The following is a 288,358-nucleotide window of genomic DNA, read 5'->3' on the forward strand; positions in this document are numbered from 1 at the left end:
TTCATCTCGTGCTCCTCTGTGGAAACTCACATACGGAAGAGATTCAGTCTGAATGAAGAAGTCTTCCTCATTTGCATATAAAAAAGAAGCCAAACCAGTATTGGCTACTGGCATAAAATCTTTACTGTCATCACAGAAAATCAAAACCCTTGTAACACGTTCCTGGTCATATTGTTCACAACTTAACTGTGGTAAATATTCCAATTGAAACAGATGATTGTCTTGAGACTGGAATATTTTACCAAAATGTTAAAAGCATTGGATTATATATTTTCACTTGTTACAAAGTGCCTATGGAAAGATGGTTTAATATATACAGTATATGTTACACTACCAAAGATGAACCAAAGTCTTACCGGTTTGGAACGACCTAAGGGTGAGTAAATTAAATCTTTGAAAAAAATTTCTTCATGCCTTAAAATATCTTGAATGTAACTCGACACCCTTGCCTCATTTAGTATACGCGGCGGTTCTATGAATATGCAAATGAGCCCCGCCTCCATTCACTCACTCAGCTCAGAGATCCACTGGTTGACATCACACGTTGATCTGATTGGTTACAAGGTCGTTTGTGACGTCAGAAACACCAGCGATTTCAAACCGTGTTTTTGAGACTGTCTTTGGTTCACTGCAGTTTTAAGCAGAAAATACTCAGCAATGCTGTCGACTTATGAACTTACACATGATGTGTCTTAAAGCATATTAAAGACACCACATAGACCCATAAACAACAATAAAAGCTGGATTTACACCACAGGGGGACTTTAAATCAAACAGGCTACAATATAAAATTCACCTTTATAGTTTATCGTGCAATTTATATGCTAAAATTAGTTTTACGTGCATATGACATGCACTTTATTACGTGTAATACCCCCGTACCCCACACCACTAATACTAGTACCCAAGAATTTACAGTGCGCATATGCATTAAAAACTAATTCTCGCGTATAAATTGCACGATAAACACAATGCGTGCTATAGAGACGCATCCAATGAGAACGGGTTGATTCTGAAGTGTCCTACCAACTGAGGAACGCGTCTTAATTCTACGTCTTTTGTTATTCTTCATGAATATCCGAGCCTGGTAAACTAACCCGAGTCGGATGGAGGAATTCTCCAGGGTGCTGAAAGTACAGCATCACTTCATCCACACTAGTGAGGGAGTGAGAGAGACATCAGCCACACCCGCTTCTGCTTATTGGGCATCTTTCCGAGGAACGTCACATGCAAAACAGCCACACGTTTATGCCGATGAATTATAGATTAAAGGGAGGCTGAACATGCAGATTGGGTCCCCCCCCCCCCCCCCACACACACACACACACACACTCATGCACCGGTGACCGAGGAGAGAGATGCGTCCTGACGAGCCTTGCTGAAGCGATCTCCGTTTGACAGCGTTCACTCACACACAGCACGGAGAAGAGAAACACACACGATGCGTTTATTCTTCAGAGATGTGGTTCTCTTCCTGCTCAATGCACTGGTGCTGATATCTGCAGCAGGAGAGGAGCTCATCTTCACCAATCATGTTCTGGTCCAGTTGCACGAGGGCACGGATGAAGATGCGCACGCTCTTGCCCTGGAGAACGGCTTCGGGAGCGCGAGGAAGGTATGCGCACCAGAACGCCTGCAGACCTGTCCTGTTGATGCATGCATGCTTAAATAAGGCTCAAAGTCAGGGTTTTATCATATAGAAGCATATGCACCACTCGTGGAAATAAGAGTACACGGTGTTCTTGTTTACATCAGAAACAAATCAACTGAATTAAGCTCTACATTAATAATGCAAAATATAAACTCAGATGAGATGTACATCAATTTACAAAGTCATAGTTTATTGTTTTTTAATGGTCACATAGTCGGAATTAATTTTCCTGATATTCCTACTGAAAGTGCCAAGGGATAAAAGAAGAATACTTAAAATAACGATGTGGAAATAACTTGAACATAGGAATTTCAATTAATCCAGCATAGGATTTGATTTAATTCTTGGAGGGCATATATTTGATCTTATTATGATTTTTGACTAGTGGAGATTGTAGATATACAATTATGCAGCTGATTATGAAAACATTACACAACTGAATCACATCATTTCTTATTTGCTGTACAAGAGAAATATTCACATAAAAACAAAACATTAACCCCTGAAATTGAATGGAATAGCACGGCTTGTCATTTTGATTATGCTAATGTTATTTTTTTTGGTTGTGTAATGTTTACAGGAGCGGTAAAAAAATGACTGAGAATTACTCTAGTGTAAATAATAAACATATCTTTCATCTGACATCCCAATGTTTATTTATTCCATCTCCATAAAGAGTCATTTATCACAGAACAGAGACTTGATTAGCTTGACAAATCAGCCTTGTCAAATGTCAAAACATCACTGGTGTGGAACAGAGCTTCACGTGTGGCCATGCATTGGAATAACAGCTTTCAACTTATTATTGAGAGAGAGAGAGAGATTTTATTCTTCTAATTCATGCACTCTTTGTCTGAACCAATTTACGGTCCCTTTGAATTTGCAATTCACTGCTTCTTTGCTCCTGATAAACAGTGTTGGGACTCTGGGATGAAAACCTGTATTAGATATTAGATATTAGATATTAGATTTTACTTCAATTCCTTGGCCAGAATTTCACAATCACAACTTGCCTTGAACTTAAGAACAAGATTCAAATGAACAATGACAGCCTGTGAAAAGATATTGTGGGAACAATTAAGAATACATAAAATAGAAATTATGAGTTAAAATAAAAAAATACAGTACAGATGCCGAAATATAGATTAGATGTGACGGTTTCAGAGACATAGGATGCAACGGGATCTGCAATCAAACTGTGAGTTCTTAATATTACAAGTTAAGTGCAATGAATATGCTTTTGTAACACAATTTAATCTTATTTATTATTATGAAAAATAATTTCCTCAATGTTAACTTATTAGGATTTACAGTGAGTTGGTGTCACTCAGACCAGGTTTTGTAGATCAATGTAAGCCAATGAAGTTCTTGCCTAATGTTCGAAAAGTGTCAGTTTATATAATATCCAGTAATACAGATCATATGAACATTTCTGTGGGGAGCATTAGTGCCATAAACATCTTACTTTCATTTGTGGTTATCTACACTGCAAAAAAAATGCTTTATTACTTATTTTTATGTTGTTTTCGGAACAACTATCTAAAAATTCTTAAATCAAGAAGCATATACTAGATAAGTAAATGACATAAAAAATTATATCTTGTTTTCTGAAAGAAAACAAAATCTAAATTAAGTGAGTTTTTGTTTAAAACAAGCACATTTACTGCCAATGGGGTGAGAAAAATAATCTTAATTCAAATGAAAAACGAGCAAAACTTCACTCACTTATTTTAGATTTTTCCCCCCAGAAAGCAAGATATAATTTCTTATGTCGTTTACTTATCTAGTAAATGCATCTTGATTTAATAAATGTTAGATATTTGGAGTGGAAACAAGACAAAAATAATTAAGAAAAGCATTTTTTGCAGTGTAATATTTGCATGCACAAACAATCTCAGCATCTTTTATATGCCCAATTTTTAACACATTTTCATGCTGATGAGTGTCAGTTTATTAATTCACATTAGTGGGATGAAATATTCATGTATAACCATGCAGACACTCTGTTTGGCCCTTGAAAACATTACATTAAATCCATCATACTAAAGTGCATCTTCTGGGTTTGGTTTATTCCACACTTCTCAGAGGTCAAACTCTTCTGACAGTCGTGTGTTTATTCCACACTTCTCAGAGGTCAAACTCTTCTATCAGTCGTGTGTTTATTCCACACTTCTCAGAGGTCAAACTCTTCTATCAGTCGTGTGTTTATTCCACACTTCTCAGAGGTCAAACTCTTCTATCAGTCGTGTGTTTATTCCACACTTCTCAGAGGTCAAACTCTTCTATCAGTCGTGTGTTTATTCCACACTTCTCAGAGGTCAAACTCTTCTATCAGTCGTGTGTTTATTCCACACTTCTCAGAGGTCAAACTCTTCTATCAGACGTGTGTTTATTCCACACTTCTCAGAGGTCAAACTCTTCTAACAGACGTGTGTTTATTCCACACTTCTCAGAGGTCAAACTCTTCTGACAGACGTGTGTTTATTCCACACTTCTCAGAGGTCAAACTCTTCTATCAGACGTGTGTTTATTCCACACTTCTCAGAGGTCAAACTCTTCTAACAGTCGTGTGTTTATTCCACACTTCTCAGAGGTCAAACTCTTCTATCAGACGTGTGTTTATTCCACACTTCTCAGAGGTCAAACTCTTCTAACAGACGTGTGTTTATTCCACACTTCTCAGAGGTCAAACTCTTCTGACAGACGTGTGTTTATTCCACACTTCTCAGAGGTCAAACTCTTCTATCAGACGTGTGTTTATTCCACACTTCTCAGAGGTCAAACTCTTCTATCAGACGTGTGTTTATTCCACACTTCTCAGAGGTCAAACTCTTCTATCAGTCGTGTGTTTATTCCACACTTCTCAGAGGTCAAACTCTTCTATCAGACGTGTGTTTATTCCACACTTCTCAGAGGTCAAACTCTTCTATCAGACGTGTGTTTATTCCACACTTCTCAGAGGTCAAACTCTTCTGACAGACGTGTGTTTATTCCACACTTCTCAGAGGTCAAACTCTTCTATCAGACGTGTGTTTATTCCACACTTCTCAGAGGTCAAACTCTTCTATCAGTCGTGTGTTTATTCCACACTTCTCAGAGGTCAAACTCTTCTAACAGACGTGTGTTTATTCCACACTTCTCAGAGGTCAATCTCTTCTATCAGTCGTGTGTTTATTCCACACTTCTCAGAGGTCAAACTCTTCTATCAGTCGTGTGTTTATTCCACACTTCTCAGAGGTCAAACTCTTCTATCAGACGTGTGTTTATTCCACACTTCTCAGAGGTCAAACTCTTCTAACAGTCGTGTGTTTATTCCACACTTCTCAGAGGTCAAACTCTTCTATCAGACGTGTGTTTATTCCACACTTCTCAGAGGTCAAACTCTTCTATCAGACGTGTGTTTATTCCACACTTCTCAGAGGTCAAACTCTTCTAACAGACGTGTGTTTATTCCACACTTCTCAGAGGTCAATCTCTTCTATCAGTCGTGTGTTTATTCCACACTTCTCAGAGGTCAAACTCTTCTATCAGACGTGTGTTTATTCCACACTTCTCAGAGGTCAAACTCTTCTATCAGACGTGTGTTTATTCCACACTTCTCAGAGGTCAAACTCTTCTAACAGACGTGTGTTTATTCCACACTTCTCAGAGGTCAATCTCTTCTATCAGACGTGTGTTTACTCCACACTTCTCAGAGGTCAAACTCTTCTATCAGTCGTGTGTTTATTCCACACTTCTCAGAGGTCAAACTCTTCTATCAGACGTGTGTTTATTCCACACTTCTCAGAGGTCAAACTCTTCTATCAGTCGTGTGTTTATTCCACACTTCTCAGAGGTCAAACTCTTCTATCAGTCGTGTGTTTATTCCACACTTCTCAGAGGTCAAACTCTTCTAACAGTCGTGTGTTTATTCCACACTTCTCAGAGGTCAATCTCTTCTAACAGACGTGTGTTTATTCCACACTTCTCAGAGGTCAAACTCTTCTAACAGACGTGTGTTTATTCCACACTTCTCAGAGGTCAAACTCTTCTAACAGTCGTGTGTTTATTCCACACTTCTCAGAGGTCAATCTCTTCTGACAGACGTGTGTTTATTCCACACTTCTCAGAGGTCAATCTCTTCTAACAGACGTGTGTTTATTCCACACTTCTCAGAGGTCAAACTCTTCTAACAGTCGTGTGTTTATTCCACACTTCTCAGAGGTCAAACTCTTCTATCAGACGTGTGTTTATTCCACACTTCTCAGAGGTCAAACTCTTCTATCAGACGTGTGTTTATTCCACACTTCTCAGAGGTCAAACTCTTCTAACAGTCGTGTGTTTATTCCACACTTCTCAGAGGTCAAACTCTTCTAACAGACGTGTGTTTATTCCACACTTCTCAGAGGTCAAACTCTCCTGACAGACGTGTGTTTATTCCACACTTCTCAGAGGTCAAACTCTCCTGACAGACGTGTGTTTATTCCACACTTCTCAGAGGTCAAACTCTTCTATCAGACGTGTGTTTATTCCACACTTCTCAGAGGTCAATCTCTTCTAACAGACGTGTGTTTATTCCACACTTCTCAGAGGTCAAACTCTTCTATCAGTCGTGTGTTTATTCCACACTTCTCAGAGGTCAAACTCTTCTATCAGTCGTGTGTTTATTCCACACTTCTCAGAGGTCAAACTCTTCTGACAGACGTGTGTTTATTCCACACTTCTCAGAGGTCAAACTCTTCTATCAGTCGTGTGTTTATTCCACACTTCTCAGATGTCAAACTCTTCTATCAGTCGTGTGTTTATTCCACACTTCTCAGAGGTCAAACTCTTCTATCAGACGTGTGTTTATTCCACACTTCTCAGAGGTCAAACTCTTCTAACAGACGTGTGTTTATTCCACACTTCTCAGAGGTCAAACTCTTCTATCAGACGTGTGTTTATTCCACACTTCTCAGAGGTCAAACTCTTCTATCAGTCGTGTGTTTATTCCACACTTCTCAGATGTCAAACTCTTCTATCAGTCGTGTGTTTATTCCACACTTCTCAGAGGTCAAACTCTTCTATCAGACGTGTGTTTATTCCACACTTCTCAGAGGTCAAACTCTTCTAACAGACGTGTGTTTATTCCACACTTCTCAGAGGTCAAACTCTTCTATCAGACGTGTGTTTATTCCACACTTCTCAGAGGTCAAACTCTTCTAACAGGCGTGTGTTTATTCCACACTTCTCAGAGGTCAAACTCTTCTGACAGACGTGTGTTTATTCCACACTTCTCAGAGGTCAAACTCTTCTATCAGACGTGTGTTTATTCCACACTTCTCAGAGGTCAAACTCTTCTATCAGTCGTGTGTTTATTCCACACTTCTCAGAGGTCAAACTCTTCTATCAGACGTGTGTTTATTCCACACTTCTCAGAGGTCAAACTCTTCTATCAGTCGTGTGTTTATTCCACACTTCTCAGAGGTCAAACTCTTCTATCAGTCGTGTGTTTATTCCACACTTCTCAGAGGTCAAACTCTTCTATCAGTCGTGTGTTTATTCCACACTTCTCAGAGGTCAAACTCTTCTATCAGTCGTGTGTTTATTCCACACTTCTCAGAGGTCAAACTCTTCTAACAGTCGTGTGTTTATTCCACACTTCTCAGAGGTCAAACTCTTCTATCAGTCGTGTGTTTATTCCACACTTCTCAGAGGTCAAACTCTTCTATCAGACGTGTGTTTATTCCACACTTCTCAGAGGTCAAACTCTTCTAACAGGCGTGTGTTTATTCCACACTTCTCAGAGGTCAAACTCTTCTGACAGACGTGTGTTTATTCCACACTTCTCAGAGGTCAAACTCTTCTATCAGACGTGTGTTTATTCCACACTTCTCAGAGGTCAAACTCTTCTATCAGTCGTGTGTTTATTCCACACTTCTCAGAGGTCAAACTCTTCTATCAGTCGTGTGTTTATTCCACACTTCTCAGAGGTCAAACTCTTCTATCAGTCGTGTGTTTATTCCACACTTCTCAGAGGTCAAACTCTTCTATCAGTCGTGTGTTTATTCCACACTTCTCAGAGGTCAAACTCTTCTATCAGTCGTGTGTTTATTCCACACTTCTCAGAGGTCAAACTCTTCTAACAGTCGTGTGTTTATTCCACACTTCTCAGAGGTCAAACTCTTCTATCAGTCGTGTGTTTATTCCACACTTCTCAGAGGTCAAACTCTTCTATCAGTCGTGTGTTTATTCCACACTTCTCAGAGGTCAAACTCTTCTATCAGTCGTGTGTTTATTCCACACTTCTCAGAGGTCAAACTCTTCTATCAGACGTGTGTTTATTCCACACTTCTCAGAGGTCAAACTCTTCTATCAGTCGTGTGTTTATTCCACACTTCTCAGAGGTCAAACTCTTCTGACAGACGTGTGTTTATTCCACACTTCTCAGATGTCAAACTCTTCTATCAGTCGTGTGTTTATTCCACACTTCTCAGAGGTCAAACTCTTCTATCAGACGTGTGTTTATTCCACACTTCTCAGAGGTCAAACTCTTCTATCAGACGTGTGTTTATTCCACACTTCTCAGAGGTCAAACTCTTCTATCAGTCGTGTGTTTATTCCACACTTCTCAGAGGTCAAACTCTTCTATCAGTCGTGTGTTTATTCCACACTTCTCAGAGGTCAAACTCTTCTATCAGACGTGTGTTTATTCCACACTTCTCAGAGGTCAAACTCTTCTATCAGTCGTGTGTTTATTCCACACTTCTCAGAGGTCAAACTCTTCTATCAGTCGTGTGTTTATTCCACACTTCTCAGAGGTCAAACTCTTCTATCAGTCGTGTGTTTATTCCACACTTCTCAGAGGTCAAACTCTTCTATCAGTCGTGTGTTTATTCCACACTTCTCAGAGGTCAAACTCTTCTATCAGACGTGTGTTTATTCCACACTTCTCAGAGGTCAAACTCTTCTATCAGACGTGTGTTTATTCCACACTTCTCAGAGGTCAAACTCTTCTATCAGACGTGTGTTTATTCCACACTTCTCAGAGGTCAAACTCTTCTGACAGACGTGTGTTTATTCCACACTTCTCAGAGGTCAAACTCTTCTATCAGACGTGTGTTTATTCCACACTTCTCAGAGGTCAAACTCTTCTATCAGACGTGTGTTTATTCCACACTTCTCAGAGGTCAAACTCTTCTATCAGACGTGTGTTTATTCCACACTTCTCAGAGGTCAAACTCTTCTATCAGACGTGTGTTTATTCCACACTTCTCAGAGGTCAAACTCTTCTGACAGACGTGTGTTTATTCCACACTTCTCAGAGGTCAAACTCTTCTAACAGTCGTGTGTTTATTCCACACTTCTCAGAGGTCAAACTCTTCTATCAGACGTGTGTTTATTCCACACTTCTCAGAGGTCAAACTCTTCTGACAGACGTGTGTTTATTCCACACTTCTCAGAGGTCAAACTCTTCTATCAGACGTGTGTTTATTCCACACTTCTCAGAGGTCAAACTCTTCTATCAGACGTGTGTTTATTCCACACTTCTCAGAGGTCAAACTCTTCTAACAGGCGTGTGTTTATTCCACACTTCTCAGAGGTCAAACTCTTCTGACAGACGTGTGTTTATTCCACACTTCTCAGAGGTCAAACTCTTCTGACAGACGTGTGTTTATTCCACACTTCTCAGAGGTCAAACTCTTCTATCAGTCGTGTGTTTATTCCACACTTCTCAGAGGTCAAACTCTTCTAACAGACGTGTGTTTATTCCACACTCCTCAGAGGTCAAACTCTTCTATCAGACGTGTGTTTATTCCACACTTCTCAGAGGTCAAACTCTTCTATCAGACGTGTGTTTATTCCACACTTCTCAGAGGTCAAACTCTTCTAACAGACGTGTGTTTATTCCACACTTCTCAGAGGTCAAACTCTTCTGACAGGCGTGTGTTTATTCCACACTTCTCAGAGGTCAAACTCTTCTAACAGACGTGTGTTTATTCCACACTTCTCAGAGGTCAAACTCTTCTGACAGACGTGTGTTTATTCCACACTTCTCAGAGGTCAAACTCTTCTATCAGACGTGTGTTTATTCCACACTTCTCAGAGGTCAAACTCTTCTATCAGACGTGTGTTTATTCCACACTTCTCAGAGGTCAAACTCTTCTAACAGGCGTGTGTTTATTCCACACTTCTCAGAGGTCAAACTCTTCTGACAGACGTGTGTTTATTCCACACTTCTCAGAGGTCAAACTCTTCTGACAGACGTGTGTTTATTCCACACTTCTCAGAGGTCAAACTCTTCTATCAGTCGTGTGTTTATTCCACACTTCTCAGAGGTCAAACTCTTCTAACAGACGTGTGTTTATTCCACACTCCTCAGAGGTCAAACTCTTCTATCAGACGTGTGTTTATTCCACACTTCTCAGAGGTCAAACTCTTCTATCAGACGTGTGTTTATTCCACACTTCTCAGAGGTCAAACTCTTCTAACAGACGTGTGTTTATTCCACACTTCTCAGAGGTCAAACTCTTCTGACAGACGTGTGTTTATTCCACACTTCTCAGAGGTCAAACTCTTCTGACAGACGTGTGTTTATTCCACACTTCTCAGAGGTCAAACTCTTCTATCAGTCGTGTGTTTATTCCACACTTCTCAGAGGTCAAACTCTTCTAACAGACGTGTGTTTATTCCACACTTCTCAGAGGTCAAACTCTTCTATCAGTCGTGTGTTTATTCCACACTTCTCAGAGGTCAAACTCTTCTAACAGACGTGTGTTTATTCCACACTTCTCAGAGGTCAAACTCTTCTATCAGACGTGTGTTTATTCCACACTTCTCAGAGGTCAAACTCTTCTGACAGACGTGTGTTTATTCCACACTTCTCAGAGGTCAAACTCTTCTGACAGACGTGTGTTTATTCCACACTTCTCAGAGGTCAAACTCTTCTGACAGACGTGTGTTTATTCCACACTTCTCAGAGGTCAAACTCTTCTAACAGACGTGTGTTTATTCCAGCTTCCCTTTGGCGAGGGGTTATTTCATTTCTACCCACGGGAAATCCCTAAGACTCGAAGGAAACGCAGCGTTCACCACCTCCACCGCCTGGCGAACGATCATCGGGTAAGACCAGCATCTCACAGTGTGTGTGTGTGTGTGTGTGTGTGTGTGTGTTCCCATAGAAACAAACCCAGTCATTGGTAAACAACAGCTAATCTGATGCCAGATCCATTGCTTTTATGAGTTAAAGACTAACATGTCAATCAAGTTTTTGTCTTGATGTTTGAATGCTATGTTATTAGCTATTATGACACTATGCAGTTTGAATGAGGTTATATTTATGCTTTGTTCTGATTCTGGATGCTGATTGGTCTAAAATGCACAATATAGCCACAGCTCTGATGCGAAACACGCTAACGTTAGTTTACATGGCTGTCATCCACTGAATTGTATTATTTAAAATGATGCTTAATGGCACGTTGTGTCAAGGTCATGCTGTATGTGTGTCATGACAATATCAGTATATATATCACCTGTAGCACAACCTCTCAATGTACAGCATAGGAAATACATAATGTATGTTTTAATGTCAGCATAGGATGAACTGCACTTTCTAAAGTTGAGCAAGTTGATTGATTAACTGGCAGCTCAGACAGGAGGAGACATGTTTGTTTTGTTTTTATGCTACAGTGTGAACATCCAATACATACCAGTTATTTCACAGACTTAAAACAGTGAAATATACAGTACAGCTGAGTTTGAAACGGACTACACTGTCTGTTTGGAGCTGAGACTGCTATTTCATAAAATAAAATGAACCATAAATGAACCATAGATGTTTTTTGAGACAGAAAACGTGAAGATTTCAATCTGTAAGATTTAAGCCTGTAATCATCCTCCGTAATCCAGAGGCGGTACAGCAGCGATCGGCACTCGCATGAGAGGATCTGTTCAGTTCCTGCACTTTTAATAACTAAACCGCTATTAATGTTCAATTGTGGGTTTGAGGAGTTGAATTATTTATTAGTCTGTTCATCAGGGCTGAACCTCTCAAAAGCATTGCTCCGGCTAAAGTGTGTTAACTCATCCGCCAAACCCTCAGCATCAACATATTGAGCTTCAGTCATCGTTTGCAAAGATCCTCAAAGCATGAAGATGCATTATATAAAGTCATTGCTGGTGAAAGCTTCTCTAGACATCAGGCAAACAAACCGATTTCAACTTGATTCACGTAAACTTAGTCATTTTTCCTGCTTAATCTGATGTATTTCATGTCTTCCACTCTTCACCATCCTATCATTTCCAGATTAATAAAACCACGCATTTATTCCTCATTGATTATCATGTTCCGAAATACATCACATTATGGAAGTGAAATGTATAAAATGGGTGGTATAATGCCCTTCTCACAAGATGTAAAATAAGTCTCTGATGTCCCCAGAGTGTGTGTGTGTGAAGTGTGTTAAGCTCAAAATACCCCACAGATTTTTTATAGCATGTTAAAATTGTCACTTTTTGAGGGTGAGCAAAAATGTGGCGTGTCCCTTTAAATGCAAATGAGCTGCTTCTCCCGGCACAGGGGGCGGAGCTTCAAGAGTTCGTGTGTGTGTGTGTGTGTGTGTGTGTGTGTTACCATCTCCGATTACCTCACACACACGCACTGAACATTTCAAAAACTTTTAGCTTTTTATGTTCAAACCGGAGTCAGACAAAGATGGAGAGACTAAGAAGAAGTGACGACATGTAGAGCAACAGGACATTTCTGAATGGTTAGTTGATGAATTTATGTATCTGATGTGGAGTTAACACTCTTCTAGTCATTGATTAGCATATTCTGTCACGATAATCTATAAATCGCGTTCCTGGGGGCGGAGTTTATGTAAATTTTAGGGTTTGTGATGTCACTAACCCGGGAGGAAGCTCGTGTAGTTCCTACCAGCCGTTTGTTGTAGTCCTTAAAAAGTGATTTCTGTAAAACCAAATATCTCCCTTTGCTCTGAACTTTGAGCGGCGTAACTTTGCAGATGTTGTTTATGCTCAAACAGCAACATTACACACTAACTACAGTTAAAAAAGTGAAATCATAATCAATCACCCCTGTAAGAACAGTGGTTGCGTCCGAAATCGAACGTGTAGGGACTTGTTTTCAATAAGAAATTACTTCACGATGGCTAAATTGTATGAATGTAATCCGGGCATACTACATCCGCCATGATGTCAATATCATGTGACCTTCCAGCGCTACTGTCATTCATAAACCCTCTCCCGTGGCCTCATGGGATAGCAAAGCGTCCATCGTCTCACACTTCAAATCTCGCCGGAATAAGTGGGACTTTTCCCTACTCTTATATGAGCACTGTGAGACATACTTCTTTTGTCACGTACTGTTTTTGTCTACTATATAGTAGGGAAGTGTGTGATTTCAGATGCAGCCAGTGTTTTATGTTTAATTCAATTCACTTGAATTAAAAGCTCACCGATCAATAATGCCTCTATTTTTCGCTGTCTGTTTCCATCTATCACATGGATGATATCTCTGAAAACTTCCCCACTTACAGTTTTGATTCAATTAGAGTATGTTGACCAGGGTAATCAATTCAGAAATGACAGTCCCATCATATTTCATCCATTCATCATCTTGACAAACGACACACGTCTCATTAACAGACTGATGGGCATTAGCTCCGCTGACGGACACGAGCTAATAATGGACAGCAGGGGGAAACAATGCAAATGCTAATCATACAAATATAACCGACTATAAAATCATGCAATTACAAAAAAGAAAAAAGCTTTTGCAAAGGAGAAGAATAAAATATGCTTGCGACATCTTTTGTTGTTGGCATCAGAGGTTTTGTGTCCAATCAAACTCTGCTGTATTTTGGTGAAAATGATCCGTCACTTGATTGAATTTAGTACAAATACATTGTAAAAACAATGATAACTTGTAATTTGTATCTTAATTAGCTATTACATGCAATGCATAAAACATTGTTGTTGGTATATCAATTATTCACTGATTTTAAATAATATTTTTGACGTTCTCGGTGTAGACAGAGATCCATACAGCCGTGAACAAAACTACACAAAGTAAAGGAAAATATGACCCAGACTACATTAAATACAGGTTTATTGCAATGGGAATACACATTGTGTTGCTTTGAGTGTGTTTCGGGACGCGAAATGCATGAAACCGTTGAAATTCAAGAGACGTTTAGAAACACAAACGTACAGCTTTGTTGCATTGATTGGGCCTATGCAGTTTGTTGTGAAACAATGCAATATCAATGTTTGATTTTAAGGACATGACCCAACATTGTTCAAAACTAATGTCCAGGAAGTAAATCCTGCCGGAGAATGAAGGAGAGGTTTCTCCATCGACATCATCTCCAGCTCAAGTGTTGTGTGTATTCTCAGAGCGCTGTGTATTGATCTGTGTCCTGTTTTTGTGCTCCGCTCATTCACACACTCCTCTCATATTTGCTTTGCTCTTCATTTGGACAGTCTCTCTCTGTTGTGTAACAGCGTTCTTCCTCACGCTGTTAAACGGCAACACAACTGTCCGTGTCGGATCGTAATCGGACATATTTACAAAGCAAGCTACGTTTAAATAAAGGATTGCATAGTCAAGTCATCCTCATTTATATAGCGCTTTTAACAATGGAGATTGTTTCAAAGCAGCTTTACAGAGATACACATACAATTTACGGCAACAGAGATTGTTTTGGCTTTATAACGATTTTTGAATAATGTTATTTCCGGCTAAAGTTGGTTTTGATTGATTCACTTCCAGCAAAATTATCATTTGTTATTACATTAGGGGCCGCTAAGACGACGGCGTTCTCTCTAAACAGACTTTAAACACGAACCTGTGACTCTATAGTTATATTCGTTTGAATATATGTGCGCAGGTTTGTAATTTCCCTACAAACCATGCCTAAACAAACTACTTGTCTTGCCTATACATCACTTCGGGGTACGCGAGCTGGATTTTCAACAACGCATAGATGAGCTACACTCTTAAAAATAAGGCATTAGTGGTTCTATGAAGAGCCTTTAACATCTATGGAACTTACAAAAAGTAGAAAAAAGTTGTTGGTTTTGGGGTTCACTTTATGGAGCGGTTCTTCTATGGCGTCGCTGCGAAAACCCCCTTTTGGAAGCTTTATTTATTTTTATTTTTTTTTACTTTTTTTTATTGAAAACAAGGAACAAGGGGTCATCATAGGAGTTGTCCAGACAATACAATTTCCATACACTCTTTGAATTACAATAACACACTTATCCGTATCAATCCATTTATCCCAATACTTAATACGTTTTTCCAAATTAAGTCTAACAGTAAATGTAAGTATATTTCGTTTACAATTTACATCCTCTGGTCTCTTGTTGGAGGTTTAACCTGCAACCATTTTCGAGTTTGCTTGCTAAACGTATTTTTAATTTAAGTATTTATCACTGTTTAGAACTATTTTAGGTATTTTTCCTAAGTACAACGAGCAGGAACATTTTCTTCTCATCTAAAAGAAAGTATTTGTTCTGTGGCTCTTCGTATCGCTCTGGGTTTTGGGTTTTAACTCAACTATGCTAGTGGAGCCATTATTACACACTTCACCTTTAAAGGTGACCTATAATTCAAAATTGAATTTACCTTGGTATAGTCAAATAACAAGAGTTCAGTGCATGGACATGACATAGAGTGAATCTCAAACTGGACTGTTTTCGCGTTCTCATTTAATTCACGTTTATGAAAAACACCCCTGAAAAACGGTCGGTTCTCCACACAATACCGACTGTGACGCAATAGTCGGGATCATTAATATGTACGCCTCCAAATATTTGCATAATGCCAGCCCTCAATGCCAGGCGGAACTGCGCAGCCGAAGCATGGCAGTTGCTCAGTGTGGATGTACACAAAAGTATTTTTTAGTTCCTTCATCTGAGCCTCTGAAGAAACAATGGGTTAATTTTATTTTCTCTGGAAATTTCCAAACATTTCACCGACTGTTTCCTCAACTTGGGCCAATACAGAGCTGGCCTCGGATCGAGCTACCAAGCAACACTTTCTGATGTGTAATTGTTCAAGTTCAGACAGGTAATCTTTCTCTCAAAATCGTTCAATACTGTTTATGCATCAGTAAGTCAAGCCAGTGACTAAAATATCAGCTTCACATCGTTTCTTTTAGTAGGATGAAAATAATCGTATTTAAATTGTGAACAAATTATATACAGAAAGCGATCAAAGAACAATCTTTCCACACAGCGCGAGTTTATCTGGACACTTGCCAAACTCGTTATGAAATCAATGACGCACGTTACTGCACAACGAAGCTCTTACTGTATTTACATCATCGTGTTTGCATTGGTGAAAGCATTAGAGAGAGTGCAGAAACTGCTTTGCAATGATAAGATCTTCATTCTCGCGATCAACACACTGTCATCTGCTCAATGCTCATCACGGCAACATTTTATGTGATGGGAATAGATCTAAATACTTTAAAAACATCTCACGATTCGTTAATCTCGTTAGCTGTTATAGTAAAAACGAATAATAGCAGTAGTAAAAGTATTCGGGAGAGAGTTTCACATGTAATGCGTAGCTATTTCATATGCAAGCATGTCAGCCAATCACAGCAGTGGCCGCGGTTACACTGAATCCCACAGCCAATCACAGCAGTGGCCGCGGTTACACTGAATCCCACAGCCAATCACAGCAGTGGCCGCGGTTACACTGAATCCCACAGCAGACACGCCCCTTCAAACAGAGTGTTCAAATCAGAGGCTAAAAGCAGGCTAGGAAAAATGCCATTTATTTCTAAATTATGATTATTTTTTATCTAAAAAACATACTAACATTACAAGGGTAACCCAGGAAACATTATAAAATAATAAAAAAAAACATTCTAGGGCACCTTTAAAGACACGTTTAAATAAGCACGTGTTCTGAACTTTAGGGACGAAATTAAGAAGGAGATTTACATTTGCTACCTCGGAAACACTTGTGTTTTCTTTAGGGAATGCAAATCTGCACTGCTTGTGTTCTCTCCTGGATCAATCATTTCAACCGGTGTTTTTCTAATTTGAAAGTCACTTCGGATAAAGCAGTCTTCCAAATGAATAAAAAAATGCACTACAATATGATTGCGTATGAAGATGTGTCTGTAAAGGGAAAGGACAGTGTTCAGGGCGACGCACGTATGAAGCGAACGGTGCCATTTTGAGAAGCAGCAACATCTGAGTCACGAGTTTGTCAGATGTGAGGAGATAAGACAGGCTGATCTGAGCGCAGTCCCACCGGAAACACCACGAACACACAGCACAGAAACACACAGGGTTAGGAACATATCCTGAATGTCCCTTAATCAGGAAACATCATGAGTTCTGGGGTTTTAAGGATCACTGATGGTAAAACACAATGCAGCTGATTGCCAAATTGGTAAATGAAAGGTAATGTGTCCTTCAAAACCCATACTGTAGTGTAGTGAATTTTTACAATAGACCGAACCGACCCATAAACCCCTGAAACCAATTTATTCCTTCTACCCGTCACTTTATTCCTTCTACCCGTCACTTTCCCACCTTTCAGCTCAGATTCGTTCGACTCAATTATCATGTCCTTGAATGTAGCTGGTAGAGAGATTTTCTTCTCATCTTTTGTAGAAAGAAACACATTGATAGAATACTGTGTTTTGTACTCTGGCTAAAATCTTAAATCACTGTATTAGTAATGTGTTTTTAATAAAAGTAATATCCTGATATACATTTCTCCTGAAAATTTGAGGAAAAAGTTTCATACTGTGGTTCTGCCAATCTGTGGATAAACCAGTGAAAAGGTTCATTTCATTTGATTATATTAACATTTTAGCTGGAACTCTATGGATGCATATTCAAAGATTATTCATAACAAACGGAGAAACTCATTATCACTGTTGACTTCTGACAGCTGTCACAGTCGGCTGACGCAGAGATGAAGGAAAGCTGGATCTCATTGCAGAAGCTTCTTTATTTTTCAAACTCAAACACAGGTTCAGATATCAAAAACATGAACAGAACAACCAACTTAATGCAATGAAGACCGAATTAGAAAACAGGCTCAAGATATACGAACACAAACCAATGACCGAAACGAGTGACAGGTGCAGTGCATTAAACAATCAATGAATAACCATGGAAACACAACACTAACACAGGCAACAGAACATGAATCAAACTCAGACAAAATGTGACAACAACACTTCAGTTTTATTCTTTATAAAAATGAACAAGTTACTTGATAAGGCCACTAAATTAAAGTTCTACATTTCTACATTGTCATATCGATCAGACTAAGTCTGTATTGTTTTTTTGTAGTCTGCATTATTACTTTTAACCATCTCTATTACTGAGATCTCAAGCCATATTTATCTATAATGCATTAGAAATAAGTTTATATTGTTCATAAATGTCATACTTGTAATGTACCACATGGTTCAGTATCTGTGAAGGTCTTTCCAAATGGGAAAATTCACAATTATGCTGGACTGTATTGCCCAATATGCCCTGTGCATCTTAGCGTGGCCCTTATTTGCACCAAAGCACCACATACGGGTCATATGTTGTCTGATTTAATTTATTTGAATGACTCTGAATGGGGAGTGTGTGTGTGTTGATTTTCTGCCGCAGTGGATCAGTGGGGTCAAAGAGCTCTGACCTCTCATGGGTCTCGATGCTGGGAGATATTTGCACGACTGTGAGATATTCATACCCTTGCAGACAGCTTTGGGCTTCTGAATTAGGGATGCACGATATATCGGCCACCATATCGATATCGGACGGTATATGATAATTCATAATGTTAACGTTAAGAAAATTTGGCCGAAATATTCAAGCCGATAAATAATGGATTATTTCCTTCAGCTGAAACACTTCAGATGTGCACTGTTGGAATTGCTTGAAATATGATTGGAATCACTTCAAAAAAGGAAAATACAGTTCATGTGCACCGCAGATCTGTCATATCGGCGACATAAAATTATAATGAGAACATTATAATTGTGTGTTTGGGTCATGGCTTTTACATGGCTTTGTAATCAGGCTCTCAAAATGTATATACAAATTTAGACTTATCGCCCAATATATCAGTTATCGGATTTCAAATATAAAGAATTATTTCGAATTTGAATATCGGTGCATCCCTAATTTAAATGTTAGCGTTTTAGCCTCGGTATAAAGCATGTATGGATGTAAAGGTGCAAAGTAACAATTTGCCAGAACTATACGTTTTATAATAGACTCCTGTATAAGGTCGGAAAATAAGTCATGCTCATGAAAATAAGTCATGTGTCATGCAGTGTTTTAAGCATTCAAATGTTCTCGAATCTGTGTGCTTTTACACTTGCCGATACGACAGAGATCAAAATGAAAAATTCGCAAGCAAAATGGCCGCCAAATGGGAAATGCTGATCTGATGCTGGTGTGTGTGTGTGTGTTGTGTGGAGGGTTCGAGCCGCCATCAAAGCGCTCTCTGAGGCCGAGCGCAGACTTTGATCTGTTCAGTGTTTATTCCACATGCAGATGTGAGAGTGTAATGGGGGGTTTCTTTGTCTGACGTCACGCTCTGGTTCTGCTAGTGATGGGCTTCGGGGGGTTCTGCTGTGTGGAGGTGAAGGGTCTCGCTGTGAAGTTTCTGCTGCGTGAGGCTTTAAAGGACAGCGATCCGACCATGAGTAATCCTGCACTTTGAAACTCTTCGAGCTGTGAATATTGTGCTCTGCTGTTTGTGTCTACTGATAAGACTTCATGGATGATCACCAGCAGATGTTGTGTTTCGGACTAACGAATTTGCTTAAAGTTTCCCTGTAGTCACTCATTTTATCCCTTAAAACTTATCTTTGATCACCTAAATGACATATTTAAAGTCCCACTCCGATCATACTTTGAGCTATTTTTAAACATTCCCAGTGGTCTTTAAATTATGATTGTGCCATTTTTAGCCAAAATCACAAAACCTGTGCCGTTTTCTGGGACTTCGCTTCAGCAGAGTGGCAGTTGCTCATTAGCAATTCGCCTCTGCGTTGTGGGCGGAGCCGTTGGCACGGAGACGCCCCTCCCCCTCCCCGTTGCTGAGAGCTCTGTCTCTCCCGCTAGCTTACACCCCCAATACCGGTGGGGCAACAGTATTATATACACGTTAATTATTATTATCCGAAGTTAATCAAAGTTATCACCGATCATTATTTCACTCCAAGACGTCGCGTGTGGAGACGCCCAGTGGAGTTACTACGTCACAACTCCAGTCTATTTTAGCCGGCATTTTAGCGTCTGTAACTTGATTCACAGCCATTTGAATGTAGAAATACTCAGAAATACAACTTTGAGCTTATTTTTCTCAAGATATGTCCTCTAACATCAGAAAAATGGGCGGAGTGGGTCTTTAAATGTTCTTTCCTGTGAATTTGTTTTCATGCCTTAAAATAGCTTGAATGGAACTACAGTATTTGTTGAATGTATTCAAGCATAGAAGTGTGAGTCTGAAGCTTGAAATCCAAAGTAAGTTGCTTTTGTTTTCCAGGTGAAGAATGTGTTTCCTCAGGAGGGATTTGGCCGTCAAAAGAGGGGCTACAGAGAAATCAGTAACTCCGACGTCAACATGACTGACCCGCTTTTCACCAAGCAGTGGTATCTTGTAAGTAATTATTGTTCATAATGTCTTCATTTTATTTGACCTTCAGCATTGGAAGTGAGTGTATTGCATTAGTCGGGAATTACTCTTCATTTAAACGCTTTTCCTCATTAGCCGTCACCGTAAACATGAGCCGTCATCAAAACACACTGATATCTTCTTTATTTCTCCAGGGCTTATCGTGACAGCCGGTTCTGCCCAGGAGAACGTTCTTTAATTTAGTTTGTCAGTTATAAACACTCCACAGCAGGGTTTCAGCCATGTGTAATATCTGTGTGACATTTACTTTCCCTTCCACGCCTCCTCCCTCATGACATCTAATGTTCAGCTCGTGTGACGCTTTCGCTATTGTTTGATTAGATAAACACGGGCCAAGCGGACGGGACCCCGGGGCTGGACCTGAACGTGGCAGAAGCCTGGAACATGGGCTTCACCGGCAAAGGAGTGACCATCGCCATCATGGACGACGGTGAGCGAAGCCTGTCCAGCAAACACTGCTGTGTGCAAATGAACGGCCAGAACGCATTTAAAGTTTTCTGTTTTCAGTTAAATGGTGAATAACTAATGAAGTTAATCAATCAAAACTAACTTGAGCTGGACAATAACTTTATTCTAGAGCTGCTGTAAAGCCTAAACAATCTCTGTTACTGTAATCTCCTATTATCACTGTAAAGCGGCTTTGAAACAGTCTATATTGTTAAAAGCGCTATGTAAATGAAGGTGACTTGACTTGACATAGACCAGTTATATATGAATTAAAGTGCCACTATTATGCTTTATTGGATATTTCCTCTCATGTAGTGTGTAATAGAGCTGTTTGAGAGTGTAAAAGGTCTGTTAAGTTAAGATCAAATTGCAGAGTTTTTGTCTCCCAAAAGAAAGAAGTGATTCTTCCAGATGAACCTGTGTAGGTTTGTGACTAATTAGCATAATGCCAGCCTGTGGTGTTGATTGGCTGAACAGCGTCTCTTAGCTCCGCCCTCAATCACTGTAGTGTATCTGAGACTGGGAGAGTTGGGTTCGTGTTGTTCGTGTCGAGAAGACGCTGTTTTCTGCTCACAAAGCAAATCCACTTTGATGAGATTGATACGGTGAAACCCTCGCCATCGTTACTGTTCGTATCACTGTGATCAAGAGCTGAGATTCACATATGATAATGAGCGTTTGCTGTCTGACCAATCAGAGCAGAGCAGCTCTCAGAGAGGCGGGGCTTAGAGAGACTGAATCTTTATCGGAGCGTTTCAGACACTGAGAGAAAGAGCTGATGCTGCAGTGGAGATTATGAGTTAAATAAAGTGTTTTTGACCTTAGATGCGTTTAAACCTGTTGTAGGAGACTCTGAAACAACATTAGGAACCTTTAAAATAGCACAATAGAGGCACTTTAAAGGCTTGATAATGTTTAATATTGTTAGCGAATTTCATCATGTAAAGATTGAATGCCCAATAAAGTACTATTTTGACGTCACCTTGCAGGTATTGATTATCTACATCCAGATCTTGCCTCAAATTATGTAAGTACTTTTTTCATTTAATCCTCATATTTAATATTTATATAATATTTTAAGTAAATAGTAAATATTTTAAAGACTTTGCAATAAGGTCCCATTTGTAATGCAATTAATTAAAATGACAAAATACAACTGTACATTGTTAGTTCATGTCAGCTTGACATGTCCATAATAAAAGATACAACTTATGATTTCAATGTAGTAGTTAATGTTGAAACTAATATTAGCGAAGATTAATAAACGCTTTAGAAATATTTTTTATGTTAACTAATGGAACCTTGTTGTAATGTGTGACCGTTGAAGTACTTTTAATCTGTCAAGTATTTATCTGGTTATTCAATAGAAAACCATTTTAATTGAATGCTCAACAAACATTATTTTATTATCGTATATACACTTATGTTTAACGACTCACACTGTGATACGCAGCTTTGGTCATGCCACACACACCGAGTTCCTCTCACACGTCCAGAACTCAGATTAACTAACTGGCTAATGTGGAGCGCTAAACAAGCTAACTCCTCTGTGTTGTTTTACATTTCTCAACCTAATTAATGTTTAATGTTCATGCGGCTTATGAAGCTTTACAGCATGTGGACTAAATCCTATGCATGGCAATGATCCCTGTTGTAAAGGTTTGCAAAGAAAGGCTTTCTTCTCTTCAGACAGATGACACATTTCCATCCTGTGCGCAATTAAATATGCAGCTAATGGCGAGTCCTCTTCCCCGCTGAGACGGGATTTGCTGCACCTTGGCAATTAAGAAAGGCTGCCACACATCATACATCAGCGCCTTACTTGCATACATACAGTAGATCTCTTCCCATCTTTCCCCAACCCTGTGTCTCTCAGAAGAGATGCACTGTTTTCTGTCTGCCAGTCCTTTCGCTGGAGGAAGTCATGCTAAAATACTCTTAGTGTTTCCTGCACTTATAGTGAGTGGCAGTGTCAAGGCAAAGGCAAGGATGTTTTAGTTATGATGTTTAGAGTTTAGAGCTTGTCAGTCTGAATTGAATGCGATGAAAGGACGATTTGGTGCCATAAAACAGAACAACGTCTATAAATAGTTAATGCATTTTCCTTTTGTGTTGTCTTTACTAGTTGCACGCAGCAACAAACACATTCATGAACGAATTGCTCTTATGATGACCCAGTTCTTTTTAACGAATCTTAACCCTGTAAAAGCCTATTATATCATAATTGATAAGCACATTTTGAAGGCCTCTGAATGATCAAAACATTACTGAAAAACCTTTGCACTGAATCTACTACAGTCTTTCTGTCGTCTGATTGATAGTTTACTTTAGATCTTTTTTTAGCAAATAAAAGTCTTTTAGTATAATTGTGCAAACGTCCACCTTCAGCTCGAGATTCATGTGTCTTTTTGCTGATCTATACTGATACTGAAGTAAACCTGAGAATAACTTTAATATTTTTTAGTAATATTTCAAGATGAACACTGACTGGACTGAAGCAACATAAATGTACTTGGTTATCAATACATCATTTGTTTTTTGAAAAATCAAATATGATCATCGGGCATTTGAGGAAGGTTTATTTGTTCATCTCTCAATCATCATTGTATTGCATTACATTATATGTTGAGCTTTGATCATAAATCAGCATTTAAATATCATCTTACTAAGATATATTATTAACAGATATAGAGTGACAACTGATATTTATATGCATTTTATGTAAGTAGTGCTATACTGTTATAAAGATCTCATTGATTCACATTGCAAGCATCAGATTTGAATCTTTTATACATATTTTATACAATGCTGGGCACCATTTTAGGTTCTGCGGCGATGAGATGACGTCAAATGGTGGCACTCTGTGAGCCACTGGCTATTGCTATTTTTAACGCAACACAACTCGGAAAATAAAATACTTATACTATGCCACATTGTACAGCTTTTGGTGGTAAAGGGTAAAAAGAGAAGCAATGTAAGTCTTCATTGCTTTCAAGCTTATTCGTGGAGGAACCTGCATCGATCATAACTGGAAAACACTCTTTCTGCAGAGAAACTGACAAATTGCCAGGTTCCTCCGCGAATAAGCTTGGACTTTCTCCGTTAGTGGCTGCTGCGTCATGACAAGCGGCGGCACTTTTACATCCTGCCAGGATGGCATCTCGCGTTTCTTGTCTCTGCGCGGATTTTACTCGATATAGACGAATCCGGCGAAACTACCGGAAGTAAGCGGGCGCCATTACTGAGCTGTTGCTGGGTAGCGTTGCGCCATTGCCTCCTATTGTTTTATTTGCAACTTGCGTCCACTGGAATAAACAGCCCGCGATTTACGACTGTCACTAACGTTACAACTTTAATAATGTCGAGTGGGAAAACATGTTGGCATTTTGAAAAATCATCGGATGCCAGGCGAAGGAGAAAATACTCTTGAATACCTTTAAAACAACAGAAGGGGCGCATTGGGGTAGTAACGTTAGTAACAGTACTGTTATGTCTGTTGTTAATGTTTGATTTGCTTGACTGTGACAGATTTTTTTTTTAAATAAATTAAATTAAATATGCATTTTTTGCTATAATAACAATTATTTAATGACATAAGTAAAAATGTAATATAGTCCTCAGCAAAATCTCCTCTCTAGCTATTTTTTCTATTCAATTAACATGCTATGGTCATTAAATGGCTTTCCTGAGCTAAATGTAACGTTATGTGACATAATTGTTCTCCTGCTGTTATATTGACCTCTTTCCATGGTTTAAAAACACTAATTGGTCGATATTATGTATACTTTCTAGCTGTACCTTACCCTTGCCTTTTGCAATGTGAAAATGAGATAAATAATGGACACAAATGAAAAACATGAATTCGTTTATTTGATGTCATTCATTTATTTATTGTTGCCAAATGGACAGATCTTTTTATAATTTCCTCGTTAGCTAACGTTAGCCTAGCTAGCTTGCCAAGCTATTTTCATAAATAATCTGTAAGATCGTTTGTACCTTCATCTGTGACTGGAGGCCACTGTCTAACATCATCAACCCAACAAGTCATTCTGCCTGGCTGTAGCTGTCACATAGAGCTGTCATCGAGGGTGCGTTATCACCACAGTCTATGGTTATCACGGAGGTTTGTTTACATACCTGTAACAGCTCAGTAATGGCGTCGCCACAAGATGGCAGCCTACACAGAACGCTCGTCGGATTCGTCTATACGGGGGCGTTAAGACTCCCTGTGGGGAAAGATCGATGGTACGGCATTTGGTTTATTTCTACGCTTAAAGGAGCATTGGGGAAGTTCTGAAATTTCTTACCGTTACTGACACCAGTGGCCGTTAGAGAAACTGCAGCCAGTCTCATTCTCGTTCTCGGTGCGCACACTCGCTCGCTCGTTGGCCGCACTAGATAAGGCTTTTTTTTTTTTTTTTACTTACGAGGAGTTTCCGTGGGTGTCTGGATTGTGCTGGAGGCTGGTCGCTTCTTTCTCTCCGCAGAGTCCATTTGAAACACTACTTCTAGCGATTACCGCTGCTTACTAATGGCTGCCGTACGGATGTAAGCCCAAGTAGACGAGAACGCGCATGACGACACATTTTGTGAATTTTCACGCCAATTCGGACCTGACTCCTCCACAGACAACTGAGCCTACAGGCTGATAGAGGCAACCGTGGTGGACAGTCAAGGTGTCATTCTTTCTATTACATTATGGTTGGCTCATAAATGTACAAATGAAGACTCTATCTTAAAGATTTTTTAAGTAAAAACCTACACATAGCCCCTTTAAGTCCATCGCCACCTGTAAGCTCTTTCAGTATCTGTGGTCTACTAAAAGCATCAAAGGCATCAGGGCTAAAGTGGAGAGTACAAAGACATGGGTCTTTAGGAATTTTTATTTGTCCACAGGCATCTTTCCATTCTTTTCTCCTCTTCTTATCACAAGGAAAGCAGAGAAGACTTACATCGCTTCTCTTGTTGCCCTTGACTGAAAATTACAAGTCAAGTCAAGTCACCTTTATTTATATAGCGCTTTTTACAATACTGATTGTTTCAAAGCAGCTTTACAATGCAACAAAGTTTGTTTCGAAGATCAAGATCTAGAAGAAATCATGTCTGCTCCCAAATTCAGGTGTCCAGGAATGTACACCTCCCTCAGGTAGAGCAGATCTCCTATGCTTCTTGCGGAGCAGAAAATAATGTCTTTAAAGAGTCTCTTATTAAAGAGCGTGTTCTCTGGCCCGTTTGTCCAAGAGAGACTGTAGCGTCTGCGTTAGCAATGGAATATGCTCTGGCTTCACCTGGAGGAGAACATGCCATGGAGATGAGGAGGATGAGATTTAAACTGAATTCTGTAGTCGTATTCTATAGTCCACAGAACCCAAGGAGAGAAGTTCGGCAGAAGAGGTATTCGTGAGTTGAGACGGGCCAAAAACCTCGCCGGAAACCGTAGTTCCACCAAATACACCGGCGGTGGCGGGGTCGAGAGAGAGATAGGGCATGTAGGTCGGTACCACTCTCTCTCCCTCGAAGGGGTTCGCCAGTAAGGACTTGGCGTCAGGATTTCTTTTTCTTGGCTCCCTGGGAAGCAAAAACAGACCTGAGATCGGCCGCCTGACCCGGTGAGGGACGAACTGCTGGAATGCATCAGATTGCTTCGTTGCCACTTGAAACCTGTTAACAGCGGTGTTGACCGTGTTGTCAAATAGGCCAGATGGCGAGATAGGGTCATCCAGCAGAAAAGCTTTCTCTTTTCCCTGATCCCTTACAGGTTTGGCCACAGATGCCTCTCCGTAGCTACCATGGCTGCCGTTGAATGGCCGTTAGCGTGCGCCATATGTTTGGTTTCCCGAAGAGACTGGTCTGTGGCCCGTGGAGCTCTTTAACTGCGTTAGGGTCAAGGCCCTTGCTGGTATCCAGTTCCTTCAGCCGGTCAGCCTGGTAGGCCTGTAATACAGCCATGGTGTGATGGAAACCAAAAGCCTGACCTGCCGCTTGCCAACCAGTGCTGATATTCTACGGCATGGCCTGGAAGGCAAGGCTGGCTTTTTCAAAGATGATGCCTAAACCAGAGGGATTGATTTATAGCCCATATAGTCTAGAGTTGTAAACACGGCCAGAATAAGGGGGTTTCCACAACCTTGTGATCTCATCGTGGAGGTCGGGAAAAAACGTGAGGTTCGTTTCGGTGGCTGGGCTCGACCACTCATAAGGAAACACTCATCCTTTCTTTTGATCAGACCACTTGATGCTTAATTCAAATCACAACCATGATCAACTGTTCATATGTTTTAAAATATGAAGGCTTCCCGACAGTTGCACGCAATTCGAAACCTCCCTCTACATCCAACTCCTCGAAGCTAGACTCAATGGAAGGAAGGTACTGTCACGGGTCATGAATTCGCTGACTCTTTCTCACGCTGTGTGTGTGTTTGGGTGTGCCGCTGATTAGCGGCTCCGCCCACACACACCCAAACACACACACAGTGTGAGAAAGAGTCAGCGAATTCATGACCCGTGACAGGTACTCGTCCAGACCGGAAGAAATCGCAAAGCGAGCTTCCAAATCCAGAACAAAAAATGTTCCCTTGGTGTTAACGCAATGACGCAGTGTCGAAGTTCCCTTGAAAGGGAATGAGATTAGGACAGGGCTATCTGTTTGCCTGATCAGTTGAAAAGATTTTTTTGCAAATTTTTTTGGCAATTTGTGACTAATGTGACTTATTTGAATTTATTTATTTTAATGCACATTAATTAACATGAGCACTCAAGTCCATCGTGTAAATGTGACAGATTTAGCCATAGAGGCTATTTTTCATCTGTAGTCACTTATGTGACCAAAAAAAGTGTTGTTTTAGGATAGATTCTTTGTTTAGTATATATACTAGGGGTGTAACGAGACCCTCATGTCACGATTCGATACATATCACGATACTGAAGTCACAATACAATATTATTGCGATACTCCATGCAATATTCATGATTCTGAAGCTGAAAATACTGAATTATTTTAGACGAATATGCTTTCACTCTTTCACTGACTAGATATATTTAAAATAATGTCGGCCACTTTTTTCTGGTATCATCAGACATCTGGCATTATCAGGACACACAGATATTCCCCCATTGCATTATTATACATTATATTCAACATCATATATAGTAGTTTAATGTATTACTGACACTAAAACTCTGAATACTCTTATGCATTTATTCTCACACAGTAATTTTCATTTTGGGTGAACTATCCACAATACATATTGATGCATTTTTATATTGCGATATATTGTGACACTATATGTTACACCCCTAGTATATACAGTATTTACTGCGGAAGTTCTTCTTCCAAACCACTAAAAGAACTATCAATGAAATCTTAATGGAATCCAAATGGGAACTAGAATATTTCACAAATGCTTCTCTGCCAGTGAAATAGAGGCGTTATTGTTTTGGGACCCGCTGAGCTCTGAGAGCCGCAGGAGCCGTGGATGTGCACCACAGATGAGTTTAACCCAAAAATAACCTGGCTTTGACTGCGGAGGAGGATGATGTCTCCAACCGGGCCCAGCTGAAGCATAATCCACCATGTCCTCCCCTGCCACTGTTTTATTTAGCATCAATTCCTCCCAGACCTCCCCGTTACTCACCATTAGCAGCAGAGCTATACTCGCTGAAAGACAGAATGTAAACGTTTGTGTGTGTGTGTGTGTGTGTGTGTGTGTGTGTGCCTGAAGGGGACGAGGTTAAAAATAGATTCAGAAGAATTTTCCTAATAAGGACTAATGTGGGATGAGGAGTGAATTAGCATAATCGTTTGAAGGATTTTTTCCGACAGGGGACTGGATTTAATTCATCGCTTGCTAACTGCGGTCTCCAGGCGGTAGCCAAATGGAGACTTGCCAAAGAACAGAGCGAATCACGCTCAGCTGCTGCTGAACTCGGTGCGCTTTATGTGGATCTTTCAGCGTGCTTTCCTCTATGGTGTTCGGTTTCCATGGTGATTAAAATGATGTCATACACACACAGGGCTTTCAGAGCATTTTCTAAACTTTGACCTCACAGATATAGCATGAGTGGAACTATTTAGTGAACATTAATCTAATTATGTACAATGCAAAAATGGTTTTCCCTTTGAATTAATACTCCATTGGCAGATATTTTGAAAACAAAACTTAATATCTTAAAGGGGTCATATGTTGAAAAAGTACATGCACTTTTTCAAGTTGATTGTACTGAAATGTGTGTTGGCAGTGCCTGTATACAACCATCATATAATGATAAAAATCCATCCAGTGGTTTTGTTTTAATCTCCTTATATGTTTTCCCCTGCCTCAAATTGAGCCGTTCGACCGTGTGACGTCACACGCTCAGAAGCCCCTCCCCCTCGCTCGTGAGAGCTGTCAATCATAGTCTGCGCGGACCGGCGCGGTCATTGTTGATATGCTGGAGCACTGTCTATGAGCAGAATGGCGTCTAAGCGATTGTGGTGTTCTGTTCTTGGGTGTAATAACGAACACAGTCATTTTAATGTTCCTAAATCCGAACCGCTGAAGACGCAGTGTTTGTTTTCGAAGGGAATATTCCCCACGAGCAACGTCAATGCTCTCATGTTTGCGCGAATCATTTCTCAACAGACTGCTTTATAAACGAGGGTCAGTATAAAGCTGGATTTGCTAAGAAGCTGCTCATGAAAAAAGGATCGGTACCAGATATTCGTGTTCCTGCTGAACCTCCAGAAGAACTGAAGTGAGTGTAACGTTTTATGAACCTTTATATTAATATTTATATCTTTGCAAATCGCTAGCTGCACGCTTCACAATGAATGCGTCTAAGGTTTACACTCAGGGTACATTACGGCATGTTTTCTATGTACGACGTTCTCAATATAATTCATAATCCCACGTTTATAATGAACAATGCGTTATGGTTATTGAGTTACAAACGTGTACGCACAGAACAGAGGGGCGGAGTCAGCAAAGCTCATTATCATTTAAAGGCATATGCACTGAAACGGCGTGCTGAAAACAGAGCTGTTTTTGACCAGGTAAAATAAGTGTTTTCTTACAATACTAATGAGAATTTTTAATTAAAGTATATTACAAACTTTTAATTTAGACCCTAAAGAATCATATTAGCTTGTACAAAAATGGCATTATATGACCCCTTTAAGTCATTTTGCTTCTCAAATGAATTAATCTTGATTTATGGATGTTTAGACATTTGTACTAAAAAGCATTTTTTTTGCAGTGTAAAAGCAACAAGCCACATGAGGCCTATTGTATAGAACCTCGATTTCCCTTAATTCCCTTGATTGTGGTAAAATCATATACACCCGGGTTCACATACACAGTCCCAGACTAAACTGCATGTTTGAGCTACTGTTTTAACCAAAAGCAACATATCTTAAAATATGTCAATGCTAATGTTTTGTCTTGAGATTCACGCCAGTAATGTTTGTTTCCAAGGCATGTTTATTAAAGCTAGGTAAATGTCCTAATTGAACTAAGGCTTAATCCTGGCTTAATCTAAACCCTGTCTGTGGAACAGGGCCTATAGTCTATCGTGGTTTATAGCTTTTATAAAGTGATGCAAGACTCCCCTTTTCGTTGATAATTTTGCAGTAATGATCGACTGAGTGCCAGAACACATGATCGGCCCGATACACATTATGTATATATTATTAGGGATGCACGATAAATGTATATATTATTAGGGATACACGATATATATATGGCCAACATATCGCTATCGGCCGATATAATTTTTTATGTTATCGTTATCGGCCTGAAAAGAAAATTTGGTTGATATATTAAAACTATAAATAATGTATTATTTCCTTCAGCTGAAACACTTCAGATGCAGATGTTCATCATGATGGTTTTGAATTGCTTGAAATATGATGAACCTCTTCAAAAAAGGAAAGCACAGTGAAGTATAACTCTTTAATATCGGCTACATAACATTATAATGAGAACATTCAAATTGTGTGCTTGGGGCAGGGCTTTTAATGTTGAGACTTTTGTTTTTGTAATCAGGCTCTCAAAAATGATTAAAATAAATTTGGATTTAGATTTACCCGCCAATATATCGGTTATCGGCTTTAAAATATAAATAATTATCGGTTATCGGTATCGGCCATTTTTTTTTTTTTAAATTGCCATTGGGATGCACCATTCAAATGGCAATTTAAAAAAAAAATTCGGCCGATACCGATAACCGATAATTCTTTATATTTTAAAGCCGATAACCGATATATTGGCGGGTAAATCTAAATCCAAATTTATTTTAATCATTTTTGAGAGCCTGATTACAAAAACAAAAGTCTCAACATTAAAAGCCCTGCCCCATCTGAATTGCAATGTATTTATATATATATATACAGTATATATATAAATACATTGCAATTCAGAATATCACTATTACTGATGATGTTTTGAAGCACTGATGCAATTTCATGCTTTCGTCTTGCTCTCCATTAATGAAGTCTCTGGGCAGAGAAGAATACCTCCTCTCCTCTGAGGGAGCTGAAGTGAAGGCCGACATGAACGACAGAATCTGAATCTCCATGATTGCACTGATGGATTATGGGACACACACACTGCTGTAAAGCACACACACACTGCTGTAAAGCACAGGACCGGTGTGTCCGTTGTTCCCTCAGTGTGTGCTGGCTCTCTGGGAGCTGTTCGCTCGGGGACTGAGTCCGTTATCATGCTCTACTTTCTCTGAGCGCAGACTCCGAGAAACTGGACTTTTTTTCTATGGCAGTAACACTAGCTATGTTTCCATCCGCCTATTTTTAAGTGAATTTTGGGATATTGCTTAAAAATAACGCATGAATACGGCAAGATGCGCATAAATTCTAATAATGCTCATATAAATGTATGTGCCCAATTGAAGTGGATAATTTTTTTTTTATCAGATGAGAAGACATGCACATAAACTACGATATTAGCAGAATAAATCCCTCAAACCTCATGTGGCTTTGCCTCAGCGTCAGCTGTGATTGGATAACTGGAGTAACCAGCGGACCAATGGCGTCGCAGCGTCTCTAATGGTGGTTTGGTGTTTCTGAAACGCCGGAGTCGGAGTGTGTGATCAGAATGATTGGGTGTAATTCCCTCCAGAAGCGTCTCACACACACGAGTGTGTGATCAGAATGATTGGGTGTAATTCCCTCCAGAAGCGTCTCACACACACGAGTGTGTGATCAGAATGATTGGTGTAATTCCCTCCAGAAGCGTCTCACACACACGAGTGTGTTCCCGAACACCAGCATCCGAACACCAGTTCGCCTGACGCTCGACACACACTCGTTCATGATGACGCTCGACACACACTCGTTTATGATGGAGGGAAAAGAGTTTGATTGCAGAAACATACAGTTTTATTACTGATATTGTGCGCCAGTTTCCCAGGAAGTGATGATTTTGTTCTCTTGAACACATGAGTTTTCTTCTTATAATTGTTATGATAATAATTCAGAATGATAGTAAGTATAAAAAAAGTGTAATTCATAAAGTTAATAATTTATTAACTTTATTATTTTTTATTTAAAGTTATTTTGTACTTGAGACTTGTTAGGGACATGTGATGTGACTGTCTACCAGTTAAGAAGGGATTTCACATTGCATGTATTTGGCTTTTCTTAATAGTTAAAACATTGGGCTTATGGTCAGAACAATAACTGCTTGAAGAAATTCTTGTTCTACTTTGTCATAAGAATATTACTCAGCGATTTAGATGAACCAGTGAATCTCAGTTTTTCTCAGTGTCATCCCAATGAAAACCTCTTCCAAGTCATTCCATCCTCCAGTTATCTTCCTCAAACACTAAACCGGATCCCGGGAACCAAAGGCCTCTCTTTTGTGTCCCACTGAGTCTCTGCCGGACTGAACCTCATCAGCCCAGAGCCATCGACTACACAAGTGAAGCATCTTTCCAACTCTGGCAACTGAACTCTGAAAATGGAGGAGCGTACGGTGAGAAACGCTGTGAAGAACGGAGATCATGAGCAGAGGAAGGGTTTTCGGAGGCTTCTTTCGCTGGTTGAAATGATGTTAAACTAGTGCAATGCCCGTGCAAAATCTGTTTTTGTGTGTTTTTAGTAATTGTTGGTTTGGTGTGTTTGAGTTGCTGAATAGCATTGGCTACTATTACACAGGAGCCTAAACTCTGAGAAAACGATAACGTTAAGCGCACCAGAATAAAATATAATATTCAGAAGTAAACAGTGTAGCTGACTTACAGATTCAGTTAACATCCACAAATGAATAAGCGTGACGATTCAGGGGAGTTTCAGACACAGTGAACTCTGAGAAAACACTACCCTTATGCAAACAGTTTGTGAATAGGCTTCTACAAATGATGGCTGTGAATAAAATATAATATTCAGATATTTTTAAACCACAACCCTCTAATGTCAGAATTTTTTTTTTAAACCACAGCCTTCTAAACATCATCTAAACATCTTCAATGTGTGCTGCATTATTCATCAAATATTCCGTAAAAACATTAATATAGTGACATATTCTTACAATTTAGAAATGCAATTTATTCCTGTGATCAAAGCTGATGTTCAGCATCATTACTCCAGTCTTCAGTGTCACATGATCCTTCAGAAATCACTCTAATATGAGGATCTGATGCTCAAGAAACATTTATAATTATAATTTTATTATCAATGTTGAAAACTGTTGTGCTGGTTCAAAATTTTCTGGAAACCACCATAAGATACCATACTTTCAAAATTTTTTTTAAATAGGCCAATTTTATTCAGCAATTATGCATTAAATAAAGTCCTTTATAACGTTACAAAAGATTATATTTCAAATAAATGCCTTCTATTCATTAAAGAATCCTGAATTTGTAGTAAGTAGCAAAAACTGTTTTCAGCATTGTTATAATAAGAACCATTATTAATAATTTAGCACCATTAATAATGAATGATTTCTGAAGGATCATGTGACACTGAAGACTGGAGTAATGATGCTGAAAATACAGCTTTGATCACCGGATATAAATTACACTTTACTATATATTCACATAGAAAACAATTACTTTAAATTGTAATAATATTTCACAATATTACTGTTTTTACTGTATTTTTGATCAAATACTTGCAGTCTTGGTGAGCAGAAGAGACTTCTTTCAAAAATGTCACAATCTTTCGAAAATAGAAAATATCATTACACATTATTCGTTCATTAAATTTCCTGCATATACAAAATGAGTGATCTGAGAGTTTGGTCATGCCACCCATACGCCCCTTTCTTCCTCACGTCTCTGCAAGCTTTGGTCAGAGCAGAATGAAGTTCCTCGCACAGTTCTCGTGTCTGGGTCGTGTTTCCCGCAGTGTTTTTCACACATTACCTCTGAGATTGGGTGGATGGTTGATTAAGGAACAGCTAGAGGAGCGCTTAATGAGGGGCAGCTCATGACACACACAGGGATGAGCACAATGGGAATTCCAGAGATGGTTTCTAAATAATGAATGACTAATTACTGAAATGAAGCTCATTGTTTGTTTTGACATAATTGCTACTAATTCACAAGTCTGTGAAGCTTGATGACGGATGCTCTATTTCTTGTTGATGTTTCAGAATGCAGAAGCCAGCTTTGACTTCAGCAGCAACGACCCGTTCCCTTACCCTCGCTACACGGACGACTGGTTTAACAGGTAATGAGCATATTTTAATGTGTATCTGTAGTTGTTTGAGTAGATATCAGTGGACGGCACAGATCCCGGACAGAATCCACATGTGCCGGATGTGGCCCGGATCTGGGCCGACTCTGTGTTGCTCTCTGAGATTTGTTATTTTCGTGTGAAAGTAGCAAGAAGAACCATGTAGAAATGTGGACACAATGCAAAGCTTATGGACGCAATGTCATGTCAATTAATATGTCTATATTTTAGTATCTCTTGTAATATTTTTCAGCTTAAATTGTGGCTCATCCAATCAGAATTTAGAGTTAAAACTATCTGTTTAATAACATTATCTTTAAAGTTTTTTGTCTTTTTTTTTAACTCGTATCACATATGAAGCCTTTTTGCACTGATGCAAGATTTTTTTTTTTTTCATTTCTATATTCAAATTTTTACATCATTAGTTACAGTACTGTTTGGTTTCTGTTTTGGTCCAAAGCATCATTACTCCAGTCTTCAGTGTCACATGATCCTCCAGAAATCACTCTAATATGAGGATTTGCTGCTCAAGAAACATTTATGATTATTATCAACGTTGAAAACAGTTTTATATTTCTGTGGAAACCCTGATTATTTCTTTTCAGGATTCTTTGATGAATAGAAAGTTCAAAAGAACAGCATTTATTTGAAATATAAATCTTTAGTAACATTATAAATGCCTTTACTGTCAATGTTGCTTTAGAGCAAATGATGTACACTTCATGCCATATACGATATGAAACTGCTCGTACTCGCTGACGCCGCAGTGCATTGCCCTGCAACTGTGTTTGTTAGCAGTGTTTGGATGAAGGACTCCTTGCCTCTCTGTATTGATTTTCCTGACACGTAACCGCATTAAGCCATCTCTCACCGGCTCTCAGCCCAGCTGCATTAACACACGCGATGAGCCTTTCTCTCCTCTCCGAGCTAAACCACCCGAGCTGAAGATTACGAGGTTTCAGTGCTACCTCCAGTGGGACTGATCAATGACTTGGCACTCAATAGATTTTACATTACAATAAACAATCATTAATGCTCTGCAAGTAGTTTTGATACTCGAATCAATGCATTTTTCTCCATTCTCTCTGAATAAATCATTGGATCCTCTTCTCTGCTGTGCATTATGAAACAGAACAAATAAGAGATGTGTATGTGAGGAAGGGTGTTGTGTGTGGACAAGAAACAAACACAAATCTCACCATTCAATACGGTCCAGTGTAACATAATTGTGTGCACTCAGAACATGTCGTAACACACACACACATGCATGCACGCACACACACTCACACACACACACACAAACACACACACACTGGCAGCTAAAAGCATTTGCATTCACAAACGTTAAGACAGCACTTAAACATCCAAGCATGTATATTTTAAAAAAGCTATTTATGACACTACATTACATTAGCAGTAAAAATGCATTTGTCGACTATTCACTTTATTCACTGATGATTTTTTCTTTGTTCATTTGTTTCTTAATTGGTTCAATTTCTCAAATGATTGAGGCTCATATATATCATGTACAAAAGCATGTCATTTCTGCACCACTAGCGAAACACATGCAAATTAAACAGATTTCTGGAAATTTCAGGGAATAAAAAAAATAATTGCGACTTTCATTTCACAATTCATACTTTATAACTTGCAGTTGCAGAAATGTAAAATACAGATATAAATACATAATTGCAAGTAATAAAGTTCAAATTGGACGACATAAACTAGCAATTCTGACTTTTTTTCTTTGCAATTACGAGTTTATTTTCCCCAGTTTTGCTCCCTCAAAACTGTGAGATATAAACTTGCAATTCTGAGGAAAAGAAGTCAATCACTTTTTTATTCCATGGAAACAAACCTCCACTCCTCCGGCTGCTGTTGTCTGGACAAATAGATAGTCCCAGCCCAAATATATGTATGGTTTGGATGCTCAAATAAGCAATGATAGTTCAATAGCACCGCAGAGACACAATGCTTATAGTCTCCACCGGAATCAGTCTAAGGATGCTTGAGAGATATGAAATGAGAGCACAAGCTCTTCTGCTCTTATAGGGACACATGTGATATTTTCAACACACTGATTAAACCTTATTATAAAAGATGAGCGTCCAAAGCAATATAATCTCATAAGATCCTGAATTCTTAGCTAGGAACCTGTTCAAAACTCAAATCTCTCACTTCCGCTAAAATGGATCAGGGATTTTATGACTTCATCGCGAACTTCAGCTTCTCATCACATCTTCTGTCCAATCAAATGCTCTCTAGGATCTAAAGCTCCGCCCCCTCTGCTATAAACACCACCTGGCCAAAGCGATCGTTCACACGTCACAGAGCAACATGTGTTGGAGTGTGTGTTCCAACTGTTCGTTGAAATGGCTAGAATTTATTCACATTTCTATTATCGAATCCAGCGTATCATCAGCGCTCTGATTCACTTCAATGCTGCTGTCAGTCTGTGAGGGAAACTAAACGCTATTGGCTGTTTGAAAAGGGGGAGGAGCCATTCAATAAGTCCCGCCTTATCTTCATGTTTCAGTGGAAATAACGTCAACGCATCAAACAAAGCTGCGCGATCCAAGTGGGACTTTAATATATGGTTTTCTGGTTGAGAACCCATACTAATATAATCGTTGATTATAAAACATTATTCATTTTCTGTGTTGAAACCCGAAACATTGCCAGAATTATGACCAGACTTTAGATGCAAGACTTGATAAACTATGTAAAAACTAGCCTTATACAGGCTTTCTTCTAACCGATCAGTCTTTCAGGCAGCCCGCAGACTAGCCGGTTTAGGTGTCCATAGTTAACACAGAAAATGTCATAACCTGCATTGATTTCAGAGTACAAATCTGAATAGGATATTTTAAGATATTAGTTAAACCTTGGCATAATTGCTCTTTTTTTACAGTGCACATCAAGGACAGACACAATCTAATAGATGGCGAGAGCTCCTCTTGTGTTGTTCAGCGTGTGGTGAGAGCAGAGTAATATCATCTGAGCTGCAGACTCACAGCATCATCAGACGCTTATATATAAATAGAAGCACTGATGTCTGAGTGGAGGAGAGGAGGGAACCATTGCTGTGCCTCATGCCGGGCTCTTCCTGAGGATTCTCCGTTCCAGAGACCATTGTAGAAGCTTGTCTTGTACATTTACGGCTTGTTATTGAAGTAGAGCAAGGTTCAACATCAATGAGTCCATTTACTTAAGGGGACCAATTATGCAAAATTCACTTTTACATGGTGTTTGAACATAATTATGTGTCACAGTGTGTGTACACAACCACCCTATAATGATAAAAATCCACAAACTCCTCTTTTTTAATCCCCATAAACCAAAGCAGTGTCTCAGAATAAGCCGTCTGCAGATTCTAGCAGTGACATCACATATACTTAGGCCCCGCCCAAGATCGCTGACAGACTCCGCCCTATTAGCATAGACTCCGCCCTCAGTGAGCCGTACACAGTCCATGTTTATCTCATCAGTAAGAAATCTATTTTTATTAAAGCTACTAAAGTTATTCAGTTAAGAGCAGTGAGTGATTTTCTGTTTTTTTTTTTCCTTTTGTTGTGTGATTCATATTTACAGCATTTATAGGAGTAGGTACTGTATATTATGCTTTCACTTTAATACACCGATCTAATATACAGATGTGATTTATTTCCCTGCTGTTTACGTTCACAGACATAACCTTGTGTGTATTTGACAGTTTAATTGTAATAAGATGTAAAAGAGAACTTAGTTTAATATTCACAGGACACACTGTCTGACATCCAGCTTTCTGTGCGCGTGGTTCAGATGTGTGCGCTCAGAACACCAGATATCAGAAGTTTAGACTGATATGGCTTTAAAACGCATGCAGATAATAAGCTTTCATGATGATGAAGAACTGCAATGTCACGTGAGTGTAAACGCGATAGAGATGATAATCAAAATCAAACAGATATTTTAGTTTTTCGGAGTTTCGGAGGCACAAGCTTTTAAGGCTCCACCCTCTTCTGGAAAGGGGGCGGAGCAGCTGCTCATTTGCATTTAAAGATACATGCACGAAAACAGCATGTTTTTCCGTCCACTCAAAAATGGGCTTTTACAACCTGGTATAATAAATGAAACTTCCCAGACACATTCTGGCGACACCTGAGACTTATGTTTCATCTTGTAAAAAGGGGCATAATAGGTTCCCTTTATTATTCTTAATTTGTATAATATTGGAATATAGTTATATTCTTATCATCCAAGTTTACAGGGTCCTACTCGACGAGCGGGATTTGAACTAGGCAGTGTTGTGCCTGAACGCGTTCATTGAACGATAGTTCATGAACGCGTTCATATTTTGGCCGAACGTGAACTGAACGTACTGTATTACTGCCTGATGAACGTTACGGTGAACGCGTTCATTCTGGTGTCTGTGAACGCGCGCTCTCTCAGTTTAACTTTAAATAGGGTGCCAGATTTCTATAGAGCCTTCCAGGCGAAAACCCAGCTAAAACACACGTAAACAGGCCTTAATATGTAGCGAAAAAACACCCAATCTGGCAACACCAGCCACCAGTGTCGCACCGCGGCCGCCGTCGACAAAGCAGCGAGCGAGGAGGCGTCGTGTGATCATTTAGACGGATTTTATGACGAGGTCGGTGAGGATGGGAAAAATCGTACATTTCTGTGCAAACTTTGCCCGTTGATAAAATAATTGTTGTCTGTGGTTGTATATGGGCTGTGGCAATAATAATAATAAAAAAAAATCTCGCAACATATGGAAAAAAAGAACTATGAATGAACTAGTTCATTTTTTGAAGTTTGAACTATGAACTGAACTAGTTTATTTTAAAATGTGTGAACTGAACTTTGAACTAGTTCATGTAGAAAGTGAACTTTCCCAACACTGGAACTAGGGTATCCGGCATGGGAGGTGGTGTGCTAACAAGGAGGCTTAAGACCGCAGTCTCTTGCGTGCCTCTTGAGACCAAAGGAGTGAGGTTTACATTCACAGCTCTTATTAGCTTGCCTCCGTTACACTCTCACGCCCCTAAACTTCACTCCCATCCGAGTCACGGCAATATTCCATTATATCTATATGACCATACAAAAGTAATTGTACATGCTACATGATACAGAAGGTTTCTGACGGACAGATTCTGATAATGCTGAATACACAGTATATATTGCAACGGAGCATGTAAGCCTATTTATCTGAATAATTGTCAGGGTTATATTAAGTTTAATTGTGTTCTGGTTTCTCTGTGGTTTCTGATTGAGCTGCACCTGTTTCTTGTTCTGTTAATTATCCCTGAGTGTATTTAAGCCCTCAGATCTTTCTGTTTATTGTTCAGTGTCGTTTATGCTTATGCTTACGTGCTTGTGTTTACTTTTACAGTCTCCTGCGTGTTCTGAGTATTAGTGCTAATAAATAGTTTTTGTTTAATTCTCCATCGCCGTGTGCTCACTACAGCCACAGATCCTGTCAATAATGGCTTTAATTTACCTTAATATACAGTTTATGTGGGTGATGAACAGAATTACATTATGGTTATTTATTGGAAATCTTACCCTCCACTCTGTCTTTCAATTTTCATTCATAGATTCAAACTTGACACATTGTTGTTTAGTACCAGATACGTATTCAACACATTTGAATATGCGCGAAACTAAATAAGAGCTATGGTGACTGGAGAGATTTTTAGCGAATAACTTAATAATAGTTGGATTCATTGTTAAATCACATAAATCATTGTGAAATGTGTAACTCTAGACATCTCTGAATGTTGTGTTTCAGTCATGGAACCAGGTGTGCTGGTGAGGTGTCTGCAGTTTCAAACAACAACATCTGTGGGGTGGGCGTGGCCTACAACTCCAAGGTAGCAGGTACGTTTCTGATAGGTTTTTACAGTGATGACCTCATAATACAAGTGAAGTTCTGGGCTGCGTTCAGCCCCGACAAAACGTTGCACAACGTTTTTTAAACAGAAACGGTGATGCGTTGAACACACTGTTCTGATGACGAAAGAGTTGCAACTATGGCAGCTGAGAAAGGCCATTCTTTGTGTTCTTTGTGAAGAATTTTCGGAGCCTGATGAAGTCGATATAAATATGTGTTTAATACTACAAAATAGGCCCCATGTTACAGTTACTGCACTTTCTGCCCAGAACACAAGAGAACATCCCAATCGAGTGAAGGGATTTGCTGAAACTGAAATGGAAGCACATCTTACCTAATTCAGACTAAAACACTTCTATTCAGCCTCACAAACTGACTTTATTTGTAGTTCATACTGTTTTAATACCCTGTATTTTCTTTCTCATTTTTAGGAAAAGCACTTAAACCATATGTCATACACTTGCAATGAAGCTAAAAATATAAACAACTACATCATTATGTTGATATCCTATATGTTTACAATAAAACTTACGACAAACATGTCTTCTAATATCCTCAGTTGTTGCGTATACCGAGCTGCATCGAACACATTTGTAAATTACTTTCCTTGAACCCATTGTGCGAGTTCTCTTTAATACCGTGTGCTTTATATACATGTTGCCGCTGATTGGACTGCAGTTCTGACACACCCACCAAACAAGAGAAAACGCATCTCAAACCCTGGTGCACACCGGTGCACGCCGTTTCCAGGAAACATGACGGTCAACCCGGAAACCGTAGCAAAACGTTGCGCACCGTTTTGAACTTGAACGTGCCCCCGGTTACTTTAGACAGTTCCACTTTAGACATTCTACTAACTATAAGTAACTTTGCAGCTACATGTCAACTAACTCTTATTAATATGCAACTACATGTCAGCTAACTCTCCTTAGAGTATTAGAAGACTGTTAGGTTGGGTTTAGTAGAGTAATCTGACGTACTTGCAAAGTTTCTTATAGTCTGTTGGGGAGCATCAAAATAAAGTGTTAGCAGATATTAATCAGACAGACTAATAATACTAGTTGACGTAGTTGCAAAGTACCTTAAATGACTAAAGGGGACCATCGGAATAAAATGTTATCAATGTTCCTAACAACGTCTCATTTGAGATGTCAAGCAAATTGCCTTGGAAGTAGTTGAGAGTAGTTAAGAGTAGGCTTAGCTGTCAAGAGAAGAACCAGAGCTGTCAAGTCAGACAATAGGCTTTTGGTGTGCACTATCTGCGTTGAATATTGTAATATTGTATCCGTGTTCTTTGTGATACATTATCAGAAAAGTCCACTGAGGCGAGTTGCAGCTGAAGTGAGCAACACAAAAACTGGTCAAAAACATAAATATGAAACCAACTCACCAATAGAGGTTACACTGACAATACTAGACAAGAAACAATGGGAAAATGAGACACACAAGATTATTGATCAAACAAGAAACACCAATGAAACAATGAACCAATCAAAACGTGACACATAAGAAAAGGCAAGCACAAGACATGATCACATGAGGGCAAGGAAATCACATGACACAGGAACCATGACTGTGAGAGACTATTGTAAAGGTCTGCTCTGCTCACCCAGCACGAGCGGCAGAGTCGCACACAGTCGCTTCACAGTTCACTGATCACATGACGAGAGTAAGGCGAGATGACTGACAAGACCATGGCGGGGAATTCGTTGCGCAAGCTAAATGTCTTATCTTGTAGAATGCGCGCTCAGCACCACCGCTCCTTCTATACACAGATTACGTGCGATCTCGAATGCGAAAGTAAAACGCGAGTCTCCCAATATCAAACCTATCTTAGGCTGGGCTGTGTAGTTGAAACCACCTCTTAACTCTGGTCTCTGTTTGCACTTTAAATATTGAGAGAGTACTTTGATTATGGTTGCACTTATTGTTTGCACTCAATAACACTAATAAAAAACTTTGAAACTTGAAAAATGTTCAATTTGTGGAAAGGAGTTTAATTAGGAGGTGACACACAGCCTCAACCAGAAGTTCTGGAAGCTCATAATTCATGTTCAGTAAGATCTGAAGAGACATTGTGAAATCATACAGGAGAGAAGTCAGTCTGTTGAGTTTGTGGCAAAACCTTTTACAGTGCTTGTATATTGTTATCAATGCATATGATAATTCATACTCGTAAAGTAGAACGGAAATTACATTAACTACAAGACGATTGTTAAAACAAAATGCACCTGCAGACTATTTTTCCCGTCATGAATTTTGTCCTTTTTGTCGCCTCGTCTCGCTCTCATGAACCCAATCTCGTGTCTCGTCTCGTCAAACCCCTACTGAAGTACCAAGAACATTCATTCCACAGCACATGGTGCATACAAATATACACATTCAATATGCAATTCAATTCACATTTATTTGTATAGATCTAAACTGTATAGAGTTTCAAATTACAATCAAGAAGCCAATTAAATTCAGAAACAATATTTGTATTAATGTGTTTGGATACTATCATGATTCAATGTTTTAATTAAAATAAATTCGATGCATTTTTGCCTTATCAGGTTTGTTTTGTGTTAGTCGATAAATATAATGAATGACTTTGAATAACTATGATGAATGATCCCTTTGTTTTGGAAAATCATCTTTATCATATTGATAACTTCTACCCTTCCACTCTTTCACAATATGGCACATAATAAAAACATAATTTACGCACTGCAGCACATTGATTTGTTTTTTTCTTTTCAAAAGGCCACAAAAGTAAAGGAGAGTTACTAATTGCCAGTGAATATCTTGTTTAGCTTTTGTCCCTCACAAAGGACACACACACACATTGAGTGTCTAGTCTCACCACTTCAGCTCTTGCAATGTTTTATAATCACCTTTCAGGATGAGGTCAGTATTAAAGGTCTCACATGTTTGATGTCTTGTGATACACAGCAGTGGGATGTTTAGAGTGTATTCATACAGAGCTTCAGGCTTAAACCTGTGCAGATATATATGAAAAGACAGAGGTTGTTGCATATTTAAAGGCACAGTAATGAGCCTGAGTTGGTGCTGCTCATGTTGCCTGGTGAAGATCTGCTGGTTACCAGCATAAGTTGCATTGTTGGTCTCCATCACAGTCCCCTTCAGACGGTTTAACTCTTTCCCCGCCAGCATTTTGGAAAAAGTTGCCAACCACCGCCAGCTTTCTTCAACACTTTCACAAACGTTTTTATGACCCCCAGAATATTTAGTTGTATAAATATCTGAATATGCAATATATCAAATTAAAGAACAGAGCCTCTGTTTTTAAACAAAAACCCGTTTTATTCAAGCTTCATGCATTCCTTTTTAATCAACACTGGAATGTGGATAAGTTTCATAAAAAAGGCAACATTTTGAGCAAACGCTGAGAAAATGGGGTTTTGTCAGAGACTGCATCCGGATGGGATTCAGAGCGATGATCAAACACAGATGGAGAAGATCGAGTCCATCGACACCTCAAAGCTTCACAGTCCCAAAGCTCGTCCTGAGTCCACATTTAGGCTGTTTTGATTCATATGCTGTTTAATGTGGATGATCACGTTATAATTTACATATGCATATGATTATATATGGTACACTCTAAAAAATGCTGGGTTAAAAACAACCCAAGTTGGGTTGAAAATGGACAAACCCAGCGAATGGGTTGTTTTAACTCAGCGGTTGGGTTAAACGTTTGTCCAACCTGCTGGGTAGTTTTATTCAACTCAACGATTGTTTCAAAAATTACTGTATTGTTTGCTTAAAATGAACCGGACGTATGTTGAAAATTAACATTTATTAATAGGTTTAATACATTTACATTTATTAATAAGTATGATGATAAATAATTAAACAATAAACATGTATTTAAATGCTTATTAATAAATGTTCACCTTTTGATTATTATCGTTGCCTCTAGTTATTATGTGTCTGATTTTTAATTTCTAACCTATTTTTGGTTCATTTTAAACTAGTAATTTTTAAACAATAGTTGGGTTAAAAAAAAACTGTCCAGCAAACATTTAACCCAACCGCTGGGTTAAAACAACCGAATCACTGAGTTTGTCCATTTTTAACCCAACTTGGGTTGTTTCGAACGCAGCATTTTTCAGAGTGTATCGCTTGCTTCTGCTTCTTCTTCTCCTGTGTTTTGATCAGGAGATTCTGTACTCTTTCAGAAGATGTGTAAAGAGATGGGGACAGAGTTAACCTCAGTCAACCAGATTCACCAGAGAGATCATGCTGGTGGCCAGTGTTAAGGTCCCGGTATACTTTAAGCGGAATCGAAGAACAAACTGGTGTGACGTAATTTTGAACAAAATCAGAACAAAACAAAGTTCGTTTGGAGTTGGAAACAGTTTGCCAAACTGAACTTTCCATAAAAGTTTGTTCCAGCTGGTAAACTCATTTGAACTCCCATTAGTCCGTGGCGTTCACGTAATAGGTGGGTGTAGCTCTGAGGCTCCGCCTTCTTTGACATGGAAATCTCAGATTAATCTCTTTCTTCTGTTCAGACGCGAGTAAAAACACCAACACACTGGAGAGCCGCTTTACAGCAGAAACTGAAGCTGTGATTCTAACTGAAAGAGACTAACACTTTTTGTCATGTTTAATACTGTAAAGCTGCTGCTTTAAATCTATCTATTGTATAAAGTGCTGTATGACGCAACTGTAGATCTGAATCTCAAAGCTGGAGCAAACATCTCCACATCACTATGATCAGATGCTTTCTGAACCGCTGTTTTCTTATTGTTATTGTGTGTTTATTCTGTTATTGAGAGGAAAGAGCACAACACATATTTACATATTCATCTCAACATCGCTCTCAGCTGCAGCGTGAATGCTTCGGGATGTTCGCAAACAGCTTTCAAACTACTTATTAACCCTAAGTAAAGAATGAAAAGAACTTTGCTGTGAGTATATCAGGGCCTTTACTTGCCGAGCATCGCATGCTATTTCCCCAGCTAGACCAGCAGGGAAGTTTATTTTCTTCTTTTCTGTAGGTTTGTCAGAGAGAGAGAGAGAGAGAGAGAGAGAGAGAGAGAGAGAGAGAGAGAGAGAGAGAGAGAGAGAGAGAGAGAGAGAGAGAGAGAGAGAGAGAGAGAGAGAGAGAGAGAGAGAGAGAGAGAGAGAGAGAGAGAGAGAGAGAGAGAGAGAGAAGCAAAGTTAAGGTTAAAGCTTGTGAAGTGCTTGATGCAGTACCAAAGCTATTATCTTCCGCTTCTTCTTCCATATGTCACCAGTGAATCTCACACCAGTTATCACTGCAGATCATGATGAGTAGAGCGGCATCAAGGGTTTTCCTATTGCTCCCATGTTCTCAGTCTTGCCATTTGTTGCAGGCATTCGTATGCTGGACCAGCCCTTCATGACGGACATCATTGAGGCGTCCTCCATCAGCCACATGCCACAGGTCATTGACATCTACAGCGCCAGCTGGGGTCCCACGGATGATGGGAAAACAGTGGACGGTCCTCGCGAGCTCACCCTGCAGGCCATGGCAGACGGAGTCAATAAGGTACCGGAGCAAACGCACGCCTGTTTAAAAGCAAGAGCTTTCAGTAACACTTTATTTTACAGTGTCCTTGTTACATATGTTACATGCACTTACCATAGTAATAACAGTAAATTATGCATAATTACAACCCTCAACCAAATCCTACCCTAACCCTATAGTAAGTACGTGTTGTTAATTAATATTACTCAGTAATTTAGTGTATAATTACATTGTAACAATGACACCTTAAAATAAAGTGTAACTGAGTTTTCTTGCAGCATAGCAAACGGGATTCCCTCATGAATCGCCTTCTGCTGTGGAGAGAAACGAGTGAAGAAAATCTAGACAGGTACAGAATTGTAACATCTGGTCCAATCAGATAAAAACCTGGAGTTCAGAGTCCTCCTGGTCGCTCTGCCACTTCAGATCAACTGCAACACCAATTATTGCACACTTCTGGAAATATCAGTGTATTTAGAGATTCTGCTTCAATATAAAACCAGATTAACTAATATAACTAAACATTTGGCATTTCCAGAAGGAAATATTTCGATAGATCCCCAATATCCTTGAAATCACAATTCAATATTCAAATATTATGCAAATGTTATCAAAGTGAGACAAAAAATGGCAAATTATTTGCACAGTTCTGAAAATATCAGTGTATTTACAGATTTAGCTTCAATATAAAACCAGATTAACTAAGAGCACTAGAATTTTTATTTACAGAAGGAAATATTCCTATATCAATTCAATGAAAATTCAATATGCAAATGTTATCAAAGTAAGAAAAAAATGGCAGCTGTGATTACCACAACTTAACTGTAAAAAAATACGGTAACAACATTTTAAGTTTTACAGATTTAGCTTAAATTTACAGTAAAGTAAAGTTCATCACAAGTGGCTTTTGGGAAATACTGATATATAGAAGATGCACACAGTGTTTTACACCAAAACACAAAACACCATCACGGTAACTAAAATAATGCAACAAACATTCATCTAACAACATAAGATGTAACATAACTGATGATAAAAAACTAAGAAGAAACTGAGATATTTCAATGAAGACCCATCAAACGTGAAGTGTCATACGGAGAATTTTGAGAAATGCCAATTTACGTTTTTTCACTGTAAATTATATGGTGACTTGTTGTTCGTCACTTCCAACAACTTTACATTTAACAGTGTTTTACTGTGAAAATGTCTTATTAGTTCTATTGCAGTTTTTCACCTTATAGACTAAATGAACTTACCTTTAACAATTACATTTTTCAGTCTTTACCATTAAAATTACGTTCACTAACATACAGGGCCCTATCATACGCGCGACGCAAGTGTGTTCTGCTAGTTTCAGCCCGACGCAGTTTTCATTTTCATGTCCTGCTCCACGTTGTTTAAATAGCAAATGCATTTGTGCCCGTCTGTGCGCCCATGAGCTTCTGGTCTGAGAACGAGTGTGTGTTCAGGAGCATTGTCGGAGCGTTGCTGCTTTGAGGAACTGAAATAGACTGAGCCATTGACCAACTGAAACCTGGGCTAAAATCAATGGCACAGTATATTTTTTGTTGTTATTTAAAGAGCACGTTAGTAATGTGCGCTTATAGGCGGGTCCACAACACGCTTACACTCTGCTTATTACACACACTCTTCTTATTACACACACACTCTGCTTATTACACTCTGCTTATTAGTTTTCCACTTGCAAATTCTGCCGTGTAAATAGCGAATCCGCCATAGCGCGAGCAGCTTTTAAAGGGAATAAGAGATGAGACTCTGATTGGTTTATTGCACGTTACACCCAAAACACACCCATTACTCATTAAGAGAATAGAAACAAAACACACCCATTACTCATTAAGAGAATAGAGACAACACTTTTAGATCATGCGCCGGGAGCGCCGACCATTTTCCCCAACGTTAAACTAGCCAAAGTGGATTCGGACCGACCCAAGTGCACTTGCGCCGTGCGCTTTAGACCATGAGCTTAGATCCTTAAATAGGGCCCACCGTATGTCAGTTGTCAACCTTGCAGAGTCTCGTTGCTTCACACTATACATGTCGTTTAGTTACGTGTCCCCTGTCCGTGACTGGAGCCTTCACAAATTGCCTCGGCTAATGGGTATAAATGTAGCTGAGCGCTCCTCTGCTGAGCAGGATTTATGAGGGTGACCCATCTGTCAAGACGAGCCATCGCACAGAGTAATCTCCCTGTGTTTTCAACAGCCCTCTGCAATTGAAATCAGATTGGACAAGAATAGCAGTGATGGGTGAAGACTCGGTCTGTCCCTCAGGCGTTCTCAATGCAGTTAGAGAGGTCTGAGGTGGAGCCCGGGAGTAACATTGAACGCTGTTTAATCATTTTAAGGGTCAGACGGCAAACACTTCATTTATTTATATGTAGGATGGCGCAGAGAGTGCTAATGAAAGGCCAGAGACAGTTCAGCATTGTGGTTTTGATGCTGGTGTCGTAGCTTAAGAAATGCTCTGGTTTAATATCAGTAACAGCATGTTTAGCAAAATGTCGATTACCACAAAATCATTTTGGATTGTCGGTCAAAAATTGTGGTTAGGATACAGCAAGTACAATGGGGTATTTCAATAAACATAAGGAATATTTGAATATGTTCTCTTTCAGTCTTTCTTCCTCAAAACTCTGTTTAATTCAATGTTTTACTTTCCATTTCTTCGTAAGTAATTGTGAACTTTACTAGCAATTTCAAAGCGAAAACTGTTTCTACAATAATTTTTTTGCAGTGTTATATCCAGTCTTTCAACCTCTGTGTCATGACCTTGTAACACGACTCGATTATGCTCAAAATACAGAGAAAACAGAGAATCCATGTCTGCATGAATGATGGACAGCCGTCTTGTTCTTCTTTTAAACCCTCTGGAATGAAAGTCCAAATGATTTCCATAACCAGTATTACACATAGAATGCAACTAAATTTAAAGGAATAGTTCACCCAAACATGAATTACTTTTTTTCATTGAAGGAGGGACCCAGAGTCACATCCAGAGACCAGAACATCATAGGGACTTTGAACAATATAACAATATGTCTATATTGAAGTCAATGACATTACACTGAATATCTGCACAGACGCCTCTGTTCGGCTCTGTTCCTTCATTCGTCCGGAAGGAATTTTCTCCCTCCCACACTAAACAGAGCTTGTTACAAAACCAGCAGTGCTTAAAGCACAATCGCTTGTTTTAGCTACATGTAATTGTCCCTGAGTTTAGCTGATGGGTCTCCATTCATAAAGAGTGTGAGAGGAAGAGAAACAAGAAAGAAACATAGAGATGGAGAGGTTCTGTTCACTAAAATCTTTTTTTTCATGACACATTCATAATCATTACTTTGCAGGTGTGCTGTGGAAAGCTTTATGCGTGCGCTTGGGTGCTGATTAGGCTATGTGTTATATATAATGTAAGGTTTATTATTAAGATTTACAGTATATGGCTTATTGGTTACAAAGGTTGCTTCAGAAAATGCATTTTTTTAATCTCATGTTTGCTTTTGTTAACACTATCGGTTAAGTTTAGGCTAGGGTTTAATGTAGGTGCTACTTTTTTTTTACAATTGCAAACCGGACATTTCATTTCCAAACTGCAGCGATATGTACAATAACCAACGTTGTATAAAATGGTCAGATTCATGTTAATCTGTTTTGGGTAAAACTGAACTCATGAGACTTCATCAACGTCTAAGCAGTGTGCTAAATGTCTAAATTGTTTTTACCCTTGCAATGTATTAAAAATGTGGTGTGTAATTGTGACTTTATTGTATGACACTGTTGAGACTTTATTTCTCATATTAGCAGATACGGCAAACTACATCAATTCATGTTTATTAGTCACATTTAACGTTGGGCTTATCAGAAGCTAAATTATTCATTTTCAAAAGTCTCAATTATCATAAAAAATAAAGTCATAATTCAGAGATATTCTGTAGCGATTGCAGAATGTAAAGACACCATCTTATTTTCTTATTTGTTTACTCCAAAGAGGCTAGTGCCCAGATGTCTCGAAGGACCATAATCGGTCATCAAAGTGCTAGCATGATAAAATAACCACCTACCGTTCAAATAACAATAATCAAGCAACCTTTTAAGATCACAATTGCACTGTACAAATTTCCTCCTGTCAGGTGCCTGCCACTATAAAACCCAAAGCCTACAGAAAAGAGCGCTCTTGCATTCAGCTAAAAGCATCAAAATTATATGTTCAGACAAGAAGCGTAAACACAATGCCTCTGGTTGAATCATCAACACTCAGAGGAGAGCTTGTAGTCTTTAAAAGGTCTTGAAACGCCTCTCTGATGTCTCTGTTGAATTACTTTTGGTTATGTGACTGTAATTTGTATGATAAATGGAGTAAATCTCAAAGGCCCTTACAGAAAAATATCAAAGAGAGTCGACTGCTCCTTATTGAGATGTAGCAGGCGTGAGTACGGGTGCTAATCGTGCCGCTTTGCGTGTCCAACAGGGCCGAGGTGGGAAAGGCAGCATCTATGTGTGGGCCTCCGGAGACGGTGGTAGCTATGACGACTGTAACTGCGATGGATACGCCTCCAGCATGTGGACCATCTCCATTAACTCAGCCATCAACGATGGACGCACTGCACTCTATGATGAAAGCTGCTCCTCCACCCTAGCCTCCACCTTCAGCAATGGCCGTAAACGAAACCCTGAAGCTGGCGTGGTGAGTGTGTGTGTGTGTGTGTGTGTGTACAGTAAGTGTCTGTGAGTGTGTGTGTGTGTGTGTGTGTGTGTGTGTGGTCCTGGTAAACCCTACATTATGAGGACAAAAAAATGCAAATGTTAGTTTTCTGTGATGGGTAGGTTTAGGGGTAGTGGAGAGAATATACAGTTTGAACAGCATAAAATGCATTATGTCTATGGAAAGTCCCCATAAAACATGGAAACCGTCTCAGGTTATGACTGTAACCATAATTGCATCTATGACGCTTTGGGAACGCCTCTGCGTGATTGCGTCGGAAGCACGTGTGTCAACTAGTGTGTCACGGGCTGGGGACGTCGCGACCAGGAAAGAATAAAATCAAATGCAGAAAGACCGGCGTTAGCTTCAATAAGCCAAGGCAAGTCGATCACAGGGATGAAGGAAGTATGGCAGGGCGACGCAGTGTCTCGTTCCCTTCTCTGGGAACTATGGCAACAGTCGTAACCTGAGACATTCCCTTTCGAGGAAACTCGCGCTGCGTGGATGATTCTTTGGGAATGATAATGCCTGAAGCCGTACTTACAATTGCTTTTCCGTGTGAAACTGTGGCAAAATTAAGTCATAAGCACCTGAGACCCTGGGGCAGTATCCAGGTTCAGGCTCTAAAACCTTATGAATGTGAGTAGAGACGACCAGCCTGCCGCATCACAAACTTCTTGTAGGGATAAACCCCAAATTAAGGCCTTGGAGGCCGGCATACTTCTAGTAGAGTGAGCTCTTATAGCCAAATGTGACGGCTGACCAGAGACTTCATAGACAAGAGAAATAGCCTCGACTATCCACTTGCTGATTGTCTGCTTTTTTAGGAAATCCAAAACAGACAAACAGCTGATCAGATTTCTTCCAGAGGCCAGCTCTGTGGACATATGTATCCAGCGCTGTAACTGGACAAACAATGTTCAGGTTTTCCTGGTCCTGATCTCTGAAAGGAGGAGAGCAGAAGGCTTGCAAAACGATAGGCCGTGGCATGTTGGTCGGCACCTTAGGGACATAATCTGGTTTAGGGTAGAGGAATGCCGCGACCATCCTCTGTGCGAACTCCAGGCATGTGGAGGATACCGATACGGCCTGAAGATCTCCTACTCTTTTAAGAGTGGCTAGAAGGAATACTATTTAAGGTCAGAAATTTTTCTGGAACCGTATCAAGGGGCTCGATGGGAGCTGCCGATAAGCCTTCTAAAACAAGAGCCAGGATCCCTTTTACGTAATAACATGTTATTCCTCCCCATGTATACACCACCCAAAGGGACATGGTTAGCTGCTATGGCTGCCACGTAAACCTTTAATGTGGAAGGGGATAGACCAACATAAAAACTATCTTGTAGAAACTCTACCACCAACCGGGCAGTTAGCTGGATCCCACTGTCGCATTCTGCACCAAAAAGTGAAGCCTCTCCACTTCAGGGCGTAAAGTTTCCTCGTGGACAGAGCTCTGGAGTGAAGTATAGTCTCTACAACCTTGGTTGAGAGATCTGAGTCTATTAATTGGGCCCCCTCGGAGGCCAAACCCACATTTTCCATATCTCTGGGCTGGGGTGAAGGATCGGTGCCTCCCGCCTGAGACAGAAGTTCCCTCCTGACCAGAATCTCCTAGGGAGAGTCGTTCGAGGAGAGACATTAGGTCCGAGAACCATATTCGGCTCAGCCAGTACGGTGCTACTAGCAGTAAACCTACTCCGTCCCAGCAGATCTTCTCCAGAACTCCTGGGAGCAGAGCAAATGGGGGAAAAGAGTACAGATGTAGCCTCGGCCATGTCTGTAGCATAACATCCAGCCCCGGGGTGTGTGTGAAGGAGAACAAAAGTGGACAGGACGTTGTATCCTGAGACAAAAACACATCCACTTCCAACCTCCCATATATGCTTCACCACCCTGGGGGTGCTCGAAGGCTCACGCCCAACAGCCCCAGATGTTTGGCCACATTCCACCCATTGGCCCTTGCCAATCATGGTCTCCTAATTATCCCCATCCAGTGAATTGGCTCCATCACCCTCTCCTCTCCACCTATAGCTGGTGAGTGCACTGGCGCCGCTGTACTGTGGCTGTCGTCGCATCATCCAAGTGGAAGCTGCACACTGGTGGTTGAGGAGATATCCCCTGACATGATTGTAAAGCGGTGTGGGTGTACCGTAGTACATATGAAAGCGCTATATAAATGCCTCATTCTATTCTATTCTATTATTAGTGGGCAGTGTCGGGGCCTTCAGGGACGATGCTGAGCTATGGGACAGATAGCTCGCAACCAACCCTAGGCTTCGCCCCATGACCATACTCTTTCAACCCCCGTATATCTGAGTATACATGCACTTGGGGGCTGAAAAGACGGGATGAGTATTGCTTATTCCACACTCTCAATAACTCTGTAACGCAGTTCAGATGTTGTGGGAAGAAGGAGGCGGGAACCGGCGAACATTCAAAGACGTTAATGACAAAATAAAACAAATACAAAATGAAAGTAAAAGACAGCACCCCATCTCGGACGACTGCTGTCACATTATAATAAAACAAAACACAACATAAGTTCAGGCCTGTCCTCTCTCGATCTCCACAGTCGTCGCTCCTCTTTTATGCTTCCGCTCCTCCGTGAGAGACACGAGACCGGTGCGTCGCGAAGGTGTCGCTCATTAGTAATCACGCCACCGGCCTCGCGCCATTCTCTCACGGCCCTCGGCCTCGTCCTGCTCGCCACAATCTCGTCATGGAGATTGGGAAAAAAGGGAAGGCACCGCCAGTCAATGTTCGGTTTAGACACAGCGCGAGTAACCACCTCCACCAGCTCCTCATTGTTACACCTTTAGAAAGTATAATGCATTAAAACACATGACAAACAACCAATATCAGATGTAACAAGGAATCTGCTAATATTGAAGTACATTTTAACTTTGGTTACAATTATTTATGAAAAGATATAATGCATTAAATACCATAGTGCATCATACATAAATATGTCAAATAAAGTGTTACCATTGTTTATAATTTTATGTTTTATGATTATGTATGATTTTTTATTATAAGGGCAGAATAATTCCAACCTATTTTAATGATTTTTATTAAAATTACATTTATTTCAACATTAATACCATTAATTATTTCTTTTTTTTTTATTCTTATTCTTTCGTTGTCATTTTATCATTATCTCTAAATTCTTATCTATTTTTTCCCTTATTTTTATCACAAACACAAATGAAAAATGTGTTGCTGTGAAAGGCAATGAAGTGTGGGATACATCCGTCCTCGTTGTGTGATGTCGAGTCTGATCCTGTCTCGACATTTTTACAACCAGAATGAATTTGGTTCTCAAGAGTGTGCTGTTCTTAGGTGCTTTAGAGTATTTTCTGAATTGCAATCCCTTTGCGCAGCGTGATAATGCAGAGTATGACAGTGATAAAATGATGGAAAGTTAATTGTTTCATGCATTTTGTGTCTGAAAAATGACTCGAAAATGGCATTTGATGCATTCAGCTAGGAACTCAATCAGAGCATATCTGCAGACTCCCAGAAAGGGTCTGAGATGAAGACTGTGGTCAGTCTGTCGGAGATGATCCTGTCAATGGAAAGAAGGGAATTGGCTCGTGTCAGTCTGGGTTCAGTCAGGGCGACCACCCTGAATACAAAATAAATGGCAAAAGGGGAGTATTATTAGCCTGGATGCCAGCCCGAACCCCGCCCACAACATTTTTTGGTCGGGAAGTTCGGTCTGGACTCGATCCATTGAGGAGTAATTATGATCGGTTCAGAATTAGTCGGGCCAATCAAATTGCCAGGGCGGGCTTTATACGATGATAGACAGATGATGCGCTTGGGTTGAACTGGTTTCCCTCAGAGATGACTGCAGCTGGAGAACTGAGATGTAGAGATCCCGCTGGCCCTGTTGTAGAAGAAATCGACAGCGCATCCATTTTAAAAGACGAAAAGACGAACAGAGAACTGCAATCAAGGCATTTGTCAATCGGAAAGATGTGTTTGCCGTCCTTCCTACGGGATTCGGCAAAAGTGTATTTTATCAGCTGGCTCCGATGGTCGCTAAGAAGAGGGAACGCAATGAAAACCCTGTGGTCGTTGTGGTTTCTCCTTTGGTCGCACTCATGGAGGACCAAGTAAAAGAAGCAACACTCGTTATTTTACTACTTCTTCCAGCGTGCGTGTAGTTCTGTTGACTTTGCATAGCTCATAAAAAAACACTTACTGCGTTGCTCTGATTGGTTGTAGGTCTATCCAATTGAGTGCAGAGAGTTGTTTTTTTTCCTGGTTCGGTTAAGACACGCCTCATAATCAAAGCTCCATGGAGCAGTATCAGACTCACATTCTGACTAGAATATGAGTATATATTCTATACAGACTTCTATACGAAGTCAGGCTAGAGTATTATCACTAAAAAACTTAAAATTTGATCTGTTCCTCACATAAAACTATTGTGTGATTTTAGAAGAAATGTAGCACACAGGTTATATGAATTATTTTTATGTTACTGCCATCTTTTATATATAAAATAAAGAGAACAAATTGAATGCTGCTTTCTGTCATCCCAGTTTCCTTTCCTTAAAATTAGTGGAGCGTGTCACAAAAATGAATAGAAACTCAGCGTATTGGCTATAGCAAGCTCTTGCGTGCCATCTGAACTAACACCCTGCGTCTCAATGTCCATACTATCATCCTCAACAGTGTGTGAGATTAAAATAAGTGTGTCCCAAAGCATAGTATGTTAAAAAAAGAGTATTACCCACAACCCATTGCGCTTTGGATGAGGATCCAGAACTACTGTACAAACACAAGTAAAAAGTGTTCAGAAAAACTACAAAACATGGCAGAGGTCTAGATAAAGGGTTTTGAATGACTAATAATCAACATTTAAGCTGATTAAAATATTTATGTAAGGTTTTCTGTGTTATATTTCATTTGCAACAACAACGCGAACATTTATAAAGATCAGTTTGGCCATTAACTTTCAAATGCATCATTATGCTAGTCTGGGTTTCCCCATACTGCCTTCCCGCAGCGCGATTTTATTCACGCTGTCTGGATACAATGGACCAAATTTTCGCCTCATTTAGGGAACCAATCACAGAACGGGGAGGGAGCAGCAAGACGATGACGCGTCTATGCGACACACCGAAGCAGTTTGTTTATACCTATGGATCAAACATGGCAGTAGACGCGAAGTTACCTTTCGATGCAGCCTTACGGCCGTTTCACACATAGGTTTCACACCGCAAGCGTGAGCGGCATTTGAGCAGCGCGTCAGCGTAACTACATCGTCACTGCAGCTGCAGACGCGCGAGAGTATTCACACTGGAAGCGTTTGTAGACAGTGTCACAGCAGCGGCTCCAAAGCTACATATCGTTAGCCTCATAGCATAATTGCTTAAGTCATTTTGTGTTTTTTCTTGTTTTCCAAAGACATTGAAATATGACTTCGGCATTATATATAAGCGAGCAATTCTTTACAAAGACAACTATACATTTGTTTTTAGAAGTTGGTCATTTTATAACATTGATAGTCTTGAAAGTTTGTAATGGGGAGGTGTACAACATTCGCATATAAGTTAAATGTAATACAACAAAACAACCCAGAAAATGGCTCCAATCTATTATTTTCAGTCATACTTTCGATGTTTACAAGACCGCAACTCCGCGGATAAAAAACAAAACACACAAATAAACCACACAGTCGGGTTTGATTTGGGTTGTGCTAGCCTGTAGCTGTCTGTGTGTTAACGTTACATGAACTAACGTTTATATATATTTTCTGGCTAGTTTACTTTAGTTTTTTTTAATTTATATAATACACAACTTTCACCCAAACTGAATAATTAAAAACAAGTTTGTACCGGGTAAATCTTCTATAAATATTTTAGAGTCTTTATTTTCTTTTATTTGCCTACTCAAGTTCTTGTTAAAACTTTTTGTGGCAATTTTTGTGTGAAATCACATTTATTTTTGTCCATCAAAAGTGTGCTTTCACTTTAATTTAGCGTGAGCAATGCAGCAAAAAACAGATTCGAAACCCCCGCTTCACTGCTGCTCACGCGCCGCTCCTGCTCGACGCTCACGCGCTGCTCCTGCTCCCGGTGTGAATGCACTCATTGCTTAACATGCACGCCGAAAAATGCATCGGCCATCGTCGTCTCCCTCGTCTTATTTCTGTCGCTCTACATACGTCATCTGGTATAATCGAAACGATTGGCTATGAGCTACGTACAGGCGCATTTGATAGACATTCGTAGCACCCAATAAACGGCTCTGGGCATTCGTAAACCACACCTCAAATACGAGAAAATGAACATGTGGTTCCCAGACCCAAGTCTCAACGAGAATTGGGTCTGGCGTTAGCCAGGCTATCATTATGCATGAATATGAGGAGAGTCTCTGCATGAAAGACCCGCGACTGAGAGCAACTGTTAAAGACAATTAAAACGTTAAAAACTCGGTTTCTCTATCTTTGTGGGGACTGAGACGTAATAATATACTGTGCAAACTGTATTTTCTGTCCCCAATCATGGGCCTACCCATCTTTTTGTATTTTTACATTTTCTAAAAAACATCATTTGCTATGTTTATTAATCCATTTCCCTCGTGGTTGGTCCCTCCAATGTCAGTGATCTCAGGTTATACTAGACTCAGGTCTTTATTTACATATTACTTGTAATTAGGGCTGTCAGTTAAACGCATTATTAACGGCGTTAACCCAAACCCATTCTAACGGCGTTAATTTTTTTATCGCGCGATTAACGGTCTTTTTGGCCTAGCAAACTTTGTAGTTTTTTCACATGCTTTTGCAACAGGATGCGGCGCTGCGCTATGAAACCCATTCATTTCAATGGCTTGCGCCGCGCGAGGACGTTTTGTTGCTTCGTTGACCAAAGCGCGAGCGGATCTAGCTAGACCAGAAACAACAACAGGCACGCCGCACACTTGTTTGGGCTTGCGAGCCGGCCAAATAGTTGGTTAACGTTACGTTTTGAGTGGATGACGATCGAGAGACGCTGAAATGGACGCCAATAAGATTCTGAATGGAGAGTTTACTTTTAAAAAAAGTTGCCAAATGGTTCCATTGACGAGACCAAAGTGATCTGTGTGTTTTGTCGTTGTGAACTGAGCTATCATCAGCACAGCGCGTCCTGTCTGAAACACCGCTTGATGATGGCCAAGCACACACACACACACACAGCTGATTCGAATTCTCCGCCCCCTCGTCAATCGTCAGTATTTCTTTCACTCTTTTATTGATGGACAGTGTTACATTGAGAGATTATTTGCTCCAAGTGAGAATGTTAGTGTGAAATTGAACACAGTATATGCCAATGTTGTTTTCAATAAAAAACATTTGCACAAAGCAAGCCGATCCACTTTTCCATGTTGATAAGAGCATTAAAATGAGAAAAAATAATGGGACAAAAAGAAATCAAGAGACATTTAGAATAGATAAAAATGTGCGATTAATTGCGATTAATCGCGAGTTGACTATGATATTAATGCGATTAATCACGATTAAATATTTTAATCGTTTGACAGCACTACTTGTAATATAAAACTGTGCACACACACACACACACACACACACACACACAGCAAATGGGTTTATTACTGTGGCTATTTCTTTAAAGAAGGAAAATCATTTTTCTTTGACAATATGGTATTTATTCAAATATATTTACACAGATAAGACCCACATCAACTAGAACAAAGCACTAAATAATTCCCTTTTTGCTTTCATGTCATTGCTTTTATTAAGGTTTGCCTACATCAGTCAAAATTGGTCACAAGTACTAACTTCCATCCATCAAATATGGTTGTTTCATCTCCTGCCTTTGATAGATCATGAAACTCCAGTGTCTACATCACCTCAGAGCGTTGTGTTGACGAATAAAGCTTTGAGATTCTGCAGGGTATCAGTACTCATTACACTCAGCAAAAGCTTCATTACAAGTCCTGTGTGTGATCAACAGTTGGGAAGAATTCAGAATTCATGATTTGGCTTCCATTCAGTTGATGAGCTGGAATATGAATCAGCAACAACTAAAAGGACAATGACTTGGAATGTGAATGACAGGAACTTACTGAATTGCATTTAAACAATTTGAACAAATTGAACTGTTTGGCACACAAAAGAGGAATTTCATTAGTACAACACCCCAACTAATGGCCAAGAACAAATGATTTCTTCAGCTGTTCCACCTTGTACACTTGCTTTATGTTGTTTTGACTCCTTTGTGTTCTTCCACCACAGTCCTCTCACGTGTGGTGCGTCTTTGAGTTAGTTTTGGACTGTTCCCAGGTCAGTTTTATTTGTCTATGTTCATTGATTGGCGTATGCTGCGTCCGAATTTGCAAACTGTAGAAGGAAATACATTTGGTTTGAGACTTACTTTGCGACCTTTAAAAAATTCGGACATACTACATCCACCATGTTGTCATTATCATGTGACCTTCCAGTGTCAGTTTGCTTAAGTTACTTTTAGTGCTGGGCAACGATTAATCGCTTCCAAAATAAAAGTTTGTGTTATTATATGTGTGTGTACTGTTTATAACTATTTTGTATATATAAATACACACATATGCATGTATATATTTAAAAAAAAATGTGCATGTACATACTGTAAATATATTTATACATAATTTATATTATATTTAAATATTAATATTTTATATGTTATTTACAACATACATTTTTTCTTAAATATATACATGCATGTGTGTGTATTTATATATACAAAATAATTAGACACAGTACACACACGTATAATAACACAAACTTTTATTTTGGATGCAGATAATTCGCGATTATTATGGTATAATAATTCAAAAAATATTGTTATATATAACATTGGAACGGCTAGAAATGTGCATCCTGTTTGCTACCTCAAATTCAACTGAATTAGAATATCAAAGGCATTTTTTTAAGTGTAATTAGCATATCTTTGGCACTAATGTTTAATTAAGACGCTCTCTTTGTCTGTGTGTCTCCAGGCCACCACGGATCTGTATGGAAACTGCACACTGCGTCATTCGGGCACATCTGCCGCTGCCCCTGAGGCTGCCGGAGTGTTTGCCTTGGCGTTGGAGGCCAAGTATGTACACTTCTGTTTTCCAGCGTACAGCTCTGATGAGTAGTGAGCTCCTATGAAATATTTATGAAACAATAAGGCAGCTTGCGTACACACGGCGCTGGCAGACTCCGGCTGAGATCGTAGATTACTGCTGACAAGGTTTGTGTCGGAGCAGCAACACAAGCACAACTCTGGGTTTAGAAAGCCTTGCCTCATGCATGATTGATACCCCTTCGACAACAAAATGGTGCTGATGCCATACCTAAACCTGCATTCCCAATAAATTGAGAGTTGAATGATGCTGTTATAGCATAACCTGCCAAATAAGCAACATGAATGTTTATTTGTTGGCAGGTTAAGTCTTGCTACTCGTTTTGAAAACATATTGTATCTAAAGAAATTGGATTTTAAACTCTTTGCACACCAGCACTGTTTTAAAAAATTGACAGACTTTAAACAAAAAACAAAAAGATGTATTCTAGCTTCATTCATTATTTTTATTAACACTTGAATGTGGGTAAGTTTTATATAAAAAAAACAACAAAAAAATAGATTAATTTGTCAAAGACTTCGTCTGAAACTGATTCAGAGCGATGGTGGAGTAGATCGAGTCCATCAACAGCTTCACAGTCGTTTCCTCTTCATGGGTTCAACATTTCATTCAGTACTAGTTAGTGAGTTTTGATTTATATGCTTTTGAATGTTTACATGAGTGTATGCAATGCTTCTATCGCTTGTTTCTGCTTCTTCTTCGCTTGTTTTTGGATCTGAACATTGTGTACTATTTCAGTAGATGATGTGTAATAGCGCCCCCTACCGTATAACAGTGAAAACATGGATAGCCAGAATAAGCTGTTATAAGTTAATTGTACTTGAAATAAACAGAAAAAAATAAAGTAGCCGGAGCATCTGTGCAACATGACAAAGATACACACCGCTTTTCTTCAGCGTAAATGTGTGGTACAGTGTGAGATAGGGCTCTGGCACCACTATCACTGTTCATTTCTGAACCCTCGGCTGAGGCACTTCATATCCACATACTTCCAGCTGTTGATGAAGAACTGGCATGAATATTGCTGATCGCCTCATGAAAAAGAAATTAAAAGTCACTTTTGGTTCAAGCCAATAATTACCCTATGTTTCAATGAATGCCAGGAAACAAATCATATTTGGACTGAATCTGGTGCTTCAGGCTCATTAGAAGGGTGTGGGACTCGGGTTTTGTATCACTGGGTTGGCTGTCTTCTCTCGCTCTTGTACAGGTATTAACTCTTTCCCTTAGCCTGGTTAAAACCAGAGCATTCTCAGTTGTAACTGAGTTATGGTCTGGCAAAGCGTCATAGACAAATCATTTCCAGAGGGGCGTCACCAACGGACGTCGCGGATAGACCTAAACCCAATCAGAGCGATGAAGGAGATGACGTATGCAGAGCGGCGGAGACACATCTCCGAGTGTTGTTCTTTGCTCGGTTTTTAACTAAAAGGAAACGTTCAAATCTCTTAAAACAGACACGATAGCTGATTGGAACGAGTGATGTTCGACGGCGGCATCCATCTTTGTAATGTAGGCCACAAAACCTGCTTCAAAATCCCAGCGCTGTCGTCATCGTGTAAAGCCCGCCCCAACGTTTCTGATTGGTGCCGCGATTTCGGCGGATTGGAAATGGGCTTGAATGAGCTCTTAGCCAGACTAACTTTCAGAGCAAATCTAAATTTGCCGGAAGTTGTCTGGGTTTTCCCAGGCTATCTTTCCCTCCCATTGACCGAATGTTTCTGCAATCCATGTTTTCATAGTTATACAGTAGGGGGTGCTGTTACACTTTGGATAAACGAGTGAAGAAGCAGAAACGAGCAACAGAAGCATTGCATACGAACATGTAAACTCACGTGATCATCAAACATTCAACAGCAATGTTACTGAATGAAATGTTAAACCCATGAAGGGGGAAACGACTGTGAAGCTTTAAGACACAATCTACTCCATCTGTGTTTTGATCATCGTTCTGAATCCCAAGATTATTATATAATGATAATAATTATTATAATAATATTGCACAACTTACCTGGACTTGGTTCACTCTTAGTTATCTCAGTTGTTGTTTTCACTGAATGCTCATCTTGTGTCTTATCAGTCTGTCTGTCGTAATTTAGATATATTTTTAAGATGGAAGAATGTGGTTTTATAGATGCTAGAAATGTGGCTTTTAAATGAAAGATTGGTATCAAAGAGCACACCCAGGCTGACGACAAAGACTTATCAGAGCATCCATCAAGTGTTAGACAGTATTATATGTTATTGCAGTATGTGCGGAGGTTTTTGGTCCAATAATTAAAACTTCTATTTTTCAGAAGTAAGTAGTATGGAATTACTAGTCAGCTAATTTTGTATGCATTCCGTTAATTTTGTGAATTGGTAAGTTTCGTCGGGGCGTGAAGAAATATAGAGCTGAGTATCATCGGCATTACAGTGAAAGCTAATGCCATGCTTCCTAATGATATCTCCCAAGGATAGCATGTACAGCAACGGTCCTAGTACTGAGCCTTGTGGTACTCCATACTGAACTTGTGATTGATATGACATCTCTTCATTTACTGCTACAAATTGAAAAATTGAAAAAATGGAAGAAAACAAAAACAGGTTAATCCTAATAATAAACAAGCGCATAATAGAAAGCAGGATCTGGGGCAGAAACAGGACGAGCTCTTCTCATTGAGAACGCCATCACAGATAAAGCAATTGCCGTAAGAGAGCAGAAATGGGGAACAAACAGAATGCAAAAAGAATAGCCAGAACTAATACTTTACTGGAGATGAGGAGCAAGTTAAAAATACAAATGAAGAACGTCGCAGTTACTGACGTAACCTTCGTTCCCTGATGGAGGAAACAGAGACTTTAGATCTAGTGATGACATTAAAGGTGATGATACACAGGGCAACTTTTTGAGCAATGTTGCCGTCAACTGGCAACCAGATGAGACACAGGGCCCACGACCGACCTAAAGTATCCAGATAGAAATGCATTGCCCATTTTCAATGGGAAAGTGCCCAAGCAACAATCGCTCAGCAAGATTGCCCAGCAACATTGCTCATAAAGTTGCCCTGTGTATCATCACATTAAGACTCCCAAGTATGATCCCTGATGTCGCCACTTGACACAATGTCGAACGTGACTGACAGAAAGGGAACTGCAGTTTCAGTGATCAGGAGGAACAGATAGAGCTACGAGAATGAATATACTGCAACAATTAAAGAGATAAATTGCCTTGCTTGGTACTAATACTGCATGTAGCTGCTTAAGACCGGAATACACTACACTCATTTTGCCCAGATTTTTGCCCCAGTTTTCAGTCTGGACGAGTCAAGGCTAGTTGTGGAAAGTCAGAGCCGAAAATCACAATTTTTTTTTATAGTTTTAATTTAGTTAGGAACCAAACAGACTGTAACATTTGAGACAAGCAAAGAAGCAGGCTGGGAAGAGGGTCCACATGCAGGGTTAGATTTATTAAAATCCCAACACAAAGTAAGTGATGAAAGGGTGAAACACACCAACCAGGGAATGTCCATTCAATGACTGACAGAGAACAAGTGAAACAAAGGGCTATATACACACAGGCAGACAAGCGTACAAGATAACAAGGGGGCGTGGCTAATAAGACACACCTGGGGAGACTAATCAACATTAAACCTACAAGAACTGCAAAACATGGCAAAAGACATGAAATAACACACAAGTCCAGGAACACACACGACAGGGGAACAGGGGTTTGACTCATAACACAGACAGTGATTAAGGCCAGTTCATTACACTTGGTTAAGAAAGCTTTGTAAAAAGGAATTGGTGGGAAAGAGTCAGTTTCGCCACATAATTTCTGCTTCCATTCACACATGTCAGTAGGACTGGTGTTAATAACTGTTGACACGGCCTTTCCTGCGTAAAGTCTTTGTGTTTGCTCAGTACTAAATAATGATGTAGGCGGCAAAAGAGCAGGGCTCTCTGTTCAGCCAGAAGCAAATACGCATTGTAAACTGCAGGTTCAGTTGCATGTGTTTGTTTACCTGAGCAGAAGTATGGCTGAAGGGTTTTATACAGTCAGGCTTCAAGGTTTCACAATACACAGTTCAAGTATACTTGTAAGTATACCGTTATAGAATAAATACCCTAGTAAAAAAAATACTAAAATGTATTTGCAATGCATTTATTTTGTTCTAAAATACTACAAATACATTTACATATTTATGTGCTTAATAAAAATTCCCTGCAATTGTACTTTTGGTTTACTAAACTGGTAAACTTAAAGTCTGCTAATTTTGTACTTAATACACTTTAATTGTGCAGAAGTAGTGCTGAAGTCCTACCAAAGATATACTTAAGTATACTCGATTGTGCTAAAGTGGGACTATTGCAAATAAACTTACGCTACACTTTAAAGACTGATTTTATACAGAGATCACACAATCCTTATTAATACTGATATTAAAACACATTTTAGGCATAATATTAGGACATGTGCATTGTGCAATAAAGAAATACTCCAAATAAAGTTTAATTATAATTTTATATCAGTAAGTCTTAAGTGATATGTCAATAAATACCTTAAAGGGATAGTTCACCCAAAAATGAAAACTCTGTCAGTAATTCTACAACAAGGGATGAACTATCCCTTTAATGTATTTAAAGTATACTTAATATGAAATAAATGTATTTTAAATACATTTTGGTATAGTTTTTTTTTTTACTAGGATGCACAGGTATAAAATATTAATTGGAGTTGTAATTAAATTCTTGTAGCTTAAAGCTTCAGCTAAGAAAAGTAGTCCATTACCACAGGAACTAGATGCAGACCAGACAGCAACAATATTACAACATTAATGTATGCATTATTATTAAAATGCAATCTAAGTTACTTGTTTTCCTCTATTTTAACGTCAGCATTAAAACGAAAATTCACCCTAATAATTTTCTAAATGCATGCTATAGATCTTATGCTGAACCATCATCGATGCATGTGTCTCATGTTTATTTATTTATTTATTTTTTACTTAGTAATGTTCAATCAAAGTGTAAAACTTGGATGTGGTGAAACATCAGTCTCCTCTCCAATCATTTACTGCACTTAAACTCCGCCCCTGCCAGCTCATCTGCATACACTTATGAGTGCCACGCCCACATCTCATCATCCAATCAGCAACCGATGCACAGAATCAAGTCCCGCCCTACTCTTTTTCTTTTTCTCTTACACTGCACCATAAGCATAAGACCTCCAAGCCCATGTTTACTACAACCAGAGACGGCTTTGTTAGATTATACAGCAGGGATGAGCGATGGGTCTTCAGAAATGTTTGTGATTGATCAGAGTGAAGTATTCCTGAGAGCTGTGTAGTAATAAAATATAAACCATCACTGATACGTGATGTTAGTCGTCCTGGCCGTCTCTAGGATTAATAGTCAGAGAGTAGTCAGTAAATCAGGGAAATCAACATCCGCTGTGCTCATCGCTGCTCATCGAGGACTCGTGAGAAAGCGTACGCGACTGTAAGGGTTTTGTTGATGCGTTGCTATATGGTCTTTACAGGAAGTCAGTGACTCAATAGAGCACATTTATTTTAGATTGATATGATATCTATTAGGACTGGGAGCATAAAGGAGGCTTGAATGTTTCATATAATGACAAAAAACCATTATCCTTGCAGTTTTTTTTCCTTGGCTTGACTATATTTCCTTTATTTTTAGTGTCAATGCTCCTAAATTATGGAATTCACTTACAATTCGTAATCTCTCATCTATGGCTACCGTCCCTTTAAGACTGGACTGAGACATATCTATTTAACATGTACTTTGGATAATGTGGCTATGTGTGCTTACGTGTTTGCAATGTGTGTGTGGGTGTGTTGTAATGTACAATGTAAAGCGGCCTTGAGCTACGGAAAGGCGCTGTATAAATAAAACGTCTTCTTCTTCTTATGTGTGTGTGTGTGTGTGTGTGTGTGTGTTTTCCTGCAGTCCGAACTTGACCTGGCGGGACTTGCAGCATCTGACAGTGCTCACGTCTAAGAGGAATAAACTGCATGACGAGGTGCACCAGTGGAGGAGGAACGGCGTGGGCCTGGAGTTCAACCATCTGTTCGGATACGGTGTGTTAGACGCCGGAGGAATGGTCAAACTCGCCCGCGAGTGGAAGACGGTTCCCGAACGATTTCACTGCGTGGCTGGATCCGTGCAGGAGATACAGTGAGTACAAACACACCAGAAAAGACTACAACATGCAGTGCTGTTTGCAAACATTGTACTCCAGCAATCGGACAGTGATATTTCCGAGTGAACAGGAGGATGAAGGGTAGGGATTGGCTGGATTGTGATCGGCCTTATGCGTTTATTACCAGAACTGAGCCAAATGGTTGAAAAATAAAAGGGACTTGTGACGTCAGCCTAAAAGGAAAGGCCACAAAGTTGGCTCAAGTTATTACATTTTGATAAAAGATTACAAGGAAAAACAGGGTTTGAAATGGCCAATTTGACTACTAAAGTTTTGCGTTGCCGGCCATTCAGAACTTCTACTAGCCAAAAAAAAAAAAAGAGAGAGAGAGAAAAAAAGAGGAAATATATCAATGATCTACGTCACAGCTTACATATATTATAACATTTGGATTTCAAACATTCCTTTCTTATTCAAACAAAATCCTGTCATCCAGCATCTCCTCTCTTTCTCTTTCATCCTCATCACCACAAATGTGTTTTAGATGGACAGATCAACACAGGACAGAGAACATCCAAAAATGTAGGATGCTGGAAAATAACAGTGTCTTTTCTGTCAATGAAATGCTCTTTAATCTTCGCTATTGCTTCAATGCAAATGAACAAGCGAGCCGTTATTAGTTGTGTAGTGACGTGTGTGTTCAAGTAATCCAGATTTGAGCAGATCTGCACAATTTAATATATCATGATTCATGACTCACGAGTATTTGTGTTAAACCTGTGCAGATTTGTCTTACTCGAACTTCCCCGGCAAAGTGAGTAAACATAATAAGTAACGTGTGATTTGACAGCGTTTCCCGCCAGCTGATCGTTACCCGCAGTTATCGGGTGTTAAGGCTTGTACACACCGGGACGAATATCGGCTTGTGTTATTCGCCAGTGTTTTTCAACACGTTTTTTGTGTTCACACCCAAGCGATTTTCGCTGACGATGAGCCGAGTGAACATGCAGATTCATTCCCTGACATTAGATGGCGTCCATTTGCTCTGCAATACCACTCCATACCAGTTCTCTTTTATCAAGATTGTTGTAGTCGCTGTGGCGTTTGTCATATAGTTCTTTATGTTCCGACACTGAGACCAGCAGCTCTACATTCATCTGGCCTCGCGTCTTCCTCGTTTTATTTCTCCTCGGCAGTGTTGACGCTACTTGGCGTATATCTTCTTCGCCGTTACGTATGTGTGCTCGGCAAGACCGTTTTGTGTTTGAGCGCCCCCAAGGTGTGTTTTACTGTAACTTCAGAAGCTCCAGACACGTGAGCAAAAGCGGCAATCTCATTGGTTGGATAGTTTTTGACGCGGCGCGTCAAACTAAAAAAACGAACCCGAGGCGTTTTTTAAAAAATGACGCTTTTACGCGTGGCGCTTTCCGCGTCGGTGTGCACACTCACATTGGCGGCCTTTGTTTAGTCACGAGGCGTTAAACGTCGGCGAATATTGCGCGCGAAATTCGTCCCGGTGTGAACAGGCCTTAAATCTCAAACCCTGAGGACAAACATTTCATAATAACATCAGAACACACTTTAGCCAGTTTAGTGAACTCTGACCCGTATATTCATGTCTCCTCTTCACTAGCGTTCCTCCTTAATGTCGTTTTCTAATAAACCTGGCTTAGTTTATTACAAATAATGTTAGCTCTCGGTCTTATACATTTCCCCCCCTCTTTTTTCGCTTTGGATGAAAGTGTCTTTTAAATGCATACCTGTAAATAAATGTAAATATTGCAAAAAGACGTTTGACCGATCAGATTGACCTTGAATACAGACTTCAAATCTTGTGCCTGATAGTTTCTTAGGGAAAGTTATGGACTCAAAAAATTAGAGTGAGCCTGTGACATCATATCCTGTTGCTCATATTCATGTGTGTGTGTGAGAGTGTGTGAGTGTGTCTGTGTGTGTGTGTGTGTGTGTGTGTGTGTGTGTGTTAAGGCATATTGCATGTGTCAGCCCTCCTGACTCTCCACACACACTCCTCACACACTCACTGCTGGGCGTTGCATGCTATGGCAACATACACAATTACCCTGAGCTCCACTGGCATGAGGGATTTGTGTGTGTGTGTGTGTGTGTGTGTGTGTGTGTGTGTGTGTGTGTGTGTGTGTGCTCTTATTCATGTAGGTGTCCTTGTCAAAACCCCATCGACGAAGTGTCAACCCCCGTATCACACCTATAACACTGCTGGGAGTTCTGGCCGAGGCACAATTCAAAAATAGCAATTAAAGGGATAGTTCACCCATAGTTTACTAGTAGTTTAGGATAGTTTACTCATCCTCAAGTCATCATTCTTCTCTCAGGAGTTATAATAAAAAATGTCCTGGCTCTTCCAAGCTTTATAATGGCAGTGAATTGCTGGGTTTCAGTCACGTGATTATGATGAGGCGCGAGTTTAGACGGAGGGCAGGAAGTAAACATGGAGAAGACGTCTATGGAGGAAACCGTTGCAGAGAGTCCGTATTGTACGGTTTTAGATCCAGTTTCAAGACATCGATACAAGGAGTTAATTACCAGACATGTTGGACGTGACCCGTACCCAATAAAGATGAGTGAGTTTTCGGTAGAACTTCAATATTTGCCGTCAGTCTCAGCTGTCTGTTGGAGATCACACATAGCCTCTGCACATTCAACAGTCTTTGTTGCTCTTCCTTGAGCTTCACCCTCTGCTCTCGCTGAAGAGACGCCTCTGATTTGGGCTTAGTTTTTTGGTAACCGAGTTTGACCGTCGGAGCCCAGTCTACCGACACTACGTCACTCAAAGTACTAGGGCAGCCTAAATAGTACCAATGAAGTTCATATTAAACTACCGGTAACTTAATAATCATTACTAAGTAAATGAGCGTTTAATGACAACCTAATGCTATACAAACACAGCCACAAAAACCAAGTAAGTTAAAGGGATAGTTCACTTTGAAATTAATTTTTGATATGTGTTAGCTTACCTCAAGGGCATTCAAGATGTAGATGTCTTTGTTTCCGCAGTAGTTTCAATTTTGATATTTTAGGTCAAACCGTTCTTGTCTGTCAGTCATGCAGGTCTATGGTCACCACCTCAAAGAGCAGCACAGAGAAGTCCAAATTAAACATGATTTAATGACTCGTAAATGTAAGTACACATTGATGGCCTAAGACACGAAACGAGCGGTTTGTGTGAGAAAACCAACAGTATTTATATCGTTTTTACCTCTTGTAAACACAGCCACGTCCAAGTGATCTGAGGGCGCCGGCGCTTCGGTCTGTGCGTTACAAGAGGTAAAAACGATATAAATACTGTTCGTTTTCTCACACAAACCGCTCGTTTCGTGTCTTAGGCCATCAATGTGTACTTACATTTACGAGTCATTAAATCATGTTTAATTTGGACTTCTCTGTGCATGCTCTTTGAGGTGGTGACCATAGACCAATTAATTTCAAAGTGAACTATCCCTTTAAGTTAGCTAGCTAACATACCTCAGACGAAGTGGTCGCTGCAGACACGGGCATTAGCAGACTCTGCTCCTCCCGACCGCAGACGTACGTTTAACATACACTTTTTGTTCTGTGAGCTTTTTACATTTTTCACCTTTGTGAACGACAATCCTTGGTACCCCTCTCCCTGTTCTCGGGTAGAACGATTGCGCAGCCGTAAACTACACAAAACATGGGCATTTTGTTTCGTGTTCCATGTACTTTCTTATGTAAATTGCTGCATTTAATTAACGTAACAATAGTTACATTTATGTTTTATGAATGATGCCTGTTACGTCCTCAGGTGGCATAGAGGTATGAGGAGGACGTAAGTTACATAATAAAATTGAAAACAGACTCCTATAGTTTTGGTCTCTGGGGAGTAAGTTACTGTGGGTGAATGACGCCAAGACAACAAATTACTCCAAGCAGGTGGTTCGCTTTATTTCCAACACGAACGTTATAGTTTACATAAATAAAAACAAACAAATAAACTTAATAACAGCTAAAGACACAAAAGCATTGAAAAATAAGAATTGAAATAAGCCACAGAGAGAAAGAAAATGAGCGGCGCTAAACAAACAAAATAACAAAACCAAAACACACTAACTTAGCCCCAAACTCACTGAAAACAAAACCAGAAAATAAAGAATTCTTCAGTGCTTAACACGCCATAACTAAAACTTCACTAACTACCCAAACAAAAATTACACAGTTCCTTCCCTAGTGTGTCTAACTATTATAACCCTGCGTGCATGTAAGATGTAGGTCACGCGACGTACTTTCCTTTCCTCTGCTCTCCGGGCTGGTGCAGACAAAAAGTCCTCTAGTAAGAAAACACAATCAAATAAGGACGCAAGCGAACCACAACAAAGTCAGTATTTCTCAACAACAGTAGCATGAGCCAACAAACACTCCAGAAACTCCTCCTCTTCCGATCTTCAGAGTGCCTTAAATCCTGAACCACAGCCGATGATTGGTGGTCTCCGACCAATAGCAGCACCTACAAACTCAAGGATAGCAGAGAGCGGGAAAACAGAAAGGAACCAACAGCAGAAAGGAGAAATGCAGCAACCAATAAAGTAAAGGGGAGGGACAAAAATGCTAGCACGTAACAATGCCCATAATTAAAAATGAACTAATAATGAACTGCACGCATATAGCATTTATTAATCTTTGTTAATGTTAATTTCAACATTTACTAATACTTTATAAAATCTTGTTCACATTACTTAATGCACTGTGAACTAACACGAACGAAAAACGAACAGCTTTATTTTTATTAACTAACGTTGACAAAGATTAACAAATACAGTAACAAATGTATTGCTCATGGTTAGTTCATGTTAGTTAATGCATTAACTAATGAACCTTATTGTAAAGTGTTACCGAAATAGTTGCCAACAACCTGATTAACAAGAAAGTCTTCCCGTTGGATGTTAGCTGTGTGAGATTGGTGTGCTAAAGATGTCTAGAACCTTACATCTCCTTAATGTTTCCTTTTAATAAGCGTTGTCTCGTCTTTATGCACCGAACACACCCACACCCTTGTGTCCTCTTGTGTGGCCTCTGGATATTTCTATCGACTAGTTTCCCGGGAAACACTAGCCTCTCAAAGACTGACGCGCACACACACACTCCCACTAATCTGAGCGCTGTAATGGCCAGACTGGGAGACCTGCCTCTGATAATGCCATTACATCCACTTTACAGCCACTCGCTCGAGTCCTCCGCTGTTATCATCAGAACAGCCAGTCCGCAGCGCCGGGCCTTTGTGCTCGCGCCTCAACAAAGAGGGAAAACACATCATCTGGACAAACCAATTGTTGGCATCATGAGGCTGTGCCATTGAAAATAGAGGAACATATAATCACTGTTTTCCATGGCCCAGTTTTGCTGCTTGTTTTGAAATGGCAGAAGATCAGAATGGTAGAACTGGAAATGTATGAAATGAAATGAAAACTGAAGCTGTGCATTAAAGCTCAAGCTCTTGCACAGAGACTAGGGGTGTAGCAATATATCGTGTCACAATATAGCGCAGATTCGCAATACAAAAATGCATCAATATGTATTGTGATAGTTCACCCAGAATGAATATTACTGTGTGTGGGAAAAATTCAAGTTTTCATAGTTTTAGTGTCAGTACTACATTAAACTACTATATATGATGTTGAATATAATGTATAATAATGCAATGGGGGGATATTTGTGTGTCCTGATAATGCCAGATGTCTGATGTTACCAGTAAAAGTGGCCGAATTTATTATAAACAGAGTTGGGTATAACGCGTTACAAAGTAACGCGTTACTGTAGTGTAATTACATTTCGTGATAACGCAGTAATGTAACTCATTACATTTAAAATGTATGTAATTTGATTACAGTTACTAATGTCAATAAAATTAAGTTACTTACGTTACAAATGTATTGTTAAGAAAACATATTAAGTAAAATACATTTCTAATCACGTTTGGCGCGGCTGCGTCAGTTAATGAGCATGCGCTTTAATGAATTACCGGAGAACGCGGCTGCTAAAATGGACGCAGACGTCTACGGGGGGCGGGGGCGGGGTAGCTTTCTTATAACGTAAAGAAAGCTAGCTGCGGTCCTTCTCTACAGATGCAGCTATCTCGTCGTCATTAAAGGCGGAAGCGGCGGCGCGCGGCGGCCGTTGTCCGTTAGTGAGCGACTCGAGTGAAGCTGGTGAAGCTGGCAGGCGCACCGGCGAGCTTTAACGGGCTGGAGAAGGCTCGGGGACCCGCTGAGTACGGCGCTTTAACGGCGCGGCACTACAGCGGGCTGGCCCGTTTCCCTGACGACTCGCGGGCAGAAGGGGGGGAGGTCCACACATAGACATAATAGTCTATGGGTCCACAGAGCTCGCCCAATTAAATACGGAAAGAACTGAGTTTCACTTTGTAGTGTATTTTTGTGTAGTTTTAATATGTTTTCAAAGTAACTTGAAAGTAAAGTAATTAGTAATCAGATTACTTTTTACATGCAGTAATCAGTAATGTAATCAAATTACAATTTTAAAGTAGTAATTGGTAATTTGTAGTGGATTACTTTTTTTGAGTAACTTACCCAACTCTGATTATAAATATATCTAGTCAGTGACAGAGAAAGCAAATTCGTCTAAAATAATTCAGTATTTTCAGCTTCAGAATCATGAATATTGTTATTCTGGTGTCTCTATTGTCCTGTGCTTTGGGTTTCCAGCACCAAGTTCAAGATATTAGTTTACACACACAACGTAATATAATTTAGCATTTTAATCAACAGTAATGTTTTTGTTAACCTTTTATCAAATATCTTGGAGTATCGCAATAATATCGTATCGTGAGTTCAGTGTCGTGATGTGTGTCGAATCGTGACGTGAGGGTCTCGTTACACTCCTAACCGATACTAATTTTGGTGATTATTTATTTGAGATTTCTGTAGTTGAAGCGAAACACATTTGTCTGAGCCTGATGCCTATCCATTATGGCCAGAGAGGTCTTTACATTCATACTTGTTTATTAGGTAATGTCGCTGAATTAATATTAACTCTGTAAATGTCACTGGGAACATTAGTGTGATCTAACAGCCAATCTTCTGACTTTTTCTTCTGCGCTGATTGATTGGGAAAGTCTGCAGAAGGGTTTAAAATCAATGTGAAATATTAACTGACCCAGTTTTCTTTCTTAACCCTTGTACAAATAAAGCACACTTGAAAAGAGTAATTACTACGGAAATAATACACTTTTAAAGAATATACTTCAGAGCGAACTGAATGTAATGTTTTTGGACACTTAATGAAATGAAAAATGAAAATGTATTAGTTTAAAATTAAATGTATACAAAACACAATTAGTTGAACTTAAGAGTGCTTTCTAATCTCACTTAAATAGCACATATGTCATTTCATAATTAGTTCTATTGTATAATAGCAAGAAAAGCAAGTCCTACATTTTTCTCTTTATAGAATATATTCACTTAGACTGAAATACTTCAGATTGGGGAAATTAAATGGATTTTCATTTTTCAAAACTCAGAGAGCTGAGAGAACTAAAGTCTTATTTATAACCAGAGGCGGACAGTAGTCAAGTATTTTTTGCTCTGTACTTGTCTGTACTTTATCAGTGTTTTTCTTAGGAAAACTTTTACTTCATTCCAAAGCATAATGTCGTACTTTTTACTGCAATACGTTTCATACTGAATTTAGTTTAATACTTAAGTACATTGGAAATCTAGTACTTTCTTAAAGTTATACTTGAGCACAAGTAAGAAAGTACTACATTTCTAATGTACTTAAGTATTAAAGGTAAAAACAATTGCATCATGGACTTTTATTTATGAAACGTAGTGCAGTAAAAAGTACAACATTATGCTTTGGAATGAAGTAAAGGTTTTCCAAAGAAAAACACCCTGATAAAGTACAGATAGTAAAGTAAAAATGCTTCACCACTGTCCACCTCTGGAAATAATCAAATCAAAACCAGAATTGTTTATAAAACGCACGAGTTGAGATATAGGACTTTGTGGATGTTGTGTACTGTATGTCTCCATTGTTCCAGAGAAGTGATTATGGAAGAGCATAACATTTGTCTCGGTTGAAATGCTTTTAGCTCGCCTAAAGGTCCTGTGGAGTTTCAGCACGTATATCAGCCGCTGTTAGCATGAGCTGTGGATACAGTATATCAGCCGCTGTTAGCGTGAGCTGTGGATACAGTATATCAGCCGCTGTTAGCGTGAGCTGTGGATACAGTATATCAGCCGCTGTTAGCGTGAGCTGTGGATACAGTATATCAGCCGCTGTTAGCGTGAGCTGTGGATACAGTATATCAGCCGCTGTTAGCGTGAGCTGTGGATACAGTATATCAGCCGCTGTTAGCGTGAGCTTTGGATACAGTATATCAGCCGCTGTTAGCGTGAGCTGTGGATACAGTATATCAGCCGCTGTTAGCGTGAGCTGTGGATACAGTATATCAGCCGCTGTTAGCGTGAGCTGTGGATACAGTATATCAGCCGCTGTTAGCGTGAGCTGTGGATACAGTATATCAGCCGATGTTAGCGTGAGCTGTGGATACAGTATATCAGCCGCTGTTAGCGTGAGCTGTGGATACAGTATATCAGCCGCTGTTAGCGTGAGCTGTGGATACAGTATATCAGCCGCTGTTAGCGTGAGCTGTGGATACAGTATATCAGCCGCTGTTAGCGTGAGCTTTGGATACAGTATATCAGCCGCTGTTAGCGTGAGCTGTGGATACAGTATATCAGCCGCTGTTAGCGTGAGCTGTGGATACAGTATATCAGCCGCTGTTAGCGTGAGCTGTGGATACAGTATATCAGCCGCTGTTAGCGTGAGCTTTGGATACAGTATATCAGCCGCTGTTAGCGTAAGCTTTGGATACAGTATATCAGCCGCTGTTAGCGTGAGCTGTGGATACAGTATATCAGCCGCTGTTAGCGTGAGCTGTGTATACAGTATATCAGCCGCTGTTAGCGTGAGCTGTGGATACAGTATATCAGCCGATGTTAGCGTGAGCTGTGGATACAGTATATCAGCCGCTGTTAGCGTGAGCTGTGGATACAGTATATCAGCCGATGTTAGCGTGAGCTGTGGATACAGTATATGAGCCGCTGTTAGCGTGAGCTGTGTATACAGTATATCAGCCGATGTTAGCGTATAGTGCACCTGATAAAACATCATCTGTTGTCTGTAAACAAGCCAGTTAGACAGTATCTCCCAACATCATAGCTTACAATTGTTTAATCTTTTGCCTCTGGCTTGCTAGCAATATTAAATGCCAGTTTTTTTGTTTTTATTTTACAATATCTCGCTCTCTTTCTTTGTGCAGTAAAATCCAGTCGGGGAACAAACTGGTGCTGAGCATCACAACCGATGCCTGCCAGGGAAAGGACAACTTCGTCCGGTATCTGGAGCACGTTCAGGCCGTCATCACCGTCAACGCCAGCCGCCGCGGAGATCTCAACGTCAACATGACTTCACCCATGGGCACCAAGTCCATCCTGCTGAGCCGCCGGCCCCGGGACGACGACGCCAAGGTGGGCTTCGACAAATGGCCCTTCATGACCACACACACGTGGGGCGAGGACCCCCGAGGAACCTGGCGGCTGGAGGTGGGCTTCCAGGGAGAAACCCCGCAGAACGGCCTGCTGAAAGAGTGGACCGTCATGCTGCACGGCACACAAAGTGCTCCTTACATAGACCAAGTGGTGAGGGACTACCAGTCCAAACTGGCCATGTCCAAAAAAGAAGAGCTTGAGGAGGAATTAGACGAAGCTGTGGAGAGAAGCTTGAAAAGCCTTTTGAGTAAAAATAACTAGCCATGTGCATGATTTCCTCTCTGTGTTAGCATATATTCCTAGCCCATTCTCTCTCGGCTTTCTCTTTTTTCTTAATATTCAATGAATGTCTCTCATATGTGAGTCTCTCATATTAAAAGTGTATTCTCTGAATGATACAGTGGCCCTGAAAACTATTCGGACACTTAAGACACACTTAGAAAAGTCCAAATATGCCAGTTTTTGTAAAGGAAGACACCACAAGCACATTTTAAAAGCAAAACACTTTACAAGTTTTTCAGGCTTCAAATGAAAATGGTAAATTTCATAGTAGTTGGTCAAGGCTGTGTTCACACTTGTTTGGTTGTATTAAACCGAACTCTGGAGCGATTGCTCTGTTAGTGCAGTTCATTTGAATAATAGTGAACTCTGCCGTCTGAACCCTTTTTTTTTTTTTGGTCCAGACCAAGCGAACCCAACACCCTAAAAGTCATTTAAATAAATATCTCAGAAAACCTCCAGCATCATTTTGTGTTGGTTTGATATTTAGTTTTTTAATCCAGTGACATTCAAACTCAAAGACATTCAAAAAGTGTGACTCGAGTGTCCAAATGTGTGTTTTGCCACCACTGTATGTCCCACCGAAAAAAATATTACATTCCACTTACTTTTTTTTTTTAAACTCTTTACAGAAATGTATATACACCAAATATATCTACACTTTATTATGTTCTTGCTTACCCTGCTGTCCCACACCTCTGCTGTACAGTTTGTGACTGTAAATCATTTTGTGTGGTTCTCCTTAAAGTTTAGTATCTTGCAAACAGAGCAGTGATATTTCTTTCTGTAATATATAAATATATTTTGTGAGGAGAAGATTAGTTTTTATTATGAAGAGATGGAATGTGAGTCATTATACTGCTTATGGCCAAACAAAGCATATTTCATAGCATTGTCTATATATAATAAATCTATTTAGCTGTTTGTTAAAGCACCTGAGTGATTAAGACAATCATTTCCCCATTGGGTTGGTTTATCTGGGGTGCAATGGTTTAGAGTTGGGGTCTAACTCCCAAACTATGGTTTGTGGTTCCCAAGAAGCTGACAACAAATCTTTAAACATGGCGTATCCAATAAGAATTTTAAGTAATGTGAAATAAATAGATAAAGTTATTGTTAATAATCAGAATAAACAATTCTTCTGCTAGGTAACATATTTCATTATCCTAACTGTTGGCTGTTTTTGGTTGCAAGTTGCTATGTACATTTGTAGTCGCAGAAAAACACTACGCATTATGTAAACTTAAAAAAATAAGGTGCATTGTGGCCAAATGAGAGGCTTTCTTTGAATCCTGAATGTAATACTTCAGTATTTTCTCTCTCCCTCTCTTGCTCTCTGGACCTTGGATAGTAGATTATGCAGAGGTCACGTCTGTATCCCGCAAGGTCATTTTAATGAAAAATGGATGAGTTTCATTTTGCAACTGGCTCACGCAGAGGAGTGAAAGAGATAGACTGCAGAACCAACTGTTAAAGGAGAACTCCGGCGCAAAATGAACCTTTGGTCTAATTACACATTGTTACCTAGTCAACCGTTATCTGAGAATTGTTTTTTATGATTATCGAATGTAAATAGTTTTATCTCTAAAAACAGTTTAGCCTATAAAGCTAGTATAACGCTAGTATATTGGGCATAGTGTAATGACAAATAAAAATCGCTTGTTAATACCACTAACAAGGCTCAAAATAGCCCCACACTAACACGGTAGCATAATGAGGGTCCCTACCTTCAAACCGAAGCATTGAGAACTTTGTAAGTGTCCAGACAGTTTAATAAGAAGATATTTTAAACATACAGTCAACTTCGTGTATACAGGCAGAAGCCATCTTTGAAATACAGTCTCTACCAGTCGATCTACGAACGCCGATCCAAGTGCGCTGGTGAGAATGATAAGGTGAGCGCGAACAGCAGGCTTGGATCGGCGTTCGTAGATCGACTGGTAAAGGCTGTATTTCAAAGATGGCTTCTGCCTGTATACACGAAGTTGACTGTATGTTTAAAATATCTTCTTATTGAACTGTCTGGACACTGACAAAGTTCTCAATGCTTCGGTTTGAAGGTAGGGAGCCTCATTATGCTACCGTGTTAGTGTGGGGCTATTTTGAGCCTTGTTAGTGGTATTAACAAGCGATTTTTATTTGTCATTGATCTATGCCCAATATACTACCGTTATACTAGCTTTATAGGCTAAACTGTTTTTAGAGATAAAACTATTTACATTCGATAATCATGAAAACAAATCTCAGATAACGGTTGACTAGGTAACAATGTGTTATTAGACCAAAGGTTCATTTTGCGCCGGAGTTCTCCTTTAAGGTTTCTTCATGCCTTAAAATAGCTTGAATGTAACTCGACACCATTGCCTCATTTAGTATACGCAGTTCTATGAATATGCAGATGATCCCCGCCTCCACTCACTCACTCAGCTCAGAGATCCACTGGTTGACGATCACACGTTGATCTGATTGGTTACAAGGTCGTTTGTGGCGTCAGAAACACCAGCGATTTCAAACCGTGTTTTTGAGACTGTCTTTGGTTCACTGCAGTTTTAAGCAGAAAATACTCAGCAATGCTGTCGACTTATGAACTTACACATGGTGTGTCTTAAAGCATATTAAAAACACCATATAGACATATAAACAACATTAAAAATTTGATTTTCACCACAGGGGGACTTTAAGGTTCTGACTAAACATTCTGGTACCACTTTATTTCGATGGTCCACTTTAGACATTCTACTAACTATAAGTAACATTGCAACTACATGTAAACTAGCCGTCATTAGTGTATTAGTAGACTGTCTGCGTAATATCTGCAAAAACTTTATTTTGATGCTCCAAACAGATATTCCACGGACTATAAGCAACTTTGCAACTACATGTCAACTTATTCTACTAAACCGAACCCTAACAGTCTACTAATACTCTAATCAGAGTTAGTTGACATGTAGTTGCAAAGTTACTTTTAGTTAGTAGAATTGCAGAGAGCAACTTGTGTGAGTGAACTTCATTTTAAAAAAACTGTCAAAACGTTTCATTCGTTTCTGTGTAAAACTGCACTTTAAAATGTTTTCTACAACAGGCGGTGACAGTGCCATGTAAAGACTCTACAGACAACTGAACGACAACACAAGTTGAGAGTTTTGGTTTCAATGTTTATTTTTGGTGCGGTTAATACACATCAAGACTGTGGTGGGCATCTTAAATTGAACAAAATAATAGCAAATAAAACTAAACATTTGCTGTAGTTTGACTTCAGGGTAAGGGCAAAAGAGGGTGATACAGTACATGTTAATAGGGTAGCTCTATGGCTCTGGTCCAGAACTTAGGGAACTACCTGCCTAGGCAGCATTTTAAGGTATCATCATTTTTGAGCACAGATTCCCCTGTGCATAAAGTAATGCATCAGGTAGAGCGTTCAAGTCAGTCACTTATAAAGTTCAATACCAGGTGGTGCATTAGAAGGCAGCTCACAAGGTTTTGGAATAGAGCCTGTGAATCCAATTGAAACGGGCAAGTAAGGTTCTCCATGTCATGTTTCTCAAAGTATTACTTAACTTCATAATACAAATTTCCTGATAATTTACTCACTCCCACGTCATCCAAGATATTAATGTCTTTCTTTCTTCAGTCAAAAATAAATTAAGGTTTTTGAGGAAAACATTCTCCATATAGTGGACTGCAATGGGAACCAACGTTGTGAAGGTCCAAATTGCAGTTTGGGCTCTTGACTTTTGATTTGAAAACACTAGGTCTGTACTTCCGCCTACGTCACACGGGATTACGTAATGTGTGGCGCTTCGCAGAGCTAGTGCAAGACCAGCATTTGTGGTTAAAAAGTATATACTTTTTTATATATATATAAAATGACGATGTTTGGCTAGATAAGAGTCTTATTCCTCGGCTGGGATCGTGTCGAGACCCGTTGGACCCCATTGAAGTCACTATATGGAGAAAAATCCTGGAATGTTTTCCTCAAAAACCTTAATTTCTTTTCGACTGAAGAAAGAAAGACATGAACATCTTGGATAATGTAGGGGAGAGTAGATTATCAGGACATTTCAATCCTGAAGTGAACTACTCCTTTAAGTCATCTTATGTGTGAGGGGGGAGATGGGGCAATTTAGTTTTAGCTTCCCAAGTTTTCAGACAGTAAAGGCCAAAGGCAATGGTTCAGGAAGTTAACAGCAGCACTAGGAATCTCTTCAACGGCAATACCGGAGCGGGTCAGAGGCAAGAATGGTTTAATAGAAATGTTTCCGTGGCTCAAGAAGATTTATCGGCATGTTTCTTTCTACTGGTCTTCTCGATCATGGTCTCCACCACTGTGGTTGTCTCCTCATAGCCCTTCACTCTTTTGTCAGGCGAGAGCTTCTCCACTGACTCAATGACCTCGAGCTTCTCATAACTCATGGAGTCCGGGGGGATGGAGGTGTGCGATGGCATGGGTGGGAAGATGCTGGGATCCTCCGGGATCTTGGGCTTTCCTCCACGATGGGGTGAGGGCTGCCTGGGGCCCGGAGGAGGAGGAGGGCTGGGGTCTTTCTTGTCATGCGGACCTGGTGGAGGACTGGGGCTCGGTTCTGGTTCTTTCTCCTTTGGATGAGGCTCTCCATTTTTGGACTTTCCCCTTTCATCTCCGTCGCCTTTTCCCTTTCCTGGATCTGAAGGTGTGGAAGGGTATAGGGGTGTTGGTCCGGGTAGGGGGCTTGGGGTAGGGGAAGGTTCACCTCTCCAGTGAGGATCATAAGGCATCCTGTCATCATGGATTGTAACAAAGACGTGACTGGCAGAAGGGGTGGTTGAACAGAAGCCCGGGTCCAGGTAGCTAGAGTCGCCGGTCACTAGTACGTAGCGTCCCTTGGTGAAGAAGTCCGCGATGGGCTCCGGTCTCCTTCCCCGTCTCATGCGATCACGAATGATGTTGCAGAGCGTGTCGAAGGCCTTGCTGATCTGAGCGCCATCAGGCACATCTTCTCCAGGAGCATGTTCCTCTCTTCTCTCCCCCTGCTCCTCCATCACTTGTTCTTTCTCTTCCTCCACAAATTCTCCTGCTGCCTTCTCAAGTCCACTAGCTTGTTTGGAAGTGATCTCTTTCATTTTAAACACTTTCTTGGGCAAGTTCTTCTGACGAGGCTTTACGTTGGTGATAACTTGGATGGCTTGGGTGATATCTGAAAAAAGCAGATTTTGGTGCAATCTGAGGGTCAGTCTTGTTATGCAAATACTTTGTGAACTAAAGTATTTCACTAAAGGTGCGTATCAGTCTTTTGTAAAATATCCTCTGGCCAAGCTGAGGCATGAAACCCTCTCAAACGATTGTTCATATTTTTGCACTGGAAATGTCTCAACACTGCCTCATCGGGGCACTATAGCAAGCATTAAAGGATAATTCCGGTATTTAACACTTTGAGTCTATTTTCTAGTTTGTTTTGGATGAACTAGAGTGGTGGACTTAGAAATGTTGACGATGGGTCCTGTCTCGAGTTTTTGACTATTTTAGGATCGCCTCTGAGCGCTTCAGAGTGGCTGTCGACCGGCATGCTCAAACATGTCCTTAAAACAACCCTTAACGTTCGTTTTCAAAACTGTGCAGCTCACCGAGTGGTTAGTGGTGTTCGTTGATGATCCAAAACAAGTAGCGTAGCGAAATACAGTTTCTGTCGTCTTTATTTGCCATTTTTTAAAATCGCATTGATGTCTGCTGGAGGACTCAGTGCTTGTTGATATTACTGCGCTACCGGAAACGGAAAGGGGTCTGTTTACATTTGGTTGTAGTCTTTTCGCTCGGTTCTCCGTCTCTCAGAAGGCTAGCGTGAGCTGACCAACTGCGGCAAAGTGGTTGTCGCCATCAAGTGGTCGGGAGTGTGCTAATGCTTCGGACTCAAATATTGAGCGGAAGTTTATACGCGGTTGTGAGGTATCTGAAAAAATAGTTCCACTATAGCAAATAACACGGATTGAAATCATACATTGCGCCGATATATTTGTTTTTAATCATCAACGAACACCACTAACCACTCGGTGAGTTGCACAGTTTTGAAAACGAACGTTAAGGGTTGTTTTAAGGACATGTTTGAGCATGCCGGTCGACAGCCACTCTGAAGCGCTCAGAGGCGATCCTAAAAGAGTCTAAAACTCGAGACAGGACCCATCGTCAACATTTCTAAGTCCACCACTCTAGTTCATCCAAAACAAACTAGAAAATAGACTCAAAGTGTTAAATACCGGAATTATCCTTTAATGTAAACTGTCTTCTTTTACCGTCAGTTTTTTTTCTTTCAGGTTTTTCTACTCTTATGTTTGAACATCCGTTTGAAGAGAATCCCACTTAGCAAGCTAGAACACATTTAACTGCAGATTTATTAACCGCTCATACTCTACGCTCAGCTCACACATGCACCTTGATGTTTATCTCCACTAAATAGTTTGTCCAGAGGGTGGCAACACTGCACAGGCCCATTATTTCTCAATCGAAAAAGACACAAATGAGACAGAACAACAACAAACAACTGTAGACATAATGACAATGACACCCACATTGATGAGCGCTTGTGTGAGAGATAACTGTAACTCGAGTTTAAAAAAGCACAAAGACATTTGTATCTGTAATCATTTCTGGAGAGAAATAGCGCAGCCGATGAAACGTCGGTATTGAAGAATATTACTGGGCTTAAACTGAAAACATAGCTCTAAATCTGATTGGCTGACTTCTACAGGTTTTCTGGAAACCTATAGGGCTTCATTTATAAAACGAGCGAACGCAGATTTGATCTTAGAGTGTGCGTTCGCCAAAATCCATGGCATTTATAAAAACGGTCTTTGATGAGGAGAAGTGCGTAGCGCCATGTCAGAATCGGAGTACTGTAGGTATTTGAAAATCTAAGCTTCTAATATAATCTAAAACCTAAATTCTTGCTTCTCGCTGTTCTCAAGTAAAGGATTTGGATGTTGACTTCGCTCTTTTATATGTTAATGACGTTCATTAGGCTGCGTTTACAAGTCAGAGATTGAAATCATTCAGCTGCGCACAATTCCAACCGTTTCTTATGATGCACGTGGAAATTTGACTGATCCTTGATGCGTTCGCCGATTCGCCAATTTTTTTTTTTTAAATGTAGTTTTAAGCAGCAAATGAGAATCACATAAATTATTGAATATATTTTGAGACAAAAGTCTTGTTAATGAATTTCAGTTTTGTTCAAGGTAATTAAAGCAATTAATGTTCAATAACAGAAGAACATGTAAAAGTATGGTAGTTGGGGTAAAAGACACCCCTGCTGAGGCACAATAATTAACATGATAATAAACAGCCAGCTGAATTTTCCATTTGTTGACATGACATGGTTAGATTCAGATAGGAAATATCATATATCAAGTTGGGTCTTTTGCCCTCTCGATGGTTTTACCCCGTGTGTCTGTGAGCTTAAAGGCCCACCTTTCCACCTTATACATTTATAAGATTTTTAACCAAAATGAACCACTTTTATGACCGACCCTTTGGATTTACAAGTGATTTTAATTTATTAGTTGAGTCACCTCACATCTATAATGGAAGATCGGGTGAAGTTCCTCGCTGAGAAGGGAATATCTGTGGCATATGCAGGTAAACACGAAAGTACCCTGAGTCTGTTACAGAACGCCAGTGTGTTACTGTACAGACATTTACCCAGCCCTAAACATGACGCTGAACACAACTGAACTGTGATTGGTCACTTCACAGTGGGCGGCCCTTGGCCAATATCAGCGGCTGTAGAGGCCAGACCTCACGTCAGCAGGAGAAGCTCTGGCTAAGACCAGCTAAAGGGAACTTACTGCATGGAAAGTCATTCTGAGGACACCTATAAACCTATAACTGATTATTATCAATACATGAAAATGTCTTATGTTTGAAAAAGTTCATTAGAGAAAGAAAACATTTTAGACAATTTTTTTAAAAATTGATTGAACATTCTATTTTAGAATTTTACAATTGGCACATGGTAACATATACTCATTCCACCCCTATTTACACTCTTATTTTTATTATTTGTAAAATTGTAGTGAGTGAAAAAAAAAAAAATATATATATATATAAATTCACTCACTACAATTTTACAAAAAAAATCAAAATAAGAGTGTAAATAGGTGTGAAGTAATTTCACTTTTTTAGTTGAAGTTCCATTTAAAATATCACAATTTTAAATATGAAAATAAATAAAATTGTGATATTTTAAATATCAAAATGGTACTATTTTATACAATATAAAAAGACGCAATGCCGACAAATGTACTGCATAGTAAGATTCACCCCAAAACACACACATCACACGTTCAAACACATGGGCAAAGTGTAACCTAAACCATTCCCTTTCTTCTTAAGAAACGTGTTGTGGCTCTTGACAAACAGCCGTTACTCGTGCCCAGACATAAAGGTCAGTGTCATTTATCATTGTTAACAGGGCCAATGCAAAGAATCTTAAAGGCAATTGTATTATGCTTCTGGATTCGACGAGCCTGAGCGAGACAGAGTGGGTTTGATTGACAGCTGAGTGGGCGTAACCCTTCCTTCAGGCCAGCAGCTGCTAGCTCTTGATTTGCTGCCTGTTCATAAAGACTATCACAGTGATGCAGTCATGTTACATAACCCCCCCAGCAGACTCACCTCGTCCCTGCCTGCTCACGCTAGGACTGTGGGTGTATTCATTTCTGGATGTGAGCAGAGTAATAGGTGTCCCAATTATTGACGAATTCAATCTGCGAGAGGGAGAAAGAAAATTCAGCAGCTGTATTAAAGACTTGAGAAAGAGTCCAAGAGAAAGCGTTGTCAGATATTACAAATATGCACAGCTCATCAAACATAGTGTTAATGAATGATGCTGGAATACATTTATGCTAAAACGTCTGTAAAGGCTTTAATTACAGATGAAGAAATTGCCCAACAAAAAATCTCGCTGTGATTATTGGGTAAAAAGATGATGTAGTTACACTGCCACTGTGTGGAAGCTAGCCTTCCCTGATCCCAATAAACATGACATTATTTTTAGCTTGAAATGATTAATTCTGCATTCTTTTGTACAACAAATGCAACGATGGTGACTTTTTTTGGCCAGTCCAGTAATGAAAAAAACTGGTGTTTCACTCTGAAAAATACTGCGTTAAAAACAACCCAAGTTGGGTTAAAAATGGACAAACTCAGTGATTCGGTTTTTTTAACCCAGCGGTTGGGTTAAATGTTTGCTGGACAGTTTTTTTTAACCCAACTATTGTTTAAAAAATTACTAGCTTAAAATGAACCAAAAATAGGTTAGAAATTAAAAATCAGACACATAATAACTAGAGGCAACGATAATAATCAAAAGGTGAACATTTATTAATAAGCATTTAAATACATGTTTATTGTTTAATTATTATTCATCAAACTTATTAATAAATGTAAATGTATTAAACCTATTAATAAATGTTAATTTTCAACATACGTCCAGTTCATTTTAAGCAAACAATACAGTAATTTTTTAAACAATAGTTGAGTTGAATAAAACTACCCAGCAGGTTGGACAAACGTTCAACCCAACCGCTGAGTTAAAACAACCCATTCGCTGGGTTTGTCCATTTTCAACCCAACTTGGGTTGTTTTTAACCCAGCATTTTTTAGAGTGTAGTTGTCATAATAAAACGATGTGACGGCATCTCACATTAATGGCAGGTTTGATATGATTGGGTGTGATTTGAGCATGTGGTACGAGGAGTGTACGACGGGTCTCACCGGCTGTCCTCGTTCTCGATGATTCTCCTGGAGCGCTCGAGCTCGTTCTCCAGAGAGCTCTGGTACATGGCCAGCCGCCAACACTGGCTGGTGTAACCCTCCAGAGATCTCTCGGCCTCCTCGATCTCCTTCCGGAGACTCTCGATGCGATCGTTGAACTGCTGGATCTCGCCGTCGTAGCTCGCCTGGGTCGTCTTGATGGTTTGCTCCAACACAGAGGTCTAGACCAACAGATTATAGAAAAACACTTCATTAACAGAAACACATTATAGTCCAATTATACTGGACTTCTGCTCGACGTTACACAGTCTAGTTTACTAATTTGTAGTTAGTTACTGATTTTTTTTATGTTTTTGAACGAATATTGATGTTTTTAAAGTATTTTTCATCAAATAAATGCATACGACTAAAAACAGCAAAATTGTGAAATGTTATTACAATTTAAAGTAACTGTTTTCTATGTGAATATATAGTAAAGTGTAATTTATTCCTTTGATCAAAGCTGAGTTTCCAGCATCATTACTCCAGTCTTCAGTGTCACATGATCCTCCAGATATCACTCTAATATGATGATCTGATGATCAAGAAACATTTATGATTATTATCAATGTTGGAAGCAGTCGTGCTGCTTCAGATTTTTGTGGAATTTGATGAATGGAAAGTTCAAATGAACAGCATTTATTTGAAATAGAATATGTTGTAACCAATGTTCCCTCTAAGCTGCGCGCGTGCGCGGCCGCGCACTTCTGATGCCTCCGCCGCGCACTTCTGATGCCTCCGCCGCGCACTTCTGATGCCTCCGCCGCGCACTTCTGATGCCTCCGCCGTGCACTTCTGATGCCTCCGCCGCGCACTTCTGATGCCTCCGCCGCTGATGCCTCCGCCGCGCACTTCTGATGCCTCCGCCGCGCACTTCTGATGCCTCCGCTGCGCACTTCTGATGCCTCCGCCGCGCACTTCTGATGCCTCCGCCGCGCACTTCTGATGCCTCCGCCGCGCACTTCTGATGCCTCCGCCGCGCACTTCTGATGCCTCCGCCGCGCACTTCTGATGCCTCCGCCGCGCATTTCTGATGCCTCCGCTGCGCACTTCTGATGCCTCCGCCGCGCACTTCTGATGCCTCCGCCGCGCACTTCTGATGCCTCCGCCGCGCACTTCTGATGCCTCCGCCGCGCACTTCTGATGCCTCCGCCGCGCACTTCTGATGCCTCCGCCGCGCACTTCTGATGCCTCCGTTGCGCACTTCTGATGCCTCCGCTGCGCACTTCTGATGCCTCCGCCGCGCACTTCTGATGCCTCCGCTGCGCACTTCTGATGCCTCCGCCGCGCACTTCTGATGCCTCCGCCGCGCACTTCTGATGCCTCCGCCGCGCACTTCTGATGCCTCCGCTGCGCACTTCTGATGCCTCCGTTGCGCACTTCTGATGCCTCCGCTGCGCACTTCTGATGCCTCCGCCGCGCACTTCTGATGCCTCCGCTGCGCACTTCTGATGCCTCCGCCGCGCACTTCTGATGCCTCCGCTGCGCACTTCTGATGCCTCCGCTGCGCACTTCTGATGCCTCCGCCGCGCACTTCTGATGCCTCCGCTGCGCACTTCTGATGCCTCCGCCGCGCACTTCTGATGCCTCCGCTGCGCACTTCTGATGCCTCCGCCGCGCACTTCTGATGCCTCCGCCGCGCACTTCTGATGCCTCCGCTGCGCACTTCTGATGCCTCCGCTGCGCACTTCTGATGCCTCCGCCGCGCACTTCTGATGCCTCCGCTGCGCACTTCTGATGCCTCCGCTGCGCACTTCTGATGCCTCCGCTGCGCACTTCTGATGCCTCCGCCGCGCACTTCTGATGCCTCCGCTGCGCACTTCTGATGCCTCCGCTGCGCACTTCTGATGCCTCCGCCGCGCACTTCTGATGCCTCCGCTGCGCACTTCTGATGCCTCCGCTGCGCACTTCTGATGCCTCCGCCGCGCACTTCTGATGCCTCCGCTGCGCACTTCTGATGCCTCCGCTGCGCACTTCTGATGCCTCCGCTGCGCACTTCTGATGCCTCCGCCGCGCACTTCTGATGCCTCCGCTGCGCACTTCTGATGCCTCCGCCGCGCACTTCTGATGCCTCCGCTGCGCACTTCTGATGCCTCCGCCGCGCACTTCTAAGCGGCGGCCGCGCAGAAAAGAATAAAATGCCACGCAGAGGACTGACGCGAAACGTGTGGGGAAATCCATTTGATTGTAGTTTAAGTGAGAAATAATTGCAGTGCTCTGGTCAACCACTATAGAGAGAAAACTGGTGAATGCAGTTTACCGGTTTCATAAGAGAACGATGTGAGCGCGTGTGATTGGCAGTGAGTCGTGTGTGCGGACCAAATAGCTCAATACGAGAGGCGACGAGAAACGCAAAGACGTGTGAAATAAAATCACATCATAATGTTTTAAAGAAGAGTGGTTTGATTAAAGTGGTGGAAATAACGGTTGATGGACACAGAACGGTAACAATTACACACCCACCCGCGTGCAAACTCAAAATACATCATTAGTTTAAATAGATGTTTTTGTGTGTGGGAGTTTCAGGGATGGTTAGATTATAAAAGAGTTCACATTCACTTTTCTTGAAAATATTTAGCTATTAGATCTATTTAAATGCTTTGTTTTCATATTATAATAATATAATATGTAAACAAATTTAAGCATTTAAACTGATATATTATATCACTTCAAATACTTCAATTCGTTTTTTTAAATATTTTATTAGGCCTATATTTTATTATATTATAAGCCTAAATAAAGAATCTCACAAGGGTATTGTTTAGGGCTCATTGCCATTAAAACGTTTGAAATCCCCTGCTAAAGAAAATATGGGAAATTCATAAGCAATAAACAATCATTTAACTTTGACGGTTTAATGCTTCCTGTACACAATGAATTGACTGTACAAAAACACTTTATGGTTTTCCCAAACCATCTCAGTGAAACAGCTTACTTTTTTTTCATACTATATTCTATTAATGTAAAGAATTTAACTGTCCTGCAGAAGATTTTGTAAATTATTTTTCATAGGATTTCTTGGTAAAGACTGTACAGTTAACAGCACTGTAAAACAAATATCAGGTAACCTAAAATGTGCTTCATTAGTGACTTCTTGATTTGTTAAGAAGCTTGTTTTTCGAAAATATGATTACCTATAAGTTACATCAAGGGTCAAATAAAATTGAAATGGCACATTCAAGTTAAAAGTTACAACTGAATGTTGAAACCATTGTGTTTCTACGTATGCTGTACAGGTCAGGTATAAAGAATATTTTTGCTCAGGTGGCGAAAAATGTCCGCCCAATAGAAAAAAGTTTTGCTCAGCAAGAAAAAAAATTAGAGGGAACATTGGTTGTAACATTATAAATGTCTTTACTGTCACTTTTAATCAATTTAATGCGTCTTTGCTGAATAAATTATTTATTTATTTTAAAAAAACTACTAAGCATAATAATAATATATATATATATATATATATATATATATTTAAGAGTCTTGCTAACAGTGGCCAATAGCATTGATAACAGCAACAAAATCGACAGGTGATAAAATGTATTCTGTTCATCATATAAAGCGATCGAGTCTCAGAATATTTAAACTAAAACGCTCAATTCATATGGATTCGTTTTATGATCTATTTAAGAATTATTTTAAGCAAAGTGGTAGTTGCGCAGCTGTTAATGGAGATTCATCAAATTTCTTAAAAATATCTTCATTTGTGTTTCGAAGATGAATGAAAGTCTTTCGGGTTTGGAACGACACGAGGGAGAGTAAAGGTGATGATACACAGGGCAACTTTATGAGCAATGTTGCTGGGCAATCTTGCCGAGTGATTGTTGCTTGGGCACTTTCCCATTGAAAATGGGCAATAAATGTATAAATGTATAATTTATATCGGTTGTGGGCCCTTTGTCTCATCTGGTTGCCCGGCAACATTGCCCAAAAAGTTGCTCTGTGTATCATCACCTTAATTGATCACACTTTATTTATTTATTAATTAATTTTTTGGGTGAACTAATCCTTTAAAGAGTCTCCCATGTTGGAGTAGAAAATTAATTCAAGGGTTTAAAATCCCGTCCATCATTAATTTGATCATTTTTGGCTACTGTAGTTATTGTAAACCCTAACGCTCAAATAATGAATTGGTTTTAGTAGGACAAACTTGAATTAAACTAATTAGTTCAGTCAAATGAACTTTTATGAGTATTTAGCACTTTCTTTTTCTTTCAAGTTCACAGAACTGATATATTTGAAGTAAACTGAACTGTTTCATTGTTTTGAGTTTTATGAAATTATTTATGTTCATTTAGACAAACTTAAGTTGAACTGAAACTGGGCAGGGATTTCTGTTTCCCAGCATGCTTTGCCCATGGCACTCGAAAGGGAGAATAAATGCTAAAATTAAGTGTAATATAATGTATTTTTTGTGCTAGAATAATGTTAAGTGGGAAATGATTAATGTTTTGTTATGCTAATTTAGAATAATTGCAGTTAATGTTGGTTTTAGGAGAGTTACCATCATGGTGACGAGTGGTGTGTGAGCTTGGTCTGAGAGAAGTTTGTTAAAGGCTTTATATTACTGCACTCTTACAGCAAATGCTATACCATGCTAAAGTTATTATATTAGCAAATTTGCATTATTTGAACTAGGTTGTTATACCAAGATAAGTTAATACTAATACAAATATTAACATTGAGGTTACATGAAAATGTGAAGTTAAGTGCTTGATTTAGTGTACTCAAACATTTCAAGTTAATCCCTTCAGACCTGAATTATGTTTCAAGTTTCTGAAAAATATAAAAGTACATTTTCTCAGCACACGAGGCTTCTATAAATGAGACCAAATAAAAAGTTTGGATTTAATTGTATTTTCTTTTTCTCCATTTCAATGGACATCAGGTCAAAACAGGTGTACTTCCCAAAAATGTACCAACATGAAACAAATTAACAAACATAAAAATTGTTGGTCTATACTTTAAGCTTTTTCTCAAGGTCAAGAACTTTTCAGCAGTATACCATTTCCACTTTAAATTTGAGGTTTTTGTTTTACAGATTGCACATTGTCTGTAACAAACGAAATATCTTCGAATCAATCAATATGGTCATATTAGAGTCATTTTCTGAGTGCATTTTTCTTTTTTTTAGATCAAAAACTTTTCAACTTTAATTGTAAGGTTTTTGCTTTATAGATCGCACATTTGTTTATTCATATCAAAATAAACCTAGGAATCAATCAATGCATTCACGTTAGAGTCATTTCCTGTGTGCATCTTTGAAACCATTTCTGTTAACGGTGTTCTTGTATTTTTACAGTGCATTACTGCCAGCAAGTTACTGTATTTCAATTTCCAGTAACTGTAGTGTAATTCACTTTACAGTACAAATAAATCACTCATACAAATAAAATGTATTGAGTACAAAATCTGCCAGGTCTGCTTACTTAAACTTTGAATTTCTTAACTTAAAGTTTTAAGGCAACTGATTGCCTCATTTGTTTTGTTTGAGTGTTTCCAGGTGCTGTGTGTGATGGAGAGTCCGGTACCTCAGTGTGCAGCTGCTGCTTCTGGGCCTTCAGCTGACAGATGGCGCTCTTGTACTCCTCCAACTGAGTCCTCAGACCCGGCACTCGTCTCTGAGCCATCACACGCTCCTGATCCTGCGGGGAAACACACTTCTTACTGTACTTATCCTCAAAGTGTGCTGTCATCTGATCACATAGAGCATGTTTCACTTCGACTCGTGTCTCTGAACACCTTTCAAATCCCCACACGGGCTTTTCTAAAAGAGACGCTGAAGGTCAAACACACGTCATGTCTTCTTTATTAGGAGGAGAACGGTAGAATTACCACACGAGGATTCAATTATTCATTAAAAAGAAAAAGGTAAATCAATAAGGTTAAAAACTGACAAGTAATACTAAATTTTAAACAGTTTAATTATTTACAAATGTAGTCAGTTTTAAAGGAATGATATCTTTTTTCCTGATGTTTAATTAATGGCTGTACCACCAGCTAAAAAACCTAATTAAACAGCTCTTAAAACTGTCTAAACTGACAACTTAGGGTTTATTTACACAACACTGTTTTCAACTAAAAACGAACGCTTTTTAAGCTTTACATTTACACGACAATGGCATTTTGGTGGCGGGTTTGAAACGGGTTTCAAAGAGCAAGTTTTTGAAGACGATACCGTTATCATCTCCGTGTAAACCACAAAAACGTGAATTTGTGAAAACTGTGACATCATGCGCATGTGCAGAGGTGTAGTGGTAAAAAAAGAGGTGGGTAAACTATCAATTCTGGTGGACCACGACGTGGTCACCCGGTAAGGTGGGCCACTGCCTACCGGTGTGTGTATCCTGATGACATTGCTATAGGGAGGGCTCGACATTAAGTCTTTTCACTTGTCCTTCGGACAAGTAAATCTGTCATTCACTTGTCCGAGTAAAAAAATTGCTCGTCCGGATTTTTTTTGATTTTTATTTTTTGTGTGTGTGTGTGTTAATTTATTCTGAAACAATATTCTCATTTATTCTGATTATTCTCATCAGTGTTCAATCAGCTTTGATATTGAAATCGGCATATTGTAATATCTGCACCTTTAAAGGGCATCCCCTCCCCCAATATTATTAATGCTTCATCTCTCATTTTAAATTCATAAATTTGATCAATAAATTCAATTATTTAGAATAATAATATACTATAGGGCTGTTACCCTAGGGGCTGATCAAATTAAATCATTTACACTGAAAAATTACAATTGCATAAAATAATGTTATGAAATTGATTTAAATTTACATATAAGAAACATTGGAAAGAATGATACTACTTTTCAACATAACACTAAACCGCAGGCGACCGTCTTAATGAGTGAGTCATTGATTCATTCATTCAAACAAACAAACGATTCGTTTAAACGGCTGATTCATTCAAGAATGAGACAGATGTTTATTAATGGGTCATTGAATCTTTGACTCAATTGATTTGTTCAAAACGCTGAATCATTCAGTAATGAAAACAGGTTGAGTGTTCCTGTGAGATGCGCCGTGGTTCTGCTGTGATTTTTGTTTGGAACTATTTTCGCTGCTGAAACAGAACAAAAACAGCCAATATTGCATCTAAAATGTAAGTGGCTTAATTTTAACTGTTTATTGAACTGTTGTAGGAAAGCAATGTCACATTTTCAATCGTGATGGTGTTCAGGAAAAATAAATAAGGTTGCTTAACATATGTAAAAAATAAATAAAAATTAAATATAAAAACTACACATTTTTTTTATTGGCAGTATGTTGTTAACCGAGTGTGTGCTGCGCTCATTTGTGTAAATTTCTCCTCGAGAGGCTGCGCGAGCGTCAACAGCGTAAGTTAACCTCACCGTCAGTAAAAGTCAACAACACTGACAGTCATGCAGCGCAATATGAAAGAGTTCGTCTTAGTTTTAACAACCTATGAAACTAAAAATGAACAATGAAACTAAAACGACATAAGCTTAATTTAAAATGTATTAGGAACTACGGGCAATTTAGAGGTGGATAAACGCAATTTAGAGGTGGATAAACGCACTTTGGAGGTGGGTAAATGGTATTTCCGAATATTGGGAGGTGCGTAAACGGCGTTTACGTGCGTTTAGCCTCCACTACATCCCTGCACATGTGTATACGTGTTTCTTAGATAGTGACGTCGCCATCTACTGGCCTGACAGCAGAACACAGCGCTAGTCGTTTTCACGGATCGTTTGGACAGCGCTGTCGTCTGTAAAAGAAAAATGCGAAGGAACATAGATGTAGATAGTTGTCGTGTAAACGTCCACTTTTTATAACTCCTATTTATATTTTTTAAAAATCCTAAGCAATAAACCTGCAGAATCCAGATTTACTTGTCCTTATAAAGCTGTCATTTAAAAAGCAAGGAAATATCAATGACATTTGCACACAAGCACCCATTACCACAATGAACAAGATATTAGCTCAGCGCTTAAATGCTTATTTTTTATGTTTGTTATGGCAAGCATTGACATTATTATTGCCATTACTAAGAGCCAGTGATTTGAACAAACACCTAAAGCTAAATAATAGGCTAAACTTTATCTCATAACTGACCAGCAACAGACACGATCACTCACAATGTTTGGGCTTTTTTCGGTGCTATTTGTTCTCTAAGCAATCAAACTTTGACCTGTCAGACTATAAACAAGCAAAACAATCACACACACATACGCACACGCACGCACGCACACACACACACACACACACACACACACACACACACACCTTAGCAACCACATATCCGGATAGCAACCCACTTCAGCATTGTGCCATTGAGCTTTGCGAACACATGCACCGCTCACATTTGGCTCAGAATGTCATTGACTTGATTTGACTCTTGATTAGTTGTTTTTTTCGGTTCTTCTGTTACACTTTATTTTGATGCTCCACTTCAGACATTCTCCTGACTAGAAGTAACTTTGCAACTACATGTCAACTTATTCAACTAACAGTATACTCCAATGAGAGTGAGTTACTTGAGAATGTCTAAAGTGGTCAATCGAAATAAAGTGTAACCTATTATCTCTAGACCGAAAAAAAGCTAAAAATAATCTTTCTGACTAATTGTTCCTCCTTGGGGTGATTCGGTTAGTTGCTCCAAAATATAAAAGTAGCCTATAAATATTTATAGTCATGTCTACTTTTACAAATGCATCTTAATCTGATGCATAAGTCAAACAACTGAAAGCAAAGGAGAAACCTGTGTGTCAAAAAATGACACTAAAGCGGTACATGTGCGTTAAAAAGTGATCGATATGTGACGAGTTGGTGTGAGAACGTGTTGAATGAAATGTGGACTCAGGACGAGCTTTAGGACTGTGAAGCTTTGAGGTGTTGATGGACTCGATCTTCTCCATCTGTGTTTGATCATCGCTCTGAATCCCATCCGGGACAAACACACACTTTTCTCAGCTTTATGTTCAAAATGTTGCTGTTTTAAGAAACTTACCCACATACAAGTGTTGATAAAAGCAACATGACATCATGACTTTGCGTAAACATACACGCCACTTTCAAGTCAAGTGGCGTGTTATCTATACGCATTTTGAGCTATCCGCGTGTATGTCCACGCCGAAATCTTTTGCGTGTATGTCTACGCCATTAAACGTCCGAGTGATTCCGCGTGTATGTGTACGCCGTTAAATGTCCGAGCGAAACGAAGCAAAATCTATATCTACATCTGTGGAGCGATATTTCTTTTCCTAGGATGGTAGGAGAAGACTCATAAATGGTATTAACCCCAGTGACAGGTAGGTTTAGGGACGGGGTTGGGGTAGGTCATATATTTATATATACATAATACAGTAATATAACGTTAAGTCAAAGGCGTTGATAAACACGCTGAAAAGCAATTATGCGTGTTGATAGCACGCCAAAAATGGAAATACGAATTGGCGTGTCATACATACGCCATTTCATGAGATCAGTCTGATAAAAGAGAATGCATTAATCTAGAATAAAACTTTTTTTTTTTTTTACATAGATATTCATACAACTAAATATTCTGGGGCCATGAAAGTTTTGTGAAAATTATAAAGAATTATTGCGGTGGCAACTTAAAAAAAAAAAAGAAAAGAGTTAAAGGGGTGATTGATTATGATTTCACTTTTCTAACTGTAGTTAGTGTGTAATGTTGCTGTTTGAGCATAAACAACATCTGCAAAGTTACGACCCTCAAAGTTCAGAGTAAAGGGAGATATTTGCTTTTACAGAAATCGCTTTTCAAGGACTACAACAAACGGCTGGTAGGAACTACACGAGCTTCCTCCCGGGTTAGTGACATCACTAACCCTGGAATTTACATAAACACCGCCCCCAGGAACGCGATTTATAGATTATCATGACAGAATATGCTAATCAATGACTTGAAGATATTAACTCCACATCAGATACATAAATTCATCAACTAACCACTCAGAAATGTCCTGTTGCTTCTCATGTTGTCACTTTTGTCCGACTCTTTTTGAAATTTTCAGTGCGTGTGTGTGAGGTAATCGGAGCTGCTAACACACACACACACACACACACACACACAAGCTCTTTAAGCTCCGCACTCTGTGCCGGGAGCAGTAGCTCATTTGCATTTAAAGGGACAGACACAAAAACTGCGTATTTTGCTCGCCCTCAAAAAGTGACAATTTTAATATGCGATAAAAAAAATTATCTGTGGGGCATTTTCAGCTAAACCTTCACATACACACTTTTGGGGACATCAGAGACTTATTTTACATCTTTTGAAAGGGGCATAATATGACCCCTTTAAGTAAAAAACAAACAAGCCAAAAAGTAAAACATCTAAAATGAACACATTGGGTCTCATTCATGAAACACGAGCAGAACTAATTTTTGTGTAAATCATGTGTAAAGTGGTTCTGGCGTAAATTTTCGGATTCATTAAAATGTTCGTATTTTCCAAATGTTAGTTGGTACGAAAGAAATCTACACCTGCTCCCAGCCACGCGTAAATAGTGAGTTTAGGATCCGAACGTTTTGCTCATTAATAGCTAAGGCTGCATTTTAATTCACCTTAATCGGGTACATATTTACACAGCATTTTGAAAAAATATTATATATAGTAATTACATACGGTTTTTCTTTTTACTCCTGGGACTGTTTGATTAACAGATGAAACTCCATTAACTGCATCTGTAATATGCTGCCAAGCTTGCTTTTCTTTAGGACCTGATACGCCACTATGTACGCTTGAAAATAAAATGTGGTAATAATAATAATAATAAATTGAATTTGTATAGCGCTTTTCTCGAACTCAAAGTCGCTTTACAGGGCAGGTGAATAAGCAAAAAAAAAAAAAAAAAAAAAAAAAATCAGGCACATATAGAGATGGGAGGGCCGTGTGGCTACGGATAGGCAGAGATGAAGAGATGAGTCTTGAGGCGGGACTGGAAGATGGTGAGGGACTCAGAGGTGCGGATCTCATGGGGGAGGGAGTTCCAGAGCCTGGGAGCTGCCCTGGAAAAGGCTCTGTCCCCAAAACTGCGAAGCTTGGACTTGTGGATGCAGAGGAGACCGGCTGAGGTGGATCTGAGGGACCGTGAGGGTTGGTAGGGGAAGAGGAGGTCAGTGAGGTATGAGGGGGCCAGGAGGTGGATGGCTTTATAGTTAAGGACCAGGATTTTGTATGTGATCCGGTGGGAAATAGGAAGACAGTGTAGTTGTTTTAGGACTGGAGTGATGTGGTGCCAGGATTTGGAGCGGGTGATGAGTCGGGCGGCTGCATTCTGGACCAGTTGGAGTCTTTTTATGTAGTTTGAGCTGATACCAAGGAGTAGTGAGTTGCAGTAGTCCAGTCGTGAGGAGATGAAGGCGTGAATGAGTCTTTCAGCAGCAGAGGGTGTGAGTGAGGGTCTGATTTTGGCGACGTTGTGGAGGTGAAAAAAGGAGGTTTTAATGACATGACAGATGTGAGGTTCAAGGGAGAGGGTTGAATCAAAAATCACGCCAAGATTTCGGGCCTGGGGAGATGGGGAGACAATGGTGTCGTCAATGGTGACAGTGATGTTATTGGTTTTGCTGAGAGTGGATTTGGAGCCTATGAGGAGGATTTCTGTTTTATTGCTGTTGAGTTTGAGGAAGTTATGTTGCATCCAGGTTTTAATAGCTGACAGACAGGAGTTGATATGGGAGAGGGGAGGATTGTGGGGGGATTTGGTGCTGAGGTAGATCTGAGTGTCATCGGCATAACAGTGGAAATTCAGTTTGAAGTGACGAAGTATCTGACCAAGGGGGAGGATGTAAATGATGAAGAGGAGGGGGCCGAGTACGGATCCTTGGGGAACGCCTTGGGTGACTGTGACTGTTGCAGAGGTGTGATTATGAAGAGAGATGAAGTGGGATCTGTTGGAAAGGTAGGAACGGAGCCAGCTGAGTGCAATACCTTTGATACCAAGGTCTTTGAGTCTGGTGAGCAGGATGTTATGGCTCACGGTATCGAAGGCTGCACTCAGGTCGAGAAGAATAAGGATGTTAAGGGAACCGGTGTCAGCGGAGGTGAGGAGGTCATTGAGGACTTTGAGGAGAGCGGTTTCTGTGCTGTGGAGGGGGCGAAAACCAGATTGGAGAAGTTCAAATTGGTTATTGACATGAAGATGGGTTTGCAATTGTAAAGCAACTATACGTTCCAGGGTTTTAGACAGAGAGGGGAGGGTGGAAATTGGGCGGTAGTTGTTGAGGGAAGAGGGATCCAGACCAGGTTTTTTGAGGATTGGGGTGACAGCGGCAGTTTTGAAAGCACAGGGGACAGTTCCAAGGGACAATGAGGAATTGAAGAGGTTAGTGAGGTAGGGGCAAAGGACGGGGAGGCAGGACTTCAGGAGTGGAGTAGGGAGGGAGTCAAGTGAGCAGGTAGTCGGTTTGGAAGAACTGATAAGTTTAGAGATTTCAAAAGTGGTGACCAAGTTAAACTGGGAGAAGAGGCAGTGTGGAGGAGGGGGAGGGAGGTCAGGAGGGATGGGGGGAAAAGGGGCCGTGATAGGTGCTGGAGTAGATACTGGAAGGTTGGATGCAGGGGATAGAGATTGATAAATGATATTGATTTTATCAGCGAAAAAAGTGAAGGAATGAGTTGCAGAGATCCGGAGTAGAGGTAAGGAGGGTGTTGGTCCGAGGCTTGATGAGGTTGTTCAATGTGGAGAAGAGGGTTCTGGGGTTTAGACAGGGGTTGGTGAGGATGGTGGAGAGGTAGGCAGATTTGGCGGCAATGAGGGCATCTTTGTAGGCAATGAGGTGGAGTTTATAGGCTTCATGGTGGACTATGAGAGATGATTTTTTTGTTAGGCGTTCAAGTTGGCGTCCAGTTTGTTTCATTTTCCGGAGTGCAGGTGTGTACCAGGGTGACGAGTTGTTAAAAGTGACAGTTTTTGTTTTGAGCGGGGCCAAAGTGTTAAGGGAGGTACACAAAGCGGAGTTGAGGTGGTTTGTGAGATCATCAGGTGAGGTGAGGGTTGAGTCCATGTGGAGAGTGGTGGAGAGCAGGTCAGAGAGATGATGGGGATCAATTGATTTAAGGTTGCGGAAGGTGATTTCTCTGAGGAGGCGGGGGCGGGAGGTTGGAGACGGAATGGTGAACCGTATCAGTTTGTGATCAGAGAGGGGAAAGAGGCATGGATGGAGGTTGAGCACTGGTTGATTAGTGGAGCAGACCAGGTCGAGGATGTGTCCTTTTTCATGGGTGGGGAATGTGACATGTTGGGTGAGAGTAAAGTTGTCCAATAAAATTGTGAATTCTGATGACAGCTTGCAGGTGGAGGAGTCTATGTGGATGTTTAAGTCACCGAGTAGTAGCAGACGTGGAGAGAGAGATGAGGCGTGAGGAGTGTGAGGAGTTCAGTTAAATCAGAGAGGAATGAGGGATTTGGTTTAGGTGGCCGGTAAATGAGGATAACTGTCATGGAGGAAAGAGCTTTGAAGACGAGATATTCAAATGATGATACTGAAGGGAGGGTGAGTTCAGTGATATGGAAGTTCTAATTATAAATAACGGCGAGGCCACTTCCACAGCGGGGTTTGCAGATGTAATTGTAGCCAGTGGGGGATGCTTGGTTGAGGGAGAAGAAGTCATTGGTGTCAGTGGTGAAGTCAGTGGTGTTTTGAATGAACTTCTGATAATAAAACTTCGATTTCTGCATCTGAGAAATTTTTCTTGTTCATTCGCTTTTGAGAAGACATGTTGAAAACCTTTGTTTGGTGTCATAATATGGGCGGGATTTATGGTAATTGAGAATGAGCGTGCACGCGCATCCCATTTACGACTGATTGGAATTCATTAACACACACACACATATCACATCTGACGTTTACGAAGTATTTGTGAATCAGGAGAAGAGTTTTCGGGAAGGTCTCTTTACGCGCAAATCATTCGCATATTTACTCGTATATTTACGAATGTTTCATGAATGAGACCCAATGACTTTCCTCAGCAGTAATCGTGCGCTTCAGATGCTCTCGCCCGCAGAAGAACGGTGGAAGATAAAGGGTGTCATCGCTCAGGGATCCTGATCACTCAGAGACACACAGCTCTTATTCCCTGTGACCCCCGAGAGTCAGAACAGGCCCGAGGCGCTGAGAGACACAAGCTCACCCACCTCTGAGACTGACGAGCCTGGCATCAGGGGGATCGTCTGGTTGATCTGCTGCAGGATATTCATATACGTTTGGATCTCAGCGAGGTTCTGTGGAGGAAGACACACACACACACACACGGGACAGGGATCAATGGAGGGGGACATCAGGAGTGAGACTGGTGAAAGGTCAAATTCATTACAGAGAAACAGGCGTTAGAGGATGCAAAGAATGTTTCTCTTGAACAATAAAAAGAAAATAGATGATTATATATAGATAACTGTACAAATTAGATTTGATTGTAAAACAAATTATCAAAGCAATTCGCCTTTGGCTAAGCCCCGCCCCCCTTAGTTACTGTTGCTACGTCCGACAAACAAACTTCATCTGGGCTCTGGTATCAACATGGTGTATGCTGTGACAGCTCTTCCTGCTGACATTTTATCAAACATTTATAAAGCAGCAAATAAAGTGTCCGATAGAAGTAGGCAAAGGGGCTGCAATATACGTTCGAAGACATACGTTCATGACATACAGGGGAACCGCAAGGCATCCAAACAGAGGCAAAAGCACATCGGTCACAGTCAAAAAATGACCCACCGCATATCCTACTAATGGAGACGGAGGCTGGGACTCACAATATCAAGGAGCAACATGCAAATGCTGTTCATGCAAAGCTGGGTAGGTCTCTATTCACTTCTATAATCGTTATTACAAAGCAAACGGACTACGCGAGTATAACGTTGTATTTATTAGCAGCGTGTGCTAGACGACACTTGTCAGGATTTGACTTCGGTTTTGGGAAGGGAAAAACGCACACCCCCCTCCAACCTCTCTGGGAAACGCGTATCTGTGTTACAAATGCCCCAGGCACAACGTTTAACCATATTTTTGATAAAACTACGACGCTAATAGCCGGCCGAGACCAAAAATATGAGACGCCTGTGTTAAAGTCAATGGAGCGCTGTGAAAAAGTGCCGGACCTCTGTGGGAGCTCGTTCTTGGCTGCGCTGTGATTAGTCAATCTACATTCTAGGGTGTGGCTTAGCCAAAGGCGAATTGGCATCTGCAAAGAAATGATTCTTCAGTGGTTCCAATGACAGGGTCTCAAAACCACTACGCTGGATCACTCACTTAAAACTACATGTTTAAAGTCAGCTTGAATAGGAAGTTGAGGTAGTTTTTCTTCCCTATTGTGCCGTATATCCGAGTGAAACGCTTCTGGAACAAGAAAGAAATGTGGGCGGGGCTTGATTTTGTCTGTGGGGAATTGATTGGATGGTTAAAAGGTTGTGGTTTGCTATTGGTGGATCTCATGTGAGTGACAGGTTGCCCCGCCCACATCATCAGAGAAGAGAAGCTGACGATACTCAGCTCTATATTTCTTCGGGCCCCGACGAAACGTACCAGTTCACAAAATTAAGGGAATGCATAGCTGATATAAAAATTTGGATGACTATTTTTTTTCTACTACTTAATTCTGAAAAAAACAGAGTTTCTAATTATTGGGCAAAATACCTCTGCACGTATCAATGAAAAATGCGGAACAGTTAGTTAAGATAAATGTCAGATAAAGAATATTACTGATATTTATACTTTGAGTCTATTTTGGGTCACTGCACAGCTTATTGACAAGCATTAAGATTATTACATAATAATGCTTTTATATTAAACAATAATACGAGTGAGACTTGATCACTTCAATCACTGAAAGCAGCATTCTGGCTGCTGTGTCATATGTCTATGTTCATGTGCTTCTGTGCTTCCGGCTGCTCTGTCATAGTTTCTGAAATAATGCGCATGTTGATGAGAATATTCTGGTGTTCAGACGCTGACTGATTAAACATAAAGCACAGCCACACAATAGACTGTCACTCGACGGCTCAGAAAAACACTGCTGACATCACATTTAAAAGATACCAAATTCTGCTCTCTAAAGTGAACAAATGTAAGCTCAGCACACACAATCCTTTCAACAACTTTCAACTTTAGCAGAAGAACTTTCCAGAGGCTCCTTGAAAAGACAGAAGTGGAAATAGGGGTTATATTTTCCTCCTACCTTTTTGTGCCTCTCTCTGGTAGCGTTGACGTCGTCTTGCAGAAACTGCAGCTGGATTTGATACTCAAGGTTCTTCAATAGCACGGTGTCGGCTCCCTGCAAACACAAGAGCAAATGGAATCATAATTGAGACTTGGAAAACATTGTTCAGTGAACAATGGTGGTGGAGTTACTCAGAAACACTTGTCTCAACATAAGACATCTCACTCCCTGATTTTCAATAATGTGTTGATAAAGTCTTGATGTTGTTTTCAGGCTCTACTAGAACAGGTTTTCCTGCTTGAATGTTGATTATTCTCCTCATATTCTCCATTGTTGCGGCTCCTCTCTTCCCAGTCTGTCAGTAACGCTCTGTTTACTTCCTGTCTCTATATAGCCCCTCCTTCTGAAAAGCACACTGTGCTCTGATTGGTCGGCTGGAGCAGTGTGTTGTGATTGGTCGAGCGCTTCGAGTGTGTTTGGGAAATGCCCCGCCCCTTCCCATAACCGCCAGTTTAACACACTACTAACTAACTCAACCAGGCCCGCCCCTTTATTCTCCATATGGATTATTATAATGAGGAATATTGTGACGTGTTCGTTCCCGGGAGAAACTCAAGACTACAATGGAGGCGTTTCAGGAGTTCAGAAACACTGACACTGATATAGAGAAGAACTCAGAGATTGTTCATGCTCAAACAGCAACATTACACACTAAAGAAAGATGAACATGGAAAAAAGCATAATAGGTCCTGTTTAATATTTGGGTAACTTCCAGTTTAACTAACTTTAATTAACTTCCATTATAGAAGTTGACCTGAATTTTTTCCTATAGCACTCCATTTATTACTGCTGAGAATGCATCGTGTTACAAAACAAACTGTAAGAATGCACACATTCGAGTTTAAACAACTAAAAGCCTTTGCATTTGCAAGAACTCGTATGTGTTTCTGGCCTTATGCGAAGTCGAGTAGCTTACAGCATTGCATTTATAAATAAAAAATGATAAGTCACTTGAGTGTGTATTTCATAGATTTTACTGCTGCTAAGGGGGTTTGAGGCGCTTCACATTGAGCCTTCGAACAGCCCTCGCCTGTGGTTATATCTCTGAGACGCATGATCTCTTGTGGATTATTGCTTTATGAATTTACCGTATCATCATGCGTATTATATCTTTAATTATTATGACTGTATACCGTATCTCTTAAATGTCTGTCTAGTTTGAACTTGCCACGCTAGCAACTGCTCTCCGCGGAAGCTTTACGTTTAAACCAACCCGATCTCACGGTAATTCGTACAAATTTTACGAGTTGCCCAATTCGTATGAATTCGTACGAATGACCTACCCCTGACCCCTGACCCCGCCCCTAAACCTAACCGTCACTGGGGTTTAGACAAATCGTACGAATTCGTACGACCTCAATCAGTCATATTTTACTCACTCGTACGAATTCGTACAAATTGGATGTGAGATAGCGTTGGATTAAACACCTAATAAAATATTTCAACTCAGATCAATATTTCGTGTCTAATTATTTACTTATGTGGCAAGTACCCGTGTAATAAGCGGGATAATGTACATCCAGCCGGTTGTTATCTCAGAATAAACCCCTTCAGGTGTGTGTGTGTGTGAGAGTGTGTGATCTCAGAATTACCCTTCAGGCTGATCACAACCTCATCATCCTGTCGGGGGTTATTTTGAGAGAACCACCGGCTGGATGTACATTATCCCTTACATAATGGCCAGAGAAACTGCAGGTCACAGTATGTTTGTACCTTACTGAGCTGTTCCAGCGTGTGCCGCAGCTGCTCTTGGTATTCACATTCATTTCTGTATCTGTGGACAACAGAGAGTATGTCAAGTACAGTTCATCCCGACAGTCATGCATGTTCACGGTTTTCATTTCAAGGCTCTTTCTAAGCAGAGAGAGTTATTGATCTGCTTTGACCTGTGGACCCTGATGTCATTTCTTTTGGTAATAATTCAGAGGTTTCTTGGGTGTTATGAAGCATGCAAACATGACTGATTCTCATTTACTACGCCCTTGACCTGTGAAAAAGTTAATTAATAAACTTCAGGTTTTTTAATAGGTCTATCAGGAAACAACGTTTTCTTATTGAATCATTGAGCACCTTTGAGGAAGAATTAACTACAATATTTGCTCACACTTTATGTGTCTTACTATGATGTTCTTACATAAAAAAATAATGATGTACAATGTACTTATTGTTTTGCTGTTGTATTACAAAACACTATTGAGAAGGATACGGGTACGGTTAGGACAGGTTTGTTGGTTTATGGGTGGGTTAAGGGGTCAACAGTAATTATAGATGTAATTACATTTAGGTATTTTAAATGCAATTACAATGTAAAAACATGTATGTACACAATAAGTGCAACTAAAATGTTACTACATAGTAGTTGAAGACACTTGATATAAAGTGGGACCTATGATTTTCCAAAGTTTAACGGAATCAAATATTTTTATGTTTTTGTTTTTTGGCACTTAGTAGCTGTCACGGTGTGGCCGGACCTGGGATCTGGGAGCTCCCTCGGATTGACTGCTTGAGCCCCCAGCCGGTAACACGCCTTGATTGACTCGTCGTTCAACGAGCAGGACGCAGCGAGAGGAACAAACCCCCAGGTGAAGTGGAACAGATCGCGGCTATCCAGAGCCAAAGCCGCGATCTGTCCAGCGAGCTCCCAGCTCATGATAAGGTCCGTTCTTCTGTTAATTTTAGGTCGGTTCTTCTGTCACGGTGTGGTGTTGGAGGAAGACAAGGCAAGCAGGCAGAAGGTCCAATATAAACTTCTTTACTAAATATTACTTCAGGTAGGTATAGACAGGCAGGTAACACTCAGACACGCTAGGTAACATACACAATAACATAATCATTAAAGGGACACTATGCAGCTTTTTTAGCTTAACTGAACAGCTTCAGAGTTATTGAAATGGTTATATAACTTCTTTCGGGTTGAATGGTGGGCGTCTCGACCCCCCCTGGTGCCTGTGAGCGAAAAAATCTCACTTGCAACTTCGGTGCGGCGGCCCGCGTCAGGAAGTATCGCGTGATATCAGCTCTCGCGATGTAACATATTCCTTTACGGCAACTGCACACATACACACAGGAACAAGGTATAGATGGATGGAGTTTGTCACACTATCGTCATGGCTGAGCCGGCATATAAGATGCAGAAAGCTAGGAAAGCATTGTCGGAGGAACAGAGAAAGAGGAAACGGCAGACTGACCGAGCGAGGAGTCGGACACGAGCATAGGCATAATTTGCTGGTGTGTTATGTCCCCATTGAAACTTCTCGCGGCACGGATGTAACGTTACCATTACAAACAAATAAAACATCTCCAGGTAACTCTAGTAGAGCATTCATTTCGTTCGTTTGTTAAATAAGAGGCGATCTGAAATGTGTTACTTTTGAAATCAAGTGACCAAAGTGCTCGTTGCCTCTGCGATCAGTGGTGCAGATAAGTTACAGTGTTCTGTTGTGACGCGCGCCTGAATCCGTTGCGGGGACTGAGAGACTCTATATTTTGTTATGGTGAAATCACAAAATCTAATGCACAAAAAACATGTCCCTGCTTGAAATACAACCACTAATAAACAATCGGTTTTGATGAGGAAAATAAACTATACTACTACTACCGATTAGAACCCAGAACCTCTGACACACTTGGCAAAAGTTCTGCCTCTGGACCATTAAAATTGTCGGATCTATGCATTTAATCACGTGAAAATTCTCACCACTAACAACATATATTATATCTCATTAAACGACAAATTAAACACAATGTACTATTGTATACTATGTAACAGGGCATGTCACGCTCTGAGTGAGTGGTATTTACGACAGTAACATTAAATTCAAGTACTCCACAGTAACTCTAGGGGTCGCTGTTTGACAAAAACGGGATTTCTGCATAATGCCCCTTTAACAAGTGACATAATCAAGAACCGACCGGACAGACTGGGCAGAAGGAAAGTAGACAGATACAAACGAACAATAACGAGGTGAGGACAGGTGACACGGATGATGAGGACGATGAACAGGTGGGCGATTGAGGGAGTGAGTTCAGGTGTGGAGACAAGAAGGATTCTGGGAAGTGCAGTGAAGACGAAGACAGACTGGTGCAGACGATGACTGTGACAGTAGCAAGTAAACAAACAAGTTGGAAATCAGAACTTTACATTCGAGTTAAAGTCTTTTAATAAATCTGTGTTTTTCTGCATCATTATTTAAATCAGAACTTTCTGTCTGTGTTTTTCTGCGCTTTTGTTTAAATAGCTTTTCTTCTCTTCTCTGTTAATATTATTTAATCTCTTTCAGCTAAAGTAGCCGCTCAACAGTCCTTTAAACGTCTTTGAGCAGATTGTTCAAAACGTAACAGTTTTCGGTCATTTTAGACCGAAGAAGCCCAGAGGGTAGTATCTCGATATTTGGTCATTTTTATATTATCTGCATTGGTCAATAACCACGATAAAGGCCCATTCACACCAAAGAAAAAAACTTTAAAAATATTAAAAAAAAGTAGTTCTAAAAATGTCCACCAACTGTAAAGTTAACGACACAGAGGAACGATATCACTGGAATCACTTTAACAATGATTTTTGTCCAGCTGATGAATGATAAAAACATTGAAAGCCAATCAGAATCCATCCTGCTTTAAAGAACTCCAGCATTTAAAGAGACAGACGCCGAAATTGCAGCGTGCCCTTACAATAAACAACACGATATCGGGCGTTGGTGTGGACGCTAATAAAGTTATCTTTAATAGTTATCGTTCTTGGTGTGAACAGGCCTTAACTCTCCCTTGTGTTGGTTTCAAATGTAATGTATTAGTCAATGAACAGATGCTCCCCCAACAGACATTCTCTTGACTTTAGGAACCTTTGCAACTACATGCAATCTGATTCTAACCCTACCAGTCTACTAATACTCTACTAACACTCTAATGAGAGTTAGTAGAGATGTAGGTGCAACTTTTCTTATAGTCAAGAGAATGTCTGTTGGGGGAGCATCTGTTCATTGACTACTACATTGCATTTGAAATCAACAGAAGGGAGAGTTAAGGCCTGTTCACACCAAGAACGAAACAGAATTTTCTTATCTTAAATCTATTATTCGCATTATTCTCGCCTCCCCTCTAGTTATCAGTCATCAAAAGTCTTCAACCACAATCTTCCACACTCTTCATCCTCTGTCGGATTGTCTAACCTGCTGTTGTACTCGTCCAGCATGCGCTCTGCATCTTTCAGCTCTCTCTCCAGCTTGGCTCGGTCGGACCGCAGCTCTCGGATGCGTTGCCTGTTGACGCTGATCTGCTCGCTGAAGGTCTGCTCCACCCCCGGCGTCTCCTCCATGCGCTGCAGAGTCTCCAGCTGTTTGCGAAACACGGCGTTGCGTTGCTCCAGGACGCGCGCGCGGTTGATGTAACGCGCGAAACGGCTGTTCAGCTCCTGCAGGTTCTGCCATCCCGGGACGGCCGGAGCCGACTCCGTCTCTGGGCTGCTGGGCTCCTCGTACACATCGGAGCGCTCGTACTTCTTGCGTACCTCATGCCGATAGCTGGACTTCATCATTGTTTGCGATCTTAAACTAAGTGCTTTACCCCTCAGCACCTTTAGTGTGTGAAAACTAGGGTGCTCACCCTCTGCTGTCTCATGCTAGACTAAACTCTGTCCGTTCGGGCCACGGGGCCAAATAGCTTAAAAACTTTTCATCCCAGTGTTTCACATGGTGTGCCGTATGGATTCTTCCAGAGGAGTCCTGTGTGCACAAGGCCAGCACCATCATTGTCGAGGGCTTTGCTGTGTTGAATGATCTTTTGAGCTCTGCTTTTGTTTCCAGAAGTCTATGATCACAATGATACGATTCCACAGCCCTCTGCTTGACAATGAAAAACTGCAGGGCCTGCTGTTTTAGCGCACACGAAACAACTAAACATTTCAACTACAGTCTGGCAATGACACATAACAGCCAGTACTTTATTACCCAGCATGTCAATACATCCATTGGTGTACCTGCTGATTAACCTCATGAAATTGATGTCTTATTGCATGGAAATAAGATTGTTATTATTTCCACTCTTTCTTTCAAAGACCCAGTGGCCTACAATCACACTTTATACAGTAGTCAACATTTCAAGTGGATCAAAAAAGTACATCAAAGTTGTCCTAAAACAAGAATGGGTATTGTTCAAAATTCATGTTTAATGAATAGTCCAGGCAAAGTAGCGTTTTACGAGAGACTAATTGTACAATAATTTGTTGCAGCATAGATCATTTCTATAAGGTGTCCAGAACAACATACTAAAAGTCCTAAGAAATCCTAGTTGAGGAAAAATGAATCTTTACATAATGAAACCCATGAAAAGTCAATTTTTTTGTATTACAGGTTTCTTTGAAAATGAATTTTAATATGCAAATGAGCTATACACTAATCGAATATGCCTAAAATACATCCAAATAGGCTTAATTGTTTCCTTTATTCCTACCACAATAAAACTTTAAAAAGTACAAGTATACATGAAAAGTAACTTTTTTTGTATTACAAGTTTCTTTTGAAATGAATTTGAATATGCACGTGAGCTCCACACTTATTGAATATGTCCTAATTTGCAAAAATGTTACTTTTCATGTATACTTTCACTGTGTGATTGTGATAGGAGTAAAGGAAAAAATAAGCCCATTAGGGTGTATTTTGGGCATATTCGATTAGTATATTGCTCATTTGCATATTCAAATTCATTTTCAAAGAAACTTCTAATACAAAATCTTTTACTTTTCTTGTAGACTTTCATTGTGTAAAGTTTTATTGTGGTAGGAGTAAAGGAAAAAATAAGCCTATTTGGGTGTATTTTGAGCATATTCGATTAGTGTATAGCTCATTTGCATAATAAAATTCATTTTCAAAGAAACTTGTAATACAAAATTTGTTACTTTTCATGGATACTTTCATTGTATAAAGTTTTATTTTGATAGGAGGAAAGGAAAAAAAATAGCCCCATTGGGGTATATTGTTGTCTGGCCTTACTGGCACACATCTCGGATTGATGAGAATTAAACAAATTTCCTCAACTAGGATTTCTTAGGACTTTCTAACTTGTTGTTCTGGACACCTCATAGAAATGATCTATGCTGAAAAAAATTCTTTTTACAATTAAATCTATTTTTGGCTCCAAAATGAGTTACTTTGCCTGGACTAGAAAGGTTTTGATCCACTTCAAATGTTGATTACTGTATTAGGTGGACTTAACTTTTACAGCAGGCACATTTTTATTTTGCAGTATACTGTAGCTAGTAAGCCAACAGTTTTCGTTTATTCATATTTTTAGCTTATAATTTTAAGTGACAAATGTCACATTTAATTTAAATTTTTTCTCTGTGACATTTTTTTTTTTTTTTTTTTTACATACATGATAAGACCAAAATAACAAATACAATTCTTGTAAAGCAAACATTTTATATTTGGTAATGTTATCCCCAATCATGCTCTCTTTCTTTAGGGGAAATTTAAATGTGAGATTCTGGAAACGAGATCTAAAATTTAGCGGGATGGGTCGGGTCGGGTCGGGATTTATGAAAAAAAATCATAATTATTACAAACTTTTGACCACTAGTATAAGTGTTTTATAACAGTTTCTTGTTCACCCAGTCAGAATTTTGAGTCCACTTTTGTTAAGAGGCGTTCGGAGGTAATCAGCTGGTCACTGTGATCTGTCTGGCACATCTGTCTGTGGCCCCGCTCAGGTGAAGGTGAGTCATCCACATCAGGGCTTTGGGGGTCTCTGCCATGCTCTGATCGGAGATGGAGCTATGCTCTGATCGGAGATGGAGCTACTCTCTGTCATAATGGATTATTATCACACTGACGCATCCTCAAGTGATTGCTCAAAGCATAAGCTGGCAGAGCTCCCCTCTCCTTCACTTTGCAGTCTGCTTTCTAACTGAACAAGCTCTCCGTTGACATTGTGAGGGACGTGACTGGCTAGAAGCAAATGGGAGGATGACGTATGAGTGTGTCGAATGAACAGAGTTGTGTACATTCTCTTGTGCATTGTGTGTGCCTGGCTATAGAATCTTCACTGGGAAATCAATGGGTTTTTTGTCATTTGGAATTGATATTGCTCAATGCGGAATATTCTTGTGTCTGCTGCATTTAGCTTTCACAATGATAAGCAGAACTTTGCAGAAACATGACAGCTGAACAGACAGCATTTTTCAAAGAGTAAATAAACACATTCAGAGCATTCACACAAGCAACATTAAATGCCTGAATAGCACATACATCTCTTTAATGGTTAGGCTCTGCATTTCTGTAAATCTAACATAAAAAAAAATTACCAAAACTTTACAGCTAAAATAAAACAGAACTTTTAACAAAATTCATATACAGTAAATGCTTTTCCCCCATTAGTTTCCATGAGTGGAATTAAAAACGAAAAAGTTTCAACTTTGTTAAAAACTCCACAAGAATAATTGAGGGGACATATCTACTGCTCAGTCCCCTTCAGGGTAACACTTCGTTTTAAGGGTCCAGAATTATGCATTAGTTAAGCACGAACAAACTAGTAATGAATGATTAACTTAACATATAGTTAGGACATATTAGCCATTATTTACAATTTATTAAACATTTGAAGGATCCACGTTCATGCGATGAATAAGCAAAAATAAGCTAGTAATTAATGATTAATTAAATGTACAGTAAACGCCTTTTAGCCATTACACTGGGTCCCCTCACTGGGATGCACGGTTGACATAGATCTTCAACGCCCTTACCGGGCAGAGGCCAAGAGGCCGCACATCACTCCCAGTCTCTGAGTCAGGAGGGGAAAAAGCCTCCAGGAACAATTGCTGGGAACGAAAAGGGGTCGAGGCAACCTTAGGAACATAACCTGGCCTAGGTCGCAACAAGACTTTAACCAATCCCGGGGCAAAATCCATACAAGAAGGGCTGATTGAAAGAACCTGTAGATCCCCAATTCTCTTAAGGGAGGATAAAGCAACTAGAAGAACTTTCTTAAGGGTCAATAACTTTTCTGACACAGACTCCAATGGCTCAAAGGGGTCACCTGTTAATCCCTCCAGGACGATAGAAAGATCCTATGTGGGAATTCTTACACGGAAAGTCCTAAGCCGTCTCATCCTTTGCAGAAAACGGGAGACCAGGGGGTGACCTCCAACAGAAACACCTCCCATAGGCACATGTTCAGCAGATATAGCTGCCACATTAACCTTAAGAGTGGCTGAGACTGTCCCTGCCGAAAAGCAACTCTGCAAGAACTCCAGTATTAAACCGACAGAGCAATGAACTGGGCAAAACAGCCTTCACTTAAAAGCATACAGGTCCCTGTGTAGGGGGCCCTAGAGTTAAGAATAGTATCTGTAATCTCAGCGGAGAGACCAGACAACATTAACGCGCCCTGCTCAGGGGCCACACCCACAGCCTCCATAAATCCGGACGGGGTGCCAAATCATGAGACCAGACCTGCCTGAGTCAGCAGGTCTGGTCTCAGGTGAACCTCCCAAGGAGGGCCGACTAACAGACTGACCAGGTCTGAAAACCATATCTGAGTGGGCCAGAACGGGGCCACCAACAACCGATGTCTTACTTTGTCAGTTCGTACTCTAAGCAGCACCACTGAGAGTAATGAATCGGTGGGAAGGCAAAAAGTCTGGTCCTGGGCCACTCTTGAGCCAGAGCGATGGAGGCGACAGGGAAATCCAGAGCGGGCAGTGCGTAGTCATGCTCGAAGCAAACAAATCCACTTCCGCTCGGCCGAACCTCTGCCATATGAGGCTCACCCAAGCGGCAACATTCTAATCTGAAAAATGAAGCCTACCCGGAAGTGCGAAAAACTGCAATACATCGAAAATCCGCTAGAGGGAGGTCCCAAAAGGGAGCAAATATCCATAGACCGCATGTTAAAATGTCCGTTTTCATAGCATAAATTCATGTTTTTACAGGTTGGTCCCATGGACTTTTATTGTATTTTTCGATAGGTTCCGAGTGCCTGACAACTGTGAGGGGGGTGAATTTTTTTCCAACTCGTTAGTTTAGATAACGTGCTGCGCCGAGTTGAATTCCTGAAATTTGACGTCTCGGCCATGATCTGGCACAACACATCATACCACCTCTGTATCCTTTCTGAACATTTGTATTGAAATATCGTACATTACATGGGTTGCTCTGCTATAAACTGCACTAACCAACACTGTAGGACTAGTACTTCGCTCCTTTTTTTCCGGTAAGTGACATTCCACTACTATTTCACGTAGTTAGCACTATTTAGCATCAATGTTTGTGGGCAGTGGCACTGCAACCGTTAGCATTAAATCGCCTCAGATAAGTTAGCGTCTGCCAAAATGCGTCTGCCAAATGAATAAATGTAACATAAGAATAGACTGATCTGCGAGCTAGTTGGTCGCACGTCAGAGGCGCCCGCGCCATTGGATGTGCAGTTGCCGCAGCACAGCCTATGAGCGAGCTATGCAGCTGCAAATGCGTTTTACATATAGGCTTCAGTAAATCGAGGAAAAGGAGTTTCAACATAAGAATGATACTGACTGTAAAAAGTAGCCTAGTCTGCCAGTCGATCTTGTAATGTTACAGATAGCTGAGGCTGCTTGGCTGAAGAGGCGCGTCCACCGGCCGGTTCAGTCTCACACAAAGCCCGCCCTTTTACCCATATATGGATTGGCCAGAAGGTGGGCGGAGTTAGGATTTCCCAAGATTTTCCAAGATGGCGCCGCCCATACCCCCCATAAACGGCCTCAAAACCGTTCTTCAGAAAGTCTATGGGTGACATCACAGACGCTTTGTCCATATTTTTTTACAGTCTATGGGCTCACCACCTGAGGGTGCAGCTTCAACTCTCCTGGTTCCAAGCCCTGCCTCGAAATTAGGTCCGCTCACAGGTTCAAACGACCCGTAATCTAAACCGCTCTGACTGACAGGAACCTGGTCTGGGCCAAAAGAAGGACACACTTCGCCAGCCAGTACAGGGGGCGAGAGCGTAGCCCTCCTTGACGATTCAGGTATAAGACCACAGTCATTTTGTCTGTCCTGACCAATACATGTAGGGATAGGGAAAGAAACCTTTGAGTGCCAGAAACACTGCCAGCATTTCCAAACAATTTCTCCTGACTCAAAGCCGAGGCCTCCTAAGGACTCACTGTCATGGGAAGGACCCCGTTGGTAAGAGCCTTGTTGAATAGTACGTAACACCCATTGTGAGATCACGGGCAGACGTTTCCACGCGGCCCAGTACTCTGCTAGGGGTTTTAACTACTCTATTTTTAGCCAGCAGCCATATCACCCTGTAGCCCAAGACTGGTTGCCCACTGAAGCTAAGCAGGGCTGAGCCTGGTTCGTACCTGGATGGGAGACCTTCTGCGAAAACCAGGTTGCTGCTGGAAGAGGTGTTACTGAGGCCAGCAGGGGGTGCTCACCCTGTGGTCTGTGTGGGTCCTAACGCCCCAGTATAGTGACAGGGACACTATACGGTCAAAGAGCACTGTCCTTCGGATGAGACGTTAAACCGAGGCCCTGACTCTCTGTGGTCACAAAAAATCCATGTCTTTCGAAAGAGTAGGGGTGTAACCCCGGCATCCTGGCCAAATTTGCCCAGTGGCCTCTGTCTATCATGGCCTCCTAATCATCCCCATTTATATATACCAATTGGCTTTATCACTCTGTCTCCTCTCCACCAGTAAGCTGGTGTGTGGTGGGCGTTCTGGCGCACTATGGCTGCCGTCGCATCATCCAGGTGGTGCTGCACATTGGTGGAGGTTGAGGAGATCCCCCCTTCCATGTGAAGCGCTTTTAGTGCCAAAAAAAGCGCTATGTAAATGTAATGAATTAATGAATTATTTTTGTCTTATAGAGTGTCTTATCCTTTTCTTTGATGTCAGTAAGAGTAACCCAAAGATGGCACTCTACTGAAACCATTCCCACCATGGACCTGCCTATTGAATGAGATTGGCATCATGAAGAACTAATAGGTAACTATGAAAAATTATAAATAATTACTAATTAATTCGCCTTTGGCGAAGCCCCGCCCCCCTTAGTTACTGTTGCTACGTCCATCAAACAAACTTCATCTGGGCTCTGGTATCAACATGGCTTATGCTGTGACAGCTCTTCGTGCTGAAATTTTATCAAACTTTTATAAAGCAGCAAATAAAGTGTCCGACAGAAGTAGGCAAAGGGGCTGCAATATACGTTCAAAGGCTATATTCACGACATACAGGTGAAACGCAAGGAACAACAAGGCATCCAAATCGAGGCAAAAGCATACCGGTCACAGTCAAAATTTTAACCACCGCATATCCTACTCATGGAGACGGAGGCTGGGACTAACAATATCTGTTCATGCAAAACTGGGTAGGTCTCTATTCACTTCTATAATCGTTATTACAAAGCAAACGGACTACGCGAGTATAATGTTGTTGTATTTATTAGCAGCGTGTGCTAGACGACACTCGTCAGGATTTGACTTCGGTTTGGGAAGGGAAAAAAACGCACACCCCCCTCCAACCTCTCTGGGAAACGCGTATCTGTGTTACAAATGCCCCAGGCACAACGTTTAACCATATTTTTGATAAAACTACGACGGTAATAGCCGGCCGAGACTAAAAACATGAGATGCCTGTGTTAAAGTCAATGGAGCGCTGTGAAAAAGTGCCGGACCTCTGTGCCGGACCTCTGTGAGAGCTCGTTCTTGGCTGCGCTGTGATTGGTCAATCTACATTCTAGGGTGTGGCTTAGCCAAAGGCGAATCACTAATCACATAATTAATGTGTTTTAGATGTTCGCTACCTGAAAAAAGAAAAACTCACTTTATCAGCTTTTTTCACTTTTCAAACTTTATTAAAACTTTTTATTTGTTTTCAAATGAATATAGGTCCTTACACACCGAGTCCGAAATTTACGTCCAGAATTTCCGCACGTATAAAAATAAATACCACCTCACATTATGTCAATCATCTTTGCACACTGCCTCCGAAACTTTCGTCCGTCATAAAAAAAATTGGGATCGGGTTCGATTTTCTGTTTTTCACACAAACGCAGCAAGCATTTTGAGAGGTGTTTTGACAATTCAAAGCCACCGAATGACAAATACGAAAAAGGGCATACAAAATATTTCGGACTCAGTGTGCAAGGACCTTAAAGCTGTAACGGGTGCATGCAGAAGACGACACAGAAGATGAAGATTCAAACGGGTAACTTTACTTATAATTATCCAACAGGTAGCGATCCATACAAAGAATACAAACACACACCAAATTGTACACGATACCGGAAAAAGAGTGCAGGATAAGGTGACCTATATATACACAAACTCAAACAAGATGATTAAACTAACACAGCTGACACGGATAAACTAATAATGACGGTCACCAAGGATGCTGATGAGTGAGGTTGATCAGAAGAAAGACGCATGACAAATGAAAAACAAAGTCCATGAAAACGAAACTAAACTGACAAAAGCATATATTCTGTGCCTAAATGGCCTGATATTTAAAGCATTATTTTCAATGGCCATAAAACCTAACCTGACTGAAAATATTTAAAGATGTGACCAATTATATACCATTTCTAATGGGTTACTCCAGCAACAACTGCAACCCTTTTTTGCGTCTTTCATTCTCGGTTACCATTTGCTCTGTGTAGCTCACGTTAGCCTCTGAAGATATGATCTGTGATCTGACCCTGTAAGCGTAATGCCAGCTGACATTCTAGCACTCACCCACTGGGTTCCAGCGTAGTCTACCTCAATCCTCAAGACTGCACATGTAAACCACAATCTGCATGGCTTTACACATTAGAGCACACACTCACAGTCATAAGAAGATTCGGTAACACTTTAGAACACTGTTCAGTCATTGGTGGATAATAAGAACAAATCAGCAACGCAATATTAACATTCTACATTTAATTTTATGAATTAAACAGCTTTTAATCATTCTAGAAACATCACTGGAAAATTTGAAATAACACATTAAACGTGAAAGTACTATGCAATCATTTAAGATGTTTCTCCTTATAGAACCTTTTTGGCTTAAAGCGTTCTTTCTTAGTCAGGAATCCTAGGGTTCGTCATTGAAGGATGGGACCAGGTTTGTTTGAGATGCCAGCTTGAAATTGATTTAGATTTTTTTTTTTACCCGTCAGATCCCGCTGAGAGAATTGGCTGGGACGTGAGCCTGACCCCCCATGGGCCGGGACTGGTGGCGGTTGCCATGACAGCTCGATGAACGCAGATAAATGTTGACCATCATGAACTTTTAAAGCGTTTACAGTGTTTGTGGCACAGCATGTTAATACAACAAAATCATTTTGACTTGTTCCTGGAGGTATAGTGAGAAACTCACAATGGAAGTCAATGGCACCAATTTTTGGAGGATTTGGACTGTAAAGTTTCGGTCATTTCTGTGGCAGTTTTAGCTATCATGGTTGTGGTAATCAAAATGATGTGCATGTGCTGTTGATTGAGCTTACTTTTAATAAACCCAGAATATTCCTTTAATAAACTTGTAAGAAGTTAGAAAAGCACACAGGAACTAAAGCTAATTGAATGTAACATAAATGAAAACTGTAATAGATTTGCATTCAATTGCAATTACATGCAGTCAAGTCGCCTACAGCCATATTCCTTTAAAGCACATTATTTCAATGAACTTAACCAATTCTCCTCCTCCTTCTTTAACTAAAGCATTCTTGTAATGAATGCATCACATGACTCGGGACATAGCCTGAGCACATTAGCATAAGCATATGACTTTAAGAACTTGGCACAACTAAGGGCAAGATTTCTGTATGCAAAATATGTTCTGCTTGTCTCTCCTGACACTTGACAAGGCATTTTTGCATGCATTTATTTTGCAATGCATGTCTTTTTTACTGAAAATATTGTCTGACAAGTGAAGAAAATATAGTTTATCCTGCTGGCTATGGATTTTTAGTAAATCAGATGCTCTAACTTTCTCAGAACAAAAACTCAGCACAATGAAAATATATCAATAGAGTTTGTCTAAACGCAACAGGGAGTCGATGCGGTCCCAGAAACAGCAGTTGTCTGCTCTCCAACAGTGTAAATGTGTTTAATGAGAGAATGATGTGGTGATATTCACAGATCCGTTGGGAACGCAGCCTCAGTCCCTCTGCTGTCCTGTGTAATCCACCCATCGGACGAGCTGACGGAGCGACCGATGCTTCACACACGAGGCTGGTGTTTAAGTTGAGCTGAAAGTAAGAGGAGAACTGTGACACAAGCCAGTGTTTGTCTACTTCAGTTTAACGAGTTCGTTTGCCCATAAAATCTTTAAGATATTAGGTTAAACTTATTTGGCTTGCTGTCCGCTGGAGAGGGGCTCGATGAAGCAGCTTCAACTCGAGCTCTGATATACCCCCCAGTGGCTAAATGTAGGACCTGTTAATTACAGGGCAAGGTACCTAAGATGAAGGTGGAGTTTGGGGAGGTGGAGGGATACTAGAACAGCTGATACTAGGGAGAGGTAAGCGGCTGCTTATATACTCTGTTTGTTGATTGAAAGATTGGATGGGCTCGCTCCTCCCTAACTTACGTTTAGGAACTTCATTTAACAAGTTCGTTTGCCCATAAAATCTTTAAGATATTAGGTTAAACTTATTTGGCTTGCTGTCCGCTGGAGAGGGGCTCGATGAAGCAGCTTCAACTCGAGCTCTGATATACCCCCCAAAAGTGTTGAATAAATATTTGGGACAGCAAGTTAGAATAACGTGATCAAATACAGGATGCCAATAAGCTTAAAGTATGTTACCCCCCAAAAGAGTGGAAATTGAAAGCTGTATGGAGCATGGATGGACACTGCTGCGGCAGTGATATGTTTAAAGGGGCTCCTGGCTGGAACTGCGTCTCCCTACTATGCCCACCATGTGGGGCTATGAGTGGAGCTCCGGCGGGAGCTGTGTTTGAAAGAGTGTGCCTGCGTTCGTTGTGGAGTGAAACGACATGGGCTTGTGGAAATTTGACTGGGGTACATCTCACCGCTGCACTGCTGCGGCAGTGACTTTCAGAAATTACTCCTGTGGGAGTATCTTGGGACTGGAGGTTGGAGTACGAGGTTGGAGAACGCCCTGCCACATCCATGACATGGAGCTCCATGGAGTTAGAGAACATGGGGCTTCCAGATGTCACAAATGGGGAAGAAGGTCCTCGTCCCTAAAGGCGAACGGGCCACCGGTGTCTGAAGCGAAACTCCCTACGCAGCAAGAGGGAGCCTACGGTATACATAGGAAAAGCAGAACTACCATCCTTCTGACGCAGGGGGCGGAGATCACATAAAGACATAATGGCCCGTCGCGTTCGAGGGACGTGCGATCCTTGGTACCTCCAGTCCTGATTTATTCGGATAGGAGGGCCCACACTGCGATCCGAACGGGAGAGCCTCCATGGTTAAAAACATGAAGGATACTAGAACAGCTGATACTAGGGAGAGGTAAGCGGCTGCTTATATACTCTGTTTGTTGATTGAAAGATTGGATGGGCTCGCTCCTCCCTAACTTACGTTTAGGAACTTCATTTAATGTCTGCTGCAGTGGATGAAGTGGCTATTTATTTTAATCACTCTCACAAGAACTCAATGGTTATTCACAGCCTTTATTCAAACATTTAAATGTATTAGAACAATTTTAATTAGACAAGTTTCATGAATCCCTAAGTAGCTGACATTGTGATTTTAAAAATATTAGATGGGAGGAAAACTTATATGTTAATGCATTTTCTTGCAAATGTTTTGAAATGCAATGCAAATGCATTGAAATATATATATATTTCCACCACCATGGGGAAAGTTATACTTTTAAAAGTAATGCATTCCTTTACTATATTAGTAAATTACTTTTTTTATGTAATGTTATGTTCCTTTTGTGTTATGTTTTCTCACCTGTGCTGGGCTAGGCTGTTTGTTTGTTTTTTTGATAACAAAAAAGTCCTATTTTTGGCACATGTAATGGCTCTTTCTCACCACAAAAGTGAAATGAATAAGCCTCAAGCTGAAGGAAAGCACACAACACCTCAGCACTCCTTATTCTCTCAACATGAGGACTGGAGTCAGTCAATACATGGGAAAACAAAGCATTACTTGTTTAAAAATGTAATTCAGATATTTCATTGCAAATTTAAAAGCAATGCATTACTTGGAAAAGTAATCTGATTACATTACTCACGGTTACCCTCAACACTGACCACCGGTTGTTACAAGTGTAATGGAGACTTAATGCTGTTGCTTAAAAAAAAAAACTTTCGTTTTCACAATCGAAATGCATAGTAAATAAAAATCAAGGACAGAACAAATAAATGAACGAAGAAACGTGTCTCCTAAATGAATACAAATCTGCCTCCTGGGACCCAGGAATAGACTTGTGTCCTCTGTAGTGGACATTATATTGTTGTGCATTTCTCTGACATCATACATCATGGACGTCCAGTAAAGAGCAGACTCAGGGCTTTTCAGAGACACCAAATGATTGGAAGTTTCACAATGACAACTGTCTCTCCTTGGACTTTAAAAATGACTGACATTAATCTATTGATCAAACTTAACACTCTTACAGAAATATGATCATATTTTGTAAGGATCATTTAAATCTGACCAATTTTTTAATTGTTTGTCATAAATATAAACATCTCAGGAAAACGCTATGGGGTTTCAAATCAAAATATGACTTTCTGTTACGAATCAAGACATAGATTTCCTACATGTCCACTTTAGAGGACACCGGGACTTAAATCATGTTCATCAGGCTTTTTGGGAGACACAAGTGAATAGGGTAAGAAATTATATTTCAATATTCCTATGACATATTAGATATTATAATGAAAACCTCGCCAATTACTACTCCAATTATTACACTTCTTTTTTTCATTGAATGTTGCCCCAAGAACACATTAATATGCAAATTAGATACAATGTACATTAGATACATTGTATAAAATGGGAAAACCCGCTATTATGGCCATTTTACACACATATTGCATAAAGCAAAATTGTTTATCAAATCATTCTGTTATATCTTTCATAACATAGAATCATCTTTATACAAACTTTGGTAGGCTATATGAAATCCTGAAACCTAACAAAGATTGGTGATTTAAAATAAAATACCATTGTTTTTGCCCATTTATGTCTTTTTATTTTTATTTTTAAAATTGAGTCCTGGTGTCCACTACAGAGGACATAACATAACAAATGAATAAAATATAATTTTTCAAAATATTTTTCTTATGCCGACAAGCATTTTCGCATTTTTAAAAAAATTTCTAAGCAATGTAATGACACGAAAAAATACTAACTTTTTTTCTTGGTCTCATGATATTGGGTGAATTCAGTCAGGTAAATTGGGACACTTTATAACTATATCTACAGGCTATATAATGTTGCAATATAATCCCAACTGAGCCTTTCAATCCAATGACTGTATTAAATGTATAATTTGCCGTATTGTAGAGACTCTTACAATTACGCGCGTCACCGCGTCACAGTGAGCAGGAGGAGCCCGTGCTCGAGGACTGAAGAAGCCAATGATCAGACCTTCACATCTGCCACCAGAGGGAGAGAGAAGATGCTCATCTGTGCAGGACTCGCGCGGGGCTGCGCACAAGGGCGCGCGCCTTACACAGATGCGGCACGAGACAATGACACGCGTCTCTCAACTCGTACAAGTCGGTAAGTTTACGCACAACATCAGATGAGACAACTTCATCGTTATTTATACTAAACATGTTATAAAACATGAGGTGACAGGGTAAATAATGTTGGATAAAGTGCTAAATATTTACTGTGAAATATCTGTCATTATTGATGTCTATTATTGTTATTCTTCTTTATGAATTTACAGTCTTGCTCTAATAATAAAGTAAACGGCCAGCAAACAGAATAGTTGATTTTTCATTTCAAGAAAACAAACAATAATTGTAAGCACAGTTATGATGCCTCTTCATGGTTATAATAAAGCTCATGTTGCAGACGTGATGAAATATTCCAGTTCCATAGGTATATTGCATTTGTATATTTATGATTTACATACTGTGCGGTTATGACTAATTGATTCATATAAATATATAAAGCTTTACTTGATGTATCATAAGTTAACACCCTTTTAATGCATTGTTAATACATGTTTACTAAAAGTAGAATCTTATTAAAATGGAATAAGGTGTTGTGGTAGAACCAGGAAGGCAAGATGTTTAATAATGTAAAATTTAAAAAGTGTAAAAATTAAATTGTAAAAGTGAAATGATTTTTACTTTGAAATAAGCATCACACTTTAATAATCAATCCTTGAATGTATCAGTCAAACTGTCCACTTTAAAACCGTTTGAAGGACAAATAAGAGATTTTGTTTCTTGAAAATGGCATATTTGACCATCTAAATGCTTTTGGTTTGCAAAGATCATCATTTTCTGCTTGGTTTCCTAAGAGATCTGGATGCTTTTCAGTGGCATACATTCATGTTTCCCTCATAGTGAATCACGTTCGTCCACTTTTTTAGTAATACAGACACATTGCAGAAGGAGAAAGTACATTATTAATACGTTATCCGCAGGAGAAAGGCTTGCAGTGCTGGAGATGTTTCTTCCACGGGATCTTCAACATTTCCTCCTCCTCAAGTTAATGAAAATGTGTTCATTATTTAAAGGAACAGTTTATTCCAAAATGAACAATCTATTATTATTCACCTAATCGTTCCAACTCTCTAAGGCTTCTTTCTTTCTTTGAACACAAAAGGCGATATTTTGAATAATATTCTGGTTGCTCTTTTCCATACAATTATAGAGAAAGGGAAATTAAGCTTTCAATGAACTAAAAGCACAATAAAAGTTTCTCAAAAAATATAGTGCAAGTCTTCTGAAATCCCATACTGCAAAAAAATAAAATAAAAAAAATAAAAATTCTGGCAAAAATATATTCTAAATATGTGTTGTACACAATGAAATATATTTTTGTACATTGAAAATATATTTAGTTTTAACGTTCATATGCCAAAATATATTTCAGGGCCAACAAAACACATTTCCAGTCTTACAGTATACTGCATTTTGGCTAAATGCAAATGTGGATGGAATAGCCTTCTAAAGATCTACCGGTACATGTTTTGTATCCATCATTTAAAATGACATTATAAAATACACTGATCAGCCACAACATTAAACCACATGCCAACACCTTGAACTTTTGATTATGTCCCTTAAAGTATTTCTCCTGCTTTTTTATAAACTCCAACTTTTGCAGTGTGGCAAGTTTTGAAGTTCATGTACAACAAGTAAAGTTTTTCTTTAAATGTGAAATTTGTAAATGTATTCTCTTGGTTTGAAATATGTGGAGGGCAAAATATATTTTTTAATGCTTTTAAAAATAAACATTTTATTTTAAAATATAAAAAAATGGCCAAAACATTTCTTGGTAGAAAATATATTTACATAAATCTGTGAAGTTATCTGTGAACTTCTTTCTGAAACGCGTCACAAAAATGAACCGAAACTCAGCAAATAATTGCAATGCAGACATGAGAGATATGTCTTTAAAAAGCTTGAAGTGTCTAACTCAGTAATATTGTTTACCACATGAAATAACATCAGTGTTTGATTGCCTGTGTTTATGTTTTTTTTTCCTTCCTTGACCGTGATTGTTTTGTGTTTCATGTGCGGCTTTCTCCTACTGAAAATGAAATCTGAAGCATTATCAAAAGACAAGAACCAGCCTGGATCATGATCGCTGACTGCTAGAAAAACTGTTCGAGACGAGAAACCCGCCAGAAATAACAAGAACTCCCTCCCTCACTCACTCACTCACTCACTCACTCACTCACTCACTCACTCACTCACTCACTCACTCACTCACTCACTCACTCACTCACTCACTCACTCACTCACTCACTCACTCACTCACACACACACTCACTCACTCACTCACTCACACACACACTCACACACTCACTCACTCACTCACTCACTCACTCACTCACTCACTCACTCACTCACTCACTCACTCACTCACTCACTCACTCCTCCTGTGTTTCTGCCATGGCGGACGCAAACATCTCTCAGGTGGCAGCCGTGTACGTGAACCCTCGTAGTCAAGTTCCCGTTCTGGACGTCCATGACGCTTACACGGACTTCTACGACATGGACTATGGCGTTCCTGCTGATGAGATGCCGGACACCACGCAGGGACTGGCCTACTTCGTGGCCACCATCGTCATCGGAGCGGTCCTGATCTGTATCATGCTGGTGTGCGGCTTCGGAAACTTGTTGTTCATCGCCACTCTGGCCCGATACAAAAAACTCAGGAACCTCACCAACCTGCTGATCGCTAACCTGGCCATCTCCGACTTCATCGTGGCGGTGGTTTGCTGCCCTTTCTTGGTGGATTACTACGTGGTCAAGCAGCTCTCCTGGGACCATGGGAAAGTGCTGTGTGCCTCCGTCAACTACCTCAGGACTGTGTCTCTGTACGTGTCCACCAATGCCTTACTGGCCATCGCCGTTGACAGGTCGGTGTGATTTAGATACTGTAAAAATGAATACGCTATATCTAATCAATAAAATTATGGCAACAGATTACAAGCAATAGTATAAATTAAATTTAACAAATTAGAATTGGAGAAAACCGTAATTTCAAGTCACCATTATGGTGATCGGTGTTCGTTTTAGTTGGGCTCTTGACCCTTAAGTCATTAACTTTAAGTTTTGTCTGCCTGCTGTACCTGAGTTTTAACACCCAGATGAACAAATAGAAAAGGTGATCTGATGGTGTTGGTTATGTTTTAACATAATCATCATTTCACAATCATTTGCCCTGAATCACTGAACTCATAGAGCCCAATTTCTTAGTTAGATTTACTTTATTAATTATAGCAGCACTGGCCTTGTACACCTTGTAATATTTTTAGCCTTTTCAATGAAATCTGCATATTTAGTGGCCGAAATATTCTTGGCTTTCAGATTCATGCATTATCCATTGAGGCTCCTATACTCTTCAAATACTACTCATCTGTGAGGAAAATATTGCATTCTCTGCAACAAAAGCTTTCCAGTTATTCAGTAGGATTGAAAAATCTGCCATGCATTATCCTGTATGGAGAACAAAGCGAGTGAAAACCTGTTCACTATCTTAGCAACTTAAAGTAGAACTGCACTTTAAGGAATAGTTCAATTCAAAATGAAAATTCTGTCATCATTTACTCGCCCTCAAGTCGTTCCAAACCTGTAGGAGTTTCATTCTTCTGTTGAACACAAAGGAAGATATTTTGAAGAGTATGGGTAACCAGACAATTGTTAGTCCCCATTGACTTCCATAGAAGGAAAAAAAAAAAATACTATAGAAGTCAATGGGGACCAACAACTGTGTGGTTACCGACATTCTTCAAAAAACATTCTTCTTTTGTGTTCAGCAGAAGAAAGAAACTCATACCGGTTTGGTACAACTTGAGGGCGAGTAAATGGTGACTGAATTTTCATTTTGGAGTGAACTTTTACTGTAAAAAATATATAAATAAAGGTTAGGGATGCACTGATATGGACATTTTAGATTACCGATAATTCTTTATATTTGGAAGCCGATAACGATATATTGGCTGAGAAATCTAAAAAAAAATTTTTTATTACAAAATTGATTACAAAACAAAAGTGTCACAATTAAAAGGCATGTCCCAAGCACTTCGACATAAATCAAACGAAAGAAGTACAGTAGCATAGTTTGAACCAGAGTAAGTTTTCAAAATGAATTTTACACTCCTATGGCCAACTTTCTGTACCAAAAATTAAAATTAAAAATAAAATCATATTTCAAGCACTTCAAACCCGTCATGTTGAACAGTGTGTATCTGAAGTGTCTCAGCTAAAGGAAATAATCCTTTATTTATTGGCTTTAATAAATCGGCCAAATTTTCTTATTGAACCGATAACTATAACATTAAAAATGAACATATATCGGCCAAAAACAATATGGCAGCTGATATATCGTGCATACACAGGCAATGAGGCTCCAGCGTAAAAGAAGTGAATTAAAGCATGAGAGAATGTGATGCATTATTAACAGTATAGCAATAATCACAATAAACAATACTTCTGGCAATTAAAATAATTCATTAGTCCAAATGTAAGTTGTTTAAAGTTGACGAATAATGAATAAAAAAAGATCTCATTATTTACTCACTCTTGTTTTTTCTAAAACCATAAGCTGTTATTTTTTTGTTGGTCAAAAAGGAGAATTTTAGAAGAATCGTTATACAGCTGTTTTCCATGATATAAGACTTCATAAACACAAAACAGCATATAAAGCTTTGTGTGGTGAAATAGTCCATATAACTATATCCCCAGTCTTCTGATGTCATACAATAGCAGGACATAAAAAATAGAAATTGAAGCTGTTATTAACTCGTAATCTTCAGAAATCTCGTTCACATTTGCATTCACATGTCGACACACCATGGCAGGATTGATGTCAGTGTGTGTCGCAGCTGAACATTACACACTCACACATCTCTTCACATTTCATACAGTAACATTGGTGAAGGGAAAGATTATCTGTGATTATCTGTGAATTATCTAATTGTAATAATATTAATAATAATACAATTTCCCTTTGTGTTAAAAAAATGCATATTGTACATTGGAACAACATAAAAATGAGTAAAGAGTGATGTAAGTTTAATTCTTAGATTAACGTTCTATGACACTGGTATTTATAATGCATTATAATGGTATTCTGAATGCATTATGCATTATAAAAACATTCTATGAATTATTGCTGTAAAAACAAAAATAATATCTCCCATTGTGTTAAAATAAAAAAAATAACTGCGTACATACTGTACATTTGGAACAACATGAACGTGAGAAAATAGTGATGTAATTTTAATTTTAAGATTAACTTTTTATGAAGCCTGTATTTATAATGCATTATAATGGTATTCTTAATGCATCTTAAAAACCTTAATATTCATAACAACAGTTATAACATCATTTTATAGGATTATAGTTCCCATAGATATAATATATGTCTCATATCTTGGCATTGATGAAGTATCTGACTCCTTCTTACTGTAAAGTCTTCATGGAAACATCCAAAAGGCTTTATAATGTGCTCATAATGTTTGTTAGTGCTCTTTGTCTGCGTCAAGTAAAGTAACATGAGTTATAACTGTTACGGTTATTCATAAGATGATATAACATATTATACGTAATTATACATGCATTATAATGCCTTAAGAATACCGTTATAATGCATTTTAAATAAAGGCTTCACAGAAAGTGTGTTTACCAGCTTCAAACACGTCTCATCCATTCAGAATATAAACTCTGAACCCTGTTTTATTCAATAAATAAAACCCAACCCGCTTCCAGATGTAGAGACCGTGCTAATGTTAATGCTAATGCTCACATATGAAAGACTGTTAGGGATATTTCTGTAAAAATGTGAGTGAATCCCACGGGCAAGAAATTGTTTAAAACGCTATCTCTATGCGGGTATTCTGTAACATCCTTTTCCAGGATAACAACAATTATGTGTCCTTTACACAAGCTGCATATCCCGAACAACTCGTAATAAAGCATGTGTGAACATGACCATATTAATGATCAGATTTGTCCTATATCAGAGAGTGAATCAAGATTACATTTCAGCTCCTGTTCTATTTCTTTAGCAGTTATTAATAGCTTTTAAAGTTTCTCCCGACACTTCATCTAAGCTAGTCATTTTACACAGTTAAATTATGACAGGACAGAGTTTGTTTGAACCTCGTCACGTTTTCATGTTTTTCATCATGTTTTTTAATTAAGAAAAAGGCCTCATGAAAACCACTTGTGATTACATTTGCCTTGCTGTTTGACTTGTCTGTAATGACAGTCCATAATTAAGGAAAATTTAATTATGAATGGCTTACAAGTTTCTGATCTACTGATAGAAATCCTTAAATAGAATAAATTGTACCAGAAGAGCATTTCCTGAAGGAAGCATCAGTGCAGCAAAAGAATTGTGTTAAAGTCAGCTTGAAATGAAGTTGCTCTGGTCTTTTCTCCTCTATTGTGTCGTATATCGAGTGAAACGCTTCTGGAACAAGTACAGATGTGGGCGGGGCTTGATTGTGTTTGTGGGGAACTGATTGGATGGTTGTGGTTTGCTATTGGCTGATCTCATGTGAGTGACAGGTTGCTCCGCCCACATCATCAGAGAAGAGAAGAGATGCTGCAAGAGGAACTGATTCTGATTCAAGATTACCAGGAACATCAATTTAATGATGTGCTGATAAATTATAATAAATACTGCAATATTAAAATTAATTGATTTCACAGTGACTTCGATGTGTTAGTGAGCTTTAGGTTTTCACACAAGACTCAACACAGTCGCTGTGCAGTGTAAAGTTTGCAGTTATGTTAAAATATTTTATATTTATAAAATAATAAGAAAGATGTGATTATTCACAATTCAGTATGGAAAAAAGGATAGTTCACTCAAAAAATAAAATGATATCCAACATCATGATTCAATGATTAATCAAGTGATTCGGCTCAGTTTATAACCTTTGATAAGTCGATCACAGGAACATCCAGATCTGTGTTCTGATCCAGAGAGCCGTTGGCATGAAACCGCTTTACTAACAGTCCTTTCAACACACAGTATCAGTACTTCTGTCTTACAATCATTCATATTATCACAGAAGTACTGGGATAAAAGTTTATTGTTCATTAGGGGTGCAGCGGTTCACAAAATCCACGGTTCGGTTCGATACGATACAGCAAAAAGAAAGAAATGCCAGAGAAATTTCCTATTTATTAAAAGGAAAATTATTTTTAAATAAATGTGAGTTTTCCTACATCTTGAAACTTTTAGTTTTTATAAATGGGGGTAATCTTTGAAGGATGAGCAAATAATGTATAATATTTGTTAAAACATAATATTTGAGTTTTGAAGTGCTGGAAAAATATGTGTGATTTACTTGAAAGCATTTTACTATTCCTGCCAAACTTCCATGGTTACAGTGAGTGTTACTACAGTAAATCCATGGTGAATGTTGCTGATCTGTGGACTTACGGCCTATACACGTTAACAATGTTTCTCCTGGTTTCCACGTCAGCGCTGTTTGATCCGTTAATAACGGAGAAATGTGAATGTTTCTCACTAGATCTCGCAGCGATGTTATTACTTCAGTGGCGAAGTCAAATGCTGTGTATAACAGTGTCTCTTGATCAAGATCGGCTCGCTCGCTCTGCACTGACATTCATGGTCCAAACTGATAAACGGTCCGTGAAGCACAAAATAATAAGTTCCGCTTTCATTACGTTTGCCATGTGGTATTGCGCAACGTTGTGGTGGTTTTTGCTCAGCAGGAAAAATTGTCCAACGAATCTTTCGGTTTGTAATGCGTATTCCGTACCGGACCGAAAGTCTCGTACCGAACACCCCTATTGTTCATATATAATCTAAATAGAGTAAATCACCTTTTGAAAGGAACTTGACGCTTCAAATAAAGATGATATCAGTTACTTCATTACACCAGTAGGTGGCGACAACAGACTGTTAAAAACGTGTCATAGAATCATTAACTCAAGAAATGTTTTTAAAAACGCTGATACACCCAGTTAGCCTGGTTAAAACCAGACCATTCTCAGTTGTAACTGAGTTATGGTCTGGCAAAGCGTCATAGACAAATCATTTCCAGAGGGGCGTCACCAACGGACGTCGCGGATAGACCTAAACCCAATCAGAGCGATGAAGGAGATGACGTATGCAGAGCGGCGGAGACACATCTCCGAGTGTTGTTCTTTGCTCGGTTTTTAACTAAAAGGAAACGTTCAAATGGCTTAAAACAGACGCGATAGCTGATTGGAACGAGTGATGTTCGACGGCGGCATCCATCTTTGTAATGTAGGCTACAAAATCTGCTTCAAAATCCCAGCGCTGTCGTCATCGTGTAAAGCCCGCCCCAATGCTTCTGATTGGTGCCGCGATTTCGACGGATTGGAAATGGGCTTGAATGAGCTCTTTGCCAGACTAACTTTCAGAGCAAATCTAAATTTGCCGGAAGTTGTCTGGGTTTTCCCAGGCTAACACCCAGTAATAAACCAAGTGAAGTCTTTATGAGTGAGTCATTGAATCATTCACTCCACCCGATTTTTGGTAAAAATAATTACATTTTTGTAAACCAAACAATTGTGATTCTTGCATGGCGCAGCGCTACACCAGTGCAGACAGTTAAACCTGTGCATTGGTTAGTAAACAAAAGTGAATTTCCCCGTATAGTATGAATGTAAATTGACCCTGGTCATCTTTGTCGTGTGTAGGTATATGGCCATCGTTCATCCCTTGAGGCCCAGAATGAAGCTCCAGACGGCATACTGTCTCATCACTGGGGTGTGGGTCGTCCCAGTGTTCATTTCCATACCGTCCGCATACTTCGCGTCCGCCACCAAAGTCCCCAACGGGGCGAACCGCAGCAAGACCTTCTGCGCCCAGATCTGGACGGTGGACCAGCAGCTGTACTACCGCTCGTACTTCCTCTTCATCTTCGCGGTGGAGTTCGTCGGGCCGGTGCTCACCATGGCCCTGTGTTACCTGCGCATCTCCCAGGAACTCTGGTTCAAGAGCGTGCCGGGTTTCCAGACGGAGCAGATCCGCAAGCGCCTGCGCTGCCGGAGGAAGACGGTCATGGTGCTCATCGGGATCCTCACGGCGTACATCCTCTGCTGGGCTCCGTACTACGGATACACAATCCTGCGGGATTTCCACCCGACGCTCATCTCGCGGGAGCGCAACTCCCTGGTGGCGTTCTACATCATCGAGTGCATCGCCATGAGCAACAGCATGATCAACACCTTCTGCTTCGTCAGCGTGAAGAACAACACGGTCAAATACTTCAAGAGGATCGTTCTTCTGCGCTGGAAATCCACATACACCTCCAGGAAGACCGTGGAGGAGACGGACATCCATCCCAATCTCACCGAATGTAAGAAGGGAGCCGAACTGAGTGGTTTTCACGTCACCCACATTACAGACGATTAAAGAGGACTGGTAACACTTTACAGTGAGGTTCATTCGGTAACTAACATGAACTAATAATGAGCAAAACATTTCTTACAGTATTTATTAATCTTTGTTAATGTTAATACAGCTGTTCATGTTAGTTCACATTAACTAATGTTAACAAATACAACCTTTGATTTTGATCATGTGCTAGTAAATGTTCAAATTAATATTAAATAAGATTAATAAATGCTGAAGTAGTGCATGTCATTCTTAGTTCATGTTAACTAAAGTAATCAACTAATGTTAACTAATGAACGTTATTGTAAAGTGTTACCAGAGTGTTGTTTATACTGGCGTTGTCTTGTGACTGTTGTTATGTTCTCGTGGTTTTAGTAAAAAGTCTGTTTTTTTTCCTGTGAAATGTGCCATTTTCATTCTTTGTTATGTATGTGTAAGCGATCATTTCAGTTGTTTTGCACAAATGTATTTTATGAGTAAATGAACTGCTCAGCCTAAAGCATTGTGAAGGACTTATGTGGATCAAAGGCAATGGTAAAATATAAAACTACTGACATATAGTTTTGATTATAAGTACAGAACAACATACTGTTCGTTTTTTGGTAACGCTTTACTTAAAGGCTTTTATATACACTCACCTAAAGGATTATTAGGAACACCATACTAATACTGTGTTTGACCCCCTTTCGCCTTCAGAACTGCCTTAATTCTACGTGGCATTGATTCAACAAGGTGCTGAAAGCATTCTTTAGAAATGTTGGCCCATATTGATAGGATAGCATCTTGCAGTTGATGGAGATTTGTGGGATGCACATCCAGGGCCCGAAGCTCCCGTTCCACCACATCCCAAAGATGCTCTATTGGGTTGAGATCTGGTGACTGTGGGGGCCATTTTAGTACAGTGAACTCATTGTCATGTTCAAGAAACCAATTTGAAATGATTCGAGCTTTGTGACATGGTGCATTATCCTGCTGGAAGTAGCCATCAGAGGATGGGTACATGGTGGCCATAAAGGGATGGACATGGTCAGAAACAATGCTCAGGTAGGCCGTGGCATTTAAACGATGCCCAATTGGCACTAAGGGGCCTAAAGTGTGCCAAGAAAACATCCCCCACACCATTACACCACCACCACCAGCCTGCACAGTGGTAACAAGGCATGATGGATCCATGTTCTCATTCTGTTTACGCCAAATTCTGACTCTACCATCTGAATGTCTCAACAGAAATCGAGACTCATCAGACCAGGCAACATTTTTCCAGTCTTCAACTGTCCAATTTTGGTGAGCTCTTGGAAATTGTAGCCTCTTTTTCCTATTTGTAGTGGAGATGAGTGGTACCCGGTGGGGTCTTCTGCTGTTGTAGCCCATCCGCCTCAAGGTTGTGCGTGTTGTGGCTTCACAAATGCTTTGCTGCATACCTCGGTTGTAACGAGTGGTTATTTCAGTCAAAGTTGCTCTTCTATCAGCTTGAATCAGTCGGCCCATTCTCCTCTGACCTCTAGCATCAACAAGGCATTTTCGCCCACAGGACTGCCGCATACTGGATGTTTTTCCCTTTTCACACCATTCTTTGTAAACCCTAGAAATGGTTGTGTGTGAAAATCCCAGTAACTGAGCAGATTGTGAAATACTCAGACCGGCCCGTCTGGCACCAACAACCATGCCACGCTCAAAATTGCTTAAATCAACTTTCTTTCCCATTCTGACATTCAGTTTGGAGTTCAGGAGATTGTCTTGACCAGGACCACACCCCTAAATGCATTGAAGCAACTGCCATGTGATTGGTTGATTAGATAATTGCATTAATGAGAAATTGAACAGGTGTTCCTAATAATCCTTTAGGTGAGTGTATAACGCATTATAAAAATATGTTTAATGCGTCAATTATGCACCTTATAATGCATTGTATGATCCCATGAATAATTTCAACCACAATTATAATACATTATAATACTTATCTATTCATTGTTACACCTTTAGAAAGTATAATGCATTAAAGCACATGGAAATCAACCAATTTCAGATGTAACAAGGAATCTGCAAATATTATAATGCATTTTAACTTTGGTTACATTTATTTATGACTTTTTTTTTCATATGATATTTTTTAAAAATCTATTTCTCTTTGGAGAAAACGAGTGGGATTTTTTTTACTTCCACAACTTTAAAGCTCTATTTATGAAAAAAAAACCTAAATAATATTTTCTGGCAGTATTTCTATAAATACAATTATGGACTCATTGAACCACCACTCAGTAATTTACTATTATGTATTACAGATTATTTGAAAATGATAAGCAGGGTCTTTTTTCGGTGGATGTTTTATATTTGGAAGAAATAAATTTTTCCATAGTTCTGGAAATGTGGACATTTGCTGTCTTTTGTGTTGTTAATACAGTATCTGCATGCATTCTAGCCAAATAAAGTTGAACCTGAGAACCAAGCCATGTGTCGTGTAGAGTCCTATAATTTTACAGTCATAATTCAAGAAGCAATATCGATCAGTTTAGTGGTGATGTCTGAACATTCGGTCTCGCATAACCTGTGAGTTATATTTCTCTGTGCTCTGTAAAGCAAGGTCTCTATTTATCTAAAGTCCAAGGACAGTTCATTCATAATTTACAGAATCTGTCGATACTTAACTCATCACATGAAAAATTATATTTAGTGTGGTTTATTGTTTATTATTGGAATATAGTAGAGAATTTTAATCTAACTTCCACAAAACTACATCTTTGGTGATTTTTATTTTATAGTAGAACTCTGTACTAACATTTAAATACATTTGATGCAACATGTTTTTACAGTGTACTTAAATTAAAAATATTGGAAAAACTTTATTTTAAGGTGTCATAGTTACACTAATTATACATTAACACATTTACAAGTTTTGAGTAATATTAATTAACTACATGTCTATAGGGTTTGGTTTTGTTCAGGGTTAGTTGCTGTCACGGGACGTGCACGGCACAAAGGTGTGAGGACTCAAGTGCAGGAGAAATGAACTTTATTACAAAAAAATAAACAAACACAAAGCAAAAACCCACGAGGGGGGAAAACACAAGAAGTAAAAATAAAACAATAACAGAACCTGAAAGTGCAGAGTATCACGGGGAACAGGACACATTTGACAACGATCCGACAAAGACTGCAAACAAGAGGAGACTTAAGAAGGGAACTAATCAAGAGGGGACAGGTGGAAGAACTCAAACAATAATCAGGTAACGAGGGGGAGGGATCAGACAACGACAAGAGCACATGGCCCAAAATAACAAAACACCCATGTGCAGCACAAGACAGGACAGGCATGTGACAGTTGCATGTAATTATGCATCATTTATAGTTTTACTATATTATTTGTATTACTATAGTAACTACATGTAACATATGTAACAATGACACCAAAAGCGTTACCAACATATATGCATGTAATCAGAGTAGAGTTGTTCCGATTCCGATACTAGTATCGGAAATGCCGCCGATACCAATAAAAATTCTGGCATCGGTATCGGCGAGTACTTCTATCTGCGTACCGATCCGATACCATTTTCTTAAACAATTACTAGTTATGCACGCTAGCTTTGCGTAACGCTGCAAATCGGAGCTCAATAGGCTATGTGCACAAGCGTAATTTCGAACTTCCGCTATTGTCTGAAGTCGGCATGTCAGTTTCCGGTTTACGGCTGTTCATCCGCAACCGCTATAAACGAACAAGATGAGTGCTGCTGTTGTACGAAAAAAAGAGTTGTTAAACACATCTAAGTTTCTAAGAACTGTAGGTGGATCTATCATCTAACGCCCGTTTCACACATACCCCGTTTGCAGTGCGTGTTGCGGTGCAGGAGCAACGCGCGCTATAGTACTTTCACATATGATGCGTTTGCAGTGAATAACTGATCCGCGGCTGTACCACAAACACATACTTACTATTTTTATTTAAAATCCAGAAGTTGTGCTGCAACTTTTATTTCAAAAAAAGTTGTCAGCATTGCGATTCTCTTTGTACACACTCTTTAATGGATGTATGCACGTTTAAACACAATTTAAACAACGCAAGTTAGGGCTATTATTCCATGCATTACTTATATTAAGTTGCTCAAGCAAGTGGTCAAATTTACTATATTAAAATGGCAAATATTTTAAATTAAAACTTAAAATTGGCAAAAACAGCCGACTCACATGCCTTTTCTTTTGCATTTAAATTGTAATAGCCTACAATAGATCTTGCATGTCACAAAGAACTTGTTTTTCCACCTCCACGAATGAGACGAGTGTTGTTCATTATGTCGCCTTAATTGTAGTTTTCCTTGATTTACCCCGGTTTTCACAGTCTTCAGATGACTGTGAAAAATAGTAGTACCGGTATATTAAATGCATTTAGGGTGAGATTACTACATTTTATTTAATGAAACGCATTTATGGTGAAATTACTACATTTTCAGGTCAATCTTTGTGCATTTTGACCACAAAACATGCGGTGTCACTTTAATGCAGCACAGCAGAAATAGATTCGGTGCAGAAACGATCGCTGCACTGCTGTTATACGTGCCGCATCTGAAACGGTGTGAAAAGTGAAAGCCCTAACCTGTTAATATGGTGCGTTAGGAGCACTGCTGTGTGCCACTTTGCTCTGCTTCAGGTCGCTAACAGCCATTTGAGCTTCCAACGCTTCCCGAAAAACACCAACCTTCGTGCGCAGTGGCTGCACAAAATAGACATTTTGGGCGACGCGAAAAAAAAAAAAAAAAAGTAAGTATGTGTTTGTGGTACAGCCGCGGATCAGTTATTCACTGCAAACGCATCATATGTGAAAGTACTATAGCGCGCGTTGCTCCTGCACCGCAACACGCACTGCAAACGGGGTATGTGTGAAACGGGCGTTAGATTATAGATCCACCTACAGTTCTTAGAAACTTAGATGTGTTTAACAACTCTTTTTTCCGTACAAGAGCAGCACTCATCTTGTTCGTTTATAGCGGTTGCGGATGAACAGCTGTAAACCGGAAACTGACATGCCGACTTCTGACAATAGCGGAAGTTCGAAATTACGCTTGTGCACATAGCCTATTCTTCTTCGCTGCTCTAAACAGTGGTTGCTTGTGGCAACACAGGAAGTCGTGCTGTTGTCACACAAGCAACCACTGTTTAGAGCAGCGAAGAAGAAAACGCGCGCGCGCCCTGCAGTATGTCCGCTGTTTAGCAGTATTTCAGACTGGACAACCAGCTAGTAAAACGGCGACATGTCTCATATGCCATACTGCAATTTCGAGGGGTGGAACAAGTATTAGCAACTTCAAGTAACACCGAGTAACCCCGCAGAACACGATTACACAACAGCAAGGGCAGAGAAGGATGAGCCGCGCCAGAATCAACAATCTCTGAAAGCTTCATTCAAACGAAGAGAAATGTTTTCAAAACACAGCCAACGAGCGATCATAAATATAACCGACACAACATGTAAGTTATTAAGTTTATTATTCTGGATGACCAGCCGATGTCAAAACTGAAATGCCGTTTGTTTAACAAAACTGTTTATGGACCTTAAATTATAAAGAGATAATTTTCTTATATTATTCATATATAATTTTTTTTAGATTCCTAGATTTATTTGTTGCACTTTTTTTATACAGTTATATATTGTAAATCTAAAATACCTTTTTTCAGTTTACAGTATTAGATGTGTGGCTGCATTTTAAGTTCTTTTTCACTTAAGAAAGATAAATAATATATTGCTGTGAAATGTATGTCAGATAATAAAAATACTCTAGTTCACTCTATGTATTTGTTCATGTTTAATTAAGGGATAAGTCTGAAGCACACCATAAAATAATTCTATCAATTCATACAATGCTAGTATGAATTGCAGCTGTATAGATACTGTACAGACCCAGGGATCGGATCGGTACTCGGTATCGGCCGATACCCTGAGTCCAGGTATCGGAATCGGTATCGGGAAGGGAAAAAGGGTATCGGAACATCTCAGAATCAGAGTTGTAATTAATGTATGTTTTACATCTATAATTACACTGTAATTACACCTTTAACCTACCCATGCCAGCAACCCAGTCTCTAACCTTACCTGTATCCAGCTCAACAGCAGCACTTTTGCAATACAAAATCAACACAATAAGTACACTGTAACTAACAATTACTCTTTTGATGCAAGTACATTGTTAAAGACACCTAATATAAAGTGGGACCAAAAAGGGGTTTCTTTACAATGCAGTACAATCATCTATTATCTTCAGTACAATAAAGTCAAAACTTCACTATTGTGTCACCGTTTACCCCTCATGTAGCTCCAAACCGAGCCTTTTTTCTTTTGAAATATGAAAAGAGGCATTATAAAAATGTCAAAGCTACTGCTTTTTCCATAGAATGAAAAGCAGGCCGATCAGTAGCCGTCATTTTCTGCTGCACTTTTGTTACATACAAATACAATGTTGTATCATATGAGCTCTGATTCCCTTCAATACCGAAGGAAACCAAAGAATGTTCCCAACAAGGACAAGGATTTCGGATATTGGCATTTTTGGTAGGATATTTTGTCCCCATAATGTAGGGTTTACTGAAACACACACACACACACACGCGCACACACACACACACACACACACACACACACACACACTCACTCACTCACTCACTCACTCACTCACTCACTCACTCACTCACTCACTCACTCACGCACGCACGCACACACACAAGAGCAGAGGTGTAAAGTCCAGGTTCAGAAAGTAATAGTCCTCCTCAGTATTGTGTTGCTATCACCTGGATTTGCTGATTATCACAGTTCTTCAGCCAGGAGAGAGAGCTAATGAGTGAAGTAAATCAGCGGCTGAGTTCATGGGTGGAATAAACATAAGGCAGGACTTTTACTTTCTGACCCCTGGACTTTACACCTCTGCACAAGAACAACAATTGATCATGTATATACATGCATCATGTATATTATACAAACCGATTCCAAAAAAGTTGGGACACTGTACAAATTGTGAGTAAAAAAGGAATGGAATCATTTACAAATCTCATAAACTTATATTTTATTCACAATAGGATATAGATAACATATCAAATGTTGAAAGTGAGACATTTTGAAATGTCATGCCAAATATTGGCTCATTTTGGATTTCATGAGAGCTACACATTCCAAAAAAGTTGGGACAGGTAGCAACAAGAGGCCGGAAAAGTTAAATATATGTAGCGCCCCCTACCTGTCCTTATTGTAACTAGATAGAGAAGTAAAAAGCGCCCCAAATTCACTAACTATATGCCTACTGAAGTAAGGTGACACTAAATGTATTAAATTTGTATTTTAAAATTAAAATGATAAGCTCTACTTTCCTTGTACTATTTTACTCAAATTAAATCTCTCACCCCCTGACTAATGACGTCAACCAACACTTTTAAAGTCAAGTCATCTTCATTTATATAGCGCTTTTAACAATGAATTGTTTCAAAGCAGCTTTACAGAGATAAACATATAATTTAAGGTAACAGATTGTTTTGGCGTTATAGCGGTTCTTGAATAATGTTACTTCCAGCTAAAGTTAACTTTGATTGATTCACCTCCGTCGAAATGATCAGACTTTAAACGCGAACCTGTGATTAACGCAGACGGCGTTCACATGCTCATTCAGAATTCTATAGTTATGTGCTTTTTAAAATATGTGCGCAGGTTTGTAATTCATACAACCCAGCCTAAACAAACTACTTTTCTTGCCTATAAATTTAAATTTTGATACAGAATTTTGTTTTATTTTATCACTTCGGGGTACGCGAGCCGGAATTCACAACGCTTTATCTGTAGAGTGGGAAAGGGATCCTCCATAGGGAGAGGATAGTGGATACTTCAGCACTGCATTGTCATCGGGTCCAGGCAAAGCTCCCTCGTCAGATCTGGACACGGCCTGGATCCGGCAGGCTGCGGGAAAACCTCGGGATAAACAAAGACACTAATATTAGCCATTGACAAAGTCTAGCTTTGAACTGACAGAGTGTGTCTGCTTCCCGGACAATGGTAGGAAAACTGTTCCAAAGTTTTGGTGCTAAATAGGAAAAGGATCTACCGCCTGCAGTCGATTTAGATATTCTAGGTATTATCAACTGGCTGGAATTTTGAGATCGCAATAGACGTGAAGGACTATAATGCGTTAAGAGCTCGCTCAAGTACTGCGGAGCTAAACCATTTAGTGCTTTGTAGGTAATCAACAATATTTTAAAATTTATACGATGTTTAATAGGGAGCCAATGCAGTGTTGACAGAACCGGGCTAATATGGTCATATTTCCTGGTTCTGGTAAGAACTCGAGCTGCGGCGTTTTGAACTAGCTGTAGTTTGTTTATTAAGCGTGCAGGGCAACCACCCAGTAGAGCATTACAATAATCTAGCCTTGAGCTCATGAACGCATGGACTAATTGTTCCGCATTTCCCAATGAGAGCATATGGCGTAATTTAGATATATTTTTAAGATGGAAAAATGCAGTTTTACAGATACTAGACACGTGGCTTTCAAAAGAAAGGTTGGTATCAAATAGCACACCCAGGTTCCTAACCGACGACGAAGACTTGACAGAGCAGCCATTAAGTGTTAGACAGTATTCTGGGTTATTACGTGTGGAAGTTTTTTGTCCAATAATTAGAATCTCTGTCTTTTCAGAATTTAGTAGTAGGAAATTACTAGTCATCCAATTTTTTATATCAGCTATGCATTCCGTTAATTTTGTGAATTGGTAAGTTTCGTTGGGTTTTGAAGAAATATACAGCTGAGTATCATCGGCATAACAGTGAAAGCTAACTCCATGTTTCCTAATGATATCTCCTAATGGTAGCATGTACAGAGTGAACAGCAGTGGTCCTAGTACTGAGCCTTGTCGTACGCCATACTGAACTTGTGATCGATAAGACATCTCTTCATTTACTGCTACAAACTGATAACGGTCAGTTAAGTATGATTTAAACCATGCTAATGCAATTCCACTAATGCCAACATAGTTTTCTAGTCTATTTAAAAGAATGTTGTGGTCAATGGTGTCAAATGCAGCACTAAGATCGAGTAACACTAATAGAGAGATACAACCACGATCGGATGATAAGAGCAAATCATTTGTGACTCTAATGAGAGCGGTCTCAGTGCTATGGTACGGTCTAAATCCGGACTGAAAATCCTCGCAGATATCATTTCTTTCTAGAAAGGAACATAGTTGTGAAGATACTGCTTTTTCTAATATCTTTGACAGAAAAGGCAGATTCGAGATCGGCCTGTAATTGACTAATTCTGTAGGATCAAGTTGTGGTTTTATCATAGCCAGTTTAAAGGTTTTTGGTACGTATCCTAGAGACAAAGATGAATTAATGATATTAAGAAGAGGATATATGACCTCTGGAAACATCTCTTTCAGTAGCTTAGTCGGTATAGGATCTACCATACAAGTTGTCGATTTAGATGAATTAACGAGTTTGCAGAATTCTTCCTCTCCTATAGCAACAAATAAATCAAATTTTTCCTCAGGGAGACTACAATACACTTCCTGATGCGATACTGTGGTAGACGGTTGCATAATTATAATTTTGTCCCTGATATTATCAATCTTATAAGTGAAGAAGTTCATAAAGTCATCACTGCCGTGCTGCTTTGACACTTCTGAGCTTGAAGCTTTCTTTTTCGTTAGTTTAGCCACTGTTTCAAATAAATACCTAGGATTATGTTTATTTTCTTCTAATAGGTTTGAAAAATAAGCAGATCTAGCAGCTTTTAAAGCCTCTCTGTAAGCAATTGAGCTCTCTTTCCACGAAATCCGAAATACCTTTAGTTTAGTTTTCTTCCAGTTGCGCTCCATTTTTCTGGCTGCTCTCTTAAGGGCCTGAGTGTGCTCGCTGTACCACGGCGTTGGACTATTTTCTTTAATCTTCTTTAAGCGCAACGGAGCAACTGCGTCTAAAGTGCTGGAAAAGAGAGAGTTAAACGTTTCTGTTGCAATATCGAGTTCTTCTAAGCTATCTGGGATGCTAAGATGATGAAACTGATTAGGAAGATTATTGATAAAGCAATCTTTAGTGGCAGAAGTTATAGGTCTAACGCAGGGGTATCAAACTCAACTTAACTGGGGGCCGCTGGAGGTAGAGTCTGGGTCAGGCTGGGCCGCATCAAGTATTCCACAAAAAATAGTATTCAAGTATTCCAAAAAAGGAGCACAACTGATCCAATCTTCTCAATCTTTATTATTAACGTTTCTTCTGAACTGTTCCTCTGAATTTGAACATTCCTTTCTGTACATGATTGGTTCTTCATGAGCTGTCCTTCTGACAGTTTAAGTTCATTTTTACAAACTTTCTTTGTCTATAACACATATTTGTGATATTTATATTTGCTTATGTCCTTTTTATTTTCTTTATACAACACATTAATGATATTGAATGTTTTTTTTTTTTTTGGAAGGCACATTTCCTTTTATTATACTTAGAAAAACAATTATTGCTTTTGAAATACAAATATTTGCAGTCATGTCTGCCCGTCTTATTGAATTCTTTCTACACATGTATAGTGTCTCAGGCAAATGACTGACTTTGCACAAAACAAAGCAAACCGTCTTATCAACCTGTTGGACACATATTACAAGCTCAAAATGATTATTCTCACATTGTTTTAAAGCAGGGTCTCTCTCCAACACGTCGCTCGCGAGCTACCAGTAGCTCGTGGCCTGATTGCTGTTAGCTCGCCAAGGGGCCGTTCACATATCGCGCTCACATATTTTGCGCGCTCAAGTTCGTTATTTCAAATGTAGGCGCGCGGCAAGCGCGCTCATTAATTGTAGCGACGCGCTCATTTTTTCCAGGCGCAGTATGTTTGTACTTCGCGGTTGTCATTGACAACTATTGACAACAAACCCACCGTAAGCTGTCACGAGACTATCTATGGTAGCCCATAAGGGATAAAAATAAAACGCGGCACACGCAACGACGGGCCGCACTAACATTAAACTTTAATGTCAAGTAGGGGGCCACAAAATATCACCGGCCGCGAGTTTGAGACCACTGGTCTAACGTATTTATAACACGGAGTCGGCTTTGCAGCCTTGGCTAAATGTAATTTACATGAGACTAGATAATGATCTGAGATGTCATCGCTCTGCTGCAGAATTTCAACAGCATCAACATCTATTCCATGTGATAATATTAGATCTAGAGTATGATTACGACAATGAGTAGGTCCTGACACGTGTTGTCTAACTCCAATTGAGTTTACAATGTCTTTAAATGCCAATCCCAAAGCATCTTTTTCATTATCTACATGTATATTAAAATCACCAACAATTAGTACTTTATCTGCAGCCAATACTAAATCTGATAGAAAGTCCGCAAATTCTTTGATAAAATCTTTATGGTGCCCTGGTGGCCTGTACACAGTAGCCAGCAGAATTCTCAAATGTGATTTATCGTTTACACTATATATTTTTACATTAAGCACCAATACTTCAAAAGAAGTATATTTAAAGCTACATTTCTTAGTGGTTTTGAAAATATTACTATAAATTACAGCAACACCTCCCCCTTTGCCTTTCAGACGAGGTTCATTTTTATAACTGTAATCTTGTGGGGTTGACTCATTTAAAATAATGTAATCGTTTGGTTTTAGCCAGGTTTCTGTCAAACACAGCATATCAAGATTATGATCTGAAATCATATCATTAACTATAAGAGATTTTGAAGTAAGGGATCGAATATTCAGCAACCCAAGCTTTATCATTTGCTCATCTGTATTATATCTGTTTTTTATTTGTTGAACATCAATTACATTTTTAACCTGACGTTTTTTGGATTTCCAAATTCGGGGAACAGACACAGTCTCTATATGATGATATCTAGGTGAAAGAGGCTCTATGTGATGGGATTTATCTGACCTTGGTGACGTGAGGCCGCTAGCAGACGGTCGGTTTAGCCAGTCTGTCTGCTTCCTGACCTGAGCCCCAGATTGTCATGTTTTATCTCTAAGACTATGAGCCAAATTACTAGAGAGAAGAGCAGCACCAGCCCAGGAGGGATGGATACCATCTCTTTTCAACAGATCAGGCTTGCCCCAAAAACTTTTCCAATTGTCTATGAATTTTATATTATTCTGCGGACACCACTTCGACAGCCAACCATTCAGTGAGGCCAATCTACTAACTATCTCATCACTCCTGCGTACAGGAAGGGGGCCAGAGCAAATTACAGTGCCTGACATCGTACTTGCGAGTTCACACACCCCTTTAATATTAATTTTGGTGATCTCCGACTGGCGGAGTCGAACACATTAGTGCCGACATGAATAATGATCTTAGAGAATTTACGATTAGCATTAGCCAGCACTTTTAAATTTGCTTTGATGTCAGGCGCTCTGGCTCCCGGCAAACATGTGACTATGGTGGCTGATGTCTCTATTTTCACCTTCTGTGTGATCGAATCACCAATTACCAGGGCACAATCAACAGAATTCTCAGTGGGTGTTTCACTGAGTGGGGCAAATCGATTTGTTATGGGAATCGGAACGGAAGAGTGGTTCTTTGATCCGCGACTAGAGCGGTGATCTCTCACAGTAACCCATCTGCCCTGCTGCACGGGCTCTACTTCAGCCGGAACTGAATCATGTAAAGAGTTCACTATGCTAGGCGCATCCAAAACACTATCTAAAGATCTAACATTCTTACCATCCTCAATTAAAGTTTGGATGCGTGTCTCTAGTTCTGAAATCTTCTCCGTCAGCCTGACTGTCTCCTTGCATTTATCACATATAAATCCTATATTGCCATCGGAGAAGGCTATACTAAACATATGACATGTGACACAGGTGACAATAACAGGACAAGAAGACATTACTCACCGTGTTTGTTGACTGATTTCTTACTTACCTGGACTTTATGAACTCAAAAGGCGCGGGCGCGCGAGAGAAAATAAATATATAAATGAGCGCACGGGTGGCGCGTTAGCAGGCTAACGTTAGCGAGTTACTAGCGTGCTGTGTTAACAATAACGGAAGCTAGAGATGTAAGGTTAATCTGAGATGTTGGGTAAGCTGTATTTAGTAGTATAAACAACTAAATAGTAAATGATGGCTCAAAACATAAAGAAATACGAGGCTCAGGCGGAGCTTACAGCCTCGAAGCAAACAAACACCGAGCAGGCAGCGAGGCAGACAGGAGCAATCGATCAGCGATCAGACCAGAATCAGCGATCAGGAATCGTATTACAATTTGAAATAACTGTTTTCTGCAGTTTTAAATTTTAAAGGAATAACACACAAGGAAAAGTACAGAACAAATAAAAGATTTAATTGGAATAGAATTGTCAAATATTAAATGGCTCAAGAAAATGAATTTAAATATGTGAAATGTTCACACAATTACCCTCACATTAACTGGATCACAATTCAGTCCCAGAAGGGCAATAACTCAGATGGCCAACAAACTGAAATTGGATTAACGACCAAATAAAACAATATATAATAGACCGTGTACCCAATGAAATAAAACACAAAATAACTTACTACTTATAGCCAGATATACTCTGAATACTTCACCTTGTTAGTGCAATGTTTAACACAAAATACCCTGAATAAACAGTTGTGGGCCCACACACACACACACACACACACACACCAGTCATTCACTCAACCCACCCCGTTGCAGGCCTGAATTGTGGCTTGTGTTCGTGGTGGCCGGGAAACTGACAAATGGCGCCTTCACTCTCCTGAGCACAAATAAAACAAACAAATACCTCCAATTCCACGTGAGACAATGCGGCAATCCGCGACTCCAGCAGCAGGCCTCGCACAGCTTCTCTTCCTCGCACAGCTCCTCGTCCTCGCACAGCTCCTCGTCCTCGCACAGCTCCTCTTCCTCGCACAGCTCCTCTTCCTCGCACAGCTCCTCTTCCTCGCACAGCTCCTCGTCCTCTTCCTCGCACAGCTCCTCGTCCTCGCACAGCTCCTCGTCCTCGCACAGCTCCTCGTCCTCGCACAGCTCCTCTTCCTCGCACAGCTCCTCTTCCTCGCACAGCTCCTCGTCCTCGCACAGCTCCTCTTCCTCGCACAGCTCCTCGTCCTCGCACAGCTCCTCTTCCTCGCACAGCTCCTCGTCCTCGCACAGCTCCTCGTCCTCTCACAGCTCCTCGTCCTCGCACAGCTCCTCTTCCTCGCACAGCTCCTCGTCCTCGCACAGCTCCTCGTCCTCGCACAGCTCCTCTTCCTCGCACAGCTCCTCTTCCTCGCACAGCTCCTCGTCCTCGCACAGCTCCTCGTCCTCGCACAGCTCCTCGTCCTCGCACAGCTCCTCGTCCTCGCACAGCTCCTCTTCCTCGCACAGCTCCTCGTCCTCGCACAGCTCCTCTTCCTCGCACAGCTCCTCGTCCTCGCACAGCTCCTCTTCCTCGCACAGCTCCTCGTCCTCGCACAGCTCCTCGTCCTCGCACAGCTCCTCGTCCTCGCACTCGCTCGCTGGCCGAAGGCAATGCATGTCCCGCGGAGCCAGAGGAACCCCAAATAACTCGGGTACTTGGGGCGCTATCTGGTCCTCAGTTGTGCCTCGTGAAGGGAAACCACAGCGATAAACAGTCTTTGGTCTGGTAACTGTGGGGTTAGGATAAACGTTCAAATGCGCTGATATGCGCAGTGATAACTATCCGAAAACACTCGGATTCGCTCCCACACGACAGGTTAGTCACACGAAACAAAACTAAAACACTGGCTACAAACTCAAAGAAGCACACTGTCACGGTAGACGTTTTCTCTGTCCCTTCTTGTCTCGTGTTTATTTTGTTGTATGAACGCACGTGTGTGAGGGGCGTGTCTGTATGGCATTACCTGATCCGCTCCAGCTGTTCATCATCACATCACCAGCTGCAGTTGATCATCACCACACTATTTATACTCACTGCTGTTCTCTCATCCTTGTCAGATCGTTGTTTGGTGTGTCCCTGTCTGGTTATCCTGTTCCTGATCGTCTCGTGTTCCGTGGAGTGTTTATCGTGCTTGGAGTGTGTTCTTCGTTCACCTGGGATTCTTCGCACCGTTTGTCTCCACTCATCGGGTTGACCATCTAAGTCCCTGCGTCACCGTGTCTTCTGGCTACTGCTTTGGACTGAGTTAATTAAAGTATTTTCACTCGCATTTGCTTCCTGTGATCTATTGCACCATGACAGAACGATCTGACCATGAAATGGGAGCAGCGAGTGCGTCACCGTCCATTGAAGAGTTTGTACATCACAGCATTCAAAGAATGAATTCCCAAGAGAAGGAGATCGGCGACACGAGTCGCGCAGTTCAAGCCTTGGTGACGCAGGTGTCTGAGCTCACCCAGCAGATCCAGCGCCTACGTGTCCCCGTTGCGCCCCCCACACCTGCCGTTCCTTCCGCACCACCTGGAAGCCCCTCCCAGTCGGAGCCTCGGTTACCGGTTCCAGAAGCCTATTCGGGTGAGCCTTCACATTGCAGAGCATTCTTAACCCGTTGTTCCATGCACTTTGCCTTACAGCCACGCACTTTTTTCAATGAACAAACGAAAGTGGCATTCGTACTGGCACTGCTGACTGGGAGAGCGGCACTCTGGGGAACGGCGGTGTGGGAGAACCAGAACCCATGCTGTTCCTCGTTCCAGTCCCTCGCGGAGGAGATGAGGAAGGTGTTTGATCGAGCGGTATCAGGAAGAGAAGCGGCCAGGACATTGGCTGAACTCCGTCAAGGAGAACGTTCAGTATCAGATTACTCGATCGAGTTCAGGACCCTGGCGGCGGAGTGTGGCTGGAACGAGGAGGCGCAGTGGGACATGTTCCTACATGTTCCAGAACAACTTCCACCCGTCCTCTCGGAGATTTCGACGGCCGGCGATCCAGCGGCAGGGGAGTGGTCAGCCCCGTCGACGATCACGAGCCCATGCAGGTGGGTCGAGCTCGGCTTTCCCGAGAGGAGAGGGAGAGGCGGAGGTCCCAGGGCCTTTGCCTTTACTGTGGAGGGGCTGGTCACTTTGCGTACAACTGCCCGGTAAAAGGCCAAGCCCGATAGTAAACATGAGGCTACTATCGGGTGGGATCTCCGCCAGGAAGACCTCATCAGCTACATCTACCTCCACCCTCCTCTCGGTAAGACTGAGATGGTCAACCAACCAGCATGATTGTTCTGCACTGTTGGATTCCGGGGCGGAAGGTAATTTTATGGATTCTAATTTCGCACGCACATTCCAGATTCCCCTTCGACCCCTCACTCACAGGATTTCTGTTCATGCATTAACTGGTCAAGAACTTCCCACCATTTCGCACACCACTGAAGACATCACACTCATTACTTCTGGCAATCACACCGAGACTATTTCTTTTTTTATTTTGGACTCACCTTTGGCACCCGTTGTTCTCGGACATCCTTGGCTGATCAAACACAACCCCCGTGTGGACTGGATTCATAAAGCTGTGCTGGAGTGGAATAAGGAATGTCATAAGTCTTGTCTTGTGTCCGCTTGTTCGTCTGTACCTGTTTCTGTGTTGCAGGAGGAAACGGGATTTGTCTAACGTGCCCGCGGAGTATCTGGATCTGAAGGAAGTGTTCAGTAAGTCTCGTGCTGCTTCTCTCCCTCCGCATCGTCCCTATGACTGTGCTATAGATTTACTGCCAGGTAAGTCTCCGCCTAAAGGCAAGTTATATTCACTTTCGATTCCTGAAAGAGAGGCTATGGAGAAATATATTTCTGATTCTCTAGTAGCCAAATTCATTCGCCCTTCCTCTTCTCCAGCGGGGGCGGGGTTCTTTTTTGTGGGGAAGAAGGATGGATCTTTGCGACCTTGCATTGACTACCGAGGGTTGAATAACATCACGGTAAAGAATACTTATCCTTTGCCGTTAATGTCTTCAGCCTTCGAGAGGTTGCAGGGAGCATCTATCTTCACAAAATTGGACTTACGTAACGCTTATCATTTGGTTCGCATTAGGGAGGGAGATGAATGGAAAACTGCTTTTAACACCCCTAGGGGGCATTTTGAATATTTGGTTATGCCGTTCGGGCTGTCCAACTCCCCAGCAGTTTTCCAGGCACTGGTCAATGACGTGCTGCGAGACATGATCGATCAGTTCATATATGTCTACCTGGATGACATATTGATTTTTTCTTCGTCTCTCCAGGAGCATGTGCAGCACGTCCGACGAGTGCTTCAGAGGTTGCTAGAGAATGGGCTTTTTGTCAAGGCGGAGAAATGCGATTTTCATGCACAGTCTGTTCCTTTTTTAGGCTACATCGTGTCGTCCGAGGGAATGCGGATGGACCCTGAGAAGATCAAGGCTGTGGTGGATTGGCCAAGTCCAGATTCTCGCAAGGCCCTGTTGAGGTTTCTGGGGTTTGCCAATTTTTACCGGCGTTTCATTCGCAATTTCAGCCAGCTAGTCGCGCCTCTGACTGCCTTGACCTCCCCCCGAACTGCGTTCAGGTGGTCCGAATCAGCCGAGGCTGTGTTCGTTAAACTGAAGAGCCGCTTCGTTTCAGCTCCTATTCTTATAACCCCTGATTCATCACGTCAGTTTGTGGTGGAGGTCGACGCGTCAGAGGTGGGAGTAGGAGCAGTGTTATCCCAGCGTTCACCTGTGGACGACAAGATGCATCCTTGCGCATTTTTTTCACATCGATTATCCCCAGCCGAACGCAATTATGACATTGGTAACAGAGAGTTGTTGGCAGTCAAGTTGGCGTTGGAAGAATGGCGCCACTGGTTAGAAGGGTCGGGGGTACCTTTTATCGTCTGGACTGATCATAAGAATCTAGAATACATCAGAACTGCCAAAAGATTGAACTCCAGGCAGGCTCGGTGGGCACTTTTTTTCGGTCGATTTGATTTTACTCTATCTTACCGTCCGGGTTCTAAGAACATCAAGCCGGACTCTTTATCTCGCATATTTGATTTTTCCGAACGCCCGTCTACTCCCGAGTGTATTTTACCCGAGACCATATTTGTTTCAACACTCACATGGGAGATCGAAGCGAAGGTCAAGAGGGCCTTAGAAGGGGTAACGCCTCCGCCCGGTTGTCCACCGAATCGTTTGTTTGTGCCGGAGGGATTACGGTCGGACGTTATCCAGTGGGGTCACAGTTCCAACGTAGCTTGTCATCCAGGAGTTAATCGCACTGGTTTTTCAGTCAAGCAACGGTTTTGGTGGCCACGTATGGCTCGCGACATTCACGATTTTGTTTTGGCTTGCTCAGTTTGTGCCATTGGTAAGTCTTCCAATCGACCGCCAGATGGGTTACTTCAGCCGCTGCCGGTGCCTTCGAGACCCTGGTCCCATATCGCTCTAGATTTCATTACCGCCCTCCCACCCTCTCAGGGTAACACAGTGATTTTAACTGTGGTGGACCGATTCTCGAAGGCAGCACATTTCATCCCCTTACCCAAATTACCTTCAGCTAAGGAGACAGCGGTAACTATCGTAGATCACGTCTTTCGGTTACATGGCCTCCCGATAGACGTGGTTTCCGACAGGGGTCCCCAATTTGTGTCCAAATTTCGGCGAGAATTTTGTAAATTACTGGGGGCGACTGTTAGTTTGTCCTCTGGGTTTCACCCCCAGAGCAATGGTCAAACTGAGAGAGCCAACCAAGATTTGGAAAGAACGTTGCGATGTATGGTTTCGAAGAACCCTTCCTCTTGGAGTCAGCAACTGTCAATGGTGGAGTACGCCCACAATACGTTACCAGTGTCATCTACGGGCCTATCTCCGTTTGAGTGTAGTGTAGGTTACCAGCCACCAATTTTTCCTAATCTGGAATCCGAAGTCGCGGTCCCCTCCGCTCACGCCTTCATCCAGAGGTGTCAGCGCACTTGGACTAGAGCCCGTGAGACTCTACTCCAAGTGGGAGCTCGCACCAAGGCCAAGGCCGATCGCCACCGGCGGAGGCCTCCCGTATACGTCGTCGGTTCCAAAGTGTGGCTTTCTACCAAGAACATTCCTCTCCGATCCGTCTCGAATAAACTTGCTCCCAAATTTATTGGCCCGTTTGCTGTTACCAAGATTGTTAGTCCGGTGGCAGTCCGCCTCAAACTTCCTCTTGCGTACAAGAGAATTCATCCCGTGTTCCATGTATCCAAAGTCAAGCCCGTGTTTTATGCTCGCATTAATCCGCCAGTCCCGGTTCCCCCACCGCCGCGACTCGTAGATGGGGAACCATCCTATTCGGTCAATCGCATTCTGGACTCTAGACGGAGGGGACGCGGATTCCAGTACTTGGTGGACTGGGAAGGTTACGGTCCGGAGGAGAGAAGTTGGGTTCCTGCTAGAGACATTCTGGATCACTCTCTTATCAATGATTACAATCGACAGGTAAGGGAGTCTGAGAACGCCAGGAGGCGTTCTTAGGAGGAGGGGTACTGTCACGGTAGACGTTTTCTCTGTCCCTTCTTGTCTCGTGTTTATGTTGTTGTATGAACGCACGTGTGTGAGGGGCGTGTCTGTATGGCATTACCTGATCCGCTCCAGCTGTTCATCATCACATCACCAGCTGCAGTTGATCCTCACCACACTATTTATACTCACTGCTGTTCTCGCATCCTTGTCAGATCGTTGTTTGGTGTGTCCCTGTCTGGTTATCCTGTTCCTGATCGTCTCGTGTTCCGTGGAGTGTTTATCGTGCTTGGAGTGTGTTCTTCGTTCACCTGGGATTCTTCGCACCGTTTGTCTTCACTCATCGGGTTGACCATCTAAGTCCCTGCGTCACCGTGTCTTCTGGCTACTGCTTTGGACTGAGTTAATTAAAGTATTTTCACTCGCATTTGCTTCCTGTGATCTATTGCACCATGACACACACACAAGCGATTCATCTTGGATCTACATTACAGTTAAAGGTTGTTTAAACTTATAAATCGTCAATCAAATCACTCTGTCACCATAAACTCGTCTCCTCTTCTGACATCTCTCCCTCTCTTTTTTTTCACTTCCCCAATCTCACTCCCGTCTCCCTCGTACAACCACTCAAATCGACTTAACTGCCTTAAACCAATAAAATAAACAAACACCTACCATGATGGTTAATGCAATGTTTTTCACATGTACACATCGATCAAACTTGTATATCATGCACGCGCACTCTTAAAGGAACAAATACCTTATACTCACTAAACAAAGATGAATGGTTAATTCACATGTTATCTCTTGATTAAACCTAAATACAAGCTAATAAATTGAGAACTTATTAACAGCATACTTATAACCTACTGGGTTACATATACATATACTGGAGGACCAATTTGCAACTTATTAGGTCAATTGGCAATATGATTGGGTTTAAAAAGAGCCTCTCAGAGTGGCAGTGTCTCTCAGAAGTCAAGATGGCCAGAGGAGCACCAATTCCCCCAAAGCTGCGGCGAAAAATAGTGGAGCAATATCAGAAAGGAGTTTCTCAGAGAAAAATTGCAAATAGTTTGAAGTTATCATCATCTACAGTGCATAATATCATCCAAAGATTCAGAGAATCTGGAACAATCTCTGTGCGTAAGGGTCAAGGCCGGAAAACCATACTGGATGTTGGAAGCGTTTCCAGGCAAAATAGAATAGGAAAATGTGTTTATATGTTATTTTGTACACGAATAAATATTAATAAATTACATTTTGATGGTTGAAAGTCTAGCTTTTGACATAAATTCAGATATACATATAATTTAAAAATAAATAATGATCAATTTTCAAATATTGCACCTGTCAATACAGAACGAAATATTATGTAGTCTATTTTGCTGTCAATACTGCTGACAGTGTCTTTATCAGTAGGCTTTATATTTATGCTTAACATGAAGTATAGGGCTTCCACAATACGTCCTCCCTGTACATCACCTAGCAGCAGCAGCGCCGCTGGTGTGTAAAGACACAGAAAACGCGACGCAGCCGCCACGCAGCTGACACGCAACAGAAACGCCACGCTCACGCCACGCAGCCAGTGTGTCCCAGGCCTTAGACGGCACTGCACCACATACAGATGCTACTGCAATGGAAATCACAACATGGGCTCAGGAATACTTCCAGAAAACATTGTCGGTGAACACAATCCACCGTGCCATTCGCCGTTGACGGCTAAAACTCTATAGGTAAAAAAAAAAGCCATATCTAAACAGGATCCAGAAGCGCAGGCGTTTTCTCTGTGCCAAGGCTAATTTAAAATGGACTGTGGCAAAGTGGAAAACTGTTCTGTGGTCAGACGAATCAAAATTTGAAGTTCTTTTTGGAAAACTGGGACGCCATGTCATCCGGACTAAAGAGGACAAGGACAACCCAAGTTGTTATCATTGCTTAGTTCAGAAGCCTGCATCTCTGATGGTATGGGGTTGCATGAGTCAAGGTCAAGGTAAACTTTATTATCCTCAAGTAGGAAATTCATGTGGTCACCATTACACGCTCCACTGTTAAAAACCCCCGCTGCATCCAAATAAAAACATAGATACAAAAGCATAAAAACATTAAATACAAAACCACTAAAACATTTAAACATTAAAACATAAGAAAAAGAAAAACACGGACAAGGCGGACAAAACAACAGTGCGTGTGGCATGGGCAGCTTACACATCTGGAAAGGCACCATCAATGCTGAAAGGTATATCCAAGTTCTAGAACAACATATGCTCCCATCCAGACGTCGTCTCATTCAGGGAAGACCTTGCATTTTCCAACAGGACAATGCCAGACCACATACTGCATCAATTACAACATCATGGCTGCGTAGAAGAAGGATCCGGGTACTGAAATGGCCAGCCTGCAGTCCAGATCTTTCACCCATAGAAAACATTTGGCGCATCATAAAGAGGAAGATACGACAAAGAAGATCTAAGACAGTTGAGCAACTAGAAGCCTGTGTTAGACAAGAATGGGACAACAGTCCTATTCCTAAACTTGAGCAACTTGTCTCCTCAGTCCCCAGACGTTTGCAGACTGTAATAAAAAGAAGAGGGGATGCCACACAGTGGTAAACATGGCCTTGTCCCAACTTTTTTGAGATGTGTTGATGCCATGGAATTTGAAACTTGTTTTTCCCTTAAAATGATACATTTTCTCAGTTTAAACATTTGATATGTCATCTATGTTGTATTCTGAATAAAATATTGAAATTTGAAACATCCACATCATTGCATTCTGTTTTTATTCACAATGTGTACAGTGTCCCAACTTTTTTGGAATCGGGTTGTAGATTTGTCATAAAGACTTTTGAGGCATTCAAAACTGTTATTATTCAGTGTGTTTGTTAAACCTGAAACCTTTTTTTTATTATCATATTGCAGTACAGAAGCTGGCCTAAACCTTGCTGAACCTCAGGATTATGCAAAGCATCTGTCAAAACAGGTCTTCGGACCAGCAGTCGCAGACTCGTCTAAAACTTCATTATCAAGGTCATTATCATAACATGCTTAAATTATTGGGGATTAATGCTAATTTACTGAACACACACTGACAGGTTTTCATACCCTTCGTTCTCTCGCCAGGCTTTGGGATTTTGTTTTTTTACAGTAGCACCTTGAATAAAGTCTGTATGAACATGAAATGGGAGTCAAGCCATATTCTCTTACCAGTTAACTTAGCGACAGTGGCCAAAGTAATATCAAAGATGACGACGTCCATAAAACAAAAAAAATCTCATCACTTTTGACACAACAAGAGTCCAATCAAGCCTCGAGCTTATGTCAAATCTTCATTAATTGACAGAAGCTTTTATGCCTGGGTGAAGTCAAGTCACCTTCATTTATATAGCGCTTTTAAGGCATGAAGAATTTTTTTTTTTCAAGGAAAAATCTTTTAAATATATATTTTTGATGATCAAAGATGAGTTTTATGGGAAAAAAATATTACCTACAGGGGGACTTAAAATCATCCTGTTCCACTAGATACACAAGTATATCAGCAGGCATGTTCATCCCTGCGTCTCAATGTCCATACTATCCATCCTAAACAGTATGTGAGATAAAGAAAGTAGTGGAAAGTTCCACATAGCTTGGAGATATTGGGGACTGAGCCCTGGACCTCATAATGCACACAATGTATAGGTGTATATGTGACTTATGCGTATACCGTAAAACTTCAAATAGTAGCCCGGGCTTTTATTTACCCAAATCGTCGAACTGCACCGGCTTGTATTTGAGACAGGCGTCTATATGAAACAGGCCTTTATAATTTAGTGTTGAGATGTTGTTCATTGAGTGTATAGGTCTGTCTCTAATCTCTAAAAATCTCCAAATGCTCCACGTGAAACTGCGGTCTTCCGACCTTTTACTATCGCGTCAATTGATTTTGATTAATATGCGCGAGGGAGAGAGAGCAAGACAGCGCTCGTGTTGTTGACGTGAGAGTGCGCGCGCGCGGCCGGGGCGCTCTCTCTCTCTCTCTCTCTCTGCTCGTAACGCGCCCTGTCAAGCGCAGCAGTCATTCTATTCTACATCACTCGCCGATCAAAAAAAGGCTTTGGAGGGACAAAAATGTGCTTTGGCGGCCGCCAAAAAGCGGGCGATCTGGCGGTTTTGAGGATTAAATACAACCCGAAACTAAAAAACAGACCCGGCCTCTATTTGAGACCGGCCTTTATTTACCCAAACCTGCAGCCACACCAGGCGTGTAAAAGAGACAGGCGTCTATTTGGGACTCGGCTATTATTTGAAGTTTTACGGTATGTGATATATGCCTTTGACTCAAAAGACCAACATTGCTTGGAGATGCTGGGGATTGAACCCAGGACCTCATACATGCAAAGCATGCGCTCTACCACTGAGCTACATCCCCTCTTTGTGCTAAGTGTGTTCTGTTATTTACGTACATGTGCCTTTAAATCAAAATTTATAGGTGATAAAAGTCAACACTGGAATGCATACAACTGCGGTTCCGAGGTTTAAGAAACAAGCAAAGAAAGTAATGGAAAGTTCCACACTGTTTGGAAATGCTGGGGATTGAACCCAGGACCTAATACATGCAAAGCATGCACTCTACCACTGAGCTACATCCGCACATGGTGAGAAGTGTGTTCTGTTATTTACATACATGTGCCTTTAAATCAAAATTATTAGGTGATACTAGTCAACACTGGAATGCATACATATGCGGTTTCGAGGTTTAAGAAGTAAGCAAAGAAAGAAATGGAAAGTTCCAGATTGCTTGGACATGCTGGGGACTGAACCCAGGACCTCATACATGCAAAGCATGCGCTCTACCACTGAGCTACATCCCCTGATTTAGCAATTGTTTTTTTCTTGTTAAAATATTATTTTCTTAATGCACGATATTAATGTGAGATATGCCTTTGACTTAAAAGACCAACATTGTTTGGGGAAGCTGGGGATCAAAGACCGTAAATACTGTAGGTCATGTAAGTGGACAAGTGGTCAAGTACAAAGACGGCAAGTGTGGCTATTTGGACAGGCGCATAAAAAATGTGCAGAGTGGTGCTTCCCCAAGATGCATACACTCTACAGGTCCAGAGGAGAATCAAGAATGATCAATTAAGGTAAAAGGGGTGGGGCCACCTTAACTCAAAACTGTACAAAATGGCAAAGCCAAGCGCTGGTGTGTGTTGTGGTGTTTGTGTTAAAGTTTGTTAGGATGGGGTTCCTGAAAGTTGTCTTAGTGGTGGTTGTGATTGTTGCATTTGATCTGCCTGATGTCTTGGGAAGTTTGAGGTACAGTCATAGTCCAAGAAGTATGGGGCCAAAATCAGATCCAGCTTCCAGAAGTCCTGCCCTTTCTCCTCTAGGGCTCTGGGACCCTTTGCAAGTGGATTCTCAGTTTCAGAGTCCTTTGGGTTCCGACTCCAAAAGCCTTGCACAGGAGCCTTTTGGCCTTCAGGAGAAGCAACTGTTGCAGGGTCCAGTGAAGCCTTTGGATTGGAGGTATCCCATCGTTCCCGAGGTGCAGAGCGAGTTGGCGGTGGACTTTCAGTTGAGGCAACCCGTGACTCCCAGCAGCGTAGCGGTTCAATGTGGCGAGAACCGGGTTCTCGTAGAAGTCCAGCAGGACTTTTTCAGCAATGGTCAGTTGATCCAGTCAACTGGTCTGTCTTTAGGTGGATGTCCTGTTGTTGGTCAGGATCCTGGGTCAAGAGTGCTCATCTTTGAGTATGAATTACAGGACTGCAACAGTGTGCTGATGGTAAGAATTGATAAATCTTAATGGATTATTTGTTGTGGCAGAAAACATTTCAAGAAATGTCAGTTCACTTGGTTTTACAATGTCAGCTAAGACCAAGTTCTCTTTGAATGGGTAAATCCTGCATTTTCAAGCTACTTGCCTTAGCTACTTGCCTCAGCTACTTGCCTTAGCTTCTTGCCATAGCAGCAAAATGTGCATGTTCAATCCTAAGTGCATGCTTCCAAAACATTGACTATCACTGGCAACACCGGAGCTTCTGAGGGCAGCTGTGGTGATGTGAATAATTGACTAATTTGTGATCTTTCTCTTTAGGAATTCCACCATATTGCAAAGTGCACCTTCTCTTATAAATATGAGTGCATGGTCTTGGTGTATGTAAAGTCTGTGGGATGACCCTCTTGGTAACCACAATCTTTTTACAGATGAATGAGGCGGAGCTTGTCTATACCTTCTCTCTTACCTATACCCCTGAGGCGCTTGCAGGTACTCCGATTACCCGGGCCGATGGTGCAATTGTTGGTGTTCAATGCCATTATCAAAGGTACGGTATCTCTGTGACTTTCTGCACTTTCTCATGCAACTGGGAGACCATTTTAATGGGTACTTTCATGAAGCGCAGGCTCCAAAATGTAAGCAGTGATGCCTTGAGGCCAACATGGGTCCCTTATGCCTCAACAGAGGCTGGTGGAGAAGTCTTGCTGTTCTCCCTGAAGATCATGATGGGTTGGTACAGGTTTTCTTTCAATAAAATGTAACCTTTACCCTTGCTATTGTGGCTGTGCCTAAATGTTTTTTTTTGTGTGTCTGTAGATGATTGGTCCTATCAGAGGCCTTCATACTCCTATTTCCTGGGTGGTGTTATTAACATCGAGGCATCTGTGAAGCAGTACAATCATGTGCCTCTGCGTGTGTTTGTGGACCGTTGTGTGGCCACTCAAGCACCTGATGTGAACTCCCTTCCGAGATATTCCTTCATTGAGAATCATGGGTAAGATCATGGACCTTGATGTGGTAGGAGTGTTTAAGTTGCTTTTTGTAACCACTTTGTCACAGTCATGGGTAAGGTGTAGTTGCTTGACGCTCAACAGTTGACATTCATGAGTTGCTCTTTGTGATGGTTTTGTTGTCAGGTGCTTTGTGGATGCCAAAACTACAGCTTCCAGCTCCCGCTTCATGCCTCGGTCCCAGGTTGACAAGATCCAGTTCCAGCTGGAGGCGTTTATGTTCCAGGAGGGCAACAGTCCTTCTGTATGTACTATGAATATCATGAGTTAACTTGACTTCTCCTCCCATCTGCTTTGGTTTTGTGACTTGTCTGTCATCCCTTGCAGATCTACATAACATGTATTCTGAAGGCAACTATTGCTTCTGCGCCCAGTGACGCCCAGCGCAAATCCTGTTCCTTTGCCAATGGGTATGTGTTTAAAAAAATAAAATAAAAATTGTATGTGGCAAGATGACTTATCATGTTGAAGGCTCCATGTCTTTGTTTTGTTGCAGGTGGTTTGCTGCTGATGGAAACGACCAAGTTTGTGGTTGCTGTGACTCAACATGTGGTCCTGATGGTGAATTTGCTGCTGCTTCTCCCTACGGAGGTTGGTAGCTTTAGCTCTTTCTAAGGTTTCTTTTGATTCAAGTGCTTTAACTTGGCTTTTTTCTTCTCTTTAGGCATTCAGTGGGAAGGCAAGGCATCACTTGGTCCTGTAATGGTTCAAGGGCAAAAGAGAGGTTCTCAATAAAACTGACAAATCAATCCTTGATTGTATCTGACTTGTCATTTACCTGCATGTCTGATTTAACTGCTTTTGACTGCTAAAATTATGAACATTTCAAAGACTGCTGCTTCACAGCAGGGGCGTCACTAGGCCCTTTTTAGGGGGGCTTCAGCCCCCCTAAACTTCTGCCTAGCCCCCCTAAAAATGTGAGATTAATGTAGGCTACACAAATTCGTGTTCGCTTCAGTCTTGTTATAATCAGATTCAGCGCGTTCTTCATCTTCAATCCGCGGCGCCGACAGAGCACGTCAGAAACAGAGGACAGGGTGTGTGTTCATGTGTGTGTTCATCTGAGCCTCATTGGTCTGTCACTGCTCGTCAATGTCAGAATATTTGAGATGACCAATCAAATCAAAGTAGGCAGGCTTTATGTTCACAGACGCTGCTGAGCGCGAAATTTAACAGTGCGACTCGACGCGTACGGTCAAGTGCGAGATAAGATGTAAGTAGCTAAACTTAACGTTTCATTTTACTTTTTTTAGGTCATAAATGTTAAACGAATGACAAAAAATAATCAGGCAAACTAATATAGTTTTGTCTAATTTCGCCATTTTGAACTGAAAATAGGCCTATGTAACGTGACTCATGTAATGTAATAATTAGTTTACAAGAAACATTAACAAAGCCGTTTTCATCATGTTAGGCACAAGATTAATAATGAATGTGTAGCCTACATATTGAGGATATAATACAAATTGTAGCCTTTAGTAAATTAAAAAAGCTCAGCTTTAGGAGGGGAAGAGAAAGGGACGAAGAGACTGAGAAAGAAAGAGTGATGGAGATGAGAAGAGAGCAGGTATTGACAAATAATCTGCCCACTGACATGGTTTTAAAGCTGTTTCTTTTCCTTTTTTTGGTCTTCAAACGTCTTGAAATGCACATATCAGAGAAATAAAAAATTTGAACCCCCTACCAACCTCAAATTTAGGACCTCTGTGACTAAAGCCCTGTCTACGGCCCTGTATTAGGCATAAGATCAATAATAAATGTGTAGGCTACATATTGTGAATGCATTTAATAAACTAAATTACCTTTAGTAGCTTTAAGTAAATAAACGCGTCTGAGAAAATGATTCATAGGCAAAATCAACCTATCAGTTGACCCTATGTTTACTTTCTTCACTGACAGACAAAAATGAAAAGCCTATATCAGTCAAAGCTCAGCTTTAGGAGGGGAAGAGACAGGGCAAGATAAAAACAAAGAGAAAAAGAGTGTGATGCTGATGAGGAGAGAAAAATAATCAGCTACCCACTATCCAAGTTTTTTGGCCTTCAGAACATCTTAAAATGCACATATGTAAATCAGAGAAATCTAAATTTTCTCGGGGATACCCCGAACCCCCTTATTTGCCCTACCTCACATTTGGTACCACAGTTATTATAAAACTGTGCCTTTGCATCGTAATGAAAATGGTTAATAGTGATCTTTAGATCCTAAACTAAAGTGTTAATTTTTTTTTTTTTTTTTTTTTAAATCATATTGGGGGCTTAGCCCCCCTAAAATGAAAATCCTAGTGACGCCCCTGCTTCACAGTATCAATCAAAACAACTTAACAGTGTTTGTTTATTACTGGAAAAAGACATCCAAGTTTGTTAGAGCTGATCAGTGGTATGATGGGTCATTTAATTTGAATATCCCCAACTGAGCAAGCCAAAGGCAACAGAGGCAAGGAACCGAAAACTCCAAGTGACCCGATGGTGTCCTAAAACTCCATCAGATGACCCAATGGAGAAAAAAAAACCTTGGGGAGAACCCAGGCTTAGGGTTGGGTTTTATCTTATACCACTACCTACTCGGTATTTTTTTAAACAGCTCCGGTGCTTAAACCGTTCTTGAAACGGTATTTAAGAAAACGAAACCACACACACTTTATCAAAATAATACCCTTTTATTTACAGGGCCAAACTGGACACAATATTAACTTAAATCTTTAAACAATATAAATACAAAATAATAAAACCAATATAAAATAAAAATTCACATTTACATAATCTCAAATAAAACAATATTGTATCAAACAATGTAATAATACTGGAGATTAATAGAGATTACTAGCAGGCAGAGCTGCCAACTCTCTATCTCTGGTTAACCTATGTTCTCTCAATAGGGAACGAGACGCTGCCAAGCTCCTTGCGCTGCCGACCAGCTTCCTTTTTCGGCAAAGAAATCTGAGGAGCAGATGGCGTAATAATATGACGACGTAAGTGCGTCGAGGCGGCGCCTGCGCCATCAGCCAATGAATTGGCTTGATTCTATATGGATTCAGACTATCGGCACACCCAGAGGGCGTTCTGACGCGTAATTTTACACGTGAAATGCAGCCAAACCTTGCGAGCAAGAGTGCGCATGCGAGACAGAACAGACTGAGTGTGTGTGTGTGTGCCTAATTAAGTCAGGCACCGAAATTGTCGTTCTTATTCGGTCTGGTTACTACCGTTTACGTCGGAACCGGTTCCCTATTGGCACCGAGTTTCGGTACCCAACCCTACCCAGGCTCAGTCGGGGCCAGTTCTCCTCTGGCGTTTATGAAGTAGAGGCCGAATTTACAGTAACTGTAAGATAAATTTATATGAATTCCTGGCTAAATAGATGCGTCTTTAGTCTAGTTTTAAACTGGGAGAACGAGTCTGAGCAATGAACAATATCAGGAAGGCTATTCCAGAGCTTCGGAGCTAAATGTGAAAATATTAGGAAGCCATGATTGGCCAGGGCCAATGGAGGGAATTTGTCCAGGAGACCGGGGTTACATCCCTACTCTTTACGAGAAGTGCCATGGGATTTTTAATAACCACCGTGTCAGGACCTTGGTTTAACGTCTCATCCGAAGGACGGTGCTCTTAATCTGGCAAAAAAATAATTCCAAAAGAGCTCTGCAGGGAACATCTTATCCCATGAAGCACTGTGGGTGATGTAATTGAGTGTCTTTTAATATTATTTTCTTTTGTCTCTGCATATTTTGATCCTTATTTACTTATTCAACTTCCACTGAAGTTTGATCACGTTGACTTGAAGACTAATTGACTGCTGGTTCATTTGAAGTGCTTCAATGTGACATTTTTGTTCTACACACCTATAGTGCAAATTGATGCGGCACGTTCATTTGAGAAAATATAGGTTTCTATAAGAGAACTGTTTGGGGTGTGTGTAGTACGTTGTAGAACAGAATGTCAAAGTATCCTAGGAAAATCCTAAAGGAACCAGCAGCGACTTGTTTTCTGGGTTTTGGTGTCATACCTGCAACACTCTATAGACTGAACATATTTGCTTGCGCATAACGTAATTTTTCACAAATTCAGTTTTTTTTTGTGTACATGGAGACCATAATGGTATACTTTGAAAATCTTTTTTCAAAAGTTTGCTTTGGCCCGCAAAAAGCTGTTGTCATGTAAATGAACAATGCATAAGTTTTTATTTGAAAATGTGTCAGATAAGAGACAAAGTGCCTGTGCACAAATCCACACTTGATGTCTTGGCCACTTGACCACACGTCTGTTTGACAGGAAGTGCGTGCAGAAGACAGCCCCATGTCTTAAAAATACCAAAGCTCAGTGCCCTTAATGTCCACTAAACCCACACCATCTCGAATACCGCTTTGGAGTGGTATTCAAGGCTAAACGTATCCCATCATGCATCGTGTTTGGAAACTCGCATGCCCCTAAATCACGAGATGTTGAGGAAAACATGGTAATACTTTATTTTGATGGTCCCTTTTGAACATTCTGTTGACTGTAGATGTGTCCCAATTCGGAGGCTGCGTCCTCAGGAGGGGGCATTTGAAGGCCGATTGCGTCACAACGGCGCGGCGAAGGATGTCCCAATTCAAAGGCTGCACCATTTGAGGTCTGAATGCATCATCGCGGCGTGACAAGGTTGTCCCAAATCAAAGGCTGCACCATTTGAGGTCCGATTGCGTCATCGCGGTGCAACAAAGGCTACCCCGATTTAAAAGCGACTTCAAATGCGCCCTTCGTTTCCCCGTGAAATTAAGTATTATCAGTTCCATTTAATTTGTGCTGGATGTGTGGTAGAGCAAGTAAAGTTTATCCATGAGGATTTTGAAATGATCAGTTGCTCCAATTTCTTTCGTGTCCCTAACAGCTGTAATGATAGAAACTCGGAAGCAAGATGCAAGTAAAAACTCAGTATTTATTATAAAGCAATGATGAAGCAAGAAAGAGTCCAGTGGTAACAGGCTAGTGGCGCAGGGACTCCAATGGTCAGATGAATCCGGTGAGTGAGGTGACGGAGAGTGCTGAACAAACAAGACGAATCCAGATAACGACCACAGGAACACGAACAGGAACAACGAAGGCACGGGACTGGAACGCAGTGGGATCAACACAACCGGACATCACAAAACAACGATCTGACAATGGAGATGAGAAGTTGGTGAGATATATACACAGGAATGGATAGACTGCAGCTGGTGATGAGGTAATGAGTGATTGCTGAACGAGCGCTGATGAGCGGCCACGCCCCTCTGATCAGCGCACACACATACAACAGAGACACGAGACAAGAAGAAGACATAGGATTTACCAACCGTGACAGTACCCCCTTCCCTAGGAACGCCTCCTGGCGTTCCCAGACTCCCTTACCTGCCGATTGTAATCATCGATAAGGGAGTGATCCAGGATGTCTCTAGCCGGTACCCAACTTCTCTCCTCCGGACCGTAACCTTCCCAGTCCACCAAGTACTGGAATCCGCGCCCCCTCCGCCTCGAGTCCAGAACACGATTGACCGAATAAGTGGGTTCCCCGTCTACGAGACGCGGCGGGGGGGGAACCGGGACTGGCGGATTAATGCGAGCAAAAAAAACGGGCTTAATTTTAGATACATGAAAGACGGGATGAATTTTCCTGTACACTGGAGGAAGATTCAGGCGGACTGTCACCGGACTAATGATTTTGGTGACAGAAAACGGGCCAATGAATTTAGGTGCGAGCTTATTTGAAACGGAGCGGAGAGGAATGTCCTTGGTAGAAAGCCACACTTTAGAACCGACGACGTACACGGGAGGCCTCCGCCGGTGGCGATCGGCTTTGGCCTTGGTGCGCGCCCCCACTTGGAGTAGAGTCTCACGGGCTCTAGTCCAAGTGCGGTGACACCTCTGGACGAAGGCGTGGGCGGAGGGGACCGCGACTTCGGATTCCAGACTAGGAAAAATAGGTGGCTGGTAACCTACGCTACACTCAAATGGTGATAGGCCCGTGGATGACACTGGCAATGTGTTGTGGGCGTACTCCACCATAGACAGTTGCTGACTCCAAGAGAAAGGATTCTTGGACACTAAACATCGCAACGTTCGCTCCTAATCCTGGTTGGCTCGCTCAGTTTGACCATTGCTCTGGGGATGGAACCCAGAGGACAGACTGACAGTCGCCCCCAGAAGTTTACAAAACTCTCGCCAAAATTTGGACACAAATTGGGGTCCCCTGTCAGAAACCACGTCTGTCGGGAGGCCATGAATCCGAAAGACGTGATCAACGACAATCAACGCTGTCTCCTTGGCTGAAGGTAATTTGGGCAAGGGAATAAAGTGGGCAGCCTTCGAGAACCGGTCCACCACGGTCAAAACTACCGTGTGACCCTGGGAGGGTGGGAGGGCGGTGATAAAATCTAGTGCGATATGGGACCAGGGTCTCGAAGGTACCAGCAGCGGTTGGAGTAACCCATCTGGAGGTCGATTGGAAGTTTTACCCGTGGCACAAACTGAGCAGGCCAATACAAAATTGTGAACATCACGAGCCATGAGAGGCCACCAGAATCGTTGCTTGACTAAAAACATAGTACGATTAACTCCCGGATGACAAGCCACATTGGAACAGTGTCCCCACTGAATAACGCTGGACCGTAAACTCTCCGGCACAAACAACCGGTTCGGTGGGCAACGAGTCGGAGGCGTTACCCCTTCTAAGGCCTTCTTGACCTTCGATTCGACCTCCCATGTGAGTGTAGAGATAAATAGGGTCACTGGTAAAATGCACTCGGGAGTAGACGGGCGATCGGAACGGTCAAAAATGCGCGATAAAGAATCGGGTTTGATGTTTTTAGAACCCGGGCGGTACGAGAGAGTAAAGTCAAAACGTCCGAAAAAAAGAGCCCACCGAGCCTGCCTGGAATTAAGTCTTTTAGCCGTACGAATGTATTCCAAATTTTTGTGATCGGTCCAGACGATAAAAGGTACCCCCGACCCTTCTAACCAGTGGCGCCACTCCTCCAATGCTAGCTTGACCGCCAACAACTCTCTGTTGCCAATGTCATAATTGCTTTCGGCAGGGGATAAACGATGAGACAAAAACGCGCAAGGGTGCATCTTGTCGTCTGAAGGAGAGCGCTGGGATAACACTGCACCTACCCCCACCTCTGACGCATCGACCTCCACCACGAACTGACGTGATGGATCAGGGGTTATCAGGATGGGGGCTGAAACAAAGCAACCCTTCAGTTTGGCAAACGCAGCTTCTGCTGCGTCTGACCACCTGAACGTCGTTCTGGGGGAGGTCAAGGCGGTCAGAGGCGCGGCTAGTCGGCTGAAATTGCGAATAAAACGCCGGTAAAAATTGGCAAACCCCAGAAACCTCAGTAGGGCCTTACGGGAATCTGGACTTGGCCAATTTACCACAGCCTTAACTTTGTCAGGATCCATGCGCATTCCCTCAACCGAGATGATGTGACCTAGAAAAGGAACAGACTGTGCATGAAACACGCATTTCTCCGCCTTGACAAAAAGCCCATTCTCTAGCAACCTCTGAAGCACTTGTCGGACGTGTTGCACGTGTTCCTGGAGAGACGATGAAAAAATCAATATATCATCCAGGTAGACATATGAATTGATCGACCATGTCTCGCAAAACGTCATTGACAAGTGCTTGGAAGACCGCTGGGGAGTTGGAAAGGCCGAACGGCATAACCAAATATTCAAAGTGCCCCCTAGGGGTGTTAAAAGCGGTTTTCCACTCATCCCCCTCCCTGATGCGGACCAAATGATATGCATTTCTTAAATCCAATTTCGTGAAGATAGGTGCTCCTTGCAACCTCTCGAAGGCTGAAGACATCAACGGCAAAGGATAAGTATTCTTTACCGTGATGTTGTTCAACCCCCGGTAATCAATACAAGGTTGCAACGATCCATCTTTCTTCCCCACAAAAAAGAACCCCGCCCCCGCTGGAGAAGAGGAAGGGCGGATGAATCCCGTTGCTAGAGAATCAGAAATGTATTTCTCCATGACCTCTCTCTCTGGGACAGAGAGTGAATATAATTTGCCCTTAGGCGGAGACGTACCTGGCAATAACTCTATAGCACAGTCATAGGGACGGTGTGGAGGAAGAGAATCAGCCCGAGACTTACTGAACACCTCCTTCAGGTCCCGATACTCCGTGGGCACGTTAGATAAATCCACTGTCTCCTCCTGCAACACATGAACAGAAACAGACGGACAGGCAGACACAAGACAGGACTTATGACAAAAACTGCTCCACGCCACTACTGATTTGAGCTGCCAGTCTATTTTGGGGTTGTGATGAGTGAGCCATGGGTGGCCAAGAACAATGGGTGCAAGCGGAGTGTCCAGGATATAAAAGGAGATGGTTTCTGAGTGGTTGCCTGACGTGATGAGGGTGATTTCTTCAGTGACCAGAGATATAGTGGGGAGTTCTTGGCCATTGAGGGCGTGTACTGCAATCTGATGGGTGAGGGGTTTGAGGGGAACTTGGTGGTTGAGTGCAAAGGTGTGGTCCATGAAGTTACCTTCAGCGCCCGAGTCCAGAAGTGCGTGACAGTCGTGACGGTGGTTGGACCATCGGAGTCTAACCGGAAGGAGAGTCGATGTTGATGAGGTCTTCTCGGCGGAGATCCCACCCGACAGTAGCCTCATACTTACTGTCGGGCTGGGCCTTTTAAAGGACAGTTGTAGGCGAAGTGTCCAGCTCCTCCACAGTACATGCAGATGCCCTGGGATCTCCGCCTTTCCTTCTCCTCCCGGGAAAGCCGGGCTCGACCCACCTGCATGGGCTCGGGATCGTAGACGGGGCTGACCGCGTCCCCGCCTCCAGAACGTTGGCCTTCAAATCCTCCCGAAGGGCGGTTGAGCTGTGCTCGCTGTTCCACTCTGGACAGCCGTGCGTCCACTCTAAGCGCCAAAGCGATTAGGTCGTTGAGCTTGGTGGGAAGGTCCATGGCGTATATCTCCTTCTGGACGCGGTCAGCCAGCCCATGCAGGAACATGTCCCACTGCGCCTCCTCGTTCCATTGGCTCTCCGCCGCCAGGGTCCGGAACTCGATAGAAAAATCCGCTACGGATCTCCTTCCTTGACGCAGGTCGGCTAACACTCTGGCTGCTTCTCTACCGGCCACAGCGCGGTCAAAGACTCGTTTCATTTCGGCGGAGAGCGCTTGGAACGAGGCGCAGCATTAGTCCTGGTTCTCCCACACCGCCGTTCCCCATAGTGCCGCTCTCCCAGTCAGTAACGTCAAGACAAAAGCGACCTTGGTTCGTTCCTCACGGAAGGTTCGGGGCTGGAGAGAAAAATGCATTGAGCATCGTGTTAAGAAGGCTCGACAAAAGTTAGGTTCACCTGAATACGGCTCCGGAGCCGGTAGACGGGGCTCCGACTGGGAGGGGTCCGCTGGTGGTGGTTGGGGAATCGGCGGTGCAGGCGGCGCAGTGGGAGCTCGCAGAAGTTGGATTTGCTGGGTGAGCCCGGACACCTGCGCCACTAAAGCCTGAACAGCGCGAGCTGTGTCGTTGAGGTTCCTTTCTTGGTTATTCATCCGAAGTCTGCTGTTGTTCAGAAAGTCTTCCAGACTTTCTGACGGGTTACTCGCTGCTTCCATTTGGGTCAGATCGTTCTGTAATGATAGAAACTCGGAAGCAAGATGCAAGTAAAAACTCAGTATTTATTATAAAGCAATGATGAAGCAAGAAAGAGTCCAGTGGTAACAGGCTAGTGGCGCAGGGACTCCAATGGTCAGATGAATCCGGTGAGTGAGGTGACGGAGAGTGCTGAACAAACAAGACGAATCCAGATAACGACCACAGGAACAACGAAGGCACGGGACTGGAACGCAGAGGGATCAACACAACCGGACATCACAAAACAACGATCTGACAATGGAGATGAGAAGTTGGTGAGATATATACACAGGAATGGATAGACTGCAGCTGGTGATGAGGTAATGAGTGATTGCTGAACGAGCGCTGATGAGCGGCCACGCCCCTCTGATCAGCGCACACACATACAACAACAGAGACACGAGACAAGAAGAAGACATAGGATTTACCAACCGTGACAACAGCAAGCTCAAGTCTATGAGCCGTACAATGCCAACCAGTGACACCAGGGAACAGGGCCTGCATTTTTTAACTACTTTCCCATTTTAACGTCCAAACATCAGAGCTCCATCAGTTGTTTGGAGAGGAATTTCTTCGTAAAGAAACAATTCCCTCAACACTTAAAGTCCCCTTGTGGTGAAAATCAAGCTTTTAATGTTGTTTATATGTCTATGTGGTGTTTTTAATATGCTTTAAGACTAACCATGTGTAAGTTCATAAGTCGACAGCATTGCTGAGTATTTTCTGCTTAAAACTGCAGTGAACCAAAGACAGTCTCAAAAACACGGTTTGAAATCGCTGGTGTTTCTGACGACACAAACTACCAGGTAACAGATCAGGTCAATGTGTGATCATCAACGAGTGGATCTGTGAGCTGCTGTGAGTGAGTGGAGTCGGGGCTCATTTGCATATTGATAGAGCCGCATATTTTAAATGAAGCAAAGGTGTCGTGTTACATTCAAGCTATTTTAAAAAACCCTGGGGTCGGCGGTAGCGCCAGCGATACCAGCTCGCTTTTTTCTTATCAGTGCAAAAGAGACTCAAAATACTCTGTTGATTTGGATCTTACATATAAGTGTTATACATCATTCAAAACGTCATTCTTTTTTTTGTGTACATTCATAATAAAAACAAAATGTTGTGTTTTTCGTAAAATAGAGAAAATAAACATGATGCGCGTTCTGCCGTCTCTCTCAATGTGAAGTTCATTCTGAAATGCGACATGAAATTAACTGTAACTCAGCAAATGTTTGTCACACAGACTTGAGACATATGCCTTTACAAAGCTTGAAGTCTCTTTTTTCAATTGGTGTAAATTATATCAAAAACAAATATTCTCTGTTTAAGTAATCCGTATGAAAGAAACGACATGTACAGTTTCTTCAGTTCGAGCTCATTAGCTCTAATGTGACCACACCCATGCGTGCACGAGCGATTGACATGGAAATTGTCCATGTGAAGGAACGCAGAACTGTAAACGCCCCATACCCTCAAAACAAAGAATCAGAGACTTCAGTAACGTACTCCTCTTCTTTTCATCGATTTTGGAAGACAAGTGTTTGTGCTGTGCTGTGCTGTTGACCTTGGATTTACCTCAGAAGAATTAGAAGAACGCGATTTGAAGATGAGAAGATTTTTAAGGTAAGACATGTCCACTCATAATAGTAAGCATGTTATTGTTATATAAACTTTACATTGTAGCAACTAGTCAAACTGGTACCAATGTACGTTATGAAATGAGATTGGAGTAAAAACATGAAGCCTAATGCAAAATTTATATACATGTACACGAGGATGTTTTTATGTTTGATAATAAAACACAGCATGATATAAAAGTAGGCTATATGAGTGTTTACTCTAATATGGTGAATATTAGAATGTTTAGACCCATGTTTGCTGTTAAATACTGTGTTTGTGGATATCTGCGCAAACGTAGATATGTATAATGTGGTGACAATAATGTTTCATAATTTGGAGCGACTCCATCGCTTCAGTAAATGTTCTCTGCATGGACTGTGAGTTTGAGTCACTCGCGCTGTGCGTTTGAAAAGCAAAACGCGCCAAGCTTTAGGCTTCATGTTTTTACTCCAATCTCATTTCATAACGTCATAACGAATGGAAACATTTGAAGTAACATATGATAATCCATATATTTTTCTCTAGTGTAGTGTTACTGAAGTGTTCATTTTTAACGATTTATAGGCTGCCTGCTATAGGCTATTATTATTTTACGCAGCCCTACTCATGTATATATATATATATATATATATATATATATATATATATGTGAGTATTTTGTACATTTTAAATCGCAATTTTAACCAGAAAAATCTAAAATCTATTCCCAAAATCGTGCAGCATATAGTTTATCTTGATATCAAAATGTTCACAGGTTTTTTTTTTTTTTTTTTTTTTTTTTTTCTTCACAGGGACTATATGCCCCTGATTAGTCCTGCTGGCTTAAAAGTTCATTTGAGTCTCTGTACATGATCGTGGTAAAATGAAAATTCAAACACCTTGGAAATGACAGGTATGTACTATGTTTCAGGAATGGCACAAAGTTATGTGACTGTTCTCTCTTTAGATCAGAGTGTTCAATAATGAGCTTTTTTGTCTTTTGTTGTGTATCTTTGCATTATGTTGTGTTGTAAATAAATCCAAACAATCAAAAAGCCATTCTTTTTTAAATCTCTCCTCATTCTTTGTGCAAGGTTCCTCATAATAATAGGGCCTGATAGCACCTGATAGGGCCGTTATGGGAGGGTCTTTGTCTTTCTCAGGTGTGATACACATCAATATTCATGATGATTCACGCCCTACTTGCATAAAGCTTTCTTACACAAACCATGTTTTATAAATTTTAAATCAATATATTGTTTTATCTGAATGAGTACACAAGATGATTTTCACATAGTTTTGAAGCAAATATTCTTGGCTACGTGATACAATTTTCAAAAGTCTTGTGAAGAAATAATCAGTATGGGTTTCATGACCTTATTTCAGTGACAATTTTTTTTCTTATACAAACCACGCATAAACGTCATTATCTCAAAACTACAAACTTTTACATACATGCTGCTGACATATTATTGTAGCAGTTTGTGCTGAATACAGTGTAATCAGACTTTAGCCATGAAAATCTCACAAGTAACAGAAATAAGCACAAATGTCAGAGCATGTCAGAACACCTCCAGGGCCCAGAAAACACATCAGACCCCAGAGGGTTAAGGCATGAAGAATATTTTTTTTCAAGGAAAAAACTTTTAAATATATAATTTTGATGATCAAAGATGAGTTTTAAGGGATAAAATGATTAACTACATGGGGACTTTAAATCATCCTGTTCCACTAGATACACAAGTATATCAGCAGGCATGTTCATCCCTGGGTCTCAATGTCCATACTATCCATCCTAAACAGTATGTGAGATTAAGAAAGTAGTGGAAAGTTCCACATTGCTTGGAGATGCTGGGGACTGAGCCCTGGACCTCATAATGCACACAATGTATAGGTGTATATGTGACTTATGCGTATATGTGATATATGCCTTTGACTCAAAAGACCAACATTGCTTGGAGATGCTGGGGATTGAACCCAGGAGCTCATACATGCAAAGCATGCGCTCTACCACTGAGCTACAACCCTTCCTTGTGCTAAGTGTGTTCTGTTATTTACGTACATGTGCCTTTAAATCAAAATTTATAGGTGATAAAGGTCAACACTGGAGTGCATACAACTGCGGTTCCGAGGTTTAATTAAACAAGCAAAGAAAGTAATGGAAAGTTCCACATTGCTTGGACATGCTGGGGACTGAACCCAGGACCTCATACATGCAAAGCATGCGCTCTACCACTGAGCTACATCCCCTGATTTAGCAAATGTTTTTTTCTTGTTAAAATATTATTTTCTTTTTGCACGAAACATGATAATAATGTGAGATATGCCTTTGACTTAAAAGTCCAACATTGCTTGGAGAAGCTGGGGATCAAAGACCGTAAATACTGCTGGTCATGTAAGTGGACAAGTGGTCAAGTACAAAGACGGCAAGTGTGGCTATTTGGACAGGCGCATAAAAAATGTGCAGAGTGGTGCTTCCCCAAGATGCATACACTCTACAGGTCCAGAGGAGAATCAAGAATGATCAATTAAGGTAAAAGGGGTGGGGCCACCTTAACTCAAAACTGTACAAAATGGCAAAGCCAAGCGCTGGTGTGTGTTGTGGTGTTTGTGTTAAAGTTTGTTAGGATGGGGTTCCTGAAAGTTGTCTTAGTGGTGGTTGTGATTGTTGCATTTGATCTGCCTGATGTCTTGGGAAGTTTGAGGTACAGTCATAGTCCAAGAAGCATGGGGCCAAAATTAGATCCAGCTTCCAGAAGTCCTGCCCTTTCTCCTCTAGGGCTCTGGAACCCTTTGCAAGTGGCTTCTCAGTTTCAGAGTCCTTTGGGTTCCGACTCCAAAAGCCTTGCACAGGAGCCTTTTGGCCTTCAGGAGAAGCAGCTGTTGCAGGGTCCAGTGAAGCCTTTGGATTGGAGGTATCCCATCGTTCCTGAGGTGCAGAGCGAGTTGGCGGTGGACTTTCAGTTGAGGCAACCCGTGACTCCCAGCAGCGTAGCGGTTCAATGTGGCGAGAACCGGGTTCTCGTAGAGGTCCAGCAGGACTTTTTCAGCAATGGTCAGTTGATCCAGCCAACTGGTCTGTCTTTAGGTGGATGTCCTGTTGTTGGTCAGGATCCTGGGTCAAGAGTGCTCATCTTTGAGTATGAATTACAGGACTGCAACAGTGTGCTGATGGTAAGAATTAATAAATCTTAATTGGTTATTTGTTGTGGCAGAGGACATTTCAAGGAATGTCAATTCACTTGGTTTTACAATGCCAGCTAAGACCAAGTTCTATGTCTTTGAATGGGTAAATCCTAAATTTTTAAGCTACTTGCCTTTAAATAACCCTTCAAACCAACATCTGATGTAAACTATCCCATAAATATGAAAGGAGCTTAAGAAACAATAACAATAAATCTTGTACACTTAATAGTGTTTACCCTGTATCAGCAAAATGTGCATGTTCAATCCTAAGTGCATGCTTCCAAAACATTGACTGTCTCTGGCAACACCGGAGCTTCTGAGGGCAGCTGTGGTGACGTGAATAATTGACTAATTTGTGATTTTTCTCTTTAGGAATTCCACCATATTGCACAGTGCACCTTCTCTTAGAAATATGAGTGCATGGTCTTGGTGTATGTAAAGTCTGTGGGATGACCCTCTTGGTAACCACAATCTTTTTACAGATGAATGAGGATGAGCTTGTCTACACCTTCTCTCTTACCTACACCCCTGAGGCGCTTGCAGGTACTCCGATTACCCGGGCCGATGGTGCAATTGTTGGTGTTCAATGCCATTATCAAAGGTACGGTATCTCTGTGACTTTCTGCACTTTCTCATGCAACTGGGAGACCATTTTAATGGGTACTTTCATGAACCGCAGGCTCCAAAATGTAAGCAGTGATGCCTTGAGGCCAACATGGGTCCCTTATGCCTCAACAGAGGCTGGTGGAGAAGTCTTGCTGTTCTCCCTGAAGATCATGATGGGTTGGTACAGGTTCTTTCAATAAAATGTAACTATTGCTACTGCTATTGTGGCTGTGCCTAAAATGTTTTTTTTTTTGTGTGTCTGTAGATGATTGGTCCTATCAGAGGCCTTCATACTCCTATTTCCTGGGTGGTGTTATTAACATCGAGGCATCTGTGAAGCAGTACAATCATGTGCCTCTGCGTGTGTTTGTGGACCGCTGTGTTGCCACTCAAGCACCTGATGTGAACTCCCTTCCGAGATATTCCTTCATTGAGAATCATGGGTAAGGTCGTGGATCTTGATGTGGTAGGACTGTTTAAGTTGCTTTTTGTAACCGTCATGGGTAAGGTGTAGTTGCTTGACGCTCAACAGTTGACATTCATGAGTTGCTCTTTGTGATGGTTTTGTCGTCAGGTGCTTTGTGGATGCCAAAACTACAGCTTCCAGCTCCCGCTTCATGCCTCGGTCCCAGGTTGACAAGATCCAGTTCCAGCTGGAGGCGTTTATGTTCCAGGAGGGCAACAGTCCTTCTGTATGTACTATGAATATCATGAGTTAATTTGACTTCTCCTCCCATCTGCCTTGGTTTTGTGACTTGTCTGTCATCACTTGCAGATCTACATAACATGTATTCTGAAGGCAACTATTGCTTCTGCGCCCAGTGACGCCCAGCGCAAATCCTGTTCCTTTGCCAATGGGTATGTGTTTAAAAAAATAAATAAAAATTGTATGTGGTAAGATGACTTTTATCATGTTGAAGGCTCCATGTCTTTGTTTGTTGCAGGTGGTTTGCTGCTGATGGAAACGACCAAGTTTGTGGTTGCTGTGACTCAACATGTGGTCCAGATGGTGAATTTGCTGCTGCTTCTCCCTACGGAGGTTGGTAGCTTTAGCTCTTTCTAAGGTTTCTTTTGATTCAAGTGCTTTAACTTGGCTTTTTTCTTCTCTCTAGGCATTCAGTGGGAAGGCAAGGCATCACTTGGTCCTGTAATGGTTCAAGGGCAAAAGAGAGGTTCTCAATAAAACTGACAAATCAATCCTTGATTGTATCTGACTTGTCATTTACCTGCATGTCTGATTTAACTGCTTTTGACTGCTAAAATTATGAAGATTTCAAAGACTGCTGCTTCACAGTATCAATCAAAACAACTTAACAGTGTTTGTTTATTACTGGAAAAAGACATCCAAGTTTGTTAGAGCTGATCAGTGGTATGATGGGTCATTTAATTTGAATATCCCCAACTGAGCAAGCCAAAGGCAACAGAGGCAAGGAACCGAAAACTCCAAGTGACCCGATGGTGTCCTAAAACTCCATCAGATGACCCAATGGAGAAAAAAAACCTTGGGGAGAACCCAGGCTTAGGGTTGGGTTTTATCTGATACCACTACCTACTCGGTATTTTTTTAAACGGTTCCGGTGCTTAAACCGTTCTTGAAACGGTATTTAAGAAAACGAAACCGCACACACTTTATCAAAATAATACCCTTTTATTTACAGGGCCAAACTGGACACAATATTAACTTAAATCTTTAAACAATATAAATACAAAATAATAAAACCAATATAAAATAAAAATTTACATAATATCAAATAAAACAATATTGTATCAAACAATGTAATACTGGAGATTAATAGAGATTACTAGCAGGCAGAGCTGCCAACTCTCACGCATTGACCCTTTTCACACGCTCTCACACACGCCACACATCCATTTTCTCACGCAGAGAAAAATCGCGGACAAAGAGGACACTGACACCGACAGACAAGGTTACTTTTGATATGGAACAAATCCACAGCTGTCAGATTCTGAGATTCACACAATGAATAACGTTTTGGCTCTTTGAAATGTGACAGATCGCTGTAGCGCGTCAGTTCAAACGCCACGTGATACAGTAGCCTACAAATACAAATCCACTGCTTCTTAGCTATGCAGCGTTGAGTGAACCTATAAAAGAGAACATCTCTGGTTACTGGTGTAACCTATGTTCTCTCAATAGGGAACGAGACGCTGCCAAGCTCCTTGCGCTGCCAACCAGCTTCCTTTTTCGGCAAAGAAATCTGAGGAGCAGATGGCACGCGCGCGCCAACATAATATGACGACGTAAGTGCGTCGAGGCGGCGCCCGCGCCATCAGCCAATGTATTGGCTTGATTCTATATGGATTCAGACTATCGGCACACCCAGAGGGCGTTCTGACGCATAATTTTACACGTGAAATGCAGCCAAACCTTGCGAGCAAGAGCATGCATGCGAGACAGAACAGACTGTGTGTGTGTGTGCCTAATTAAGTCAGGCACCGAAATTGTCGTTCTTATTCGGTCTGGTTACTACCGTTTACGTCGGAACCGGTTCCCTATTGGCACCGAGTTTCGGTACCCAACCCTACCCAGGCTCAGTCGGGGCCAGTTCTCCTCTGGCGTTTATGAAGTAGAGGCCGAATTTACAGTAACTGTAAGATAAATTTATATGAATTCCTGGCTAAATAGATGCGTCTTTAGTCTAGTTTTAAACTGGGAGAACGAGTCTGAGCAATGAACAATATCAGGAAGGCTATTCCAGAGCTTCGGAGCTAAATGTGAAAATATTAGGAAGCCATGATTGGCCAGGGCCAATGGAGGGAATTTGTCCAGGAGACCGGGGTTACATCCCTACTCTTTACGAGAAGTGCCATGGGATTTTTAATAACCACCGTGTCAGGACCATGGTTTAACGTCTCATCCGAAGGACGGTGCTCTTAATCTGGCAAAAAAATAATTCCAAAAGAGCTCTGCAGGGAACATCTTATCCCATGAAGCACTGTGGGTGATGTAATTGAGTGTCTTGTAATATTATTTTCTTTTGTCTCTGCATATTTTGATCCTTATTTACTTATTCAACTTCCACTGAAGTTTGATCACGTTGATCTGTAGAAGACTAATTGACTGCTGGTTCATTTGAAGTGCTTCAATGTGACATTTTTGTTCTACACACCTATAGTGCAAATTGATGCGGCACGTTCATTTTAGAAAATATAGGTTTGTATAAGAGAACTGTTTGGTATGTGTGCAGTATGTTGTAGAACAGAATGTCAAAGTATCTTAGGAAAATCCTAAAGGAACCAGCAGCGACTTGTTTTCTGGGTTCTGGTGTCATACCTGCAACACTCTATAGACTGAACATATTTGCTTGCGCATAACGTAATTTTTCACAAATTCAGTTTTTTTTTGTGTACATGGAGACCATAATGGTATACTTTGAAAATATTTTTTCAAAAGTTTGCTTTGGCCCGCAAAAAGCTGTTGTCATGTAAATGAACAATGCATAAGTTTTTATTTGAAAATTGTGTAATGTAAATACCCCCTCAATGTGTCAGATAAGAGACAAAGTGCCTGTGCACAAATCCACACTTGATGTCTTGGCCACTTGACCACACGTCTGTTTGACAGGAAGTGTGTGCGGAAGACAGCCCCATGTCTTAAAAATACCAAAGCTCAGTGCCCTTAATGTCCACTAAACCCACACCATCTCGAATACCGCTTTGGAGTGGTATTCAAGGCTAAACGTATCCCATCATGCATCGTGTTTGGAAACTCGCATGCCCCTAAATCACGAGATGTTGAGGAAAACATGGTAATACTTTATTTTGATGGTCCCTTTTGAACATTCTGTTGACTGTAGATGTGTCCCAATTCGGAGGCTGCGTCCTCAGGAGGGGGCATTTGAAGGCCGATTGCGTCACAACGGCGCGGCGAAGGTTGTCCCAATTCAAAGGCTGCACCATTTGAGGTCCGAATGCATCATCGCGGCGTGACAAGGTTGTCCCAAATCAAAGGCTGCACCATTTGAGGTCCGATTGCGTCATCGCGGTGCGACAAAGGCTACCCCAATTCAAAAGCGACTTCAAATGCGCCCTTCGTTTCCCCGTGAAATTAAGTATTATCAGTTCCATTTAATTTGTGCTGGATGTGTGGTAGAGCAAGTAAAGTTTATCCATGGGGATTTTGAAATGATCAGTTGCTCCAATTTCTTTAGTGTCCCTAACAGCAAGCTCAAGTCTATGAGCCGTACAATGCCAACCAGTGACACCAGGGAACACGGCCTGCATTTTTGAACTACTTCCCCATTTTAACGTCCAAACATCAGAGCTCCATCAGTTGTTTGGAGAGGAATTTCTTCGTAAAGAAACAATTCCCTCAACACTTAAAGTCCCCTTGTGGTGAAAATCAAGCTTTTAATGTTGTTTATATGTCTATGTGGTGTTTTTAATATGCTTTAAGACTAACCATGTGTAAGTTCATAAGTCGACAGCATTACTGAGTATTTTCTCTTTAAATCTGCAGTGAACCAAAGACAGTCTCAAAAACACGGTTTGAAATCGCTGGTGTTTCTGACAACACAAACTACCAGGTAACAGATTAGGTCAATGTGTGATCATCAACGAGTGGATCTGTGAGCTGCTGTGAGTGAGTGGAGTCGGGGCTCATTTGCATATTGATAGAACCGCGTATTTTAAATGAAGCAAGGGTTTCGTGTTACATTCAAGCTATTTTAAAAAACCCTGGGGTCGGCGGTAGCGCCAGCGATACCAGCTCGCTTTTTTCTTATCAGTGCAAAAGAGACTCAAAATACTCTGTTGATTTGGATCTTACATATAAGTGTTATACATCATTCAAAACGTCATTCTTTTATTTGTGTACATTCATAATAAAAACAAAATGTTGTGTCACAGGTCGGGGGGGCCAAGCCAGACTGCGCCCACCCCTCAACCCCAGGACCACCTCGAGGAGCGTACCAGAGACCAGGCAGACAAGAAGAATTTCTAAAAGTAATAAACTTTATTGAATAAAAGCAAGAATTAAAAGTCTTAATGCGGGCTTCGTCTCTCTTTCCAGGGAGGAGGAGGCCGAGGGGTTCACTGCGAGGGCCCGGGTTACTGGCAGCCACAGAGGAGGAAGGAGTCGAACGCCCGTCCGGCGTGCAGGTAAGTAACGTGGTAAGTAGACTCTTTTTGGCGTAATACAGGCGGGCAGCGACCCGGGCAGACCAGGGCCGGGGCCACGGGCCAGGAGGGGACTCTCTCCACAGGACAGGTGGGTAGCAGGTAAGTTTTTCCCAAGCGTCAGCTATTCGGTAGATGACCGGCACAGGGGGCGATGGAGTCCAGGAGGGGGACTCGCTGCCGGCCAGGACCTCACTAAGCAGCAGGTGTGAGGTCCTCCGGGTGCCTTTCCGCCCTTGACGGCTCCAGCCAGAGACAAGGGTCCCCTCTAATCCAAGATAGAGACAATTTTGCAGGTTCAATTCTATTTCGGTGAAGTAAGGACTTATGGCTGGAGCGGGTGGTTCTGAACAAGCAGCGTTGCTGCTGAGGTGTGTCTCTCCTCTGAACAGGCAGCACACAAGAAGGCCGAGGCAGACGAATCTTCTATTTAAATAGACAAAGCCTTTGATACAAGAACGAACATGATCCTTTCGTATAATAGAGAATCCGCTTACGGCTGGACTGGGCTGCCCCACACAGGCACTAGGGCTGGGATGTGTCTCTCCTCCGACCAGGCAGCACCCAAGAAGGCAGTGGCAGGAGAATCTTAAATAGACGGAGCATTTGATACAAGAACAAACATGATCCTTTCGTATAATGGAGACTCAGGCTTACGGCTGGGCTGGGTGGTTCCCACGGCAACACTAAGGCTGGGGTGTGTCTCTCCTCCGAACAGGCAGCACACACAAAGGCGGTGGCAGAGGAACGTTCTATTTAGATAGACAAGACAAGTTAAACAGGACAATCACACTCCTCTCTCATGTCACAGGACCTGGTGGCCGGAATGGAACATACACATTCAACCTGAGGGCTTTGCTCCGCAACACTGGGCAAGGACATGAACTGGAGAGTACTGGCGGTTAAATAAACGTGTACATCCACACACTGCAACTTCACTTCAAGTCCAATACTGTGTGACACTTCAATTCAGGCACCGCAATCCACTCTCAAATCTTCGTGCAATAAGGCCAGCACTCACCCACTGTTCAATCCCTCCACTGTTGCGCTGGATCAACACTCAGAAGCTGAAGAGATGCAGAGGACTTCACACCACATGGAACACAGCGTCTTCAACACTCTTTCACACTCAGAAGAAGATATCAGGGTTTCACAGATGGATCAGTTCACACTCTTGGTGGTAATTATATTTGTGGTCAATACACTTGTAACGAATCACACAATAATAATATACATAAAATGTATTTAAGGGGGGCCGGAAGGCCAATTTAGCTCAAAAGGAATGATTCATCGATTTGCAATGAATCTTGACCGAATCACTATGGAACCGAGCAAATGACTCGTTTAGAGTTCATTTGAACGGGCCGTAATTATAACCTTGGCCCGTTTTATAATTATAAAAAATCTATAGTGAAACACTATATTAGCAAGGTAACTTTAGATCGACAGTACAAGACATTAAATGTGCAAGCACAACACAAGGCAAATATCTTTTCAAATAAATTGACGACTTTATTAACTATTCTAAACACATAAAACTAAGGTCTAAACACAATCACACACACACATTCATACAAGGCGCAGAGGAAGAGAGAGAAAGAGTGAGTTTTCAGAGTGAGATGCACTTTGTAAGACATGACCTGAACGAACCACCAAACATTAATTTAAACCTTCGTTTCTTAGACAGGTTATTCAATTTACATTAACGCACCAGTTCAGTTAGAGTCTGGAGTACTTGCTTGTCTTTGCGTTGCTTAGGGAATTCCCTTTTTGCGGTGCTTCGTCGAAGGGGTTTCCCGGCCGGGTCCGTGTGGCTGGTTGTCTTTGAAGTGCCTGGATAGAAGTTTCTGAACTGCCGGTCACGTGTGATTGGCAGGCGAATAAGAGTCTTTACAGTTCGAAGCGCGTTGCAGGAGAGACGTTTAAACGAACTTCGCAGCAACTTAACTTTGAACCGAGACTTTTACGAAAAAAGAAAATAAAGGAAGAAATGAAAGTAAGACGAGTTAGATGGCTTGAATGAGCTGTTTTAACCCCGATCTCGATGGGTTATTTGTCTGCTGGTCTAATTTGGTCTGGTCGATGTAGAAGCGTGCGAACACGCTCTTTGTTGTTTTCAGAGAGAAGCATGAACAGGAACACTCTCTTGCTGTTGCTAGAGAGAGGCGCAAACTTAATTCAACACCGAACCGAACTCAAAACCGAACTGCTCTCTGAACCGAACTTCGACCCTAACTCCTTTGTTCGGGTCTTTAACTTAAAAGTTAGTCCAACCTCTTTTGGAGAATTCTGACCAATGAGACAATGGCATCATTTTAGGAGGTGGATCGAGTTCCTACTTATCGTTATCTGGGATCTGCTTGGGTTCCAGCACTTAGCAGAGAACAAGAGACCCCAGTTTAAACATTATAGATTATTATAATCATACAAAACATTTTACACAGATTTCAAACAAGCCACCTTTTGAATTAAGGGCATACGATTCTTTTGATTGGAAGCACGATACTCTTTCATCCATACACACAGTTATATCACAATTACATGATTTATATGTGATCTAAGCATAATACAAACATGACTTGTAGGAACAACAAGAATTATGATGTTTGATTATAAGTCCACTGAGCATTGTTCTGCGTGAGTTTTAATGGGTTTGATATGTAAAGTCTGTGTAAGTCTCTCACGTTCCATGAAAGCGTGGTCTGTTTTACATCGCTGTCCTGCTCAGCAGTGGTGATGCTGAGGGAGGTCAAAGGTTGTCAGGCCCCTTGGTGGTCAGGCCTCGTTTCACCATTTTTGAGCAGCTTTGTCTTGCTTAAGGATGAAAACAGTGACACGTTCTTCCTGTTTAGGCTTATCTCTGGGGCCTGCGGGGCCATAAAAGTCTTCTCTGGGGGGTTTTCTAGACAATTTGGAGCCAGTCTTGTGACTTTGGAATGTGGTGTTCAGATCCGGAATGCTGAATCACATTTGAATGAATCCCATGAGAGATTAGAAAGATTAATTTGTGTTTGGTTAATCCCTAAAGTCTCTACACACTTCACAATTCCTTATTCAGTTCAATACACGGCATGCACTCACACTGATCCGGTGTTTCATTACTTATCTTTCTCTCTCGAGTGATGACATTCTCCAGTCTTGACTCAATCTCCAAAATACCCTCACTTCACATCCAATTCACGTTCCAGCTTGTACTCCCACAATCACCGTTGCACCCCTTTCCAGTCAGATCCTCACAGCCGCTCCAAAGATCCCAGCAAATCCAAGCCACTGCCAAAAGAATCGATTTCTCCCGGGGGAGTACCACACCCGAATGCCTTTTCCTTTCTCTTTTAACTGCTTCTCTAGGCCGTGTTTCCCAATCACAAATCCCCACACCAAACGCCCGCACCTGGTACCGCTTAGCTAATCAGCTGCCACTGTCATGGCAACTGACAACAAGCAAACCAGCACGGTGTGTCAGTGAAATCGTCCCGGGGGGAAACACACTCCTAGCGGAAATTGGTTCCGCTGGATTTGTCACCTTGTGACATACCGCCCCACCAAACCGTTCTAGTCCCTAGAACGGGGCTCGGCCACCCAGTCTCCGTACTGTGTTGGGGGCTGGCCTCGATTACCCCGCTGTGATCGCCTCGGCGGTGAGGCAGGATCTACTTGGCGCGGCTCTGCGCCCAGTCCCCTTGGGACCACTGCCCAACCCAACAGCAAGGGCATCCATGGTGTTTCAACCGGGGGGTTTCTCTCTACTGGTTTCGGGTAATTGGGACACGGGCGGATCAAATTCCGATGTAACACTCGCTCTGGGCCAGCTCTCCCTTCGGGACGAATGGCATATACAGGCTGGTCTGGGCGAGGTTGCCGCTGTACCACGAATGGTTGGGACTCCCAGCGCTCGCTCAGTTTACCCTTCCCTTGGCGGCGATTGTCCCTTACCAGTACTCTTTCTCCCGGTAGTAACGGTGCCTCCCGGGCTGTTCGATCATACAGCCTCTTATTCTTGACTGCTGCTTGATTTATCCAGCCTGAGACCTGTTCGTAGGCGGTGTGAAGGCGCTGGTGGTGTCCTGCCACCCACTCTGTCAAGTTACCCCCCTCCTCCGCTGGAGTGGCTCCCAACAGCAAGTCGATAGGCAGTCTCGTGTGTCTCCCAAACATCAGGTAGGTTGGAGCGTACCCGGTGGTGGTATGCACGCTGTCCTGATCGCTGATCGATTGCTCCTGTCTGCCTCACTGCCTGCTGTGTGTTTGTTTGCTTCGAGGCTGTAAGCTCCGCCTGAGCCTCGTATTTCTTTATGTTTTGAGCCATCATTTACTATCTAGTTGTTTATACTACTAAATACAGCTTACCCAACATCTCAGATTAACCTTACATCTCTAGCTTCCGTTATGGTTAACACAGCACGCTAGTAACTCGCTAACGTTAGCCTGCTAACGCGCCACCCGTGCTCTCATTTATATATTTATTTTCTCTCCCGCGCCCGCGCCGTTGAGTTCATAAAGTCCAGGTAAGTAAGAAATCAGTTAACAAACACGGTGAGTAATGTCTTCTTGTCCTGTTATTGTCACCTGTGTCACATGTCATATGTTTAGTATAGCCTTCTCCGATGGCAATATAGGATTTATATGTGATAAATGCAAGGAGACAGTCAGGCTGACGGAGAAGATTTCAGAACTAGAGACACGCATCCAAACTTTAATTGAGGATGGTAAGAATGCTAGAGCTTTAGATAGTGTTTTGGATGCGCCTAGCATAGTGAACTCTTTACATGATTCGGTTCCGGCTGAAGTAGAGCCCGTGCAGCAGGGCAGATGGGTGACTGTCAGAGATCACCGCTCTAGTCGCGGATCAAAGAACCACTCTTCCGTTCCGATTCCCATAACAAATCGATTTGCCCCACTCAGTGAAACACCCACTGAGAATTCTGTTGATTGTGCCCTGGTAATTGGTGATTCGATCACACGGAACGTGAAAATAGAGACACCAGCCACCATAGTCACATGTTTGCCGGGAGCCAGAGCGCCTGACATCAAAGCAAATTTAAAAGTCCTGGCTAATGCTAATCGTAAATTCTCTAAGATCATTATTCATGTCGGCACTAATGATGTTCGACTCCGCCAGTCGGAGATCACCAAAATTAATATTAAAGAGGTGTGTGAACTCGCAAGTACGATGTCAGGCACTGTAATTTGCTCTGGCCCCCTTCCTGTACGCAGGAGTGATGAGATAGTTAGCCGATTGGCCTCACTGAATGGTTGGCTGTCGAAGTGGTGTCCGCTGAATAATATAAAATTCATAGACAATTGGAAAAGTTTTTGGGGCAAGCCTGATCTGTTGAAAAGAGATGGTATCCATCCCTCCTGGGCTGGTGCTGCTCTTCTCTCTAGTAATTTGGCTCATAGTCTTAGAGATAAAACATGACAATCTGGGGCTCAGGTCAGGAAGCAGACAGACTGGCTAAACCGACCGTCTGCTAGCGGCCTCACGTCACCAAGGTCAGATAAATCCCATCACATAGAGCCTCTTTCACCTAGATATCATCATATAGAGACTGTGTCTGTTCCCCGAATTTGGAAATCCAAAAAACGTCAGGTTAAATATTTAATTGATGTTCAACAAATAAAAAACAGATATAATACAGATGAGCAAATGATAAAGCTTGGGTTGCTGAATATTCGATCCCTTACTTCAAAATCTCTCATAGTTAATGATATGATTTCAGATTATAATCTTGATATGCTGTGTTTGACAGAAACCTGGCTAAAACCAAACGATTACATTATTTTAAATGAGTCAACCCCACAAGATTACAGTTATAAAAATGAACCTCGTCTGAAAGGCAAAGGGGGAGGTGTTGCTGTAATTTATAGTAATATTTTCAAAATCACTAAGAAATGTAGCTTTAAATATACTTCTTTTGAAGTATTGGTGCTTAATGTAAAAATATATAGTGTAAACGATAAATCACATTTGAGAATTATGCTGGCTACTGTATACAGGCCACCAGGGCACCATAAAGATTTTATCAAAGAATTTGCGGACTTTCTATCAGATTTAGTATTGGCTGCAGATAAAGTACTAATTGTTGGTGATTTTAATATACATGTAGATAATGAAAAAGATGCTTTGGGATTGGCATTTAAAGACATTGTAAACTCAATTGGAGTTAGACAACACGTGTCAGGACCTACTCATTGTCGTAATCATACTCTAGATCTAATATTATCACATGGAATAGATGTTGATGCTGTTGAAATTCTGCAGCAGAGCGATGACATCTCAGATCATTATCTAGTCTCATGTAAATTACATTTAGCCAAGGCTGCAAAGCCTACTCCGTGTTATAAATACGTTAGACCTATAACTTCTGCCACTAAAGATTGCTTTCTCAATAATCTTCCGAATCAGTTTCATCATCTCAGCATCCCGGATAGCTTAGAAGAACTTGATATTGCAACAGAAACGTTTAACTCTCTCTTTTCCAGCACTTTAGACGCAGTTGCTCCGTTGCGCTTAAAGAAGATTAAAGAAAATAGTCCAACGCCGTGGTACAGCGAGCACACTCAGGCCCTTAAGAGAGCAGCCAGAAAAATGGAGCGCAACTGGAAGAAAACTAAACTAGAGGTATTTCGGATTTCGTGGAAAGAGAGCTCGATTGCTTACAGAGAGGCTTTAAAAGCTGCTAGATCTGCTTATTTTTCAAACCTATTAGAAGAAAATAAACATAATCCTAGGTATTTATTTGAAACAGTGGCTAAACTAACGAAAAAGAAAGCTTCAAGCTCAGAAGTGTCAAAGCAACACAGCAGTGATGACTTTATGAACTTCTTCACTTATAAGATTGATAATATCAGGGACAAAATTATAACTATGCAACCGTCTACCACAGTATCACATCAGGAAGTGTATTGTAGTCTCCCTGAGGAAAAATTTGATTTATTTGTTGCTATAGGAGAGGAAGAATTCTGCAAACTCGTTAATTCATCTAAATCAGTGGTTCTCAACCTCTCCTGCAGGGACCCCCTGACACACCATGTTTCTGTTTTAACCCTGAAATGGCACACCTGATTCAATTAATTAAAGGCTTAATGAGTCATTATTAGAGTAGGAAGTAGGAATTAGTTAATTGATCAATTAGTCAACTACTCATTAAGCCTTCAATTAATTGAATCAGGTGTGCCATTTCAGGGTTAAAACAGAAACATGGTGTGTCAGGGGGTCCCTGCAGGAGAGGTTGAGAACCACTGATCTAAATCGACAACTTGTATGTTAGATCCTATACCGACCAAGCTACTGAAAGAGATGTTTCCAGAGGTCATATATCCTCTTCTTAATATCATTAATTCATCTTGGTCTCTAGGATACGTACCAAAAACCTTTAAAGTGGCTATGATAAAACCGCTTGTTAAAAAAACACAACTTGATCCTACAGAATTAGTCAATTACAGGTCGATCTCGAATCTGCCTTTTCTGTCAAAGATATTAGAAAAAGCAGTATCTTCACAACTATGTTCCTTTCACAAATGATTTGCTCTTATGATCCGATCGTGGTTGTATCTCTCTATTAGTGTTACTCGATCTTAGTGCTGCATTTGACACCATTGACCACAATATTCTTTTAAATAGACTAGAAAACTATGTTGGCATTAGTGGAATTGCATTAGCATGGTTTAAATCATACTTAACTGACCGTTATCAGTTTGTAGCAGTAAATGAAGAGATGTCTTATCGATCACAAGTTCAGTATGGCGTACCACAAGGCTCAGTACTAGGACCGCTGCTGTTCACTCTGTACATGCTACCATTAGGAGATATCATTAGGAAACATGGAGTTAGCTTTCACTGTTATGCCGATGATACTCAGCTGTATATTTCTTCAAAACCCAACGAAACTTACCAATTCACAAAATTAACGGAATGCATAGCTGATATAAAAAATTGGATGACTAGTAATTTCCTACTACTAAATTCTGAAAAGACAGAGATTCTAATTATTGGACAAAAAACTTCCACACGTAATAACCCAGAATATTGTCTAACACTTAATGGCTGCTCTGTCAAGTCTTCGTCGTCGGTTAGGAACCTGGGTGTGCTATTTGATACCAACCTTTCTTTTGAAAGCCACGTGTCTAGTATCTGTAAAACTGCATTTTTCCATCTTAAAAATATATCTAAAATACGCCATATGCTCTCATTGGGAAATGCGGAACAATTAGTCCATGCGTTCATGACCTCAAGGCTAGATTATTGTAATGCTCTACTGGGTGGTTGCCCTGCACGCTTAATAAACAAACTACAGCTAGTTCAAAACGCCGCAGCTCGAGTTCTTACCAGAACCAGGAAATATGACCATATTAGCCCGGTTCTGTCAACACTGCATTGGCTCCCTATTAAACATCGTATAAATTTTAAAATATTGTTGATTACCTACAAAGCACTAAATGGTTTAGCTCCGCAGTACTTGAGCGAGCTCTTAACGCATTATAGTCCTTCACGTCTATTGCGATCTCAAAATTCCAGCCAGTTGATAATACCTAGAATATCTAAATCGACTGCAGGCGGTAGATCCTTTTCCTATTTAGCACCAAAACTTTGGAACAGTCTTCCTACCATTGTCCCGGAAGCAGACACACTCTGTCAGTTCAAAGCTAGACTAAAAACACATCTCTTTGACCTAGCATACACATAATACATTATAGACTTCTATAAATTCAATGCTAGGCTGCATAGATTAGGTCAGCCGGAACTGGGAACACTTCCCTTAAATCTTGATGTACTCGCTACATCATAAGAAGAATGGCATCTACGCTAATATTAGTGTCTTTGTTTATCCCGAGGTTTTCCCGCAGCCTGCCGGATCCAGGCCGTGTCCAGATCTGACGAGGGAGCTTTGCCTGGACCCGATGACAATGCAGTGCTGAAGTATCCACTATCCTCGCCCTATGGAGGATCCCTTTCCCACTCTACAGATAAAGCGTTGTGAATTCCGGCTCGCGTACCCCAAAGTGATAAAATAAAACAAAATTCTGTATCAAAATTTATAGGCAAGAAAAGTAGTTTGTTTAGGCTGGGTTGTATGAATTACAAACCTGCGCACATATTTTAAAAAGCACATAACTATAGAATTCTGAATGAGCATGTGAACGCCGTCTGCGTTAATCCCAGGTTCGCGTTTAAAGTCTGATCATTTCGCCGGAGGTGAATCAATCAAAGTTAACTTTAGCTGGAAGTAACATTATTCAAGAACCGCTATAACGCCAAAACAATCTGTTACCTTAAATTATATGTTTATCTCTGTAAAGCTGCTTTGAAACAATCCATTGTTAAAAGCGCTATATAAATGAAGATGACTTGACTTGACTTGACTTGTTATATGCCTGGACAAGCATTGGGAGCTTGTCCACCCAGTGTCCCTGCTGCTCTCCTTCCAGGGTCCCCAGGAGACTCAGCAGTGTCTGGTTCAGCCGTTCGCAACCTCCGTTCCCTTGAGGGTGGTAAGGAGTGGTGTGGGTCTTCTTACACCCATACAGCTGGCACAATTCGTGAATCACTCGGGACTCGAAGTTGGGCCCCTGATCAGCATGGAGTATTTCGGGACACCCGAATGGCTGAATGACATACTTCCATAAGGCACTTGCGGTGGTGGTGGCAGTCTGGTCCAAAGTTGGAATGGCCCAGGCATACTTAGTGAACAGGTCTGTGACGACAAGGATGTTCTGTATCTGATCCATCGGTCGTCCCAGTTTTAGATAGTCCATAGCTACGATGTGCAGTGGGGCCTTAGCCCGAATTGGCACCAGTGGGGCCCGCACCTCCTTTCTCGCCTTGAAGAGCATGCAGCGTGGACATCCTTGCAGGTAAGTCCTCGTACTTCCCTCCATCCCAGGCCAAAATAAGTGCCGCCGTAACAGGGACAACGTCCTCTCCTGCCCTTGATGTCCCAATTTGGAATGGTAAGCCTGTAGCAGGGAATTACATTGCCCTTCGGGGACCACCACTTGGCAGACCTCTTCGCCCAGAGTTGAGTCCTGGAGGGACCTGCACATCACCCCTTCTTTCAGGAAGAGCCTCTCTATCTGTCCCAGCAGTCCCCGCACCACCCGTGTCTGGGCCCGGCGTTCCTCGCCTTCGGGCCAAGCCCCTTCACTCAGCCACGTCCGTACCAGCCTCAAATCCTCATCCTCCTCCTGCCACATCCTCCAACGCTGGGGGTCCCATCCCCAATTTGCAGGGGGTTCGACGGATGGTTGGCCCGGTGCCTCCACGATGCCCACCATCAATCCCTCCTCACGTCCCTCGTTCAGCGCTGATGTTTGACCCACAGATCGCGCTTCAGGAAGTCTGGACAATACATCAGCGTTGGTGTGCTCTTTTCCTGGACGATTCTGCAGCTGATAGTCATAGTTGGCCAACTGTGCCACCCACCTCTGCTCAACCGCCCCCAGCTTGGCGGTCTGTAGATGTACCAGGGGGTTGTTGTCAGTCACGACGAGTACCTTCGCTCCCCACAGATAGTCTTTGAACTTTTCGCTCAGCGCCCATTTCATCACCAGCAACTCAAGCTTAAAGGAACTGTAATTGGCGTCGTTTTTCTCGTTGTAAACTTCGGCTGGCATATGCGATGACTCTTTCCTTGCCCTGTTGTTTCTGAGCCAGTACAGCTCCCAGACCCAGTTTGCTGGCATCGGTGTATAAGATGAAGGGTTGAGTGAAGTCAGCGTAGGCCAGAATTGGTGCTTGCAGTAACTCCTGCTTGAGTCGCTGAAACGCAGTCTCACAGGCTGAGTCCCACTGGACTGAGGGAGATCCCCGGCCCCGGGACCGTCCAGTGCCCCCTAACAGCTGGTTGATAGGCTTGGCGATGTGGGAGAAGCCTTTGATGAACCGCCGGTAGTACCCGACGAAGCCCAGGAATGATCTGACCTGGCGTACGGTCTTAGGCGCGGCCCACTCCTGGACAGCTGATACCTTCTCTGGATCCACCGAAATCCCTGCAGCGCTCACTATATGGCCCAGGAATTTCACCTCCTTCCGGAAGAGCTGGCACTTATCTGGCTGGAGCTTCAGCCCGTATTTCTCCAGAGAGCGAAAGACTTGTTCCAGGTGCCGAAGGTGGGACTCGAAATCTGGGGAGTAGACAATCACGTCGTCCAGGTATACTAAAGTGGACTCCATCAGCTGGCCGCCCAAGCAACGCTGCATCAACCGTTGGAAGGTGGCTGGGGCGTTGCACAGGCCGAACGGCATCCGGTCCCACTCATAGAGCCCAAAGGGGGTAGTGAACGCGGTCTTCTCCCTGTCCCGCTCATCCACCTCCACCTGCCAATACCCACTGGCCAGATCAAGAGTGGAATACCAGGCCGCTTGTGTCAAGCTCGTAAGGGAGTCCTCTACTCGGGGTAACGGGAAAGCATCTCTTTTCGTCACCAGATTTAATTTCCGGTAGTCCACACAGAACCTCCATGAGCCGGTCTTTTTCCGTACTAGGACAATGGGTGCAGCCCAGGAACTACTGCTCTCACGGATGATTCCCTTGTCCAGCATTCCCCGAAGGAGGGTGCGGACCTCAGAGTACAGGGTCGGGGGTACAGGCCGGTAGCGCTCTCTACTGGGTGCAGCATCTCCAGTTGGGATCTGATGTTTGACTGCGTTGGTACGACCATAATCCTCGTCGTGAGTGGAAAACAAGTGCTGCCATTTCAACAAGAAGCCTTGAAGCTGTTTTGTCTGACCTCCTGTCAGACCTTCTCCCCACAGTGACTCTCCCTTGAGATAGGCTGGGACTCCCTCCCCGGTTCCCTTCACATACTGATCTGTCTGTGCCAGGGCCACTTCTACTACTGTCAGACTCACCCGGTTGAATCTGATTTCCCCTGGTTCTCGAACTTGCTGTGCCTTCACCGAGGTAACTCGGGCTAAACGCTGATGGCGATATAAGTGGACAGGGAAGGAGTTCGTGTTTCTGACTTTTACACAGACCCGGCCTCTCCGTGCAGATGCCAATCCTCGAGCGACTTCTACCTTGGAACAATCTGGATGGGGCTCCACCAAGACCCACTCCTCTGGGCGATAAAGTCGGGAAGGTAGCCTGGCCCAGACTACGGCCTCACTCCGAGCTGGAATTTCCAGAGCATACCGACAAGCTACTCTCCCGGTGCCCTCGCGGTTCCCCCGTGACTCCTCCAGGCAGACTCGACGACAATCAGCTCTCACACGACTCCATTCTCGGCCCTCCGATGTCGATACTGCTCGACTGGGTCCATTCCGGAATATTTCCTCCCAACACTCCGAGACGACATTCATGCCCAGCAGTGCGCGGTGGGACCCCAGGCACGCATCCCGTACGATCACCACTCCTTTCTGAGGCACAACAATCCCATGTATCTCCAGGTCGGTTACTAGATATCCCACGTACGGGATGTCGAGGCCGTTGGCTCCCCGCAAGGTGAGCCATGGGGCTTCTGTCATGGGCCGGCCCTGGGCACCAAACAACTCCCGAGACAAACTTTCTGAGAAGAGAGTGACTTGTGACCCGGTGTCCAGGAGGGATTGTACTTTCTGGCCATTTACCTGGACCATCACCACGGGGCAACGCCCCACCAAACTCTCCTGGGAAGTCCCAGACGAACATGGGTCCGATGAGGAGGTCCCGACCACTTGACCCACAGTGGCCGGTGACACTAAAAACCCCCTTGTGAGGCACGGCGAGAGTGGCACTGGCGAAGGTAGTGTCCTGGCTCTCCGCAACCATTGCAGATGGGACGCCCTTGCTCGTCCCACTGGAATCGAGTCCCGGCTGGCCGAAGTGAACGGTGTGCTGGAGGTCGATTCCCCTCTGAACAGGCTCGCTCCCTCGGCAAAGACAAGGAATGGAGGTGTTCTCGGCGAAGTTCTTCCATAAAGGATTTGGTCAGTGAGGATATTTGATCACGAACATCCCTCTTCAGTTCTTCACGGAAGGCCTGCTTCCAATCAGACATGACGGGGGACGGAGGTCTACTCGCAGCATTCGTGGCCATGCAGTGGGGAGGAACTACACTCTCGGCATGATCTTGCTCAAGTGCTAAGGCTTCCCTCCGTAGATCTTCAAAAGTAAGGTCTGGCTCTCGTCGGAACTGTATCTGTAAACTTTGGCGTACGGGACCTTCCAGCAATCCCAGTAAGAACTGATCCCTCAGTAGAACTTCCTCACCTCCCAGGCCATGATCCTGTCTCTTCTTCAACCGGGAGAAATGCTCCCTCAGCTGCAGTGCAAATGCCCGGATAGTTTGTCGCGGTCCCTGCTTACAATTAAAGAACTGTGTTCCCAGCAAAGCAACCGGGGTGGTGTCTCCATATTGCTCCGTAAGGAAATCAAAGATGGCCCGAACCGTGGTTCTCGTTGCTTCCGGTGCCGCTTGCACTTCTCTTCTCGCTTCTCCCTCTAGTGAATTTAAAACAAACTGCACTCCTTGGGAGGCACTTAAACCTTGGAGTCCTACCAGGTACTCAACCTGGGTCTTCCATGCCGACAAACTCACTTCCGATCCTGGGCCTCCATACTTCTGGGCCCATGGGGCTCCCATAAAGATCGGCATGACCGGCTGCCGCACCACAGGTGCCTCTTCGTCCACCATCTTGGTCTCTGGCCGCTCAACTCAAGGTGGTAACCCTGCCGACTACGCCAAATCTGTCACAGGTCGGGGGGGGCCAAGCCAGACTGCGCCCAACCCTCAAACCCAGGACCACCTCGAGGAGCGTACCAGAGACCAGGCAGACAAGAAGAATTTCTAAAAGTAACAATCTTTATTGAATAAAAGCAAGAATTAAAAGTCTTAATGCGGGCTTCGTCTCTCTTTCCAGGGAGGAGGAGGCCGAGGGGTTCACTGCGAGGGCCCGGGTTACTGGCAGCCACAGAGGAGGAAGGAGTCGAACGCCCGTCCGGCGTGCAGGTAAGTAACGTGGTAAGTAGACTCTTTTTGGCGTAATACAGGCGGGCAGCGACCCGGGCAGACCAGGGCCGGGGCCACGGGCCAGGAGGGGACTCTCTCCACAGGACAGGTGGGTAGCAGGTACGTTTTTCCCAAGCGTCAGCTATTCGGTAGATGACCGGCACAGGGGGCGATGGAGTCCAGGAGGGGGACTCGCTGCCGGCCAGGTAGGTAGTCGGGTAGGCAGATCTCCTCCGTGGCGTCACTAAGCAGCAGGTGTGAGGTCCTCCGTGTGCCTTTCCGCCCTTGACGGCTCCAGCCAGAGACAAGGGTCCCCTCTAATCCAAAATAGAGACAATTTTGCAGGTTCAATTCTATTTCGGTGAAGTAAGGACTTACGGCTGGAGCGGGTGGTTCTGAACAAGCAGCGTTGCTGCTGAGGTGTGTCTCTCCTCTGAACAGGCAGCACACAAGAAGGCCGAGGCAGACGAATCTTCTATTTAAATAGACAAAGCCTTTGATACAAGAACGAACATGATCCTTTCGTATAATAGAGAATCGGCTTACGGCTGGACTGGGCTGCCCCACACAGGCACTAGGGCTGGGATGTGTCTCTCCTCCGACCAGGCAGCACCCAAGAAGGCAGTGGCAGGAGAATCTTAAATAGACGGAGCATTTGATACAAGAACAAACATGATCCTTTCGTATAATGGAGACTCAGGCTTACGGCTGGGCTGGGTGGTTCCCACGGCAACACTAAGGCTGGGGTGTGTCTCTGCTCCGAACAGGCAGCACACACAAAGGCGGTGGCAGAGGAACGTTCTATTTAGATAGACAAGACAAGTTAAACAGGACAATCACACTCCTCTCTCATGTCACAGGACCTGGTGGCCGGAATGGAACATACACATTCAACCTGAGGGCTTTGCTCCGCAACACTGGGCAAGGACGTGAACTGGAGAGTACTGGCGGTTAAATAAACGTGTACATCCACACACTGCAACTTCACGTCAAGTCCAATACTGTGTGACACTTCAATTCAGGCACCGCAATCCACTCTCAAATCTTCGTGCAATAAGGCCAGCACTCACCCACTGTTCAATCCCTCCACTGTTGCGCTGGATCAACACTCAGAAGCTGAAGAGATGCAGAGGACTTCACACCGCATGGAACACAGCGTCTTCAACACTCTTTCACACTCAGAAGAAGATATCAGGGTTTCACAGATGGATCAGTTCACACTCTTGGTGGTAATTATATTTGTGGTCAATACACTTCAAAATTCCTTATTCAGTTCAATACACGGCATAAACTCACACTGATCCGGTGTTTCATTACTTATCTTTCTCTCTCGAGTGATGGCATTCTCTAATCTTGACTCAATCTCCAAAATACCCTCACTTCACATCCAATTCACGTGCCAGCTTGTACTCCCACAATCACCGTTGCACCCCTTTCCAGTCAGATCCTCACAGCCGCTCCAAAGATCCCAGCAAATCCAAGCCACTGCCAAAAGAATCGATTTCTCCCGGGGGAGTACCACACCCAAATGCCTTTTCCTTTCTCTTTTAACTGCTTCTCTAGGCCGTGTTTCCCAATCACAAATCCCCACACCAAACGCCCGCACCTGGTACCGCTTAGCTAATCAGCTGCCACTGTCATGGCAACTGACAACAAGCAAACCAGCACGGTGTGTCAGTGAAATCGTCCCGGGGGGAAACACACTCCTAGCGGAAATTGGTTCCGCTGGATTTGTCACCTTGTGACAGTTGTGTTTTTCGTAAAATAAAGAAAATAAACATGATGCGCGTTCTGCCGTCTCTCTCAATGTGAAGTTCATTCTGAAATGCGACATGAAATTAACTCTAACTCAGCAAATGTTTGTCACACAGACTTGAGAGATATGCCTTTACAAAGCTTGAAGTCTCTTTTTTCAATTGGTGTAAATTATATCAAAAACAAATATTCTCTGTTTAAGTAATCCGTATCAGTGTTGTTTTCGTCAACGATGACGATAACGAAATGATTTCGTTGACGCACTTTTTTTTTATGACGATAACGCGACGATGACTAGCTAAAAATGGCTCTAAGGTGACTAAAACATGACGAGACGTTTTCGAGTTTTCGTTGACAAGACGAGACGGAACGAAAATGATTATAAGTCTGACGTTCACAATCACACGCATGCCATTTCTGCCTATTTTGCGTGAAATCTGTCTGTTTTGAGCTAAAAAAAAGTATACTGCCGCTTCCTATCCTTGTTTTGGGTACGCCCACCACCCAAGCCGCGCGCGCACCAGATTCCACACAACAACAACACACCTGCGGCTGCGGCTAGTCACTCGCCACACATCTTCGAAGGACCACGGCGGCAATCGAAGCCAATAGACGGGCTTGGTGGTCGGAAACGACGAGATGATTTATGGACATACTTTCAGTTTCAGTATAATCCAGCGGTTCTCAAAGTGTGGGGCGCGCCCCACTGGCGTGACAGGTCTCCTCCAAACGGGAGGAAATTTTCCGTTTTATGCCTTTGTATCTTTATTCGCTCATGGCGTCCGCATCGTCAACTTCATCTTTGCTACGACACCGAAAACAGCAGTTTATTAATAAACAATTAAATGTCTCCTTGCTATTTTTTTACACATTCATAATCATTACTTTTGCCGGTTCTTTGTGGCAAGCTTTATGCGTGCGGTCGTGCGCTTGAGTGCGGCTATAACGCTCATTATCCTGTATAGCCTATTTAAGTAATTAAATTAATATAAAGGGGCGATTTGTCCACTAATGGCTTAAATGAACAACTACTAGTCGACTAGAATAAAAACTTTAGTCGGAGGGAGCTCTTATTCCACATATTCTCGAACCAGCAGGCCATTCTGGGTTGAGCGCGCGAAGCGGGGGAATATTCAGAAATGCGGTCTCCGCTCACATGCTCTGATCGGAACAAAGGAATATTACAATAATTAATCATTAGTTTATATATTATACACTGCCCATACACTACCCATCATTTTAATCCCATATCAAACACAGTATGTTATGTCTTTTTTATCTATTTAAAAAAAAAAATCACGTTTTTATGTATAGGCTAAAGGCAGAGAGCTGTGCGCATTCTTCTTCCCTTTGCCACATCATATCTCTGTGAGATGGGCTTTTCAGCTTCACTAAAAACAAAGTACAGATCTCAGCTGAACATTGAGCATGACTTTTGAGAAATTGTGCAATGCAAAACAGGCTCATTGCAGCCACTAATGCAGGGATAAATAGACCTGTCTTGCCAAATGGATTTCTATTATTTTTTCTTTTTTTTTACAGATTGCAAAGTGGCACTTTTATTTCTTTCCCATTTTTTAACTTGATACAAATTGACACAGCTGCACTTTTATTTTCTCTATTTTTTAAAGACTAATTTTTTTTTTTTTTACTTAAATTGACTAAAACTTGACTAAAACCTTTTTTTGTTTTCGTCGACTAAAACTTGACTAAAACTATTTAGTTTATAAGTGACTAAAATGTGACTAAAACTAAAAAGCATTTTCGTCCAAAAGACTAAGACTAAGACTAAAACTAAAAGGGCTGCCAAAAACAACACTGATCCGTATGAAAGAAACGACATGTACAGTTTCTTCAGTTCGAGCTCATTAGCTCTAATGTGACCACACCCATCCGCGCACGAGCGATTGACATGCAAATTGTCCATGTGAAGGAACGCAGAACTGTAAACGCCTGTCACGATGCGCTCCACGACGCCTCCTCCTGGCCTCACCAGATCACTCTCTCCTGAGTTCTAGGACTTCACTTCCCATCACTCACTTCACTAATCACCTCCTTCCATCCCGGTCTCATCTCCATCATCTCAGCCACCTGTTCCCACTCAGCTCCCCTTTATCTGGACCTTGCTCCCCTTTGTTCTCTGTGAGGTCTTGTTACTGCCACGGCGTGCAACTCTGAGCAATCTCCTATATTTCTACGTATTCCTGGTTCCTTGATTCTCGCCTGTTTTCCCCATTACTCTGTGAACGTTTGCCGCCTGCCTTCGACCCTTGCCTGGTAACCACTCTGAGTTTGGACTGCCCCAGTATATATTCTACCCTGTGCTTTCTCTGTTTTCTGCCTGTTTGTGTTCATCATTAAAGTTATTGCACATGGATTCGGACGCCTCTGACTCTTCTTCACAGAAGACCTCACCAATACAGGATCCAGCAACCTTGCATCGTCTAGCCTCAGAAGTCACCAATCAAGCTTCCGTACTGGTCGTTCATCAACAGCAGCTTGAGAAATTAACTTCACTTACCGAAGAACTGGTGAGATCCATGCGGTCCCTCACGACGCAAACCGCCGACGCTGCTCAAACCACTGCACCTCCAGTTCAACCATCCTCCAGTGTGAGTAACATTCCAGCTTCCAATAATCCTCGTTTATCATTACCCGACAAATACGACGGCTCGTCAGCAACATGCAAGGGTTTTCTTCTGCAAAGCACTCTGTATATTAACCAGCAATCCCACCTCTTTTCAAACGACGACAGCCGTGTCTCTTTCATTTGTTCGCTGCTGACTGGGAAGGCACTGGAGTGGGCGACAGCGCTTTGGGCAGGTTGTCAGCTTACTTTCCCCTCTTATGACGACTTTCTCGCCCAATTCAGAGAGGTTTTCGAGCATCCAGCCGGCGGAAAGGAACCGGGCGAGCTGTTACTGTCTCTTCATCAAGGAGGATCTTCCGCGGCGGATTACACCCTCAACTTCCGCACACTCGCTGCACAGACAGGCTGGGAAGAGGATCCTCTGAAACTGCTTTACCGCAAGGGTCTGAATTCCGATTTACAAGGAGAGCTGGCTTGTCGGGATGAGGATAAAACTCTCAGTCAGCTGATGAATTTAACCATTCGCCTTGATAATTTGATGCGAGCGCGGCGCACCCCGCTCAAACACCGGGTCGTTGTAAATCCTTCCGTCAGTTCTGAGCCTGAACCCATGCAAATCGGCTTCACGCGCTTATCCACTGAGGAGCGTGAGCGAAGAATGCGCAACAACCTCTGTCTTTACTGCGCCCGTACTGGTCACATGAGGTCAACATGTCCTGTAAGACCCACCTCGAGAGATTCTGCTGCGGTGAGTTCCCGTGTTCGTTCTCTCAACTCTCTTACTTTAGAGGTATCTTTCTGTTCTGATGAGGGTATTGTTAATGTAAATGCTTTGATTGATTCGGGGGCAGCAGGAAATTTTATTGACCTCACTTTTGCTAAAACTCATAATTTCTCTCTCAAACCATGTGAATCCCGGGTGTCAGTGGCAGCATTAGACGGACGACCCCTGGGATCAGGCAAGATACAGTATATCACTCAACAGTTAACCCTTAATGTCGGCACTCAGCACTCGGAGACCATCCAACTTTTCACCATAAATTCACCGCTGCACCCTGTGATTCTCGGTTTCCCCTGGCTGGAGAAGCACAACCCCTACATTTCGTGGTCCGAGAGGAAGGTAATTCAGTGGTCATCTTTTTGTTTAACAAACTGTCAACCTGCTGTCCTAGGTCCTGAAACTGTTTCCAGCCGCTCCGAGAATCCTGACCTGTTGGGGGTTCCCACTGAATACCATGATCTTGCTCTGGCCTTTAGTGAAGGAGAGGCCTCTCAACTTCCCCCACATCGACCTTGGGATTGCGCCATTGAACTTCTTCCTGGAGCTAACCCGCCCCGTGGGAGAGTCTATCCGTTGTCCCAACCTGAGACCGACACGATGAAGTCTTACATTGAAGAACAACTCGCTAAGGGCTTCATTACTCCTTCCACTTCTCCCGCCTCAGCTGGGTTTTTCTTTGTCAAGAAGAAGGATGGAGGTCTCTGTCCTTGTATTGACTATCGCAGTCTAAACGAGATCACTGTGAAGTACCGCTATCCTCTGCCACTGGTCCCCGCTGCACTGGAGATGTTCCGCACCGCCAAGTTCTTCACCAAACTGGACCTGCGGAACGCCTACAACCTGGTTCGTATTCGAGAGGGTGACGAGTGGAAGACGGCCTTCTCTACGACCACCGGGCACTACGAATACCGGGTTATGCCGTTCGGGCTTTCTAACAGTCCTTCTGTCTTTCAGGCCTTCGTAAATGAGATCTTCCGGGACATGCTGAACCAGAGAGTCATTGTCTACATTGACGACATCCTCATTTACTCTGATACCCTCGAAGCACACGTCCGGGATGTGCGAGCCGTACTTCAACGCCTCATCGACAACCAGCTGTATGCCAAGGTCCAGAAGTGTGAGTTTCACCAGACCCGAATTGCGTTCCTGGGGTATGTCATCAGTGCTGAAGGAGTCATCATGGAAGACAGTAAGGTCCGAGCAGTAGTCAATTGGCCTCGACCCACCACCGTGAAAGAATTGCAGCGTTTCCTGGGCTTTGCCAATTTCTACCGTAGATTTATTCGTAATTTCAGCACCACGGCGGCACCTCACACATCCCTCCTACAGGGGGGGAGGCAACATTTGAAGTGGTCTCCAGAATGCTCTTCCGCGTTCGAACGACTCAAGGAGAAGTTCACTACGGCACCCATCCTTCATCATCCGGACCCCGAGCGTGAGTTCATCGTGGAGGTGGATGCTTCGAATTCAGGAATCGGCGCCATTCTGTCCCAACGACACGGTAATCCAGCCAAGATGTTTCCATGCGCCTTTCATTCTCGTAAGCTCACTTCGGCTGAACGCAACTACGATGTGGGTGACAGGGAGCTTCTGGCCATGAAGGCCGCCTTCAAGGAATGGAGACATTGGCTGGAGGGTGCTCGTCTGCCTTTTACTGTCCTCACCGATCATCGCAACCTCGAGTACATCAGGTCAGCAAAACGTCTGAATGCCCGACAGGCCAGGTGGTCTCTCTACTTCTCGAGGTTCCACTTTAAGATCACGTATCGTCCAGGTTCCAAGAACGGCAAAGCCGACGCCCTGTCTCGCCTATTTGACAGTAAATCCGATCATCCCGAGCCCAAGTACATTTTGCCATCTACCCTCATCGTAGCCCCTGTTCAGTGGGACATCATGACTGAGATCTCTGCCACACAAGGGGATCATCCGACCCCTCCGGAATGTCCTCCTGACCGAGTCTTCGTACCACAGGATCTCCGCACTCGTGTTCTTCAGTGGGTACATTGCACTCCCAGCGCTGGTCACCCCGGGATTGCGGCCACACTTCTGCTAGTCACTAATCGTTTCTGGTGGTCCAATCTTCATGCAGACGTAGTCAAATTCATTCGTCAGTGTCCTACATGCAACATCTCAAAGGCCTCCCACTTAAGGCCGGCCGGACTTCTTCAGCCACTTCCCGTCCCTCAACGGCCATGGTCCCATATTGCAGTGGATTTCGTCACTGATCTGCCTTCCTCTCAGGGTTTTACTACTATCCTCTCAGTAGTTGACCGATTCTCCAAGGCATGCAGGTTCGTTCCCCTGGCTGGTCTACCCACAGCACTCCAAACCGCTGAAGCTCTTCTTCACCATGTCTTCCGTTTGTATGGATTGCCGGAGGATATCGTTTCAGATAGAGGATCCCAGTTCACCTCCCGGGTATGGAGAGCTCTCTGTAGTAAAATGAACATTAATGTCAGTCTCACTTCTGGTTATCACCCGCAGGCCAACGGACAGGTGGAGAGGCTAAACCAGGACCTCATCCGCTTCCTCCGAACTTACTGCCACCGTAATCAACAAGACTGGAGTCGTTTCCTTGTGTGGGCAGAATACGCCCAGAATTCTCTCCGCAAACCGTCAACAGGTCTCACGCCCTTCCAGTGCGTGCTCGGGTTCCAACCTCCATTGTTTCCCTGGTCTGGTGAGCCCACGGATCTCCCTGCGGTGGACGCATGGTTGCAGAGGAGTGAGGAGACCTGGAACACCGCCCACGTCCATCTCCAGCGTGCGGTACGTCAGTTCAGGCAGCAGGCTGACCGACGCAGAAGAGACGGCCCCATCTTCAGACCGGGCCAATGGGCATGGTTGTCCACTCGAGATCTTCGTCTCCGACTCCCTTGCAAGAAGTTGTCTCCACGTTTCATTGGTCCCTTCCGGATCCTGAGACAGATCACCCCTGTCTCCTACAGGTTAGCACTTCCTTCCACTTACCGCATCTCACCCACCTTTCATGTCTCTCTCCTCAGACCGGCTGCTGCACCCAGGAGAGAGGATAACCAGGAGGAGGTCGTGGCGAGGAATCCTCCCCCCATCGACATCGGAGGCGAGGAGGTTTACCGTGTGCGAGAGATCCTGGACTCCAGGCGCCATAGAGGGGTCCTCCAGTACCTAATTGACTGGGAGGGATGCGGTCCGGAGGAGCGCTCCTGGGAAAGGTCCCAAAACATCCTTGACCCGGCTCTTCTCACCACCTTCCACCAGAATCACCCTGATCGTCCTGCTCCCAGACCCCGTGGAAGACCCCGTCGCCGTTCAGGTCCTCGCTTCGGGAGCCGCTCGCAGGGGGGGGGCTCTGTCACGATGCGCTCCACGCCGCCTCCTCCTGGCCTCACCAGATCACTCTCTCCTGAGTTCTAGGACTTCACTTCCCATCACTCCCTTCACTAATCACCTCCTTCCATCCCGGTCTCATCTCCATCATCTCAGCCACCTGTTCCCACTCAGCTCCCCTTTATCTGGACCTTGCTCCCCTTTGTTCTCTGTGAGGTCTTGTTACTGCCACGGCGTGCAACTCTGAGCAATCTCCTATATTTCTACGTATTCCTGGTTCCTTGATTCTCGCCTGTTTTCCCCATTACTCTGTGAACGTTTGCCGCCTGCCTTCGACCCTTGCCTGGTAACCACTCTGAGTTTGGACTGCCCCAGTATATATTCTACCCTGTGCTTTCTCTGTTTTCTGCCTGTTTGTGTTCATCATTAAAGTTATTGCACATGGATTCGGACGCCTCTGACTCTTCTTCACAACGCCCCATACCCTCAAAACAAAGAATCAGAGACTTCAGTAACGTACTCCTCTTCTTTTCATCGATTTTGGAAGACAAGTGTTTGTGCTGTGCTGTGCTGTTGACCTTGGATTTACCTCAGAAGAATTAGAAGAACGCGATTTGAAGATGAGAAGATTTTTAAGGTAAGACATGTCCACTCATAATAGTAAGCATATTTTTGTTATATAAACTTTACATTGTAGCAACTAGTCAAACTGGTACCAATGTACGTTATGAAATGAGATTGGAGTAAAAACATGAAGCCTAATGCAAAATTTATATACATGTACACGAGGATGTTTTTATGTTTGATAATAAAACACAGCGTGATATAAAAGTAGGCTATATGAGTGTTTACTCTAATATGGTGAATATTAGAATGTTTAGACCCATGTTTGCTGTTAAATACTGTGTTTGTGGATATCTGCGCAAACGTAGATATGTATAATGTGGTGACAATAATGTTTCATAATTTAGAGCGACTCCATCGCTTCAGTAAATGTTCTCTGCATGGACTGTGAGTTTGAGTCACTCGCGCTGTGCGTTTGAAAAGCAAAACGCGCCAAGCTTTAGGCTTCATGTTTTTACTCCAATCTCATTTCATAACGTCATAACGAATGGAAACATTTGAAGTAACATATGATAATCCATATATTTTTCTCTAGTGTAGTGTTACTGAAGTGTTCATTTTTAACGATTTATAGGCTGCCTGCTATAGGATATTGTTATTATTATTTTACGCAGCCCTACTCATGTGTATATATATATATATATATATATATATATATATGTGTGTGTGTGTCTGTGTGTATTTTGTACATTTTAAATCGCAATTTTAACCAGAAAAATCTAAAATGTATTCCCAAAATCGTGCAGACTATAGTTTATCTTGATATCAAAATGGTCACAGGTTTTTTTTTGTTTTTTTTTCACAGGGACTATATGCCCCTGATTAGTCCTGCTGACTTAAAAGTTCATTTGAGTCTCTGTACATGATCATGGTAAAATGAAAATTCAAACACCTTGGAAATGACAGGTATGTACTATGTTTCAGGAATGGCACAAAGTTATGTGACTGTTCAAGTCTCTATCTTTAGATCAGTGTTCAATAATGAGCTTTTTTGTCCTTTGTTGTGTATCTTTGGATTATGTTGTGTTGTAAATAAATCCAAACAATCAAAAAGCCATTCTTTTTTAAATCTCTCCTCATTCTTTGTGCAAGGTTCCTCATAATAATAGGGGCTGATAGCAACTGATAGGGCCATTATGGGAGTGTCTTTGTCTTTCTCAGGTGTGAAACACATCAATATTCATGATGATTCACGCCCTACTTGCGTTAAGCTTTCTTACACAAACCATGTTTTATAAATTTTAAATTAATATATTGTTTTATCTGAATGAGTACACAGGATGATTTTCACATAGTTTTGAAGCAAACATTCTTCGCTACGTGATACAATTTTCAAAAGTCTTGTGAAGAAATAATCAGTATGGGTTTTATGACCTTATTTCAGTGACAATTTTTTTTCTTTCACAAACCACGCATAAACGTCATTATCTCAAAACTACAAACTTTTACATACATGCTGCTGACATATTATTGTAGCAGTTTGTGCTGAATACAGTGTAATCAGACTTTAGCCATGAAAATCTCACAAGTAACAGAAATAAGCACAAATGTCAGAGCATGTCAGAACACCCCCAGGGCCCAGAAAACACATCAGACCCCAGAGGGTTAAGGCATGAAGAATATTTTTTTTCAAGGAAAAAAACTTTTAAATATATAATTTTGATGATCAAAGATGAGTTTTAAGGGATAAAATGATTAACTACATGGGGACTTTAAATCATCCTGTTCCACTAGATACACAAGTATATCAGCAGGCATGTTCATCCCTGGGTCTCAGTGTCCATACTATCCATCCTAAACAGTATGTGAGATAAAGAAAGTAGTGGAAAGTTCCACATTGCTTGGAGATGCTGGGGACTGAGCCCTGGACCTCATAATGCACACAATGTATAGGTGTATATGTGACTTATGCGTATATGTGATATATGCCTTTGACTCAAAAGACCAATATTGCTTGGAGATGCTGGGGTTTGAACCCAGGACCTCATACATGCAAAGCATGCGCTCTACCACTGAGCTACATCCCCTCTTTGTGCTAAGTGTGTTCTGTTATTTACGTAGATGTGCCTTTAAATCAAAATTTATAGGTGATAAAGGTCAACACTGGAGTGCTTACATATCCGGTTCCGAGGTTCAAGAAACAAGCAAAGAAAGTTCAACATTGTTTGGAAATGCTGGGGTTTGAACCTTGGCCCTCATATATGCAAAGCATGTGCTTTACCACTGAGCTACATCCCCTGAACCAACTGATGTTTTTCTTTTGTTTAAATATTATTTTCTTTATCCACGATGGATTTGTGCTATATGCCTTTGACTTAAAAGAGCAACATTGCATGGAGATGCTGGGGATTGAACCCAGGACCTCATACATGCAAAGCATGCGCTTTACCACTGAGCTACATCCCCTCATAGTGAAAAGTGTGTTCTGTTATTTACCTACATGTGGCTTTAAAACAAAATTTATAGGTGATAAAAGTCAACACTGGAATGCATACATATGCGGTTCCGAGGTTTAAGAAACAAGTAAAGAAAGTAATGGAAAGTTCCACATTGATTGGAGATGCTGGGGATTGAACCCAGGACCTCATACATGCAAAGCATGCGCTCTACCTCTGAGCTACATCCCCTGATTTAGCTGTTGTTTTTTCATCTTTAAATATTATTTTCTTTATGGAAGATATATATGTGAGATATGGCTTTGACTTAAAAGTCCAACATTGCTTGGAGAAGCTGGGGATCAAAGACCGTAAATACTGTAGGTCATGTAAGTGGACAAGTGGTCAAGTACAAAGACGGCAAGTGTGGCTATTTGGACAGGCGCATACAAAATGTGCAGAGTGGTGCTTCCCCAAGATGCATACACTCTACAGGTCCAGAGGAGAATCAAGAACGATCAATTAAGGTAAAAGGGGTGGGGCCACCTTAACTCAAAACTGTACAAAATGGCAAAGCCAAGCGCTGGTGTGTGTTGTGGTGTTTGTGTTAAAGTTTGTTAGGATGGGGTTCCTGAAAGTTGTCTTAGTGGTGGTTGTGATTGTTGCATTTGATCTGCCTGATGTCTTGGGAAGTTTGAGGTACAGTCATAGTCCAAGAAGCATCGGGCCAAAATCAGATCCAGCTTCCAGAAGTCCTGCCCTTTCTCCTCTAGGGCTCTGGAACCCTTTGCAAGTGGATTCTCCGTTTCAGAGTCCTTTGGGTTCCGACTCCAAAAGCCTTGCACAGGAGCCTTTTGGCCTTCAGGAGAAGCAGCTGTTGCAGGGTCCAGTGAAGCCTTTGGATTGGAGGTATCCCATCGTTCCCGAGGTGCAGAGCGAGTTGGCGGTGGACTTTCAGTTGAGGCAACCCGTGACTCCCAGCAGCGTAGCGGTTCAATGTGGCGAGAACCGGGTTCTCGTAGAAGTCCAGCAGGACTTTTTCAGCAATGGTCAGTTGATCCAGCCAACTGGTCTGTCTTTAGGTGGATGTCCTGTTGTTGGTCAGGATCCTGGGTCAAGAGTGCTCATCTTTGAGTATGAATTACAGGACTGCAACAGTGTGCTGATGGTAAGAATTAATAAATCTTAATTGGTTATTTGTTGTTGCAGAGGACATTTCAAGGAATGTCAGTTCACTTGGCTTTACAATGCCAGCTAAGACCAAGTTCTATGTCTTTGAATGGGCAAATCCTGAATTTTCAAGCTACTTGCCTTTAAATGACCCTTCAAACCAACATCTGATGTAAACTATCCCATAAATGGTATGAAAGGAGCTTAAGAAACCATAACAATAAATCTTGTACACTTAATAGCATCTTCAATCCCAAGTGCATGCTTCCAAAACATTGACTGTCTCTGGCAACACCGGAGCTTCTGAGGGCAGCTGTGGTGATGTGAATAATTGACTAATTCGTAATTTTTCTCTTTAGGAATTCCACCATATTGCACAGTGCACCTTCTCTTAGAAATATGAGGTCTTGGTGTATGTAAAGTCTGTGGGATGACCCTCTTGGTAACCACAATCTTTTTACAGATGAATGAGGATGAGCTTGTCTACACCTTCTCTCTTACCTATACCCCTGAGGCGCTTGCAGGTACTCCGATTACCCGGGCCGATGGTGCAATTGTTGGTGTTCAATGCCATTATCAAAGGTACGGTCTCTCTGTGACTTTCTGCACTTTCTCATGCAACTGGGAGACCATTTTAATGGGTACTTTCATGAACCGCAGGCTCCAAAATGTAAGCAGTGATGCCTTGAGGCCAACATGGGTCCCTTATGCCTCAACAGAGGCTGGTGGAGAAGTCTTGCTGTTCTCCCTGAAGATCATGATGGGTTGGTACAGGTTTTCTTTAAAAAAAATGTAACTATTGCTACTGCTATTGTGGCTGTGCCTAAAATGTTTTTTTTTTTGTGTGTGTCTGTAGATGATTTGTCCTATCAGAGGCCTTCATACTCCTATTTCCTGGGTGGTGTTATTAACATCGAGGCATCTGTGAAGCAGTACAATCATGTGCCTCTGCGTGTGTTTGTGGACCGTTGTGTGGCCACTCAAGCACCCGATGTGAACTCTCTTCCGAGATATTCCTTCATTGAGAATCATGGGTAAGGTCGTGGATCTTGATGTGGTAGGACTGTTTAAGTTGCTTTTTGTAACCACTTTGTCACAGTCATGGGTAAGGTCTAGTTGCTTGACGCTCAACAGTTGACATTCATGAGTTGCTCTTTGTGATTGTTTTGTTGTCAGGTGCTTTGTGGATGCCAAAACTACAGCTTCCAGCTCCCGCTTCATGCCTCGGTCCCAGGTTGACAAGATCCAGTTCCAGCTGGAGGCGTTTATGTTCCAGGAGGGCAACAGTCCTTCTGTATGTACTATGAATATCATGAGTTAACTTGACTTCTCCTCCCATCTTTGGTTTTGTGACTTGTCTGTCATCTCTTGCAGATCTACATAACATGTATTCTGAAGGCAACTATTGCTTCTGCACCCAGTGACGCCCAGCGCAAATCCTGTTCCTTTGCCAATGGGTATGTTTTAAAAAAAAATATATTGTATGTGGTAAGATGACTTTTATCATGTTGAAGGCTCCATGTCTTTGTTTTGTTGCAGGTGGTTTGCTGCTGATGGAAACGACCAAGTTTGTGGTTGCTGTGACTCAACATGTGGTCCTGATGGTGAATTTGCTGCTTCTCCCTACGGAGGTTGGTAGCTTTAGCTCTTTCTAAGGTTGCTTTTGATTCAAGTGCTCTAACTTGGCTTTTTTCTTCTCTCTAGGCATTCAGTGGGAAGGCAAGGCCTCACTTGGTCCTGTAATGGTTCAAGGGCAAAAGAGAGGTTCTCAATAAAACTGACAAATCAATCCTTGATTGTATCTGACTTGTCATTTACCTGCATGTCTGATTTAACTGCTTTTGACTCTAAAAAAGTGCCTCATTCTGCCAATGTGGTGAAACTTATAGTCCTTCTGTACTTTTCAAGTCCCATATAGCATCCAACCAAAGGGTTCCAGAAGTTAATAACTTCTTTCTCCATAGGATGCTTAAAATGATGAACATTTTAAAGACTGCTAGTGAAAGCCCGCTAGTGAAAGCCCATGTTTATGCTTTTGAAGCCATTAGTTTGTTACTATTTGTTTAACATGACTTCCTGGTGAAAATCATTACCACTGAGGAAATTATATAGTGCTTTCATTTGTACTACTGTGCACCTAAAGCGCTTCACAACAATATCAGGGGATCTCTCCTCAACCACCACCAGTGTGCAGCATCCAGTTGGATGCAATGACCGCCACAGTACAGCGACGCCAGTGCACTCACCACACCAGCTATAGGTGGAGAGAAGAGAGTGATGGATCCAATTCAATGGATTGGGATTATTAGGAGGCCATGATTGGCCAGGGACAATGGAGGGAATTTGTCTGGGACACGGGGGTTACATCCCTACTCTTTACGAGAAGTGCCATGGGATTTTTAATAGCCACGGTGTCAGGACCACGGTTTAACGTCTCATCCGAAGGACGGTGCTCTTAATCTGGCAAAAGAATAATTCCAAAAGAGCTCTGCAGGGAACACCTTATCCCATAAAGCACTGTGGGTGATGTAATCGGGTGTCTTTAAACATTATTTTCTTTTGTCTCTGCATATTTTGATCCTTATTTACTTATTCAACTTCCACTGAAGTTTGATCACGTTGACTTGTAGAAGACTAATTGACTGCTGGTTCATTTGAAGTGCTTCAATGTGACATTTTTATTCTACACACCTATAGTGCAAATTGATGCGGCACGTTCATTTGAGAAAATATGGGTTTCTATAAGAGAACTGTTTGGGGTGTGTGCAGTATGTTGTAGAACAGAATGTCAAAGTATCCTAGGAAAATCCTAAAGGAACCAGCAGCGACTTGTTTTCTGGGTTTTGGTGTCATACCTGCAACACTCTATAGACTGAACATATTTGCTTGCGCATAACGTAATTTTTCACAAATTCAGTTTTTTTTTGTGTACATGGAGACCATGTAATGTAATTTTTCACAAATATTAAATCATTATGGTATAATAATTTATACCATAATGGTATACTTTGAAAATCTTTTTTCCAAAGTTTGCTTTGGCCCGCAAAAAGCTGTTGTCATGTAAATGAACAATGCATAAGTTTTTATTTGAAAATTGTGTAATGTAAATACCCCCTCAATGTGTCAGATAAGAGACAAAGTGCCTGTGCACAAATCCACACTTGATGTCTTGGCCACTTGACCACACGTCTGTTTGACAGGAAGTGCGTGCGCAAGACATCCGCATGTCTTGAAAATACCAAAGCTCAGTGCCCCTAAATCATGAGATGTTGTGGAAAACATGGTAATACTTTATTTTGATGGTCCCTTTTGAACATTCTGTTGACTGTAGATGTGTCCCAATTCGGAGGCTGCGTCCTCAGGAGGGGGCATTTGAAGGCCGATTGCGTCACAACTGTGCGGCGTGACAAGGTTGTCCCAAATCAAAGCTGCAACCTTCGGAGGCCGCATTCAAAGGCTGATTGCGTCATCGTGGTGCGACAAAGGCTACCCCGATTCAAAAGCGACTTCAAATGCGCCCTTCGTTTCCCCGTGAAATGAAGGATACACAGTTTTTTCAGTTCCATTTTATTTTTGCTGGATGTGTGGTAGGGCAAGTAAAGTTTATCCATGAGGATTTTGAAATGATCAGTTGCTCCAATTTCTTTCGTGTCCCTAACAGCAAGCTCAAGTCTATGAGCCGTACAATGCCAACCAGTGACACCAGGGAACACGGCCTGCATTTTTGAACTACTTCCCCATTTTAACGTCCAAACATCAGAGCTCCATCAGTTGCTTGGAGAGTGCAAAAGAGACTCAAAATACTCTGTTGATTTGGATCTTACATAATAAGTGTTATACATCATTCAAAACGTCATTCTTTTATTTGTGTACATTCATAATAAAAACAAAATGTTGTGTTTTTCGAAAAATAAAGAAAATAAACATGATGCACGTTCTGCCGTCTCTCTCAATGTGAAGTTCATTCTGAAATGCGACATTAAATTAACTGCAACTCAGCAAATGTTTGTCACACAGACTTGAGACATATGCCTTTACAAAGCTTGAAGTCTCTTTTTTCAAATGGTGTAAATTATATCAAAAACAAATATTCTCTGTTTAAGTAATCCGTATGAAAGCAACGACATGTACAGTTTCTTCAGTTCGAGCTCATTAGCTCTAATGTGACCACACCCATGCGCGCACGAGCGATTGACATGCAAATTGTCCATGTGAAGGAACGCAGAACTGTAAACGCCCCATACCCTCAAAACAAAGAATCAGAGACTTCAGTAACGTACTCCTCTTCTTTTCATCGAGTTTGGAAGACAAGTGTTTGTGCTGTGCTGTGCTGTTGACCTTGGATTTACCTCAGAAGAATTAGAAGAACGCGATTTGAAGATGAGAAGATTTTTAAGGTAAGACATGTCCACTCATAATAGTAAGCATGTTATTGTTATATAAACTTTACATTGTAGCATCTAGTCAAACTGGTGCTAATGTACTTTATAAAATGAGATTGGAGTAAAAACATGAAGCCTAATGCAAAATTTATATACATGTACACAGACATCCCAAGTCTCCCGGAAGTTCCGGGAGTCTCCCGCATATTGACAGCGTCTCCCTGATGTCCGCAAATTAGTTCAAATCTCCTTGAATCTAGAGCGAGAAAGAACATACTGCGCGCCAAGGTTATTATAGTTTTGCTTTTTTAAATTAGTTTTTATTTAATATCGTTTTCAATTTTGCTTTAAATTTAAGTTTAGTTTTAGTTAGTTTCATTAATGGTATTGTTAGTTTTAGTTTAGTTTTTATTTTGCAAACACATTTCTATTTAGTTTTTATTTTATTTAGTTTCAGTTTTAGTTTTAGTAATTATAGTTTAGCAGAGCTAACAGAACACTTCCAGTGTAGACCAAAGCGAGACGATTAATTTCAGCAAAGTTTAATGTTTGCCCAGATTACAGTTAACTCTTGTGCAGACATCTTAATAATACAAATAAAATAATGGTTTGAGATTGAACAAAGCACCAAATAAATAGAACTTAAAAGTAGACAAGAAAACAATATGAATAATTCAGACAAACTAATTCATATTAAAGAGTAAATCTTGTTAAACATAGCTTACTTTTTTTCAGCTGTACATGTAGCAGAGTGGCCACTGGAACATAACAAAAAAACAGCTCAATTCATCTGACTACAGCCAACACAACCTGCTGTGAAGCCATTGTAATTAAATAATAAGTATCTATGCAGTGTGTGAGTGTGCACTGTGTACATGTCTTTATATCCTGGTGGGGACTTAAACCTGAATGCACACAGACGCATGGGGACTCGTGTCACTTTGGGATAGGTACACAAGCTTATAAATCATACAGAATGAGTTTTTTTTTTAAATGTAAAAATGGAGAAAGTTGTGTGTGAGATGGGTTTATGGGTTAAGTTTATGGGTCTGTGTAGTGTGTGTGTGTGTGTGTGTGATGGGTCGGGTTAGTGTAAGGAGACAGAATATACTGTTTGTACAGTATAAAAAAACCATTACGTCTATGGAGAGTCCCCACATAGTGGACCAGACTGTCTCTGTGTGTGTGTGTGTGTGTGTGTGTCTGTATGCGCGTGCTAGTTGGTGTGTCGTGTCCTGGTATTTCCTAGAATCCCTACATTGTCAACGTTAATGAAAACATGATATCTCAAACATACAGAATTACATTCACGAGTTCACATTTACATCAATTAAACAGAGTAAAGATTATGCGTATTTGGCGTGCTGTCCAGGGGGAGGGCTCCGAGCTCGGAAATTTTTGCCCGAACCCAGAGTGCCCCCCCTTGTTGTAAGAGTATTTAGGAGAAGAAGTGAGGAGATGGGGTGGTGGAGAGATGCTGTTAGACTGTCAAAGAACTGAGTTAAGTTTGCTGAATATATACCTCTTACCTCATTGATTGGGAGTGTGCTCCACTCGTGTCTAATTAGGCTTGATTACCTGAATGTGCTCCACATGTGTTTAATTATCTGAACATGCTCCTCCCGAACTTTGTTAGGAAACATCATTTAAAGTTTTTTTTTGTGCTTGACGGACTTGTTTGCTGTTGCACCCGCGCATTGCAAACAGCATTCTAAAAACGCTGCGCTCAAGTTAAAAGAAGTTCAACTTGCGTCTCATTACCTTGTGTTATTTCCCATTCCACTGCCACAAACGCATCCTTTATGAACAGCCGATGTGTTCTACGTTACGGTCCTTCATTGAGCACGTCACGACACACGGTTAATCGCCTCAGCAACTTCACACGGGTGAAGCGCCAGGCATTTCCCTAAACAGCCAGGTCAGATTTTCCGCCAAAGTAAAGAGCTTATTAATTACGAAAACGATTATTTATTTTTGCTCATTATTATTTTATTTCAGTTAGTTTTTCAGTAACTGTTGTTAGTTTCGTTTCGTTTTAGTTTTTCATTTATTATGAATTTTTTATTTTATTTCAGTTTACGAAAATGTTTTTTGACCAATAGTTTAGTAATAGTCTTATGCCGCGTTCCAGGCAACCTGTAACCCGTGTTTTTCCAACCTTATACCTGTGAAAGTGCACTGGAACGGCAGTCAAACCCGTGACTTCCCACCCGTGAAATCGTACTAGATCGATGCACTCCCAGTTACGAGCTCTGACGTCACAAAGCCCGCGAAACCATACAAAACAACAATGGTTTGTTTACATCTAGCTACCACAATTCCTTGCGCTCAGGTAGTTTGGCGTGACTGGCCTGGAACGCTACAAAGTCGTGAGTCGTGGTTTGAAGTCGTGATTTACGTGCTCAAAAACCTGCCTGGAACGCAGCATTAGTTTCAGTTTTCGTTTACGAAAATAACCTTGCTGCGCGCATGACATACATAGCGCGCGGTGCGCGCACGGCAGGGAGGGAGAGAGTGAGAGACCTTGCGAGTGTGTCTCACGAAAGCTAGTCAATCCTCCCCGTCAACAATCCAGTCACCAAGATATACCTCCCTGAAATGACTTCTTGCAGGTTGGGATGTCTGTGTCCACGAGGATGTTTTTATGTTCGATAATAAAACACAGCATGATATAAAAGTAGGCTATATGAGTGTTTACTCTAATATGCTGAATATTAGAATGTTTAGACCCCTGTTTGCTGTTAAATAGTGTGTTTGTGGATATCTGCGCAAACGTAGATGTGTATTATGTGGTGACAATAATGTTATGTTAATGTTAATAATTTGGAGCGACTCCATCGCTTCATCGCGCTGTGCGTTTGAAAAGCAAAACGCGCCAAGCATTAGGCTTCATGTTTTTACTCCAATCTCATTTCATAACGTCATAACGAATGGAAACATTTGAAGTAACATATATCCATATATTTTTCTCTAGTGGTTCAAAATCGTGCAGCCTATAGTTCAGGAGTCACCAACCCGTCGATCGCGATCGACAAGTCGATCTTGGAAGCATTTTAAGTCGATCGCGGAGAGTTTTCAAAATCATAGAAAAAACACCAATATTTGTATTCATTATTATTTATTAATTAAAAATGCACCATGTGTGAGCCTACTGTGTGTAGTAAATCGTGTCTAGGGGATGCAGAGGCGCGCGCGCCGTTACAATGACGTCATTTTGGGCTCATGCGGATGCGTCGAGTATAAACAAGGCTTCACGCTTGAACCAGCTCAGCCACTTCACACTACGCTCACATCAAGCTCTTCAAGCTAACGATACGCAAGCTAACAAAAGGATGGCACAACGGTGAGGGAGTAGGCTATTGCTAGTTTGAAATCTGCAGGGGTTTTCTATGGCGTTATTCCCCTATCAAATGTCGAGAGCGCATTATTGTAGCGCGAAAGTACATTAATATAATGCGCGAGCGTGAATCTCAATGCTCGCGCGCGGAATATAATGTGCCGAGCACGAATCTTTCTGCTCACGCGCGGGAACTGGGCGCGCACTCTCAGATACACGCTGCTCTTGTAAGAATTTTCTCTGCGCTCGCTCAGAGAATATGCCTGCACTTAAAACGTGTTCAGTGCAATCGCGAATCTCTCCTCTTCGCTTAAAGTAAGCAGTGCTATTCCATGTTATGTAGGTTTTTTTCCCACTTTTTTCTGCTGTTCTGTAAAGCACTTAGGCCAGCCAGTGGCTGTTGTAAAAATTAGCTATATAAATCAAATAACGATGTGAATGTCATTGGTTGTTTTTGGTCATAATCCTTGTCCTTGTGTCCCCATTGTCTCTTGTCTAGCTTTGTTCCCTGTACCATTGTTGGTGATTCTATGTTTAGTCCAAGTTTATGTTCATGTCAATTTCATATTGTCACTTCAACCCAAATCGGTTTATTGGAATAAACTATTCTTGGGTTCAATTCAACTCGACTTCAGTGGACTACATTACACATATATTATAGACATGATTCTTTTTTTTTTTGTCTTAATTTTAAAATCTGAAAGTTCTTGTTTTAGGTTCTTCATATAGGCCTATTATATAGGCTACCTTGATATATAAAAAAACATTAAGAAAGGTTTTAATAATTATTAAAACCTTTCTTAATGTTTTTTTTTTATTGAATGAAACGTTTTTCATTATCTTAGAAAAAACATTAAGAGAACGTTTATATAATGGGAGAATTGAACGTTTGAATAACGTTCTTATAACCAAGCAAGAACGTTAATACAACGTTTATATAAAGGGAGAATTGAACGTTCTAACGTTATTATAACCAAGAAATAACATTAATACAACGTCTATAAACTGGACGTTTTGAAATTCCATAGAACATTCAGAAATAACGTTTTTATAACTTAATGGGAACGTTATGAAAACGTTCTTATAACCTAAAATTGTTAGCTGGGGAAGAGGAGAGATTCGCGATTGCACTGAACACGTTTTAAGTGCAGGCATATTCTCTGAGCGAGCCCACTCAGCCCAGAGAGAGAATTCTTACAAGAGAAGTGTATCTGAGAGTGCGCGCCCAGTTCCCACGCGCAAGCAGAGAGATTCGCGCTCGCGCATTATATTCCGCGCGCGAGCAGAGAGATTCGCGCTCGCGCATTATATTCCGCGCGCGAGCAGAGAGATTCGCGCTCGGCACATTATATTCCGCGCGTGCGCAGAGAGATTCGCGTTTGGCACATTATATTCCGCGCGTGCGCAGAGAGATTCGCGCTCGGCACATTATATTCCGCGCGTGCGCAGAGAGATTCGCGCTCGGCACATTATATTCCGCGCGTGCGCAGAGAGATTCGCGCTCGGCACATTATATTCCGCGCGTGCGCAGAGAGATTCGCGCTCGGCACATTATATTCCGCGCGTGCGCAGAGAGATTCGCGCTCGGCACATTATATTCCGCGCGTGCGCAGAGAGATTCGCGCTCGGCACATTATATTCCGCGCGTGCGCAGAGAGATTCGCGCTCGGCACATTATATTCCGCGCGTGCGCAGAGAGATTCGCGCTCGGCACATTATATTCCGCGCGTGCGCAGAGAGATTCGCGCTCGGCACATTATATTCCGCGCGTGCGCAGAGAGATTCGCGCTCGCGCATTATATTAATGTACTTTCACGCTACAATAATGCGCTTTCGACATTTGACAGGATAATAACTCCATAGTTTTCCTGCATAGACAATTATGAGGCGGCCGCCTCCGTCAAATTTATAGTTAAGAAACAATATAACGTTATAGACTACACACGACCAGAGTGCTGTTTTATTGAATGCAAGCACGATTGAAACCAAGATACTGATTTCATAACAGTTCAATAAACAAATAGTTAAAATTAAGTTACCCTACATTTTTAGACGCAATTACTGTTTTTGTTCTGTTTCAGCAGCGAAAATAGTTCCAAACAACAGAACCAGCGCATCTCACAGCAACACTCATCCATTATTCATCACTGAATGATTCAGCGTTTTGAATAATCGCTCGAGTCAAAGATTCAATTAACGTTACCCATTATTAAACCGCCTCATTCTGAATCAATCAGCCGTTTGAACGAATCGTTTGAATGAATGACTCAATGACTCGCTCATTAAGACGGCCGCCTGCCGCTTCTACTGGCGGTTTAGTTTCAAAGTATCATTCTTTTCAACATTCCTTATTTGTATATTCAAAAAATATTCAAAACAATCTCATAATCTCATTTAATACAGTTATAATTTTTCAATGTAAATTATTTAATTTGATTGGTAACAGCCTTGTCTTATTATTTTAATTGAATGTATTGATAAAATGTAAGAATTTGAAATGAAATTTGGAGCATACCAGTACATTAAATAAAATTAGGGGGAAAATGCCCTTTATAAAGGTACAAAAAATTATTCCGATAAGTGTGTTTTCAAAAATGAAACATTGACAATTTAAGTTTAAAGGGAGTAGGCTAAAGCCTCTGTTTAGGCTATAAAAGAAATGTAATTTTGCCAAAAGAAGAACTTTTAATTTAAATAAATGTTAATTTTAAATCAGCCTACTTCAGTGTGATATGTTACCATATTATCATGCTTAATTGAATAATTGTAATGTGATGATCAGATGCAGATATCTAAATCAAAGAATATGGGTGGTTGGCGGGTGGATTATTTTTTATTTTTAACAACAGATTCGAGTGACTCAAAGTGCACCAGATTAATGAATTTATCTTTAAAATGTACAAATTTTTCTCCCGGGGGGGCATGCCCCCGGACCCCCCTAGTGTTACGATTTTACCACCTCCGCCTCATTTTGAGCCAGGAAAAACCCTTTATTGGCTATTGTTAAAAGGAGATCTGTGTTTTATGTTCTTGGAAAAGGGAAAGAGAAGTGCTGTACATGACTGTTTTAGGCCTGTAATTGATTGATTATTGAGGTAATGAATAGTAGTAGGTCTGTAATTTGTGTGAAAATATTTTTGAAGAATTGAAGGATGACTGTTGTCATAATATTTTGTATGCTAGTTGGACTTACCATTTTGATTTGAAATAGCCTATGTTTTAAAAGGGAAAATGAAAAAGTACATTATTGGCTTAGGCCTGTAATTGACTGATTATTGTGTTTATATATGAGTAATAAGCCTGTGGATATATACTTAACAATGTTATATTACTGTTGAAAATGTTGAATTATAGTTGACAGTTTGTATAGTTATATACTATTTCTATAGTTAAATAAATATGTTGCTAGTGACTGACAGGCAACAAAGAATGTCAAAGTAGAACTACATAGTGGCCTTGTTTTTTCATAATTTTCTGCAAGTGGTAGATCTTGGTTTACATTTGGACTTGGGATGTGATCTTAGGCTTGAAAAGGTTGGTGACCACTGCTATAGTTTATCTTGATATCAAAATGTTCACAGTTTTTTTTTTTTTTTTTTTTTTTTTTTTTTTTTCACATGGACTATATGCCCCTGATTAGTCCTGCTGACTTAAAAGTTCATTTGAGTCTCTGTACATGATCATGGTAAAATGAAAATTCAAACACCTTGGAAATGACAGGTATGTACTATGTTTCAGGAATGGCACAAAGTTATGTGACTGTTCTCTCTTTAGATCAGAGTGTTCAATAATGAGCTTTTTTGTCCTTTGTTGTGTATCTTTGGATTATGTTGTGTTGTAAATAAATCCAAACAATCAAAAAGCCATTCTTTTTTAAATCTCTCCTCATTCTTTGTGCAAGGTTCCTCATAATAATAGGGCCTGATAGCACCTGATAGGGCCATTATGGGAGGGTCTTTGTCTTTCTCAGGTGTGAAACACATCAATATTCATGATGATTCACGCCCTACTTGCATAAAGCTTTCTTACACAAACCATGTTTTATAAATTTTAAATCAATATATTGTTTTATCTGAATGAGTACACAGGATGATTTTCACATAGTTTTAAAGCAAACATTCTTCGCTACGTGATACAATTTTCAAAAGTCTTGTGAAGAAATAATCAGTATGGGTTTCATGACCTTATTTCAGTGACAATTTTTTTTCTTTCACAAACCACGCATAAACGTCATTATCTCAAAACTACAAACTTTTACCTACATGCTGCTGACATATTATTGTAGCAGTTTGTGCTGAATACAGTGTAATCAGACTTTAGCCATGAAAATCTCACAAGTAACAGAAATAAGCACAAATGTCAGAGCATGTCAGAACACCTCCAGGGCCCAGAAAACACATCAGACCCCAGAGGGTTAAGGCATGAAGAATATTTTTTTTCAAGGAAAAAAACTTTTAAATATATAATTTTGATGATCAAAGATGAGTTTTAAGGGATAAAATGATTAACTACATGGGGACTTTAAATCATCCTGTTCCACTAGATACACAAGTATATCAGCAGGCATGTTCATCCCTGGGTCTCAATGTCCATACTATCCATCCTAAACAGTATGTGAGATAAAGAAAGTAGTGGAAAGTTCCACATTGCTTGGAGATGCTGGGAACTGAGCCCTGGACCTCATAATGCACACAATGTATAGGTGTATATGTGACTTATGCGTATATGTAAGATATATGCCTTTGACTCAAAAGACCAACATTGCTTGGAGATGCTGGGGATTGAACCCAGGACCTCATAAATGCATAGCATGCGCTCTACCACTGAGCTACATCCCCTCATGATGCTAAGTGTGTTCTGTTATTTACGTACATGTGCCTTTAAATCAAAATTTACAGGTGATAAAGGTCAACACTGGAGTGCTTACATATCCGGTTCCGAGGTTCAAGAAACAAGCAAAGAAAGTTCAACATTACTTGGAAATGCTGGGGATTGAACCCAGGACCTCATGATGCACACAATGTATAGGTGTATATGTGACTTATGCGTATATGTGATATATGCCTTTGACTCAAAAGACCAACATTGCTTGGAGATGCTGGGATTGAACCCAGGACCTCATACATGCAAAGCATGCGCTCTACCACTGAGCTACATCTTTCTTTTTTTCATCTTTAAATATTATTTTCTTTATGGAAGATATATATGTGAGATATGCCTTTGACTTAAAAGTCCAACATTGCTTGGAGAAGCTGGGGATCAAAGACCGTAAATACTGTAGGTCATGTAAGTGGACAAGTGGTCAAGTACAAAGACGGCAAGTGTGGCTATTTGGACAGGCGCATAAAAAAATGTGCAGAGTGGTGCTTCCCCAAGATGCATACACTCTACAGGTCCAGAGGAGAATCAAGAATGATCAATTAAGGTAAAAGGGGTGGGGCCACCTTAACTCAAAGCTGTACAAAATGGCAAAGCCAAGTGCTGGTGTGTGTTGTGGTGTTTGTGTTAAAGTTTGTTAGGATGGGGTTCCTGAAAGTTGTCTTAGTGGTGGTTGTGATTGTTGCATTTGATCTGCCTGATGTCTTGGGAAGTTTGAGGTACAGTCATAGTCCAAGAAGTATGGGGCCAAAATCAGATCCAGCTTCCAGAAGTCCTGCCCTTTTTCCTCCAGGGCTCTGGAACCCTTTGCAAGTGGATTCTCAGTTTCAGAGTCCTTTGGGTTCCGACTCCAAAAGCCTTGCACAGGAGCCTTTTGGCCTTCAGGAGAAGCAGCTGTTGCAGGGTCCAGTGAAGCCTTTGGATTGGAGGTATCCCATCGTTCCTGAGGTGCAGAGCGAGTTGGCGGTGGACTTTCAGTTGAGGCAACCCGTGACTCCCAGCAGCGTAGCGGTTCAATGTGGCGAGAACCGGGTTCTCGTAGAAGTCCAGCAGGACTTTTTCAGCAATGGTCAGTTGATCCAGCCAACTGGTCTGTCTTTAGGTGGATGTCCTGTTGTTGGTCAGGATCCTGGGTCAAGAGTGCTCATCTTTGAGTATGAATTACAGGACTGCAACAGTGTGCTGATGGTAAGAATTAATAAATCTTAACTGGTTATTTGTTGTGGCAGAGGACATTTCAAGGAATGTCAGTTCACTTGGTTCTACAATGCCAGCTAAGACCAAGTTCTATGTCTTTGAATGGGTAAATCCTGAATTTTCAAGCTACTTACCTTTAAATAACCCTTCAAACCAACATCTGATGTAAACTATCCCATAAATGGTATGAAAGGAGCTTAAGAAACAATAACAATAAATCTTGTACACTTAATTGTTTACCCTGTATCAGCAAAATGTGCATGTTCAATCCTAAGTACATGCTTCCAAAACATTGACTGTCTCTGGCAACACCGGAGCTTCTGAGGGCAGCTGTGGTGACGTGAATAATTGACTAATTTGTGATTTTTCTCTATAGGAATTCCACCATATTGCACAGTGCACCTTCTCTTAGAAATATGAGTGCATGGTCTTGGTGTATGTAAAGTCTTTAGGATGACCCTCTTGGTAACCATAATCTTTTTACAGATGAATGAGGATGAGCTTGTCTACACCTTCTCTCTTACCTATACCCCTGAGGCGCTTGCAGGTACTCCGATTACCCGGGCCGATGGTGCAATTGTTGGTGTTCAATGCCATTATCAAAGGTACGGTATCTCTGTGACTTTCTGCACTTTCTCGTGCAACTGGGAGACCATTTTAATGGGTACTTTCATGAACCGCAGGCTCCAAAATGTAAGCAGTGATGCCTTGAGGCCAACATGGGTCCCTTATGCCTCAACAGAGGCTGGTGGAGAAGTCTTGCTGTTCTCCCTGAAGATCATGATGGGTTGGTACAGGTTTTCTTTCAATAAAATGTAACTATTGCTACTGCTATTGTGGCTGTGCCTAAAATGTTTTTTTGTGTAGATGATTGGTCCTATCAGAGGCCTTCATACTCCTATTTCCTGGGTGGTGTTATTAACATCGAGGCATCTGTGAAGCAGTACAATCATGTGCCTCTGCGTGTGTTTGTGGACCGTTGTGTGGCCACTCAAGCACCTGATGTGAACTCTCTTCCGAGATATTCCTTCATTGAGAATCATGGGTAAGGTCGTGGATCTTGATGTGGTAGGACTGTTTAAGTTGCTTTTTGTAACCACTTTGTCACAGTCATGGGTAAGGTGTAGTTGCTTGACGCTCAACAGTTGACATTCATGAGTTGCTCTTTGTGATGGTTTTGTCATCAGGTGCTTTGTGGATGCCAAAACTACAGCTTCCAGCTCCCGCTTCATGCCTCGGTCCCAGGTTGACAAGATCCAGTTCCAGCTGGAGGCGTTTATGTTCCAGGAGGGCAACAGTCCTTCTGTATGTACTATGAATATCATGAGTTCATTTGACTTCTCCTCCCATCTGCTTTGGTTTTGTGACTTGTCTGTCATCCCTTGCAGATCTACATAACATGTATTCTGAAGGCAACTATTGCTTCTGCACCCAGTGACGCCCAGCGCAAATCCTGTTCCTTTGCCAATGGGTATGTGTTTTAAAAAAAAAAAAAATTGTATGTGGTAAGATGACTTTTCTCATGTTGAAGGCTCCATGTCTTTGTTTTGTTGCAGGTGGTTTGCTGCTGATGGAAACGACCAAGTTTGTGGTTGCTGTGACTCAACATGTGGTCCTGATGGTGAATTTGCTGCTTCTCCCTATGGAGGTCGGTAGCTTTAGCTCTTTCTTAGGTTTCTTTTGATTTAAGTGCTCTAACTTTGCTTTTTTCTTCTCTCTAGGCATTCAGTGGGAAGGCAAGGCCTCACTTGGTCCTGTAATGGTTCAAGGGCAAAAGAGAGGTTCTCAATAAAACTGACAAATCAATCCTTGATTGTATCTGACTTGTCATTTACCTGCATGTCTGATTTAACTGCTTTTGACTCTGAAAAAGTGCCTCATTCTGCCAATGTGGTGAAACGGTCGTCCTGTCCTTATCAAGTCCCATATAGAATGCAACTAGTCTTCCTGAAGTTAATAACTCCCTGTGGAGAGTGATATTTTAAATGATGAACCTTTTAAAGACCTCCAGTGAAAGCTCAAGGTTATGCTTTGGTAGCCATTAGTTCGTTACAATTTGTGGTTGCACTTTATTTCGATAGTCCACTTTACTCATTTTATTATGAGTTTTAGTTGACATGTAGTTAAAAAGTTACTTGGAGTGTTAGTAGACCGTTATGGTTCGGATTAGGAGAATGAGTTGATTTGTAGTTGCAAGTTACTTTTAGTCAGTAGAATTGTTGGTCCCCCAAAAGACAGTGTTAGCAGATATTACTTAGACAGTCTACTAAGTTAATGACAGTTAGTTGACACTTAGCTGCAAAGTTACTTAGTAGAATGTCTAAAGTGGACTATCAAAACAGTGTAACCCAATTTAACAGAAATTCCTGGTGAAAATCATTACCACTGAGGCATTTAAATAACACTTTCATTTGTACTGCTGTACACCAAAAGCGCTTCATAATCATATCAGGGGATATCTCCTTAACCACCACCAGTGTCCAGCATCCACTTGGATGATGCGACAGCAGCCACAGTACCACACACGCTCACCAAACACCAGCTATAGGTGGAGAGGAGAGTTATGGAGCCAATTCAGGGATGCGGATTATTAGGAGGCCATGATTGGCTAGGGCCAAAGGAGGGAATTTGTCCAGGACACCAGGGTTACACACCTACTCTTTACGTGAAGTACCATGGGATTTTTAATGACCACAGGTTCAGGACTTTGGTTTAATGTCTCATCTGATGGACGGTACTCTTAATTGTGCAAACCAATCTTTCCAAAAGAGCTCTGCAGGGAACACCTTGGTTGCTTAATTCTTATTACATCCTCATTTCCCTTCCTCGTGTCTCAGCTCCACCTCCTGTAGGATGCGAGGTAAGGCTGCAAGGAAAGAAAAGGAGGACCGAGAAATCGAATTAAAGCTTATTTATACATTGGATTTGATTACTCGAGCATTACTGCACAGCATCATCAGCAGCGCTCAAATGATCTCCCCTTATGTTGAAGTTTGGTTATTTAAAAAAATCATTAATAATAATAAAGCAAGATACCCTGTTGAAATATGTGAGATGTGTGGTTTATTTAAACTGGAAAGGTAAAGTATAAATTAAAATGATTGTGACTGATATGAAGGGGTGGAGAATTTATACGTGTGTCAAGTTTAGTCAATAAAACACATCCGCAAAGGATACACCCATGTATCCTCGCTTTTGAATCCTCAGGAAGCCTCCTCACTTCTCGATCCTCGCCTCCTTGTGGTGCAATTAGAGAATTGAGATGACCTTCAAGATGGCTGAACTCAATCGGTTTCCGGGTCATAGGATGGAGGAGCGAGGTGAAACACCCCATGTTCCATGAAGCACTGTGGGTGATGTAATTGAGTCTGTCTTTTAATATTTCTGTTCTCTTGTCTCTGCATATTTTGATACTTATTCAACTTCCACTGAAGTTTGATCACGTCTACTTGTACAAGACTAATTTGCTGATGGTTCATTTGAAATTTTACACACCTATAGCGCAAATTGATGCAGCATGTTCATTTTAGAAAATATATGTTTTTAATAACAAGACTAAACTGTTTGGGGTGTGTGCAGTGTTCGTTGTAGAACAGAATGTAAAAGTATCCTAGGAAAATCCTGAAGGAACCAGCAGCGACTTGGTTTTCTGGGTTCTGGTGTCATACCTGCAACACTCTATAGACTGAACATGTAATTGCATGCCTATAACGTAATTTTTCACAAATTAACATTTTTGTTGTGTACACGGAGACAATGATGGTATACTTTTCAAAAACTTGCACTTTGAAAATCATTTTTCAAAAGTTTGCTTTTTAGGCCCCCAAAACGCTTTTATGTAAATGAACAATGCATTAGTTTTTATTTGAAAATTGTGTAATGTAAATACCCCCTCAATGTGTCAGATAAGAGACAAAGTGCCTGTGCACAAATCCACACTTGATGTCTTGGCCACTTGACCACACGTCTGTTTGACAGGAAGTGCGTGCGGAAGACAGCCCCATGTCTTAAAAATACCAAAGCTCAGTGCCCTTAATGTCCACTAAACCCACACCATCTCGAAAACCGCTTCAGAGTGGTATTCAAGGCTAAGAAAAACATGGTAACATTTTATTTTGATGGTCCCTTTTGAACATTCTGTTGGGGACCATCACAATAAAGAGTTTGTCTGCTTATTATCTGCTAGCTCTTTATTGTTATAGTCCACAACCTGTTGACTATAATAGACTTTGCAAGTACATGTCAATTTATTCTATCCCTAACCCTACCAGTCTACTAATACTCTATTAATACTCTAATGAGAGTTAGTAGACATGTATGTGCAATGTTACATATAGTCAACAGAATGTGTTAAAGCGAGATCATCAAAAAAAAAAGTGAAACTGAAAAAAATCCACTAAGTTAATGAGATATGACATGAGATATTACACATCATTTGGTAGTAAAACAAAGTGTTGTTACATGTTGTACATGTTATTGGTGCAAAGATGTGAATGTATATTTTGTACAACATTTGCAACTGCATGTCATCACTTAAACTTGTTGCCTTGGCAATACGGCTAATTATGGGGGCACTCTGCACGATATTTTCGAAAATTTACATTTCATTTCAGATGAGATGTGTTCCTGAAAACTAGCGCACATGTTGCAGGTCCCGGCTCAGGAGACCCAGCTGACAGATTACTGTGATCTGTAAAACAGGATTCAATGTAAAGAACGAGAGAGTCGCGTCTGCTCTTTCACAGCTCCTCTGAAGATATCTTTATTTAATGCACAATAAATCAAGCACAACAGTTGCTTTTAAAGAATTAATCCACATTCTTCTGTCTGTCTTATTACATCACTTTTGTCACCAACACCAAAATAAATCACCTTTTGTCTTATTTCTTCACTTTACCATCTTTAGTTAACATTCATATATATATAATATTTTATAATTAGTCATACCAATATTCTTTAGCACAATGAGATTAAGTATGAACTTAATGCATATGAACTCTGAAAATGTGTATTCAAAAAGGCACTTGCTCCTTAAAACCATTGTAAAACAAACAATTCACTTTTTTTCCTACGTTTCTATCAGTGCCCGATCACGTGACCGGCAAGCGCGCCAAACGCGATCACAGAGAGAGCTTCAAAGATACACTAAACTCGACATATTAACTAATTAACACGAGCAAACAAAGTTTTCATGACACACAAACTATTAATACAACAGTATAGCTACATATAATGACCACTGGAGCAAACTTATCTCATTTTCGTTATGTTATAGTGAGCATACATCAAGACAAACAAAACGTCATCAACTAAAACACATTTAACACTTTACATTCACTAAACAGTAATAATAGTGCAATCGCTGAGGTATAGCTACATAATACTCTTTTGAATGTTCATGTTTTTACCTGTAAAACAGGATTCAATGTAAAGAACGAGAGAGTCGCGTCTGCTCTTTCACAGCTCCTCTGAAGATATGAGGGAGCATGCGCAGTTCACGGTTTCGTCCGCGACTCTCCAGCCAGCATGTCAAAATAAGAGTCCTTTTTTTTTGTTTGTCCATACAAATTTAAATATAAGTATGTTAATTTGCATACAACATAAGCCAATAATGCAATCATTTTACTCTTAACCATATTCAAAAGAAGGGGGAAAAAACACAATTGTGTACATACTTTGTGTGTATCACACACACTACATTAAAATGTAAGATACGTCCCATATTGATGCCATTTAACTCTTGGCAATCTATTTCGTGCTCAAATCCATGGGCATGTCTTTTGCGTTTTGCCTCTTTGTAAGCTGTTCTTAATACTCTAGCAATAGTTTAAATCTGATCAGCCTGTGCATTAACAACACTCTGTATGAATGTTTTCTGACTGGCTTTCTGCTGCCATATGTGATTTAGTATGACTGTTGCTATTTTGTTTAACTGGAGTGTCACCGGGTGAGACAAATAGAACCTTAAAACCGGGATTTGTTGCATGGGAGAGCGACTTCCGGTGTAATACCGGGTCCGGTTCCAGTGACATGTCATGGCCGCCGGCGTTGACATGTCTCCAGTGTAACACCGGGCCGGTTCCGGTGACATGTCATGGCCGCCGGCGTTGACGAGCGCCAGCTGTGGACACCAATCAGGCCGTTGAGCACATGCGGGAAGAGGCATACAAGGAGAAGTTTGAAGACATAGTTTGTGGGTTCTTGGTGCTTGTGTTTTCACGTTGGGTTCCCCTTGGTGTTCTTGTCAGTGGACAGCGGGAAGCAGCAACCGCAGCGAATACAAGTGTGGGGATGTTTACACATTGAAGACGGGTGAGTGACTGGCACATGGAACTGAGAGAACAGAGTGATTAAGTGCAGCGCTGAAGATCCATGCTGTTATCAAGGAGAGAAGTTAAGTACACTTTTCATCAACATACAAAAGGGTGATGTTGTGAAGATTTACCAAGAACATTCTGAGTACTGACTTGCGCTGGCTGGCAGTGTGTGTTGTTTCTCTCGTTGTGAGCCTCAGTAGACCAAGGAAGGAACTGGGCTTTATAGGATCGCTCTTGAAACCTGATACCCCGTGTGAAAAGCCATCTGTGGATTGTCTGACCTTGCAAAGATGGAGAGAAGGCCTGTTGTTCACGGGAAGTGATGTGGCATTGCAGTGTCTGAAAGTGTGAAGTGAGCACGTGTAAAGAGTTATAGTATTGATGCATGCATGAGTGTGGGAGACCAAATTATTACCATCACTCTATAATCTTTGTTCGGGGAAGCCTAACCAGTGCGACATCAAGAAATGAATCTGATCTGTCGATTGTAAAGTTGTGTCCAGGTTCCCAACCACCTGATGCTACATTGGAGAAAGGAGAAGCTCGGCCTTGTGTGCTGGTGAGAAGAGCCGTAATTGAGTTCATGGGATATTACTTTGTGATCATTCATTCTAAAAGAACGGAAAAAGCCCAGCCACTTCACCTGGTCTGATGATTCTTTTCCTGGAGACTGCCGCGCCCTCACCATCTGCCCTGAGAAGAGAAAGAGTCGGTTAGTAGCGGTTGGATTTCATACTCACGATTGTGTTCTGTGTGCATAGACAGTCTGGTGACTGCTGTGTCCGATCTGCTGCCGTTCTACGAGCTGAGACCCTGTGAACCATTATTCTGAAGGAGAGTCTGCTGACTGCTGCATCCGATCTGCTGCCGTTCTATGAACTGAAACCCTGCGAACCATTATTCTGAAGGAGAGTCTGCTGACTGCTGCATCCGATCTCCTGCCGTTCTATGAACTGAGACCCTGTGAACCATTATTCTGAAGGAGAGTCTGCTGATTGCTGCATCCGATCTCCTGCCGTTCTATGAACTGAGACCCTGTGAACCATTATTCTGAAGGAGAGTCTGCTGATTGCTGCATCCGATCTCCTGCCGTTCTATGAACTGAGACCCTGTGAACCATTATTCTGAAGGAGAGTCTGTTGACGGCTGTGTCCGATCTGCCGCCGTTCTACGAGCCGAGAGATCCTGTGAACCATTGCTTGCTAACCGCTGCCCCGTAATCGGGAGGAGGATTTGCTTGCTACTGTCACCCACCTGTTGTCCTCCGGCGGACGGGAGAGATCTGGTCCTCTGAGGCGGCGTTCCGCCGGCCTGTAAGGAAAGAGTGCACGGCTGTGCCAACGTTACGAGCCAAAAAACCCATTCTCTGCTGCTTACCTTCCGCTGTCATCCGTCACAGACCCTCTTGACCTCCCTCTGGCCAGAGTTGCCCTTGTCGGAGGCCCATGTGGGACACCCTGGAGTGAAGTAATGGAACCCGGAGTCATTCCGATGCTGTTTTAAGTGCTATTAATTAATAAATAAAAAGAAGAGATTTTATATTACCTGTTGTCTTGCCTGATTGGTGTCTTTGGTGTCGGCTCCTCCGGAGTGTGGTTATTGACCCTCGGCCTTGGGAAACGGTTACAGGAGCCATGGATGTCACCGCACAACTCACCCACTCAGATGCTAATTTAATCCAAATTAACCGTTTGGTGAGGTCCAAGTGATCCCACTCTTGGACTTGTGCGGCAGCCCAGTTTTTGATTTAGCATAATCAACCACAGATATACAGCTTCTTCAACTGTTCTTGAGACCAAATATCATTCATCTGATCCGTGGAAGTTTCTCTCGCCGCCGATGTTCCTCTTCCATTATTTCTGACTGATGTAACTTGCTTTGCTTGTGTCTCCCGCTATCCTGCAGTTCCATCTTCTCGGGATCTCATTTGATCAGTCACTCTGTCAGCTTTACTCGTGTATTAAAAAAATTAAAATATGGTTGACTGTCTTTTTGACATTTTGACAATATAATAATTATGTTGGCCAATATCACCAAAAATCACCAACAAATGAGAATATCTTAAACTTAAGAAACATGATTGGTCAAACTTAGATGTTGATAGCCAATAGCTAAACATAACCTCCAAATATATCTGCATAAACCCACCCTCGCTCTGTCTCACTCATTCACACATGCACACACATATCCTGTCACGTCACCATGCACTTATTAATGCTGGATCCGGCTCAAATTAAGCACAGCATGTAAGCCATTCGAAGCCATGCAATACTGTGATTTTGCCACAGTTTTTAGGCACTCCTCTTCTCATTGTGCATAACTATAACCCCACAGTCAAATCATTGCCTTATCATAGCTTATTGCTTTAGTGAATCACTTCGGCTGTAGACAAATGTATGAATACTAAACGGACATTACTGTTTTTTTTTACCTTCTCATTTCAAGCTAACAAGGATTGACCTTTTAAAAAAAAAAAAATCTAGAAGTGAGTGTGCCAACATCCCTTATTCATTTAGAGATGCTCATTTACAACTTTTATTCCAATGAGATGCGCAGTTCGTTATGCTAGTCTTGTCTGAGGTAATTGTGTAAATCTCAGAGCTGAGAATTTGCTATTGTCATAGGCAACTCGTATTATTCCTAATAGTCTTTCGTGCTCTTAGTCAAAATGCTAATTGGCATTTATTTTTGAGGGGGTGATTGAAAGCAGCTCTAAACCGTAGTGATCCAGTCATACACTGACTCACATAGCAACAGAATGATGTGAGATTTCAAAACTGGTTATGCTAGGGTGGGGGTCACAGAAAGCTGCAAAACCCTGAAATATGAATGAGTCCGGTCTTAATTACAGTATCTTGCCTGCTCTCTCTAGATCCACAGCCTGAGTAAGTTCCCATTGAGAAACCCCACATGGGGCTGTCAGGGGGAGATCAGAAGGATGGGTGAATGTTATGTGGAGCATGACAGTTTGGGTTTGGAACTGTTTTGATTTTCTCTAAAGAAAAACTTAGGCAAAATGTATAAATCTCGACAGAACTATAATGCTCTGGGATTGCTAGGAAACTCTTAACTCTTTCGCCACCATTGACTAGATTTTCTGTCATTTAAGACAAAACTTTTCATAAATTTTTCATTCAAAACAAAGTTTTTCCGGCAATCAATGTTTTCACGGTTATAAGGGTAGGGGTGCTGTTATGGATCTTCTAAAATATTACAGCATCTCCTGATCCCAAAACAAGCGAAGATGATCTGCATTAACCAGAAGGAGTGGATAGAAGTTGTTTACGCACATTTTACTGACAAAAAATGTCAAACGTCTTTTGTCAAAAATGATTTACTCAGCGATGAAACTTACCCACAATTAAGTGTTGATAAAAAAGAGTGAATTATAAAAAAATTTGTTGATTTTGATGTTTGTTTTGGATTGCTGTCCTGATGGAAGATCCAACCACGGCCCGTTATAAGATTTCTAGCAGAAGGCGTCAGGTTTAGATTTTTTATTTGTTGATATTTGATAGAATCCACGATGCCATGTATCTGAACAAGAAGTCCAGGACGTCCAGCAGAAAAAATATGGCCACAACATTAAAGATCCAACAATATATTCAATTGTACACATGGGGTACTTTTTATCCTTGTGTGCACCAAACCTATCTAGCGTGTTTGCTGGCAAAAAGCTCTTTTTTTAGTTTCATCTGACCACAGAACCCTGTGCCGTTTGAAGTTCCAGTCGTGTCTGACAACTGAATTGCTGGAGTTTGTTTCTGGATGAGCGAGGGAGATTTTTCTTGAAACCCTCCCAAACAACATGTGGCTTTCTGACCCCCAAGACTCAACTAATCTCTGCAGTTCTCCATCTGTGATCCTTGAAGAGTCTTTGGCCACTCAAACCATCCTCCTCACCGTCCATTAAGGCAATATAGACACACTTCCTCTTCCTGGCAGAATCGTAACATCTTTAGTTGATTGGAACTTCTTAATTATTGCCCTGATGGTCAAAATGGGGATTTTCAATTCTTTAGCTATTTTCTTACAGCCACTTTCTATTTTGTGATGGTCAACAATCTTTTGATGCACATCAGAACTATATTCTTTGGTTTTACTCATTGTTATGAATGATTAAGGGAATTTGGCCTTTGTGTTTCCTCATATTTAAACTCCTGTGAAACAAGAAGTCATGGCTAGACAATTTCATGTTCCTAGTCACCCTGGTGTGCTAAAAAAAAAGGTCAATTTTAATGGGAATATCCTTCAGAGATATTTTACTCGTAAAATATTCTAGGGGTGCCTATAATTGTGGCCAACGTGTTTTGGAGGGAAAAAAAAACACACACACCCCCCCCCCCCCCCCCCCCCCCCCCACTCCCCCCCCCCCCCCCACTTTCAATTCTTTTACTTCAATGAAAGGTTAGAATTTTGCAAAGAAAAATAATGAAAGATTAAAAGGATAAACAATGCAGATTTATTTTTTACAGCCAGTTTTGATCATATTTACCAGGGGTGCCAACAATTTTGGCCATGACTGTAGTTGAATTTCAGGTGAAGACCTGCACCAGAAATCCTTAAGAGTGGCGAAAGGAGTTTAGCAGCGACCTGGTCCCTTCTATAAAACATTGCAAATGAGGTAATTGCTCCTGTTCACAGTCTCTGACATGGGCATCACATGTACCATACTTTGGTAGCTTTATTCTTACCCCACAGGCAGATCATTTATTAATAATCTCTGTCCGCCAGCCACAATATGATTGTTCTACTGGGCTGTATGACACTACACCAGTGGTCGGCTTGTGGTTGCGAGCCACACGTGGTTCTTTGACAAAAATAATGTGGTTTGCCAGGTGTCTCCCTTCAACATACTACACTTAAAGATTCCAGTAACACTTTACAATAAGGTTCATTAGTCAACATTAGTTAATGTATTAACTAACATGAACTAACCAGAAAAAACTTTTTTTTTACTGTTTTTGTAAATCTTTGTTAACATTAGTTAATAAAAATACAGCTGTTCATTGTTTCTTCGCGTTAGTTCACAGTGCAATAACTAATTTTAACAAGATTTTAATAAAGTACTAGTAAATGTTGAAATCAACATTAAAGGAGCTGTATGTAAGATTGTGGCCAAACCTGGTACTGCAATCACTTTCAAATTACTGTAGAGCGGTGTATCCCCTCCCTAATGTAGTTAACTAATGTTAACTAACGAACCTTATTGTAAAGTGTTGCCAAAATTCCTTTGTTGTACAGCCTATCGAAATAAATGAAAAGTCAGTTTACAATAATATGAGTAAGTTGTTCCGACCAATGCGCGTATGCAGTGTCTTGTTTCAGTGTAACGAAACCCTTGTGTTTCTGTGGTAAACTAGATTCAAGCAGGTTAACTGGTGATGACAACAACAAAAAAAGCATTGAAAGTTTCAAAATTAGTGGACTTAAATATGCTTTAAGTCCACTAATTAAGTTGCTTGCTCGTTGAAGATTGCAAGAAAAGGAAAGCCTTTTACTGATGGAAGATAGGTAACGTCATGCATGCTGAGTATGGCAACTGTTTGAAAAAGACGTGCCCCTGTCAGCCGGAACAGTGCATGACCGTGCTCATGATGGCACACGAGATGGAGAGGGTACGGATCTTTGGCAGATGTCTTTTCTCTTGCACTGGATGAGTCTACAGATATTTGTAATAATGCACAGCTAAAGCCCTATTCGGACGGGACTAGTGTAACATGGAGAGGTGGGGTGAAGTCATTATTACCAGAGCTTCTCAGTGATTTTAGTAAATATGTACGTAAATAATCCGTCATTTCCTATTTAAAAGTAGGGTAATACTTTATTTTGATGGTCCCTTTTGAACGTGCTGTTGACTATAAGTAACTTTGCAACTATATGTCAACTAACTCTCGTTAGAGTATTAGTTAGATTGTTTGCTTAATATCTGCAAACACTTTATTATGATGGTCCTCCAACAGACACTTTACTGACTAGTAATTTTGCAACTACATGTTAACTTTATCTAACCCTAACCCTACCAGTCTATTAATACTCAACTAACACTCTAGTGAGAGTTAGTTGACATGTAGGTGCAACAGAATGTGTTAAAGGGACCATCATGGGACCAATAATGTGAAAGGGACCATCAAAATGAAGTGAAACCAAAAGTAGTTTTCCGTGGTTTCGCATTTTTTCAAGTATGGAGGTGCTTGATGAAGGTGCTTGTAATACCACTTCTGCTAGTTTTACTGAGATTTCTTACCCCGTGCTAACTGGCCATTATTGTACAGAGCCCTAAAAGGGACCTTGGCAAAAAAAATATATATACATACTTTCGCGTGCTCATGAAAACTAATTTGTGCGCACAAGATGCGTTTCTCGTGAGCACGTGAAAGTGTATATTTTTATTTTTGCAACGGTCCCTTTAGGGCAGGGATAGGCAACTTCAGTCCTGGAGGGCCACTGTCCTGCAGAGTTTAGCTTCAGCGCTGATAAAAACTCACCTGTCTGTATCTATCTAGTCATCCTGAAAACCTTGATTGCCTTGTTCAGGTGTGTTTAATTAGGGTTGGAGCTAAACTCTGCAGGAAAGTGGCCCTCCAGGACTGAAGTTGCCTATCCCTGCTTTAGGGGCTCCATATTATTAGTACAGACGTCCTGTGGTAAAATGTGTTCATTACTCCATCTACCCTTGTAAAACGAATCCTGTCCGAGTAGGGCTTAAGCATTTTTGGGCGCCATGTGACATAATATGTTCTGCCTATGAAGCTTACAACAGAATGGGAAGACATACTGAGAGTGAAAATGGATTTTGCTACTGAAAAAAACTGCCACTGGACAAACTTGTTTCTGTGTGCACTGATGGAAAGCAAGTGTGGGGAAACGCAAAGGTTTTTGTATCTCTTGAACACTCATTGCGCCTTACATCGGGAGACACAGTGTGCTCAGTCATGTGGGCCTGAACTGTGTGAGTCGTGTCATTAGTAATGCGCGTGGTGAATTTCTCCGTGGCCCGAGCACTGGATGAGCACCAATTCAAGGAGACGTTGGAGGAAACGGGAGCAACTATTCCAGCCTGTTGCACAGCTACTTCCACTTGTTATCAAAAGGAAAAGTTCTTGCTTGTTTTTCTGCATGCTTGATGAGCTGAAGGCCTTTTGGAAAAGAAAGGATTCTTGCATCATGAGATCACAGACCGGGATTGCCATTGCAAGTTCTGTTACCAGGTGGACATTACCGGGCATCTGAACCAGTTCAACATGAGGATGCAGGGACACGGGACAGTGTTTTATTCTCTTCAGGCTGTTTTGGTGTTTGAAACAAAATTGAAACTTTTCACCCATGACATTGAAAGTGAGCATCTCGTGCACTTTGAAACATCACGAGCATTCAGGGAAAACTGCCTCACAAATGAGCCTGTGATGATGCCCTCAGTCAGCAGGCTTCTTTCACATCTGACCTTTTGATGTCATTTCAAGCTCGTTTTGTTCAAATTCATCACTCATCCACAGGAGTCCACACTCCACTGCGAGATGTGAGTGAGAGACAGTTGAGCTCAAATCGGCAAAAATATGGTCGACCAAATTTGTCACTCTTGATACCAAGCATCATTTGTGAGTGCGAACTTTTGGCAAAGGAAGAGAAGTGGAAGGACATGGGGAACCTCGAACGTAAGGACAATCTGATATTGAAAACCTGGAATGAACTTCTCCTGAACTTTGCCACACTGCGACGCATCAGTACAGCCGTGCTGACTACAGTACTTTTGCGAGCATATGAACAATATCGAGTCCAACCAGCGCTCAAGTCAACGGAGGAGAGTTTGAACGCCTGCATGGAACTGAACTTTTCATATACCTTTTCAAGAGGCTGACCTAAAATCTTACTAATATTTGCAAATACAATTAAATAAGTATAAGTCATTTTTTCTTTACCTCAAATCATTTTACGACTTTCACTTCATTGCAGTGGTTAACATTTTATCTATTTTTGAGTGTGTTTTATGTAGGCTACTTAATATTGATCTGCTATGCTTTGTCAAGCATGTTTCACAATTTATGTGAAAGATGATCCTGCACATTATGACGTTATGATGTGATGTGGCCAAGTACATGAGTGAATGAGTTGATGTGTCCAGTCGAATGTGCATTCAATAATGGTGTCATTTCAGAGAGAGCCTTTTTTCATCAATGTACGTTGCAAATCAGTTCGCCTGCTGAGAGACGGAATACAATTATATGACAAGTACGTAGGGTTCAAATTGCACGTTGTAATTCAGACTTGGCCGGTGATTTGAGAGGGATCTGCTAATCTCCAGCGAGATGCTATTTCTCAGCTGATCCAGCACAGACGTCACACGTGACAGAGCTGGCGTTCTCTGACGTTTGTCTATTTTGATCATTGTTGGTTTTATTCTGAGGCCAGAGTCCGAGCTTTCTGTTGAACACAGCTGACACACACAGACTGGCAAATTATTTGCATATTCATAGAACCGGGAATACTAAATGAGGAAAGGGTGTAGAGTGACATTCAAGCTATTTTTTTTTTTTTCAAGGAAAAAACTTTTACATTTGTAATTTTAGTGATCAAAGATGAGTTTTAAGGGATAAAATGCTTGACTACAAGGGGACTTTAAAGGACCAGCGGCCTCATTTATGAACATTGCGTCGCACAAAAGTTGTGATTTAAAAAAACGAATTTGATGGGAAAATGATGGTGATCTGAGGGACTGACGGCAGATGAAGGAAAACCACTTTAAATCCTCGTTATGAGTCCTAATCATAAATACAGTGTATGGTCACAATAACAGTTTAAATACATAAAAGAATGATTTAAACTATGTTTTACATCTGATATACTCATTTCGATTAAATATGCGTTAAACACTTAAATTACACTAAATCATTACCGAGAAGTTTCAAATTTTTTAATATTCTAATCAATAGAAATATTTCCAGTGGATGCAATGCTTTTGAACATGTTTCCTGTGGCATGCTGTGTTTTAATGTTTTAACTACAGCGAGGATTGCTTATTTTTGCGCAAATAATGATCAATAATGCACAATAATCCTATCTGTTTCCATAAAAAATTTAAAGCAATTAAAAGTACCATTTGGCCAGTGGAAAAAATTGAGAAAAACGTTCTCTGAAATGTATTTTATACTATTTGATTCATATATGTAAAAACACGGCAGGGATCGGCTACTAAATGATTTTTAGCAATGTAATGTGGCGCACATCCGTATCTCATATTTTCCTAATGTCTCGTACCGTTAAACATGGTCTCACGTGGATGAATAAGCATATGCAAATTATATGCAGATGAGGATATGCATAGGAAAACAAGGCGTTGTAAGCATATATGGTTACAATCTTCCGCTGACTGGGATTTATAAAGGGAATTTTGCGCAGTTTCTGGCGTACGCACGGTTTTATAAGTCTGAATATGTTTTGCCTGGCTTTCGGGCGCACACTTTTAGTAAGGATCCTACGCACAGTTTTATTAATGAGACCCCAGGTAAAATGAGTGGACAAAGCTGAAGTGTTGTGCTGTGGGGTTTCTTACAGGCCGTGTTGACGGTGAGTGTGCCTGGAATGCAAAGCGGCTTTCTGATACTTAAAAAGTCATTTTACAGTAATGCTAATAGCGCAGTGCATCAGAAGCAAAGTGACAACATACTTTTAAATTGTGGCATTTTAGTCACACACGTATAATGTGTTTTTCCGAGCCCGATCTCATGAAAGTGCATATCTATACCACGAATGTCATTTCTCGTGCCATTTATACGCCAAAAATGTTTTTTGCGTCTATATGATACGCAGTTTTCGCGTGCATATGATACGCACTTTATGGCGTGTAATACGCACGCACTCCCCACCCCCCTCCCCCCTAAACCTACCCAAGGGGTTTTCAGTGCGTAGCATATGCACGCAAAAACCATTTTTGGCGTATAAATGGCATGAGAAATGACATTCGTGGTATAGATACGCACTTTCATGAGACTGTGTTGGTTTTTCCACATTGTAAGGTCTTATAAAACAATGCAAGCAAAAGGTTTTATAACGTCCTAGCTGGCAAGTTTCTGCTTCTTCTATTTGTGAACATTAGAGTTTTATTACCAGCATGAGCAAAATCAGACCACTACTGGCCAATGGAAGATGATATGGACAATGATGTGCAGACATGCACCATTTATTTCATTTCACTGAATGCAGTGGACAGGCGTATGAACAGAGACTGAGCTAAAAATAATATCGCAGGTCGCGACTTGGTTATTGCTTATGCAACAAGCTAATGGCACGCAATGAATGGCTTAACACTCAATTAGTGCTCCGAGAACATCTTCTCAATAGCATATTGCACTTTTCCTGGTTTAAATGACAGGTTTAAGAGCTTCTTTACGTTTCAGGGGGTCAGAGGAGCTTCTGAGAGCCATGCAAAATATTTTCATTTACTGAAATGCTTTCTCTATAATGGCCGTAACTGTGAGCAAGGAGGCAATAAATACCCAACAAAAGGATCTGTGAATTCTGTGCTCACATTTGGAGAGTTAGAACTTTAATGTCTTTCTGATAATGATAATAATAATTATTATTATTTCTGTGCTGTAAAATGGATGACAGGCAGACTGAAATTGCTCAAACAAGTTATTCTTGGTATAAGCATGGACCTGTCGAGCCATTTTCTTCAATAATTTATATAAAACAAAGGGTAAATTAGAAATGAGTTGAAAATGTTCAAGGTTCTTAAGTATAGGGGTTATGGCTGCTACTTTAAGAGATGAAGGAATAGGTAGTAATGGAAGAATGTATGAAGAAATAGAATTATCAGCAGTAACAAAGAAGATAGACTGGATTTAACCAGATCTAACTAACAAGTTGTAGACTTATATTTTTTAACACACTCAGTTAATTCGTCACCCGTAGGCAAATACAAAATAGGAAAAGCTGTTGCGGAAGAATCTACCTGAAAAGAAAAGCATACACTACATGCCTCATTATTGTGAGTCATCAAATTTTGAAGAATATTTTCAATTTTATCATTAAAATAAGTCATAAAAGTATCACATAAAACATTAGAATTTAATGAAAAAGCATCTGGTGGTCACAAAATATTATTCATTGTGGAGAATAATATGCTTGTATTCGCACCTGGAATTTAAAAATTGGCATAATAATTTGATTTAGCCTTAGAAATTGCTTCCTTGTTGTGTCTGATATGATTATCATACATTTCCTTGTGTACAATAACGCGCACAAACGTCAAAGATATTCTACAATCGGTCATTGTAGTGAGAAACCAATTGACCCAGGCTAAATAGTCCATCTATGTTCAGCAGGTTATCGACAAGGTTATTTCTACGGAATAACAAGGACTAACAATGTTTTCAAAGACTAAAACTCTCAAAGCACTATTTCGTAGTGAGCTTTGTCAGTTGTTGCAGTGTAAACTCTTGTATGTATCCATAGTCCCATTAGAGGCCGTTTTCAAAAAAGACTGGTCATTCGTTTTCATAGGACCCCAAGAGAATGTGAGATGTTTTAATGTTGAAAGCTGTTATACACTATGGTAAAAACAACAACAACTGCCATCTTTTGCCATTGATAGCCATTCAATTCAAGTAATGTGGCAATATATCGCAATTCAAGCAACATTAAATGGCTGAATATTTCTATTATAGTAAATGATTTATCAGTGACAGATGTTTGAGGGGTTCTTAAGGTAGTGACACACCAAGCCTGTAGAAACCATTGCTCAGTTCTAGCAGATTCTACCAAAGAGCATTCTGGTCATAAGGATATTTCATCAAATAACCATCGCCGTGGAAAGCCGACTGTGTTGTCGCGTCGTGTGCGTCTGGGCTAAAAAGTTGTGCTTGAATAGGGTTAGGTTTTAGTTCAAAATAAATGTCCCTATGGAGAAAAAAAAATATTATGAAAATAGTTATAATTTCAGTTATAACTATGTTTTTTCTTAATTTAGTATAGATTTAGTATAGTTAGTCTTGTATCAAACACAATTTGATTTTCGTTGATCGAGATCTGGCACATGTTTCCTCTTGGGCGAGCGATTCACGGACAGCTTTAAATCCCCGTATGAGTAAACCAATGAGAACGCGGGACCGTGATGACGATCCATAACAACAGAGCGAACGTGGCAAAGCTGCTGGGAATCAGCTTCCTGGAACTGAGATTTGAAGACAATTACAGTCGTTTGGCAAATAAATACATGACTGAGAGTTACATACGTATTACTAACATTACATCATGTAAGCTTTATGATACACCTCAAACAAAGGAGACTGTTAATACTGTCCATGAATGGCTTCATGGACAGCTTATGTGGACCGCACTGTTATATACTTCCATAAACAAAGCAGCGGTAATTAATCTCATGGCATTTACAGCTCACGTGATTGGCTCAAAAACATTGAGTGCCATGAGCAAAGATTGCAGAACTATTATATTTTTTCATATTATACTTGGCCCATATTTCCAGTGGGTCATTCACCAGCCAAGCAACTACAACTGAGATCATGAATGGGATTACAATCACAACTTTCTCCAGGGATTATATCATTATTACCAATTATATTCATTGTATTAATTTACTAATATGAATTTTCCTGTATCTTGGGATTCCCCCACAACCCACAGACATGCACTATGGGTGGATTGGAGACTCTAAATTGTCTGTAGTGTGAATTTATGTTATCCCCATGATAGACTTCGAATACCCACAGTATAACTTTTCTCCAAAGATTCCTGTTGCTAGGACTGGTATTAACAGCACAGGAGGGGTGTGAACCAAATTAGTGTAATTTCTCCACGGTAGTGAAGTAAATTGATCCTGATTACCAGCCGAGTGGACTGAGTGATTTCAAATTGCTGTGATTGAAGTGCTTTTCTGACTCAATTAGAATCACATACTGAGGGACTCAAGGCTTTAAATTAAGGATACAACAGCAAATGATCATTGAGAAGGTACAAGCTTAGTGTCGCATATAAACTTCAATTTCTTTGCATGGCACATTGCTGGATATGTATTTGCTGTATGTTGTGTGTACTTGAGTGGTGTATTCACTGCACAGATGGCCTCAATGAGTTTCAAAGCTTCCCGTCTCAAGTACATTCACACTTGTCAGAAAACAGCGGCTGCCGTGAAATCAGACGGGCACTTTGCGTCAGGCTTTTATTTATGCATTTCTCTGCAGTCTTCTCAAATAAACTCAATGGCTGGAGACAGATGGGCCGAGTTGACATATCGGTCACTTAGGAGAGCTGGAGGTTTACAAATGCATTCTGGTCAAACATATCTAATAGTATTTGCATATGTGGAGCGTGTGGAGGGATGGCAACAGATTTGAGACTAGAGTACTCACTCAAATCACTGGCTACGTTTACATGCACAACTTCTGTTTCAATCGGACTGAATTCATTCTGATTGATAAATTTACATGAACGCTAAACACGTGATCGGGTTGATGTGCGCGTTTATGTCACAAGCTTCAAATCGGAATAGATTTTGTGACATGCGCACACTACTGCATGAATATACAGAGTTTCCCGATGTTTGCGCATAATAATAACAATTCTCCTACATTGGTTCTTTGTTTTAAACAGCAGACTTAATATGTATCCATTACTCGTCATAATTTGGAGACAATGAGCATATGAACTGTTGTGCCGTGCTGCCTATACTTATCACACAGTAAAACTGCCCAAAACCAGTCGTCTGTGGATGAGAGTCTGAAACCAGGGGCCTCATTTATAAAACTATGCGTAGGATTTGCGTCAGAAGTGGCGTACGGATGAAACATAGGACGTGCGTACGCACAGAAATATTTGGATTTATAAAACCGTGCGCACGCACATCCTACGCATTTTTCCCTTAATAAAACACAATCAATTCTAAATGTAGCGCAGCTTTTGCGGCTTCATGTCACGCCCATAGTTGCCCATAAATAGTCCGTGAAACGCCCATAAGTTAATATTCATCGATTGCGAAATCATGGCAAACATAGAGAGGAAATAAAAAAAACTTAACTTCACTCAATGTGAAGTAGAAGTTATCGTTGGCGAGGTGGAAAAGAGGAGAAAAATGTTGTTTGGAGGGCACAGTGTGGGCATTACTAATGCCAAAAAGGCACTTGAGTGGCAAAAGGTTGCAGACGCCGTAAATGCTGTAGACTCACAACCTCGGACTGTGGCCGAAATAAAAAAGAAATGACAAGCTACAGATGTCAGTTATAATCTACTTGGAAATGGGAAATAGTTCAGCGCAAATGTAATTTCTTGCAGCTTTCTGAATGGTTGAGACATAGGTCTACGTCATACGTTATTTTATCAAAAATAAAACAAACTAAAGGCATATGCATGAAATACCATGATTCCGAAGCTGATAAAGACATATGAAACTATGAAAACAACTTTCCCCAGTGGACAAATAATACATCTCTCTATCTATCTATCTATCTATCTATCTATCTATCTATCTATCTATCTATCTATCTATCTATCTATCTATCTATCTATCTATCTATCTATCTATCTATCTATCTCCCTAATTATCTATCTATCTGACTATCTATCTAATTGCATCTATATCTGCTCTGCCTGACGGACACATTGGCGAGAATATCAGTTTTGTACATTATTTCGTTCTGTTTACCATCTTATTTATGAGGATGAATTGTATAACATGCCAATATTATTGCAGAACATATTTCACTTTTCTTTTTGCAAATATGTGTTAATGTGCATTTCTGTTGCAGATCGATCAAACGGGTGTTCGTGTAGGCTGTTAATTGTAAGACTTGCTTTGTCTTCGTGTTATTTATGAGAGGCAGTATTGCCATTTATTTTACACAACGGTCTACAGTTTCACACACTTTCACGTGTTTCTTCTGCCGACGGTGCCGCCATTTCGCATTTCACCCGTTTTTGTGCGTACGCCTGGGTCAGAGCTTGCGTGAAGGACCGCATATTTTACCTTCAAGTTTGCTTTTTATAAATACCAATTATTGCGTAGAGAGCGGCGTACGCCTTCTTTTGTGCGTACGCAACGTTTATAAATGAGGCCCCTGGACTGGTGAGACGTTGTCCTGCTCCACTTCACAGACGCAGAGAAAGGAGGATTGTAGAATGACGGGACACTCATTTATACGACACTTTATTCAACAGGAAGAACAGCTCGTTCTGTCATACGTCATTACGCTATTTCCACGTGATTGCACATACGCAGTCCTTTCAGTTTCGGTTTTCAATCCTATCAAGTGTTTACATGTACTCTCGATCGGATTAGAAAAGGAATAAACACCCCTTTCAATCGATCTCAATCGGATCGATTAAGGTGTTTAAATGCAGGTTTTTCAGTCCGATTGAGCGGTCAATCTAATAGGTTATTTGGTTGCATGTAAACATAGCCACTGACTGCTGTTGCTTCTGATTGCTTTTAGAGTGAAAACTTAGCCATAACTGCTGGCCTAGGATCAGTTTTCTCCGTAATAATAGCATATTGGCGAGACAGATTTTGCAAACGGCCCAGTGTGTATGTGTGTTTGTGCTCTGGAGAGCGGTAAATTTTATTTACAATGTGTTTTTGCAGCATGAGCAATGTAGCCAATCACAGATATACCTGTTGTTTTCTTGAACGCAATGGCCAATCAGAGGTGTTTAAGTCAGAATCCATTTACCAGTTTTTGTCAAGTGCTGAGTTCTGGATGCTCGTAAATCTTGTCGTCATAACAAATTGTAGACATTATGTAAATAAGATATTCATTCATATATGTTCATATAACAGAACTTTGTGAGATCATGATGAACTAAAGGCTGGAATACACTACACGACTTTTGCACTGATTTGCGATCTGGGGGAGTCGGCAGTGGTTGCCGAATGTCTGCACTGGTTTTTTTTTCTGCAGATTTTTTAGATTCAGACTTTGATTCCATCCAGTCGGAGGACATCAAAACATGTTTGATATTTTGAGCGGATTTTAAAACACATAGTGTATGATGCATCGCTAATAAATACTGTACATAATAGTCATAATACGCTGGTCAGAGAATGGAAATCAAGGGTGCGAAGTCACAAAGATCGAGAAAAAAAAAAGGGTAAAGACAAAAAAAGGAAAAACGTACCATGCAACTCACTTCAATTCAAGGTTGAAAAATACGTAAATCCTCATAAATACAGAAAAATCAATGAAGAATGCGTCACTGTCACAAACTGCTCTGAGACAAGAAGGTTGAGGATCCAAACGCAGTATTTATTGAACAGGGTAATCCAAAGACGTAATCCAAATCCAGGCAAGGGTCATACACAAACAAGCAATCCAAACAAGAACAGAAAAAGGCTGAGGCAAGGAGAGAAGTCCGAGGGAACAGGCAGAGAATCAAGGTAACAGGACACAGGAGAAACAGGAGACAAACACACTCAGAATTGCAGATCAAACACTAAACAAGACTTTGCAGGGAATGACAGAAAGAACCTGGCTTAAGCCTGGTTCACACGGCAGGAAAATTAGGCCGATTTTAGCCCTGATTCACCCCTTTCGACAATCTTAAGGATGCTCCGATTATCATAAAATAATCTGATCAGATATTCCTGCCGTGTGTGGTGTGTTAAGACTGCTCTCGTCTGCTCGTCGGGACCGCTCCGATCTCAAATCGGGGATATCCAACATGTTGGATTTTTTTGGCCCGATTTCTCCTCGTGTGTGTTGTCCAGCCTGTGGACTGTGGCGTGTAGCCAATCAGAAAGCGAGGTGACGAGGTGCAGAGGAAGCACCGGGAAACAAAATCAAAATAGTCCATGCTCGCGTTGTCTCCACTTCTTTGACCATCGCCTTTTCTTTTGATAACGTTTTTTTTTTTTTTTTTTTTTTGGTTAAAAACAAACTACACTGATCGTTTACTCTTAAGTCACGTTTGATCTCGAGGGATTTTGCGAGATTTTCCGTCTGACCTGGGAATGCTCGGGAGTCAAACCGGTCCGTGTGTGATGTGTTGATTGTGCTGTGTGTGGGGTCTCTCAGGTTTGGAAAATCGTCCCGTGTGAACCAGGCTTTATATAGGGTGAATAAACAGGATAATGACATACAGGTGGATACAATGAGTGCTGATGAGTCCAGGCAGAGAATTATGGGAGATGTAGTTTGTGAGGGAATGACAATAGTCTGATGTGGAGTGCCCTCTGGTGGCTCTCAGGAGCACTCCAGCTGGTGACCGTTACAGTCACGTGTTTCGGTTCAGTGTATTGTAATGTAGTGTTTGATCCTCAGTCCTGTAGTGTATGATGCCCAGCTTTTCTCTCTAACCATTTACAAAGTCGGCAAGTGTATGATGCCTGCTGTTTAAACATCTTTTCAGATTTTCAAAGTCGTGTAGTGTCTTCCAGCTTTAAGATGAGTGACAGCTTTTTAGTTAATAAATGAAATGTTCTTTGTGCACTTTCCAGCATGCCGAATCACGCACACAGCATGCTTGCTTTTCTGTTCAAATTAACAGTGGTTTGTGAACATAGACACTTAATAAATAACATATAATTTATCAGGAGTGTATATGCTGAATGAAAATCTATTTAAGGGGTTCTGTCGCATATGGCAGATTGGTTCAGAACAGGGTGCGGTTTGCATGAAAAACTGGTAAAAAAGCTGACATGTGGATCCGGGAGCGCAGGAGGAGGTGGGATGTGTTCGGTTGCACTAGAACTGTGGTGTGTGAATGTGAAAGTAACTCGGACTAGAGTTCACACTTGGACAATGAATGGCTCAAAGTCAGCTTTCTCCTCAAAGGAGTCAGCTTGCAATCTGCAGAAAGCCACGTTCATGCAACGCACATACAGTAGACACAAGTATCATTCTCTCTGCTGTTCATAATTTCACCAATAATAAAACCAACACAATATATTGACCCGCGTTCTGTTTTCCATCATGACCCGTGCATGACGTAAGATGAACGCACTGCATCAGGGTTTGATAGTGTCAAGCGTGAAACCAGACCAATAACAGTCTAATAAGAACAAATTAAATAAGTTTGTTAATATGGCTAGTAAGATTGCAGGTAAACAGCAATATGGTATGACAACATTCCCCACTAACACAGAACGTTTAGGGAACGTTCGGGAACGTTAGTTTATGGTTCTCTAAAGGTTAGTTTGAACCAAACCAAAAACTAACGTTTAGGGAACGTTCCCTCAGGGTTATAACGTTCCCTAAACGTTAAGGGAACCAACCAACTAAAACGTTCTCCTGTGGTTGCACTATACCTCCACACAACGTTCCCGTTTGGTTGTTTTTGGTTGTTCTGTGTGCGGTTTTGAAATGTTTAAACCAGCTCCATTTAATGACGTAGCATAGAAGGTTTGCAGTCACTTGATTTAGATTCACTCAAAAATGATTGGTCTTATGAAATATAAGTAAGATAAACCGCATAGCAAGAGAATATATTTATTTTTAGGCTGATAATAAATGTAGCTAAAAACAATACTTTTTTGCTTGATTTTTTTTTTTTTTTAACTGTATTAGTTAAAAATACTTAAAACAAGAATCTATCAATAGAACGATTTTTACAACTAAGAAAATTCACTTATTTCATTTCACATTTCACTTCGAACAAGTGGCTCAGTTCGGTGTACAAATCCAACCGTTACACCCCCACACCAGTAGGGGGAAGTGCCTCTGCTTTCAGGTGACCGATTGAAGTCCTGTACTGACTTCCGTGTTGTGCTATTTACATACACCAAAGTCCTTCTGGATCGATACACAGAACTTGCCTGGGAACCCGTCTTCTTTCAGGTAAATGGACGCTCGAGATAAATTGGTGTGTTTGAGCACAGGTATATTAGCCCTAAACGTTATAGACACGTTTTAGTTAGTGCTAGCTCCCAGCTTAACTGACCAGTTCATGTTGCCTAGTACAAGCCACCTTGTGTAGTTACATTTTTTAATTCTGAGTCTGTTTATAGAAATACACACGTGGCACTCACACTGTTTGTGAGTTTCATGTAGGATTAAACAAATAATAATAGTTCGGTAAAATATTTTTATAATAGTTTTCTGCTATCACTGTTAGAATACATTCAGAACTTGTTTCATTTATTCCTGTACCGTTGGCATCCCTGTGCCGTCGAGCAAATAAGGGTGTGTGATGTTACACACGGTAGCATTATACTTTTACGTTTAAACAGTAAATAAAAATAAATAAAAAAACCTCTATCTAATGGTTAAGTGCAGGAAAGAGATTAAAAAAACCACTATACGTGGGTAGTACTGTGTCGGAGAGAGCAACACACTCCATTTTAGTTTAAAATTACCCTCTAAAATGCTGATTGGCCAGGTTGCCTGACGTCAAGGCGTGTGACGCAACACGGACATTCCTGATTGGCTGGGAGAAATGGATAAGTCTACGTAGAACCCCGTTCACTATCAGGAAGTCTTGGAAAAACGACCTACACAGCTTCACATTCTCACGAAAAAGTAAGTGAAATACGCTACAGTTTCATGATGTTGTGGTTGTAATGCAAGTGTTTGGGGTTTATCCTTAAGCCCTTTCCCTCGTAGGGCTTTGTTATATTCCGGCACAGCGCATGCTCATATGACTGGTTTGGGTCCTGTAGCTGTAATAATGGATATAGCTCCAGCTAAATGGCTGTAATTCATATATATATGTGTATATATATATATATATATGTAATGCATATATTGGGCTTTGTTTGAGTCTTTGTATGCGGCTGTGCACGACGTGTATGCTTTGCCGCATTGTATGTTTTGTATCATCATGTTAACCTGCTTGCGTTCTTGTTACAAATAAGATATACCGGTTCTTTTAATTAATTAACATTTCTATGGCTGCTGTGTCTCCCCATTAGAAAGTCTCTGGGCTACGACGCCCATGGACAAACCTATGGATGAGACCAGTGACTCCTGCAGCGAGGAACACCACCCACAAGGTTCACTCAGGTAGCCTACTTCTGGGCCAAATATACAGTCAAGAAAATCTGGCTCTGTACAGGTGACCTATTGCTGCTATTCTATATATAAATAAATAATAGTTTTCTCTGTATGGAAATACTGCTTTGTTCTGCTACTGGGTCTCAAAAAAGTACAGAAGGAATTATTTACACCATTCAAATTTTATTTTTGTAATCTGTACAAATTGTTTAGTCTTTTATTTCAGATTAAACTGTTCCACAAGCAAGAAAGCATTCCAGGACAGATTGTGTGTCTGGAAGCCCTGTCCGTAAGTTAACATTTATGCATGCATTTAAGAAACCAGAGTCATATTTCCTGCCATGGAACTACTGAGTACTGACATTCAACCTGGTGCATATCATGTGACTGTTCTGATGTGTTTGTCTCTTCCTGCCTTTTTTCAGGTCTGCAGATGCCTCCACCACCTGCATGTAAGTTGTTGTTTTTTGGCCATGTGCAAGAAACCTGACATAAATGAACTGACCAATATTCATATCCACTTTCTTTTTAGATGAGTCAACACCACACAGAAAACCAGCCAGTCACCCAGAATTGAATGGGTCTATTGTGACGCAAGCTCAGCCTGAAGGTACAGTGGCTTTCAATTTTCCATTTCCAATTAAATACAATTTCATGACAAGGAACTTGAGAGTAACTTGACTTTTTTATTGTTGTAAACAGCAGAACTCATCACACAGAGGGAGGTGGCTCAGCCATGGAGATGGAAAAGAGAGGTAAGAAGACTCACTTAAGTTGTTCACATATGCAAGTATATAATGTATAACTAAAACTAACACAAATAATTTTTCCATAGCCGTGAGGACATCCATTACCCGCATGGCACAGCAGATGGACGCATTTGAGGAGAAGATGGAGCAGAAGATGGATGAGCTGCTCATGCTCTTAAGGAGCTCCCAGTCACCTCCCTCTGCTCCAGTCGATGACATGTTGCTGTCGCCCTGCTCAGTCACAGAGCTGGAGGAGTTCGACAGGAGTCTCGGTCAACAGGAGAGGAGGGACAACATGGTAATTAAGTGGCCATAGTCTTGCCCTAAGATTAACACTATATAATTGCATAACTTCACATATCATTATAACTGAACTGACGGCTCTTACAAAATGAGATTGTACAAGCTCTCCACTTTGTTCTACATGTATAATTTGTATTTCTATATGTTTTACAGCAACTTTTCCTGACAACCCTTGGAGGTTCGACCAGAGGTACTGCCATCCGTCGCATGCTACGGCGAGTGGCAACCAATGACGTGCTAAAACAGTATAGTCTGCGGGGCAGAAAGGCAAAGAAGGCCTTCCAGGACCTGACAATCTGCAGGGTTATAACAGGCAGGTGATATTTTATTGTTCACATCAGTATTATGCTCAGCTTGGAGGTTTTAATTTGACTTGTAACTATGCTTCATTTTGACTTCTACTCTAGCGGCCTCCCAGAAAAACGTCCCCGCGCTGACTGCAGCAGACGCGGAGGACTTGATTGGGCAAGTGCTAAAGTTTGCCCCACACAGACGGTAAATTGAAATTCTTCTATGTGATGTTCATAATAATCAATGGAATGGGAAAACTATCAATATTTGTGATCATTATTAGTATGACTTATCAAACTTTTGTTTCTTTCTTTTTAGGCCAGCTGAGAAGGACTGAACCTTCAATCAAAACCATGGATCTCTTTTTTTAAAATATTTTTGCAATTGTATTTTTGACACTTTGACCATTCACCTACACATTATATACTTTATCATCCCAATATGCATCTTGCACACTACATTTGTACTATATATACTTTATCATCCCAATATGCATCTTGCACACTACATTTGTACTATATATACTTTATCATTCCAATATGCATGTTGCACTACATTTGCACTATTACTTTGCACACTTCATCCCACTCCATTAGTACTTGTATTGATATGTCTTATTTGTATAGTTGTATTGATATGTCTTATTTGTATAGTTGTATACTAAAACTGATTATAATTCTTGTTGAATTTATTTTTAGGCCTTTTATAATTTTTGTATTTTGTTACTTTTATATTGTATATTAAAGTTAAGTCCCATCAAGTTTGCCTATTCATTTATTCCTGCTAATTTATTATAATTAATTCCTGCTCATGCACAGACAGTTTAAAGTAATAATAAAATTGGTATCATTCCAATATGCAGCTTGCACACTACATTTGCACTATTACTTTGCACACTTCATCCCACTCCGTTAGTACTTGTATTGATATGTCTTATTTGTATAGTTGTATACTAAAACTGATTATAATTCTTGTTGTATTTATTTTTTTAGGCCTTTTATAATTTTTGTATTTTGTTAATTTTATATTGTATATTAAAGTTTTAAGTCCCATCAAGTTTGCCTATTCATTCCTGCTAATATATAATAATTAATTCCTGCTCATGCACAGTTTAAAGTAATAATAAAATTGGTATCATTGTTAAAGTTTTTTAAAGGTTAGGGGAATGTAAAAAAGAACGTTAGGGGAACGTTCCCTAAAGGTTGCAATGTAACCAAAAACGAACGTTCCCTGAACGTTAAGAAAACTTTCCATGGGAACCAAAACCTAACCTTAAAGGGAACCTTAAGGGAACGTTCCCGCAACCAAAAACTAACGTTCCCAGAACGTTCTGGGAACCATAAATTGTTAGCTGGGTTATATGTATCTCGTGGTGTGAGGAAAAGCCATGTAATTCTTCGGGATGAATCACACACTCTTTGTGGTGTATATGAGTTGTCACCATCTGGTCGAAGGTATTGGGTATCGTTATTACGGACTGCCTGTGCACAGATATCTTTTATATCCTCCAGTATAGCTCTATTAAAGGAGTCATAATGTAGTATTAACTTTGATACCCACGCTCTATTATAGTCATTTCATGCCCTTCTAAAAAAGAAAAATTGGAAAAAAATAAACACAGAGCTCGTTTGACCCTTATTTCTGAATGCATTATTGTCTCGCGAGATCTGATGCGAGGTTTTGGCTGTCGTGGACGGTCTTTTTAATAATGCAAATGAGGGGCGCGTTGATTGGTGGTAGGAAGGAGGGGGCTTGACACCGCAGGTAACTTCAGCATATCATTCCAAAAAGAGATCATGGCGCAAGTTGTTAATGAACCCGACCTGGCCGCGACCTACGGGATTCAACCGTATATGTTTGAGCCAGACTCTGAACCAGAGCTGGAAACGGAAGAGGAACAACAGTCAATTGAAGGACGTCTACATCAACATGTCTCTGAATGGTAAAGACAATTTTTTTGACTGAGACATACATTAACATCAGTAACGAGCTAAAACGTTTTTTTTGCTATTTTCTCCCACATAAGTTTAGCTTTAATTTAATGTAGATTACATTAACGGAGATGTAGTCTACTTTATTTTCAGCTTACAGTGGTTATAGAGATTAACGTTTGCTATAATGTGTTGTTTTTGCCTTTTTTGACGTTGTGGTTTTTTAGATATTTAATCATTTTCATCTGCAGACATGTAACGTTATGTTTTTCTTTATGTTTATTAATTCTTGACTGTTTTTTAAATGTATCTATCCTTATCACATACATTAACCGCATTAGTAGTTAGCTGCTGTTTGTTACACAAAATATAGTAATAAAAACACAGTCTTACCGTTTCAAATTCAGGCAAGTCCCTGATTGTTGGAATGGCACCTTTTTCCAAACGTAGCTTCGATGCCAACTTCGCCTGATATTGCCCCAAATTTGTAAAAGATTATTTTGTGAAATGTTTAGCGCAGACACCTAACGTTGAGCAAGTTGAGATGGTTGTTGGAACAGCGTCATTAAAAATAAATTTCATCCTCTTGTCCCTTGTAGTTTGGTCAGTTTTGGGTAAAGAAAAAACATTAGAATGTGGATTATGACAGTCAACCACAGAGCAACTCTCGTGTGCACTACGTTCTTGCATCTTTCTTGACTGAACTGAATATGATGGGGAGAGGGGCAGGGCGGGCCTCCTCTGCGGTGTCCATATATGGTATATCCGGCCCCGTCTTGACGTCATGTCGGGGGAGAAATTGAAATCTCGTATTTGAGTGCGCGTGCACGTTGGCTAGTTTAAGAACCCTGGGGTAAACAAACGCTTCACTTTTGAATATCGGCATCCCGGCAAATGTATAATCATTAGTCAATCATAACATACATTGATTCTCATGGAAAAGTGAAAATTGCACATTATGACTCCTTTAAATAAATTCTTGTGATATCACAGTTGTCATTTTACATCTATGGCAGTGATTTTGCTGTTGCTAGAGGGATGTTGTTGATGTCGGTTGTATTTTGTAAGGTACTTTTGTATTTTTGATGTTTGTTTGTATTTGTCATTCGGCAAAAGTGTTCGGGTTGGTGATGACTGAAGGGTGCCACAGACACAAAAGAATTTCCGAAAGGACAATAAACTTACCAGTGGGAGCCAGGAACAACCGCACACAGACTCGGACCGCAGAAAACATGTCCAGTGTAAAAAAAAAACTAAATGTGTTTTAAAGGATAGGGTGGGTGATGGTGCAGTGGATAAGACACATGCCTTTGGTGTGAGAGATCCGGGTTCGAATCCACTGTGAAACTCACAGTGTTGGGGAAAGTTACTTTGAAAAGTAGTGCGTTACAATATTACGTTACTCCCTTAAAAAGTAACTTATTGCGTTACTTAGTTACTTTTTTAGAAAAGTAATGTGTTACGTTACTTTTGCGTTACTTTTTTTCCACCTGGGCTGGGCTTGTTTTTTTATACCAAAAAAGATATATTTTTGGGCAAATGTAAAGACCCTTTCACACCAAAAGTGAAATAATAAGCCTCAGACTGAAGGAAATGCAGATTTACTCCTGTACAGTAGAGTACAGTAGTGTTCAGTAGAGGGCGCCGCTCAAACAAACCTTTCAGCTGCTGCTGTTCTGGGTAATAGAAGAAGAGGATGCAGGAGAAACAAATTTAACACTTACTTTACCAATAAAAACATAAAAAAATCTATAGTCATTTTTGCTTATGGTTTAACTGAAAAATCGGAGGTCAGAAGCAAGTACTTTGGTCAATTAAGATTAAATGCATAAAAATTTATGTTTTATTTAACATATTTAGGTATTGGAGGTTTGCATAGTGTTCTGATTCTGCATTTCACTGATTTTATTAATTTTGAGGAATATTGAATCTTTTTTGTGCAAGTGAGATGTGTAAATCCACGCTTACATTTAATCTAGAACTATAATAACCATCATGTTTACACACAACGCCTCTGCACTTCGATTTGTCTCAACATTAGGACAGAAGAGCAGTCAGTCAATAAAGGGGAAAACAAAGTAACTTGCGTTACTTATTAGAAAAAGTAACTCAGATATTTTGTTGTAAATTTTAAATGTAATGCGTTACTTTACTAGTTACTTGAAAAAGTAATCTGATTACGTAACTCAAGTTACTTGTAATGAGTTACCCCCAACACTAAACACCAATGTGTCCCTGAGCAAGACACTTAACCCCTAGTTGCTCCAGAGGCGTGCGACCTCTGACATATATAGCAATTGTAAGTCACTTTGGATAAAAGTGTCAGCTAAATGAATAAATGTAAATGTAAAAGGAAGAGTGTGTCTCCTTAGCCTTACCCTGGAGTTGGTTCACCCTCCGACTGTGAACATTCCTGTAATGTTCTCTTATATTCTTCTTATATTCTTTACTTAGATCATAACTGGCATCTTATTATTATTATTATTTTAAAAACATTTCTCCTTTCTATTTGGCATATCTGAGTGACTGCAACTCCCTGATAGTAATGATTCCTGGAAAGTGATTTGAAAACACTTATGGACCACTAATGGAACGCAAATTGCTTGGGTGAATATAATTCTTCACATCTGATGTAAACAATAATAAGTTCAAGCATATCTTATCTTCATATCTATTTTTGATATCAGCTGAATTTAAAAGTCATTTTAGAGGCGCTGCGAGATTTATCCAGGTTTGTATTCCAAATTTCTCAACATTTTGGCAGTGTGATCCAGAAAGATTTACTTGCAGACATTACTTGTGTTTCACCCATTGCACTTAAAATGGAAAGTCAAATCTAGTGTGTGCATTGCAGAAAGCAGTGAGCTCTGTTGTATACTGCTTATTTGCTCTGCTCAACATAATTTTAAGCAGTCTGCCTTGAAACCAGGTTGTATTTATATGTGCCAGTTGAATGCATTGAGCATGTTTGAGCTAATCACTGGATTTGCTAAATGTTGTTTGGGTGTATGCAACACCAACTTTGACTTTAAAATCACTTTTTTTTCAATATTCTAAAAATATCCTATTAATCTTTAGTGTGTTTTATCACTCTGAAATTTAAAATTAAATTTCAATTTCAATCAACATGGGTTTTGCGTACAATGTTTATAACTCCCGAAAGTACCATGTTCCTAATGCCGGGAACGCCCACTCCAATTTATCTACTCCAGTGTATACCAACATAAAGAGACACGTGATCTGCACTGCCGCGTCTCTTCCTCGCTGACTGTGGATGAGTTTAGTATAAGAAAAAAGTGTTTGGGTCATTCTAAAACACTACCGTGGAAATACATCTTTGAGGACCAAATTCAGTATGCACCTTATTGATGAACTATATTGATGGCTATACTCAGGGGCGGATTGGCCCTCGGGAATACCGGGAACAATCCCGAACGGCCGGTCCATTTCAGACCGAAGACTGGCCGGTGGTCAAAGAGCATTGTTTTTTTGTTTATTTTTTAATGATACGCGACCAGCCTAACCGGCCGCTCAGCTGCAGCAGAACGCTGTGTGTGTGATTCAGACCGGGCCAAACCAATACTTTCAATCTGAGGGGGGATACGAGCGGCCCCTCCCAACTTGGACTGATCCTCATTTTTCCTGACATCCGATTGGCTCAAACTAGGCGCCGATCAAAGGAGTTTACTTTTGGTTATGTTTGGCGGGTTTGTGTGAATGCAATGCAACTGAGACGGACGGTAAAAATGGCGAAAAGAAGAGAAAGAAATGGGTGGGGCCGAAAAAATAAGAATTAAAAGAAAATATTTTTGGCACAAGAGGCCGCTAAATGCGCCAAATTAACAGACCTTTTCCGTAGTGGAAAGAGTGCTGTGGCAGCCGGAGATGCAGATGAGGAAGGACCCAGCAGCATGGACAGGACAGGTGCACGATTAGGGATATATTAGTCATTTATTAAGTCATAAGTCAAAAAATCCTTCTGCTCGTGCACCAAGGGCACTCGCGTAAAAGGCCTCTCCATCTTAAAGTCCCGGGCTGAATTTCAGTCCCAGTACGTCCCTGGCTATACTGCATCTCATTTTTAAAAAGACACCAACATAGAGCAAACATTCAATATGCCCTTGTACATTTACATGTGCACAGAAATCACAGCTAGTCACAAAAGAAAGCCAGGCTAACCTCTGCTGTCAAGTTCCAGGGTGTGTATTTGTGGCTATAATTTTTCACCACTCTTTTATCGTGGAAGCATAAGCAGCCAGGTCCAGTGCGGCAGACTTGTCTCCACAAACAGTGTGAGACAGCAACACCAACAGATCTGTCTCCTGATAGTCAACTTAACTACCTCCTACAGGTCTGTCTCTTAACAGTGAGGTACCTTCTACATTGTCTTTTGAAAGTCCTAGAAATACAATAGATGAAGAGGCTTTATGACATATCTTGCCTCTTTTTTGACCTGAAGATGCAGTGTAAAATGTTGTTACCTGCCAGTACAATTAAATCAATCATCAACAAAGTTCAAGTAGTTCATGTTGATGGAAGGCTTGTTAGACTAAAAGAAAAGCTGTTATCATCATCATCAGATATACCATTATGTGACATAGACATCTTATTGATGAACTAGTTACACAAGATCTATAACTTTGTACAATGAAGGTTAAGGTCTGACAAAACCAGAAAAACAAAAGTTTCACTTTGTGGACCTAAAACAGATATATCTGGTCACTGACACAGCTGATAAAGAATGCTTTTGTCCATATGTGCCAGTTAAAGAAACAGACATCAGTGAGGGAACAGTACAACCAGTCAGAAATGCTTGATTCTGGTGACAGTGATGGAGGATATAACGGATGGCACATGCATCAAGCAAAATGCCATCTTTCATGAGCATCCATCAATTATCTTGTTGTACCAGGATGCATTTAAAGTTGTAAATCCACTTGGTACATTAAACATTAGGTTCCAGTTGAAAAGCACTTCACCTACAATGAGGTGAATGGAGCCATTGCACAATTCAGGCATTTAGAAAGTGACTCTCACAATGCACCATGTGCGGTTAAAGGAGATGGAGACAACTTGGTGGATCTGCTCCACAGAATTGGTGTCTCTTGAGGCTCTTACCAATTTGTGAAGGAAGTAAAATTAAAAACCCCATGGAGAGTAAGGTTTGGCAATTGTGCCTTAAAATGAAGGAAATAGTTGAGCCGATTTGGGCTTCCCAAATTAATTAATGAGATTGGCTACCTCAAGTTTTTAACTCAAGAATATATCTCTGTAAGAGGCACTTTGTTTCCCGATGGGAGTCTGAAAGCGAAGTATAATTAGCTTTTTGTCTTTTTTCCCCATTTCCATCACTTGTTGAACTATGCAGACCTTATACTACGCTTGTGGATCCTCAGGTTTGAAAGGAAACATTTATATTTGAAGAATTGTGCAAGGAAACTGCATAATTTTGTGCATCTTAGTAAAACTTTGTCAGAAAGGCACCAGTTGCTCCAGTCCTACCAAGCTTGTGGCCAGTTATATTCTCCTAAAGTTCTATAAGTCAGTGTAGCGCACAGGGGCGTCACTAGGATTTTCATTTTAGGGGGGCTAAGCCTCCAATGAGGGTATGATTATTATTATTATTTTTTATTAAAAAAGTTAACGCTCACTATTAACCAGTTGCATTACCATGCAAAGGCAGGGTTTTATAATCACTGTGGTCCCAAATGTGAGGTAGGGTAGATAAGGGGGTTCGGGGTTTCACCCGAGAAAATTTTGATTTCTCTGATCTACATATGTGCATTTTAAGAAAAAATTGGAGAACAGCTTTAAAACCATGTCAGTGGGCAGCTCCTCCTCATCCTCATCTCTTGCCCTGTCTCTTCCCCTCCTAAAGCTGAGCTTTGACTGATATAGGCTTTTCATTTTTGTCTGTCAGTGAAGAAAGTAAACATAGGGTCAACTGATAGGTTGATTTCAGACGCGTTTATTTACTGAAAGCTACTAAAGCTAGGTATTAAATGCATTCACAAAATGTAGGCTACACATTCATTATTGATCTTATGCCTAATACAGGGCCGTAGACAGGGCTTTATAATCAAAGAGGTCCTAAATTTGATGTTGGTAGGGGGTTACATTTTTTTATTTGTCTGATGTGCATTTCAAGATGAAAAAAAAGGATAAGAAATAGCTTTAAAACCATGTCAGTGGGCAGTAGATTATTTGTCAATACCTGCTCTCTTCTTATCTCCATCACTTTCTTTTTTTCTCAGCCTCTTCATCCCTTTCTCTTCCCCTAAAGCTGAGCTTTTTTAATTTACTAAAGGCTATAATTTGTATTATATTCTCAATATGTACACATTCATTATTAATCTTGTGCCTAACATGATGAAAACGGCTTTGTTAATGTTTCTTGTCCCCTCACAATGACAGTAAACTAATCATGAGTCACGTTACATAGGCCTTTTTACCGTTCAAAATGGCGAAATTAGACAACACTATATTAGTTTGCCTGATTATTTTTTGTCATTCGTTTAACATTTATGACCTAAAAAAAGTCACATATGAAATGTTAAGTTTAGCTACTTAGATCTTATCTCGCAGTTGACCGTACGCGTGGAGTCACTGTTAAAATTCGTGCTCAGCAGCGTCTGTGAACATAAAGCCTGTACACACACACGTCCTCTGTTTCTGACGTGCTCTCTGTCGGCGCCGCTGCGGATTGAAGATGAAGAACGCGCTGAATCTGATTATAACAAGACTGAAGCGAACACGAATTTGTGTAGCCTACATTAATCACATGTTTTTAGGGGGGCTAGGCAGAAGTTTAGGGGGGCTGAAGCCCACCTAAAAAGGGCCTAGCGACGCGCCTGGTAGCGCATGAACACAATGGCCAGTTATACAATACAAAAATACAAAATGCAATTAGGACAGCTAACTGTGTCATTTAGAGTACTTCAGAGGTATCAGGGGTTGTTTATAAAGGAACCGAATATACTGATGGCCATCTTGTTGCTGTAGACCACAACACCTGTGGGTATATCTTTGTAAAAATAACACTGATACTCATTAGTCCAACTTGAACTTCAAGAATCTGTGCTTTTCTCTGACCTTGGAGTTCACTCTCTGCACAACTCTGATCCAAAGTATGTGTGTGTTAATGGTTTATTATACAGATAAATAACCATCTGGGTCCTTTATCTGTGAATTCTAATGCAAAAAAATTTGGGAGTGATTTTTGATAACGGCCTATAAAAAAAGAATAATTCAGTGGTGAAGAGTTCCTCAGATCCATTGCGAAATTAAAAGCATTTTTATCAGTAAATGATTTGGAGAAAGTGATTCATGCATTTATTTCTTTTAGGCTAGATTACTGCAACTCACTTTATCTTAGTGTGGCTAAGTCCTCTTTATCCAACCTTCAATTGGTACAAAACGCTGCTGCCAGACTTCTTACTGGAACTAGAAAATAGTATTTTGCCTGTTCTGGCTTCACTTCACTGGTTGCTGGTCGGATACTGTGTCATGTTTAAGGTTTTATTGTATGTGTATAAAGGGGTTAAATGGCCAGGCTCCACAACACATTACAGCTCTTCTTATCCACTGGAAACGTTCTAGGCCCGTAAGGTCTTCAAACGGTGATGCTGACTGTGCCGAAGTCTCCTTTGAAGTTAAAAGGCGGTTGTCCCTTTTCTGTTGCTGTTCAACACATGTGGAACGATTTGCCGGTACACATTAGGCTATGTTGATAGTTTTATAGCTTTTTTCTCTGGCATTCGGATGATAATGACAATGATATTTTATTCATGTGTGTCTTTTCCTGTCAGTTTATGTATTTTATTTTTTGATTGTACAGAACTTTGGTCAGAAGTGGCTGTTTTGAATGTGCTTTAGAAATAAAAGTGCCTTATTGTCTGGATGCTGACAGTCTCTTGGATTACTAACCCTGGCCGGCCCTTCTGTGGTGTCATTACATCACTCAGTGTGTTCTTCCTAACTTCAGAAACAGAGCTGATTCAACAAGAAATAAAAAGAATTCCCCCAGAATTAGACAATAACAAATTTCAAGCTGTGGTTAATCAACTTTGTTTTGTAGTGGGTGTTGAAAAGACACAGACAGGACCTTTCACTAGTAGCGGTGACATATTCAGGACTTCTTATTCCCTATACTATATAATATACTATAAAAGTCCTAAAAAAAAAAAAATGTAATGACTATTTAGAATAAAACTTTTCACTTTGTTTTTCTGTATGTATTTTTCAAAGCATCTAGAGGCCAAGTGAGATCACAGTCACCATTACCACCACCCGACTCCCACTCTAAACAGCCATCCAGTTCTTACACTCCTGCAAAATCTGATTGGCTCAGTATGTTCCAGATTCCTTGGGATCGCATGCCTGCGGCCCTTCTTCAGCAGCATCCAATAAGGAGAAGGCTCCAAGACTTGGACCGAGGAGAGAGTTTGTAAGAACTGTTGTGGCAGCCATGAGGGAAATTTGCCCAAACCCAAACTTCGCTGACTGTCAGGAACTGACAAGAAACATTGTGTCTAAACATCCCTTAACATTTGGAGACTTTTCGGAGGAAGGGGAACAACTGGGAAAAGGCTATAGCTCACTTCAAAGACCGCAGAAAACCAGAGTAGAACATGTTAATAGAGTCGATGGAGAAACCACATAATCTCTTGAAAATAAGAGAAGGGTTATATTAGAAATGTTTCAATCTGGAGGTCCAAGGTCTGCTGAATTGTCTGATGTGGACAAGAGACTTACATTTATCAGCGCCACATGATTAATTCATGACGCTCTCCAGCTATTGGTGACATAGAACTTGAGTGGCCATACTTATTCACTAAAAGAGGCCTATGCAATCATTTTGAAACCCTTATATGGACTGACATAAGCAGTCCACTCAGTGAATGCCTGATTGGCAAAAGCAATAGGACTGTGAACTACTTTCAAAAATGTCTCGTGTTACCTGCGTAACCAATGTTCTCCGAAAAGGGAACGAGATGCTACGTTCTCTGCCAAGCTCCTCTCGCTGCCGACGGGGTATATAACGATATACCTCACACCAGGCTAAGCACAGATACACACAGTGAGCTCTTACACCCAGAGATACACACAGTGAGCTCTCACACCCAGAGATACACACAGTGAGCTCTTACACCCAGAGATACACACAGTGAGCTCTCACACCCAGAGATACACACAGTGAGCTCTTACACCCAGAGATACACACAGTGAGCTCTTACACCCAGAGATACACACAGTGAGCTCTTACACCCAGAGATACACACAGTGAGCTCTTACACCCAGAGATACACACAGTGAGCTCTTACACCCAGAGATACACACAGTGAGCTCTTACACCCAGAGATACACACAGTGAGCTCTTACACCCAGAGATACACACAGTGAGCTCTTACACCCAGAGATACACACAGTGAGCTCTTACACCCAGAGATACACACAGTGAGCTCTTACACCCAGAGATACACACAGTGAGCTCTTACACCCAGAGATACACACAGTGAGCTCTTACACCCAGAGATACACACAGTGAGCTCTTACACAGTGATAATGAGATGATGATGAACAGGTGTGAGATCTGATGAGTGTCCATGACAACTGATGTGTGGCGGGAAAATCAAACAAAGGAACACATGTGATGAATGAAAACAAACTGAAAGTTCATGAAACTGAAACTAAAGATGAATAAGCACAGATAACAAGTATAACATGTTATGTTTTATTTAATTTTGTGATATCTTTTGTGTAGTGCTTTTATGGTTTGCCAAAGTAATAAAACACATTTGTGTGAACATTTTAAAATGCTTTCTCATTTTTTAAACAAAATAACACTAAAGAAGATTGCATAATTTTTATAACACCAGAATGACTATATATTATATACTGTAAATAATAAGGTTTTAATGTGTAGCTGTGTAAAAGCTATGGGGGATGATTTCCACCTTTTATATCAATATGCATTTACATTCAATGGAATGGAATTACATCGGTGTTAGCTCATATCTTAGCCTATTTCAGTGCATTAGAGGAGGTAAACTGGCTGATAATATAGTGATTCATTCCTTTTTCACAAAACACTAAAACTGTCACAGTTTTGGAGAGAAGTTGACTCTTTTTAATCTCCGTCTTCTTAGCCCACGCCTCTGGTGTGTGATGCTGAACTCTCAAATGAGTTTCTAAAGGTTTTTATATTCTTTGCACTGTCTGAACATTGATATTTTATGTTCCACCATAGCTTTCTCAGTGTTTATTAAGGCCTTACCTTAAACAACGTTTTCAACTTTTCATCTCTGTAATAGTCTTTCCAAGTTGTTTTGATGTATTTAAACAAAAAAAGTTGGCAGTCAAAATTAAAACTGTTGGATTATAGATATTCTTCATTATTTCTGACAATCAACAAAAGATAATGTGATGAATTACAGTACGTGCACTGTTTTCTACATGTTTAAATTGCAGTGTACAGTGTTTATTATAATCCGCAGCTCAGTACTCACTACTCATGAGTACTTTCAAACAAGCTACTCTTTTACTCTTACTCAAGTCGTTTTTGGGGAATTCATTTTTACTCTACACTATATATTTTTGGAAAGTAATGATACTTTTACTTGAGGATATTTTTTCAGTACTCTTTCCACCCCTGCTGATTATAATTAGTAACCAACTAGCTCAAAGCACACAAAGCAGTTAAACCAAACTACACAAAGCAAACAGAACATAACCCTGACATTGTGTCTAATTTTGTCATTTAAATGTTAGTACATAGGCTAGTAGTTTTTCTCATTTATCATGATGAACATGCATGCAAAGTTTCAACATGCTGATGTGTTTTGGCATATACAAACAAAATTACTGTTACGTTTGTGATGTTCGCGGGTCAATTTGACTCTCATAGACAGCCATTCAAACTGTACAGACACAAAATAAAAACATTTATTTTCTGTATGTAAGGGCACTTCGTGCAAGTGCATCTAAAAGTGCTCTAACCCTAACCAAACACACTTGAAAAAGCTAAAATCACAGTGTTCATAATTATTTGCAAATTACAGATGAAAATCTTTGTCAGACACAGATAGTAAAATAAGCTCTCATTTCAATATTCAAGATATCTAAAATACCTAGCTTTTAACCAAAACTTTTATGTAGGATTTTCAAAGGCAGCTTCACAGAGCCAAAAAAGAAATAAAAAACATTTATTTGATGTATAATTTTGTTATGTTTGGTTTCTCACTTCCCAGTGAGTGAATAATGAAACTAGGAAAATAGGTCTTAGGAAACTAGGGAAAGTTAACTTAGGAAAATGAAAAAATGTTCATTATACAGCCATTTTTTTTTTGTTCAGTTACGATGTTCAAAGCATAAAATGTAAAAAAAAAAAAAAAAAGGGGGGGAAAAAAGGAAAAAAAATTATGCAAAAAAAATCAGTATACTGTTTGTTTTCCAATTTTGTCAAAACAAAACTGTTTTAAAAAATGTTTTAAAAACATTTTCATAAATCATATTTTCAGATATAATGTTTTTGTAATGTTTGACAAATGTTGATATTAAAAGTTTACAGTTTGTTTCTAAATCTTTGTTGTTTTTCATAGTGTGATTTTTGAGGAATTGTATTGAATCCAATTAGGGTCAATTTGACCCGCTCCATAAGGGGAGTACACAGAATTCGAACAGAACACAAGGGTTAAACTGCAAACACAGATTTCTTTGGAGCTTTCTTGATCACGGGCTGATCATTCTCTACAGTTTTTCAGTTAAACCCAGCACTAAACCTTCAGTTGGTGAGCTGTGCCGCACAAGACTGAACAAACAGCTAGACAGCTAAAATAATGAATGCATTTTATGCATTTTTATCCTTGAAGAACTGCTTTGTGATGAACCAGCATGAGGAGCAAACAGATGTGCTGACTCAGGTTCACACATTGCTCCTCAAGCCATTAGAAGACCTCTAATCTGACTCCCATCTGCCCTCGCTGCTCTCGTAAACTCTTCTGAATCCAGGCAGTTTGCACTCCTCTATCGACATGATGGCCATCCTCAGTCTGTTTCAGACATCTGATGCCACAGCACTCACAGTCCATCAGTGGTGACTCAGTCGGGGGTCCGGTGTGCGGATGAGAACACTGTGTGCCGGTATAACCTTCAGAGTCATTGAACATGTAGTGTTCTGGTCTGCCGCCTTTGCTTTTAACACAAATCAGACCACTGCCGTCATTGACTCCCTGAAGGGCAGCTGAATGCTCCTCATCCCTGCGGTCCTCTTAATGTCAAGAAATTGCTAAAAGAACATCAGAATGTCATTTTTTCACTTGGGTCACACTCACTGAACTTATATACCCCATAAAATCAAAACAAAAGTGCTGTGGCTTGTAGTCCCTATATGTTATAGCTTCAACACACAGGACAATTGGCGCCTCATCTTGTTTGCATTGCTATAGAAGCTTGTTCCCGCCACAGAATAAAACATTTTAAAAGATAATTGCGACTTTTTATCTCACAATTGCGAGTTTACATATCGCAATTCTGACTTTATTTCTCAGAATTACGAGATATAAAGTCAGAATTGTGAGATAAAAACTCGCATTTCTAACTAAAAAATGTAAAAATTGCAAGATGTAAACTCGCAATTGTGAGAAAAAAAGTCAGAATTGTGAGATAAACAGTTACCTTTTTAATTTCTTATTCTGTGGCGGAAACAAGCTTAAAACCAATATAATGTCAATATAATGATGCCCTGATGCACAGCTTTTGTGTGTAAATGGTTTGTTATGTAAATCATTTGAGTGCCTGGGTGCAAATCTTCAACATCTTTGGCATTATAAATGTTTATACAAAATGTACATGTACAAAACTTTATTCTGAGCTTTCAATGAAAAAAAAAGTCTATATTTACAGGTTTGAAGCAATCAGCCTGTGTTCTAATGGCGAGTATTATTTATTTATGAACGCTCGTTTGTAATATTACATGTAACATGAAGAATTGGTTTACAACAAGCCAAATCTTGTGAAAATGATCTGGAAAGGTCTATTGTAGACCGCATCTGTCACTTCACTTTCATTGGCGCTCTTGACCTTTCCATAATGGCAAAAGCACAGACGTCACAGTGATCAACAACAGTTGCTAATACCGTACCGTAATATTACATTCTCTGCTACCTGTCACAGACCAGCAATGGTAAGCAGCAAATCCTGTTTATATATAAAAACTGGAAAGAAAATTGCCCCTAAAACTATATTTTTCCAACGAGCATTGAGAAGAAAACTCAATGAACTCACATTACCGTTGTAATTGTCTTATTTGTGTCTATTTTAACTCCAATCAAGTCTCAAGATGTAGTACAAACTATATGAGAAGTACGATTTTCATGTGAGTAGCTACTCCACTCAAGAAGTGAGAGAACTATTACATTAATTTCCACAAAATAACGACGTAGCTTAATTGATTTCTTTTATCAGTAGTAGGCTAACATAATTAAGGTATAATACTGGACAAAAGAAGATGCTGGAGATTTACTTTGGGGCTATATACAAAAAATCATAAGGCTAAAAGTTGTTCCTAATGCAGAAATTTAGAAGCAACTCTGAAAAATGAGGGTGGTGTCTCCCATAGTTTTAAGACTTATTCACAGAGGATTTTAACGCTAAAAGTAGCTCCTAAACTGCTTAAAAGTCATCCCGAGGACTCCTACATCCCTTAGAGAAATTATACGAAGCAGGGTCGCAACCAAGTATCTTAAATGAAAACTTTTTCCCGAGTCCTAATATTGGGAACGCCACACCTCTAATTTTTAGGAGTTGCTCCTACATTTCCACATTAGCAACTTTTAGCCTTAAAGTCCCACTGAAGTGCCTTGAAACTGACAGCATTATTCAGTGTGTTGATGTAATTTCCACTGAAACAGGAAGAGGGGCGGGGCATATCGAACAGCTCCTCCCCTTTTTTAACTAGCCAATAGAATTTTGTTTATATCACAGTTCAGCCAGAGCCGTTGAGTTCATTAAAGCCGCAGTTTCCTCCTGATCTCTAACCGCTTCTCCTCCAAAACTCCTGTATATCACTTTATAATACAGCATTGTGCAGAACTCAAACGGGTCCGTTACGTTTTCTGATCTGCGGCGGTTCACGTGACACTAATGTGAAATCACAGTTCATTCGCCCCAATGGAAAGCATATTTACACTGAATCGTTCCCTATCCCCTATATAGTGCACTATGTGCCATTCACCATGTATAAAACAGTAAATGTGTGAATAAGTCATTGATTTCAGCTGCAGCGTCTGTTTATAATGTAGGGGGCGGAGCTTCAGATTCTAGAGAGCATTTGATTGGACAGAAAATCTGATGAGAAGCTGAAGTGCAGAGTGATGTCATCAAAATCACTGATCCATAGTGGTGGAAGTGAGAGACTGACAGTTTTGAATGCTTATAACTTCTAAATGCGAATTTTGTCATTGTTTCGGACACACTAGCTTATAGATAGCCTCAAAGGGGCCCTATTATGCTTTTTCACTTTTTTTAAACTATATTTAGTGTGTAATGTTGAGCATTAGAAAAAATCAGCAAGGTTACAAAGCTCTAAATCCACTCCAAAGGGAGATATTTACTTTAACAATAACTACAACAAACGGCACGTTGGGACTACAAAGCACTTCTTCCGGATCTTGTGAAGTCACAATGTCACTTATTTAAACAATCCAACCGTCTGCATTGACTTTGCATTGCGAGAGGCTGCCTCCTTGTCATTTCTGACTTAGAACAAAAAACAAAACAATGTCTAAAAGCTGCTTTGTGACAAGGTGTACAGCAAACAAGCTAACAAACCCAGAAGTATGTTTTTATGCTCGCAAAAAATGAGCATTTAAGGACACTAAAGTGGATACAGGCAATTGAGAGAGAGCAATGTGTCATATTACACTCACGCCCACTGGAGGGGAACGCACTCGACGACAGGATAGCTTAGCTTTCAGAAATATAATATATAAAACTGACATTTGGATATTTAACTTACCAGTGACAAAATGTTTACTGCACACGTAGTGTGTATTTTTAGTGCATACTGAGTGTCAGGATCCCACAATTTACTCATTTTTCCAGCTGATGCTTCACGTCTTATTGCCTGTATACACTTTTGTCTCCTTAAAGGCTGGCTTTTGCGGTTCGGTAGCTTATAAAAACATAGCTTTAGGTTTTTTAGCTTTTTGCTAAAACCCTGACCCTGCCACACAGCAGCTTTCAGACATTGTTATGTTTTTTTAGGGCTGTCAAATGATTAATCGCGATTAATCGCATCCAAAATAAATGTTTGTGTTTACATAATATATGTGGGTGCACTGTGTATAATTATTTTGGTAACACTTTACAATACGGGTGCACTAATAAGCATTAATTAATGCTTAACTAATGCACAGATAATACTGAATTAATGTGTAACTAATGATTATCTAAGCTATTCATTAATGATTACCACATTAGGAACTAATTAAGAGTCTGTAAGGTTAATGTATTAGTTCATACGTGAATTGTTATTAATTAAATATGTAATTGTGAATTAATTCCCTAATAACTCATTTTTGATTCCCTAATAACTCAATAGTGTTAATTAATATGTTAATTACCAGAATGAGCCAAAGCCTTGTATTTCAACTTCCAGATAATACAGGTAAACTAATATGCATTAATACATGATTAATTACTTCATTGTTAGTGCAAATTCATGTGTAAATTACTACAATTACTAAATGACTAGTTAATAATGATGTGCCTCACAAGTAAAGTCATAACATAATGATACCTTTGCAAATCATTAGCTAATGATTAATTAAAGCAGACAACTGGAAGTTGAAGTGCATAGCTTTGACTAATTGTGGTAATTAACACATTAATTTACACTATTAGTTAATAACATAAGGAATTAATACACAATGACACATTGAATTAATAGCAATTCATGTATTACTTAATCTATTAATCATATAGACTCTTTATTAGTTGCTGATGCAGTAATCATTAATTAATGGTTTAGTTCTTCATGAATCATACATTAACTCATGATTATCTATGCATTAGTTAAATATGAATTAATGCATATTAGTGCACCCGTATTGTAAAGTGTTACCATTATTTTATATATATAAATACACATACTTGTATATATTTAAGAAATATTTTCATGTATATACTGTATATAGATTTATATATAATTTGTATTTTATATAAATATAAATATTTAAAAAAATATTTTTTTCTTAAATATACATGCATGTGTGTGTATTTATATATATACAAAATAATTATACACAGTGCACCCACATATATTATGTAAACGCAAACTTTTATTTTGGATGCGATTAATCGCGATTAATCATTTGACAGCCCTAGTTTTTTTATGAACCAGTTGATTGAAAAGAATCTACTCAAAAGCAAAAAGAACAGTTTGGCCAGATGGCGGAAAAGCGTCTATATTCATACTAAAAGCCAAAAAACTTAAATTTCAAATTTATGGGTCTCTGGCTGTCTATAATAGAGTTTGACTGGAGAAAAACACTGTCACTCTTCAAAGGGTCTTTGGAATCAAGGTCAGTTAGAGGTTGATCTAGCTTTATGACTCCGGCACGTTCTTGCAGCCGTCCCAAGCACACTGTGGTCAAAGTCATCTTATGATTAGAATAACGATGAAGCAACACTTTCATTTAATCTCCATCTAAGAGTCGAGAATTCATTTCCTTTGCACATTCGTTTCCACAAGCATGTTGCCAAGGTAACTGTACTTGTAAAGTAGCTCATATCATTTCAACACAGAGCCTCTCAGAAAATTGCTCCCATCATTTTGCATCAAAACAGTGTTTGTATATAAGCTCTGACAGGCATGAAACAAACTAAACAATCAGCTAAATTAAAGGCTCAAAAATATCTATACTTGTGTCACAGGGAGAACTTTGATGTGCAAAAGCTTTCATCAGTGGTGAGGCTGGAAACTGAATTTGTTACTGTATCAGAGATGAGACAGAACTGTGTTTTACCCTGTGTGACTAACACGGCCCGTTCTGCAAGGCCATCTGAATTAGCATGAATTGTGTAAATGTTTTTAGGGCTGAGAGAATAAAAAATGAAGCCCCAACTATTAACAAAGTCACTGTACACATTTAGAAGTTGCTCTTTCAACTCAGAAATGTTAATTAAATGTTTGTTTTCTCAGTTAATTTTTGTATCTTTGGCTCAAGTCTCTCTTTTATTCCATTCAGGTGAAATAGAAATTAAACTAATAAGTCAATTGTTGATAAGCCTATAACACTAAAACGAATGTGGACAGCACAGCTCAGATAATTTGGTCTTGCAAGAACATGAACATTTTTTTGTAATTCATTCTGAAAACTCACAAACCTCAAAACTAAGCACATTTTGAGACATTAATGAGATGTCTTCTAAACCTCTAATGGTGCTTCGGGTGAGATTACAGGAGAATAAGTCTTCATTTGCTCTCCACTTATTCTCATCAGTGTCTAGGAGAAACAATGAAGATAAAGCTTGATGACGCTTTAAGGTGACGTTGTTACAGTGTAATTTACGGTGGCCGAGAGAGCTCAACGCGCTGCAACTGAAGCAAACACATGCAAATAGAAAAACACGCGTGCAAATAGAAAAAAAACACCTGCAAATTTAAAAAAACATCTTCATCAGTTGCACAACACACGTGTGCTCCACAGAAACGCGCTGCAAAAGTTCACAACACCACCAAACACAGAAAACGCGCTGCAAAGAACACAGACCACAACAGAAATGTTTCCAGGGGAACCAAATAAGTGACGGACCCGGCTGAGACGTGCTTACTGCTCGTGAGCTTCCCGATGCCCTACTCCCTTCGAAGGGCAGACGGCAGAGCCCTTAAAGTGGGACTGTGGAGTGAGCAGTGTTAGGCAGCCGTGTATGGAGGGATTATTGGGTCAGATTGAAAACTAAAAGTCTAAAACTAAAAGTCTTAAACGAAAACCAAAAGTCTAAGTTTGAAACTAAAAGTCTAAGTCGAAAACTAAAAGTCTAAGTCGAAAATGAATTTGGTATTTAGGATTGGGCATTTGGTATTTAGGATTGGGCATTTGGTATTTAGGATTGGGCATTTGGTATTTAGGATTGGGCATTTCGTATTTAGGATTGGGCATTTGGTATTTAGGATTGGGCATTTCGTATTTAGGATTGGGCATTTGGTCATTTAGCCATTTAGGATTTAGGATTGGGCATTTAGGGATTTAGGATTGGGCATTTAATCATTTAGCCATTTAGGATTGGGCATTTGAGGATTTAGGATTGGGCATTTAATCATTTAGCCATTTAGGATTGGGCATTTGAGGATTGAGGATTGAGGAGTGTATGCAAATAAGGAGGCGTGGCCCAAATACTGGAGGCTGGTATGAAATGGCTGGTGCAGATGCACCTTATGGACAGCAGAGGGAGCTCCAGTCAGTCCAGTGCTAAGGAGCACACTGTAATGAAACCAAACAGAGCGAGTGAGCAGGTCTGGAGCGAGGACTGTACTTTATAATGTGATAACTTCAACTTAATGACAGCGTTGTATAGGGGTACTGGAACGGTACATGTATTCCTATTGAACCGAAACGGTAGCCTACGGGCGTCACGGTTCGGTGCACGAATTTACACGGAGAATACACGGTATAAAAATAAATAAAACTCTAAATAGCGATACATTACGCTCTATTCGCGTTTGGTGTGAACGCAGCATAATAAACAGGCTGCGACGTCAAGGTTGCAATGTTGGAGTGTGTGCTGCCAAGTTCAAACTGCAAAGTGTGTATATTTGTGTACACTCGCAATAAAATACAACATTGTGCTTTTGTCACACTCTAAAATCTTGTCAAACTGTAACCTACAACTGTCACCCAACCAAAATCACACACACACACACACACACTCTCTCTCACACACACACACACACACACACACACCTAGTTCGTTCGCGCCCACGCCTCCCCCTCTCTCTCTCGTGCGCACACACACACTCCAGCATTGCAATCTTGATATCGCAGCCTGTTTATTATGCTGCGTTCACACCAAACGCGAATAGAGCGAAATGTATCGCTATTTAGAGTTTTATTTATTTTTATACCGTGTATTCTCCGTGTAAATTCGTGCACCGAACCGTGACGCCCGTACCGTTTCGGTTCAATAGGAATACATGTACCGTTCCAGTACCCCTATACAACGCTGTCATTAAGTTGAAGTTATCACATTATAAAGTACAGTCCTCGCTCCAGACCTGCTCACTCGCTCTGTTCGGTTTCATTACAGTGTGCTCCTTAGCACTGGAGCTCCCTCTGCTGTCCATAAGGTGCATCTGCACCAGCCATTTCAAACCCAGCCTCCAGTATTTGGGCCACGCCTCCTTATTTGCATACACTCCTCAATCCTCAAATGCCCAATCCTAAATGGCTAAATGATTAAATGCCCAATCCTAAATCCCTAAATGCCCAATCCTAAATCCCTAAATGCCCAATCCTAAATCCTAAATGGCTAAATGACCAAATGCCCAATCCTAAATGGCTAAATGATTAAATGCCCAATCCTAAATCCCTAAATGCCCAATCCTAAATCCCTAAATGCCCAATCCTAAATCCTAAATGGCTAAATGACCAAATGCCCAATCCTAAATACCAAATGCCCAATCCTAAATACCAAATGCCCAATCCTAAATACCAAATTCATTTTCGACTTAGACTTTTAGTTTTCGACTTAGACTTTTAGTTTTAGACTTTTAGTTTTCAATCTGACCCAATAATCCCTCCATAGCCGTGTGGAGCGCACTTGATAAAGGAGCAACGAAAGACAACGTAATTTCCTCATTATTTTCACCTGGGATGTTCCCATGACAACGCAGCACGGCGTCCATCAGCTGAAGGTTTTACGACAGAAATATGATGCTGTTAACATAACGGATGCAAATACATTTTTATTTTTAGTTTACAAAAAAGCTTTTAAAATATGCGTTATATATCTGTGTGTCTCAACTTAAAAATTTTGGACCCTACATTACCTAACATTTCTTACGAAACTTTTCTTTATGAAAATGTAATAACATGAAACAATTTGTACAGTGTAACTGATGTATAGATGCAAATCTTTCCTTCATGTTTTTCTTCTTGGATTCTTCTTTTTTATTTATTTATTTTAGTTTCCAGCTCATTGTTCTTTTCTCATTTGTATTATGATGACTTTGAACATATTGTTAATACATTTTGTACATTGTATGCATGTTGTATGTCATACATTTTTTTATCTCTGTATGTTTTGCACAAATAAATAAATAAAGTATCATTTTAAGCTGTAAGCACCAGCACGCATAGATTTATGGATATCTATGCCAGCACGTCCCAGCCGGGTTCGTCACTTATTTGGTTCCCCTGGAAACATTTCCGTTGTGCTCTGTGTTATTTGCAGTGCGTTTATGTATTTGGTGGTGTTGTGACTTGTGTGTATTTGGAGCTCAGGTGTGTCAGGTGTGTTGTTTTTCTATTTGCATCAGTTTTATTTTATTTGCATGTGTTTTTTTCTATTTTCACACGTTTTTTTCTATTTACATGCGTTTTTTTCTATTTGCATTTGTTTTATTTTATTTGCATGTGTTTTTTTCTATTTTCACACGTTTTTTTTTCTATTTACATGCGTTTTTTTCTATTTGCATTTGTTTTATTTTATTTGCATGTGTTTTTTTCTATTTTCACACGTTTTTTCTATTTGCATGCGTTTTTTTCAGTTGCAGCGCGTTGAGCTCTCTCGGCCACCGTAGTAATTACCTAAATAAGTACTGAGTAATATTACTTTACTACATGTACTTACTATAGCGTTGAGGTTAGGTTTAGGGTTTGGTTTAAAGATAGTTGCTTGTAACTATGCATAATTTACTGTTATTACTATAAGTGCATGTAACGTGTAACTCACTTTAAAATAAAGTGTTACCTTACGCTCATCTCGTTTGTGATCTATCTTTCCTAGAGTAACATGGCCATTAAGTGAGCTATATATATATATATTTACACCTGAATTTTCAGCCGTGTCCCATGATCCTTCAGAAATAATTAAAATAGACTGATTTTGTGTTCAAGAAACATTTTTTATTATTTTCAATGTTGAAAATAGTTTTGTGGAAAATGTGATTCACTTCCATTCAAACGTTTGGAGAAATTAAGATAAAAAAACTTTATTCAGCAAGAATTCATTAAGTTAATATATAAACTGAGTATTGCAGTGTATGTCTTTGACCCCTTCGCTGTCACCCCCCTTTTTGAGAATGGGGGTTAAAATTTACTATTCAAACTTAAATGGTTGTAATTCAAGAATGATTTGGAATATAGACATATATATAGGTATACATTCTGCCTTAACAAATTAATACATTTTTGTCCAAATATCAATTCTGTCACAAAATTTGGAACCTTGAGACTTAGACCTTTCTGACAATATGTGTTTTGTCAAAATTAGAAAAGGTTTTGATCATAAATCATGAAATATAATAAAGCCCAAAAGGGGAGGAGCCTGATAAAATAATGTAGAGTACCATTTCTATGGTAACGCAACGTTCAATTTCAAAATGGTTTTCACAGGATGAATTCTGAGTTTGTAAGCTTTCAAGCTTTCATGTTCAGTGGTTCCCTGACCTGTCTATTAGTTATTCCAGGTGTTTCTTATTATCCACACCCCCTTGTTATCCTGTTAGCTCGTTTGTCTATGATTATTTAAGCCCTGTGTTTTTGCCCTGTCCTTGTGAGTTGTTGAATGTTTGAAGTTAACGTTAGTTATTCCTGTTTCTGAGTCCTTGTATCCTGTTCCTGTCTGAGTTCGTCACCTGTTTAATAAAGCCACACTGCATTTGGATCCAGCCTCTTCTCAGCTTCATCGCACCCCGTTACACAAATGATACCCAATTTATGATAACTACTAAAATATATGATGTAATAAAAAAAGGCAATAAAAAATATATATATTTTAGAGGATAATATATATATTATACTTTTTAGAGGATAATATTATATTATAATTTTTTATTGAAAAATACTAGATTATATGTTTTATTATGAACTTTTTAACATGAAAACCAAAGTTTCAATTATTAAAGGTGTGTGCGTCAACTTTTTGTGACAAAGGTCAGAACTCCTGTTATGACGCAGATTTTTTTGAGGTGCACTCTTGTCAAAAAATCATCGGTTACTCTTCCTACATAATTTGTAGCAAAAAACAGCAGTCAAATATCTATTTAGGAGTCTTAGACCTTTCCAACCATATATAGTTTGTCATAATTAGATTAGGATTTAATAGTAATATAGTGAGGTAAAGTTAGGCGTCCCGTATACGGGACGGTGACCGTTAAGGGGTTAAATTAAACTTTCATTCAACTTTAATGAAATGTTTTACTTGACAGGAATGTTGAACCCATCTTTCATTCTGTGTGGTTTGATCCTTGAAAGGCTCTCCGCTAGTTTGTAAGAGCTTTCAGTCAAGGTTATATCAATGTTCCCTGCACATTGTGTGGCATGTGTAATGATTTCTTTGACATCTTAAGGGTTACTCCTATGATACAATTACATTTACCCACACACTTGGTCACTGTATATAAGGTTTGCAAAAGTACTGCCTGACCTACAGTACTCCTTTGCAATACATTAAGAAAACTATATTCATATGTTCTATAGTGATAAACAATATGGTAACATCAATACAACTAACAGCAGAAAGGGCCTTGCATGCAACACTAAAACACACATTGCAGTTGCACTTGGGGTAATGTGAGTTCACTGATCCGATCCTTTCCAAGGCTTTAACCATGTCTTTAACATTAGGGGAGCCTTTTATTTGTTTATGCAGTATCTGCTTGATCTATGCCACTAAGTTCCTTATCGATGTGGTTCACTCATAGTGTGGCGTAGAGATGCTATGGGAAAACTCCTTTTTCCTCCAAAATACTGAAACCTGAGTGAATCATGCAGTGAAACTTCACCAACCTATGACGCTGCAGCCTGCCAAAATGGACGGAGCTACCCTGCACGCTTCTGACGAGCACAGTGAGTGCGTGTCCTGTCTGGGGAAAGCCCATGCAGACGCCCCGATCACCGAGACAAACTGCTCTCACTGCAAGAGCATGAGTCTCGCCTCTCTCCGCTCAAAGAGTACTTTCTTTTAAGAAAGTGGCTCCTCCCCTCATGCTCTCAGTCTCCCCCACCGGTCTCTTCTGCCCCGCGGTGGATGGAGTCGCTGAGCACTTCACCGCAGCACAGAGGACGCTGCCTGCTCAAGCGCTCCAGCTCTGCAGCTGCTTCAAGTCGACAGAGAAGCCCGCACCTCCGCCCGCTCAGCCCAAGTCAGAGTCTGAGCCTCGCCAGCGCTCCTGCACCGCCAACCGCTAGCCCTTCCCTAAGTGCCAGGTTCCCCGCCCTAAGGGGGTGTTTACACCTGGCCACTTCATGGGTTTTCTCAAATCGGATAGCTATCTGATTTATCACAACGATTCCAAACACCTGGTGACATAAATGTGTTTTTGCAAAGCAGATATAAATCCGATCTTCAATTCCTGCGCTATATGCAGATTTAATGGAGTTCACATCACCGAAAGCAACAGATATGAGCTGCATTTTATTGATCATTAGTTAAAGCTGCAGTCCGTAGCTTTTCCTCTTTGTCGCCATCTCTCTGTTCGAAATCTGTAACTGCAGTGATTCGCAGAATTATCATCTTTACATGGGTTGTAAATCGGCATGAAACAGCGCGGAAGAACACAGTGTTTTGAGGCGAGTGCTGCTGTCAGTCACTGCGCTGTGTGGATACTGTCATACAGAATCACAGATTCACTTTTTGAAAGTTTGACCAACATAAGAATTTTCATAAGAAAATGTCTTCTGAACAAGTAAGTAACATCCATTTTTGTTCTGACCAACTAAGGGGGAAAAAGCTTTCGACATGATAAGCTTCGTTAGATTTAATCAACGCGATTTACAGCAACCGTGCAAATTATAGCCTACTTTGTTCTCAAATTGTTCATGTTAACAACATCAGCATTGCGTGACTAATGTTAAATTTAATGTTTTATGGTTACCTGTGTAGTTCAGAATTCATATTCTCCATAATAGCAAAACGAGAAAGCCACAACAAAGGAAACTCCATAACTGTGTGAATTAAGAAAACGTACTGTTACACGATTGAACTATTGAAATGTCTTACTTGTTCAGCAGAAAAAAGCCGTCTCTTCTTCCGTTTTGAACCCCTTCAAAACACGGAGTTCACGCACTTTTCAAAAGCCCCGCCGATGTTTAAATCCTTGTGTTCGCATGAGACGGTTTCTTTCTCTTTCTCTAGCCACCTTAAATCCGAAGTACGAAGTCTTTTGGGTTTTATAACTGCTGAATCTCCAGTTGACACTGATGATTGTTGTTTGGATCTTTCTGGATGCCATAAGTTTAATTATGTAAAGTGCTGCGAGAAAAGCCTATACATCTAAACATCTCGTCACGCACAGTATAGCCGGCTAGCCGAAACTCCTTCTTTATGTGTACGGGTGTGACGTCATGACGCAAAGACATGCTCGAATTTCCCGCTGAAACCCACCAGTACCACTGGAATTAACATCATTATTACAAGCTAACCGTTTTGAATCTAGCTATGGCAAGCAGATAGTTTTGACCACTGGCAGAATACGTTTTTTTTAATATAATTATTTTGGATTATTTTTAACTTAAAAAAGTTACGGACTGGAGCTTTAATTTCTAAATCAAAGACCGCAATAAGAGAGAGCAACACTGTAAGATCATTTCATTTCTTTACTTTTAATGAAGCTGATTGTGTGTTAAGCGTCTGCGACTTACTTTCACTTTGATTTGTGATAGTTTGCTTGATGAATAGATGCTCAGCTGCTCATCTGCGGCGATTTGTGCTGCAATAGCTCAGTCATATCTGGCTATAACATGACATACTGTATAGCCTATAACACGATGTGACACGTTTTTTTTTAGCATTGTTGGGAGGAGTAAAATTTACATATATGGTTTCAACAAGCAGATGCATTTACACTTGTCCAGTTTCGTCTGTAATGCGGCCCAGACCTCCTCCTGAAGTGGTTTGAGAGATCGGATTAAAATCCGTCTCGAACGCGCTTCGGAGGGCATTTACACCTGGTCTTTTCACGATCAGATAGCTATCCGATCACAGAAAACGCATGAAGTGGCCAGGTGTAAACAGCCCCTAAGATAACGCTGGATCCTGAGCCACAGGGCTAAGTCCTGCTGCTCCAAAAAGGGTTGAGCTTGCCTCCCAACCCCCTGTTTAGTTCTGGGCATTGGAGGCGATGTGTTTGTTGCAAGCTGTTCATTTGAATGTTCATGCAACTGACCGCTGTCATAGCGAACAAAATAAAAAACAAGCACATTGAAAAAAAAGTGCACTTTTCCTCCTCCCAATACCACGGGTGTCAGTCCCCTACCTCAGCACAGTGGCCGTTCTCCTGAAACGCTTCCCTAGCCACCCAAACCCAGGCTTGGGAAGCCATCTCCGGAGTGTCGAGTTGGATTCTGAACATGATCAAACGAGGTTACTCCCTTCAATCCGCTTAGCGTGGTCTGCATGTCGGTGCGGAGCAACGTGGTGCACATCCTCTGTTCGAAGTGATGCATTTACTGGCAAAGGGAGCTGTACAAACAGTTCTGCCAGCTCACAGCGAGTCAGGCTTTTACAACCGCTACTTTCTCGTTCCCAAGAAGGATGGTGGCCTCAGGCCCATCCTCAATCTCAGGCATCTGAACCGTGCTTAATGAAACAGCCATTCAAGATGCATTGAAATAAATCCTCTCGCAAGTCTGCCCATGGGATTGTTTTTTCTTTCATATCCAGATCCCCCCATCACAGACCGTTTTTGAGATTCGCGTTCGAGGGGGATGTCTTCCTTCCATTCGGACTGTTTCTGTTTCTTTCACGAAGAACTGGTCTGGACTCTAGGTAAAGCTTCGTAGTAGGAACGAATTCTGGAGTAGATTCATGGGCCGGAAAAGACTGGACAAGCGCAAACTCTGGGGCGGACTCTGGGCTGTGCTCAGGGGCTGGAGCGGACTCTGAAGTTGTGATTTTTCTGTGCTTTGGTCAACAAAAAGAAGTATGGAGACTCCAGAGGTACAGGAACGGAAGGAATAAACTGGGAACAGGGAGGAGGTTGCACTAGGGGTGTAACGGTACATGTATTCGTATTGAACCGTTTCGGTTCGAGGCTTCCGGTTCGGTGCGCATACAAACCGAACGATTCCTTGGACCATTTTTCCTGCCGACAAAATCCGCACTGGCGCGACCACCACAACGTTGCGCAACATCAAATGGCAAGCGTAATGAAAGCGGAACGAAACTGCGCTATTGTGCTTCACGGATCGTTTATCAGTTCGGAGCAGCAACATCTGTGCAGCGGGAGCCGATCTCGATCAAGCGACACTGTTACAACCGTTACAACACAGCGCTAAGAGATCCAGTAAAGAAAACATTTGAGTTCGCCACTGAAGTAATAACATCGCTGCGAGATCTAGTGAGAAGCATTCACATTTCTCCGTTATTAACCGTAGATCTCTATTAGATCAAACAGCGCTGACGTGGACACCAGGAGAAACATTGTGCCGTGAATGAACTAGTAATAGGCTACTTTACGTCCACAGACCAGCAACATTCACCATGGATTTAATATAGTAACAACACTAACTGTAACCAGTTTGGCTGGAATAGTGAAATGCTTTCAAGTACTTCACACATCTTTTTCCAGCACTTCAAAACTCAAATATTATATAAATAAATAGCCTATATGAAGAGTTCAGATGCAAAAGCCTCTATAAGTGCCATTTGAAATTTTCTTCTAGAATGATCATTTTTATGAAGCTTGTATATTTAAGTTCAGTAATTTCACTCAAATGACAATTAATAGGTAATCTTCATTGCCATTTAAGTGAAATTACTGAACTTAAATATACAAGCTTGATAAAAATGATCATTCTAGAAGAAAATTTCAAATGGCTTTTGCATCTAAACTCTTTATATATTTAAATGTTATTTTTAATGTGATGACCAAAACATTATTTGTTCATCCTTCAAAGATGACCCCCATTTATAAACCTGAAAATTTCAAGATGAAGGAAAACTCACACTTATTTAAAAAATATTTTTTCTTTTAACAAATAGGAAATTTCTCTGGCATTTCTTACTTTTTGCTGTATCGAAAATGTACCGAACCGTGACTTTAAAACCGAGGTACGTACCGAACCGTGATTTTTGTGTACCGTTACACCCCTAGGTTGCACTGCTTCTGGACTGGTAGTCCAGTTGTCCTTAAATGTTTCCCCAGTGGTCCAGGCTGATTCACAGCTGCACAGCACAATATCTAAATAATTTTTCAGGCTGTAACTTGGTTCTCCTACCGATATCCAGGGAGCTATGTGTGAGTCCAGCCCACTCCAAACCAGGTCCATCAACAACTGGTCCTCCCAAGTTAAAAGATGGCTATATTGTACAAATTCCTCCACAAACGCCTCAATGTTGCAGCCATTCTAGAAAATGGAGCACAGCATATCTCCCACTGGGTCCATTTTAAGGATCTGGTCTTCTGACAGAAACGCAGACTCGAGAGAGATGGATCCGTGATAACACAGAGCTTTATTAGAGCAAATTCCAAACACAGGTGAGTAATGACAACACAGTGATGATGAAGGAAGGTATTAAACTTCAGTTCTTAGGTTTTGCAAGTGAAGACTGAGAGCGTGACTTCAACAGGTGAGTAAATCCACACACGCACACCTTAAATTGCCGTTTAGCCAGCTGAATAGTGACCAAAGTCTTTGTCTTGTAGGACTTGAGGAAACACTGGAGAAGAGGAACTGACGAGGAGCAAGGAGACGGGAACTTGGGAAATCGCAGGAGGCAATATTCCCAGTTAGGGAATACAGGTAAATAATCCATATGGATTACTATTAGTGGTGGGGAAAAAAATCGATTATGTTCAGTATCGCGATATTTTGTGCACGCAATTATATAGAATTGAATAGAATACAGTAGCGCAAAGTATTGCAATATTTAATTCTAAAATTATCTGTTTTACTTTCGGGTTTTCTCCATTGGTTTTCTCTGAGTTTACTCTGATAATTTACATTTGCATATTACATCCACAAGGTGGCGCTTGTTGCGGTGCTTTGTTGTCGTGCATTCAACAGCAAATTCAAATGAAAATGGCTTCCCCATCACAACCGGTTGAACACGACGCTCCATCTTCTTTCAAATCGAATGTGTGGGTAAATTTCGGTTTTCTTCAAAAAGCGTGTAGTAAAGACCTTGACAATATTTAAATGATTATTCTCAGGTTTATGTTACTCTATTATGTCTGCTTTATGTTACTCTATTGTATTTAAATAATTTTAAGTTATGTGCTGGGAGCTCAGCATTCATGTCATGTGAGAGGTCTCCAGTTCAGAGAATAATGACGTCCTGTCCTGTAATAAGGTCCTGTGTTTTTGCACTTCAGTTAATGTGTAGAAGATAATGTTCACAGAATTAAATGTGACATTTGAAGTGAGTTGAGCAGTGTTATTTTCCTCATTTTTTGTATTGCCTTTGAATAATATGGAGTACATGAATCGCAATATATCGCAGAATCGAATCGCAATACTTGTTGTATCGCAATATGTTAAGAAGCGCAAAAATATTGAATCGTGGCCAAAATATCGCAATACTATCGAATCATCACATTTTTGCCAATTCCCACCCCCAATTACTATGCATAGTGTAAGATGTAGTATTTTAATTGATATTACTCTTTCCTAGCTCTGATTTCTGAGAGACGCACGGAGACTGCAATGCCGTGATTTGCCCTCATTTATACTTATTCACTTCACATCAGTGTTGGGGAAAGTTACTTTGAAAAGTAATGCGTTACAATATTGCGTTACTCCCTTAAAAAGTAATTTATTGCATTACTTAGTTACTTTTTTAGAAAAGTAATGTGTTACGTTACTTTTGCGTTACTTTTTTTCCACCTGGGGTAGGCTTGTTTTTTTTATACCAAAAAAGATATATTTTTGGACAAATGTAAAGACCCTTTCACACCAAAAGTGAAATAATAAGCCTCAGACTGAAGGAAATGCAGATTTACTCCTGTACAGTTGAGTACAGTAGTGTTCAGTAGAGGGCGCCTCTCAAACAAACCTTTTAGCTGCTGCTGTTCTGGGTAATAGAAGAAGAGGATGCAGGAGAAACAAATTTAACACTTACTTTACCAATAAAAACATATAAAAAAATCTATAGTCGTTTTTGCTTATGGTTTAACTGAAAAATCGGAGGTCAGAAGCAAGTACTTTGGTCAATAAAGATTAAATGCATACAAATTTGTTTTATTTAACATATTTAGGTATTGGAGGTTTGCATAGTGTTCTGATTCTGCATTTCACTGATTTTATTCATTTTGAGGAATATTGAATCTTTTTTGTGCAAGTGAGATGAGTAAATCCACGCTGACATTTAATCTAGAACTATAATAACCATCATGTTTACACACAACGCCTCTGCACTTCGATTTGTCTCAACATTAGGACAGAAGAGCTGTCAGTCAATAAAGGGGAAAACAAAGTAACTTGCGTTACTTATTAGAAAAAGTAACTCAGATATTTTGTTGTCAATTTTAAAAGTAATGCGTTACTTTACTAGTTACTTGAAAAAGTAATCTGATTACGTAACTCAAGTTACTTGTAATGAGTTACCCCCAACACTGCACACATTACTGCTTAGTGGTTAAAGATGTTTATATCATGCTATCCACTGGATTACCTGTTATCCAGCAAAAACGAGGAGTGACTGCTGTGTCTGCTGAATAATGTTTCTATTATTCGGTGTTTCGGTATTCGGCTTCAGGCACATCCCTACAGAGAAGGAATATAAAACAAAGAATAGATCACGCTGCTCTTAATCCAAGTCTCTGTCTTTCCAAACAGACAGTAAAGTTTTCTGCTTGACAGATATGGAGCAAGTATTTATGTGTTGTGATTTCATTTGACATGAGTTTATTCTCATTTTCCTGATAAAACATTTGAAAGGATTTAGGAGCATCAGCAGAGCTTCATTTGAGAGGGTCATTCTGGCTCAGAGCGATAGTTTCCATTATTACTTGTATTGGCATATGAACATGATTTAATTTAGATAACCTTCTACCCCAGAGAGAACAACGTTCATTTCCAAAAATCAAAGAACATCTTATGTCAAATTTTCAGCTGGTAGTGAATTTTCAATAGCATGTAGGCCTGAAATGACCATATTACCTAACAGACAGCGGCTTAGCAACTATTAAAACTTTTCATTATACCTATATTTTCTACAAAGTTTGTCCCCCAACGTTTTGGCAAATAATCATTTTGTGAATTTATTACAGAGAATTTATTTCTGTGTTTATTTATTTATTTAATTGTTTTTCTGTGTATTACAGACCTCATTGTGCACAACGGCTGAAAGGAATGAAAGGAATTGATTTCACACATTAAATCAAAATTTACCTTATTTACAATCTTAATGTGTTTTTGTGTTATTGTGAACATTTCATACACACGTTAGTCAAAAAACAATTCTTTATAATCTTTTACCAAAACATTATAAATAAATTATTTTTATTTTTCAACCCTTTCAAACTTGCCTCCATTGTGTTACGCAACCTCTACCTTTCAAGCTCCAATAAATTCCCTATGGATGAAATTAATTCCCACCCTACATTTGAATTGTTTTGCTGTTGTCTGATTACAGAAGTGAAATACCGTAGGTCGGGAAGAGAGTTTCATGTCTTTAAATTCACAGTTGACATGCTGACCTGCAGGTGTGTTTGTTGCATGTGGATTAAAATAAAGACGTCCTCTCTGATTTCAGGTTTTATATTCATGACCTTTTGGAGTCCCGCTCTGAGCAATTTTCTCAAATTATTGGCCACCACTCCGCAGCTGGAGCCAGTTTCCATTAGCACAGCCGCAGCCTTAAACACAGCGGGCTCCTTACATTTGGATGTTTCTAAATCTGCACAAAAGAGCAGATGGATCAAGGCACAATATATGGTGAATATATAGGTGAATATACACTCACCAGCCACTTTATTAGGTACCCCATGCTAGTAACGGGTTGGACCCCCTTTTGCCTTCAGAACTGCCTCAATTCTTCGTGGCATAGATTCAACAAGGTGCTGGAAGCATTCCTCAGGGAGTTTGGTCCATATTGACATGATGGCATCACACAGTTGCCGCAGATTTGTCGGCTGCACATCCATGATGCGAATCTCCCGTTCCACCACATCCCAAAGATGCTCTATTGGGTTGAGATCTGGTGACTGTGGAGGCCATTTTAGTACAGTGAACTCATTGTCATGTTCAAGAAACCAATTTGAAATGATTAGAGCTTTGTGACATGGTGGAAGTAGCCATCTGAGGATGGGTACATGGTGGCCATAAAGGGATGGACATGGTCAGAAACAATGCTCAGGTAGGCCGTGGCATTTAAACGATGCCCAATTGGCACTAAGGGGCCTAAAGTGTGCCAGGAAAACATCCCCCACACCATTACACCACCACCACCAGCCTGCACAGTGGTAACAAGGCATGATGGTTCCATGTTCTCATTCTGTTTACGCCAAATTCTGACTCTAACATCTGAATGTCTCAACAGAAATCGAGACTCATCAGACCAGGCAACATTTTTCCAGTCTTCAACTGTTCAATTTTGGTGAGCTCTTGCAAATTGTAGCCTCTTTTTCCTATTTGTAGTGGAGATGAGTGGTACCCGGTGGAGTCTTCTGCTGTTGTAGCCCATCCGCCTCAAGGTTGTGCGTGTTGTGGCTTCACAAATGCTTTGCTGCATACCTCGGTTGTAACGAGTGGTTATTTCAGTCACTGTTGCCCTTCTATCAGCTCGAACCAGTCTGGCCATTCTCCTCTGACCTCTGGCATCAACAAGGCATTTCCGCCCACAGAACTGCCGCTCACTGGATGTTTTTTCTTTTTCGGACCATTCTCTGTAAACCCTAGAGATGGTTGTGCGTGAAAATCCCAGTAGATTAGCAGTTTCTGAAATACTCAGACCAGCCCTTCTGGCACCAACAATCATGCCACGTTCAAAGTCACTCAAATCAACTTTCTTCCCCATACTGATGCTCGGTTTGAACTGCAGGAGATTGTCTTGACCATGTCTACATGCCTAAATGCACTGAGTTGCCGCCATGTGATTGGCTGCTTAGAAATTAAGTGTTAACGAGCAGTTGGACAGGTGTACCTAATAAAGTGGCCGGTGAGTGTATATTGCAAGCTTTTGCAAATCACCATTCCTTTTTGGCACATCTATTCCATATACAACTCGAAAATTTAGAATATCGTGCAAAAGTTCATTTATTTCAGTAATTCAACTTAAAAGGGGAAACTAATATATTATATAGACTCATTACATGCAAAGTGAGATATTGCAAGCCTTTATTTGTTATAATTTTGATGATTATTGCTTATAGCTTATGAAAACCTTTTCACAATATTCTAATTTTGAATTTGGGTTTTTCATAAGCTGTAAGCCATAATCATCATATTTTGATGATTGAATTACAAATTAAGAATTAATTCCCACAGCATATTAATTCATGGCCACATTAATTTGCTCTCACATTTTAGGCAAATTATAGGCATGTTGTACTACAACCCCAAATCAGAAAAAGTTGGGACATTTTGTAAAATGCAATCAAATCAAGAATCTGTTATTTGTTCATTCTTTTTAACCTTTTTTTAACTGACAAAAGTACAAAGAAAAGTTTTCCAATGTTTTCACTGACCAACATAATTGTATTTTGTAAATATGAACAAATTTAGATTTTGATGGCTGCAACACACCGCAAAAAAGTTGGGACAGAGGCATGTTTACCACTGTGTCACATCACCTTTCCTTTTCATTACACGTTTTAATCATTTGGGAGTTGAGGATACTAATTGTTGGAGTTTTGCTCATGGAATATTTGCCCAATCTTGTCTGATACAAGACAGCCGCTCAATAGTCTGTGGTCATCATTGCCTGATTCTCCTTCATGATGGGTCATACATTTTCCATAAGAGACATATCTGGACTGCAGTAAACAGGCAGGCACATTCCTTCTATGGTGTGTGAACTTCTAGAAACCACTCAGTTGTAGCACGTGCAGAATGAGGCCGGGCATTGTTTTGCTTCCCAGGAAAGATGTCATCTTGATGGCAGTTTATGTCTCTGTACAATCCAAATATATGCCTCCATGTCAGTGGTACCTTCACAATAATGCAAGTTACCCATGCCGTTTGCACTGATGCACCTCAATACCAGGACAGATGTTTGCTTTTGCACCTGTCGCTGGTGAAAGTCTGGTTGGTCCCTTTCGTCTTTGGGACTGAGAACTCGATTCCATTTTCTCTCAAAAACAAGCTGAAACATGGACTCATCTGACCACAGCACACATTTCCCCTTTCTTCTAGACCATCTGAGACGAGCTCAGGCCCAGAGAACTCGCCGCCATCTCCACATAGAACTGATATAAAGCTTTCTCCTTGCGTAACAGAGATTCAAGTGGCATTTCTTGATGCAGCGTCAGACTGTGTTCAGTGAAAATGGTTTTCTAAAAGTACTCCTGAGCACATGTGGCAGTATTTAACAGAGTAGCATGATGGTTTCTCATGCAATACCATCTGAGGGCTCAAAGGTCACGCACATTCAACAGAGGTCTCCTGCCTTACCCAACACAGACTGAGATTTATCTGGATTCCCTGAATCTTGTGACAATATTATGTATGGAAGATGATGAAAGGCATTAATGCTTTGCAATCTTGCATTGAGAAATGTGATTTTTTTAATTGTTTGACAATTCTCTCAAGATATTTGGCACAAAGTGATAAGCCATGACCCATCTTTGCTTAAAAAGACTGAGAAGCTCTTTTACACGATACCCCCAATTATTCAATAGTATCCAGCTGCAGACCCGCAGCACCACCAGTTTCAGAACCCCAGCGCCAGAACCGGAAGTAAGGGGTGGAGCTTACGTTCTAACACCAGCGCCAGGACCGGAAGTGAGGGGCGGAGCTTACGTTCTAAACCGAGTAACGCCACCTAACGTTTTGGAGCGTAATTTGCTTAGACACGAAACGGCATTATTACACACGAAACGTCATACTTTATACGTATTATAATGATACATTAAGGTATAGTACAATAAGCATTTTAAAACATTGATTTTGTGTAATATAATTCTATATAGTTATCCGTTTCATTGTATTATGAGAGTTACTTCCTGATCATGATGGTGAAAAATAATGCTTGAAACTTGTGGTCATTTTATATAAAATATACTTTATTTCACAAGAACATGTGCAGCATGCATTTTTTCTTTATGTAAAATAATGTTAAAAATCTAAAAAGAGAGAGAAAATCCGGCATTGTTTTAAAAGAAACCATAAAAATGTACCATACTTCAAATAATAGCCGAGTCCCAAATAGACGATTGTCTCTTTACACGCCTGGTGTGGCTGCAGGTCTGGGTAAATATAAGTCCGGTCTCAAATAGAGGTCGGGTCTGTATTTTAGTTTCAGGTTGTATTAAATCTTCTAAAACCCGTCAGATCGTCCGCTTTTTGGCGGCCGCCAAAGCAAATTTTTGTCCCGCCAAAGCCTATTTTGATCGGTGAGTGATGTAGAATAGAATGACTGCTGCGCATGACAGGGCGCTTAACGAGCAGAGAGAGAGAGAGAGCCCTGGCCGCGCGCGCGCACTCTCACGTCTTCAAACAACACGAGCGCTGTCTTGCTCTTTATTTGTCACTCACATACCAGTTATAGTTCATACAACGAGCAGTGACTCACTGTGTAATAAAAACATACCCTAAATATTATTTAAAAGGTGCAACAATTTTAAATATTTTTAAATACTTGCAACCATGCTTGTGTCATTGTGAATAATTCCGCCCCTCCCTCACTTCCGGTTCTGGCGCTGGGGTTCTGGCACTGGGGTTCTGAAACTGGTGGGGCTGCGGGTCTGCAGCTGGATATATCTCCAATTATTACCAATTCACCTGCTCATTGTGGACTGTTTCAAAATAGTTGGATAATCTAACTTGAATGATCTTTTCACTTTTATTTGGTTTCTGTCCCGACTTTTTTGGGGTGTGTTGGAGCCATCAAAATCAAAATTAGTTCATATTTACAAAATACAATTGTGTTGGTCAGTGAAAACATTGGAAAACGTTTCTTTGTACTTTTGTCAGCTAATAAAAAGTTAAATAGAATGAACAAATCACAGATTCTTGATTTTATTGCATTTTACAAAATGTCCCAACTTTTTCTGATTTGGGGTTGTAATTACTGTTCCCTCATTTTATTATAATTAAATCATGGCCATGATTCGACTAAAACAAGGAATGAGAGAGCACAACATGGCCACTATTTATCTCAAATGTGGAAATTAATTCTTTATAGATTAAAGATGTTATTCGATCTGCGTCATCAATGTTCGCGGCGGCCATATTGTTGACATAGAAACCACGGCAACTGTCAGTCTGTCAATTGACAAGCGAGGCAGCGTCGGTATTATCCATGGTATTATCACTGTATTTTTTTTTTTAAACAGCGCGATGGTGTGTTGTGTAACACACGGCTGTTCTAATAAGAGCAGTAAGAGCCCCGGAGTTAGTTTTTATGCGATAAGTTACCGACTGTCAGAAAACATGAAGGGAAGGAGACAGAGTTGAGCCAGCGCAGGAGAGGCTAGCTAGGATAAATAGGCTAAACTTTCAGCCAACTCCCCACAGAAAAGTCTGTTCCCATCATTTTACCACAGGTTTCACACATAATCCGTGTGCAATGCGTGTGCAGTGCGTATACGGTACAGAAGCAGGACGCGCTAGTGCTTTATATGCTGCGTTTGCAGTGCGTAACTGATCCGCGGCTGTACCACAAACACCCCGGTACTCACTATTTTTATTTTAACACATACTCACTATTTTATCAACGTAAGCCAATTATTCCATGCATTACTTCTATATATTAAGTTACTCAAGCAAGTGGTCAAATATGTAACCATGTACTCATATTAAAATCGCAAAAATTTTAAATTAAAACTTAAAATTGACAAAAATAACCGACTCTCATGCCTTTTCTTTTGCATTTACGTTTTAATACAACAAATCTTGCATGTCACAAAGAACTTGTTTTTCCATCTCCACGAATAATGAATAATTATGTTGCCTTGTTGAGGTAAATTGTAGTTTGTATACGGATACTGTATGAACGAGATAAGTTAGTTTTCATTCTACTGGACTTTTAGTTTACTTATTTCCTGTTGTCTTTGTTCAAGTTTCCTGCCACTTATCTGTTACCATGCATATTCATTTAATCATCACAGCTGTTCGCATTTGAGTTCGTTGTCGTTGTATACTTAAGTTCCTGTGTTTCCTCAGTTAATTGTCGGTTATTGTTTGTGATAGACACGCTGTTACATTATTGTGGATTAACTGACTTTATTCTTAGTAAATCCATTCATATTGGAACCCTTTGACTTATCTTCATCTTTAGACTTTTTTACTTGTGACACATACTTTAATACTTGTGAGTAGAGGCAATGTTTTAAAAGTTTATATAGTAAAAAGAAACTCATCAATGTTTTGAAAGTATTTAGCCTTTTCAACAAGCAAATTCATGCTGATTTAATCTGGTCTTTCATCAGGGAAGGTTTTGAGGCGTAACCCAAATGTTCAGTTGTTGTTGTTTTTTCTTGGATTGTGAAGTTTGCTTGTTCCGACTATGAGGAAAACCACTGGAGTCCAGATACTCTCCCCCATTGGCTATATCAATGTAAAAGTAAATGACAAAGCGAATATGATTTCTTCAGCCTAATTGAGACATCTCTTCTGGGTTTGACCCATGTCTGCGTTGCAAAACTAATTGCTTATACTCCAGACGTCCCAAAATCGGTAACATAACCCATCCAAAAACATCAGTTTAGCCCAAAGAGGCTCGGGTTATGTTGATGAATCACTTTATTCAGTCAAGAAATAACAGGTACCATGGAGCATTTTATTAGCCTGGTAAAACTGGGTGCCATTTGCAAGATGCTTATTTTCTGAAAGATGTCTCACAACATGTGTCGAGGATACGGTCTCGTAAAGCTGTCAGGTTTTATGTCTTCTGCTTGCCACAATTAATAGTGCGGTTCCTCTTCACAGAACGAAATTGCAAGATCTTCTGTGGGACAGTGTTATGCAAAATGCTGATGGGGTTGGTTTCATTTTGAGGCTTCCTTCAGCTTTCAGTCCTGCTCTCAACAGGCTACGGGAAATATATGACAGCTATTCTACCGATATTTCCTTACGGGAGCGTTTCTTATTGGGACATTATTTCTGAACAGGGAGCGTGTGGAATAAAGGGCTGTCACTTAAGACTCGTAAATGGAGGAGAGGTCTTATGTTGTTTTGATTTCCACAGGATCCCTCAAGGTGTCTTGGGTGGACGAGAGGGTTAGCCAGGCCAATACTCACAAAGACCTTTTCCAGTGTCATCCATTAATAACAACATTATGGCCCTCCAGTGAGAATTAGTTGTGTGTGAGTTAGTGGCGTGTGTGTGGGTGAGTGTGGTTTGCCATTATCTGAAGCCGCTGCACATTCATTACGGCCAGATAAGGTTAAGTACCGTTAATGCTTGTGTCGATGGACCTACAGGCTGTGTCTCTTAAATGTCAATTAGGTAGTCATTGAAGACATTTGAAGAAGAGAGAAAGCCACCCACATGATGATGTGCTTGTGTTGTTTTGGTCCTTCATGACATTTTTAAAAGTGTAAGCAACTAATCGGAAATAATGGCACGCAGCAATTAGAGGAATCCAGCTACGTATAGGAACCATGAACAAGTACATTAAATGGACTTTCACTGTTTCACTGTTCAGCAAGGCAGGACTTTTACTTTCTGACCCCTGGACTTTACACCTCTGCACAAGAGCTAATATTAGGGTCACACTTGCTGTGCATATAATCCAAAAGACAAGAGGAAACTGAACAGAGTAACACACTAGCATATCAATATCAACATCAGCGCAAGACTGACGAAACCGAGAGCTTACAGGGATGGCAATCAACAAGAACTAAAGCAAAACAGAACAATTAGCATCTAACCAGTGTAGATGTTTCCTAAAGCCCCGTTTACACGAAGGGAAGACGCAGATATTTCCCTGCGGTTTGGCCTCTCATTTACACGAAAACCCTGTTTTTATCACAGAAAACAATTATTTCTAAAAACTCCGGCCAAAGTGGAGATTTCTGATAACGCCGGTTATGTGTTGCCGTGTCGACTGGGAGAAACGGGGTTTTAGGTTCTCAAACGTCACATTCTGATTGGCTCGCATGGCTTTATCCTTCTACACGGCCGCCCACAGGTTTGGCAGAGTTATGATGGCGCTCGACGGCGTATTTATGCGGGTTGATGTAAATGACAACTTTTTTGATGTTGTGTGCACGATGTTATTATTGAAAACTGAGGGGGGGGGGGGGGGGGATATTCGTTTCTCTGAATACCCGGCTATGTGTAAATGTGGCCTAAATAGTGCATCTAGTGCAACATTAACCCTTGTGCACTGTTCGAATTCTGTGTACTCCCCTTATGGAGCGGGTCAAATTGACCCTAATTGGATTCAATACAATTCCTCAAAAATCACACTATGAAAAACAACAAAGATTTAGATACAAACTGTAAACTTTTAATATCAACATTTGTCAAACATTACAAAAACATTATATCTGAAAATATGATTTTTATAAAAATGTTTTTAAACCAATGTTTTACAAAATTGGAAAATAAACAGTATACTGACTTTTTTTGCAAATACATTTTTTATTTTATTTTATCTTTTTACTTTTTATGCTTTGAACATCGTAACTGAACAATAAAATTTAGCTGTATAATGAAAATTTTTCATTTTCCTAAGTTAACTTTCCCTAGTTTCCTAAGACCTAGTTCCCTAGTTTCATTATTCACTCACTGGGAAGTGAGAAACCAAACATAACAAAAACATACATCAAATAAATGTTTTTTTATTAATTTTTTGGCTCTGTGAAGCTGCCTTTGAAAATCCTACATAAAAGTTTTGGTTAAAAGCTAGGTATTTTGAGAGCTTATTTTACTATCTGTGTCTGACAAAGATTTTCATCTGTAATTTGCAAATAATTCTAAACACTGTGATTTTGTTTGTATATGTCAAAACACATCAGCATGTTGAAACTTAGCATGCATGTTCATCATGATAAATGAGAAAAAGTCACAACATATCAAGAAAAAAATCAACGGTTAACTAGTATTTCCGAAAACTAGAAAATCGAAACGGGTCAAATTGACCCGCAACATAACACAAGGGTTAAGTGAATAGGTAATTAGCTGTATTAAGATGAAATTAAAATGAGTTGGATTCAAATCTGGGCATGTGATTGATTAAACCTGTCATCAAAATCTCACTCCAGACAGGCAACCCTCATTTTGAAGAAACAATTGTCCACTTATTTTGGAATTGTGTATATAGCAAATTGTTTTGGATTGACCATTATAATTTTGTAAGAAAAGGAATTTATCCCCAATCTTCTCTATTAGCCAAAACTCTATGCCTTTTGGTTATTCTTTGTAAATAGATCTATTTCATTTTAGGTTTGTACAGAGCCCCTAAATGGACATGGTGATGGGAAAAAAATTGGAGATATGAGGAAAAATTATATATCTTGCAAAACTTTTGTGTTCTTTACATATTCTTTTTCCTCCCATCTCATATTTTCCCATAACCATGTCCCTTTAGTGCCTCCATAACATTTAATAATAATTTGTGTACTGTTCCATGCTACATTTTGCATTCTTAAATGTAAAATTTCAAAGAAAATACCGTCTTTTTTATTTTCAAGAACAATGTTGATATATATTTGAATTATTATAGAACTCTAAAAATGTAATTGCTTTTCTATGTTTCTTCTATGCACTTGATCCTGATGGCGTGACAGATTAGGTGTTTTTCTCAGTTGAATTTCGTTGCAGTTTCAGAGAAACGATTGAGATACTAAAGAGATCTTGTTTGTGATCTTCCTTATGAGTTGTGCTGGATTTGCAAGGATAACAGTGATGAACAGATCGGCTACACATCCCTCCCTCCCTTACAACACTCCTTGATACAACAACCTAGTGTTGGTGCCCTGAGGGGTATATCAACACACACACATGCACACACACACACACACACACACACACACACACACACGCACATGCACATACAGAGAGAGAAGGGCAACCCTGAGGCCATGATGGACTTGCACTGAGGCAGAGGTCGATTGTGGCTCAGATTAAAGGCTCATTGAGGTCTATGTTGATGCTAAGCTGTTCTGATATGTGGAAACCTGATGGAAAAGTACCACTTCACCACACTCTTTACCAAAACATAAAAGAGAGCGAAGCTACAGTTCTCAGTTCTCAGTTTCATTGAGAACTATCTGCTGCTCTTGTGTTTGAAATGAGTTTGCGCTTCAGGTTTAAGGGTAATTCATTATTTATTGCAGGAATATTGCATATAAAAAGTGTCATATAAAACAGAAATGATCTGTTCTTTCTCTGAAGGCATGAATGTACCCATTGTGAACTGTTTATGAAGTAAAAGTAAACTGGTTGTGGTTATCTGAAATTCACAGATTTGTGGGGAACAATGAATTTTGATGGTCATTTCAACTAAACTCACTTCAGACACAAGGTTTGCATGAAAGATGAATTTAGTAACACTGTAAAATAATGGTCCGTCATTAATTGGTAACTAAGCAGGAAGTAATGCAGGGCAAATGAGTAGTACTATTAAAATACTTTACTATTACTTTAAAAACGAAAAATAATAATAATCGGTTCACTCATAGCAGAATCAGCATTTTAGTTTCTGTTCATGCATTTCGTTTGTAACATTATCGTTCCGAAAATTGTTTGATTTGAAAAAATACAGGTCAATAATGGATTTTTTTTTTTTTTTTTTTTTTGCTGTACTTTTTGCTTGAATAGAATTTCGCTTGTAACCTTGTAACTACACTTGAGCTTGATTTTGGTCAAATGTTAATAATATAATGACTCATGCAAGTGTCTGGCCATACATAAAGCCACAATACTAACTTAGACAACATGGTGTTTATGTAGCCTACTAAAAATACCCATTTCCTGAATAGTAGCATTTCTACACTAACCTGCAATTTTCGCTGGTTTGAAAACACACCACACTGGATATTACCTGCCATTCATTTTCATTATACTTTAAAGGAGAACTCCGGCGCAAAATGAACCTTTGGTCTAATTACACATTGTTACCTAGTCAACCGTTATCTGAGATTTGTTTTCATGATTATCGAATGTAAATAGTTTTATCTCTACAAACAGTTTAGCCTATAAAGCTAGTATAACGCTAGTATATTGGGCATAGTGTAATGACAAATACAAATCGCTTGTTAATACCACTAACAAGGCTGAAAATAGCCCCACACTAACACGGTAGCATAATGAGGGTCCCTACCTTCAAACCGAAGCATTGAGAACTTTGTCAGTGTCCAGACAGTTTAATATGAAGATATTTTAAACATACAGTCAACTTCGCGTATACAGGCAGAAGCCATCTTTGAAAAACAGCCTTTACCAGTCGATCTACGAACGCCGATCCAAGCCTGCTGTTCGCGCTCACCTTATCACAACTTATAGCTCGTTCACATCTCACCAGCGCACTTGGATCGGCGTTCGTAGATCGACTGGTAGAGACTGTTTTTCAAAGATGGCTTCTGCCTGTATACGCGAAGTTGACTGTATGTTTAAAATATCTTCATATTAAACTGTCTGGACACTGACAAAGTTCTCAATGCTTCGGTTTGAAGGTAGGGACCCTCATTATGCTACTGTGTTAGTGTGGGGCTATTTTCAGCCTTGTTAGTGGTATTAACAAGCGATTTTTATTTGTCATTACACTATGCCCAATATACTAGCGTTATACTAGCTTTATAGGCTAAACTGTTTTTAGAGATAAAACTATTTACATTCGATAATCATGAAAACAAATCTCAGATAACGGTTGACTAGGTAACAATGTGTAATTAGACCAAAGGTTCATTTTGCACCGGAGTTCTCCTTTAACAGTTAGCATCTAGTGACATATCCGATGATGACTTGACAGCTGAGCGCGGGCATTTCGCTCACGTCAGATGCGTCAACGTCACATTAGCATAGACCGTGCTATTTGAATTCATGATTGGTGGACTGCCAAAATAAAATATTAAACAGGGCCCGGTTCCCCAAAACCTTCTTATCGCTAAGTAGTTCTTAACCTATTCCTTAACCTCTCTCTTAACTTTATGGCACGATTCCCAACACGTTCGTACGCTAAGTATATCTTCTGTAAGTCACACTTTCGTAAGGTTGGTCTGGACCATTCGTAAGCTCTCTCTTAGCGTTGTTTGAGCTCAAGACGCTAGTCGCCGCCACTGTGCAGCAGTCTCTAGAAATCAGCGCAGCGCAGTACAAGTCAAACTATGGTATGACAA

General features: G+C 40.8%; 6 protein-coding genes, 1 long non-coding RNA gene, 4 other non-coding genes and 1 pseudogene across 11 annotated transcripts; 7 read left to right on the plus strand and 5 right to left on the minus strand.

Moving 5' to 3' along the window:
- The first annotated feature begins 1,317 nt into the window (after nucleotides 1–1,317).
- Nucleotides 1,318–75,626, plus strand: pcsk2 (proprotein convertase subtilisin/kexin type 2). Its single transcript, XM_056270168.1, has 12 exons — nucleotides 1,318–1,615; nucleotides 10,628–10,732; nucleotides 20,160–20,273; nucleotides 20,631–20,739; nucleotides 21,746–21,783; nucleotides 34,346–34,422; nucleotides 40,205–40,293; nucleotides 45,652–45,827; nucleotides 50,295–50,510; nucleotides 59,517–59,617; nucleotides 65,598–65,825; nucleotides 75,128–75,626. The coding sequence occupies exons 1-12, from the start codon at nucleotides 1,442–1,444 to the stop codon at nucleotides 75,615–75,617; spliced, it is 1,917 nt and encodes a 638-aa protein (XP_056126143.1). The 5' UTR covers nucleotides 1,318–1,441; the 3' UTR covers nucleotides 75,618–75,626.
- A 4,075-nt stretch (nucleotides 75,627–79,701) lies between these two features.
- LOC130103841 (filensin) lies at nucleotides 79,702–107,286 on the minus strand. Its single transcript, XM_056270167.1, has 8 exons — nucleotides 106,794–107,286; nucleotides 103,339–103,399; nucleotides 101,584–101,679; nucleotides 99,548–99,634; nucleotides 90,945–91,058; nucleotides 85,381–85,601; nucleotides 84,280–84,371; nucleotides 79,702–80,809 (listed from the first exon to the last, which is right to left on the minus strand). The coding sequence occupies exons 1-8, from the start codon at nucleotides 107,156–107,158 to the stop codon at nucleotides 79,902–79,904; spliced, it is 1,944 nt and encodes a 647-aa protein (XP_056126142.1). The 5' UTR covers nucleotides 107,159–107,286; the 3' UTR covers nucleotides 79,702–79,901.
- Nucleotides 107,287–122,612: 15,326 nt separating this feature from the next.
- On the plus strand, nucleotides 122,613–129,675 carry prokr1b (prokineticin receptor 1b). The gene is made up of 2 exons (XM_056270170.1): nucleotides 122,613–123,119; nucleotides 128,911–129,675. The coding sequence occupies exons 1-2, from the start codon at nucleotides 122,650–122,652 to the stop codon at nucleotides 129,626–129,628; spliced, it is 1,188 nt and encodes a 395-aa protein (XP_056126145.1). The 5' UTR covers nucleotides 122,613–122,649; the 3' UTR covers nucleotides 129,629–129,675.
- A 23,625-nt stretch (nucleotides 129,676–153,300) lies between these two features.
- trnaa-ugc (transfer RNA alanine (anticodon UGC)) lies at nucleotides 153,301–153,372 on the minus strand. Its single transcript has one exon. It is a non-coding gene; the product is annotated as a tRNA-Ala (tRNA).
- Nucleotides 153,373–153,930: 558 nt separating this feature from the next.
- Nucleotides 153,931–156,470, plus strand: LOC130103820 (zona pellucida sperm-binding protein 3-like). Its single transcript, XM_056270149.1, has 8 exons — nucleotides 153,931–154,731; nucleotides 155,154–155,272; nucleotides 155,351–155,454; nucleotides 155,542–155,719; nucleotides 155,862–155,979; nucleotides 156,063–156,145; nucleotides 156,232–156,326; nucleotides 156,400–156,470. The coding sequence occupies exons 1-8, from the start codon at nucleotides 154,186–154,188 to the stop codon at nucleotides 156,468–156,470; spliced, it is 1,314 nt and encodes a 437-aa protein (XP_056126124.1). The 5' UTR covers nucleotides 153,931–154,185.
- A 13,055-nt stretch (nucleotides 156,471–169,525) lies between these two features.
- Nucleotides 169,526–176,101, plus strand: LOC130103821 (zona pellucida sperm-binding protein 3-like; annotated as a pseudogene).
- Nucleotides 176,102–200,832: 24,731 nt separating this feature from the next.
- Nucleotides 200,833–200,904, minus strand: trnaa-ugc (transfer RNA alanine (anticodon UGC)). Its single transcript has one exon. It is a non-coding gene; the product is annotated as a tRNA-Ala (tRNA).
- A 307-nt stretch (nucleotides 200,905–201,211) lies between these two features.
- trnaa-ugc (transfer RNA alanine (anticodon UGC)) lies at nucleotides 201,212–201,283 on the minus strand. The gene has a single exon. It is a non-coding gene; the product is annotated as a tRNA-Ala (tRNA).
- A 149-nt stretch (nucleotides 201,284–201,432) lies between these two features.
- trnaa-ugc (transfer RNA alanine (anticodon UGC)) lies at nucleotides 201,433–201,504 on the minus strand. The gene has a single exon. It is a non-coding gene; the product is annotated as a tRNA-Ala (tRNA).
- Nucleotides 201,505–201,815: 311 nt separating this feature from the next.
- LOC130103826 (zona pellucida sperm-binding protein 3-like) lies at nucleotides 201,816–204,218 on the plus strand. Its single transcript, XM_056270153.1, has 8 exons — nucleotides 201,816–202,420; nucleotides 202,886–203,004; nucleotides 203,083–203,186; nucleotides 203,279–203,456; nucleotides 203,599–203,716; nucleotides 203,797–203,879; nucleotides 203,962–204,053; nucleotides 204,127–204,218. The coding sequence occupies exons 1-8, from the start codon at nucleotides 201,875–201,877 to the stop codon at nucleotides 204,195–204,197; spliced, it is 1,311 nt and encodes a 436-aa protein (XP_056126128.1). The 5' UTR covers nucleotides 201,816–201,874; the 3' UTR covers nucleotides 204,198–204,218.
- Nucleotides 204,219–215,493: 11,275 nt separating this feature from the next.
- On the plus strand, nucleotides 215,494–218,029 carry LOC130103825 (zona pellucida sperm-binding protein 3-like). Its single transcript, XM_056270152.1, has 8 exons — nucleotides 215,494–216,207; nucleotides 216,703–216,821; nucleotides 216,900–217,003; nucleotides 217,084–217,261; nucleotides 217,404–217,521; nucleotides 217,605–217,687; nucleotides 217,773–217,864; nucleotides 217,938–218,029. Exons 1-8 carry the CDS (start codon nucleotides 215,662–215,664, stop codon nucleotides 218,006–218,008), a joined length of 1,311 nt encoding a protein of 436 aa, XP_056126127.1. The 5' UTR covers nucleotides 215,494–215,661; the 3' UTR covers nucleotides 218,009–218,029.
- A 24,823-nt stretch (nucleotides 218,030–242,852) lies between these two features.
- On the plus strand, nucleotides 242,853–243,450 carry LOC130103840 (uncharacterized). The gene is made up of 4 exons (XR_008809403.1): nucleotides 242,853–242,922; nucleotides 243,003–243,080; nucleotides 243,176–243,225; nucleotides 243,306–243,450. It is a non-coding gene; the product is annotated as an uncharacterized LOC130103840 (long non-coding RNA).
- Nucleotides 243,451–288,358: the final 44,908 nt, after the last annotated feature.

The sequence above is a fragment of the Rhinichthys klamathensis genome, unplaced genomic scaffold (genome assembly GCF_029890125.1).
Source record: "Rhinichthys klamathensis goyatoka isolate OS25496 unplaced genomic scaffold, OSU_Roscu_1.1 h1tg000298l_1, whole genome shotgun sequence".
In the NCBI taxonomy this organism is placed as follows: domain Eukaryota; kingdom Metazoa; phylum Chordata; class Actinopteri; order Cypriniformes; family Leuciscidae; genus Rhinichthys; species Rhinichthys klamathensis.

What these genes read in the sequence shown, in the direction of transcription:
- pcsk2 (XM_056270168.1), top strand. Translation starts at nt 1,442, where the DNA reads ATGCGTTTATTCTTCAGAGATGTGGTTCTCTTCCTGCTCAATGCACTG. An exon ending in GCTTCGGGAGCGCGAGGAAG is followed by an intron (nt 1,616 to 10,627) that starts GTATGCGCACCA and finishes TGTTTATTCCAG; the next exon opens with CTTCCCTTTGGCGAGGGGTT. An exon ending in GGATCCGTGCAGGAGATACA is followed by an intron (nt 65,826 to 75,127) that starts GTGAGTACAAAC and finishes TTCTTTGTGCAG; the next exon opens with TAAAATCCAGTCGGGGAACA.
- LOC130103841 (XM_056270167.1), bottom strand. Translation starts at nt 107,158, where the DNA reads ATGATGAAGTCCAGCTATCGGCATGAGGTACGCAAGAAGTACGAGCGC. An exon ending in CAGGCTCGTCAGTCTCAGAG is followed by an intron (nt 91,059 to 99,547) that starts GTGGGTGAGCTT and finishes GTTTCCCCGCAG; the next exon opens with GATCAGGAGCGTGTGATGGC. An exon ending in CGTGAGCAGGCAGGGACGAG is followed by an intron (nt 80,810 to 84,279) that starts GTGAGTCTGCTG and finishes TGCTTTTTTCAG; the next exon opens with ATATCACCCAAGCCATCCAA.
- prokr1b (XM_056270170.1), top strand. Translation starts at nt 122,650, where the DNA reads ATGGCGGACGCAAACATCTCTCAGGTGGCAGCCGTGTACGTGAACCCT. An exon ending in CTGGCCATCGCCGTTGACAG is followed by an intron (nt 123,120 to 128,910) that starts GTCGGTGTGATT and finishes TGTCGTGTGTAG; the next exon opens with GTATATGGCCATCGTTCATC.
- LOC130103820 (XM_056270149.1), top strand. Translation starts at nt 154,186, where the DNA reads ATGGGGTTCCTGAAAGTTGTCTTAGTGGTGGTTGTGATTGTTGCATTT. An exon ending in GTTCAATGCCATTATCAAAG is followed by an intron (nt 155,273 to 155,350) that starts GTACGGTATCTC and finishes CATGAAGCGCAG; the next exon opens with GCTCCAAAATGTAAGCAGTG. An exon ending in TCCTGTTCCTTTGCCAATGG is followed by an intron (nt 156,146 to 156,231) that starts GTATGTGTTTAA and finishes GTTTTGTTGCAG; the next exon opens with GTGGTTTGCTGCTGATGGAA.
- LOC130103826 (XM_056270153.1), top strand. Translation starts at nt 201,875, where the DNA reads ATGGGGTTCCTGAAAGTTGTCTTAGTGGTGGTTGTGATTGTTGCATTT. An exon ending in ACTGCAACAGTGTGCTGATG is followed by an intron (nt 202,421 to 202,885) that starts GTAAGAATTAAT and finishes ATCTTTTTACAG; the next exon opens with ATGAATGAGGATGAGCTTGT. An exon ending in GTTCAATGCCATTATCAAAG is followed by an intron (nt 203,005 to 203,082) that starts GTACGGTCTCTC and finishes CATGAACCGCAG; the next exon opens with GCTCCAAAATGTAAGCAGTG.
- LOC130103825 (XM_056270152.1), top strand. Translation starts at nt 215,662, where the DNA reads ATGGGGTTCCTGAAAGTTGTCTTAGTGGTGGTTGTGATTGTTGCATTT. An exon ending in TCCTTCATTGAGAATCATGG is followed by an intron (nt 217,262 to 217,403) that starts GTAAGGTCGTGG and finishes TTTTGTCATCAG; the next exon opens with GTGCTTTGTGGATGCCAAAA. An exon ending in TCCTGTTCCTTTGCCAATGG is followed by an intron (nt 217,688 to 217,772) that starts GTATGTGTTTTA and finishes GTTTTGTTGCAG; the next exon opens with GTGGTTTGCTGCTGATGGAA.